Below are 202,264 nucleotides of genomic sequence, written 5' to 3'. Positions count from 1 at the left end.
GTACGAGTCCCACGTTGGGCATGGAGCCTACTTTAAAAAAAAAAAAAAATTCCTTTTCACTTTTTTCTCTTGAAAAGCTGCCCAATTCCCCACAGCTTTCCAAGCTAAAGGAGCTGATCTGAGTCCTCTGAACCTGTCCATTTCCTAGATAGAAGAGGCATCCTCTGGCTTCCATCCCTTAGCCCCTCGATGCGACCCTGTAGTGACCCCACGGTCTCCACCAAATGACTGGTTTCCTTCTATGTTCCTGTGTTCCTGCTCAAGTTGCACCAGCTATATTTTCTTATGCAAGAAGAAATTGCACTGGTCACTATTTTGATAGTGTTTTCAATTTAATACACTTCTATTTCTCCAGGGAGGGAATGCCTGGTCCAGCCATGTCCAGGCTACTGGGGGCCTCAGGATACTGATCCTCTACACCTTCCTGGCCTCCTCTGTTCCAAGGGCTAGGTCACAAGCGTAGACATGGATCTTCATTCCTCCGCCTGCTCCCATCCCGCACTTCTGTTCTTTGCTATCGCTTTTCCCTAGCCTTCCTACAGATTTCCTTCTTTGGTTTCTCCCTCTTTTCAAGGGGCCACAGAGCCCCCATCTCCCTAAAGCTGTTCTCATTATTTAGAGGGACTAGTTAGAGCTCTTGTAGCTAGTTTTAGCTGGTTGTGTCCTGAGACTTAAATGACACAGATTTCTCATTGTTTACTTCCAAAGACTGGAAATAGCTAGCTACCCATTGGATATTTTTTAACCTGGCAATTACATGTATTTCCGATTGAATTCTGTAGTTCATGCATGACACCCTTTATAAAAGGGAGTGTTAGGCTCCCTTTATCTTAAGTTGGGTTTACTCTACAATAGTGGTTGAATTTTTTTTTGTTCACTGGCTCTGGCCAACTCTAGCACACCAGGGCTTTATCACACTTGGGAGCAAGATCTTTGTTTCTCTTTGTGTTGTGTGCATGTCTCTTCCACAGTATTGCAAGTTTCCTGAGCTTGGGGACTGTTTACTTACTGGTAACCTTAGCTGCCAACAGAGTGTCCAGAATACTAGAGGTATTTAATAAATATTTGTTGAAAATTTTTTTTATTTTTTAATGTTTATTTCATTTTTGAGAGAGAGAGAGACGGAGCACAAGCGGGAGAAGGACAGAGAGAGGGAGACACAGAGTCTGAAGCAGGCTCCAGGCTCTGAGATGTCAGCACAGAGCCCGATGTGGGGCTCGAACTCACGAACCGTGAAATCAGGACCTCAGCTTAACCGACTGAGCCACCCAGGTGCCCTGAATTATTATTTTTTTTTAAAGGGGCGCCTGGGTGGCTCAATCGGTTGAGCCTCCGACTTCGGCTCAGGTCATGATCTCGAAGTCTGTGAGTTCAAGCCCCACGTCGGGCTCTGTGCTGACAGCTCAGAGCCTGGAGCTTGCCTCTGATTCTGTGTCTGCCTCTCTCTCTGCCCCTCCCCCGCTCATGCTCTGTCTCTCTCTCTCTCTGTCAAAAATAAATAAACATTAAAAAAAAAAAAAAGAATAGTGGTTGAAACTTTCCTGAAGTCTTTTTTTTAAACCTTAATTTGCTTAATGATTTGATCTTTAGATTTTAAGGTTAATCTAACCTTAACAGAAAGGCTTCTGAACTTGCCTTATGTAGTGTATTTTTTATTATGTATCTAGGAGCTTTATTTAAATCTTTTTTTTACCCTGCTGTTCTTAAACATTTTTTTTTTCTATCTGAGCGTTTCATAGGTAATTGAATTAATTAGTACAGTGCTTTAGTTCAGGATAGTAACCTGTCTTAAATGTCTTGTTCTTTTACTTGTCTTCCTGAACTTGATGAAAATCCTTCATGATAGCCCTTTATTTGACTATTGACAGTAGTTTTAATTTAACTTCCTATTTGTCTTCTGTCCTTGCAGTTTTACAATGTAATTGTCTTTTTGTTGTTTTTTTTTAAATTTTTTTAATTTTACACAAGTGGATATTTAAAGTGAGAAAAAGAGATCATAATTAAAATGCTACAAACAAAGTGCCAAAAACAATCTAACACTAATTGAAATATACATATTTTGGCTGCAGTCTTTTTGCTATTGTTTTCACGGCTGTAATCTCTTGATCATCTCTTTACAGGCCACGGTTTTTATAATATTTTGTAACTGTTGAATAGGAAGACCATTCCTTATTTCTTCCAGTATGGTTGATTAATATTTGTTATTATTGATGGTAGGGATGCATAAAACATACAACCTCACCCATGAACACATACCCTGTTTATAGTATTCCAATAGGATTGTGTCCCACCAACACATAAACTCTGTATTCCATGATTCCAATCAAAAAAAAAAAAAAATGCTGGTTTTGTAATTTCTTTATTTTTTGTTCTTGTTGTCAACCAACATATTTTAATCCTCTGGCGCATTTGAATTTTCTCTTATAGTGGTTTAGGTTTTAAAAGCTTTTTATAGGGGCGCCTGGGTGGCTCAGTCAGGTAAGCGGCCGACTTCAGCTCAGGTCATGATCTTGCGGTCCGTGAGTTCGAGCCCTGCGTCAGGCTCTGTGCTGACAGCTCAGAGCCTGGAGCCTGTTTCAGATTCTGTGTCCCCCTCTTTCTCTGACTCTCCCCCATTCATGCTCTGTCTCTCTCTGTCTCAAAAATAAATAAATGTTTTAAAAAAATAAAAATAAAAGCTTTTTATAAATGGACAGTTTAAAAAAAAAAACTGTCCTGTCAGTTTAAAAAAAAAAATCAGGCAGGGAAGCCTGGGTGGCTTGTCAGTTAGGCAGCCAACTCTTGATTTCGGCTCAGGTCATGATCCCAGGGTCGTGAGATCGAGCCCCCGCATCAGGCTCTTTGCTGAGCGTGGAGCCTGCTTAAGACTCCCTCTCCCTCTGCCCTCTCCCCCATTCGTGTTCACTCTCTCTAAAATAAGATAAAAATACACTGAAGAAAAAAAAAAAGAGGCAGAAAAGGCTCTAAGTGTTCTGTTTCTATGGACACAGTGATGAGCAGATTGACACTCTCTCCGCTCATGGTGGCCTGAGTCTGGGTGGGAAGAGGAACTCTGAGCAAGTAATTCAGGATGATCCGTGCCCAAAAAAGTGCAGGGTCCCTGAATGTCCACTGCACTTTCTCCCTGTGGGAAGGCAGGTCCAGCATTCCGTAAGTCTGACTCCTTTCCAGACCAGGTGTGATGTCAGGGACATTGCTGAAATCACTGGTTGTATTCTTTTCAGAGTTCCCCAGGAATTCCTCCAGAAGGGATTGGGCAGCACACTGTTCTGGGACCTTGAGAACAGGTCACTGTGTGACCAGGAAGAACACAAGTCTCCTTTGTGTCCAGCAGCCAGACAATGACAGTGAGCCCAACGCTCTTCAAAGAAAATAGGGCCTCCGTCTGCTTAAGGTCAAGATCAGACACAGCTTCCCCATTTCAGGTCATGACTTCATTGCCCTCTCTCAGCCCTTCTCCATACGCCAAGCCGTCAGGGAGAATGTCACTTCTAAGTATTTGGCTGGGATGCTGATTCTTCTCCACCTGCGCAATCACTGCAAACCTGAAGTCAGGCACCCTCCCAGGTTTTGTGAGCTGCACATCATAAACCTTGTGTAAAAGTCAAACATATTCCTGACAGGAGTAGAGTTCCATTTTGGCCAGGCACTGATGAGGATTGAGTCTTCTCACAATTAAAAAAAAATTTTTTTTAACGTTTGTTTTTGAGACAGAGACAGAGCATGAATGGGGGAGGGTCAGAGAGAGAGAGGGAGACACAGAATCTGAAACAGGCTCCAGGCTCTGAGCTGTCAGCACAGAGCCCGACGCGGGGCTCAAACTCACAGACTGCAAGATCATGACCTGAGCCGAAGTCGGACGCTTAACCGGCTGAGCCACCCAGGTGCCCCTAGTCTTCTCACAATTTTAGATACGTGATTATTGGAAACATTTTCCATAGACATTTTCTCTGTATATTTCAAGCCTTGTTTCTCTTCCATCACCCATCTGTTTACCTCTGGCCCAGAGCACCATAGGACTTACTCATTTATTTCGCCCTAAGACCTTCAACCTGTATTTTTGTTCCATAAGAGATCAACACAGAGAACTGGCTCTACAAGTATCCCTGGATGTTGGTGGGGGCGCCTGGGTGGCTCAGTCCGTTAAGTGTCTGGCTTTGGCTCAGGTCATGATCTCACGGTTCACAAGTTCAAGCCCTCAATCAGGGCTTCGGATCTACTCTCTCTCTCTTAAAAGCAAATAAACACTTAAAAATAAAATCCTCTAAGTCTGTCAAAGGATTATGAGACCACTCACTAATCAGTACGTGAAATAAAAAGACAAAGCTGGATGTATTGCTTCCTACATAGTTTGCTGGGGCTGCCGTAACAAGTAACAGACAGAGGAGGCTTAAACAAGATCAAGGTGTTGGCATGACGCCTCCTGGCTTGGCCTGTAGGTGGCCGTTTTCTCCCTGTGTGTTCACATGGTCTCTCTGTGCATGTGAATGTTGTAATCGCCCCTTCTTATAAGGACATGGATTAGGGCCCACCCTCCTGGCCTTCTTTTACCTTAATTACCACTTTCAAGACTCTATCTCCAAAGACAGCCACATTTTGAGAGGTCTTAACTGGGGGTTAGGATCCCAATGTATGAATTTGGGGGTAGTGGTTGTGGGGGGGAGACACGATTCAGCTCCTGACATTTTCTAAGTGAGGGGACATTTTCTACGTGAGGGAAAATTGTGTTGGTCAGGCAGAGTCTGTCCCAGCTAAGCAGTGTTGATCTTCCATAGGGTGAGGGGCACTGTGGGGTTCGGGGACTGGCAGCCTTTCAGAGAACCTGACATCATGGGAATTCGAGCTACTTCGGTGACACTCTTGGTGGTTGGCACTTAGATGCATGTTTAGCAGAGCGAGTCCATCTCCGCCAGGCTCAGCTTCGGCACAGGAGGCTGCTCCTGGATGGCTTGTACGAGCATACAGGTGAGGCAGGTTGTCGTTGACACAGCAGGCTTAAAGGCCAGCCGAAGGGCCAGTCTCCCTCAGTTTGTGGCAATGTTATTCTCCATACAAGTGGCTTTCATCTGGTCCCACTTTTGGCCTAAAGTGGCCTAATACCCCTTCCCCGGAACTTGTGGTATTTCTGGCTGATTTACAAGTTTGCACTCTGAATCCCAGTCACTGATGTTCTGCTGGATTACAGAGCAAGGGACAGACACCAGAGCCAGCTGGCTCTCTCAGATCACTAGTTCTATGGCCTTAAATGGCTTCACCAAGATTCGGCTTCTTCTTCTGTAATTGGAAATAACAACAACGGTCTCACAGTGTTGTTATAAGTATCAATCATCAACATGACTTAAAGGAAACACCTAGCACAGTATCCATGCCACATACCACTTCATGGTTCTCATCTCCCACTTATTAGACTCGCCTAGAAGCTTTAAAAATTGCTGAGAAGAGGAATCTCCATAGCCCTCTGAGGTTCTGATTTAATTAGAGTTGATTCCAGGCAGATGATGATAAAACTCCCAAGGTGGTTCTAAAGGTCAGCCAGGCTTGAGAACCATTATTAACTGCTCCAAAATGGTAACTCTTTCAATGCATTCTCTTATATCTTGATTGGCTTTCCCCCTAAACGTGATACTCTTCCCAAACTTAAGCAACTTTTCTTCTACATACTTGAGAAGGAAAAGCCCTCCCCATGCTGTATGCACACAATTTTATGACAGGATGTCTGTGGCTCTGATGTTTTAAGGGATGTGTCTTCAGACCCAAAAGTGGAATTGAGGAGACAGGGTGACTGGAAGGGAATATTTCTTTTTCCAAACTGTAAAAGGATCGCAAGTCACATAGAAGTCTGCCCATGACATTTATACAGGAAGATGCAAAGGGAGATACACATGCTGGATATTCTAATATTTAAGTTATTAAAGTGATTGTTTTTAATGTTTATTTATTTTTGAGAGAGAGAGAGAAAGAGCGTGAGCAGAGGGGAGGGGCAGAGAGAGACAGACACAGGATCTGAAGCAGGCTCCAGGCTCTGAGCTGTCAGCACAGAGCCCGACCCGGGGCGTGAACTTACGAGTTATGAGATAGACACCTGAGCTGAAGTCAGACGCTTAACTGACTGAGCCACCCAGGCACCCCTCTAACTAATAGTTCTATGTGAAATATGTCTTATCATCCTACTTTGACAAATGTTATCTTCATAACCCATAGAATTTATGTATGTATGTATGTATGTATGTTGACCTTCTTTCAACAAAATCTTAATGATGGTTTAATACTTGTGTCAGTTCTAAGGGCTGCTGTAACAAATTACCACCAGTTGGGGGGCTTGAATAACAGAGATTTATTCATGCACAGTTCTGGAGACCAAAAGTCTGAAATCAAGGGGTGGGCAGGACAAAACTCCATCTGAAGCCTCTAAGGGAGAATCCATTCTTTGCCTTTTCCTGGTCCTATTAACACCAATAAGCTAAATAATTAAAAATATGTGATGTAGGGGCGCCTGGGTGGCGCAGTCGGTTAAGCATCCGACTTCAGCCAGGTCACGATCTCGCGGACCGTGAGTTCGAGCCCCGCGTCGGGCTCTGGGCTGACGGCTCAGAGCCTGGAGCCTGTTTCCGATTCTGTGTCTCCCTCTCTCTCTGCCCCTCCCCCGTTCATGCTCTGTCTCTCTCTGTCCCAAAAATAAATTAAAAAAAAAATTTACATTTTTGATGAAAATACATTCAAACTTTATATACTTGGGATAAAATTACATCACATATTTTTTTATTTTTTTTTAATTTTTTTTTTCAACATTTATTTATTTTTGGGACAGAGAGAGACAGAGCATGAACGGGGGAGGGGCAGAGAGAGAGGGAGACACAGAATCGGAAACAGGCTCCAGGCTCTGAGCCGTCAGCCCAGAGCCCGACGCGGGGCTCGAACTCACGGACCGTGAGATCGTGACCTGGCTGAAGTCGGACGCTTAACCGACTGCGCCACCCAGGCGCCCCCAAAAATGTAAATTTTTAAGAAAATGTTAAGTTTCTATTTTTCCCCTAAAACTATTTATTAACACTAAAAGCAAAATACAAACTATAATTGGGGCGCCTGGATGGCTCGTAGGTTAAGCGTCTGACTTCGGCTCAGGTCATGAAATTGCCGTTTGTGGGTTTGGGCCCCATGTCGGGCTCTGTGCTGACAACTCAGAGCTTGGAGCCTGCTTTGGACTCTGTGTCTCCCTCTCTCTCTGCACCTTCCCTGCTCATGCTCATGCTCATGCTCTGTCTCTGTCTCTCTCAATAATAAATAAACGTTAAAAAAAAAATTTTTTTAAATGCAAAGTATAATCAATGACTCTTAAAACTTTCATGCTGGTTAAAGAAAGCTAAATTTTTAAAATATTTTAAACATTTAATCCAATCTTTTATAAAAACAAAATTTAACAGTTCTAGGGTTTGATGTCATCTAGTGGCTAATGTGAAGAATTGGTGATGTATTATATCTCATTTGAATGGTACATCTGAGTTGTTTAAAACCATGAAATGTTTTCTAGCTACTGTCCATATGCGTTGTAAAGAAAATTTTATTTCATGACTACCTCCAGAACCAAAAATAGAATGCAAAGAGTAGCAAACAAAGGAATGAGCATCACTATTGAGAAAAGACACTTAATTGTGCAAGAATCTGTTACATTCATGCCAAGAGAGAGATTGTAACAAGTTAATTGTCCTTTCTCTTACCTATGAACTTCTGCAACTCAAACCCTCCCTGTATTTTTTTTTTTAATTTTTTTTTCAACGTTTATTTATTTTTGGGACAGAGAGAGACAGAGCATGAATGGGGGAGGGGCAGAGAGAGAGGGAGACACAGAATCGGAAACAGGCTCCAGGCTCCGAGCCATCAGCCCAGAGCCTGACGCGGGGCTCGAACTCCCGGACCGCGAGATCGTGACCTGGCTGAAGTCGGGCGCTTAACCGACTGCGCCACCCAGGCGCCCCCCCTTTTTTTTTTTTTTTAATTTTTTTTTTCAACGTTTATTTATTTTTGGGACAGAGAGAGACAGAGCATGAACGGGGGAGGGGCAGAGAGAGAGGGAGACACAGAATCGGAAACAGAAACCCTCCCTGTATTTTTAATTCATCAGGACATAGATAATATGTAGAAAAGCCTTTCTCTGGAGTCTCAACAGTCTAAATCAAGAGGGCAGATGTTCAGGGTCACCTTGTGTCCTTGGATCTTAAGTGACAGGAACCCTTACTCATGTATTCTTTGAGTCAGTTTGTTTGTGATACATAGGTCCCTTTAGAGCTTCCCACCCAGGGGAGGAGGCCCCCTTATGTGATTCTAAGCATGCCTAAGAGTTCTTGAGTTGAGGGAGAGATGGCACTCTCTAAATGGTGCTGGTTGGATCAAGCCTGGATTATGTGAGACAAAGCAGCATTGTTCCTGTATCTATACTTATGTCTCCTTTGTATCCATTTTGCATCTAGTGAAGTCTTGTTGAAAGCCTTATTGTATTTTCACCTGAATGAAGACCTATCGAGGGAAGGGTCTTATTTTGCTTTGTGGGGGAAACAGCATACCCTTGAGGGGAGCGTGCTATGTTAGTGTTTAGAGTCAAATTCTAGGAGCCCAAGGACAAAGTAAAACCTAGGAGGACATCACGGGGCTGCCTGCCTTCAGTCCCTACTGACCAGGGCAGTTTCCAAAGAAGGAAACCTTATGGGATCTGGTTGCTTTTCATTAAGGAGGGTAGCTCCTTGTTCTGTCTCTTTTGACTTCTATTCCTACCAATATTCCACCCTCACCCACAAACATTCTTTCTTTCCTCTGCTTCTCCAATCTTTGCTTTTAGGGATTTTTAGCGCCTGTACTGACCTAGGCTCTAGAGCTGTTTCTAGTATGTTTGCTTGGGAAGTTATTTCACTTATTTACCTACTTGCTCTGTCCTGCAGACCAGTCACATACTTCTCACCCACCGTTGTTCCCCAGATGTGGAGAGCATGGAACTTTGGGGGTCAGACTAGGTTCAAATCTTAGTGCAATCGTGGGCAAGGTACTTAACTTCTCAGTTTCCTTATTTGAAAAATTGGCTTAATAATATTTACTTTAAAGAGTTATTGAGAGTTAAGTGACATATCCATTGAACTGTGTTTAACACCACATCTTCTTTGTCTTATAACTTCAATCCATGTTAATTTGTTTGCCACAGGACACAGACCCAGCTAACTCTCTGGAGGGTTCCTGGTAGTTGTGGGGTTTTGTTCTGAGAGACACAATGCTTGGAAAGAGCAGAGGACTAGCAGTGGGATGAGAAGAAAGAATTGTGTGTCAGGTGAACGCTTTTGAATACTAGTCTTGGGAGAGAAGATTTTATGTTTTATACAATGGACACTTTTTTAGAAAACAGTGTTATTGAGGTATAAGTGGGTATAGTTGACATAGAAAAAGGTGCACGTATTTTAACTGAACAGTTAAAGTTTTTCCATATGTATATTCCCATGAAATCATTAGCACAATCAGATAGTGAACATATCTCTTACCCGTCCCCCCAATGTCTTTGTTCCTCTTGGGAATCTGTCCCTGCTTTCCTCTTCATGTCCCCACCCCCCCCGGGAAACACTGATCTGCTTTCTGTCATAAAGTACTTTGCATTTTCTAGATTTATATAAATGGACTCGTATATTACTTTTCCTGGCTTATTTTACTCAGCATAATTACTTTGGTGTTTGTGTATATTATGTGTATCTATAGTTTATTCATTATTATAGCTGAATACTAGTCCATTATGGGAATATATCACAATTTGTTTATTCATTCATCCATGCATGGACATTTGGGTTGTAGCCAGTTTTTGGCTATTGCTAAAAATGCTGCCACACACACAATTATTAAAAATTATTATTAAACATGAGATTTGTTAATGAATATGAAAAAGGATCGAAGGATCATGAAATGCTGGTTACAATCCTGCCTCCTTTTTACTACTTAGAAAGATATGAGATAAGATTAGTTAAAACACATAATGTGTATCAAACCTGAAGCTGCTTGGAGAAAGTTCATTTACAATACAATTTAAGGTTCTAGGGTAAACATGGCGTATTCAATATATGCCACCTCTTCTTCTTCAAAACCCACTACATCTATAGTAAAGAAAAAAATTAAGACATATTCAACAGGGAAGGAGACCATGAGGCTGGGTAACCCTGTCTGGGAGCTCGTAACTGATGTAGCTGACCAGAGAAGGCACGATCCTAAAAATGCAATGGAAAAAACTAAGGCACACTTGCAGTCAGACTGAAGAATCCTCAAAAGACTCAGCAGCTGGGTGCACCAGATACCCCTGGGACTGAAGATTATGGGGTGGGAGGAGGAGGGGCTAAAATGAGGAGGATTGAGGCAAAGCTGATTCAGTCATTTGGAACCCCTGCCCACTCCTTTCCCTCCACCCCAACTGTAGTGGCCTTTACATGATCTGAGATTCAGACTGGATCCTGAATGGTGACACTCCTGGCCTTCTTGCTCTACTTGGCTCTGGAAGTCTGGCAACCAGACCGTCACTGTCTAGGTAGGAGATTTAAAGAGTCTCTGAGAGGGGTGCCTGGGTGGCTCATTCGGATAAGCCACCTGATTTTGGCTCAAGCTGTGATCTCTCCCTTGGAGGGATGGAGCCCTGCCTCCAGCTCTGTGCTGACAACATGGAGCCTGCTTGGGACTCTCTCTCTCTGCCCATCTCCTCTCTCTCTAAATAAATAAATAAACTTAAAAAAAAAAAAGAGTCTCTGAGAAATCTGGCCAGCTCAAAAAAAAAAAAAGAACTTAATAGATGGGGACATCAGGGTTCCCAGCAACCTGCCGAGACAAGGCGCTCCATGGATCCCCAAGTGGGCCTGCCCTGCCCATCAGCTCAGTATCCACTCCATATATATTTTTTTCAGTTGAGACCATATTTTTTTCTTCCACATTTTTAATCCTGGAGTCCATTTTGCCTGAAGAGAGATTAATATACTTAATTACTATGATTGTGAAGCATATCTCATTTAAGGATTTTTTAAAAGTTGATTTATTTATTTTGAGAGAGACAGAGACAGCGCGAGGGGGGGAGGGGCAGAGAGAGAGAGAGAGAGAGAGAGAGAGAGAGAGAGAGAGAGAGAGAAACAATCCCAAGCAGGCTCTACACTGTCAGTGCAGGGCCTGCCGAGGGGCTAAAACCCACAAAACCGTGAGATCTTGACCTGAGCCGAAACCCAGAGCTGGACGCTTGACCCACTAAGCCGCCCAGGCACCCCTCAAGTGCAAACAAACCAACCTTGAATTCTAGAGAAAGCACCAAGTTCACTGTGTGGGACAAGGGGGCTCTACAGGCACCCGAGGAATGGTGTAGTGGTCAGTGTTTCTACTGTCAAATGGTTTAGACAGTGCTGGATTCTGTGCTGAAAAAAACAACAACAATACGGACGGACACCCTGATTAAACATCATTTCCCGCACAAATAACTTTTAATTACTTCTCAATGAGAAGACCTTCTCGGGCTTCTGCTCCTCTCCGCTCACAGCTCAGGTCTGGCTTCCTTTGGCTTCTTGCAGCAGCCGAGCACCATTCCCCCCAGGAGCGGCTCTTTCAGAGATCTCTTGCACTTTTATTGCCGCAGGAAGGCTGCGCGGTCGGGATTGCCCTGGATCGTGCACGGCATTCCATTCTCGGAGGGCAGGTGTCAGGCCCACTCGGGTGGCGTCCCGCCCCGCTGAGGCCTGGCTCTCTGAGCCTCCGTTTCGGCCTAGGAGGGCGGCTACGAGGAAGAAAGGACAAGGAGAAATGCGAACGAGGCGCCAGCTCCGTGCTCGGCGGCAGGCCCGCAGGGGTGACAGGTTTCTGGCGTCAGTCATTCCTCCACTAACTTCCTTCCCTGCACCAGCCGCCGGGCCACATGCCCCACTCGGTCATGATTTAGTGGCAGCGTCAAAACCAGATACCTTCCTTACACTTTTTAATTTTTAAAGTTGGCTTGTAGTTGTTTGTGTATGTGTGCATACAGGTATGTAATCTCTACTCCTGACATGGGGCTTGAACTCACGACCCCTAGATCGAGTGGCCGGCTCCCCGGCCTCAGCCAGCCAGGCGCCCCGATACTTTCCCCACACTTTCATTCTTTCTAAGAATAAAGACCTAGTCTCTGCGGACGAGGTTCTTAACCCGGAGTTCGCGGACTCCACTTCAGAAGGTCTCTAACTTGCCGGACGGTACCCAAATGTTGGCACTAAGGGCCCACGTGCATTTTGCCGCCAGGACCCGCGTCAGGTAGTCAGGAGGGTTCTGATCCAAAAAGGTTTAGGAATCCAAGCGGTAGACCTTGCCTATTACCTCTTCTTCTCAGACCAAGACCGCCGTTTAGCCTCATTTTATTTAATCCCAGTCCGCAGCAGGTGGGGCAAGAGGACTCCACGCCGCGCAAATCTTCTACAGCTCGCGGCCTCCGCCCCTAAAGAGGAGACCCGCCCTCGAACCCGCCCATTGCCCGCTCGGGGCGGGGCGTCTCTACTGGGCATGCTCAGTACTAAGAACTTGGGTTGGTCTCTTAGGCGGAAGCCGGGGCGGAGTGTGTGTGTTTTTTCCCAGGGTGTCCCGCGCTGCTGTCATGGCCGCGTCCGTGTTCCTGTGTCTGCACATGGAGTTCTAAGGCTGTGGGTGTATTCACAGGAACTGTCACCACGAGATTTCAGCGTCTTTGGGCCCTCCGCCTTTCACCTTCTTTAGTTGACTCCTGTGTGACCCTCGTAGGAACCTGTTTGGGCTGCAGCGATGTCCAGGGAGATGTGGATACCGGAGTTGGCAGTTTTGAGGGGCTTCCCCACTGAGGCTGAGCGGCAGCAGTGGAAGCAGGAGGGAGTAACCGAATCAGGTGAGAAAGGCGAACCTCCCAGGAACGTAGGCCAGCGTGTGGACTGTGAGGAGAAAGAGTGGCGGCGGCTGGGTTTTCATTCTTCCGTGTTTGTTTTGTTTTTCTGCCCAAATCTAGCTGATTCCTTAAAGCTTTGGATTGTTGCATCCTTGATGTAGCGGGTGGGGTCCTTGGGCTCTGTGCTTGTCTTTACCCCAAGCTTCTCACCGCCTCGGTTCAGTGATGACACTGATGGCGATGTCAGCGTCTTTTCTAAGTCCTTAACTTTTATACAGTCATTTAATCCTTATAATAGACATGTAAGGTGGATACTACATTTAATACCACTTTGCAGCTGAAGACATTTAAAGACATTGTTTAAATAATTTATTCAAGGTCCCACCGCTGAGAAACAGAAAAGCTAAAACAAGGCAGCAAAGATATAATTCTCGTGAACAGTACACATTTACAGGAGAGGTAGGGTTAAAAGGCATATTTACTAGTGATAAATGTAGGATATAGGCGCATCTGGTTGTGGGATTAAGGCTGGATCCAGAAGAGAAGTAACAATTTAGGACAGTATATAAGCGGGGTGTGTGTGTGTACACACACCTATTGTGTACACATACAAGCAATAGGTGCTTCAGGAGAGAGGTAGTTTTTGAAGTCTGGTCATCTGGAAAATTTGGGAAGAAATCAGATTTGAGCTGAATTTTGATTAAAGAATGAGACAAGTGGAGAAGAACCCAGCAGGAAAAATCACAGGGATATTCATGGGGTATTAGGGGAAAAATGAGCGAACCAGCTGTGCCTCAGGGAGTATAGTGTGGGTAGGAGGAGCCAGGTTATGAAAGGCCTTAGACCCCTGTTTATGGAAACTTTTCTCTTGTCAGTAGGAATCTTTTTGAATTCCCAACAGAAGGGTGACAATACAGTAAAACCTTGGATTGCAAGTAACTAGTTCTGTGAGTGTTCCTCAAGATGAGCAAACATTTCTAATAAAGTTTGACTTGATAAATGAACGATGTGTCACTGAATGTCACATGATCACAACTGAGCCAATGGTTCTTGAAATTTGCTTTTGTATACAAGTGCTTGGATTACAAGCGTGTTTCCGGAATGAATTATGCTTGCAAACCAAGGTTTTACTGTACTTACTAATGAGGAATATTATTCCTGGGTCTAGCTTCTACCTTGCTGCTCGTTGTATGGATGAGCTGCTAATTGTAGAAGAGGTGATGTTTGTAGAATGATGGGAATTTGTTCAGTGCTTTGTGATTAACGTACAGTAGGCATTCTAAGGATATACATTTAAAAAATTTTGCATACTAAAATGGTAGATTTACCTAATGGTGTTATCATTTACAGTTTGAAAAAAATGGTTCTTTTGGATTATTGGACTAATTTTTTATATTGCAGAGAGTGGATCTTTCTTACAGTTGCTGCTAGAAGGGAACTTTGAGGCCATATTCTTAAATTCGTTGACTCAAAATATTTTTAACTCAACCACAATGACTGAAGAAAAGATTGACAGCTACCTTGAGAAGCAGATAGTAACATTCCTGGATTACTCAACAGATTTGGACGCAGCTGAAAGGTAGAATTTTATTTGAAATTTTCATAGAGAAACAGACAGTACATTTACTAGAAAGACATTGGTTTTAGTTGTCATTGGAAAACCTGTGCTGTCCAGTATGACAGCCCAATAGTCACATGTGCTTTTTGAGCACTTGAAATAGGGAGTGCAACTGACAGACAGAATTTTACATTTCATTTAATTGTAATTAATTTAAGTTTAAAAGAGCCTTATGTGGCTCACTGTTGTAATATTGGACATTGAGACATAAATTGTTCAGGTTTCAGAAATTTTGTTTTGTAATACTTGGATAATCTCAATAACTGTTGGTTAATATTTTACATTTTTCCTAACAAAACGGAAATGGAATTAGTTGTGGTTACACAGTGGTTCATATTTGTTTCTTTATTCTTCTATGCAGACAACAGCTGATATTCCTAATTGGTGTAAGCAGTTTGCAACTTTTTGTTCAGAGTAACTGGACGGGGCCTCTTGTTGATTTACAACCTCAGGATTTTTTGCCATCCTTTTTGTTCCAGCAGTTCAGTGAGGTATGCTTTTTGGAAATGTCATGTATAGTTATTATTGTGTTATTATTTTTTTCTTTAGGAACTAGTCTTTATAACCTGGAGTTAATGGCAGGTAGGAAAAAAAAACATGATTGTATAGCTTGTACAAAGCCTAGTAAGAATGCTTGTTCATTGGTCAGATTTTCAACTACTTTCAGAAGTTCCATTGTCAGTCATAGACTCCTCATGGAACTCTCCCAATTTATGGAGCTCTCTTAGTTGCCCTTTTTACTAAAGTCCAGGCACCTGCACCAGTCACCCAGTTGCAGATATTACCACAGTTATGTAAAGATCTTTTCTGGCAAAGCAGCAAAACTGGAAATCTGTTTAATTTTATTGCAGGTAAGTTGTGCTGCTGTGCTTAAGAATGGATCCCATGGGTGGTTTCCTTTATATTACAAATACTTCTTTAAAGTGCCTGGCACAGAAGTGCTCCACAGTGATAACAATTATTATCCATATATAAAGACAGTATTACTGATTGGCATCAGTATATTATCAGTAGAACATACAGTTCGAATTCTGCAATAGTTTTTCAGCGCATATGCATGGAGCTTGGTGAGTATGACATACTCTATAAGAGAAGTGTGGTGACAGTGACTTATCCAGCCACCTCAGAGATCTAGACATAGCTATCAATCACTAAGCCTAGAAAAAGGGCTCCTTAGCATCCGAAACTTTTGCAGCAAAAGTGACCTGTTTTCTGTTAGCAAGCTTCTCAAAATTAGAAGTAGCAAATGAAAGGGGAATGAAATTATTAGAGATAAGTGTTAATAATCTGATGGTAGAGGGGTGCCTGGCTGGCTCAGTTGGTGGAGTGTGCGACTCTTGATCTTGGGGTCATGAGTTTGAGCCCTGTGTTGGGCATAGAGCTTACTTAAAAAAATAAATAAAATATATTAAAAAAAAAATAATCTAATGGTGGTGTGGAAAGAGAAGTACCAAAGCAGCCACAATCTGAAAGCTACAGTAATTAGCACTGTACTGTCAGTGTAGTGAGTCACTATATTAGGTTGCAGTAGAGTAATTGAAATTCATAATCCTGGCCCTAAATCGTTACTGAAAGGTTAAAGGATCATCTGTATCTCATGTCTAAGAAGGGAATTTTTTTTTTTTTAAAGCAGGCTCCATGCTCGAGGTGGGGCTTGAGCTCACGACCCTGAGATCAAGAGCCAGATGCTCTACCAACTGAGTCACCCAGACGCCCTTCTAAGAAAGGAACTTAATCTGCACTTTACAAAGGTTTTCATCCAAAGTAATTAAACTAAAATCCCGAAGCTTATGTGACTTAAAGAGATCTGCTTCACTTTTCTAGAACTTTGCTATTATGCGGAACATCTCACTCCCTCTCTTACTGTGTATGAAACGGTTTCTGCCTCTTCAGTCCTTTGGCGTTAAAAACTCACCAAAGTCATAAGTGTGTTGAGCATGGCTCTGTGGGGCAAGTGGGGCTTAATTGACTTGTGTTCCATCAGTTTGAGGTATTCTAAAGATGAGAAGACAGAGGCTCCCGGTGGTGAAGGAAACTTGACAGAGGTCTTATAGCTGGGCAATTGGAAGCCACATTTTCTGGGTCCAAATCCAGTCCTGTTTCTGCTCTCTACTGGTGTAGAAGCACCTGTAAAGTCAGGTAACAATTCAAGGAAGTGAAAAGTAGGTTACATGAGAGATTTGGACTGTAAGAATATTGAAATTAACCAAATTAACCAGTATTGAAAGTGGATGTGTCAGACAGTTTAGTTGGGGGTGGAGTGTGATGAACCTGAAGGGTGATGAGGAAATGGACAGGTGGAGAAGAGGAAGAAATGCAGTCTGGGTGCAGTCATGTGAGCAGAAAGTCAGAGGGGAGAAGAGCATAGTGTTTGTGGGAACGGGCTGCTCTGAGCTTGCTGGAGTAGCAGTAAAAGGTCAGACTTCATGGGATTCAGGCCAGACTGTAGGAAACCTTGAGACTTTGATTTTAGTTTTTTTTTTTTTATTAGAACTACCTCATACATTCAAAAAAGCGTATAAAGTGTATACAGTTTAAATAATAAAAGCCCTTGGTTCCCACCACCCAGCCTGAGAAACGTTAGCAGCATTGAAGAACAGAGCTTCCTGACTGCTGTTCCCCAGATGTCGAGCCCTGTGTCATTGCAGTGTCCGTGTGGGGCCTGGGCTGGGTTGGGGGAGCCTGTGAACTGGTCTCCTCCGGTTAGCAGCATTTGCTAGTTCCTGCCAGGCGCCACTAATAATAGCATCTTCTGTGGATGCTGTGCCTTGGAAAAGGTTGGGAAATACTGCCTCAGAAGGTCCCCTGTGTGCTTCCTGATGGCAGCCCTGGCCCCCCTCTCCCATGAACCAGGCTCATAAATTTTGTGTTAATCATTCCATTGCTTTTCTTCATAGTTTTAGCACCTGTGTAACTCCAGGAAACATACTGTTTAATTTTTCCAATTTTTGAACTTATATAAATAAATGACATACACTGTACATCTTCTGTGACTTGTTAGTCTCAGTGATATATTTTTGAAATTACATCATTATTCACTTTTACTGTTGTATAGTATTCCAGTTGCATGACTAGACCAGAATTTATATGTCTGTTCTACTCTTGGCCATATGGTATGTTTCCTTTTTTTTCTCCCCAATATATTACATACAGTGCTATTAGGAACATATCTTCTGGTAATCATTTGCAAGAATTTCGAAGCACAGCATACTGAAAAAATGATAGCGTTTGTTTGATGCAGTGTGCTAAATGGAGGAGGCCCTTGGGCTTTAGTTGGGTACCCTGAGGGCTGAGGGGATGGTCTTTTAACACACTTGTATACCCATCCCAGCAGGGAGTTGGGAAGCTCCTCTGTGGTGTATATTTCTGTATGTGGAATCGCTATGCCCTAGAGTATACACATGTTCAGTTCTTCTTGGTAATGTCAGATTGTTTTTGTTTATTTCTTTGTTAGTGTCAGCTTATTTTTAGAGGAATACTCAAGGGGCCCCGAGGTAGCTCAGTCTGTTGAACGTCTGACTCTTGGTCTTGGCTCAGGTCATGATCTCATGGTTCGTGAGTTCAAGCCCCGTGTCCAGCTCTGTGCTGACAGTGTGGGACCTACTTGAGATTCTCTCTCTCTCTCTCTCTCTCTCTCTCCACCTCCTGCACTGACTGTCTCTCAAAATAAATAAGTAAACTTAAAAAAAAAGACAGACAAAAAAAAAAGACAGACAAAAGGAATACTCAATTTATACTCTTTTCCAGCAATCCAAGAATTTGGAAGGTAGGGGGAGTTGAAGTTTTTAAACACATGAGTACAGTCATTTCCCTGTGGTAATTCATGATTCTTGGCTCTTGTGAAGCACAAATATTTGTGAATATATTTTATTGTCATAGAGTATAGTGACCAAAGCTAAATTCATTTTCCTTGCCCACAGATCTCTTCCTGCCCCTCAGCAAGGTTCAGGGCTATGCTAATCATTAGCAAGGCTGCAAGGACAGGGCCAGGATCAACTACCTTATGGTGGTGTGGCCTTGTCATTTTTAACACTGTTTTCTGGTTTCTGATGCTAACCGGTCTCAGAGGAATAGCACTAAAGGTCCATGTCTGAGCAGTACGTGAGCTGTGCTGACAGCGGAGAGCTTGATGTGGGCTCGAACTCACAAACCGTGAGATCATGACCTGAGCTGAGGTCGGATACTTAACCGACTGAGTCATCTAAGTGCCCCTAAACAATCCTCTTTAAAAATGGACAATTTCCCAAAACCTCTGGAAACACATTTGGAACTCAGTTGCAATATCAGTGTTATATCTCGGGTGTAGGCAGAGGCTGATTTACTTAAGCAGAAGATAGAAAAGCATTTCATTTTTTTGATTATGCAAGGTAGCACTGGGAAGAGAAATGTATTTATTTATACATTCACTCATTTATTTGTTATTTGTCTTGTTACTACCATCTCCCGAGAGTTTTGAATTGAAGAGTAGGAGGTTTAGTAACCAACCCCTGCTTTGAGTATCAGAGGTAATGATACCCAGGTGGTATATCATGGGCTGTCTCTATCTCTTTGTATAATTTTTTATTTGTTACCCTAGTAAATTACTTGTTTGCTGCTTCTGTTTAGGGATTTCATTTGCAAGAGAATGATCTAAACGTGTGCTAGAATGGTTAGTTATGTTTCTCATTTCAAAGTGATTAGAATATGGATTATTTTTCTTTTTTTTTTTTAAATATTTATATATTCTTGAGTGTGTGTGAGAGTGGGGGAGCGCGGGAGAGGGTCAGAGAGAGGGGGAGACAGAGGGTGTGAAGTGGGGTCTGAGCCATCAGCACAGAGCCTGATGGGGGCCTCGGACTCACGAACCGTGAGATTATGACCTGAGCTGAAGTCGGATGCTTAACTGATTGAAGCACCCAGGTGCCCCACAGATTCTTTTTCTTAAAGGCATGTCATATCTTCTTGTAGTGTGCCAGTTTGGTCTGGACTTTGGGAAATAAGGGTGGTTATATCCTTATTTTGACATCTTTGTGTGACAGAGAACTCAATGAGGCTGCATATCTAGTCTCGGCATATTAGGCAGGTTCTTCTCCCAAGTTCTTAAGTGAGTATATCTGCTGGTATATTCGGCACCTCTGCATGGGGGTCTTGCAAGATGCCTTGTGCTCACGTGTCTCAGACTGAACTCATGGTGAGGGTCTCCCCCACACCTGGTCCTCTTCCAGTGTCTGTATCTTAGTAGCCATGCCACCATAAGGTAGTGGTCCTAGTCCGAAGGCCGGAAGTGATCCTGGCCCGGTGCTTGCATTCTTCCTAATGCTTAGCATAGCCCTGAACCTTGCCGAGGGGCAGGAAGCGGTCCGTGGGGAAGGCAGCATGGGGTGCTAGGAAGAACACTGATTTGGGAGTTGGAAAACAGGCTGGAATCTCTGTTCAGACACTGACGTCTGTGTGATTTTTGACTGCACTTAACATTTGTGTCTGTTTCCTTCTAAAATTGAGGTAGTTGTAGTAACTTCAAAATAGTTTCTTAATTATTGAGGTTTAAAGAAAATTCCTCTGGCCTTAGTGTAGGTAGCGGTAAGCTTTGTTTGCAGTCTGGTGGTGCTCTTTCTTTATTCCTCTATTACACTTCTTGATGATGAAGGGAGGACAGCGGGTGAACCCACAGCTTTTTCTTTCTTGCCGGTATCGAAGGCTTCAACAATGTGTTTACCCAGGCACTGGCATTATTTGGATTATTTAATTTAAAATTTTTTTTTCAATGTTTATTTATTTTTGGGACAGAGAGAGACAGAGCATGAACGGGGGAGGGGCAGAGAGAGAGGGAGACACAGAATCGGAAACAGGCTCCAGGCTCCGAGCCATCAGCCCAGAGCCTGATGCGGGCCTCGAACTCCCGGACCGTGAGATCGTGACCTGGCTGAAGTCGGACGCTTAACCGACTGCGCCACCCAGGCGCCCCGGATTATTTAATTTAATCCTTATACGTACCCTATAAGGTGTGGGTTCTATGATTTCATTTTGTAGTTAATGATGTTTCAGTTCAAAAATTTACCTATATCCACAAACTAACAAGAGGCAGAAAAAGGACACTGTCCTGTGTCTGTGACCTTGGAGCTCATGTTTCTAATGGGTAAGCATTCCTGCTGTCTGTCTTGTGGCAGTCGTCAAAACTATACAGTGCACATTTTAGAAAACGCAGGTGATTTGTCCATTGTAGAAAGTCTCTGTTTAGCTAAAGACTGGATTTTCCAAACGCATGTCTTTTTTTGCAGCCTTCTGTTCCCACTGGTCCATAGTTTTAGGCCCACTCAGCATTTGATATGTAAGATCTAACTGGCTGTTTGGCTTAGGAATTATGGAGCAGACCTGCTTTGTAATGACGTTTGCCAGCTAATGAAGCATATGTGAAATGTGTTTAATGTAAATACTTTAACATAGGGATGCTTTTTATTTTGTTGTAAGTAAATCTATAAAGTCGTGAAACCTCTTCAATACTAGCATTTTCTTGACTTCCCTGTTCCTCTGAAGTATAGGCATGTAGGTGGCCATCTGTTAGGGCAGCCTGGGTTTATAGGTCTCCAGGGACCTTTATAATGTTATGATTCTGTCCAGTGCCAATTGCTGTGTAATAGATTAATGCCTTTGTTTCAAAGTTGAATTAACTGGAAAATATGTGTTATTGTAAGATCTATAAAGATTAATATTTTGTTAAATTACATCATCTTGGCTTACTTTTTTTTTTTTTTTTTTCAGGTCAAAGGACTGGATGCGGTTGTTCTGAATCTGCTTATTCTAGACGGGGAATCAGTCTACAGCCTGACCTCAAAGCCCATACTACTCTTACTAGCACGAGTTATTCTAGTGAATGTAAGACATAAACTGACAGCCATTCAGGTAAGGGGAGAAAAGACGGTAGGTGGTTCATACCCCGGGATGACAGTGTTTTGGTGTGTTTTCTAAGTCTTCTTTAGGTATATCACTTTAAAATCTAATGAAAATAGAGATGCCTGGTTGGCTTAGTCAGTTGAACATCTAACTTTGACTCAGGTCATGATCTCACAGTTCATGAGTTTAAGCCCTGTGTCAGGCTCTGTGCTGACAGCTCAGAGCCTGGAGCCTGCTTCATTCTGTGTCTCCCTCTCTCTCTGCCTCCCTCTCCCCTGCCACTTGTGCTGTCTCTCTCAAAAAGGAATAAATAAACTTAAAAAAATGTTAAAAATTAAAATCTAATGAAAGTAAGCAAAAACTTTCTCCTTTTATGAGATTCATCTAATATAAAATGAGATTATATTGAGCCCCTTTAAAAGGATTGTATAGATGTATGTTGTGTATGTATGAGTGTATGTAAATGTTGATTCTCTGAATCTTAAAGGTTTGAAAACATCCTTCATGGTCTTTCATGAATTTCCTGTAGGGATAGTGAGCAGGAGGCAGGATTTTAGTATTCTTGCAGTCGATCTTAATTACTGTTTCCTGGCCCACGTCCTACCTTGGTTCATCATTTGGGTTGGATTTAGTAGAGCATTTGTTGAATGTCTGTTACATTGTTTCTTTAGGTCACATATAAATTAGTGAGAAGACCTGCTCTACTCACAGAAAGCTACTATGCTGTAGGAGTGACAGAGCTCCAAGAGAGATACAAGCGTGTCTTTTGAGGGTTAGTGGAGGTCACCACCTGTACAGTGTGCCTTGTAGCTCCTCAGGCTGCACTGTGCTGTGAAAGCAGCTGTGGACAGTTTGTAAACGAATGGTGTGTGTCTGTGTACCAATAAAGCTTTATTTATGGACACTGAAATTGACATTTTATATACTTTTCACATGTTGCAAAATATTCTTTTGGTTTTTGTTTTTTTCCAGTGTTTTAAAAATGTAAAAACTGTACTTAGTTCTTAGGCTGTACAAAAATAGGAGGGGGGTGGATTTGGCCTGCGGACTGTAATTTGCTGACTCCTGTTCTAATTGTGGCAACTTGAGGATGTAGACCCAGAAATGATAAATCTAAATTGTATGTGAAATCTCCCAATTTCCAAGTTTTGGCTGAAGATTTTTAAGGAAAACAGTATTTCGGTGGGGAAAATGTAGACTCGGGCTGTACTGTGTAAGGGCTTATTTTCCTAAGTATTTCATACCCAAGTCGGGTAAGAAGGCAAGTTTTTGCCTCTTTCAGTGACTGTCATGACAGCCAGAGGAATTGGAATCGCTTGTACTGGAAGGGGTTTTACTTGGATGGGCTTCAGATGTCAGAGTAGATATAAGGCCTTATCTTTGATTGTTTAGTCATGTTAGCTTGAATAAAAATTTTTTTCTAGAGTTGATCTGAGTGAAATGCTCTTTTCTAGAATGACTAGTATTTGGCTCTAAAGAAAGTGCCACTGAGGCATGGGGCTGCCAGATGACATTTTCTTTGTAGTGAGACTAGAGTAGTAAATGAGTGAGACAGTTTTAAATTTTGTTGGTGGAAAACGTTCATCAGCCAGTAGTTAAGCATCTTTTAAAAAAAGATGTATGTACTATCAAGTTAGGAGAACAAGTAAATATTTGAACGGCTGGTTGTAAATGTCATACTTTGTGGGGTTGGAGAGACAAGTTACCTGAATTTCTTGGCAGGTTCTAAACAACTTTTGATTTGGGCTTACAACCCCGTTGTCTTGTTACCCATCACCATGCAGAGATCACTCTGTGCTGAAATCTTTCCTTTCAGTGAAAACAGGAAAGTTCTTTCTTCTTTGGGTCTATAATATGTCTTTTTTTTAAATTTTTTTTATTTTTTTTTAAACGTTTATTTATTTTTGAGGCAGGGAGAGACAGCATGAACGGGGGAGGGTCAGAGAGAGAGGGAGACACAGAATCTGAAACAGGCTCCAGGCTCTGAGCTGTCAGCACAGAGCCTGACTTGGGGCTCACACTCACGGACCGCGAGATCATGACCTGAGCTGAAGTCGGATGCTTAACCGACTGAGCCACCCAGGCGCCCCTGTAATATGTCATTTTCTAAATGATGATATAAAAATGACTTCTTTGATAAATGAAGATAAAATAGTAAAGAAGTGTCCCATACTTAACCAAGTTAATTTTAACCTTTTTAAGTTAGCTTTGAATAGACGTACTCATGAAGAATATATCAAGTTGTTTATAATGATATTTTTGTGGAACTATAAAAGAAGGTGATTTTCCCCAAACCCCCTAATCTGTGAAGTATATAGACTAGTATTAGTAATATGTAAATGTTGAGTAAAAAGAGTCTTGGCTTCGAAATCAGACCAGAGTTTGTCTGGCTCAGCCGCATAACAGCTGTGTGACGTTATGCTAGTAAATTTCTCTGGAATATCAGTTTCCCTTATTTATAATTATTTTAAAAATGGGCCAAGCTGGCAAAGATTTATTGGGTGCCTTTTGAGTACACTTATGCTTCCTGCCTTTTAGGAGGTTATTGACTAGTGTGACTTCCTAATCAGAACATTCTGTCATAAGTGCTAAAATCAAGAGACAGGCTCTAGAAACTAGAGTGAGGCTTCAAATGCCTCAGATTTTTATTAATGCCTCAGATTTTCTATTAAGCAATTCTTGGCAAACAGATAAGGGCACTTTTATTTTCTAGTAGAAAAATAGGCTATGCTTTCTTTATTTTTTTCACACTCCCTCTCACCCCAGATAAAGATTTGGGGTTAAGAGTTAACTTATAGATCTAATTTTTAAAGGTTCAGCATCTGATGATGTAGGTTTTCTTAAATTTATTTTTTTATGTTTTTATTTTATTTTTGAGAGAGAGACCCAGTGAGAGCAGGGGAGGGGCAGAGAGAGATGGAGACAGAATCTGAAGCAGGCTCCAGGCTCCAGGCTGTCAGTGCAGAGCCTGATGTGGGGTTCGAACTCACAGACTGCAAGATCATGACCTGAGCCAAAGTCGGACGCCCAACTGACTGAGCCCCTGATGTCGTAGGTTTTCTTAAAAGGACAGTTTCTTTGACTCGCTCTGTCTGAATTCCCACGTCTAGAAAAGGAAGGGTGGGCTGCCAAACCTGAGTCACTTATTGCTGATGGCAGTTCAGGGATAGATAATCAAAATGTAGCCTGTCGTTAGCCTTAGTGATAGAAAAGAAGGAAAATGAGGCAACACCTCCGGGAAGTAAATGAAACATGATGTGAAACTTCTCTCTATTAGATAATTCTACCTTTCCTCACAAGGACTAAGGAAACAGCATCAGTAATTAAGAAGGATTTTGTTACAGAATCAAAATTCATTTGTGACTGCACCATTGTTGGAGCAATGTGCTGTGGAGCAGTGTAGGAGGGAACCAGGCAGTTTACCCCTTAATCAAATGAAGACATTAAGTTCAAGTTAAAAAAAAAGATGCTTTTGATAGTTAAGCATGATCTTCTATTAGATGTTGCTTTTATTTATTTTTTAAAATGTTTATTTTGAGAGAGAGAGAGAGAATGTGAGCTGGGGAGGGGCAGAGAGAGGGAGAGAGAATCCTAAGCAGACTCCATGCTTTGTCAGCACAGAACCCAAACCCATGCAGGGCTCGATCCCACAAACTGTGAGATCATGACCTGGGCCAACATCAAGAATAGGATGCTTAACCGACTGAGCCACCCAGGTGCCCCAGTAGATACTGCTTTAAAAAAAAAAAAGGAAAAATTGATTTCTTATACTTTCATGCAGGATATTCAAAATAGCATAGTTATAATATTTAATTTAGATGATTCAATGCATGGTCATACTTAATATTTTAGTGAACCTATCAAAAATATTTAATACTTCTAACTTGCAAACTCACCCATACACTCTTCACACATGTACACATGCACTCATATACGCATAGTGGAAGATCCAGAAGGTTATAAGCCTTTGTCATGGATTTTTCCAGGGGAGAAGAATGGCACTGAGTCAGCTGAAGAGAGACTTTCACTCTTCACTGCACATACTTTTGTATTGGCTTTTTGTTGTTTCTTGTTTTCTTTCTGTTTTTTTCTTTTTTAATAAGGAACAAGTTATTTTTATTTTTATTATTTTTTTAATGTTTATTTTAGAGAGGACAGCATGAGGGGGGGAGGGGCAGAGAGAGAGCGAGAGACAGAATTCCAGGCAGGCTCTGTTCTGTCAGTGCAGAGCCTGATCCGGGGTTCAAACTCACAAACCATGAGATCTTGACCTGAGCCTAAGCCAGGAGTTAGATGCCCAACCAGCTGAGCCACCCAGGCGCCCCAAGGATCAAGTTTTTTTAAAATAGTGATCAAGTGAGAACAGCATCAGACAATAGAGAAAAACCTACTGTGTTCTCAGCCACAGTCAAGACACTGTATGAAATTCAGTCTCTATCCTCAAGAATGTTTGGACCAGGTAGAATTATACTCTTGAAAAACAAGCACCTGATGCAGTGCTAACTTCTAGGAACAGTGTAGACGTTCAGAGAAGAGAGAGACTAATATGTGCCACACTTGTGGGAGAAGGCTTCATGGAAGGGTCTCACAGAGTGTGGAAGGGATTTTCTTAGTTTTGGGGAATATTTGAATCCAGGGTATTCTTTGTAGTGTAGTTTGTGCAAAATATATTGCTCTGAGGAGGACCTAGAGATGGGCAGGACGTGATTTCTTACCTTATTGGGTAGATGGTGGGCGACACTGAAAGCTAGGGATAACCTACGTGAATCAGTGGACTGTGTTTGCAAAGGAGGTAGTACAAATAATACGCTAGAAGTTCAGAGCAGAGAAAACATCACCGCCCGCCTATGCCCACCGCACTCCCTGCCTCTGGGAGGTTCTTGCTGGAGTTCTCCTGGGCGAGTTGCTGCCTGGTTTATGGTGCTGAGGGGGTGCCGTGGAGGAGAAGGGTGCTGACAGCAGCAGACGTTTTAAAGGACGAGGTCGTAAGTTCTAAACGGCATCAGGAAGCCCAGCTGATTTAAAATACAGGCTCTGAGAGAATGGAGCAGAGGGGTTCTTGCGAAAGAGGGAGAAGCTGATGTGAGTATCATCATCAAAGACAGAGCAGTGGGTGGATAAGTTTGTCGAAGAGTAAGTTTAATTTCGCAAGTGTTAAAAAAAATTCTAAACACTAATTTCAGTTAGTGGAAAAATTGTTTTCCAGAGGGGCCTTTACTGTCAGTTTACATGGTTCTTTTTTTCCCTAGAGCTTGCCATGGTGGACCTTGAGGTGTGTGAGTATTCACCAGCAGTTGCTGGAGGAGCGCTCACCGCAGCTCTTTGCTCTTGCCGGAGACTGTATCGGGGAAGGTATGTAGCAGATTTTGTTTGATGCGGGCATGAGGTTCTTGGCTGAGATACTCCTTTTCAGTTTAGTTTTTTGCAGGTGATAGTAACTTCTTGGTTGAGGTGGTTTCTTTTTCTCCCCTTTACTTCTGGATGTGGAATATCACAAATTATTAGGGTGTCAGATTATACAATTTCTTTTCACCTTTGAATTTAAAAAGAGGTCATCATTGTAATTTATATTACCTATTTAGAAAGTGATCTGTTTTATGTAGGTTGCCATGATTTTATCACAAGTGGCTTACAAGTATTTTAATATTTTGTCTGTGTTTTAATCTGAGAAGCCTCTTTGGAAACTAATGCAAACTTTCTTTGTTTAAAAAAAATTCCTTCATTAATGAGTTGGAGTAAATTGTGCCAAATGACATGCAAAATAGAAAATTATTTATCCTCTGTCCTATTGAGTACATGAAGAAAGCCTTTTTTTTTTTTCCACATTTGGTAGAAAATACATTTTCCTAAGGATGGTAATAGGTGGAGAGACATTTTTACATTTTGTATTATTTTTTATTATAATACGTAATATTCATGTACAAAAGTACCTAAAATATAAATGAAAGTAGAAACCACACACCTCTGTCAGTGCCTCCCACTGCCTTTGCTACACATACCTTGCAGGTTTCCTAGGGAAGCATTTTGAAAAGAGAAAAATCTTGGGTACCTTGATACTTGGTTTCCCTGGGCTTTTGGAATGATTCTTCTTAGCAAAAGTTGCCAAACAAATCAAAACAAAAACAGATTCTCTTGTAGTGAAGGAACACTTGAACACAGATGAACTTGGACTTGGTTACAGACTTCGGAGTTACAGAGAAGGGGTTTGACCTTAGGTGTGTCTGATTCCAAAGCCCATGGTCCTTTCACCATAACAAGAGTATGTATGGCGTGAGTACGTGCACATGTGCGTATGTGTGAACAGTACTCTCCCTTCTCCATGGTCTCCATCTCAATGGTTTCGGTTACTTTCAGTCATCTGCGGCCTGGAAGTAGATAATCCTCCTTCTGACCAATTGTCAGAAGGTTAGAAGAAGCCTAATGCTACATCACGATGCCTGCATCAGGCACCTTACTTCCTCTCATCACACCGGCATTTTATCTCACATCACCACAAAGGAGGGTGAGCACAGTACAGTAAGATATTTTGAGAGAGAGAAAAGGGTTTGGTTCTACTGTGGTTTCTCACATCCACTGGGGCCCTAGGACCTGTCCCCCTTGGATAAGGAGGGCCGTGGGGGGGAGGCGGTGGTTTTCGTCACTCTGGGTGGAGAAGCAGTGATCTGTACTTGGTGGAGTAGCACACTCATGAAGGCATAAAACGACTCTTAACATGTGTGCATATGTCATTACAAGAAGCTCCCACACCTTTCTGGAGTCTGTTTCCTTCAAGGGTACCTCTGTGTAGTAACAAGCTAGGCCAGAATACAGTGGAGAGAATGTTAGTTTGTGCAGCAGTAAATACTACTAAGCTAGGTAATTTAGTTGAAATTAATGTCTCAATTTTGTTGTTGTTATTTGAGGATAGAAATACATAAGCATATGCTAATCTTAGATAAAATGAACATCTGTACATTATTCAAAGGGAGAAAGTAAGGAAAATATTCAGTCAGTATGATAATTGATTCATTTATATTGTGTATGCCAGCTGAGACTTAGACCATTTATATTCTTTCAGGACTTTAGGTAATACAAGGCTATGAAACAAGCAAGGGCATGTTAAATCAAATTTTGTGTGTATATATATATATATATATATATATATATATATATATATTCTGCTATGGGATTTAAACCTGACATATGATAGATTAGTTGTTTTATTACATGTAAGGAGTTTACTTTTCTGTACAATGGTAATTCTTTTCTTTCTTTTTTTTTTTTTAACGTTTATTTTTGAGAGAGAGAGTGTGAGCAGGAGAGGGGCAGAGAGAGAAGGGGTCAGAGGCTCCCAAGCCAGCTCTGTGCTGACAGCAGTGGGACTGACATGGGGCTGGAATTCATGAACCATGAGATCATGACCTGAGCCAAAGTCAGATGCTCAACTGATTGAGCTACTCAGGCACCCCTATACCATGGTATTTCTTTTTTTTTTTTTTTTTTTTTAAATAACCCAATTTATTTATTTTTTTAAATTTTTTTTTTTTTTAACGTTTATTTATTTTTGAGACAGAGAGACACAGAGCATGAAGGGGGAGGGGCAGAGAGAGAAGGAGACACAGAATCGGAAGCAGGCTCCAGGCTCCGAGCCATCAGCCCAGAGCCTGACGCGGGGCTCGAACTCACAGACCGCAAGATCGTGACCTGAGCTGAAGTCGGACGCTTAACCGACTGCGCCACCCAGGCGCCCCTGTACCATGGTATTTCTTAAGTAACAGAACTGAAAAACAGACTCTCGCTTTTTCTGACCAATAGTTTTGGTTTAATGCTTTTGGATTATAAAAGATTTTTATGAGCAGATTTAGCCTACTGAACCATCTTTATTTTCACGAAGACTATAGATTCTCTAGACTGGAGCTCCTTGAGAGCTGTTTTTGTTTGTTTGTTTTGTTTGTTTTTAAGCTTCTTTCTACTTAGCATAGTGCCCGGAAAATAGTAAATAATTAGTACATATTTGTTGAATAAGAACAGTTAAGGTTTATTGAGGCCTTTCTACATGCACTTTTAGAACTCCATCTGTTCTGCATTTCAGTAGCAACTTTTATCTGACTTAACTTCTGTACAAGAATTTTTCAAAAAGTAGAATATTACAGGTGCGCCTGGGTGGCTCAGTCGGTTAAACATCTGACTCTTGAACTTAGTTCAAGCCTTGATCTCAAGGTCTTGAGTTCAAGTCCCACCTTGGGCTCCATGATGGGTGTGGAGCCTACTTAAAAAAAAAAAAAAGGAATATTACAGCAGTTAGGAGAAAAATTGATCCTACCCAGATGCCATATGGACTTTGAATCTCTCCTAATAGCATTGCCTAAGGGTGGAGTTCTCTTCAAAATGAATACAGAGTGAACCTTGGAGAAAATGAATACCTGACGCCCCATTTAGCAGACATGTTTTCCTCTGTATTCAGTAAAATGAAAACTGTGTAGACTGAGTCTCCCCCATTCATGCCATTGCATATTTTTGACATGACGTGAGGTATACTCCATAAATGAACATAGTGCAAAGGAGGAAGAGGGGGGTGAGCTTCTAATTTATGAAATTGGGTAAAGTTTTGAAAGGCAAGGATGACTTTAACATCATCGATAGTTGTGGGGAGAAAAGTTGCCTTTTCCAGAGGATAGTGAGAGCATTTGAAGTAAGATGGCATCAGGATTCAGCCCACTGTTTAATTTTGTAGAAAGGTGATTACATTACACTACTTAGGATATTATACGGTTTCCTGTGCTTCATTATACTTTTATGGAAAACTGGTTAACAAAAAGTGAACAAAAAAGATGTCACTAGGAGTTGTTTTTTCTTTTTATGGGAAATCGAATTTGATGCAGTTGTTATAGCGAAAGTCACATTTCTTCCCTTATTCCTATATTATATAAACTTGCATTTATGGCTATGTTTTTTTTATCAAAGCACAGTGACTAGTGTTCATAATTATTAATTATTAAGAAAAGAAAAAGTAACATTCCTTAAGTGCCATTTTATTTTATTATTTTTTTTTAATTTAGAGAGAGAGAAAGAGAGAGTGAGTGCACAGTGGGGAAGAGGGACAGAGGGAGAGAGAGAGAATCTTAAGCAGGCTCCATGCTAGGTGCAGAGCCTGAGGCAGGGCTTGATCCCAAGACCCTGGGGTCATGACCTGAGCTGAAATCAAGAGTTGGATGCTCAACCGACTGAGCCACCCAGGCACCCTCCACCCCCTGCCTTATGTGCCATTTTAAAAAGGAAGGACCATATGATGTGTTTTAGAGAGAATTCTATTCTATGGGGTAAAATTAAGTTTCCAAACAGAAAGGGTTAACTAAGATCTGGAAAATATGACTTGTAAGTGACTCATTCCCCAAGTGGTCTTGATTCTTTTCTGCAATATATTTCAGCATATCATTTACTTTGCCTTACAACTAAGCATTTTTTATGTTGCCATTCTAGGCTAATCAACGACATTTTTCATTTTATCTAGTCATAAATTCGTCCATTTTGGCTATGTTTAAGTAGGTCTGCACATAGTCTTCAACTGCAACATTTCATAAACAATTTTATTTAAAAAAATGTTTTGTTCTGGGATTTGACCCAAATGTTGACCAAGCAGTCAGTTACAACTGAAATATTACTCAGTGTCCAGAGAAGGATATTGTATTTGAAATGTTGCCCTTGAAGGATCATCAAAAAGTTGGCAGGATTTTTTTCAGTCTATGAAACATAAGTGAGGATTTCATGAACAACTGTGGTCGTTATATTTTTGTCCAGGAATGTGACATCAGTACAGTGTAGTGGAATAGAGCCCATCACACTGTCAGCAGAACTTTGCTGGACTGATCACATGTATGAAATGAGTAAGTTAGAGTCTTGCAAAGTATGCTCTTCAGTGTGATCTAGGCACTCTTTTTGATGTCACACCAATGAAACCCATGATTCTCTAAAAGATGGCTTAGATGCACACACAACCATTTATTGTGGGAGCGTATACCGAAAATGCATTTGATACAGTGCATGAGATGTAATATTGTAGTTTAGCTCTTCGAAATTGAGCTTATGAAGAAGTTAGTGTGTAAGAGAAAAGTTTGAAATGCTTTGTCCGGGAGTTCTGCTATAACATCTATAGGCAACTCTGTAACTCTCGGGTTAAGTTGTTTCCTCATCAAAAGAGCTGATCAAAAGATTAATCTCTTGGTGACTGATGAGTGCATTGATTTAAAAAAAAAAATTGATACTTTGCAATGAGTGTTATTAAATATACTAAACATATTATAACTATCTGTAGGAATTTCATTTTAAAATAGCCTTAAAATAATCTTATAAGAAGAGATTTTGGTTTTAGCACACATTTTAAATGTACTGGTTGACGTTTGTATCCAGAAGGTCATGAATATTCATTTCCATGGAAAACCTACAGGTTTATTAAAATAATATACATCTACTGAGTTGACATGTTCCTCTCTTTACTTAAACCTTGAGTCATCCAAAGCTTGAAACTGTGTGTTCATAATTGACTCATTGTTTTCCATGATACTGTGCATCTAGCCAGTTCTTAAATCTTACCAGTTCTTCCTTAAGGGTCCCATGTACATCCATTCCTCCCACTCTTATCCTAGGCCATGTCTGAAATCTTTAGTTTCGAAAGGCCCTTTAGAGATTATTTTGTTCAGCTAACTAACTCATTTTACAAAGACTTGTGACTCAAATTGCCCAAGAGCCAGACCTATGATGTAGAGTTTGTAACTCCAAATCCCTCCCACTCTTCTTTCCATTATATTTCTGCAACTGGTCAGTAGGGCAGAATTCTAGTATCTGATAAGGATAATGCAGTTCACATTTCTACAGTGCTAGCTCTGTACCAAGCCCTGCACTAAGTCTTTAAGTATATGAACTAGTTTATTCCTCACAACCACTCTTATGAGATAGAACTGAAGAGTTTACAGAGGATGGTAGAGTGGTGCACGTAGTGTTCTTTCCTTTTTTTTTTTTTTAATAGCTTTTTTGAAGAATAATTAACCTACAGTATTTACTCATATTTTGAAGTGTGTGATGATATTTTACACATGTATACACCTGTGAAATTACCACAATCAAGACAATTAACAGAATATGATGTTTTAAGATCTGGCTTTTAGTTTCTCCTCTGTCACTTAGACAGCTCATCTGACTTCCGAACTAAGGATTCTTTCCATGTAAACTGATCTTTGAAGCCTTTCCAGGTATAAAATAATGTGATTCTTCTTAGGCTAGCTCTCCACTCATCCTAATGCTGGAATTCATTGCAAGATTGTATGCAAAAGAGTTACTTCCTCTTCCCTTGGGAACTTTCTGAAATTACTTTGAGAGAGAATGCATTCCATTGTTAGGATCTGTAGTTGCCGCAAAGTGCTTCCTTTTATGAATTAAAAACATCTGTGATTTTGTCACTTATAACTGCTAGCCAGAGCTGTGCTAATATAGTAGCCACTAGCTATCTGTGACTATTTAAATTTAAACAAGTAAAAGGAAAGACATAAAAAATTCAGTTCTTCAGGTTCACTAGCCACATTGGCAGTGCTCAGAAGCCATGTGTAGCTAATGGCTGCCATTTTGGACAGCGCAACTAGAGAACATTTATATTGTCAGAGAATGTTTTGGACAGGACTGCTGTTGAGCAGCAGACAATGACAGGGTAGGTCTGTCCTTCTTTCTATATGACCAGCCCCCAGTTACTTAAGGCTACTGTCACTGTCATTTCACGTCTGAAGGGTTGTCCCTGACTTGCAGACTCATTCTTGGCCTTCGTTCCCTCTCCCTCTATGTTAGTACTGGATTGGTTTTTCTAAATACCATTTACATCATGTCCCTTTTTTGCATTAGGAAAGTCTTTAATTGTTCCCAGTTTTACCTTTGACTTTATATTTGCTACTCAATTTGATATTTAATACAAATTGTTTTTAGAATGCTTGCTGTGTTTCAGTCACCGTGCCAGGTGCTAGGGATATTGAAGAACTCAGTGGGGCAAGGGCAAAAATTACAAGTAGAAAAAAGGGCATAAAGGGGATAGGAAGGGATGTGGTTAATCTAAACCTGAGAGATCAGAGAAGGCTTCACAAAGAGCCTCATGCTTGAACTGACTCTCGAAGAATTAAGAATTTATTAGATGAAGCTGGAAAAGGTATATAACATGTATTAAGAGAAGTACAGAGACTTGAAACATCTCTGTGGGTTTGGGAATTTGGGTAGTTTGGAATGGCTGGAGCAGAGTGTGAGGGTGGGTTGTGTGGCAGGTGATGAGGTTGAACAGGTAGGCAGGAACTGGTCCTTAGAACATTGGATTCCATCTTGATGGTTGCTGTCAAAAGGTTTTTAAATATTTGCGTACTCCTAAGACAGTTATTGAGGGCCACCTATGATAGGGGGTACATAGAGCAGTGAACCAGACTCACGTGGGCCCCTCTTTTGTGAGCCTTATGGTCTAGAAGTGAATTGCAGCCAAATTTCTACCCATCTTTCAAGGCCTGCCCTTCTGAAAAGGTTTGTTCAACTATCCTAGTCTTAGGGATATGCCCCCTTTGGTATTTATGATCAGTACCATACAATTTCACTTCACAGTAATTGTTATGTGTCTTCTCTTCCTAGCTCTTCTTTTCCCCATATCTCGTTAGGGAAGATCAGGGCTTAAACCTTGCTATAGGATCTGGTGTAATTCGAAGCATATATAATAATTCAGTAGATGTTTATTAAAAGTCATAGGATAGAAGAGAGGGAAATTGTTGAGGAAGGGAGAGAGGCAGGAGAAGGATGGAACACTGGAGGAGCAGCAGTAGGAAATAAGCTTGCGAAGTATGGAGATAGGGAGAAAAGGATTTTTTTTAGAGGAAATGAGTTGGCGTTGGCTAGCGCTTTCCTGTTTAGACATGATGTCACAAATGTGTAAAGGCTGGCTTACGGTTATGGATTCTTAGGATAATTGTTTTCCCCCTTCTCCCAGTGCCACTTTTCTTGCTGACCTCTTCTGCATGGCAGACTTAACCTCTTTTTTTAACCTCTCAGTGAAGATACAGTAATTTGGGTCTCAGCTTTGAATGGACTCTCCTGCTGGATTGGCTACTTTGGGTGGGTCTAGGCCTCATCTTCTGTCTTTGGTGTTCCTTGCAGCCATAAAAATGGAATTCTAAGGTCCCTAAGGTTTGGTAGATAGCTTCAGGGCAGAATATGGCTTCGGTGCTTGCGTAATTCCTGAGGTTCAGTTTTCATTCAGTTTTTGTTCTTTGAGGATTCCTTACTTTCTTCTCAGCACAGTGGTATCAAACATCTTATTTATTTTAGTTTATTTATTTTTGTTTATTCTTACACACACTTTATTTACTTGATTGAAAGCCTATGGTACATACAGTGTTTAATATAGCTGACTTAGCTTTGTTCACACTGACTCCAATGTGCTATATTTGGGTTTTCTGTGCTTGAGACTTTGCTCAGTTGCTGCTGTTGCCATTGGTTTGTTTTCTTTCAGGTCAGGAGCAAGGTGGGTACTTTCATATAAAATCTTATTTTTAATTTTCTCTCTGGCAATTGTTTCCTGGGTTTTTAGCTTGTATAGTTATACCTACAATGGAACCAGCATCCTAAAGCCACTGAGATAAATCCTCCTACACCAATATCACATTATCTCCTAAATCTACTAGTTAACAAAAGATGTTCAAGGCCAGCCACAACAGATCCTAAAGAGCCATTCATATAATATTGAATCCCATGCCCAGGGAATGTTATCGGCATCTAAAATTCCTAGGATCTTAAAGGGCTTTCCCGTGGTGGGTTCACTTGGCTCTGGCCCTGTAGCCGTGAGTTCTGGTATATGACTGCGGCCCTCCCTGGCCTGCACTGTTTATTAAACATTTTAAGTCCAGACTTTAAATCTAGCTTTAAAAAAAATTTTTTTTTAATGTTTTATTTATTTTTGAGACAGAGAGAGACAGAGCATGAGCAAGGGAGGGGCAGAGAGAGAGAGAGGGAGACACAGAATCCGAAGCAGGCTCCAGTCTCTTAGCTGTCAGCATAGAACCTGACGCGGGGCTCGAACTCATGAACCGTGAGATCATGACCTGAGCTGAAGTCGGACGCTTAACCGACTGAGCCACCCAGGCGCCCCTAAATCTAGCTTTTTAAAGGTGTTTTTATTGGGAAAGTAATTGGTCATGCTGTTGGAATTTAAAGATTAAACATTCTTAAAAAAAAAAAAAAAAACACCCAAAAAACAAAAAACCATGGCTTGTCTTCCCATTTTTATTGAACAGTCTTTGACCCCTGAATATATGAGCTACAGAAGAAGTAGAAGATGAAAGCCAATTACTCTAATATCCACCTGAATACACACAGGTAGGTAGGTAGGTAGGTAGGTAGGAGGGAAGATAGATACAGACAATCAGCTTTGAGCATTTATGTGACTTAATTATGTGTTATTAGGACAGTTTAAATTTGACAGTCTTCCCTAGACTTACATGGTCTATCACAATGTCATAAGTCTACTTACATGCAGAAATGGACTTTCTTTGGTTATTGAGAGGTTTTTAAAAAGCTTGGCCAAGTTTTACATCCCTTGATACATATTGCATCCAGAACCTTAAAGGAAAATTACTTTACTGTGGACAACTAAGGAAAATTGTGTCACTTGTGAACTGTGCTAAGATGATAGAAGGTTATTGTATTTCTGAGAAAAATGGCTATACACTCAGGAATAGTGGGCAGATAGAAGGAAAAAAATTAATAAAAAGCACCAAGAGCACTGAATATAATCATTTCCTGCTTTTCTTGAGTTTGGTTTGTGTGGAAGAAATCTACTGATGGAGTTTCGTTGTGAGAAATTCATGTTTGGATGCCTGTCTGTCTTTTAAAGTAAGACATGTACATCTCTGCTTACTCTCTGAGTCCAGAGAATCTCTTTAAAAAGGACTGGCAGTATATAGAAAAACACCTCTTCAGACTCATTTTAATTTCGGTTCAGAGTAAAATAAAGGGTATCTGTTTCTTAGCTGTAAATGTTTGTCAGATAACTAGGTGATGAAGGAGGTTGGGTTGTGTAACATCACCTCTGTATTCATTCTGCCAGCTTCCCCCTCACCCCTGTTTTTTCCAATAAGTGTGGATTCACATTCTGGCTTTGCCACTTAACAACTGAGGTGACGAGTGAGAAAGCTATCTGAGTTCAGTTTTCTTTCCGTTTCTTTCTTTTTTTTATTTGAGAGAGAGAGAGAGCTTGCACGTGCACATACGCAGGGAAGGGGCAGAAGGAGAGAGAGAATGTTAAGCAGGCTCCATGCTCAGCATGGAGCCCGACAGGGGGCTTAATCCCTCGACCCTGGGATCATGACCTCAGCCAAAATCAAGTGTTGGATGCTCAACCAACTGAGCCACCTGGGTGCTCCTGAGTTTAATTTTTTAATGAATTAAGTGGGGATAGTGTCAGCCTCAAAGACATCATTGTGAGAATTATAACACAATATATACCTAGTACTAGGCTGAGATCGCATTCAGTATGTATCACTTCCCTTTCAGCTTGAATAATAGAAAACTGATTCTCCATCTTTGGACACTGGAAGTGTATTTTCTATTCATTTATTATGCATTAATTCTTTAAAATATTTTAAAAATCTTTTTTTTTAAGTTTATTAAGTAATCTCTACCCCCAAAGTGGGGCTGGAACTCACAACCCAGGCATCAAGAGTCACCTGCTCCACTAACTGAGTCAGCCAGATGCCCCTAAAATTATTTTTTTTAATTGAAGTACAATTAAGGTACAGTGTTAATATTATTTTAACATTATTTATGCATTAATTCTTGTGGAATGCTGACTAACCCACTACTGGAAGCCTTTGTGAGGGGTAGTTTGTCAGGGGTGCTGTAGAGGTATGGCTCAGGTGACCTGTGGACACCCCCTGCACTCTGGTGTGTGTCAACTAGCCTCTTTATTATATATGATTAATTTTGACAGTCATTTTGTTCCAGACACCTTGTTATCAGGTTATTATCCTCCCGTCTATTCAGCTACGGTATTGAGAGAAATAAATCCTAATCTGACTGCTAAGCCAATATTCATTCTCTATTTGGTATTCATATAGTCATTTGTATCTATGTGTGTCTTTCTCCTTTGAAGGGGGAATTTCTACATTCATTATGAGGCAGTCTGTAAGCTGAGCTCTTCATTAGATTTTCTGTGATGTTTATGTGTAGATTCATTTGGTACTTTGTATCTTAACCTTGCATTGCCATATTCTTTTATAGCATGAGTAAGACAAGCAGTCTAAAATTAGAGCAGGTTTATAAATTGCATTTCCTAGGATCCTGTGGAATAAAGGATGGATGTATGCAATGTCCTTAGCTTTGTTCTTGCAACATGTGAGTGCTGAGAGAATGCTAGCTGTGAACTATTTTTATATCCGCGTTCCTCATCTTTAAGAGCAGGGAATATGCAAATATATACTTCGCATACTGTGGACTCAACATTTTACTCATTTTACTTAATCATAGATTGTTATTTTCATCATAGTCCCCCCCCCCCCCCCAAAGTCTCACAGTCAGCTCTCAGCACACACTCCATCACCTGGTTCCTAGAACTCAGATTGTGCGGTGGTCATGTCATCATTGACCAGGGCTCACACTTACAGCGGCAGAGGCCTTCCTAAAGCTCCATCATCTCCAGCCTACATGCTGCCCCTATTCTCCCGGCCCCCGGTCCCCAGCCCCACTTCGCCAGACACATTTTCATAATCTCTTCAGGCTCCAGGCTAGTGGCATCACCAGCAATGGAGCCTGATCATATAAGGAAAATACCAGGAGCTCATGAGCGGCTAAATCGGGGACTCCGGGGCGTCCCTGCCCTAAGACACTTACTACACTCCCTCAGATGCCAACCTCCCCAATTCCCCCTGCCCCTGCTGCCAACTCATCATAGTTTTTAATGTTTCATCTCATGTCTTTCAGTGACGAAACAAGAAAATCTGTTTGTAGATGATTCCGGTCTGTATTTGGCTATTCAGTTCCATCTGGAATGTGCATATATATTTTTATATTATTATGAATATGCAAAAGCAAAGGATCAGTTCCACATTGCTAAAGACATCAGCAAATTACAAATTGATTTGACAGGTAAGACTTGTTCCTTTTTGTGGGTTATTAATTTATTTTCGTGATGAAACTATTACATTGGCAGTTTGGCTGTCTTGTTTGGTTGTATTTGATTTTTTATGTTCTGTTCTTTGCTTTATAAAAGTAGATTTTAAAGATTTTATTTTATTTCATTATTTTTCTTTTAATTTTAGAGAGAGACAGAGTGCGAGTGTGAGAGGGGCAGAGTGAAGGAGAGAGAGAAAGACAGAATCTTGAGGAGGCTGCACGTTCAGAGCAGAGTCTGATGTGGGACTTCATGACCCTGAGATCATGATCTGAGCTGAGACCAAGAGTTGGATGCTTAAACAACTGAACCACTCAGGTGCCCCAAGATTTTATTGTAAAAATTCATAGTTTTAGGGGCACTTGGGTGGCTCAGTTGGTTGAGCTTTTGACTTTGGTTCAGGTCATGATCTCACAGTTTGTGGGTTCAAGCCCCACGTCAGGCTCTGTGCTCACAACTCAGAGTGTGGAGCCTGTTTCAGATTCTGTGTCTCCCTCTCTGTCTTTCCCTCCCCTGCTTGAACTCTGTCTCTCTCTCTCTCTCTCTCTCTCTCTCTCTCTCTCAAAAATAAATAAACATTAAAAATAAAAAAGTTTCAGTTTTAGGGGTGCCTGGGTGGCTTTAGTCAGTTGATGTCTGACTTCAGCTCACATCATGATCTCATGGTCCATGAGTTCAAGCCCTGTGTGGGGCTCTGTGCTGACAGCTCAGAGCCTGGAGCCTTCTTCCTGTTCTGAGTCTCCGTCTCTGCCCCTCCCCTGCTCGCACTCTGTCTCTCTCTCAAAAAAATAAAAAAATAAATAAATAAAATAAAATAAAATAAAATAAAATAAATAAACAAACGTTAAAAAATGTTTTCAAAGTTCATAGTTTTAGAACAAATTAGGAATGAAATCTTTATTCCTGGAGATTTCCTCTATTTTCTAGTCTGGTTAGATACATGTTAGTAATGTACAGCAGCCAGGTAGTATACAAATGAACTTGTTTTTAAAAAGTAAGCTCTCTGCCTAGTGTGGGACTTGAACTCTAGACCCTAAGATTAAGAGTTGTGTGCTCTACCACTGAGCCATCCAGGTGCCCCTACAAATGAACTTTTTGACCATTTGTTTGTGAATGTGCGTTTCCTAAAGTTCATCCTAACTCCCAAGTTTGGTGTGGCCTCTTTACATCGCCCTTGTTTTGTAAATACCCACCTTCCATCCTGGTTTTCTTGTTTTCCTTAAGAACAGAAATTTTTGACTTATTTTTTTCAATACCTTAGAACACGGGTATATAGTTGGCACTCAGATGTTTGTTGAATGAACAAGTAAGTTACAGAATTTCTTCAAAAACCTCTGTGTTTCTTCTGAGTATCAAATAAGAAACATTAGTTGCTTTTTATGTCTTGCTCTATCCCTGGGTTTTCACAATATTCTTGGCATTCGGTACTGATGACATTAATGAAAGTCAGACATGGTCAGTTGAGCACATGTGTTATACCTGTTAAACTGCTCAGGGGCTGAGCAGTCCAGGCTGTGACAATGGGTGTGTGAAGGTTGAAGTGATTGAACTTATTTGTCATTCTTGGGCTTGGTCTGAGTTATCCCTAAGGCCCATTCTAGCCCCCTAAATTCTTTTTTTCTTGGGGTGCCTGGGTGGCTCAGTACGTTAAGCATCTGACTTTGGCTCAGGTCATGATCTCACGGTTCATGAGTTCAAGCCCCCTGTCGGGTTCTGTGCTGACAGCTCAGAGCCTGGAGCCTGCTTCAGTTTCTGTGTCTCCCTCTCTCTCCGCCCCTCCCCTGCTCATGCTCTGTCCCTCTCTCTCTCTCTCTCTCTCTTTCAAAAATAAACATTAAAAAAAAAATTCTAGGGGTGCGTGGGTGGCTCGATTGGTTAAGCGTCTGACTTCGGCTCAGGTCATGATCTCACGGTTCGTGGGTTCAAGCCCTACGTTGAGCTCTGTGCTGACAGCTCGGAGCCTGGAGCCTGCTTCGGATTCTGTGTCTCTCTGTCTCTGCCCCACCCCCACTTGCGCTCTGTCTCTCTTTCTCAAAAATGAATAAACGTTAAAAATTTTTTTCTATGTTTCTTATTGAGCTGGTCTTGTCAATAAAATCTTTCAAATACATTATGAGTTAAATATGACTGTGGCCTGGTCTGGGATCTTAGCCATCTTTTATTACATTGTTTGTATGGGGAAAATTATTAAATATCTAGCTTATAACTTTTGGAACGATGGCCATATGTAAGTTGGAGTCTTGTCTGTATTTGAGAATATAGTTATACATAATATAACTTGTGAGGTTAGTTTCAGAGATTATGTTTTTAAATGTTTCAGCCCTAGGGGGCTTTTCTTGGGCTATTTAAAAACTAATGGCACGGTATTCTGTATAGTCACCTATAACTGCTGGTATATTTACTAGCTAGTTCCTCATATTTTTTCCGAGTTAAGAGTGAAGAACTTAAAAAAAAACAAATGTGGTACTCACAAATATAAAATGGGAATCAGATTATTATTTTTTTCCATTTAACTGTAGCCTTTCTATAAAAAAGTGAGCTGTGTTAGGCCGTCTCAGTAGCTATTTTTGTGTAACATGTGTAAAGGGCCAGATTCATTGCAGGATAAAATCTAGACTTCTTAGACGGGTCATTACGGTCAAGGGTCTTTATAATCTGAAGCTTGCCAGAGAATGGATAATAGGACTGTTGCTTCTATTAAAGCTATTCTTGTAGCAAGGTATTTCAGATACAAAGTGGAAAAAATGTTGGTGTTAAATGAAGCCAGATAGAATCATGGAAAGATAGACTGTGGGATTTAGAACCTGGAGACCCTGGCTTTAAACTCTGGCTCTGATACTGATAATCCCTGTGATCTTAAGCAAGCGGCTGCACCTCAGAACCTCTGTTTTTTCATTTGTTATATGAAGATGCTGATAATCCTTCTACCAATGACACTTTTTTTCTTTAAATGTTTATTTATTTATTTTGAGAGCTGGAAAGAGTGGGGGAGGAGCAGAGGGAGAGGGAGAATCCCAAGCAGGTTCTGCGCTGCCAGCCCAGAGCCCGAAGTGAGGCTCTCTGTCTCATGAACTGTGAGATCATGACCTGAGCCAAAATTAAGACTCGGATGATTAACTGACTGAGCCACCCAGTTGCCCCCATGACACTTTTTTGAGGAAGGAGGTAATTTGATGCAAAAGTAGGTATGTGTAATCCAGTGGTGTAAATCTTGGGTTTGAGTTCTGGCCACATAGCTTATTGGCTTTATAATTCTATTTTAATTTTTAGTATTATTATTAATTTTTATCTCCCACCCCTGGCTTTATAATTTTATAAGTAGTTTTAAAATCATCACTGGGCCTCAGGATTTTTTAAAATGTGAAATGGAGAAAATACCTTACAAACTTTAAAGCACTCTGAAAATACTACTTTTCATGATTGTACAGTAGATCTAATTGACAAATCAGTAGATACAATTTAATATGCTTTTTTCAGGTGCTTTGGGGAAGAGAACACGGTTCCAGGAAAATTACGTGGCACAACTTATTCTAGATGTGAGAAGGAAAGAGGATGTCTTTTCACACTGTGAGTTCAGTCCCGCACCCACTCCTCAGGAACATTTAACCAGGGTGAGTAGGATCGAAAGTTAATTGAATTAACATCCAAATCTGACAGTGTCAGTAGGTGAGTTTTGTAGAAACACTGAATGGGTTGGGAAGAGGCTTCATTTTGTCCCTTTTCGAGCTGTTTCAGGGTGGCTGGGGTTTTAAAAAACAAACCTGTGGCTAGGCCTTTTTTACCCTTAAGTAGAGACAAAATGTTATTTTTTTTCTTAGACCTCAGTAATAGGAATTAGCAATGCAGTTAGTTTGTATTACCCTTCTTGAAAGAATTCGAAGGACGAACTGAGTAGAGTCTAATTTTTCTAGCTGCTACCATATTTGTTGTCTTAACTTTCACCTTCTGTGGATATTTTTTTTTTAATTTTTTTTAACATTTATTTATTTTTGAGACAGGGAGAGACAGCATGAACGGGGGAGGGTCAGAGAGAGAGGGAGACACAGAATTTGAAACAGGCTGCAGGCTCTGAGCTGTCAGCACAGAGCCCGACGCGGGGCTTGAACTCACGGGATCGCAAGATCATGACCTGAGCCGAAGTCAGATGCCCAACCGACTGAGCCACCCAGGCGCCCCTGGATATTTTTAAATATTAAGAGACATGAAATTTCTTATACTTCCTCTTTAAAATATATAAACAGATGATAAGAATACCTTTTTACCAGTGTTCTGATCCTTTGTTACTCTGTCATTATTGGGCTGGTTGCTGCCTTAGTATGTTTTTCTTGACCTGGCTAATGCATTCTCTTCTTTTTTTTTTTTTTTTGTTTAAAGATTTTATTTTTAAGTAATCTCTACACGCAACAGGGGCTCTAATCTATAACCCTGAGATCAAGAGTCGCCTGCTCTACTGACTGAGCCAGCTAGGGACCCCATGCATTCTCTTTTCTTGTAGCTTAATTTTATGGCTCTTAGCAGGATAATAAGTTGGAGAACTTAGTGGTCAATCTTGCAAAGCTAAGAAGGTACAAAATGCCTTGGGTTAAGATCCAAGAGCTTGTGACAAAGCTTGATTGGGACACAAGGAATCCCTGGGAAGTGAAGAGAGCTAAAAGCAAAAGGTGGTGGTGGTGGTGGGGTGTTATGGTGATTGACAGTGACAGCTGATGGTCTCATGCAGTCTGACCCCTAACACAAAAGGAAAATTTAAATAGTAACTACTCTTGTTTTCAGATAATAAAGAAATTTACCCCCCCTCCCCAAATAAATAAATTTATGGCTCTTGGTCACTTTACCTGTTTAGATGCCTTTCCATCTCCTTCCACAGAAATCATTAGCATTTATATTTTTTTATTGCAGAAATCCCAAGCCAACATTTTTGGTAGTCCTTTGCTTGATGTTACTGTCTTTGAAGCCCTGCTCTTCATTTTAGAGCCTACAAGCACATTTATCTTGGGTACTTTGAACACCAAAATTCTATTCTGTACTGAAAATAGTGCCAAGAGTAGGGGCTAGGGATGGGAAGGGAGAGTGGCAGCAGTCAGGAATCCTAAGGAAAACCTTTGATGACATATTGTATACCTCCTGGGCTTACTCCAAGCACTGTCTTGTTTGCATTCAAGATATCCAGGGAAGAACAGCTATTGATTCTAAGAGGAGAAGGAGGGAGGTAAGGAAAAGATGTAGAAACTCAGGGATAAGATTACACAGGGTGCTGCCTATACTTCCCCACATAGGTTGAGCCATAGTGAAGGAGGGCTTGTACTGCTGTGTTGATGCTGGTCCGGAAACACTGTGCTGTTACCTGCTTCAGTCCGTGGCCTCCTTGCATGTCTGGAGTCTCCCCTTTAAGCCTTTCTTTTTCTTTTTTTCTTTTTTTTTTTTAAACCTTTTGATGTAAACCAAATCCTTCTCTAAATCTTAGATTAACTGCCATAATCCTGATCTTTAAGCCACAGCATAGCATCAATGAAAAGAGATTTAATTCTGCAATCCATGGGTTTAATTCAGTAATCCATTGTTGTTTATTTTATTTTATTTATTTTTTTTAATGTGCAGTTCTCTTATTCAAAATTGTCTTCTGGGGGCGCATGGTTGGCTCACTTGGTTAACCGTCTGACTCTTGATTTCGGCTCAGGTCATGATCTGATGGTTTGAGAGTTCGATCCCCACATTGGGCTCTGTGCTGACAGTGATATTCTCTTTCTCTCCTTCTCTCTCTGCCCCTCCCCTGCTCTCTCTCTCCCTCTCAACATAAAAAAAAAAAAAAAAAAAAATTGTCTCTTGTGATGATAAACAGGATAAGGATATCATGACTGTTATTAGGAATGCAAAAAAATGATGCACAATTTAATATAGAATTTACTGAATCTTTAATATTTGAAGTAAAATACATTCAGATAACCATATGGTTTTCATTAATTACTACTTAAAGGAGTAAGGTACAAATTATGTGATGTATGTATTGATTACATAGGAACAGCTTTATACTTAAGGACAGAAGATAGAATTGCTTGTTTAATTACATATCCTATTTCCTTATGTGAAGGACACTATTAGATTATAAAATACACTATCTTTTTGATAACCACTCTTTGGGAAAAAAGGAACGTTATTACATCAGTTTTAGTCATTGCAAAATATATCTTGATTGGAAATGTTACAGTGTGAAAATGTGTATCTCAGAATTGAGGAAACAGTAATTTTATTGTCAGTGAGGAGCATATTTCCCTGTGGGCCTTTCTAGAGTCTTAATCTGTTATTACTGGGGAATTAAATAGATTCAAGCCATTGGCGATCACCAACAGTTAGGAGCATCCCCAATGTGCAAATTAAAGACACACTCCCTGTTCTTAGTTGTTCAATTGTGTATTCACAAAAAACAAAAATGCATACATGATTAGCATCACTAATGAGAAATATATATTAAAGGCTACGTATGGTATGTCTCACATATTGGAGATAAATTATGTGCTAATTTCTTGGTTAGGTAGAATGTTATGAGGTACAAATGGTACTGGGGCGGAACAATACTCTGAATTTGGGACTTGCAGAATGGTTAGGTAAGTATGTACGGCAGCCGACCCATTAAAACATTTTTTTTCTTTGAGAGAGAGAGAAAGAGAGAGAGAGAGAGAGAGAGAGAGAGAGAGAGACAATGAGAATGAGTGGGGGAGGAGCAGAGAGAAAGCACGAGAGAGAGAATCCCAAGCAGGCTCTGTGCTGTCAGTACAGAGCCAAATGTGGAGCTTGATCCCAACTCTCTGGGATCATGACCTGAGCCGAAATCAAGAGTTGGATGTTCAGCCGACTGAGCCACCCAGGTACCCCAACAGCCAACCCATTTTAATTTTAGAAGAGCTAAATAGGAACATAGAGAATTTTGAATGAAGATCAAAACTGATTACTTGTTTGTGTCTGACAAATAAATAATGCCGTGTGGCCAACTCTGACATATCTCAGGGCTTCTGTGGTGGAGGGGAAGGAGTCCTGGGATAGTGGAGGAGACTTGGGTCCCTGTCCCTTCCTTATTGTCTAGCCTGGGATGAGAATCTGGTACAGTTACAAAATACTTAGTTTCCTCATTTGTTTTTTCCACATCACGTTTTGTTAAAGGATCAGATTTGATTTATAAAGGTACTGTATGGGTGTGTTAAAAACATTGTGTATTAGGAGCACCTGTCTGGCTCAGTCAGTAGAGCATGATCTCGAGGTTGTGAGTTTAAGCCTCGTGTTGGGTGTGGAGATTACTTAAAAATAAAATTTTAAGAAAAAAACAGAAAACAAAACAAAACATTGTGTGTTAAGTAGATTAATATAACCCTATAGTGATGTAATAAGATGAGAATTTTGGGATACTGTAGTGCTACATAGACCAATATGGTAGCCATCAGCCACATGTGATTATTAATCACTGGAAAGTTGGTTGGTTCAAACTGAGATATGCTGAAGTATAAAAGACACATCAGATTTCATAGACTGTATGAAAAAAAGAATGTATGATGTCCAATAATTTTCTCTTGACACAAATTACAGGAATAGTATTTTTGATGTATTAGGTTAAATCATATGCTTTTTTTTTTTTTTTTACTTGTTTACTTTTTTTAAGTGTGGCTGCTAGAAAATTTAAAATTATGTATGTAGTTCTATTTTTTAAATTCTGAAAGGCCTGTCTTGAAAATGATGGCCACCAGGGTGTGCTGTGCACCCGCCAGCCCTGCCTTTGAAGGGTGCCCATTCCGGGAGGAAGAGCCACTTTTTCAACTGATTCTGAGCAGTCGCCTAAGTGTCTGTGTTCCTCCCATCAGCAGTTGTTGGTGTTGCCGTACTCTTTTCTTGAAACCCTGTAGGTAGAGACAGACCCACCGTTAGGGTGATTTTGAGGCTAGACAAGGAAAGGTGTTCCTCTGGGCTGTGTTTTGGGCAGACTTACTGCTTACTAGGGAAAAGGTTACGAGTTAAGAAGTTGACCTCTTAGCCATAGACAGTCCAGCTTTCTGGTCTGTTCAGCTCCTAGTTTTAGGTGCTTTTATTGAATTAGAAAAGAAAAACTTAAAGTGTGCCTATTTTATTTTAAATGTACATTTTGCATTTTGAAAAATAGACCCCATAGAGCCACCACCATAATAAAAATACAGTCATTTCCATTACACCAAAAAGTCGCTTATGCTTCTCTGCAGTCAGTCACTTTCCCTCCCACTGGTCTGCTTTCTGTCACAGATTAGAGCTGCTTTTCCTAGAATTTCAAATAAATGGAATCATACGGTATGACTCTTTTGTGTCTGGTTTCTTTCCCTTAGCATAATGTTTTTTTAAGTTGTAGCAATTCTCTTTTTTCCCCAGTTTTACTGAGAAATAATTGGCATGTCACTGGATAAGTTTAAGGTGTTCAGCATAATGGTTGGGTTTGCATAAATTGTGAAATGAAATGATTACCACAGTAGGTTCAGCTAACATCTATCTTCTCATATAGTTGAAAAGAAAAGAAAAAACAGAAAAAAGGGAAAAAAATTTCTTCTTAGGATCTACTGTCTTAACAGCTTTCCTGTCACACAGCATACATCACATCAGGTCATACATCACATTCTTAGTACTTACTCGTTTTGTAACTGGAGGTCTGTAGCTTTTGACTGTCTTCCTCCAATTCCCCTTCCCCCCACTCTTTGCCCCTGGTAACTACAGATCTGATCTCTTTCTCTATGAGTTTTGTTTATTTATTTATTTATTTATTTTTAGATTCTACGTTTAAGTGAGATCATACAGTATGTATCTTTCTCTTACTTAAGTTAGCATAATACCTTCAAAGTCCATCCAAATTGTCACCATTGGCAGGATTTCCTTTTTTTTTTTATGGCTGAATAATATTCCATTATGTACCATATCTTCTTCTTTTCTTTTAATGTTTATTTTTTATTTTTGAGAGAGTGGGAGAGGGGCAGAGAGAGAGGGAGACAGAGGATCTGGAGTGGGCCCTGTGCTGACTGCAGAGAGCCTGACGTGGGATTCGAACTCACAAACCATGAGATCATGACCTGAGCCAGAGTCACATGCTTAACCCACTGAGCCACCCAGGTACCCTGTACCATATCTTCTTAATGCATGGATGCAAACTTAGGTCCATCAGAGGACAATGTGATTATCCATTTACCTGTTGGTAGACAGTTGAACTGTTTCTAATTTTTGGCTCTTATGAATAAAGCTGCTTGAAACATTTGTGTGTAAGTCTTTGTGTGAACATATGTTTTTAATTCTCTTTGGTAAATACCTAGGATTGGAATGGTTGGATTGTGTGGTGTGTTCTTAACTTGATGAGAAACTGCCAAACTGTTTTTCCAAAATGGTTGTACTGTTTTATATTCCAAACATCAGTGTATGAGAGTGCCAGTTGCAAATGCTTGGTATTGTCAGTCTTCTGAATTTTGGTATTCTAGTGTATTGTGTGTGTGTGTATAGAGAGATCTCATTGTGGTTTTACTTTTTTTTGACAATTCATTTTTTAAATCAATTTTTTTGAAATAGAACTTCTATCCAAAAGTTGATCCATTTTAATTGATGAGATTAAACCCATTCAGTTTGATGGCATTTGACAAATACATATATCTAACCATTATAGTCAATGTATGTTTCATTACCCTAGAAAGTTCCATCATGCCCCTTTGCAGTTAATCCCCCACCTCAGTGGCCCTAAACAGTCATAGATCTGTTTACTGTGACTAGAGATAGGTTGCTTTTTCTTTTTTTTTTTTTAATAAAAAATTTTTAAATGTTTATTTTTGACACAGAGCATGAGCTGGGGAGGGACAGAAAGACAGGGAGACAGAATTTGAAGCAGGCTTCAGGCTCTGAGCTGTCAGCACAGAGCCTGATGCAGTGCTCGAATCCACAAACCATGAGATCATGACCTGAGCCAGAGTCGGACACTTAACCAGCTGAGCCACCCAGACACCCTGATAGTTTGGTTTTTCTAGAATTTTACATGAACTTTTTTGTATCTGGCCTCTTTTGTTGAGCATGTTTTTGAGATTTACCTATATGGCTACCTGTGGCAGTAGTTCCTTTTTATTGCTGACTAGAATTCCATTGGATGGATATAGTATAGTTTTTCTTTTATCTGTTTATTGACAGACATTTGAGTTGTTTCTGGTTTGGGCGATTACAGACCAAACCATTGGGCTTATGAACATTTATTTATATATGTCTTTGTGTGGACATGTTTTCATTTCTCATAGTAACCACTTAGAGTGGAATTGATAGCTCCTATAGTAAATATACATTTTTTTTTTATAAGAAGTTGGCAAAATATTTTCTTTGGTTGAACACCATTTTAAATTTCTACCAATAGTGTGTGAAAGTTCTCATTGCTCTAGATCCTTGTCAACATTTGTTATTGTCAGTGTTTTAAATTAGTATTTCCTCTTGACTACTGTTGTCAGGGATCTTTTTGTGTGCTTATTGGCCACCTTCATTTATGAAGTACCTGTAGAAATCTATTGTCTACTTTTATATTGGGTTGTTTATCTTCCTTTTGAGTTGTAAGAGTTCTCCATACTCTCTGCATGCAAGTCTCTTTTCAGATATTTGTTTTTTGAATATATTCTGAGTCTGTAGCTTGGCTTTTCATTTTCTTAACAATGTTTTCAAAAAAACAGAAGTTTTTAATTTGATGAAGTTCTATTTAGTAAGTTTTTTTTCTCTGATGGTTCAGGTTTTTTTTGTATGTTCTAATTAAGGACTACTTACCTAGCCCAGCACTGCAAAGCTTTTCTCCTCTGATTTCTTCTAGTTTTTTCAGTATTAGCTTCTGCATTAAGGTCTGTGATCAATTTGGGTTTAATTTTTGTGTTGGTATGGGATAAGAGTGAAGGGTCATTTCTTTCCAAATGGATATCCAGTTGCTCCGCCATGTTTTTTTGAAAAGACTTTTCCTGTGTTGAATCACCCTAGGCACCTTTGTTAAAACTCATTTGACCATATGTGGGTCTAAAATTCTGGACTCTATTTGATTCCTTTCATGTGTATGTCTATCTTCATGCCAGTACCACGCTGTCTTGGCTTTGTAGTAATTCTTGAAATCAGGTACTCTATCAAAGCCCCCTAAGTCCTCAGATTTTATTCTTTTTCAAATTGTTTTGGTTATTCTAGATCCTGTTGAGAAACAGAGTTGGGAGTGGATGTTTTAGATTAGAATTTAGAGCAGAGTATGGAAAGATCTGGTTTTAAATCCTGGTGGATCAGTAGAGGGGCTTTTGCCTACTGGACTCAATGAATGATAGCTGTTGTTTCCTATTACTGATATTGTCAGTGCATTCCTGAGGTTTAGATGGCATGTCCTCTGTTTCTACGTACTAAATTATCTCTAAATATGTGTTTCACAAGAAAAAGCCTATTGACCATATGTAGACATTGTATAATCTTTAAACAAAAAGGTAAGTTATCCCTCCTTAGTAATCAGTTGCATACAGTGTATTGAATGAATCAAATTTAATTTTTGGTCTAAATATTTTCTTTTGTATTGCACCAGAATCTTGAACTCAATGATGACACTGTTCTAAATGAGATTAAGTTAGCAGATTGTGAACAGTTTCAGATGCCTGACCTGTGTGCTGAAGAGCTTGCTGTTATCCTTGGAATCTGGTAAGTCAGTTACTTACTTGGGTACTTTGAACACTTCGCATATTGTTTCTCTTGTGTTGAGAAAGACTATTCCAGGACTCAGTTGTTCTGGATGAATAGGGAATCTTATAATGCTTATAAGGATTGAGAATAGTGGGGCAATCAGTTACCACTAAACCACCAGTGGTCTCCACTGGGCAACCAAGTAAAGGGTTAGAGATTAGGAATCTCAGGAATCTCCTTTGAATTAGTATACTTATCCTTCTCAAGTTAAATATCTTTGATTAGCTTTCGCTAGAAATAAACTTTTAATAAAGTATTTAGGAGAGTTGAGAATGACTAATTTGACCTTTGGGGATATTTACATTCTGAAGGATACAATTCTTTTTTTTTTTTTTTAATTTTTAAGTTTATTTATTTATTTTGAGGGAGAGAGTGCCCTCCATGGGAAGGGGCAGAGAGAGGGAGAGAGAGAGAATCCCAAGCAGGCTTGTAAAAAAAAAAAAAAAAAAAAAAAGTCTTTTCACTCCGTAGAACTTACCCTTTTGTGACCACCTCATAGCATTTTACTTCCTTTCCACTGACAGTAGGATTTCATTTACGCACAAGTTGAATGCCGCCCTCCATTCCTCTTGTTAGGGTGAAAGGGATCACACACACACACAGCTGTGCTTCTAAGCCCACAGCACTTGTCCTATCACATTATTTGATTCCACTGACAGAATTTATGCTTACTATGAAACATTGTCCAATTCATGATGATTCTTAGTATATAAATAATATAAATAGCAATATTTGTGAGCAGTTTCATGTGCTAGGAATTGCACCGTGTACTTCCCACATTACCCCCTCTTAATGTTCTAGTGACCCTAGAGTTTGTTACTCTTCTCCATTTTTCAGAGGGGAAAGTGGGTTTAAATGGCTGACTGACTTGCTCAGAATTACAAAGCAGCAGTGAAGGCTTGAATATCCAGGTTTTACTGACCCTAAGTTTTGAGTTCTCCTCTATGCAGTTTCTTAAAACATCATTTTGGCAAATTCATGATTGTCAACTTATCAGAAAATTAAATCAAGCAAAGTATACATATTCCCAGGCATTCTGTCAATTGAGCTTTAGGTACAATGAATTAAACTTCACAGTTGAGAGAGGACTAAAAGACAAAGAAAATGCTTGTTCTAAAATACTGTTTTTTCCCTCCAAATACAATATTGATGGAACAGCTAAAAGTGCTGAGTGGATTTCATAGGCAACTTGAATCTTCCCTGTTTGGTAGAAACTACTTGGTTATGTTTTGAATCTTGGAGCACCTGATGCGGTTTATAAATGAGTCAGGACATCTACATGAACTGAATTCCCTTGGGGGTTGTAAACAGCGATTTTGTTATACCGCCTGATCTCTATCTGATCCCCATGGTCATTACCTCTATGGAAAGGTGACTTGGACATTGCAGTGGGCTGGGTTGGTTTAGAAAGGAAACACAGAGAAGGTGAATTCTTATAGATGGTTGATTGGTGAAGCAGTGGGGCTAGGAAAAAAGAGACAAATGAAAAGCCAGACTCTTAAATACAGAGAACAAGCTGGTGCTTGCCACAGGGGAGGTGGGATGGGGAGATAGGTGAAATAGATAAAGGGGGTTAAGAGTAAACTAATCTTCTTTTAGAGGTTTTGTTTTTTTGAGAGAGAGTGCACGTGAACAGGGGAGGGGTGGAGAGGAATGGGGAGAATCCCAAGCGGGCTCCATGGCCAGCACGGAGCCCCAGTGTGGGGCTCGATCCCACAACTGTGAGATTATGACCTGAGCTGAAATCAAGAGTTGGGTGCTTACCCAGGCACCCTGAGAGTAGATTTATCTTTGTGGGCATTGAGAAATACGTAGAATTGTTGAATTGTTATATTGTATACCTGAAACTTCTATAACACTGTATATTAATTATACTTGAATTTTTAAAAAAGGTAACCACTGTCCTTAATTTTGCATTTGTCATTTTCTTAAAAAAATTTTTTTTTTTTTGGGGCGCCTGGGTGGCGCAGTCGGTTAAGCGTCCGACTTCAGCCAGGTCACGATCTCGCGGTCCGGGAGTTTGAGCCCCGCGTCGGGCTCTGGGCTGATGGCTCAGAGCCTGGAGCCTGTTTCCGATTCTGTGTCTCCCTCTCTCTCTGCCCCTCCCCTGTTCATGCTCTGTCTCTCTCTGTCCCCAAAATGAATAAACGTTGAAAAAAAAAATGTTTAAAAAAAAAATTTTTTTTTTGTAAATGTTTATGCATTTCTGACAGAGACAGAGCACGAGTGGGAGAGGGGCAGAGAGAGAGGGAGACATAGAATCTGAAGCAGGCTTTGGGTTCTGAGCTGTCAGCACAGAGCCTGATGTGGGCTCAAACTCACGAACTGTGAGATCATGACCTTAGCTGAAGTCAGACGCTTAACTGACTGAGCCACCCAGGCGCCCCTCTTGCCTTTTCAAAAAATATATTTATTCACATGTTTTTATACTTTTTTTTTAATTTTTTTAACGTTTATTTATTTTTGACAGAGAGAGACAGAGCATGAGTGGGGGAGGGGCAGAGAGCTAGAGGGAGACACAGAATCTGAAGCAGGCTCCAGGTTCTGAGCTGTCAGCACAGAGCCCGACGTGGGGCTTGAACTCACAGACCGCGAGATCATGACCTGAGCTGAAGTCAGATGCTCAACCGACTGAGCCACCCAGACGCCCCACCTGTTTTTATACTTCTAAGTCGATTGTTTCATGTTGTTGGTTTCTGAGCTTTATGAAAATGGTATCTTACTATATGTAGTCTTCTGTGATTGTTTTTTCTCTCAATATTCTGATTTTATGATTCATTCATGTTTTATATGTAACTACAATTTACTTCGCATTACAGCATCCCTTTGGGTGAATATTTCTCTGTTTATCAGTCTCCTTATGGACGTTTGGATTGTTTCAAGATTTTTTCCTATCATACACAATTTTACTACGGATATTTGTGTGTATGGTTCTGGTACACCTATTCAGAAATTTCTCTGGGCTCTATACCTAGGATGGAATTATTGAGTTAAGGATATATGAAAGTTTGCTTTACAAGATAGTGCTAAATTGTTTAACAAAATCATCCTGTCAGATTGTACTTGGATCAGCAGGATCTAAATATTCCCATTGTTCTGTCTCTTTGACAGCCTTTCTCTAATTTTTGCCTAATGGTTACAGTAATATTTTAATTTTTTTGGCCTGAGTTTGATAAATAGGAGCTGGTGCCACATTAATTCTTTTTATTTTCTTTGTGACCTGGCACAGATTAGATTGCTTTCCCCCAGTAAAATAAGTTATGTTGACATTTAGTACACCAGCCACATTTTATTTGTTAGCATTTTACTACATACTTGCTTATTACATTATTTACTGTCATACTTATCTTTGGCACACTCATATCTATATTTGTACATGACACAATATTACAATATGTGCTTTGAAATATATACACTTTACGTTGCCTTTTTAAACATTCGGTGTCATTAGTTACAACATGCATTTTAGAATTAATTTGCTTTTTTTTTTTTTTTTTTAATTTAAAGCACAAATTTCCAAAAGAATAACCCAGTGCATAAATTAACTGAAGAGGAGCTGCTGGCATTTACATCAGTGAGTAATGTCGTCCTTTCCGTTTAATTTTTTTCCTTGTATGTTTTAGGGCTTCTGATGTATTCTTGCCTCAGATTGCTCCTGTTGAAACACTGCCACTGAAGGAAGTTAAGGGGATAAAACCTCATCATTTTAGTTTCCAAACCACATCTATCTTGCTGTTGATTTAAACACAAGCATTTTCCTTTGTACTTGCTTGGATTTGAGGGCAGTGACCAAATATGTCTGGTTCATTGTTTGATCCCAGCGCCTAATAGGTGCTCAATAAATGTTAAATGAATAAATGCGGTGACAGAACAAGAGTTTGAATCCTCACCCCAAAGCTACTATAGTATGCAACTCTTTTGTCTAAAACTGAGGGTGACGCCTGCATGGATGGGATGAGCAAGAGGACATCAGACAGTGAGGAGCAGAGCCAGGAGGGTGTAGGTTATAGAGGACAAGGAGGGAGGCAGTGTCCAGGGCATGAGGTGCTGGTCAGGCTTCCACACCGTAGAGCAGTGAGAGGCCGTGGGCACTGAGAATTAGTGCATTGCTTATCTCCTGGATGGGTCCTGTGGAATATCATGTAGTCTCTCTCATTACGGGGAATTAAGGAGGGAATGGGGTATAAGAAAATAAAGCTGATAGATAAAGACCACAGTCAGAGAAGAATGTCAGTGAAAAGAAAAGATTCAGTAATAGAGATGTTTGAGGTTTTGAGATCAAAGAAGGATTTTCAAGAACAGAAAAGTCGCAGACCAAAGGGTCACTTGGTGTCTTCTTAGCTTTATGGATAAAAAGATAACGCATGTCTTTGATGAGCACAAATTACTTAAGATAATTTTTTCAAAGGCATTTTTATTATCCTAGTTAGAATCAAGTGAGAATTCTGATGTTTTTTTCTTTGTTATTTTTCAGATAAGGCAAAAATGAAGTACTTTTATCTGGTAGAAAGCTAGCTTACTTTGTATTGTCATGTACATTTTGCAAATTACTGTTTCCTGCATAAGGTCTTGGAACTGATGGGATGTACATCCTTTGAGGCCTCTGGGGGCCTGCTTTCTTTTCTCACTTAAGCATTCTGAGAAGTCTTTGGTGTTTATGATGATAGTGTATCTATGTGTAGGTAACTATGTGGAAATGTCCCTGTTTATTCACCACATATGCTATAAGGAATTTGACAAGTAAAGTGTTAAACACTTTTTTAAAAGATTTATTTAAAAATGATTCTGTGTTTCCTATTTATTTAGCTAATCTCTGTTGAATACTGAATCTATGTCAGGCATTGTGCTGGTCACTGGGGATACAGTGTCAACAAAGTCTTTCCCTCTTGGAGTTTACATCTATTTACATTCTTGTGGGGGAAATATATAATATACAAAGAGAAATGATATATTTAACAGATGTGCTCTGGAGACCTATAGAGCAGGGTAAGGGAACATGAATGGCATGGGGATGGCTGTTTCAGAAAAGGTGGTGGGGAGGATCTCAGTGGGAAGGTGATGCTGAACACAGGTCCACGTGCAGTGAGGCCCAGGGAAAGGTGTGGAGGGTCTGGAATGGTGGTCAGTTTGCATTACTGTAGGGAAGTACAGAGCTGGTGGTGACAAGTGTCTAGATGATACATGATGACTGGGACGCTTGGGTTTCTTCTGATGACTGGGGTAAACAGGATGTAACATGTGCTAGGACGTGTTCCTGCTGGCCTTTTATGGGGAGGGGATCAGTAATAATATCTTTTGGGGGACTGGTCTTAGCAGATTAAGGTATATGTGTCACCCATAGTTATCCTAAAAACCCACTAAAATACTCTATTTATATTCAAGCAGTTAATTTTTTTTTTTTCTTTCAGCGTTTCCCTTTGGTGCAGATAAATTTCTTCCTTTTTAAAAAACTTTCCCTTTTTTTTTTTTTCCTGTTTCTTTTCTGATTCTTCCCGCCCTCCTCCCCCACCCATTCTTGTTCCTCTCTACTGTGAAGTACTTCTGACATAATTAACTCTGGTAACCTCTGGGGTAGGTAACGCATCTCTCCTAACTTGCAACGAGGTCATAAATTCGAATTTTATACTTTTCCCCCAGGGGCTTCACAATACATAATGTTTTTGCTCTCTTTCCTCCTCTAACTCTTCCAAGTCAGAGCTGACCTGAGGACTGATCTCTTTGGAGGAAAGCTGTTTGATTACAGTGATGCAAAGTGCCAGGCCTGACTCTTCTAAGGAGATGAGTTTTTAAATTCCAAGTGAATCTTTATTTCTTAAGAAGTAGGGTGAGGAACTTACCTGTAAGGAGGGCTTTTAGGAGCCCCAAGGATGCTTTGTGATCTGCACCACCCCCTTCTTTTGTTTATCCCAAAGGAAGGATACAGAATATACTGGAAAAATCCAGATGAGCCCTCGTCAACTCATCCTTGTATTTATCAGTACTTCCTGACATCCCTTCCTTGTGCAAGATACTGAGGCAGATAATAGGATGAGTTGGAAGTGGCCCCTGGTTTCAATGAAGAATTTCATTGAAATTTATATCTTGTATAATGATATATCCTATATATAAACATCCTTTATCTGTATTATTCTATATTACTCCAAAAGAATATTGGAGGAAAAGGGAACACTTTGAGGTGCTACCTCACTTCTGAACTCTTGAACTTCTGTCTGTGCTTTTTTCTTTCTTTTCTTTTCTTTTTTTTTTTTTAAGTTTAATTATTTTGAGAAAGAGAGAACGGGAGAGGGACAGAGAGAGAAGGAGAGAGAGAGAATCCCAAGCAGGCTGTGCACTGTCAGCACAGAGCCCGATGTGGGGTTTGAACCCATGAACTGTGAGATCATGATGTGAACCGAAACCAGGAGTCAGGTACTTAACTGACTGAGCCACCCAGGTGCCCTTTCTTTCTCTTCTTTCCCTTCCTTCCTTCCTTCCTTCCTTCCTTCCTTCCTTCCTTCCTTCCTTCCTTCCTTCCTTCATTTCTTTTGAGAGAGAGAATGAGAGCAGGGGAAGGGCAGAGAGAGAGAGGGAGAAAGAGAATCCCAAGCAGGCTCCTCACTGTCAGGGCAGAGCCCAACTCAGGGCTCAAACCCACAAACCATGGCATCATGATCTGAGCCAAAATCACAAGTCAGATACTTAACTGACCCAGTCACCCAGGCACCCCTCTGTGCCTTTATTTAACACAGATCATATTTGGGCTTATAATTCTTCATGTATTCATGTATATTCATGTATATTTTCCCTCCCACAGGAGTATAAACTCTCCATTTCAGGGACTGGGCTTTGTTCTTCTCTGGGTCTTCTACAAGGTCCAGTGCAGTGCTTCCAAGCTTCACTTGTAATTGTTGCTCAGTAAATGGATGCAGAAGAAGAGAATGAATGAAATAGACTCGAACCCTGGACAGGATTTATTTGTGTCCATTACCTTGATGATTTTAGGTAGTGCTGCATGATGGTACTTGATGGGAAGGATAACCACTTGTTTCATCTTCTTCTGTGTGATGAGGGAAGTAGGGGATGTGCCTCGTCCTCAGCACTGAAAACTTGTTTTGAGGATCAAATTGGAGAATGTCCTGACAGTACCTTTGAGTAGGTAGAGCTGGTGCACCCACAGCTTTCGGGGATGAGCTGGATCATCTGATCACTGGTTTTAGGAGAGCATTTGTTTTCCAGGAATAAGAATTCCTAAGTGGATAAGACCTGCTTGAAATTGGCTATAGATGTGGGAGAGGAGGAGGAGGGAGGAAACAGCATACTCTTTCTTGCTGGGCATCCATTTCCCTTCTCTGGCAGCAGCGTGGTGGCCGGGAACTAGGGGTGTAAGCTATTGAGACTAAGAAGTGTCTTTTTGTTAACAGAAGGTCAAGAGTAGTTTAAGTCTTAATATTCCTACCAGTGGATTGTAAGCACTTGAAGGGATGGGGACCATAGTTACTGGAGATTTGTTAAATATTTATTGAATAGGGGCACCTGGGTGGCTCAGTAGGTTAAGCGTCCCACTTCGGCTCAGGTCATGATCTCGCAGTGTGTGAGTTCGAGCCCTGTGTTGGGTTCTGTGCTGACAGCTCAGAGCCTGGAGCCTGCTTTGGATTCTGTGTCTCCCTCTCTCTCTGACCCTCCCTCACTCACGTTCTCTCTCTCTCTCTCTCTCTCTCTCTCTCAAAAATAAACAGTAAAAAAAAAATTAAAACAACAAAAAAAGTACCTTCCCACAAGATGTAATTACAAGGGTAAAAGGGTAAAAGAGAAATCTCTTTTTTGGAGACATTTTTATTAGTGATTTCCTGTTGGTGCAGCATGTAGAAATACACGTGAGATAATGTTAGGAGAATGTTTTAATTCAGCAATGTCAGAAGCTTATCCTGAAAGAAATATTTTATTTTTTTAAGGTTGTCATAATGTGGTGCTGTTCCTGAGATATTCGATCCACACATTTCAGGAAAACTGAATGACTCATAGTGAAAATAACCCATATTGTTTTAGAGAGCCATTTATGTTGTATCGGCTTGATAATTTAAAATTAGCTGTTATCTACGTTATTTCCTTTCAGATGGGCCAAGTCAGTGACATTCAGTAATGCTTTTAATTTCCTTTCATTGTTGAAAATGGGAACAATTTAGTTAATTCATACAGGTGTTTCAGTTTTCATTGGCAAAAGTTTTGCTTAAGTGTGAATTGATACTGGCAGCCTGCCTTCTGACTGTCTGCCGAAGCCCCAAGGTCTCCGTAAATGAAAAAAAGAAAAGACTTTGGGAACTTACACATTATATTGTATATACTTTCTCTTTCTGCTATAAATTTTAAAGCTATTTAATAAATACTTATCTGTGAACATAGAACGGTTTGCAAACACTTTTACGTGATTGCCTGTTTTTCTTTTAGGGCATGTGCATTTCTCAATTTTTTAAGATAGGCAACACAACTTTCCGAGATAGCCGTGACACCCCTGACAGTTTGTGTTAGCATTACAAGATTGCACATTCTGTATTAAGCAGTTATAGCTCAGGATTTTTTTTTTTTCTGGTTTGAATACTTGTCTCTCAAAATGTTACTTGTACATTTTAATAGGCATTTATTGATAATGAATATTGTGGTGCTCTCTGGGTTATAAATGCTGTTAAAGAAGTAAGAGATAGGCCTGCTTTATTTTTTTGTATCAGTTTGTAGGTTAACTGTTATTAAACAGAGGATTCATAAATGTTTTTTGACTGGAGTTGAACTGAGTTACTTGTATATGTCCTATTTCAGGAATAGACAGAAGGACTGCTAGGATTTCAATAGGAGATTAAGGCACTTTTCCAACCACCATCTATCTACTCTGGTAACTGCTAGACTTCTTTCATCACCGTTAGCCATGGCTTAAGGTTAATACTTATTTGTGGGTTTACTTCTAGCCACATTGGAATAACTGGTACTGACCTTGAACTTTTACTGTAAGCAGCTACAAAACTGGACAAAATATATGAAGCAGCAGTGCAAAAAAGGATAAGTCATGACCAAATTGTGTTTATATCAAGAGTGCAAAATTGGTTTAATATGAAGAAATCAATGCAAGTCATCTTACTAGTAGAGTAAAAGAGAGAAGCCAAATGATTATCTTGATAGCAGAAAAGCATTTGAAAAAAATTCAACACACTTTATTTTATATTACACAATACATACTTTATATTATAAAGTGTATGTGTATATATTATATTATATTATATTATATTATATTATATTATATTATATTATAAAAGCTTTTAGTAAACTAGAAATTGAAGGGAATTTCAACCTGGTAAAGGGCATCAATGAAGAATCTCATTATTAATATTATTATTTTCTATTTTAGAGAGAGAGCATGTGAGTGGAAGAGAGGGGTGGGGGGGGGAGAGAGAGAGAGAGAGAGAGAGAGAGAGGAGAGAGAATCTCAAGGAGGCTCCATGCTCAGTGTAGAGCTTGATGCAGGGATTGATCCCACAACCCTGGGATCATGACCTGAGCCAAAATCAAGAGATGGACGCTCAATTGACTGAGCCACCCAGGTTCTGCTCTAATTAAAATCATTATTGACAAAAAACAAACTTTCCTCCTTAAGATCTCCATTGAACTGGAAATCCCAACTAGTGCAGTAAGACCTGAAGAAGATACAAAAGGTGTATGAATTGGAAAGGAAGATATAAAACTATCATTATGCATAGATGACACAATTATATTCATAGGAAACCCTAAAGAATTGACATGAAAGCTACTGGAAGTAATAGGCAAGGTCTCAGAATACAAGGTCAATAAAAAGAAAAAATCAGTGAATAAATTCTAGCAGTGAATAATTGGGAAAGACATTTTAAAACTACTTATGATAGCATAAAATATCAAAAATAAAGTGTTTTGTGATAAATTTAACTGAAATATGACTTGTATGCTAAAAATGACATAATGCTGAGAAAAAGAAGATCTAAATAAATGGAAAGATTACAATATTCATGGATTGGAAGACTCAATATGTTTGCATTGACAGGTTTCTCAAAATTGAGTTATAAATTAATAGAAATAAATTCCTAGTAGGGTTTTTCTCTTTCCAGAAATCAGCAAGTTGATTCTAAAATTTATTAGGAGGACTTCTGCTTCTGTGATGGGCAAGTAAGCTGTTTGGAACCATCCTTCAGATAAAAAAGACAAACTGGAAAAAATGCAAGAAATAAAAAAAACAGCTATCTGATGAACTTGGGAATGACTGAAGGCAGGAAGATTCTGGAGATGACTGTTTTGCTTGGAAGAAGGGAATGACATTGTGTGTTTTTCTTGTTTCTATCTTATGGCTAAATCTCAGTGTCCTAAGTGCAAGGCAGCTAAAACTCTGATAGCAATCCAGCAGTCTTTCTAAGGACAGAGATTGGGGCTACCATGGCTGCTGGACTGTGAGGGGGAACATTTCATAAAGGAGAGAGTCACGATGAAGATTCTTACATTCTTGATATAAATGTTGTCTAAGTCTGGCTTTTTGAGCTACACATGTGTAGGGAATACTCTAAGCAGCTTAGCTAAGGACAGAGGAACTCAGAGGAGATTCTGAGCAGCCACACAAGAGACTATGTCTATAGGCTTAGTCAAAAGTTATGTGCTAAACACAATACTTTTATGTGTTAAAAAAAATTTTTTTTTAACGTTTATTATTGAGAGACAGAGGGAGACAGAGCATGAGCAGGGGAGGGGCTGAGAGACAGGGAGACACAGAATCTGAAGCAGGCTCCAGGCTCTGAGCTGTCAGCACAGAGCCCGATGCGGGGCTCGAACTCACAAACCGAGAGATCATGACCTGAGCCGAAGCCGGATGCTTAACTGACTGAGCCACCTAGCCACCCCAAAAAGTTTTATGTGTTATGTGTGAAAATATAAAAAGCCAACACTTTGGAACAACACAAGAAAAATCACTCTCAACAGTGTAACATTCACAATATTTAGGATATCATCCAAAATTGTTCAGCAAATGAAGAATAAAGAGACCATAAGCAATTCATAAGAGACAAGATAGTCAATGGAGACTAACTCCAATATGACCTAGATGTTGGAATTAGCAGACAAGGATTAAAGAAAGATCCTTTCTAGCACCTGGATGTCTCAGTCAGTTGAGCATCTGACTCTTGATTTCGGTTCAGGTTGTGATCCCAGTGTCGTGGGATCGAGCCCCATGTTGGGTTCCATGTTCAGCAGGAAGCCTGCTTAGCATTCTCTCTCTCTCTCTCTCTCTCTCTCTCTCTCTCTCTCTCTCTCTCTCTCTCTCTCCTCCCCTCCCCCCACTACCCTCTCCTCAACTTCAGCACACTTCTCTCTCTCTCTCTCTCTCGAAAGAAATCAAGTGAGAAAGATCCTTTAATTACACTCAGTAACATAAAGGAAAAATGTTTGTAATAGTCACAAAGAGGAATTTGTAGAGAAAAATAGAAAGTATAAAGAACCACAGGGTAATCTTAAAATTGAATTTATGTAAGATAAAATTTATGTATTTATGGAAAATAAAAATTATGTGGATGAGATTTACAATTGAATGGAGATGATACAAGAAAGGTTTAGAGAACTTGAAGATAAATCAATAGAAGCTATCCTGTGTGAAGAACCCAGAGACAAAAAAGATAAAAATAATGAATAAGGCTTCTTGGATATGTGGGACAGTATCGGAAGGTTCAACATACATGTAATTGGAGCCAGAAGAAGAGAGAAAATAGGGCAGAAAAAATTTGAAGAAATACTGGCTAAAACTTTCCTAAATGTATGAACATCGTATATTTATGAATTCGAGAAGCACAGTGAGACCTAAGCAGGATAAAACAAAGTAAATAAAGCCTATGTATGTCATAGTCAGTCTGCTAAGATGGAACATAAAGAGAATGTCTTGATAAGAAGTAGAGAAAAATGACACAATAAGTAAGGGAAAACAAAGATTGCAAAGATCTCTAACTTCTTCTCAGGAACTATAGAGGGCAGAAGACCATGGAGCAGCATTTTTAAAGTGCTCAACCCAGAATTCTGTATTTAGTAAAAATATCTTTAAAGAATTATGGCCAAATGAAGACCTTTTTACTTTTTATTTTTTTCAATTTCTTAAATGTTTGTTTATTTTTAAGAGAGACTCAGAGCATCAGCGGGAGAAGGGCAGAGAAAGAAGGAGACACAGAATCCAAAGCAGGCTCCAGGCTCCAGGCTCCAGGCTCCGAGCTGCCAGCACAGAGCCTGAAGCGGGGCTCAAACTCATGAGCCGTGAGATCATGACCTGAGCTGAAGTCGGACACTTAACCGACTGAGCCACCCAGGTGCCCGTGAAGGACTTTTTTAGATAAAAGAAACCTAAGAATTCGTTGTCAGCAGGCCTGTACTATAAAAAAAAAAAAAAAAAAAATACTAAAGGAAATTCTTTAGGATGAAGTGAAAAAAAATTCATTCAGAAGCTTCAATGTTCAGTGAGAATTAAAGAACATCTGAAATGATAAAACACCTAGATAAATATAAAAGAGCATCATTGTCCTTACAATACCTTTAATATATATATATTTCTATTTAAAACAAATTATGGGGGCGCCTGGGTGGCACAGTCGGTTAAGCATCCGACTTCGGCCAGGTCACGATCTCGCGGTCCGTGAGTTCGAGCCCCGCGTCAGGCTCTGGGCTGATGGCTCAGAGCCTGGAGCCTGTTTCCGATTCTGTGTCTCCCTCTCTCTCTGCCCCTCCCCCGTTCATGCTCTGTCTCTCTCTGTCCCAAAAATAAATAAACGTTGAAAAAAAAATTAAAAAAAAACCAACAAATTATGAAATTCTCTGTTGGTATTTTCTGAACTATGTAGAAAGCACGCAAAGGTGGATAAACAGACCTAGATGATTATAAGTTTTCTACATTTTATGTGAAGGATTACACTATTAATTCTAAATACATTGTGGACAAGTAAAGATACTGCTATTCTAGAGCAACCACTTAAAAATGCAAAAGCATCTGGGGGGGCTTGGCTGGCCCAGTTGGTAGAGCTGGATCAAGATGCGACTCTGGATCTCAGGGTCATGAGTTTAAGCCCCATGTTGGGTGTGGAGCCTACTTAAAAATTTTTTAAAAATTATAAAAAAGTGCTAAAGCATCTAGCTACAAATCCAATGATAAGTTAAAATGGCAATCTGAAGTATTTTTGAATAACCCAAAAAGAAGCAGGAATGGCAGTACAATAGGATAACAAATACATTCAACCATATCTATAATTATATTAAATGTTAATGGATAAATACTCCAAATAAAAGTCCAAGGTTGTGAGAATGAAAAAAAAAAAAAAAGCAACAACCAACAAGATATAACTATATGGTCTTTCTAAGAATTGTATTTTAAATATAAAGGCTCAGGTTGAAAAAAATGGATAGAAAATATTATTCTATGCAAACATTAAATATAAAAAGATACAATTTAGATTTGCTAAATTAATATAAAATAAAAGGGCTTTGTTATAAAGAATACTTCCAGAGACAGAGAGAGCTATTTCATAATAAAGGGAGAATTTTCCAAGAAGACATAATAATCATAAATGTATATGTGCCTAATAAAAGCAACACAACGTCTGAAGCAAAAGTTGACAAAATTAAAGTGAGAAATAGACAATACCACAATCATACTTATTTTGACATTCCTCTCTCAGCAATTAATAGAACAGCTTGACAAAAACAGTGCATAAATACATAGTTAATTTGGACAATACTATGAACCAACTGGACCTAATTGATATTTATAGAACAGTGCACTCAGAATACCTTTTTTTTTTTTTTTTTTTTTAAGTGCACATGGTATGTTCAACAAGACCATATACTGGGCCAGTAAAAAAAATCTCAATAAAAAAATGCACATCATATGGAATATATTCTCTAAATAACAGATATCTAGAAAAACTCCCAAATATTTGGAAACCAAATAATTAAGCAACATAGTTAGTCTATGGATCAATAAAGAAACCACAAAGGAAAAATATATATAAAAGTCAGTCATTGACCTCTATTTCCTTCAATTCCTTAAAGTAAAATTGTTGTAACATTGGGGTAATGAGCAATTTTCAGCTAGGATGCTAAGTGCATGAACCATAATAGAATTGGATAGAAAGTTATATTGAACTTCATTAAAATTAAAATCTGCTCTTTGAAGGACATCATTAAGAAAATGAAAAGACAAGATTCAGACTGAGCAAATATTCACAGTACATATATCTCATAAAGTCTTGTTTTCAGAATAAAGATCTCTTCCAACTCAATAATAGGATAAAGCAATGAAAAATGGAGAAGGTTTGAACCAGATCTTCCACCAAAGATACATGAATGACCAACAAGAGTATGAATGATGCTTAATACCAGTAGTCATTGGGAAAATGCATTTTAAAACCACTTTACACCACTTTACACCACTTAAAAGACTTAATACTGTGTGGGGTAGTTGGAAGTCTTATCCATTGTAGATACAATGTAATGTAAAATGGTACAACCAGTGTGGAACACAGTTTGGCATTTTCTCATAGAGTTAATCATCAGTGCTACCTCTAGGTATTTACTTATGAGAAATGAAAATAAATGTCCCACAAAGACTTATCTACAAATGTTCATAGCTGTTTAATTCATAATAGCATAAAGCTGGAAAAACCCAAATGTCCATCAACAAGTGAGTGATAAACTAGAGTACATCCAGCTAAAGAATTGATACAGAGCAATGAAAAGAACTGGAATACTGATATGTGCAACAGTGTGAGTGAATCTGAAAAACACGATTTTGAGTTAAAAAGCCTGATTCCATTTAGTGGGAATTCTAGAGTAGATAAAACTAAATCATAATGACAGAGAATAGGTCACAGATTGATTGCCAGGGAGCTTTTTGAGCTGATGGAAATTTGTATATCTTGATTTTCATGGTTGTTGCATAGGTGTATACGTTTGTGAAAACAGCAAAGTCTATGCCAAATATTGGGTTTATTTTGTTGTGCCTGTCATATATTTCAATAAGGGAAAATGTGTAGGTGTTATTTAGAACTATAATATTTAAGATTGATGAGTTTATTAAGATAGATTTTGACTTCAGTGTAGATAGGTCGTCAATTTCAGAACTACAACACGAAATACTCAGTCTACCTGATGTGTTAAGTGGAAAGAATGTAGGAGAACAAATTCCCAAAGGGACGTTGATCAGTGTTCACATTTAGTATCAATTTTACTTTTTTTTATATATAAGGCAAAATCAGGGAATTTCCCTCAAATATTTTTGGAAACTACTGTTCAAAAGAAACTCTAGGTTGCTCTTCGGGGGCTCAGTCAGTTAAGCGTCCAACTCTTGATTTCGGCTTAGGTCATGATCTCACAGTTTGTGGGATGGAGTCACGCATTGGGCTCTGCACTGACAATGCAGAGCTTGCTTGGGATTCTCTCTCTCCCTCACTCTCTGCCCCTCCCCCCCGAACGTACTGACCTGCTTTCTCAAAAATAAATAAATAAACATTAAAAAAGAAACTCCAAATTCAGGTGGAGGAATATACTGTTTAGAGTTCCACTTGTGGTACTTTTGACCCTTAGCACCTAACACAGATCACTGATTTGTTGAGTTGAATTTTTCTTCCCTCATGATCAAGAGTCAGCAGAAACAACAAACAAACAAAACAAACAATTCATTGGGCAGGAAACTTGTGTATAAAAATAGCATAGGTAATTGGCATCTTCTAAAATACGATGAGGTATTAATACATGATTTCAAGCAACTTTTTTGTTAATGGATATAAAAATAGCTAATTAGTAGAATTTAATTCTTTAAAGTCTGTAAATGCCATTCGAGTAGAATCTATATCAGGTCTGGAGATTAAACTATTGATTGTGTGGCAATCAAAGAGTTGAAGAGTATACGGGAATTCGTTTTATGTCTTATCCTTGAAACTTCTCTGAAGAAAACAAATCTGAAAATGAAAAGTTAAAGGAAAAAACCTCTGGCACAAAACTATACAGAAAATGAGTAAGCCCATCACTGCCTCATGGCTAGTTAACCATTTCTATTTGGAGTTGAAGATAATAAGCCAGCTCTCTGGGACATGTTCAAATCACCGTTAAACTTCTTTAAACCTGCCTCTGTCTCTTACTGGGTTTCAACCTTGTAGCTTACCCCACCTTGTCTTTAGTAGTGAAGGAAATAGGGAGGCATTAAGAAGTAAACCTAAAGATATAGATTAAAAGGGGGACTCATGGGCCAGAGATCAGAGGCTCCCATGATCAGAGATCAGTGGCCGTTGTGAGGAATGGAATTATCTGACCTAATAGTGCTTTCAGAACTTTCTACTAAGCCAAGACCCTCAAACAAGTCTGAAGGAATCCTAAATTCATGGTGTGGCTTGCATGGCAGCAGAAACCAGTTTCTTTGGAGGAAAACATCAACAGTCCCAAATTAAAACTGAGCAATGAGCTCACAGTTAAAGATCAACAGAGAAGAGAAAGCAAGCCACCATGACTGAGAGTCAACAAAGACAAGAAGCAGGCTAAAGGAAAAATTGTGGTTTTCTGATTCATAATATAGACTGGCTATGCGGATGTTGAAAGAAGTAAAGCATGTACTAATCACAAAGGTAGTCGAACAACTTCTGTTCTTAGACTTTTATGATTGGAGAGGGAAAATACAACTTTTACAAGTAATTTGAAACTGAAACCCAGAATTTAAAAAATGCAACCCATGCTTATCCACATCATAGAGAGGTGATAAAACACCAGGAAGGTGTGTGTAACAGGTGTTTCAGAAGTTGCAGACTTAGAAGTATACCTAAGAAGTGCTTCCATCTCCATCAGTAGATACATGTACGGATGTTTAATAATGGTAATATTTGTCATCATGGCAGACAAACTGGCAACAAGCTAAATGTTTGCTGATAGGAGAAAGGATAAATAAATTGTGGTATTTTATTCTTCTTCTTATTTCTTATTTATTTATTTATTTATTATTTTTTTTAAGTAAGCTCTATGTGGGGCTTCAATTCACAACTCTGAGATCAAGAGTTGCATGCTCTACAGACTGAGCCAGCCAAGTGCCCCCAAATTGTAATATTTTATATGACAGTTGTGAAATATTATACAACAGGGAAGTGAAAATAAATTAACTATAGCTAAGCAACAATGTGGGTGGGTTTTATAAATGTAATGAAAAGTTGAAAAAAAGTCCCAGATTCACAAGTGTTTATATTATTATACTTTATAACTTAAACTTTAGCTACTTATAATCTTCTGTGTGTATCAAATAATAAAAACATGATATCTAAAAATTATTTTGAGCAATGGGAAGATCATTTAAATGTTACTTGATAAAATTTTTTTAATGTTTATTTTTTTGAGAGAGAGAGAGAGAGAGCATGAGCCGAGATGGGGACAGAAGATCTGAAGCAGGCTCTGCGCTGAGAGCAGAGAGCTTGGCATAGGGCTCAAACCCACAAACCATGAGATTATGACCAGAGCTGAAGTCAGACCTCAACTGACTGAGCCACCCAGGCGCCCCTGATAAACCATTTTCAAGAATAAACAGTTCTCATTTCACTGTGTACATTTTACTTATAAAGTGAATGTTACTGTCATTCATTAGGCTAGTGTGAAACAGAATCCGTGATGATGGGGAACATTAATAGAAGATGGAAGAAAAAGACTTAAGAAAGAAAAGACCCTTAGTAGGATTCACAGTCCCCAGAGAAGGAGAAATATATAGCTAAGTTGGTAATATATTTGATATTAAGGAGTCTTGTTCAAACTCATGTCTTTGTGCTTACGCGTTTGGCCATCACTGAAGCTAAAGAAAGTTCTTAGGCTTTCTGATGTGATGAATTAACATGGTGCTTAAGGATGAAAAATTCAGCTTTAAAATAGTTTGTGTGTTTTAAATAGGTCTGTTTCTCATGACAGTGTGGAAGGTGAATCTGGTAGAGCTGATGAACTGGCATCTCCAGAATGTAGAAGGTCTTTATTTTTTGAGGCAGTCACATGACCAACAGCTGATCTCACTCTGGTGTCTGCTTTCTATATGAAAATTTGCAGAGCAGTGAACAGAGCTTTGAGAGCATTGTAGTAACAGGAGGTTTGGAATCTCAGGATTTGCCAAGCATGCTCCTAGATATTATGGAAGAAATCAAGGTATAAACATAAGACTTGTCTTCCTGGATTTTTTTTTTAAATTTTTAATGTTTTATTTATTTTTGAGAGAGAGAGCGTGCGCAAGTGTGAGCAGGGTAGGAGCAGAGAGAGAGGGAGACATAGCTGAAGCAGGCTCCAGGCTGTGAGCTGTCGGCACAGAGCCTGATGCGGGGCTCAAACCCACGATGTGAGATCATGACCTGAGTTGAAGTCAGATGCTCAACTAACTGAGCCACCCAGGCGCCCCAAGGAATTTTTAATCTAGCTCAGGTCAGATAAACTTATGAAAACATAATTGACAACACCAGGCAGTTTAAACTACAAATTGATAGCACAGAAAAACAAATCCCCTAACTGCTCAAAAAAAGAAAGTATTTAGGACAGAGCAAAGAAGGCTTTGTTCACTAAGGGAAGATTTGAGTCAGGCCTTGAAAGACAGCTGGGGTCTAGATGGAGTGATAGCAAGAGCAAAGGCAAGGAGATGGGAAGGGTGAATTGTACTGGGTTCAGTTAGCTGGGTTGGAATATTTGGTTAGGGCAGTAGTGAGACCTGGGGGAAAACAGATTTGCGACAGATTTTAAATGGCCTCTGGAGTAAGGCCTGGGAATTTGGACTGTAGTTCTCCTTCTGGGGATAATTTATAGACTAAATTTAGAATTCTAAACTTACTGTCATTTGATACTGAATTTAACAATGGATGCGGTTTTGAATAGTTCATTATGGAAGGGGGAATACTTCTGCTTTTTATAGTATTTCTTTGTTCTTTGCTTTTGTAAGGTCAGCCTGACCTGGGTAGGCACCATCTGATTTGGCTTGAGTGTAGCCAGACAATTATGGACCCACAAAGAGAACGCTGAGTAGGCTTTGATTTATGTGCAGAAAAGCAGCTATCTAAAAGCTCCTTCCTTCACATTTAAAGGAGCAGACCAGCTGGCTGTCATGTAAAGGACCCCAGTGACCTCTGGAAGAAGATTATTGGAAACATGCAGTGATAAGAATGAAAAGGAAATTTGTTTTTAATAGAAACAACACTCCAGAGTTTCTTTGAGGGTGTTACAAAATTTTCTTTGCTACTTTTCTGGGAATGATGGCAGTGTTTCACGTAGTGGGATTGTCAGCTATGTAAAATGATGCCTGTATACATAGCGTATCATAATAAGATTTACTTTTTTAGCGTGATTTAGGGTGGTATTCATTGGCTTTTTCATTTCACACTGTTAGCTGAGTTTCGTTAGGTGTTGGATTATTACAGGTCCTTTTTTAGTGTGAGTCTGAGCACCAGCCCAGGTGGTGTATCTTAAAGTGATAAGCGCCTGCTGAGGCATGCAGAACAGCCTTCCTTTTGCTCTCAAAATACCTGCTTTTCAGCACTTGCTGAAGTGGATTGATTCTCTCGCTTTTATAAAACACTGTAACTGTAAGCAGAAGATATTACTAGAGTTGATTTCAACTTTCATAGTCATAGTAAATAGAGTATATATTACAAATTTATGATATAAGTATTAATAAGTCATGTTACTAATAAGTAATATTGTAAAGAGTACATGAAAATTATACACTTACAAAAGCTTACTGGATCAGTGAATCGCCTTTCATAGATTTTGGTCAATGAGAGTTGAGAAACGAGAGAACTTTTCTTAAAACAGCCATGCAAATGTTATCACTCACATTTCGGTTGTTTCTGACCCTTGCCCTGAAGTGCACAAGTAGCGAGTATTCCATTTCATATACAAATGTCTGGTTGCAAATGACACAACATTCTTCAGCAGTGTCCTGATTCTCAAAGGTCTGCTAGCAGGGGCGCCTGGGTGGCTCAGTCGGTTGAGCACCTGACTTCGGCTCAGGTCATGATCTCGCAGTTCGTGAGTTCGAGCCCCGCGTCGGGCTCTGTGCTGACAGCTCAGAGCCTGGAGCCTGCTTCAGATTCTGTGTCTCCCTCTCTCTCGGCCCCTTCCCCGCTCATGCTCTGTCTCTCTCTGTCTCTCAAAAATGAATAAACGTTAAAAAAAATTAAAAAAAAAAAAAGGTCTGCTAGTTGAACATACCAAATTTCTTAAGGTTCTTTTTTGTTTGTTTGTTTTATACTGTATTTTTAACCAGCATATGTCATACTTCCATGGGGTGATGTTTCATCAAATTACTTGAATTCGTAGACTCCAAGTAAAAATAAATGGACTTAAAAAAGACAGCGTATACAATTGTACGATTCCACTTACCTGAAGTACTTTGAATAGTCAGATTCACAGAAACAGAAAGGAGAGTGGTGGTTTCCAGGGGCAGAGAGTTGGGGATGTTTATTGGTACAGGGTTTCCGTTGCGAGATGAAAAGAGTCCTGGACATCAGCTGAACCACCATGTAAATGTACTTTACTGTACACATAAAAATGGTTAAGGTGCTAAGTTTTATGTTCTACGTATTTTACCACAATTTTAAAAAACATTAAAAAGAAGAAAAAAGATAGCACCTGCAATAATGTCATAGACAGGAAGTTTCAAGAAATAAATCTATCAGAAGATTTACGGGACCTCTGTACTAAAATCTGTAAAACATTATTAAGAGAAATCAGTGAAGGCTTAACCCAATGGGGCATCTGCTATCATGGAGCACTCAGCATTTGAAAATTTCAAGTCTTCTCGAGTGGACCTATATAATGAATGTGATCCCTAACACAATCCCTGAGTTTTGATTTTTTGTGGTTTTAGTAGTTGTTGCTGTTGTTTTTTGGTTTTGTGGAATTCATGCTGACTTTAAAATTCATGTGGAAATGTAAAGGGCTAAGACTCACTAAGGCAGACATGGAGAACTGAGCTGGTGTACTTACATTGCCAGATACCAAGCCCTGTTATAAAACTGTATTATCCAGATCATTGCTTACCATATGGCTGTCCTTGGACTGGCAGCATCGGCATCACCTGGGAGCTTGTTAGAAATGCAGTTTCTCCGACTCCATCTCAACCCCTTATTGAATCAGAATCTCTGGGGTTGAGGTCAGAGAGTCTGTGTTTTAACAATTTCTTTACGTTATTCTTACGCACTTCGAAGTTTGAGAAGCATTGAATTAAGACATTTTGACATAAGAAAATACGAAACAACCAGTAGAACAAATAGAGAGTCCAGAAACAGATCCATACAGACACGGTTCATCTGATTTATGACGAAGTTGGCATTGCAGTACAATGAAAACGAGTAGGCTTTTCAATAAATGGTATTAGATGATTTATATCCACATCTAAGAAAGCTGTCTTAACCCCTGTATCATACTGTATATACAAAAATCAATTCCAGACTGAATTTATAAAAGTGAAAAGCAAAAATGTAAAACTTTTAGAGGAAAAAAAACACAGAGGAACATCTTTGTGACCTTAGGACAAACAGTACAATGAAGCTGTAACCATAAAACAAAAACGATAAATTGGACTATGTTAATATTAAGCATTTCTCTTTATCAAAAGATACCATTAATATTTGTAAAGCCCTTAGACTGGTGCCTTGCCAGCATGTTGTATGTGTTACACGAATGTTTGTCAAGAATATAAATAATATCCTCTTCCAACAAAAAGAGTACTTGTGTTCAGGAAATATAAATAGTTAACAAATTATTAAGAAAAATTCTGACAAGCCAATAGAAAAAACAAAGGACTTCAATAGGACTTAATGAAGAAGCATTAAATGGTCATTAACATAGTTAAAAGGTGCCGAACTTTATGAGTCATCAGAGAAGTGCAAATTAAAACCATAATGAAATACTACTACATACCCACCTGAATGGCTGAAACTCAGAATAGACTGTGTTGAGTGTTGCAAGGCTGTGAAGCAACAAGAGCTAATATTTCTAGTAAGAGTGTGGAGGGGAATAACCTTTTAGAAGATTGGCAGGAACTGGGAAAGCTAAATGTCTTCATGCTCCATGACATAGCGATTCTACTCTTAAGTATATAGTCAGCAGAAATACTGGTGCGTGTTCACCTGAAGAACATGTCTCAGAGTGTGTGAACCACACATGCTGGTAGTTCATCTAGAATGAACATAGCACGCTTGTATCAGCCCCAAAGTGGAAACTGCATAGATGCCCATTAGTGATATGATGGTTAAATAAACTATTCATGTAATGGAATATTATGTGGCAATAACATGAATATTCAACAACTCTGTGATGAATCTTTCACAATAATGTGGAGCAGAAGAAACAAGATCCAAAGGAATACTCTGTGATTATATTTGTATAAAGTAGAAAAGCATGCACACTGACCTCTGGGGTTACAAGTCAGGACAGTGGTTACCCTGCCAGAGGGGCAGGAGAGTGACCAGAACAGAGCACAAGGGGGACAGTAGGAATCTGGTAATGTCTCTTGATCTGAGCGCCTGTTACATATGTCTGTTCAGTCTGTGAAAATTCACTGTGCACTTATATAAATTATATAAACAATGTTTTTTTTAAAACTTTTTTTTAAAGTTTATTTTTGAGGGGGGGGCAAAGAGAGAGACAGAGAATCCCAAGCAGGCTCCATGCGGCAAACATGGAGCCTGACATGGCTTGATCTCACAAACCATGAGATCATGACCTGAGCTGAAATCAAGAGCCAGATGCTTAACCGACTGAGACACCCAGGCACCCCTAAAAGCAGTGCTTTAATTAATGGAAAAATTGGATTATTAGCCATTTCTTCACCACATCAAACTGAAAAAGACATGGAAAGAGTCCCATAGGGCATTGACATTCATGCTCAGATGAGTTGCAATGGTCATTCTTTGAATATTCTGAAAGAAGAGTATTTTTTAAGAAAATGAATGTTAACAAAGCACCCTTTCTCAGCACATTTTAAGCAAACTAGAATCTCTTTTATAAAAACAATTTCTTTCTGGGGCGCCTAGGTGGCTCAGTTGATTGTGTCCGGCTCTTGATTTTGGTTCAGGTCATGATCTTATGATTTCATGAGTTCGAGCCCCACACAGGCTCTATACTGAGGTGTGGAGCCTGCTTGAGATTCTCCCTCTTTCTCTGCTCCTTCCCCAATCACAATCTCTCTGTCTCTCTCAAAATAAATAAACTAAAAAATAAAAAAAATAATTTCTTTCTGACTGTGAATAATTTCATTCCACTTTCTTGTGTGGATGTATTAAATGTTTGAATCTCTCTTCCATGTAATCTATGTGAAGATAAACTATGAACTTCCAAACTTATCGTTTACATTAGTGCTTTGCTTGGGAATAATCTGATTTATTTCTTTAAACCTGTCAATGCTAGAAAAGCATTAAGATGCAGGATGACCTACTCATGACTATATGAAAAAAGTGACAGTTTCTTGCAAAAAAACTCAGAAGCATCAGTCAAAGCTTATTCTCACAACACATTTTTGCCATGTATCTAGATTCTATATTTTTTTTTTACATGTATTTAATGTTTATTTTTGAGAGAGAGAGACAGAGACAGAGCGTGAGCAGGGGAGGAGCAGAGAGAGAGGGAGACAGAATCTGAAGCAGGCTCCAGGCTCTGAGCTGTGAGCACAGAGCCCAACGCGAGGCTCGAACTCACAAACTGTGAGATTATGACCTGAGCCAATGTCAGATGCTTAACCGACTGAGCCACCCAGGCACCCGTTTTTGTTTATCTTAACAAAGACAAATAAATGTAACATTTTTGGTTGTAAGGATTTCTCTAGTACAACAGAGATAGAACAGTATGCTGTTCTAACAGTAATGTATAAGCAGTTATTTTCAACTTAATGCTGTTTAAATATTTCACCAAATATCAGGATGGAGCTGCCAGATACCCTGAAGTCTACAAGGACATGGTTTAAACATAGAGGGACATAGATGGGTTTGTATTACTTGGGAAGAATTCTAATGAATTGAGTATCTGTGCAAGGGGAAGCTTGCTGCTGTGCACATCAGCTGTGTGCCAGTGCACATAGCTAGGCGGGATGAAGCATTTCAGACTTTAGGATAATAATATCTGTGCCTTTTTAAGGGCGAGTGGCTGAGCTGTGCATCGGCAGGTTGAGCACTACCAGAAAGCTTAGGGGAAATGATCACAGGTTAATTTGGGTTTTGAGTGACTTCCATTTTAAGGGAAATTTTAAAGGTGTTGGTGTGCTCCTTGCCTTCAGAAAGACGGCAGCTTGCTCTCCTGCAGGATGAATAAAATCCTACTGAAGAACCGTTGTCAGGGCTTCCAGATCAGTAAGGAAGAGGTAAAACTTTCACTGTGTGCCCGTGACATGATACTAACGAATTCAGTAAAGTCACAGACACAAAATCAATCTACAGAAATCTGGCAGTTCTGTACACCAATAATGAAGCAGCAGAAAGAGAAATTAAGAAAACAGTCCCATTTACAATTTTACCAAAAATAATAAGATACCTAGGAATAAACCTAACCAAAGAGGTGAAAGACCTGTACTCTGAAAACTGTAGAACACTGATAAAAGAAATTGAAGAGGACACAGAGAAATGGAAAGACATTCCATGCTCATAGAGTGGAAAAAAAAATATTAAAACAATTTTTTTGACATTTATTTATTATTGAGAGACAGAGGGAGACAGGGCATGAGCATGGGAGGGGCAGAGAGAGGGGGAGACACAGAATCTGAAGCAGGCTCTAGGCTCTGAGCTGTCAGCACAGAGCCCAACGTGGGGCTCGAACTCATGAACCGTGAGATCATGACCCGAGCTGTAGTTGGACGCTTAACCAACTGAGCCACTCAGTTGCCCCAGAAAAACAAATATTTTAAATGACTATACTACCCAAAGCAATCTATACATCTAATGCAATCCCTATCAAAATACCAACAGCATTTTCACAGAACCAGAACAACAATCCTAAAATGGAACCATAAAAGACCCCAGATAGCCAAAGCAATGTTGAAAAAGCAAAGCTGGAGGCATCACAATTCTGGACTACTACAAAGCTATAGTAATCAAAACAGTATCGTGCTGGTTCGAAAGTGGACAATAGATTCATGGAACAGAATAGAAAACCCAGAAATGAACCCACATCTTTAGGGTCAATTAATCTTCAGCAAAGCAAGAAAGAATATCCAAAGGGAAAAAGTCTCTTTAACAAATGGTGTTGGGAAAACTGGACAGCAACATGCAAAAGAATGAAACTGGACCACTTTCTTACACCATACACAAAAATAAACTCAAAATGGACTAACAACCTAAACATGAGACCTGAAAGCATTAAAAATCCTAGAAGAGAGCACAGGCAATAATTTCTCTGACATCAGCCGTAACAACATCTTTCTAGATATGTCTCCTTCGGCAAGAGAAATAAAAGGAAAAATAAACTATTGGAACTACAAAACAAAAAGCTTCTGTGCAGCAAAGGAAACAACAAAACAGGCAGCTTACAGAATGGAAGAAGATATTTGAAAATTACCTATCTGATAAAGTGTTACTATCCAAAATACATAAAGAACTTCTAAAACTCAGCACCCCAAAAACAGTCCAATTAAAAATGGGTGGAAGACATGAACAGACAATTCTCTAAAAGAGACATAGAGATGGCCAACAGACACATGAAGAGATGCTCAACATCATTTGTCATCAGAGAAGTGCAAATCAAAACTACAAAGAGCTATGACCTCACACCTGTCAGAATGGCTAAAATAAAAAATGCAAGAAACACCAGGTGTTGGCAAGGATGTGGAGTAAAAGGAACGCTCGTGCACTGTTGGTGGGAGTGCAAACTGGTACAGCGGCTCTGGAAAGCAGTATGGAGTTTCTTCAAAAAGTTAAAAATAGAACTACCCTACAGTCTAGCAGTTGCACTACTGGGTATTTACCCTAAGAATATGAAAACACTAAAGGGATACATAAACCCTATGTTTATAGCAGCATTATTTACAGTAGTTACACCATGGAAGCATCCCGCGTCCATCAATAGATGAACAGATAAAGAAGTGATATATATAGGTATAGATATAGATGGACATTATTCAGCCATAAAAAAGAATGAAATCTTGTCATTTGCCATGACATGGATGGAGCCAGAGAATATAATGCTAACTGAAGTAAGTCAGTCAGAGAAAGACAAATACCGTATGATTTCGCTCATATATGGAATTTAAGAAACAAATGAGCAAAGGGGAAAAAAGAGAGAGAGGCATACCAAGAAACGGTCTTAACTTTAGAGAACAAACTGATGGTTACCAGAGGGGAGGTGGGAGTGGGTGGGTGAAATAGGTGATGGGGATTAAGGAGGGCACTTGTCATGATGGGCATAGGGTGATTAAAATAAATTCCTAAAAACAAAACAAAACAAAACAAAAAAAACCACTGTTGTCCAGGCTTTTACAGTTGAGTTGTAACTGTATTTCCCTCAGAACAAGAAGCTGACTCTCCTGTTATCAGCCTTGTAGTAATTTCTCTTATTTAGAGCCAACTTTAGATACAAATATTTAGAAATTTACAGAACATTTCCGAGAAATAAGTGAAATATTAGAAGCAAAATAGAGATTGTAAGAATTAGCAATGTATAGTATTTGATATCCTCAAAAAATGTATTTTTTGGAGGAAATAGAAACAGAAGATTAAAAATAGAGTGTTTACTATAACTTAATTATACAGAGACATATTTTCATGCACTAAAATAGCCCAGCTTTTTTGTGAGACAAATTCTGAAATTTGGGAGATGTTGAATACGCATATGTTTCATCCAAATATCATTAGTGACTTTAGAAAAAGAAACAGTGAAATAGTAGTTTGAGCTTATTTTTTTTATCTTAGGTTTTCTTTTTAAGTCTTTAGCAACACTGAACTTGAATGTAAGACTCTTGTTTTTAAGGACCTTGTAAGTAATGATTTTGTAAAATATATCCTTTTTATATTGTCATAAATTTTTCTTAACCTAATATTTACTCTTTTAATAGTTTTTAAGTCTACTGCTCAATGATATTAGGGACATTTACACTGTTCTGCAGTTATCAGCACTTTCCACCTCCAGAATTTTTTTATCACCCCAAACTGAAACTCTGTCCCATTAAACACTAGCTTCTCATACTTTCCTCGCCCTAGAATGGCATTTGCCATTCTGTTTTCTGTCTCTATGTTCTAGGTACCTCACACAGTCATAAAATATTTGTCCTTTTGTGTCAGGCTTATTTCACTTAGCATAAGGTCGTCAGGGTTCACCCGTGTCGTAGTGTCTGTCAGAACCTCCTTCCATTTTACGGCTGAATAATATTTCTTTATACATAAGGAAATTTATATATAAATCTTTGTATGTATCTCCCAAATTTGTTTTATTCATTTTTCTGTCAGTGAATATGTGAGTTATTTCTCCCTTTTAGCTATTGCGAATAACACTGCCTTGAACATTGGTATGCAAATATCTATTCAAGTCCCTCTTTTCAATTCTTTTGGGCATATATCCAGAAATAAAATTTCTGGATCATGTGGAATCCTATATTTAGTGTTTTGAGGATTTTTTTTTAATGCCCAGATTTTCTTATCCATACAAAGATATAGTGAAGTGTCTGCCATGAACATGGAACAGTCATTAAAACTTCATAATCTGTTAATCTCTAATGTATTTTGGTTTTTGCTCACATAAATGATTGGTAGCTAGAATCCTAGGCTAGTAAAAAATTTTATCAGCCTATATTTAGGTACTGTATATTCAGTCACTCATTGCTTCCTATCAATGCTGAAACTGTCCTTATTTAAAACCTCTTTTATATAAGACACCCCACTGTTTATGATCTGATGAGTCACTATTTGGTATTTGTCAACATCTTCCTTTATTTTACTAATTTTTGGCATCTGAGAAGTTTAGCTGTTCTCAAGTACTTTTAAGTTGGATAGTAAAGAACTTTCATTAGCTTTTAATAACCTATTTGTGGAGTAGTGAATATAAAGTCTATAATAATTACAATCAAATTAATGTTAATTTAAAAACTTAACCATAATTCGACAAAGATGAACTTGGGAATTCATGTCATTGTTTTCCCTTCCTTATGACAGAATTTTGGAGGTGAAATAAGCTTTGATCATCTTTTAGTCCTTTTTTTCCTCCCCTCTTTATAGCTAAGATACATCTTAGGTCAAGAAGTTAATCCATTTATTTAAGGGCATTTAGAACAACCCAAGCTAGTTTAGGAAACAGCTTAATTTCTAGATATTTACAAAGTATCGTAATGAATTATTTGGCACCTTATTTGCTATAAAAGAAATGGAATTTTATTAAAACTTCATAGCTAAAAGTAACCTTAGAGACCATTAAATCAAATCCCATCATTGTATACATGAGGAAAATGAGGTCTAAAAATAGTACCTTTCCCAAGAGTTATGCAGCTAATTGTTGGAGAGTCTGGTCTAGGATCCAGTTCCTTTTTTCAGTATATTTTTCCACTTTGCCATGCCTCTTCTTTAAAAATATGTTGCATACCACAATTTAGCAATGACTTATTTTCTTTCTATTAAAACAGTTTTTTTAAATGTTTATTTTTTGAAAGAGAGAGAGAGCACGAGAGCATGCATGAGCAGGGGAGGGGCAGAGAGAGAGGGAGACACAGAATTGGAAGCAGGCTCCAGGCTCAGAGCTGTCAACACAGAGCCTGAAGTGGGGCTCGAACATACAAAACTGCGAGATCATGACCTGAGCCGAAGTCGGATGCTTAGCTGACTGAGCCACTCAGGTGCCCATGTAAGCTTTTTTTTTATTTGGCATTTGGAACATATCGTTATAAAGAAAAAAATACTTTAAAGTTCAGGTTTCTGAACTGCTTCACAAAACCTATATAAGCCACAGTATACCTGGATTATAGTGATAAAAATATTATTTCATGGTACCCAATTATTATTTACTATGTTGTGTCATTGGGGGAGAGTATTTTCCCAATTCTGTTCAGAAAAAGAAATGTAACAGGTGATTTTCATAAGCTCCAGTCACTGTTCATTTACATTTCTGTTTCAGAAGAAGCACCTTTGTACATAATGTTTTGCCTCTGTGTAAATGATGACAGAGAAAAAAATTTCCTTTTTCTTCCCCTTTATCTCTTTCTTTGAGTACTTGCAGTGTGCCAGGCTGTAGGTAAGGCACTAGTGGACGGAATAGCTGGGGCCTCTGCCCTGAAGGAGCCAACCTGGATGCAGCGGCAGAGAATCATGGGATGCAGACAGAGATATGCAGGAAGATGGTTGAGAAAGGCCTTCCCAGGAGGTGACGTTTGAGCTGACCCCCAAAGGGTGAGACAGATCCAATACGAGGCAGTGGTCATTCTCAGGTCCTAAATTGGGTGGAATTAAGGTTAATTCCTGTCCGGGATGTGGTGGAACCCTGGGTCAGCCCTGCCTGTCCATCTGCACAGACTAGCTTGAGTCCTCACCGGCCAGCCTGCTGCTTGGATGGTTAGGTGGGTGCTCTCTCCACTGGGTTCGCTTGCCATACTATTAGATCAGAAATGTCTTAAAAATAACATTTTCTTCCAAAGTCGGCAGAGCATTATAGTGTATATCCCCCATTTAATTTTCTTTTTCTTTACCTAATTACGATCGACTTACCTTGTGGGCAGCAGTGTTCTATAAAATATATTAAACACAGCCTATCTGCAGTTACCTCCTTTTAGAAAGACTTTCCCTACCAAGTCTTTATATCTCCCGGCCAAACAGATATACGATATATGCATTCTTCAGTGATACCATTATCCAGCCAGTTCCCTCTTTAAAGCTTTTCAAATGTCCGTTTGTCAGATTGCATTTTATTCTCGGTGTTTAGTGAGAATGTTTTGCTTGACCTTCGCATAAAAGTCTCAGGCAAACTCTTGTTCTCATGCCAGCACAGAAAACAGTCTGATTTTGTTTCTCTCAGGAAAATATCTCCCCTACTTTGTGTGCAAACCTTAAAGCTGGGCTTTAACTCTGACAAGCCCGTGGCCTGAGCTGATCTGTGTCCTGACACACCATTGACAAAGTGGTCAGTGCAGTTGGGAGCTGTAGGGGAGGACAGGTTTCCTTCCACCTTTTTAGGGCTGGGTCTGCAAATTAACCTGACGGATTAACGGGAGAAAAGCACACAGATTTATGTAGTATAGGTTTTTTTGTGACATGGGGGGCTTCATAAGGAAAAGAAGACCTGAAAAAGTTCAATTTGAGTATTTTATGCTCGGTCTGATGAAGAGTGGGCATCATGGAGGAGTGTGCAAGGTCGAAGAGTGAGTGTAAAGGATGCTCCTTTCTTCTGGGTGTAGGTAGGATATCTCTCACCTTGAGGGTTTTATGACCTGTTTCAGGGCAGAGGGGCAGGCGGAAGGTCGGAGTGATCTTCCTGCTTCTGCTGTTTCTCAGACTCCTTGGGCTTAAAATATTCAGTATGCCCAGGTGCCATGTTTTGGCGAAACCATGTCCCGAACCCTATCAGAGGTTAGTGTCATCAACCTGTGTTCACTCTGGATGGTGACTTTCTTTTAGGGGTGAGAGAAGGTATCACAGGAGGAGAAATCCTGGAGGGGGCCACTTCTGTGGATACTCAGAGGCTTGCTAAGCTTTACCTATTCATATTTAATCCTCACAACCCGTGAGACATGGGAGTCGCCACTGCTGTTTTAGAGAGGAGGTCAAGTAACTTCCCAAGGTCACCCATCCGGTCACCTCACATGGTGAAGCTGGGATTCTGAGCAAGCTCTGGCTGGCTTGGAGAATGTTCGTGCTATTCTCCAGAGCCCTTCCCTCAGCACTCTTCCATCCTGTCACAGGGTTACAGAGACAGTCCCTTTAGTAAGGTGAAGAGAAAAAAATGCAGTGATGCGACCCATTGTGGGTTGTAGAATCACTTTGCAGATTCACTTGATGAAGAGTTCATTCCTTTGAAAATTCTTGAGATCAAGTAATGTTACACATTTTAAGTGGTTTTTTATGTCTTTTATACTTCATCGTGTATCTCTTTATAGTGCCACATACACCTATTTATGTTGATGAAGCCATTCTTTTTGCAGATTTTAGTTACTGAAGGCTGAGATAAGGGTATAGATTAATCTGGTAAAGCATATTTCAAGGGGATAAAATAATTTGCACAGTTAGTTATAGAAGGATAAGATTACCTAATAGATGTTGCATTAGAAAGTAGATTCTGTGAGGGCAGCCACTTTGTCTGTCTTGCTTGCTAGTTTGTCTGTGGGGCCTGTGCACACGGCCTTGCACAGAGTGGGTGCTCATGTGAATCCATGAATGAACACACTTTGGTGAGACCCCATTCTGTTGATTCTCCTCCGCCCTTATTCGTGGAGCTTTTGTTCACTCCTCTTCCCACTCCCCCTTAGCAAAGCAGTTTCCCAGCCTTCCTTACTGTGTCCTCCACTCATGTTGCTCTACCACTCTTTCCTGGGTAGTGTCATCATTTCCAGGAGCTAATTGTGTCTGGAGAGCATGTTGAAAAAACAAGATAAAGATGTTGTTCTGGAGACCAAGAGGCCAGATATTAGAATCTGCTTTTGCTATTAATAAATGTGTGGCTTAGAGCAAGCGGTCGGACCCTTTGGTACTTTCTTTTCCTTTTTATTGTAAGGGTGTTGGTCTTGATTTGGAGTTGAAAATTCAAATGCCTAAAGGGGCCGGCAGTTAGCTCATGTGGTGCTCATGGAAGGTCTTCCTGCTAACTTCTAATGAGAATTTGGAGTTATAAATGAATTTGACCAAAGGTAAATAGCTGTGTATCTTAGCCTAGTGGTTCCTAAACTTGGCTACAGTTTAGAATGACCTGGGGAGTGTTTTAAAAAACACTTTTACCAGATCCTGCTCTCAGAGATCTGATTTACTTAAAATGTTGTTAAAAAACAAAACAAAACAAGGCAAAAGCTTCTCAGGTGCTTCTAACCTGCAGCTTGGTTTTGAATGATTAGTTGGATTCTTAATTAACTAGGGTGTTTTCTACACTGACTTTTGGAAACAAGCAAATGATCAAGGATATGGTCAGCTGGCAGACAAATAAGCATTTTCCCTTGTTTTGCCCATAATCTTGACTGAAAGTTACAGTTGTAAATGATCATGGGGAGACAGTATTGGATTCTAGATCAGGAGCAGAGTGAAAATTGTGTTCGTTACATCAAGTAGCGCCTAATGCATTCTCATTGTCATACATTTTGCCCATTTCACTCACCTAGAACTTTTATTTTTTCCCAGTACATCTGTTGTCATATTCAGTGGTTTCTACTCCATTCTCTGAATGCTTGGCAGTCACAGCTTTCTGGGGTTAGGACCCAGTACTTGTATATTTGAGGTTTTGTTTTAGGCCAGTCTTTGTTAAGATGTGCCCTCTAGGAAAGCATTTTAACTAAATCGGAGACTCACTACCCTAACCAAGGCCAGAAAGCATTCTCATACATTTTAGTATTATTTTCTGTAATATGTATAGAAAGAAAGATCTTTTGCCTTTAAGTGAACAACTTAATTCTTAGGCATTCTGTGTACTTAAAGTTTGATTTGCATTTGCATGTGTGAATTAGGATATTTTTTAAGTGAAAAGTTATGAGATTTCTAATGGTTTGTTTTTATGCTTGAGTTTGGGTGATTCTTAAAAATTTATTTCATATTTGAGAAAGATATTTTTAGGTGGTTTATTTTCTCACATTTTTTAAATAACTCATGAAATAAAAGACTTATTAATTCCTGTTGTGATATACTCTGCCCACTGTTTTATCTGGAAAGATTTTGATTTGTTCCTTAAGGGATTTATTCAATAGATTGGATCCACTAGGTTAAGTAATGACTGCTCAAATGAACACACTCTTCACAAAAATACTTGACAGCACATGTTTTATTATTATTTTTTACAGAGAAGATTTTCAAATCTCTAGTTGTATTCTGATATTTTTGGACGAATGAGTTTTGTACTAATCAGAGAGCGATCACTGAGCTTATCCCTTCTTTTTGTGTTGTTTTTTTTTTTCCTCTTCTGACAGTTTTTGCTTTCACAACCAAAGTTTTGGGCCATTCAGACATCAGCCTTGATCCTCCGGACGAAACTTGAGAGAGGCAGCACACGCCGAGTGGAACGGGCAATGAGGCAGACGCAGGTGAGAATTCATGTGACAATTCTTGTTATTCTCCCAACTCTCTATTGCTATTAAAAAGCACACATCTGTGTTATATATATAAGAGAATGAGATAGCTTTCATTTTGTTCATTTTGTTATTTAGGGTATAGGTTCTAGAGTTCATTTGGCTCCAAAGTCCAGCTGTGTCACTTAGTAGCTCTGTGACCACATTATTTAACCTAGGGAAAACTGTTCCTCTGCTTACAACACTTCTCCCACCGGATGTGTGGGTCTTCCACACCAGGCATTTCTCCACTTCCCTGTGGGTATCAACTGGGTGTCCTACACTTTAATTCAATTCTGACACTTCCTGGAATTAGTTCATACGCCCTAGGTTAAGGGCTCAGACCTACACCACTGTCCTCTCCTGTAGATGCCAATCTCAAGTCTGGTACTTCTGACTGACTGGCTGTAAATCGTGGGTTCTGACTCCCTCCTGGGGTCTGATAATTTGCTAGAATGGCTCACAGAACTCAGGGAAGCTTTATTTACTATTAGTTGTTTATTATAAAGGATATTATAAAGGGTACAGATGAACAGCCAGATGCAGAGGCACTTAGGGCGAGGTCTGGAAGCATCTGAGCACAGGAGCTTCTCTCCTTGTGGAATTTGGGGTGCATCACCCTCTCAGCATGTGGTAGGTGCACCAACCTGGAAACTCGCTAAATCTATTTGTTTTAGGGTTTTTATGGAGCTTCTGTTAATATAGGCATGATTGATTAAGTCATTGGCCATTGGTGAATAACTCATTCCCCAACCCTGCTCCCCTCCCCTGAGGGTGGGAGTGTGGCTCAGAGTTCCAGCCCCAAAACTGCCTGGTTGGTTCCTGTGTCAGCTAGCTCCCATCCTTCAGGAGTCACCTCGGTATCTTGGCCTGAGGAATGGTGTGAGGGGCTTAGGAATAACAACAGATGCTCTTTTAAGGAAGCATGAGAGTTATGAGAGTTCTGGAGGAAGTTATGAGAGTTTTAGAAACTCCATGCTAGGAACCAGGGATGAAGACTAAATATGTACTTCTTATTATATCACATCTCACCTCTAAACTTCATTTTCATCATCTGCAAAAGAGGGTAATAATACGACTTGCAGCAAAGGTTTATGATGAGTATTTAAAGAGGCAATATAAGAGTTAATAAGATGTGGTTCCACAGGTACAGAATGTGTAAGGAGATAAAATTCATCCTAATGCAAAAATAATCAAAACTAATCTGCATTCAGGCATCATCTCCATTTAATACTAATGTTTATTTTCATCCAGTGACTAAATAGCATCTCTTTTCATTCTAATAAACTAATAACCATGATGCAAATTGATTGCCAAGAAAAATTAAAAATGTTACAAAAGATGTAGGATTTCATGAAGCCAATGAAACTGATATTTTAAAAAATTTATTTTTGGGGGCGTTTAGGTAGCTCAGTTTTGGTTAAGCATCTGGCTTCATCTCATGTCATAATCTCCCCATTTGCGAGTTCGAGCCCCGCATCAGGCTCTCCACTGTCAGCACAGAGCCTGCCTTGAATCCTCTGTCCCCTTCTCTCTTTGCCCCTTCCTTCTTCTTTCTCTCTGTCAAAAATAAATAAACATTTAAAAAGTACAAATACTTTTTTTTTTTTTTTTTTAATAATTGTAAGAACGATATGAGGAACTCCTACATGATGAGACCCTGGTCAAATTTTTCTTTTAAATTTTATTTTATTTTTTTTTAAATTTACATCCGAATTAGTTAGCATATAGTGCAACAATGATTTCAGGAGTAGATTTCTTAATGCCCCTTACCCATTTAGCCCACCCCCCTCCCACCACCCCTCCAGTAACCCTATGTTTGTTCTCCATATTTATGAGTCTCTTCTGTTTTGTCCCCCTCCCTGTTTTCATATTATTTTTGTTTCCCTTCCCTTATGTTCATCTGTTTTGTCTCTTAAAGTTCTCATATGAGTGAAGTCATAATGCTTTTTGTCTTTCTCTGACTGACTAATTTCACTTAGCATAATAGCCTCCAGTTCCATCCACGTAGTTGCAAATGGCACGATTTCCTTCTTTTTGATTGCCGAGTCATACTCCATTGTACATATATACCACATCTTCTTTATTCATTCATCCATCAATGGACATTTGGGCTCTTTCCATACTTTAGCTATTGTCGATAGTGCTGCTATAAACATGGGGGTGCATGTGTCCCTTTGAAACAGCACACCTGTATCCCTTGGATAAATGCCTAGTAGTGCAGTTGCTGGGTCGTAGGGTAGTTCTATTTTTAGTTTTCTGAGGAACCTCCATACCGTTTTCCAGAGTGGCTGCACCAGCTTGCATTGCCACCAGCAATGCAAAAGAAATCCTCTTTCTCCGCATCCTCGCCAACATCTGTTGTTGCCTGAGTTGTTAATGTTAGCCATTCTGACAGGTGTGAGGTGGTATCTCATTGTGGTTTTGATTTGTATTTCCCTGATGATGAGTGATGTGGAGCATTTTTTCATGTGTCAGTTGGCCATCTGGATGTCTCCTTTGGAGAAGTGTCTATTCATGTCTTTTGCCCATTTCTTCACTGGATTATTTGTGTTTTGGGTGTTGAGTTTGATAAGTTCTTTATAGATTTTGGACACTAACCCTTTATCTGATATGTCACTTGCAAATATCTTCTCCCATTCTGTGGGTTGCCTTTTAGTTTTGCTGATTGTTTCCCTTGCTGTGCAGAAGCTTTTTATTTTGGTGAAGTCCCAGTAGTTCATTTTTGCTTTTGTTTCCCTTGCCTCTGGAGACATGTTGAGTAAGAAGTTGCTGCGGCCAAGATCAAAGAGGTTTTTGCCTGCCTTCTCCTTGAGGATTTTGATGGCTTCCTGTCTTACTTTGAGGTCTTTCATCCATTTTGAGTTTGTCTTTGTGTATGGTGTAAGAAAGTGGTCCAGGTTCATTCTTCTGCATGTCGCTGTCCAGTTTTCCCAGCACCATTTGCTGAAGAGACTGTCTTGATTCCATTGGATATTCTTTCCTGCTTTGTCAAAGATTAGTTGGCCATACGTTTGTGGGTCCATTTCTGGGTTCTCTATTCTGTTCCACTGATCCAAGTGTCTGCTCTTGTGCCAGTACCATACTGTCTTGATGATACGACAGCTTTGTAGTATAGCTTGAAGTCTGAGACCCTGGTCAAGTTTTATCAGTAGTCCTAACAATGTCCTTTGTAACAAAAGGATCCAAGCACAGCATTGAGCTGCCTCATCCTTTCAGTTTACTTTTTTTGGAACAGTTCTTCATTCCTTTCCTGACCTTTATGGATTTGATATTTTTGAAGGTCACCAGCGAGTTATTTTGGAGATTCTCCCCCAATTTGGGTTTCTCCAACATTTCCTTGTGATTTGATTCAGGTTACACAGTTATGACAGTAATAATATGGAAATATTCTTGTACTTCTCACTGTATCCCTCTCAGGTGCCACATGATGTGAGTTGTCACTTGTGATGCTCTTTGATCATTTGAGTAAGGTCATGTTTGTGGAATTTCTCCCCAGTGTAAAGTTACTCTTTACCTTGTAAGTAATAAGCATTTGGGGGGAGTTACTTTGAGATCATCATGTTTGTCATCCAATTTTCACCCACTTGTTTTAGCATTTGTTGATATTGCCTGAGAAAGGAAGTTATCATGATGATTGTCAAGTGGTAATTTTCTAATTCCATAATTAGTAAATAATATCTTAGTTGGTATTCCAGAATAGGCAAGAGCTTTCTCTTCTTTGTATTTATTCCTCCACTGATTTATTTATTAGAGTGTAGACTCATGGATTTCTATTTTAGTCAACCGGGTGTAATCTTATGCTGTCGTTACTTTTTATTTACTCTTTTTTATTTTGATAGAATTTCAGCTCATGTGAATAAGATAAGCTTAAGTACAGAGCATCTTATTTGTTGCTGTAGTAAAAGCAGAAGTGGATCCTCTGTGTTTAAGAATGCTAGTTGTACCCAATTATCCATTCTTCTCTTTTTTTAGTAATAGAACCTGAATTTTATCCAGACACATGACTTCCCATCCTCTTTTGCAGGTAGGAGGGACCATGTGACTCATTTCTGAATAATACAATGTGTGGGTGGAAGTGATAGGTACCACTTCTTGATCATGTTGAGAAAAGACAGGGGAATTTGTGTATTCCCCTGGCATTTTGTCCTTTCCTCTTGGTGAGCAGGTCAGAGAACTGGGGCTGGTACTTTAAATCAGAGATGCCACGTGTTGAGATTAGCAGAGCTATTTTACCAGCTCTGGATTACTAATTATTGGACTTACAAATGAGGAAGAAAACTATGTCTTGCTTAAGTAAGTATATTTTAAAAATTGCTTTTTACAGTAGTTTAGCCTGTAGTGCCTAAGCTGAGAGGACTTTATTGATGTTCCTGGAGGTAGAAAGATTATTCTGTAGGTTCTATATCTTTCTTAGCTCTGTCTACTGAGAGTCCAGGGCACTGGCACCTCAGCAGCAAATGAGCACAAGTTGTGTCCACATCTAAACACCCTTCTTCAATAACAGGGACCATTGCTCCTTGAGTAGATAGCTGATTGTAGGATTGGGGCCGCTGAGGTAGGGAAAATACAAGAATATCTTGTGTAGTGCAAGAAAGTAAGGTAGTGTTTTTTTTAAAGTTTATTTTTTTTTGAGAGAGGGAGAGACAGAAAATCCCAAGCAGATTCCACACTATCAGCGCAGAGCCTAATGTGGGGCTCAAACTCACTACCTGTAAGATCATGACCTGAGCCAAAACAGGAGTCGGACACTTAATCAACTGAGCCACCGCAGTGCCCCGAAAGTAAGGTAGTGTTAAAAAAAGAGGGTTCCGGGCACGTCAGAAGGACACAGGAGCTGGTCTGAAAGAGAACCCAATAGCCAAAGCTAGAACAGTTTGAGCAACAAAATAACAAAGTATTTGATTATAATCAAAGTGTTAAAATAAATACATGAGTCTATACTGCTATAAGTGAAGGATTGATTGAATAAATGGAAGAAAGGACAAATCTTCCTTATAGAATAATTTGAAATAATATATGTAGATACAACCCCCCCCCCCCCGCCCCGTTAGGAGGTGGAGTTTAATCTCTGTCTCTCCTAGAATGTGAGCTGGACTTAGTCACTTTCAAAACTAGAGTGGGAAACAGAACACTAATGGCTTTACAGCGGAGAAACCTGGCAACGCCCCACCTTAATCAGGTGGTCACGGTTAGCATCACCAGAGAGAAGTCTTTTGATGTCACATACACTCTGGTCATAGGATATGGTGAGAAGAGCACTTCCTCTCTGTGGGATTCTTCCTCCAAACCGGTAACGTCAGTTTAATTACAAGACAGGTTCAGGAAAATCCCAACTGAGAGGCATCCTATGAAGTACCTGGCTAGTACTCTCAAAAGTGTCGAGGTCATGGACAACATGGACTGAGAAACCATCACAGATCAGAGACATTAAGGCAATTCTGTATGGTATCCCACATTGGATATTGGAACAGAAAAAAGGACATTAATGAACATTAACGGGAAAATGGTGAAATACGAGTAAAGTCTGTAGTTGAGTGAATAATAATGGACTAATGTTAATTTCTTAGTTTTGAAAAATATATTTAGGTAATTTGTTAACATCGGGAGAAAATGGGGGAAGAGTGTACAGGAACTGTCTCTAGTATCTTTGCAGATTTTTTGTAAATCTGAAATTATTCCAAAAGAAAAAGTTTATCTTAAAAGAAAATCAGACACAATTATATTCCATTTAGAAGTTTTCTTGGTTTAAGAATGTGTATGCCTGGGGGCACCTGGCTGGCTCATTCAGTAGAGCATGCGACTCTTGATCTTGGGGTCGGGTGTAGAGATTCCTTAAAAATAAAATCTTAAAAAAAGAAAAAAAGAATGTGTATGCTTGCAAGTACCAGGTTAACACTGCCACTTGTTTGGTTTCCAGTTGTATGTCCAGCTCCTGCCCAGCATCTAAATGAGGAAGGTGGGGTCAGTGCATGTCCTACGTCCAGATGTTTGTTATTTTAGTGAGGCTTGAGTTAGATTTTTAACTGAGAACACAGGAAGGAAGAATATAGTGAGATCTAAATACTGTATAAAGTATATTCAGGTTTAAATAATCATAAGCATTACTTGCCAGAGTCTACAAGGCTGGGGTGAGGAGGAGGGCGAGATGACTTAGGGAGAATGCATTTCGTGTGTGTAGAGGACAGGGTGCTTCAGTCTGGGTCATGCTGGAGAGCAGCAGGAGATAATGTTGGAAAGGCTCATTGTTCCAGTGCTAGTGTCAAGTCTTCCAGAAGGCAAAAGAATGTGTATCTTCTCCTCTGAGTGGGAGAAACTATGGGTAACATGACAAAAGTCACAGTTTCTTTCTTTTTTTTTTAATACCATTTTATTTCTTTTTTTGTATTTTACTTTATTTTTGAGAGAGAGAGAGACAGAGCATGAGCAAGGGAGGGGCAGAGAGAGAGGGAGACACAGAATCCGAAGCAGGCTCCAGGTCTGAGCGATCAGCACAGAGCCCGACGCAGGGCTTGAATGCTCATACTTACAAGCTGTGAGATCATGACCTGTGCCAAAGTCAACGTTTGCCCAACTGAGCCACCCTGGCTCCCCAAAGGTCACAGTTTTGAACAGAGTCTTAAGAGTACTGCAGCATTTGTTGGTGAAAATAGAAGCAGAGACCTTGATTGGGGGTTACTTAAAGAGGCCTGCTTACTGGGAGAAGATTCAGTATAGGTAGAAATACAGATTAAAAATTTTTTTTCAATGTTTGTTTTTTTGAGAGAGAGAGAGAGAGACAGACAGACACACACACACACACAGAGCGTGAGGGAGAGAGGGGCAGAGAGAGAGGGAGACACAGAATCTGAAGCAGGAACCAGACTCTGAGCTGTCAGCACAGAGCCCAACTTGGGGCTTGAACTCATGAATTGGGAGATCATGACCTGAGCCAAAGTTGGCTGCTTAACTGGGTGAGCCACCCAGGTGCCCCTAGACATACAGATTTAAGAGATGATTTCCTTACTACTTGTTCTAAGATAAATCATTTAACTTGAAATTGAAATTAAAATGATAGATAGTAAAATTCATAAAACTTTTTTCATCTGTCTGCTTAAATTGAAACTCTTAAGGAAAAAAATGTTTAGAATAAGATTATTTTTCAAAGAGAGAAATTGGGAAACTAAACAATGTGAACACTTTAAAAACAGTCTTTAAGAGCTTTTAAAATGTATTTCGTTTAAAAATAGCTCACCTGTGTTAAAAATCTTTCAGTTGCCAGGAAAAACCAGATGTTTATCTGGATTAAGTGAAGTCTTTGTTCAAAAAATCCATGAAAACAAAAAACAAACAAAAAATCCATGAAAACAAAATACCATGTCCCATTCCAGAACTGCTCTGTGCCAGTATCGTTTGGCAAACCAAGTAAGAGGGTTACCAAGTTACTATAAATATCAGTGCTGCTAACTTCCTGGGTAGCAAACATTTATTGAATACTTAGTATGTACCAGGGACTGTATTGCACCCTGGGTGTACCAAGATAATTGATACCTAATCTTTCACTTTCAGGAGCTTACATTCTAAGGGCCAGATTATGTGTCTTGGAATTATTTTCCACTACCTCTTTTCAGTGCCCTCCCCTTCTCTGCAAGATACTATGCAGTTACCATGTCCTGTTACTTTTCTTCCTGCACACTGTTTGGATTTGTTAAGGGCCTCGTGTGTGCTTTGCAGCATCACATACCCTTGTAATCATTTTACTTCTTTTCATTCACTGAGTATCATCTTACTTCAGGTCCCTTTATAGTATTGTCACCAGTTGTTTTCTCCAAAACAGTGAGACAGGGATCAGGGTTCATTGCGACCTGAAGAGAATTTGGAGGAAGTGGGATTGGGCCGAGGAAGAAGTCACACTGAGGTGCAGGCCCGACACAGCCCAGGCTATTTCCCATGCCCAGCATCTCCCTCACCCCCTACCTTCCCTTCCCTGCCACTGGGTATAGGCTGCCCTGGGAAGTGAGGAGACCTCGGGCTGGGTGCTCTCCGTGGCTGTGGGGGACTCTGAGACAGCTGACAGCTGGGGGCCATGTGCAGACCCCACTCTCTGAAACCGGGCCCAATATAAAGCAAAGAAGGAAGGTGAAGATGTGGTTTCATGAGGAGCACCTTAAAGAGTTCATGCTGAATTGCCCCTATTGTACTGAATTTTATTTATTACGAGCTCATTTTACACTAAAACAGCCAAATGTTGATGTAGCTAGTGTTAAAATGATCAAATATGTATATTTTATTAAAATACATGTATAGTTTTTTTGTTCAAGGAGACTACACATAATACTTTTTTTTATTTTGGGAAACAGTTTAAATAGTTCTTTTTTTCTTGCCCAAGTTTGGCCTTCGTAATACAAATAATACTAGGTTACATTTATTTATTAATGAAGGACATATTGACTTAGAAATTATTGGCTTTGTATTCACTTCTTACATTAATTTTGGCATGTAAAATGACCAAGTCATCATTCATTCTCCCCCCTTTTTATGTTTATTTATTTATTTATTTTAATTTTTAAAAAATGTTTACTTATTTTTGAGACAGAGAGAGACAGAGCATGAACGGGGGAGGGGCAAAGAGAGAGGGAGACACAAAATCGGAAGCAGGCTCCAGGCTCTGAGCTGTCAGCACAGAGCCTGACACGGGGCTCAAACCCATGAACCGTGAGATCATGACCTGAGCCGAAGTCGTACACTTAACCGACTGAGCCACCCAGGCGCCCCAATGTTTATTTATTTTTGAGAGACAGAGCATGAGCAGGGGAGGGCCAGAGAGAGAGGGAGACCCACAATCCAAAGCAGGCTCCAGGCTCCGAGCTGTTACCACAGACCCCGACGTGGGGCTCAAACCCACAAACCGTGAGATCATGACCTGAGCCGAAGTCGGATGCTTAACCAACTGAGCCACCCAGGCGCCCCTATTCAGTTCTCTTTTGGAGCGGCAATTAAACTAAAAAAGCATAGAGGTAAATTTGTCTGTAAGTGTAGAACACATCTTTTTAATTCAGAACCTGCATTAGTCTTTGAATTGTGCACATTATGTTTTTGGATATTGATTAACAAAGGATGTGTTTGGGGAAGATAGATTAAAAAAAAATTTTTTTTTTCAACGTTTTATTTATTTTTGGGACAGAGAGAGACAGAGCATGAACGGGGGAGGGGCAGAGAGAGAGGGAGACACAGAATCGGAAACAGGCTCCAGGCTCCGAGCCATCAGCCCAGAGCCCGACGCGGGGCTCGAACCCACGGACCGCGAGATCGTGACCTGGCTGAAGTCGGACGCTTAACCGACTGCGCCACTCAGGCGCCCCATGGGGAAGATAGATTTAAAGAAGAAGCCACATCACCACGCTGTCACGCTTTGCCCTCTCCTGGCTTCATATATGTGGCATCTCTCCATCTTGCCATCCAGCTTCTGCATTCTGGAGAGTTGTATACTTCTCTGCCTAAAGAACAGGATTAGGGAATTGTTATTTCTGCCTTTACAGGGTGGTACGTCAGAGAAAATCATTTCATGTCCCAACCCAGAAAATTTGGAAACTAGCCAGATCATGTGACAAGATGAATGCAGAATTTGTCTAATTTTGTCACTTGTTGAGCTATTTACCTCATAATCTGAACTTTTGCCAATTCTCTGATTCAGAGTTTGATATTACTGTGTTTGCTGAAGTTGCTGCATCCCTGAAGAATAAGAGGAAAATGATTTTAAAAGTACTTGTATATATAAAACAATGTTAAGAAAAAATTCTGTTTTAGTTTCTCTAAAAATCTGTTTCCTTCCTCAGCTGTTATAAAATGATAAAATGATAAGCTGTTAAAGCTGGAAGAAAAATAAACCAAAGGAGCTGTTAAGGGAAAAGCCTAGTCTTGTCATGTTACAAGTTGAGGAAGTGCAGGTGGGATGAGGTCAGGTGACTCACCCCAGTCGGCCTGGCTAGTTAATGAGAGTCTCGCCTGTAACTTACACGGTGATGAACGGCTCCATTGATGTGATGGCAAATCCTGAAGATGGCAGATTTGGGAGGGATTTCTCAGACATACCAAACATAGAGACTCTTGCATCACACCAAAAGGTAAACAAACCAATGTTATAGGATCCACGGAGGAAGAAGACACTCCAAATTTTTGAGGACAATCCATTGAAAACACCCTATCTCATGAAAATTATTCTAGGCTGGAGTTCTTTTAACGATTGCATGTTTGGGGCTATGATCATGGTGGTAATCATGAAGAAAATGATATTTATGGAAACACTTTTTGGTGGTCATGATTCAGAAGCAGTGAATTAAAGTGAGATTACGTTCTCTAGTATTTACTTATACCCTGCTTTTGATTGTTTTATGTTAATTATTAAAATAATCTTGCTAATTAATTTTAATTGCTCAGTTATCTCTTAACCCTGTTAATTTAAATGGGGATGGTCTGCCCCTGTTCGTCTGAAGATGCTTGCCTAATGGGGATCTTTTCCTTCACCTTTGAATTTCTGGGAGGATGTTGCATTGAATTGGAAATCGTATAGCCGTTTTCTGTCCCTGGAGTCTGTACTGTGTTTGACTCTCTCTACTGTGGCAGTTAATTGAAATTTAACAATTTTTAAATAAGTTTTAGTTTTTCAGGATCACTTTTTCTTAATACTGTAGTTGCATCCATGCTTTGCTGGAATAAAGTTTATGTATCATGTTTCATTCTGGAGGGAGAAGGGCCCAGAATAGGACGATTGGTACTATGATGGAGGTTATTGCTCCTGTGTAGGCTAAAACACTTCTCTGTTAAAAGCTGATAGTCCCTTCTTTACGTGACTGTTTAATTTCTAGTAATCATAACAAAAGCCTTAATTGGGGAAAAACTGATTATAGTCCTATAACGTCAGGATTTATACAGTGAGCCTCATACTTGTTTTTGAATACTTTCATAAAGAAATCATTTAGATTAGTTTTTATATTGATGGAAAACCTCACCTCTGGCATTATATGTAACACCTGGACCAAGTCCATGGGTAGTAGTGGCAAAGTATGTTTTGTTTTTTTAAACTATGCCACTGTTTTTTAATTGCTTTTAATTATAGAAATAATACCTAATTATACAAAGTGTAAGCAATACAGAAACAGAAAGTAAAAAGCGTTTCCCTCCCTTGCTTGCCTTCCAATCTCAACAATTTGTAACCTAGATTACTTTTTCTTCATTAGCATAAGTATTCTTTTTTTTAATTTTATTTTTTACTTTTTAAAATTTACATCCGAATTAGTTAGCATATAGTGCAACAATGATTTCAGGAATAGATTCCTTAATGCCGTTACCCATTTAGCCCCCCACCCCCACAACCCCTCTAGCAACCCTCCGTTTGTTCTCCATGTTTATGAGTCTCTTCTGTTTTGTCCCCCTCCCTGTTTTCATATTATTTTTGTTTCCCTTCCCTTATGTTCATCTGTTTTGTCTCTTAAAGTTCTCATATGAGTGAAGTCATAATGATTTTTGTCTTTCTCTGACTAATTTCACTTAGCATAATAGCCTCCAGTTCCATCCACGTAGTTGCAAATGGCAAGATTTCCTTCTTTTTGATTGCCGAGTCATACTCCATTGTACATATATACCACATCTTCTTTATTCACCCATAGATGGACATTTGGGCTCTTTCCATACTTTAGCTATTGTCGATAGTGCTGCTATAAACATTGGAGTGCATGTGTCCCTTTGAAACAGCACACCTGTATCCCGTGGATAAATGCCTAGGAGTGTAATTGCTGGGTCGTAGGGTAGTTCTATTTTTAGTTTTCTGAGGAACTTCCATACCGTTTTCCAGAGTGGCTGCACCAGCTTGCATTGCCACCAGCAATGCAAAAGAAATCCTCTTTCTCCGCATCCTCGCCAACATCTGTTGTTGCCTGAGTTGTTAATGTTAGCCATTCTGACAGGTGTGAGGTGGTATCTCATTGTGGTTTTGATTTGTATTTCCCTGGTGATGAGTGATGTGGAGCATTTTTTCATGTGTCAGTTGGCCATCTGGATGTCTTCTTTGGAGAAGTGTCTATTCATGTCTTTTGCCCATTTCTTCACTGGATTATTTGTGTTTTGGGTGTTGAGTTTGATAAGTTCTTTATAGATTTTGGACACTAACCCTTTATCTGATATGTCATTTGCAAATATCTTCTCCCATTCTGTGGGTTGCCTTTTAGTTTTGCTGTTTGTTTCCTTCACTGTGCAGAAGCTTTTTATTTTGATGAGGTCCCAGTAGTTGATTTTTGCTCGTTTCCCTTGCCTCTGGAGACGTGTTGAGTAAGAGATTGCTGCGGCCAAGATCAAAGAGGTTTTTGCCTGCCTTCTCCTCGAGTATTTTGATGGCTTCCTGTCTTACTTTGAGGTCTTTCATCCACTTTGAGTTTGTCTTTGTGTATGGTGTAAGAAAGTGGTCCAGGTTCATTCTTCTGCATGTCGCTGTCTAGTTTTCCCAGCACCATTTGCTGAAGAGACTGTCTTGATTCCATTGGATATTCTTTCCTGCTTTGTCAAAGATTAGTTGGCCATACGTTTGTGGGTCCATTTCTGGGTTCTTTAGGGTAAGTATTCTTAAACATCAGTGGGATCATGCAGTCTTTATTATCTTATACCTTGAGGTATACCTTATACTTAAGGTATAAGGTATAACAGCCTGATCAACTTTGCATGTTGGTACCTGTGGATCTAGTTCATTCATTCCGGTAGTTGTATGTTACTCTGCTAAAGGGAGGTGCTGTAATTTACTGAACCTATCCTTTATTTTTCAAGGTGCCCTTTAATTAATATTTTGGTTTTAAAACTGCCTATTAGGAGCTTTGGTACTGCACATGGTAAAAACATTTTAATCTACTCTGAAGGATCACAAATGAAAGATACATATTTTCCTCCAATTCCTAGCCCATTTTTAGCAGTTTCTTTTTTGTTGTTGTTTATGCTAGTGGTTTCCATCATAACTTTAAATATTACACTTGTATTATACTTCTTTAAATGCTTATATTCTATTTTTAGGTTTATCAACTTTAGATGGAATCTCTTGCCTCCACATTGTGAATTATGGATGAAATCAGTACACCTCTCATCCCCTCTTCCATTTTTATGCTTTTTTTGGGCAATTATTAGGGATTATTACTCTGCATTTTACTCTGTAATTGATGTCATCTGTGTTTCATCTATATGTTGATTTTTAAAATTTTAAATCAGTTTTACATTACAATTATGATTATATATGTTAATTATACAATCAAAACCTGTGATTATACCTATGGAGAAGAAGTTGAATGCTTTGTCTCTAAACTTTTGCTATTTGACAAAGGCTGGCATGACAGCCTCTTTTTTTGCCTTTTTTTTTTTTTTTAACTTATTCTAGGTTGTAGTCAGTTGCTACTGTTTCTTTTTATTTCAGTTGGTACCTTCCTTGTTTTCCTTATTGTCTTTTTTATTACCTTTTGTGTAACTTTTCATATGAAGGAAGTGGGTGGTAAAATTTGAGTCTTTGTGAATGTATTTTTCCATCAGAATTTCTTGGTTGGGTTGGGTATAGAATTCTAGTTTCAAAATCATCTTTTTCTAGGACTTTAAATGAGGTCATTTCTTTAATATCTTCTGACATCCTAATTTGCTGATAAATATGGAAGTTTTACTTTGTTCCATTTTAAGTGATATTTTTCTTCTCATTTTGAACACCTTTAGAATTTGCTCTCCATACTTGGAATTCTGGATATGTCTCAATGTGAGCATGGGTTCTAGCATCATACTACCTGCTTTCAGATGCTAGCTCTATCACGTCATAGCTGCTTTTGCCTTACACAAGCTACCTAATCTCTCTGTGACTCAGTTTCTTCATGTATATTATGGCATAAACGTACTTATTAGGATTATATTAATTAATATTTAGATCAATGTCTCTCATGCAGGAAATACTTAACAAATGATATAACTATTATTATTTCTCTTGTTGGAGTACTTACCAGGTTCTTTAAGTGTGAACAATCACATCTCTATAGTTTGGGAGTATTTTCTTTTATTCTTTTTTTTTAATTAAAAAAAAATTTTTTTTAATGTTTATTTTTGAGAGAGAGACAGAGCATGAGTGGGGCAGGGGCAGAGAGACAGACAGGGAGACACAGAATCTGAAGCAGGCTTCAGGCTCCGAGCTGTCAGCACAGAGCCCGACGCCAGGGCTCAAACTCACAAACTGCGAGATCATGACCAGAGCCAATGTCAGATGCTTAACTGACTGAGCCACCCAGGCACCCCTCTGTTATTTCTTTAATTATACTTTTTCTCCCTTTTTTAAAAAGCTTTTTTCTCTGGTTGAGTTCTGTAGACTTATGTGAGATCTCTTGAATTTATCTTGTATGACTGTTCTCTTCATGCTTTCTATCTCTTTGTACTTTTGCTTGATGTCATGGGAGATTTCTTTTACCCTTTTTTCTGTATCACTAGTTTTGATCATTAATATATTCAGCCTATCCTTGTAACTTTTTATTTTGACAATTCCCTTTCTTTCTCTTTCTTTCTTTCTTTCTTTCTTTCTTTCTTTCTTTCTTTCTTTCTTTCTTTCTTCCAATTTACAGTTAGTTTCAGGTGTACGATATAGTGATTTGAATCACAATCTTATGCCTTTTTTTTTTGTCAGTGCTCTATTCTTAATAACCTTTATTTCATTAAAAATAATATTTAGGGGCGCCTGGGTGGCGCAGTCAGTTAAGCGTCCGACTTCAGCCAGGTCACGATCTCGCGGTCCGTGAGTTCGAGCCCCGCGTCGGGCTCTGGGCTGATGGCTCAGAGCCTGGAGCCTGTTTCCGATTCTGTGTCTCCCTCTCTCTCTGCCCCTCCCCCGTTCATGCTCTGTCTCTCTCTGTCCCAAAAATAAATAAACGTTGAAAAAAAAATTAAAAATAAAAAAAAATAATATTTGACAATTATTTTAGTTTTCGGGAATTCTATATTTTTCCAGTTTTTTTCTAATAGCCTTTTCTTGTTTCATTGATGCAGTGTCTCATTTAATTTCTTTGCACATTGTTCATTAGAATTTTCCATGAATTCTGTCTCCTCAGTAACAAATTATTTTATATGTTCATCTTGGCTGTTTTTTTCTTCTTTTCTTTTCTTTTCTTTTCTTTTCTTTTCTTTTCTTTTCTTTTCTTTTCTTTTCTTTTCTTTTCTTTTCTGTGATGTTGTTGTTTTGAGAGAGAGAGAGAGAGAGAGGGAGAGAATGCAAGCAGGGGAGACAGAGGGGAACAGAGGATCCAAAGCTGGCTCTGTGCTCACAACAGTTAGCCCGATGTGGGACTTGAACTCATGAACGGCAAGATCATGGCCAGAACTGAAGTCACCCAGGTGTCTTTTGGCCCTTTTTTTCTTGGTATTGCTTTTCCTTAAATGCCTGATAATCTCCAATGTTGATACTAGTGGTCATTGTGAACTTCCTCTGCAGTTATGTGGATCTCTTTGAGAGGCCTTTCCCTAGAATGGAAGGGCTGACTACAGACTGCACACCTGGCCAGGGTGTGTCTAACTGGCAGGCTTCTTTAGGGTTGCCAAGAATCTTCCTTCTGCACCTTCCCCTGGGGCCCTGAACTCTGGATCTGAGGTAATTATAACAGAGATGCTTCTTTTTTTCAAACAGGCCCCATATATCCTCTTGCTTTATTTCCTTATTCCTTCTGACAAGACCTGTAAGGTCTGGACAACACCCCCTAGATGGCACATGCAAACAGTGTGCTTCAGCCTAGGGGCTAGAGATGGCATCCAGGGGAGCTGGTAGCAGTGCCCAGATCCCAAGTGAAGAGCCGGTAACAAGAGATAGAGACCTTCATGAGGAGGAGCTTTTCTCAGTTATTGTCTGAAGCATCAGTCAGTGGTTGTGAGTCACAAAAGTCACAGATAGCCTAGAACAGTGGGTCACCCTCACCAGAGTGAAGGCCCAACAGTTGAGCTCTGCACAGAGCAATGAACTAAACAATTTGTAAGGTGTTGTTAGGCCACTGAGCTCAGGGAGGCCTCAGCAGATACAAAAGGCTTAGCATGCTTAGGAGAAGCACCTATTCATCAAGAACAAGTTAAAGTATTTAAAGGATGGGATAGCAGGGTCAGAAAAAAGATCCAACAGTTCCAAATATGTGTGTGTGGTTGATAATATGTAAAATTAGCTCTGCAACAAATGTGTTAACACAGAGCCTCCCTTTCTGTCCTTAGACCACAGGCAGACCTTGGGTCAAGGCATCACATCAGAACTGCCCTTTGCACGTCGTCATAAAGAACATTGGGCAGGAAGGCAGTAGTTGGGGGCAGAGACATAGCTTATGTGAATCATCTCAGCTTATAATCATTGTGTAAGTGTGTGGTTCTCTCAAAGAGATGGGGCTATGACCACAAGAAAGAAGGTAGGAGACCCAGCTGTAGTATGTAATATGTTAGTTATACTAAACTGGAGGCATGTTCTCCGGGTAGGAGCTCCCCAGGACCCCCCAGTTTCTCTGCAAGATGTCCAGCTGTAGAGGATGCCATCCTGTGGTGTCCAGTGCCGGAAACTCCCCTTGGCATTCTCACAGGGGTGAGCGGCGAGGGATAGTTAATGTCCTCCTGTGACCTCCCATTCCTCAGCCAGATAATGACTGTGAGGGAAGGTGCCCCGAGCAAACCCCGGCTTCTGACCTGTCTTAGCTTCATTCTGAGTTTTGTGAGAAGAGGATTTCTGAAATTGTTTTTTTTTTTTTTTTTTTAATGTTTATTTATTTAGAGAGAAAAAGCCAGGGAGGGGCAGAGAGAGAGGAAGACAGAAAATCCCAAGCAGGCTCCCTACTTGTCAGTACAGAGCCTGACAAGGGGCTCAAACCCACGAACTGGGAGATCATGGCCTGAATTGAAATCAAGAGTCAGACGTTTAATCAGCTGAGCCACCCAGGTGCCCCTGAAGTTGTTTTATCCCTCACATTATGAGAGAATTAAACCACCTTAGGATCTTTATCGTTTCTCACCAAGATTGTTATAATCGTCCTTAGTTTTTCTCTTCACTGGTTGGTCCTTTTGTTGAAAAATTAACTGACCATTTGTGTATGATTTCTTCCTGGGTTGTGTTTCTGTAGCTATATTTGAGCATTTACTGAATTATATTATACTTTATTGGAAACCTTTCTGTCTTTACATCTAGAACGTGAGCTTCTTGAGGGATCGAGTTCTTTATTTTTGTATTCTCAGAATAGGCATTCAGTGGATGTTTGCTTCATGTTTGAATTAGCTACTTATTAGCAGGGCTCTTTGAGAATTGGCTAAATTAAAGATTAAATTTTCATCTGGCACTTGAGTCATCCATGAGCTGTACAGACCAGTCCTTTTTCATAGCATTCCAGTCCAGATCTTCAGCCCAGTGCCAGAGCTAACAGTAACAGAACAATCACCGTGATCACAGAGGTTAGCTTAGTGTTCTCAGAGGATAGTAATTTCCAGTTTTGTTGGTTGTAATGTTTTAGCAGGTGGGAAAAGAGATAAAGAGATGTCAGTTTTTTCTTACAGGGTTTTCTAAAACATGATGACTTTCAAGTATAAATTACTACCTTTTGAGACCATTAGAAGTGATAAGGGAACTAGAGTCCATGAATTTACTCATTTAACTGGGAGTAGGTTCACTCTGTATTTCTCAACGTACCAAAAAACCAACACTTTTTCTTTATATTACAAACTGGTCATTTGTTCTGCATTAAAGAATGCTCTCTCATGTTTTAGTGTCTCAGGATATGACTGTGCTCTGATATTTTCATGTATCTTCATAAAAGCACATCCACATTCATTGTACTTGACTGGCTTGGTATTGACCTTGATGTGTGACCATTTGTGTGAGTGGGGAGTATACATACCACTGCCATTGTGGAGCCCCGGAAGAAGGGGATGGGGGATGGGCACATAGTGTAGTAATTCAAACTGAATGTGGTTATGCTGGGCTTGCCTAATTAGTGGGTATAGCTTCAAAATTTGAGAAATTACATTTGATATTTATACTTATTTTAAATATCCTCTCCTAAATACAAGGTGCTTGTAAGGACAGATTGAAGTTTAGAGCTTTTCAAGACCCTTTACACTTCTGCTTCGGTAAAATTTAAGAACAGGTTTCAATAAGGAATCTTTTCGTTGTAAGGGACAGAAACCCCATTCAAACTGGCTGTAAAGAAGGAAACGTATTGGCTGTTAGAACTGGGAAATCTTGGGGTATTCCAGTGTCAGCGATAGCTGAGATTTAGGGGCTCAACCAGATCATCAGCTCTTTCTCTTCTGTCTTTTCTCACCTGTGTTTTCCCATCTCTGCTTTTCTCTGCCTGCTTCAGTCTCAGAATGTCTGTTGTCAGAAAGGCACCAGCTTTCATTGTCCACAGACCTCCCAATCCAAGAGGAAGAGAGGTCAAGTATGATGGCCAGGGTTAAGCCCCCTAATCCCTTGTGCTTCACTCCTCTGTAGAACAGAGAGAGCAGGAAGTAGAGCCTGCCTCATACAGATGTTGAGAGATTCAACGAGTTAATTTTCGTGAAGTACTTGGAATAGTGCCAGGCATATAGTAAACCCTCAATAAATCTGGACTGTTATTATCTGCACTTTACAGGAGGGAAAGTTTAGGTACAAGAAAATAAAGCTGCCCAATCCTTCATATAACTTACTAAAAGCAGTCATTACTACCTGGAAAATCTGAAAACTTTGGGATAATTACAGTGCTTCACATTTAATATGCTGAGTCATGCCATTGAGTTTTTAAAAAATCTGTCCATTCCGACTCTGTTCTTCACCTGCATGAGTAATCATTTGCGGCATTTGAAAGTTGCTGAAAAGCATACTAGGATTTGCTCGTGTGATTGTAGCTGTGCTTTTATTTGTTGGAAGGATTATAGTTAACCGCTATTTATTTAGAATTGTGTCTAGTTACCACTCTTCACTGAACACTTAATATGCCGGGTGCTAAATAAGTCTAGCTTATCGGCATTATCTACATTTTTATTAATGAGGGACGAAGGACAGAAATTTTAAGTGACTTACCCAAGGTCTTATAGCTGGGCTAGAATTCAAACCAGGTCTGGTCTCCCTTGGATTTTGAAGTTCTTGCTTTCCAAGGGAATCCGACATGCTGTAGTGTTCTGAGGAAGCTACGAGAACTGGCTTAAAAAAAGATATCAATATAATAAGACTTGGCATCGTCTAGAGGAAAGGAATTGAATGAGCACAGGCAGGAAGAAGTGAATAGAGGCTTTTGTGAGAGAGGCTTGGGTTGCAGAACTCTGCCTCTTCAGGCCAACAGTTGAGGTGAGAGGGGAAGGAAATGGAACACTGCCACTGTCAGGATGAGGTGCTATGAGGGAAGAGGACATGCACAGGGGCGAGTGAAATTGGCTTCTGCCAAGGCCAAGTAAAGAGGCTGTCCTGAGGGACATGGCTAGGCTGAAACCAGGATATGGATTTCATAATAACAGTTTGGTACAGAATAGGCAATGATTAGTTCAGAGACAAGTGAAATAAAAGTGGGACGAGTAATAGCATAAGATGAACTTTATTTTTTAATATTCATTTATTTAATTTTTAATTTAAATCCAAGTTCACATACAGTGTAAGAATAATATCTACAATTAACTAAAAAAGGTGTTAACATTACTCTTCCCTTTTCCAGCCATATAGCTCTATGAGGCCATGTTTATTTATTTTTGAAAGATTGAGAGCACAAGTTGGGGAGGGACCCAGAGAGAGGGACACAGAGAATTCGAAGCAGACTCCACACTGACAAGCAGAGAGCCCGATGCGTGGCTCGAACTCACAAACCCTGAGATCATGATGTGAGCAGAAGTCGGACTCTTAACCGACTGAGCCACCCAGGCGCCCCTAAAATGATCTTTATTATTAGCAGTAAAAAATGTTTTTGAAAAGCCTAGAAAGTTACAGAAAAGTGAACGATAGGAAGCAGCAAAGGAACTTCCTGAAAGGATAGAAGAAAGCACACCCACTGAAGCACACTTCCAAGGCAGCCCTAAACGATAACGCTGGTTGGATTCCAGGTAGGGACACGCTGAAGTTCTGTGGACAGAGTCGGATTGTGTTGACTAAATGGACACATCAGTTTTCCCTGGGAGAAAACCCTGTGTGCATCCTAACAGCCTTGTGCAACGTTACCAAAACTTGCCTGAACACGGGAGCACTTCTGAGGTGCTTGTGAAAGTATAGCTCCTCAGCCTAGCCCTCAGAGCTTCGGGGTCAGTGTTGGGGTGGTGATTATGGGTGCTTTTGAGAAAGACTGCCTTAGGCAGAGGTAGGCTGTTAATCTTTAGTAGCTCCAGATGTTTTTCTGTCTCGTGCCTGCCCCAGGACTTAGAGAACAGAGGCTAAAAGGTCATTTAGCCAGGTCTGGAGGCCAGAGTTGTGATTTAATGGGAGACTGAGTGCCAGGAGGAACCTTAGAGGTGAGTGTTATTAAGTGTCACAGAATCTGGGGCCAATTGACATTGAGCTCTGAAGAACAGGAGCTTGGCATTGGACACCCACCAAGGAAGGTAGGGTGTATTTATTAAACTTAACTCTTTAACTTTTTTTTAGAAAAGATGATGCTAGGAGTTTAAAACTTTCACTTAGGTTTTAATAATAAATATTTGGTATTCTTTTGCAGTTTTATAATCCTTGCAGATTATAAACAAGCCAACTTGTGTTTTCATTTCCTAATTTTTATTCTTACTAAATTTTTAAATATTTATTTTGGAGAGAGAGAGAGAGAGAGAGAGAGAGAGAGAGAGAGAGAGAGAGAGCGCGCGCATGAGAGTGGGAGGGACAGAGAGAGAGGGAGACTCAGAATCTGAAGCAGGCTCCTGGCTCTGAACTGCCAGCACAGGCACCCCTCATTCCTAATTTTTCAAGACAAGAGGTTAAAAAAGAATTTCTAAGTATTTCCTTAAACACTAAGCAAGGAGAAGTTTGGGGAGAAAGTTCGAGGTGGGTGGGTGTGGGGAAGGCATTAGAGATAGTGTATCTGCTAATTCTAAGGCAGCAGTTCTCAAAGGGTGATTTGTGGAACCCTGGGGGTCCCCAGACCATTTCAGTATATCTACAGGTTAAAATCGTCTCTGTAATAATAATACTGGGGTGTTATTTGCCTTTGCACTCTGTTCGTACATTGGGTCAGAAGAGGCAGTGGGGGTGGCAGACTGCCGGCTCCTTCACCTGAATCAAGGTGGGAGGCAGCAAACCTGTGTTGGTAGTCATCCTATGCTTCACTGCCATGCATTCGGTTTCCAAAAAAAAAAAAGTTTTATTTATGAATGCCTTTGATAAAGCAATAAATATTATTTATTTATTTATTAAAGTTTGTTTATTTTGAGAGAGGGAGGGAGGGAGAGAGAGACAGACAGACAGACAGGGCATGAGAATATCCCAAACAGGCTCTGCGATCAGCACAGATCCCGACTCAGGGCTCGATCCCATGACTGTGAGATCATGACCTGAGCCAAAATCAAGAGTCAGACGCTCAACCAGCTGAGCCGCCTGAGCTCCCAATGTTATTTTATTAAGTCTTTACCCTTGATGGTGTCTTTTGGAATATTCTCTGTGATAAAATGGGGTGTACGAGGAAACACTTACGCTCCATGCTAACATACCGTGGTTGTCTCAGGAAAAAGCTGAACTAGCTGTTTTGCCCATGGAACATGATTTTTACTTGAAAGAACTACTGATACCGTTGGGGTGTTCAAACTTAATTATTTGGCAGAAATTTTCTCAAAAAAGCAATGAAGTGAGCTCATCACTTCAAGGAGAGAAATTGACAGTAATTTGTTACTAGTGATAAAATCTTGAGCTTTTAAAGATGAGAGTTTTGGGAAACTTGGATCTGTCCCTCTGAACTTGACAGTTTCCCAGTGTTTCAGGTATTGGGATCAGAGTTTTCTGAGGAGATTGTTGGTGATACTAAGGTATATATATTTTTTAATATTATGTGAAATACATCACATGTGGAAGATGTGTACATTTTCCAAGTGACTAATACAGATGGTAAAAAAATCAAGCCTCTGTAAAAGATCCATTCAAGCTTTAAGTTAGATCAGTGAGTGTTTTTGTATGTTTATTTGTTTTTTTACCAGTGTATTTTGCTGTAACAAAAGTTCATTGATAAGATTTCAAATTCCACATTGTAGGTAATGCTGAGAAGCTACTACATGTTGAATTTTGGTGTAATATCAAAGAATAATCTCTACAATTAACTGAAAAAGATGTTAATACCACCCTTCCCTTTTCCAACCACATAGCTGTATGAGGCCAAATTTTCTTCCTTAACTTCAATCAAAATATCTTATTGCAATAAATTGACTAGAGAAGCAGGTTTGAGATTTTTAGATGTCATCTATTAAGCAAGACATTAAAGAGATGTCCAAAAATGTAAGACATTGCCAATCTTTTCAAGACTTAAAGTTGTTTTTCCTAAAGACATGTTATTTATGTTAATATAATGCATCTATTATTTTATTTTTTGTTAAAAAAATTTGTAATGCTTATTTATTTTTGAGAGAGAAAGAGAGCACGAGCCGGGGTGGGACAGAGAGAAAGAGAGACAGAGGATCCAAAGCGGGTTCTGTGCTGACAGCAGAGAGTTCAGTGCGGGCCTTGAACTCACAAATCATGAGATCATGACCTGAGCCGAAGTTGGACGCTTAACCAACTGAGCCACCCAGACGCCCCTATTATTTTATTTTAAAATGGATTAATAAGTATTTAAATTTTTCTCAGTTTTAATTTTAATTTTTTTTTTATTTTTTATTAAAAAAAATTTTTTTTAACTTTTATTTATTTTTGAGACAGAGAGAGACAGAGCATGAACAGGGAAGGGGCAGAGAGAGAGGGAGACACAGAATCGGAAGCAGACTCCAGGCTCTGAGCCATCAGCCCAGAGCCCGACGCGGGGCTCGAACTCACGGACCGCGAGATCGTGACCTGAGCTGAAGTCAGACGCTTAACCGACTGAGCCACCCAGGCGCCCCTCAGTTTTAATTTTTAATATGATAACTGTTGATAGATTATAGCCCATACAAACAAAAGCTCTTTGAAGTCCCTAACAATTTATAAGAGTTTAGAGTTGTCCTGAAACCAAATAGTTTAAGACTATTGACCTAAGGTATGACTAAGGGGAGTGCTTCCTTGAGGACTACCTTTTATGTTCATCTGTTTGCTCTGGAATCATAAATAAAGGCATCCACGTTCTCCCAGTCCCCATTAGTAGGCCCAGTTTCTATCATCCCACACACTGAAGTCTTTTCTGTGTCTGGAACAAGAAGCAATAATTGAAGTTCTTGACCAGGCCACGCCCTGACTCCCATGTTATGGGATTCAGGTGGGGAAAAAAACCAATTATGGAGTTCTGAATATTTTTCCAGTGAGAAGGTGCTTTTTGTTTTCACAGCCCTGGTAATTGCCCACTTAGTTATAAGGTGAGGTTTTAATGAAGCTATCAACTTGGTCTTTGGAATCAAGCAGTCTTATTTATTTTGACTTTATGACTTTGGGCAACTCATTTTTATCTCTCTGAGTTACAATTTCCTATACATGAGGTAAAATTGGGCTAACAATAGGTTTAATGGTGTTAATACAGAGTATTTGTAATAGGTTTTAATTCTCATTCCCCTTGATCCTATTGGAAGTTCTCTTGGACTTGGGGGTTTGAGGCAGTAGTTAGCTTGACTACTCTATTTGTAAATCATAGCTGAATGACTGCAGACTCCTGTCAGAGGAAGCTATTCAGCCCAACTGTTGGATATATTTGATTAAGTACATCTTTTAATAATAAATCCAACCCTCCTTTTTACACACACATATGCACAGAGATTGTACAACAAAGCAAGGTGATTTGGCATATGATCAATCATACCTTTTAGATTATCAGCTAATTTCTACTTGGCTCTTCAGGAAGATGATAAACACTTTGATATCATGCTAGCAAGAATGAATAGCCTTCAGTGAGAGGGTAGGTCCTTAGGGACTAGCTCTGTTCTTTTGAAGATGTGTGTGCCATACTTTTAGATATGAGCACATAAATAAAGTCTAAATCATACCAGACTTTGTACAGAATTGTCCTTCTATACTAAATCATTCTCCATGTGCTAATTTTAAAATGTAGGCTTCATCTTCCCTATTTTTTTTTTTTTTTTGTGGAAGTTCTTTTTCTACTGAAAACAGAACACTGAAAAGACAAGGCACATCGTTGCTTTCTGTGGTTTTATTCTTTTATTCCCTATTACATAGAAATATCTTCTGATCTGTGGTACTAAGGTTCCTGGAAGGTTTGAGAGTGGTTTTTGCATGAGGTTAGGGAATCCATATGCCCAAGTACATTTTCTCAAAGGATGCTCAAAGTATAAATGCTTTGAGGTGGTGTTTGGGGAGAAAATGACATTTAAAGGGAGCCTTAACATTTGATAACAGTCTCATATCATAATGTGTATACATCACAAAATTATTGTTGGTGTGTCCCAGCAGTCATGCCTGGATTTTCTGTGAGTTGGCTCTTTCCCCACCTGTGGACCAAGCCCTAGACTTTTCCTCACTCTCTTCTGTCACCATCCTGGACTATGCTCTGTCTTGCTTTCATTTCTCAATGATTCAATTCTTAATGGTGGGTTTAGGATGTATATGCATGTCTTTATCTCTCTCCATTTTTGGCATTATCATCTTTCCTTAAAGACCACCTCCTCATGTCAGTTTTAACTTATAATCAAGAGCCCATGACTTTCAGGTGTGAAATTCATGAAATTTAGAAACCAGAAAGAGAAAATGGTGCAAAGGTAAGACACTGCTGTAGAGACTACTTACCTACATTTCTGGGAGTACGTGTAAGCTTGCAAAGTTCCAGTTTTGCACAGAATGCATTGTTTGTGTCCGTGTTCATGCACATAGATATACACAGTAGTGATTGAGGCCCCAATTCCATTCACTCCTGTTCTCCTAGTACTGAATGTCCTACGTTGTCTTCCAAACTATCTGGATGTTTGATTTACCACTAACAAATCTTGTGTTCAGTTGATGGTGCAAACCTCCTCAAATGGATCAAAATACTCTTTTGATAAAGCCCTGTACCCACTGAATGTTGGAAGTGCAGACATCATTTCATAGATGAGTACCATTATGGTTTAACGACTTGCTTGTTGGAGATAAACCTAGAACAGAATCCAGGTCACTTACACCTTCCAGCACTGTTTTTCCTGTAAAACACTTGAGTTTATTTGTATATTAATTTAATGTTCTTAGTTTTATGGGTGGGTAAATCTTATTTAGGAGGTCATCATGCTTAAAGTAGGCAGAAGTGTATTCTGTGCAGGAGTGAAAGTAGGTTAGAATTCTGTTTTTAATCAGTATCATACTTACGGCCTAATCAAGCTCTTTTTAAGCATGACTGTACTTCTACAGGGGCTTATTCATGGGATCCAGCTCAAATAAGTGTTGGTTTTCTGATCTGTCTCCTGTGATTTTGGAGAGTATCTGAGAATATCAGAGATGCTTAAATACTCTGAGATCATCTAAAGGTATCTGAGAGTATCTGAAATACGTAATAAATCTGATCATTAATCAGGAGGTTTTTACTGAGCATTTTGATATATTTTAGCTAGATGCAGTACCTAAGGCAAGCAACATGAGGGTTTTTTTGAAAATAAAGTGTTTTGCATGTAGTTAGAACTGTATAAAAGTAGGTGTTATGTGTTGATTTTGGCTTTTATTATTATAATAAACATTAGTTATTTTTTTCTTTCTAAAGAAAGAAAAAGAATTGATAAAAGGAAAATTTGCCCCCTTTTGATGAATTAATTCAGTGAAACTTTTATTTATGTATTGTAACCATATGTATTCAGCTAGAAGTTTTTCTTCTCTTCCTCTTACGACTAAACAGCTTTGGGCAGAAGCATGCAACCTTTTTGCTATTAAGTTTCTCTGAAGTAAGGCCAGAAAGCTTTAAAAATATTTTGACCAAGATGGTTTAAGAGTCTGGTTATGTCTCAGTTTGTTCTGATGGACTTGATTGAATAACATCTTGGATTGTCAAAGAAATGATGTAATGAGTATTTTCTCATTCTACAGGACATTCTTAGGCTAACATATGTATCTCCCTCCTAGTAAAATACAGAGAGCCCCCAATTTAAGAGTTTTCCTGCTTAGAAACTGATCTCCTTGTCTTGGGTTTGTACTCTGGGGTATGTTAGATTCTCGTTTTCTTTCTTTTGAGGAAGTTTAGACTTGAGATCTCATACTTTTTTTGAGATTTTCAATTGTAAAAATTAATTTCATAAAAATTTGAAATAATTTCAAATTACAGACAAGTTGCAAGTACAGTACAACTATTTTTTGTATCGTGAAGAATTTGAAAGTAAGCTGCCAACATGGTACTTCATCATCCTCAAATACTAAGACGTTCTCCTACATTGACCACAATATGTACATTGAAATCAGAAAATTAACATTGACCTATGGGTTACCGCCTAATCCTCATAGGATAGGCCTGTGAAAACTAGTCAACTGGCAAAACAAACAAACAAACAAACAAACAAAACCGAATTAGAGTACTGCATTATTTAGAATAGGTCATAGTTGAGAGAAGATCTAAGTATATGTCAGAAAAATATGTATACTTACAATAAATTGAATGACATATTAAGAGGCAGGTGAAGATGATTGTGGTAATGGGTCCATTATGCATGTATTTGCTTAGGAACTCCAGAGTATGGCTGCATTCACTTTGATGCTGAATATGTGAGCTCTTTCGAAACTGATCATTTGACCACTGGATGGTGCCAGCCTGTGACTTTGCAGTTGGCCCTGGTACCTTTTTGCAGAGTCAGCCATCTTGGTCTTAATGGTCTGCTTCTTGATGTAGCTTCTGGGAGTTCAGTGGTATTTCGGTACAGCAGAGGGATTCTTCAATATAATGGAGCTTGCAGCTGTCCACTATACCTTAAGGATGGTCTTGCCTGAGTGAATGTCTTGCCTTATAGATCTGTTGCTGAAGAGTAAGAAAACTCACTGTGACCAAATAGACCCACCTTTTGCTTTCACTTTATTCCTGAGAAAATAGTCCAGAATGAAGTTCTTCATATAATTTTTCTCTGATTTAAATTTTTTTTTTAATGTTTATTTATTTTTGACAGAGAGAGAGAGAGACAGAGCATGAGCAGGAGAGGGGCAGAGAGAGAGGGAGACACAGAATCCGAAGCAGGCTCCAGGCCCTGAGCTGGCAGCACAGAGCCCGACGCGGAGCTCGAACTCACAGACTGCGAGATCATGACCTGAGCCGAAGTCAGACGCCCAACCGACTGAGCCACCCAGGCGCCCCAATTTTTCTCTGATTTATATTAGCAAATGCCATTGTCAAAGTGAATCATGGTTGTGAAATAGATACACTAAAGAATGCTTTGTCTGCGGTGCTTGGGGGTCTCAGTCTGTTAAGTGTCCGACTCTTGATTTCGACCCAGGTCATGATCTCAGTTTCATGAGTTTGAGCCTTACATCCGGCTCTGTGCTGACAGTGTAGAGCCTGCTTGTGATTTTCTCTCTGCCTCCCACTCTGCCCTTCCCCTGCTCGCACTATCTCTGTCTCTCTCAAATAAATAAACTTAAAAAAAAAAACAACAACACTTTTTCATAGAAAAGGTAAAAAACCTGATGAATTAGTACTAGTTCTCTGAAAGAATCATTATAGGAAATATTAGTTTTAAACTTTTTAATGTACATGTTTAGGTAAATGTTGGTTAATTTTAAAGTTTATTATTTAAAAAAATTTTTTTTAACTTTATTTTTGAGAGAAAGAGACAGAGTGTGAGTGGGGGAGGGGCAGAGAGAGGGAGACACAGAACTGGAAGCAGGCTCCAGGCTCTGAGCTGTGAGCACAGAGCCCAACGTGGGTCTCAAACTCAACGAGCGGTGAGATCATGACCTGAGGTGAGGTCGGATGCTTAACTGACTGAGCCACCCAGACGCCCCTAGTTTTAAAGTTTTTTAAACATTTGAAGAAATTCAAGAAAAAAATTTACATATTTCATCACCTTATCAAAGTGACTCATGTTCTTTATTGTTTATATGTCCATTTGTATGACTTTTACAGTGAGAATCTCATTTGTATTAAAACATTATTACACATATAGATTCTGATTATGATACATTTTCTTAAGGCTCTTGCAGACCAGTTTGAAGATAAGACTACATCTGTATTGGAACGTCTGAAGATTTTCTATTGCTGTCAAGTACCCCCTCATTGGGCCATTCAGGTATTTTTGTTGCTATTTGTCATTGGGTATGGAAAATACTTTGCATTTGAAAGATAAATGCATTAGCAAAGAATGATTTTCAGTTTATGTTTGAGTTTGCAAATATTTCAGTGAAAAGAATAAAAGTATCTGCTGGGGATTACCGATTACTTCACATTGCTCTTTTGGTTAAAGTGATATTAAACTTAAAAAAATTTTTTTTTTAACGTTTTATTTATTTTTGAGACAGGGAGGGACAGAGCATGAACAGGGAAGGGTCAGAGAGAGGGAGACACAGAATCTGAAACAGGCTCCAGGCTCTGAGCTGTCAGCACAGAGCCCAACGCGGGGCTCGAACTCACGGACCACGAGATCATGATCTGAGCCGAAGTTGGCCACTTAACCAACTGAGCCACCCAGGCGCCCCTTAAACTTTTAAAACATTTTTAAAAGAATTTAGAACTAGATTAAATAGAATTCTTGAAATTAAGTAGTGGAAGAACCACAGAAGCTTTCATTTTCAAAGTAACTTTTTATATTTAAAAGCCTTCTTGGGGTGCCTGGGTGCTCAGTTGGTTAAGTGTCTGACTTCGGCTCAGGTCATGATCTCGTGGTTTGTGAGTTCGAGCCCTGTGTTGAACTGTCTGCCGTCAGCACAGAGCCCACTTCAGATCCTCTTTCCCCCTCTCCCTGCTCACATGCACTGTCTCTCTCAAAAATAAATAAACATTAAAAATTATAATAAAATAAAAGCCCTTTAGGACCTTTTACCAGATAATGAACCTTTTAACCAAGTTGTTTACCAAAGCAACTTAAAGCATTTGTTTCTTGCTCTATATTGTGAGATACCCTTGACTACTTTCCTTGTTCTGAGATATGAAAATACCTAGCATAGCTCCTAAAGCTCCAGATTGGGATTGAGATTCAGGACTTTGCCTCGTGGTTCTCCTGGCTATGGTGTGGTTCCCCTATTTTCTAAAATTTTTATCACTGAGGGCAACCTAGGTACCTGGTCCAGTTTCTTAATATTACAAAAACGCCCAAACTGAGGCCCCGTCCAGTTGACTATTTTCCAATGTGGATCACACAGCTGTTCAGAAAGTAGATCTCCCATTTCCCAGTTTTAGTCTGGTTTCCCTCCTTTCCTTATTGGAAACGTGTAATTAAAACCAGCTTTTACTGCATACTTAGTATGATATCAGCATGCATTTTGTTCTACATTTTGCACACATTATAATATTTTATTGGGACAATTTTGTGAAATATTCTTATTTTATAGATGAGGAAGCTATGGCACTGAGAAGTTAAGTAGAGTCAAATGGGGCCAAGGCAAAATTTCTAGATGATTTAGTAAGTATTGTCATTTTAGCTAGCTTCCTGTCCTCTCTGTCATGGATTATGCACATAGGTGGTGATTTAGAATTATAAATGCCAACCCACCATTCAATGACTCTGAATCCCCATTAGATTTTTTGGAATATGTCATTTTTTTTTTTTTTTGAGACAGGGTGTAAGTGAGCGAGGGGTAGAGAGAGCGAGAGCAAGAGCGAGAGTGAGAGAGAGAGAGAGAGAGAGAGAGAGAGGAGGAGAGAGGGGGAGAGAGGGGAAGAGAGAAGCAGGGCTCACCCAGGGCTTGTGTTTTTACCCGAAGTGGAGCTTGTGTTCACTCGAGGTGGGTTTCAAGTTCTCCTGATGTGGGTCTCGAACTCACGAACTGTGAGATCATGACCCGAGCCAAAGTCAGATACTTAATGACTGAGCCAGCAGGTGCCTGAGTATGTCATACAAGCACAGGGTAAACTAGGGAATTTATTAAACATTGGAATTCACTTTGTCTATTGAAGGCGTCTCAATATAATGGGAAAATAAAGAGCTTTGTTATATTATCCTAAAAGGAATACCTTCTTTAGCAAGAAGGTGTTAACAGCTGGAACTTTTTGGCATGTTTTTGACCCTGATCTGTGAAATTTGTTAAGTGCTTTGTACCGTATGGTTTGTGGTGGATAAATATTTCAGATTCTGAGCCATTATTATGACAAAACATGTATGTTGAGGATATAGCTTTCAATCTGTTTCCTAACAGAAGCATTAGGAAAATTAAATACTGTTCAAATAGAATTTAGATGAAATGTTTATTTTATCTGCTTAGGAAGCTGTGGATTTTAGGATCTTTACTTTATCTTTAGATAAACATCCTCTTTCATTAACAGATTAAATAATTTTTTTCTTTCTATAATTATAGGGAGTAAAGATCAAAAAATAATAGCATAGTTTATTGTAAAAAGAAACTGTCTTTATTCTGCCACTAGCTAGCCATAACAATTTAGATGCCATAACTTTCCTCATCCGTTATAATGAGAAGATTAAACTGCTTGCTGCATGAGCACAAAGATTTATTCCAGCACCCACATATTATGTTCGACTTTATAAAATGTCCAAATATATTAAATAGCCAAATTCTCCAAAATTCATGGCATAAGGAAGAATTAGAACATTCCCTTTATTTATTTTGTTAATATATTAGCTTATAAGTTTCAGGTATATTTCATTTTACTTTCTAATTTTGTCAACCCAGATTTTCCATATCCTTTGGCTTCTTAACTCTTAAATACGTATTGAATTTTGAAAGAATACTAAAGTTGTATTGAAGAAAAAAGAACACAGTTCTCACTAATATGAAACCATATAGTATTCAAGAACCTCACCTACTTTTTTTTTTTTTTTTAAGTAAGCTCTATGCCCAACGTGGGGCTTGAACTAACGACCCTGAAATCAAGAGTTGCATGCTCTACTGACTGAGCCAGCCAGGCACTTTTTAAACCTTTCTTTTAAATTTTTTTTTCAACGTTTTTATTTATTTTTGGGACAGAGAGAGACAGAGCATGAACGGGGGAGGGGCAGAGAGAGAGGGAGACACAGAATCAGAAACAGGCTCCAGGCTCTGAGCCATCAGCCCAGAGCCTGACGTGGGGCTCGAACTCACGGACCGCGAGATCGTGACCTGGCTGAAGTTGGACGCTTAACCGACTGCGCCACCCAGGCGCCCCAACTTTTTAAACCTTTCTAATATTTTTCCTGTTCTTGGAGGATGAACTATTTATAAACCACAGTATGTTTATCTTTTGATATGTTTAACCTTCACTGACCTTGCCACAACTTGCCCCCTTTTCATCTGCCAAGGGCTGGGAAATAAAGTAAGTTTTTTAGAATGTGCTTAAAATAAATCTAAGTAGACCTGAATGAAAAAGACCCAGAGATGCTTTCATGAATGAAGTACACAAATGCTAGTGCATAGATTTATGTCATTTATATTGACTGCTTAGTTTTTATTATTTGTTTGAGTTCAATTTCATTTTTTTCCAGTTTGATATATAATTGCCATAAATGTTGCATTAGTTTTAGGTATACAACAAAATGATATGTCTATATATTGTGAAATGGTCACCACACTGAGTTTAGTTAACATCCATCCCCTCACATAGTTACACATTTTTTTTCTTGTGATGAGAACTTTTTAAGAGCTCTTTTCTTAGCAGCTTTCAAACATACACTACAGTGTTGTTAACTGTAGCAGCATGCATACATTACCTCCTCAGAACTAACTTCTAACTGGAAGTTTGTATTTTTTGACCACCTGCATCCATTTCCCCCACCCTCACCCACCACTTCTGACAGCCACCAGTCTGTTCTGTTTCTGTGAAATTTTTTTTTTTTTTTTTTTTTTTTTTTTAGATTCTTCTTATAAATGAGATCATGTTGGGGCGCCTGGGTTGCTCAGTTGGTTAGGTGACCGACTTCGGCTCAGGTCACGATCTCACAGTTTGTGAGTTCGAGCCCCGCATCGGACGGGGTTGATAGCTCAGAGCCTGGAGCCTGCTTCGGATTCTGTGTCTCCCCCTCTCTGTACCCTTCCCTTGCTCATGCTCTGTGTCTCTCAATAATAAATAAACGTTAAAAAAATTAAAAAGAAAATGAGATCATGCTCTATTTATTTTTCTCTGACTTATTTTACTTAGCATAATGCCCACCAGGTCCATCCATGGTGTCACAGATGCAAGATAGCATTCTTTTTTTATGGCTGAATAATATTCCTCTGTGTGTGTGTGTGTGTGTGTGTGTGTGTGTGTGTGTGTGTGTACACATACATGTACACTGCAATTTCTTTTACCCATTCATCCCTTGATGAACACTTGGGCTGCTTCTATGTCTCAGTTATTGTAAATAATGCTATAATGAACATGGGGGTGGAGATACTCTTTCAAGTTAATATTTTCAAGTTAATATTTTCATTCTGGGCATAAATGCCCAGAAATAGAATTGCTGGATCATAGGGTAGTTCTATTTTTAATTTTTTGAGGCACCACCATACTGTTTTCCATGGTGGCTGCACCAGTTTACATTCCCACCAGTAGTACATGAGGGTTCCCTTTTCTCCACGTCCCTGCCAACATTTATCTTTTTGACACCAGCCATTCTGAACTAGAGTTTTTAAACCTTGATTTCTTGGATCTCAGCTTTACAAATCAGATTGTAACAAAATCTCTAGACAAGAAGGAAATACTGATTTTGCTTTCTAAATTATTCTGAGTTCTTGGGAAAAATTGATATATTGAGTATTTTGAAAGTTTCTGTACTGTTTTTTAATTTCTTACCCCCTTGCTACAGTAGAGGCAAGTATTAAATCATTGTAAATTTCTAAATAGTAGAGGTCAAATTGTAGAAATGGTGCGTTTATTACAGTAAGTAGACCCTTAAAATGGCAGATTGGATACACGTGCAAGTCAAATGGGAGTCTCTTTACATAAAGAAATGTTCATTATTTTAACTTGATTCTTACAGCGCCAACTTGCAAGTTTTCTCTTTGAGTTGGGATGCACAAGTTCAGCCCTTCAGATATTTGAGAAGCTAGAGATGTGGGAAGATGTTGTCATTTGTTATGAGAGAGCCGGGCAGCACGGAAAGGTATGTCAAAGGAACATGGCGTACACTCGCGAGAGCCTTCCGTTTGGGGGCTTCTTTCTTGCTTTGCTTTGTTTCTCTAAGCCCACTTTTGCTAGTACTTGAGTTACATTCTTTTTCTCACTTTTCCCCCAGAAATCTTTTTAATGTTTCCTCTCGTTTTTGTTGGGGCACATAATTTTATATGTATGCATGTGTGTGTATATGTGAAAGAGAAGAGCAGGCCAAAATTGATACGATGTGTGTTTAAGAATGAATAATGAAAGCGATAAAGACTCTGCAGTTTGGTCTGTTTCCTTTACTAACTCTCCTCCTGAGGACAATTTCAAAGTGAAATATTAGGAATTATTTAAGCATCACTGGGCTGGGCTGCCTGGTGATCAGAGTTTGTGGGGCTGAAGGAAAGTACCTGGGAGGGAGAGCAGCTGGCTTGGCCTATAGAAGATCCGAAGGGTGTGGCCTCCCGCCCTCCTTGGGGCAGAAGAATTGTTAAGTGTGTCACGCACATTTAATACCACCCTTAAATTGGCCAAAGAGGGAAAATGTTGCAATGTTCATATCTGTTATTTATTGTTTTTTCCCCTCATAAATGAACAGAATTTTTGAAAGAACAAGGAGCTCTGCGTTGGGAGTATCTGTTGAAACTGACACATTGAAGTCATATGTTAATTTTGGATTAAACTTTTAAATGACTACATTTGTATCATAAGTACAGTCCACAACAGAGTACAACCCACCCATCGGTTCATTTATTTCTACAGCCAACCTTTTGCCATCACCCTGAAAAAAAGAAGTAATGGCACAAGTACATGTGTGTCTGTTTCTTAAATACCTTCCTAAGCATGTCTTATTTTAGACTAGTAGTAAAAGTTACACTCTCTTCACTAATCACCAATGGCAGTGAAGGTAGGTCTGAGTTGTACTGGCGTAAGGAGAAACCAACCTGGAAATAAAATTTTATTGTAGAAGATTATAGAATTTTAATATTTTCATCCCAGGAAAGAACTCCATAATCATCCGTTCCAATTCCCTCCTTTTTGAAATAGAAAGGAGTCTCTAGTGATTTGCCTCAGGTCACAAAGCTGGTTATTGATTGTTAGCTTGAGAGCCCCCCTGGCTTGGTGGTTAGAAGCAGAGCCTCTAGGCCCAGGCTGTGCGAATTAAGCGCTAGTCTTGCCGCGTGCTCGCTTTGTGCTATTGGGCGAGTTACCCATGCCCGCCCCCCTCCCCATGCCTCAGTTTCCTCACCTAGTGGGACTTAATCAACCTACTCTACAGGTTTTCATGATGTAACCTACGTAAAGACATAGAATGAATGGTCCTTTCCTTACAGTGATATGTGAGTGTTGGCTGCTATTACTGCTCTGTTCTAAGACACTTTTTTTTTTTTTCTCACATTTTAACATCTCTGACTGTATCTGACACTTGATGGCATCTTCCAATTGCTGGCTGTCAAGTGGCCATCTGATCAGCTTGTCTGTGCTTGTCCAGACTTGGTCACAGCTATATTTAGTGTCATCATTTCAATGTGTCATCGTTTCAGTAGTGTTATGTACCTGTTGTCATTGCTACATAGGGTGGATTTAATCGCCATTTAGAATATCTTCGAAAAGATTTTGTTATGATTTGGCCTTGAAACAAAAAAGTTATTGAACACACAGAAAAGGACAGAAGCAAAGTAGAGAGATGTTAAGTTTGGTAGTTGTGAAGTAAACATTTGCCTTTAGAGAAATCACCACAGTTTCATTTACTTTTCTTTAAAAATAACAACTAAGTGCTTTATGGCAGCCAGGAAAGGATGACATCCCTAAGTAAATGAAACTATGTTTTGTATGGAGATATGTGAAAAAAGTTGTCATTTAAAATGTCAGGCAATGTATGGAAGGCAGGAAGAATTGCCAAATTTTTCTGAATGATTTATTTTACGAAAGTATCAGAACAATGAGAGGCTGATGTGATTCCTTCAAGGCATTATGTCATCATGTGATTGAAAGCATTTTTTTATTAGTTAAGAGTTAGTCTTATGATTGGTAGCATCCCAGATTTAATGAAATATAGTATGTTTCTTCGAGGGTTTAAATATCTATGGGCTGCCACTTAAAGCAGTGCTCAGGTGTTTAACAAAGGAGTCGATGGATGGATGAGTATCCGCCTCCCAGTCTGATGCACTTCCCATTGTGTTCTTCACTGTGGTAGTCTCTTCCGTTGGCCAGTAAAGAAATAAACAAACTAGGGGCGCCTGGGTGGCTCAGTTGGTTAAGTGTCCGACTTCAGCTCAGGCCATGATATCATAGTTCGTGGGTTCAAGCCCCGCATCAGGCTCTGTGCTGACAGCTCAGAGCCTGGAGCCTGCTTCAGATTCGGTGTCACCCTCTGTCTCTGACCCTCCCCGATCCCTCTCTGTCTCTCTCTGTCTCTCTCTCTCTCTCTCAGAAATAAACATTAAAAAAATTAAAAGAAAAAGAATGAATAAACTGTATGTAAAATTAGGGTAGTTTTTGAAATAGTGATTTTTGAGATAATTAAGTTGTTGAATCACAAGCACCCAGGTATATTTTGAAATACGAAATTTATGTAAATATTTTTTAAAAGTGTGGAAAGCGGAGACTCTCTCAGTGCAGAAGAAAAAAATAAGGAATCCATCCCTTTCAGAGAAAGGATTTGACTCTTTCCCCCAAAGTAATTGTAGTATTAATATATTTTTTAATTGGTACATGACCTTGTAAGCATTGTCTTATGTTCATGATAAATTCTCATGTTTCTGATTACTCTAGAAAATGTGTGTCTTTTTTCTAGGAATGCATGGTCATTTACTTTGTCTTAAAGTCTTTTGTGAGTTTCAGCCAAACATCCCTCAAATTTTTTATTTTAAAAGTTGATTTAGCATTTCATTTGTCACATAAAAGACTTACCTTACCTTTTATTCTTATGTTATATTTGCTGATCAGTTTAACCATAGACCCTAAAAAAGTTTTGCTTTAAGCTGGAAGCAAATGTTTTATTTCTAAAACAGCTGAGATTCTGTTAGTATTTGGTCATGTGCCAACAGTTGTCACCACGTTTGATTTAACTAGAAGTTTGTGAAATTTTAATCCTTCCATTTAGTGCTTAACGGCGTAATTTATTTTTAAAAGGCAAATTCGGAAAAGTAATTCTAATTATTGTGTTCTGGTGCTCGCACCCTATTATTGTAGGGTCTCAGACTTTCTAATTTAGATATTCCTTAACAGAAATTCTCATTATTTAATGACCATTGGCAAAATAGCTTAGATTAATTTTGCCTGACCTTGGGATCAGACCTGGTTCTCATCTGTTAGCATTTAGTTTTTTTAAACTTATCTGGCACACTTCTAGCAGTTTCCCCAAGCCTATGGACAAATTCTTATTTTGGTGTGCAGATTTGATCCCTAAATGAAAGACAAAGACTGAGTTGGTATAAACTGCCTGCAGAAGATGGGAGGGGAGTGGAATGACAAGGATTAGGACCTCTCTTTTTTTCTTGAAACAAGGCTTACCTGAGATTACATAGCCTTATTTTTTATTTAGCTGTGTTTGCAGATCATTGTAGCCATAGGCTCTTAAAAACTTTTCCTTTAAGTTATAAGTAAATGTTTTACTTCTAAAACAGCTGAGACTGTTTTAGCAGTCGGTTTGGGTTTTTTGGGGGGGATCGGAGGTAGGTTTCTAAAAAAAGGTTCTAAAATAGTTTCTTTATATGATGTAAAGTATCTCCTGCAAACTCTTTTCCCACACTGCAGCCAGAGTGATCTTCCTAAAAAACAAATCTGATCAGGTCACTCCCACTCTTCAGGCACTTCCCTTTGTCTCCAGGATTAAGTCAGAGCTCTTTAGCATGAATGGTTTACTGACCACTTCGTGATCTGACTCCTGCTTACATTGCTAACTGCTTTGTCCCCCTCTTTTATCTCTGCTTCATCCCCCTTTGTACTTGCTCATTGAGGTTGTGTTCAGAGTTCCAGCAGGACGAAACTACTTGTCATTTCTTGACTTTGCAGCATTGTTTCGCCTCAGGACCTTTGTATGTGCTATTGTCTGTCTAGAACTTGTCCTCCTTCAGCTCACTCCTACTTATATTCTTCAGGTTTCTCCTTGGTGATTACTTTCCACAGTGAGCTTTCCCTGCTACCTCCCTCTCAGATTTGGGGGTGTTTTCCTGTGTGCTTCTATGGCACCCAACATTATTCTGATTTCCCCTTTCCTGGTTTACTTCACGTACTAAACTGTAAGCTGTTTAAGAACCAGACTTGTGTCTGTAGTATTTACAGTGGTCTTCCCAACACCTAGCATGGGCCTGACACATGGTGAGTCCTCAAAAATATTTGCTAAATGAATGGCTTGTAGCAATTCATTATGAATAGTTACTGCATTGAAACAAATCTCCAAGTAGAGACTATACTCCCTTTGGGCTTTACATGTGGCAAAAGAAACCTCTCCAACTCTTGCCATGTATTCTGTCTCCAAAAACAAATTATGAGATCTCTCGCCTCCCATTTTAATCTTTTACCTTTAGGAATAGAAGCAGGTGCCTTCAAGAAATTTATTCTTGCTTAGTAGATGCTAGACACTGGGGGAGCATGCTGTTATTATGTAGCACAATATTTTGAGTGCCTCTTTCGTACTGTGTACTTCATGTAATTATTAATTTGTCACTGTCATGTACTATTTATAAAATATACAAAGTGTGAATTGTTTCTGCCACTTTACTGATTAGTCCTAGTAAGCAGTTTTTGGAATCTGAGCTTAGACCTTCCTCTTCTCTTAAGCCCTCAGTCCTTTCTCCCCCGTGCCTCTCGCTGGGGTTGTTATTAATTCCTTAAAAATTAGGTGTTCGATTTGTAAGACAAAACCTGCCATTGTGCCCACTTGAATGAGAAGAATAGGCAAAATTACTGAACGTACCCTGTTAGTTGGTAAGGCAAAATGGGTCATGAACAGCTAATTGGATAACTAAGGCTGCTTTTAATTATTCTGTCTTATCTTGGACCTGAAGGATTTATGTTGGCAAGTACCTTCAGAAAATCAAGCCAGAGCATGGTGTTGTCACACACATAAATGTAAAAAGCAATTAGTGAGCACTTGTCTCCGTGAGAGACTGAACAGGACTAGGCACCAGCACACCTAGAAGTCTAGCTGGGAGCAACCCACTGGGGAGGGATGAAGTGTTCTGCACTTTTCACCTCTCAGTTGCTCTTCAAAGGACAAGAATTTAGACTAGGCACAAACGGCCTTTCTGCTAGGATTACCCCTGGCCAGCCATATGGTGCTATCTTAGCTCTGCCCTGTCATCCTTAGTCACCGTGTCAAGGACAGTAGCACACCTTTCCAGTAGCCATTCTCCCTGCCTTTGTAGAGCCCACCTCTGGCATAGTGAAAATCAGAATCCATTTTCGCTCTCTGCTGCCGGGGAAAAGACTGGAATTAAGCTCTGCCCAAAGTTGTTGAGTTATATGCACGCACTCACACAAACACATTTTTTTTTTTTTAAGCCTGAGGCTTTTGTCAAGTGGCCAAATCTGACTATTAGTGTGACATTAAATTCTTAGCCTACATTTTTCCACCCCCTTGGAATAAACCTCTGGCCATTAGGCCTAATCCTGTCATTTCTGTAGTCTTCAAAGACACTCTTTATAGTTAGTACCACATCTGGGTCTAAAGTTCATTTTCGCCCCTTCATTCTTTGCCAGGAGAGCTTCTTAGAGTTGTTGCTCTGCTGATTCACAACTGCCTGTAATGACCAGATGTAATGTCAGATGAGGGCCAGGCCACACTTATCACACTTTATAATTATTAATGCCTTTCGCTCATTCACAAAATCAAGGCATAAATCACAGCCAGCAGGGGTAGTTTGTTTTGATAATTCCTCTGACTCAAGGATGAATGATTTTCCTCAACTGTTTTATCTTCGTTTTCAGCAGGGATTGAACTTCACTTTTACCCATATCCTTGATCAGATACCAGAAGCTCCTTTTAGGCCATTGGTTTCATTTCTCAGTATTTTTAGTCCCAACAAGAGTCATTTCCTAGGTGTGACTCCTTGGGTTATAAGGGCCTGTGAAATTCAGATTCTGCTATATGACCTCTCTGTCAACTAGAATAAACTTGTTGTTAGGTCCTAATTTAGTCATACTTAGTACTGATGTTGGCCAGAGCACATCCTATAAAGGAGTTCTTCCTTTGTTCTCAATGGGAAGAATCTTTTATGTCTTTATTTAGAATCTGAAGACACTTAGAAAACACCAGGAGCCCTTTGTGACTTTAGTGTTAGTTTTAGTTAAATTCATCCAACATTTATAGAGCACCTACAGTGTGCCAGGCAGTGGTATACCAAAGATGATTATGAGACAGAACTTCCCTCCGAAGAGCTTATAGTTTGATAGTACAGATGCACATGAGGAGAATACTTTAGCCTAAGATAGCAGGTGCTAAGATGGAAGTATGTACAAATTCCAAATTTTATTTGGCGGTTGTATTGAGAGCTAAATATTTCTCCCTGTGCCTTCCCGTAAGGCAGTAGTAGTCCACTCAGTTTGTATCTTATACAGGCTTTTTCTCTGAGATCTCTAGCATCTCCTCCTGTGACTCTACACGCTTTCATAAAAAAGTGATATTTGGTTGAAATTAGCCTTACGTGGAAAACTTTAACCTTGTAATAATCAGTAGTCTTCTCCTTTGACCTCACTTCCTCCAGTCCTGTTGGCTCAGTTACGTCAGTCACTTACTCAACAATTGACAACAGCACTTCTACTGTTGGAGAAACTATTAAGCAGTTCACCAATGAGATTATTTACAGAAAATGTTGATGTTCCTAGAAGCTGTTTCCAGTTCACTTCCTTCTTTCTAGTAGTGAAACCCCAAGCATCTTACTTTCTAATCTGGTTTTCCAAAACGAGTTGAGAAAGAGCACAAACATTAGTTTAGGGCTTACTGTGTGCCTGACAAAAAGCTAGGTACATTTCACATCTAGTTCTTGTAGGTAAGGTGCACATGAAGAACAGACTCTCAAAATATTAACCTGCTCAGGGTCCTACATTTTGTAAGTAAAACTAGCATTTGAACTGCCTTTCTGACTAAAGGTACTTGTGTTCTTGAAGATCTTCCTATACCTGGAAGTCTGTAGACTGGATTATGCAACACAGTTTTCTAGGGACATGGTAGGACTCTTATGGTTGTAAGAGAACCAACATATATTACCTTAGGCAAAAAAGGGAATTTATTGGTTCATGCGACTGAAAATTCTAGTAGACCTGGCAAAATAGCTGTATCCAGGGGCTGAGGTGATATCATCGTGGTTTTGAGGCTCTCTTGATAAGGCAGATAATATCGCCTTATCCATGACTCTAACACAAATGTTCTAATAAGGACTTAGGGGCCAAAGTCATGGGCCCTGACCTCCAGTAGGCCCCACATGAGCCATATGGAAGGGGTTCCCCTCAGAGAACAGGAGTTACTATTATCAGAAGATCAGAAAAGGGATACTGAGTAGGAAAAAGAGCAATTGATGTCCACTATAGGGTGGAAGTTTAATGCTCTAAATCTGTTGTTATGAGAAGTATTTTGTTTGGCTTACACAGTATTTTGAAAAAAAATAAACATTTTCAGGTAGTTTCTTCTAGGTATCTTGATCTCTTGGCTTCTCTTAAATGATGTGGAAACACAAGGCCAAATTCCCACATTATTGTTCTAACTGGCATTCCTTCTTTTATGGGCTCACACCCCAGCCTGCGTCATTCATTCTCAATAATTGGCAAGGATCTCTGGGCATTTGAGCCTGGGACCCTTGCTCTAAGCAGTGCAGATTACCAGTGCAGGTATCAGGAAGTGGAGCGTTAGTCCAGCCATAATTGTAGCTTCTGCTTAAGCCTCAGCCACATGTCATTTTATACTGAGATTCACTGTGTGTAATTATTTCTAAAAAAAATTGTATTAAAAATACTAATTAGTTTTTTTCAATTACAGAATAAAATAGTTTATTGCAGCAGCCTAGATAATGTATGTATGTATGTGTGAGTAGAGGGATGGTCTTTGTGGTTTGCAGGTGACAAGATTCTTGCAAGCAACCCAGCTTAATTGTAGCCAGCTGCCCATTTAAATATGCCTTTTCATGTTTGGGAATGCAGTTTTATTCTATGTAATAGATATTTAGATGACAAATTTCTTGTATTCTGTAAAAATGTACATCTATATTTTCCCGTAGGGAAGTAGCAACCCATAGCCAGAAATACCAAAGCTGTTGCATTCTGTGAAGATTCCTGGCCACCCACATTTTGATATTGCAAAAGAGATATTATAAGCCCTTGTGCTTTATTTATGTTCACTGGGCATATCTATTATAGTTCTTTATTTGACAATGAATTATATAAATCGAGTGGCTAAGTGGAGGAGGGAGGAGCCAATAGAGCATTTTTGGAAAGAGTGAGGAAGAAGACTGAGGAATGCAGGGTGACTAACTGAAGAGAGAAAATATATTGCCTACAAGCTTTGCCCTTGGGAAAGATAATGCTGTTGGCAGGATGAAGAGGTATAAAATCTCAAGGAGAAAGAACTGACTTATCTACTAGAAAAATGTGGGATAGGAATTTGAGGAAAGAAGAGGCCAATTCAGACCAAGCAAGATCACTGCTTTTGTGTTTCTTCTTCAGGAGGCTGCCCCATTCTGGCTCTGTAGACCCATGTTACAGTGAATAAAATACCCAGAATTGAAATTGTTTGGTGACAGGAGTTGCATACCACCCACTCCCTATGTTCCTCATTCTTGTAAGTGTTTATTTAGGTAGATATGAATTGGTGGAGGAAGTATTTGAAATCCCCAGTACCTTAGCATTTACAAATGTGAAGGTTTTCCTGATGGTTATTTAATCTTTCATTTGTGTATTGGTCTTCTTTGCAAGTTTGCCAACACTAGGGCTGTGTTAAATGTCTTCGGACTCTGGTGAATCTTTACAGCCTATACAATATTTGTAGAATGGTAGTTTTAGGTCATGCAGGTGTTTTAAGGGTATGGCTTGATGTTCCGAATCTTGGATCCTATTTTTTTTATAGGGTACCTGTAGAGTATAGTACTCCCTTATAATTCTTTTTATTTCTGTAAGGTTGGTAGCGATTTCTGATCTTTCATTTCTGATTTTAGTAATTTGAATGTAAAGAACCAACTTTTGGTTTGTTTCTTTTGTTTTTCTATTCTTTCTTTATTTACACTGACCTTTATTATGGCCTTCCTTCTTTGGGTTGAATTTAATTTTCTTGTTTTTTTTTTTTTCCTAGTTTCTTATGGTAGAAGATGAGATGATTGCTTTGAGTTTTTTTTTTTTTTTTTTCCCAGTACAGGCATTTACAGCTATAACTTTTCCTCTAAACACTGTTTTCATTGCATCCCATAAATCTTGGCATATTATATTGTTTTTATTTATCTCAAAGTGTTTTTAATTTCCTTATGATTTCTTTTTTGACCTATTGGTTATTAGGCACTGTGTTATTTGATTTCCATGAATTTGTGAATTCCCCAGATTTCTCTGTTACTGATTTCTAATTTCATCGCATTGTGGTTGAAGAATGTACTTTGTATGACTTCAGTCCTTTCAAATTTATTGAGACTTGTTTTACAGCCTAAGGTGTAGTATACCCTGGAGAATGTTCTGTGTGTATTCTGCTGCTATTGGGTGGAGTGTTCTTTAGATGTCTTTTAGGCTTAATTAGTTTATGGTGTTATTTTTTTATTTCTATCTTCTGTATAGTTGTCGTATCCATTACTGGAAGTTGGAAAGTGAAGTCTTCATATATTATTAATGAATTGTGTATTTCTTCCTTCAGATCTGTCCGTTTTTGCTTCATGTAACTTGGGGCTCTGTTGTTAGGTGAATATATACTTATAATTATGTCTTCTTGATGGAGTGAATATATATCATTAAATTACCCTTTCCTCATCCTATTAACAATTTTTGTCTGATACTGATAGCCACTCCAGCTCATTTTTGGTTACCGAATGTATGTATGGTGTGTCTTCTTTTCTTTCCTTTCCTTTTTATTTTCAGCCTTTTTTTCTGTCTGACTCTAAAGTGTGTCTCTTGTAGACAGCATTTCATTGAATCATTTTTTTAATACTTTCTGCCAATCCCTGGCTTTTCTTTTTAATTTTTTTTAACGTTTATTAATTTTTGAGAGAGAGAGTGCAAGTGGGGGAGGGGCAGAGAGAGAGGGAGACACAGAATCTGAAGCAGGCTCCAGGCTCTGAGCCGTCAGCACAGAGCTGGACGCGGGGCTGGAATCCACAAGCTCTGAGATCATGACCTGAGCCGAAGTCAGAGGCTTAACCAACTGAGCCATCCAGGTGCCCCTAATCCCTGCCTTTGATTGCAGTGTTTAATACTTTTAAATTTAATTACTGATAATGTAGAATATATATTGGCTATTTTGTTATTTTCTATATGTTTTATGTCTTCTGTCTTTCCCTATTTCTGTCTTCTTTTTGGCTGAATGTGCCATTTTAATTCCTTTGTCATTTTTGCTTTTTTTTTTTTTAAGTTTTTATTTTTAAGCAATCTCTACACCCAACATGGGGCTTGAACTTACAACCTCAAGGTCAAGAGTCGCATGCTGTATAGACTGAGCCAGCCAGGTACGACTACTTTTTTTTTTTTTTTTTTCTTTTTGAGTTATTTTCTTAGTCCTTGTACCAGGAACCATTTAAAATAGCATGTTTTTGGGGCGCCAGAGTGGCTCAGTCAGTTGGGCGGCCGACTTCGGTTCAGGTCATGATCTCGCGGTCCGTGAGTTCAAGCCTCGCGTTGGGCTCTGTGCTGACAGCTCAGCGCCTGGAGCCTGTTTCTGATTCTGTGTCTCCCTCTCTCTGACCCTCCCCCGTTCATGCTCTGTCTCTCTCTGTCTCAAAAATATATAAACGTTAAAAAAAAATTAAAAAAATAAAGTAGCATGTTTTTAAAGTGTCTATTAAACCTGTCATTGGGCATTCTCGGTGACAGTTTCTGTTGGTTGCTTTTTTTCCTTATGTAATGGCCATACTTTCTTGTTTCTTTGCCTATTTTTGTAATTTGTTGTTGAAAATTGGATGTTTTAAATAATATAATGTGGCAACTCTAGATATCAGGTTGTTACTGCTGTTTGTGTTCTTTTGTGTTTAGTGACATTTCTTAACTAATTCTGTAAAATCTGTATGCTTTGTCCGTGTAGCTGCTGAAGTCTCAGGTTGATTAGCTGAATGGTCAGCTAATGATTAGACAGGAAATTCCTTGAATGCCTAAATCGACAAGCCTCCCAATCTTTGCTGATGGGCTCTGTGTGTGTGTATGTGTGTGTCGGAGCATGCTTCCAACACTCAGCCAGGCAGTTAACAACCCTGCCTTAGCTTTCACTGAGTGCTTGTGCAAAGCCTCGAGTTCAGCCTCAGGTTAGAGCTTAGGGCCTTCTCGGGTCTTTCCTGAATGTGTGTACCATGTTATACATTCATGGCCTTCTGGACTCCCATGAATATGTTGGTGCCTTTCAAAGCTCTTATGTATATCTCATTCCCTTTTTCCACTTTTTTTGGTTAGCCTGTTGTTTGTCCCACTTGTTCTTTACCACTTCAGACAGCTACAGAATTACCAGTTGTCTGTAATTGTTTTTGACAAAGACTTTTCACTGGGCAAACTCAGAGTTAGGTTAAATACAGACAGCCTTGCAAGTTGTAGAAAGGGGAATAGGAACGGTGCAAGTTAAGGTCATACAAAGTGGGGCACCTGGGTAGGTCATTCAGTTAAGTGTCCAACTTTGGCTCAGATCCTGGTCTTGAGGTTCGTGAGTTCGAGTGCCACGTCGGGCTGTCAGCATGGAGTCTGCTTCAGATCATCTGTCTTCCTTTCTCTCTGCCCCTCCCCTGCTTGCACATGCACTCTCTCTCTCAAAAATAAATATATAAAAATTTTTTTTAATTAAACAAAATCACACAAAACTTCTTCTTATCAAGATATCACTACTTTTTAAAAATAAACATTCCTTGGATTATTTCAAGTTTTTGGTTAACTTCCAGAATTATGAAAAAGTTGATTCTAAAACTTTTTGTCAGTTTTCTTGTTGCCTTTATGGAGTAGGGAATTTTCAGAGGTTCTTAGACCACTATTTTTGCTGATGTACACCTGTGGAATATAGGAAGAGTACTGAACCTGAAATTAAAGTCCCATTTTTCAACTTAGTATCTTTTGGTTTTGAGCTGGCCAGTTGGCCCATGGCCATATTATTACCTACCTCTCAGACTTACTGTAGGGATTAAATGAAATAATGCATTTAACAATATATTGGAGGGGCGCCTGGGTGGCTTGGTCGGTTAAGCGTCCGACTTCGGCTCAGGTCATGATCTCACGGTCCGTGAGTTTGAGCCCCGCGTCGGGCTCTGCGCTGACAGCTCAGAGCCTGGAGCCTGTTTCCGATTCTGTGTCTCCCTCTCTCTCTGCCCCTCCCCTGTTCATGCTCTGTCTCAAAAATAAATAAATGTTAAAAAAATATATATATATTGGATAAAAACGAATTGTAAATCACTGTCAAAGGGGAGGACACATAAGGCGTTTAAAAGGCAAAACATGAAGGAAAGATTGTATCATTCAAGTTTTGTTATGGAAACAAAAGTAGCAGAGCTACTTTGAGTAGTTTTGGGAATAAGGGGTTTACGAAAGGAGTTAGATCTTACACAGATGTGGGAAGAGCCGAGAAACGAAGGTGTGGAAGAGGGAATAGAAGGACCAGGGCAAAATCATTTATCAGTCCACTTGAAGCACTGGCACGAGTGGACAAGTCAGAACTTACCAGGGAGTCTGAGAAGCTGAGTACTTCCAGCCGTGAAATGGGAGCGTGAAGGAGGAGCTTGTGGAGAGACCTGTGGAAAGCTGTTGTCTGTATGTGGCTCCCAGCCCTGGGGTCCACGGTGAAATGTCTGCTGGCCATCCTGGAGCTGCTGTTGGTTGGCAGGGCCTGCAGTCAGAGGCACAAGCTGGATGCAGAGAGCAGAGGACAAGCGGGGGTCTGCAGGACATCTCTGCATCTTGTCTGACACCGTACTTAACCATGACCACCTTCCAAGAGTAAAAGCTGTTGCTTTACTTCTGCCTTTCACATCCCCACCAAACTCCCCCTCTGACCAGCTCTAATGTGAAATTGGAAGGGAAAGGAATTTTAGGAAACACATTTTAGTTTCCAGCTGAAGCAACTTGACATCGCAGTACATATGACCCGGCAGTGGGTTAGCCCTTTGGCTTGGGGATTTACTTATTTGGAAAGTTTCAAACTACTACTAACAGGTACAGAGTATTTTATATATTATGTTATGTAAAGAAGAGTTTTTGACTTGGGGAAACTTACAATTTCTTTGAAAGAGGCTGAAATATTGAAGCATTCTTAAAACATGAGAAGAAAAGCAACTAGAAATACATATTTATTTTCCATATCTTTATTGAGATGAGTTCCTTAAAGGTAATATATCAAATGAATTTTTGTAAATTGAACATTTCCTAATAACAAGTTACAGTATCAGGAATATGATCATTTCCACTTGGTTTTTGGTTGACATCAGCACACCATTTGTCTGAGTTTTGGAGTATTATTAGCATGATGTCATCAAGGTCCTAGATTGATGAGGTCTAATGAGATGGTGAGACAGTCAAGGTCCTTGCAGACTAAATTATACCAGGAAAGTGTACTTCTCTCTGTGCTAGTGAAAGCCCACTACATCTGATGTTGTCTGGCTATTAGGTAGAGAAAAATGTATTTACTGTATCAGTACCTGCTTATCATATGTCAGGGGGTGTGATTATTTGCTCCAGGAAAGAGATCATGTCTGGAACAGTAGGTATAATTAGAGCCACCATTATATTAAGTTTGTAATAATCTGACATTTTCCAGGACCCATCTATATTCTGCTCAGTTTAAATGGGTCAAACTGCCTGCACTCACACACTTTGCAGTATCTCTCACGTGTTTGATAGTGGGACACATTTCTGTAGTTTACATAGATATGCAATGGTGCTTTGGGTTTTCTCTTAAGGGGGAGAGTAAGCTTGGGGCTTTCACATGGCATTTTATTCTGCATTAGTCCTCAGTGAAGGCTCTGCTGGTTGTTGGATATATCTAATTCAACTATGTATTCAAGAAGTAGGGAGGTAACCACTGGGTGGGTCCAGAGACTTACTAGGCCTACCGTGGGATAGACTCACTCCCATAAACCCACTAACTCATCATGGTAATATTCTGGGTCCCAGAGGATTATCATTAACTAAGAACCAATCAACCTTGAAAAGACAGGTACAGTATTTCTTTCCCTCTAGGATAGAATTACCCGGCAAATGTTAAAGGTACATCTTTGAGGGGGCACATGAGTGACTCAGTCAGTTAAGCGTCCTACCCTTGATTTTAGCTCAGGTCATGATTTCATGGTGCATGGGATCGCGCTCCGCATCAGTCTTTGCGCTGACAGCACTTTCTCCTGTTCTCTGTCTCTCCCTGAATTCGCACGCTCTTTCTCCGCCATTCCTCTCTCAAAATATATAAACTTTAAAAAAAATGTTATGTCTTTGGGGAAGACAAGGGAAGAATTATGGTACATGCTAGTTATATTATAGTGGGGTCCTTCCTCACCAGTATTGACTCCTTCATTCCTTCCTTCCTCCTTTCCTCCCTCCGTCCCTCCCTTTCTAATTTTTAAAAAATGTTTATTTTTTTGATAGTGCAAATAGGGAAGGGGCAGAGAGAGAGGGAGACAGAGGATATGAAGCAATCTCTGAGCTGACAGCAGCAGCCCAATGCGGGGCTTGAACTCACAAACCACGAGATCATGATCTGAGCCAAAGTCGGATGCTCAACCGATTGAGTTACACAGGTACCCCTCTGATTTTTTTTAAAGAGCCTCTGACTGTGAAATGACTCCAGGATAGGCATTGGGTGAGAAACAATGTTTTAGCATGGTGACCTGGGTCAGACGTCTGACCCCAAACCTAGATTTTTTTTTTTTTTAATGTTATGTAGATCAAGTTTGGACTTAGGTGTACATCTCATTTGGCCTTAAGGCTTCCTGGTGAGTCAGCAACCACCTAAGATCCATGCTAGTTGCACTATTGTAATTATTACTCTGGCTGTTCCTGTTGCAAACAACCATGCTCCTCTTACTTCTGAGGGGTTGAGTGCCATCAGTTGGTCTCTATCTATTCTAATCATCCCCTGAAATCTGGAAGCTCATTTCAACTGAAGAACCTCCCAAGTGTTCCCCCCAGCTTACAGGACATCTATAGCACTTTTAAGGGATGCTAATACTGCCATATACAATGTATTTCTCAAAGTTAAGATGTAAAGAATATCCCCTGGGCCCTCTTGGAGGACATTGGGATGGGTGAACAGGTTGCAAATAATAAATTGACAACAACTTTTTCTTCCTAAGTTGTTAGATTCTTTCCTTCACATCACACCAAGGAATTTCTGGCATCTCAACTTAGTTTTGGCCACTTTTTTTTTTTTTTTCTTCAGTTTTGGCCACATTTGAGTCCAGGTTTTAGCCAAGCAATTGAGCAAATAATTGAGAGCCATCCCCAGCTGCTTGAGTAGTTAGCCTTATGAATCAAATAGTACTGATGAGTACCTAAATTCAGCTGATTAAAATTGTGATCCGCTTTGTCTATGGTCTGTCACCCTTAGAATCTCTTTTTCCATATGGTCCAAGATTTTCCCCCTCTAGAAAGTAAATACAGTCTTGCAGTTCTCTTTGTGTATAAGTGTATTTACATGAGTGGAGGCAGTAAGGGATGGAAGGGGTCAGCGATGAGGAGAACTAGCATTCTCTTGCAAGGTACTTCCCTGAGGTACAGTCATTATACTGTCTTTTTTGTTTTTTTAATGCTTTTTTTGAGAGAGAGAGAGAGAGAGAGCATGAGCAGGGGAAGGGCAGAGAGAGAGAAAGGGAGACAAAGAATCTGAAGCAGGCTCCAAGCTGTCAACACAGAGCCCGATTTGGGGCTCGAACTCATGAACTGTGAGATCATGACCTGAGTCGCAGTCGGACGCTTAACTGATTGAGCCATCCAGGCGCCCCGGTCATTGTATTGTCTTTAAGCAAGGTAGCACTAGTCTTAACAGGTAGGGGAGGACTGCCTCTGCTGGCATAGGAAACTCAGTAGGGTTTGGAGGTTTCTATTTTCAGAATCATCCCGTATGTCCTTATTTAAATTCTTGGGTCTTGCTCCTTCATGGTCAGTGCCCTCTTCTCCTGGCCATGATGAAGTAAGTGGTACTAGAGTAACCCTCTCGTTTAAACAACCATTGCAGTTATTATTGCTAAGAACCAAACCACATCAAAACTTTAGTGTCTTAAAACAATAAGAATCATTTGTTTATCTTGCATTGTTTCTGTGGAACAACTTTAGGAAGGGCTTGACCAGGCCACTTGTGATGTGAGAAAGGTGAGGTGATATGACAGTAACTGTAAATGAACTTTGATAAATTGAAGATGTGCATGATTACCTCTAGAGCAATCACTCAAAAATAATAAAATGACAGGGCACCTGGGTGGCTCAGTCAGTTAAGCGTCCAACTTTTGATTTTGGCTCAGGTCATGATCTCAGGGTCGTGAGATTGAGCCCTGTGTTAGGCTCCATGCTGAGCATGGAACCTGCTTAAGATTCTCTCTCTCCCTCTCCCTCTCCCTCTTCCCATACCCCATGTACACACATATTTCCTCTCTCTTTATCTCTAAATAAATAAATAAATAAATAAATAAATAAATAAATAAATAAATAAATAAAATGATGTGTGGTTAAAAGGCAATAGAGGAAATAAAACAAATGACTAAAACATATTTGATTAACCCAGTGAGATGCCTTCATTTGCACATAGACCTAGTGAAACTGAGTTTGTCCTGTATTCAGAATTCACGTAGCAGCAATGTCTACATCCGAGTTTTGGCTATACTACCTTGGCAGCTACGAGGAAAAAGAAATTCTTTGAGGCAATCTTAGAAATAACTTGCTTCTCTGAACTTGAGGATTTAAAACACTGAATGTCATTTTCTTTCTTTGTGCTATTTGGTGAAATTAGAAGCCACCAACCTACCTCACAGCCTGGTATCTTCAGTGTCCTATCACTTAATTCACAGAAGCCTTTTTTTTTTTTTTTTAATTTAAATTTTAGTTATTTAACACAGAGTGCAATATTGGTTTCAGGAGTAGAATTCAGTGATATATCACATACAACACCTAGGGCTTATCACAAGTACTCTCCTTAGTACCCATTACCCAGGGCACCTGCATGGCTGGTTGGTTAAGTGTCCAACTCTTGATTTTATCTCAGGTCATGATCTCACGGTTCATGAGTTCGAGCTCCACATCAGGCTCTGAGCTGGAATTCTGTCTTTCTCTCCCTCTCTCTCTGCCCCTCCCCCCACTTCCATGCACAGTCTCTTGCATGCTCATTCCCAGAATAAATAAACTTAAAAAGATACCCATCACCCATCTAGCCTGTCTCTCACCCACCTCGCTCCATCAACTCTCCGTTTGTTCTTTATCATTAAGAGTCTCTTGAGGTTTGTTTTCCTCTCTCCTCTCTCCCTGCTTCCCATATGTTCATCTCTTTTGTTTCTTAAATTCTATATATGAATGAAATCAAATGATATTTGTCTTTCTCTGATTGACTTATTTTGCTTGACATAATACATTCTAGCTCCATCCACATCGTTGGAAATGGCAAGATTTCATTCTTTTTTTGATAGTTGAGTAATATTCCATTGTGTGTGTGTATGTGTATATATATAAATATATATGTGTGTATACACACACACACACACACACACACACACACCACATCTTCTTCATCCATTCATCAGTCGATGGACATTGGGGCTCTCTACATAGTTTGGGTATTGTTGATAATGCTGCTATAAACATCAGGGTGCATGTACCCCTTTGAATCTGTATTTTTGTATCCTTTGGGTAAATACCTAGTATTGCAATTGCTGGATCATAGGGTAGTTCTATTTTTAGTTTTTTGAGGAACCTCCATACTCTTCTACAGAGTGGCTGCACCAATTTGCATTCCCACCCACAGTGCAAGAAGGTTCCCCTTTGTCTGTGTCCTTGCCAACACCTGTTATTACTTGTGTTGTTAATTTTAGCCATTCTGACAAGTGTGGGGTGGTATCCCATTGTGGTTTTGATTTGTATTTTCCTGATTAGTGATATTGAGCATCTTTTCATGTGTCAGCCATCTGGATATCTTCTTTGGAAAAGTGTCTATTTGTGTCTTCTGCCCATTTCTTCACAGGGTTATTTGTTTTTTGGGTGTTGAGTTTGTTCTTTATTGATTTTGAATACTAACCCTATGTCATTTGCAAGTATCTTCTCCCATTCCGTTGGTTGCCTTTTAGTTTTGTTGGTTGTTTCCTTTGCTGTGCGGAAGCTTATTATCTTGATGAAGTTCCTATACACAAAACCTTACATTAGGTAGGAGCTTTATTCTAAGCTCCCACAGGTGATAATTTAAGAAATTCTTTCATCACTGGATATCATGGACCACCAGTGCCCGACCCTGTCATGACCACTGCCTCCTCATGCCTTCAGATCCAACCACATCAGATAACTAATCACAAATTTTTATTTTCTGCAGGGGCAGCCTTCTGAATTCCTGGGAGGGTTTGGGTTTCAAGTTTCAATGCCATATTGCCAGAAGAAGTGCCTTCAACTACACTATAAGATCATGTCAGCAAAAATTCCACTGTGGCTACAGTCTGTTACATGTAATTCGGTTGAATACATATATGTGTATATGTAAATATACCTGTGTTGGGTACTTATATAAACAACCTTATAAAATTATGGTTAGAACAGTAATAACTATTGTATCATTGTAGAGGTTTCACATGAATTATATTTTAAAATTTCATATGTATTTTGGCTATTTGGGATTTATAACTCTTTTTGCTTAGAAACTGTTTTATAAATTCCAGTTCCACTTTCAGACCAGGCCTAAAAAGCCTGCATAGCCCATACTGTATCAGAAATGCAGATAGGGCGCCTGGGTGGATCAGTCCGTTGAGCATCCAGCTTCGGCTCAGGTCATGATCCATGGATTGTGGGTTCGAGCCCCATGTCAGGCTCTGAGCTGTCGGCACAGAGCCTGGAGCCTGCTTCGGATTCTGTGTCTCCCTCTCTCTCTGCCCTTCCCCACTCATACTCTGTGTGTCTCTCTCTCTCAAAAATAAACATTAAAAATTAAAAAAAATAAAGAAATGCAGAGAAGCCAGCATCCAAAGACACTTTTATAAGCACAGTTGTCTTTTAGAATGTTTCCCAAAAATTAGACTAGTTAAGAATTCTAGCTGGATGCAACCTAAAGCAAATCAAATACATCCACTTTGAGATTGCCAGCTCTATCAATTAAGGAGTCTAAAGAATCAATTTAGCTTCTTGAGGATGGCTTCCCAGATATCGACACCCATTGTGGCCATCCATGGCTGTCTTGGCATCTTGGGTGACTCCACTGCTATTTATAGGAAGGTGTTTGCATGTAAGGATGGGACGTGGAAGTAGAGCCGCTGCCATGCTGTTGAAACTGATCAGAAACAAGGGGTTAGGGACACGGGCCAGGGAAGCAGAGTAGTGGTAACAAGTATAGAATTAGCTTAGCTGATGAGGTGAATCTGAATTGTGCACATAGGAGAGTATTACCCAGGCTTGTGCAGTGTTCTGAGGATGGTCTTTAATTGCTAAACCGAAGGGACTGTCTGGAAGCAGATAGGCCTCCTGTTGGCAAGTTTTATCTGTGAGATAAACAATGACTATTAAATGGTACCCCTCCTTCTTTTATAAATGTTTTGGCGATCCTGGGCTCCCTGAGCAGGCCATTTTAAAAAAGGAAAAACAAAGCAGACTAAACTAAATAACTAAACTAAACTTAAGAAACATACCCTTGCATTGCCATTGAGTAGAGGTGAACTAAAGACGCTGCTCTCACAGTCACAGTGGTGACAGCTGGAGTGGGGAGCTTCTGGGGAGTCCAGTGAGTCCTCCCAGTATCGTGGAGTAAGCTTCCCCTTGGTGCCTTTCTTTCCTGGAGGATTCCAGATGCCAGTAAAGCAGCACTCTGTTCTTACTTCCTTCCTGTTCCTCTCTTTTACCTGTACCGTATCTGTTTTCTGTTGTTTTCAGCCTTTGTCCTAGATGCATGAAATCAACAGGTCATCTCAAACTTTGAAAATAAAAATTTGGGTCCTGTGGGATTAAAGATGTTTATGTGCTAAAAAAAGAAAAAGCCATTAGTCACTGTAAGCTAATTCACTTACTTCTGTTGTCATTTCTAGGCAGAAGAAATCCTCAGGCAAGAGCTGGAGAAGAAAGAAACGCCGAGTTTGTACTGCTTGCTCGGAGATGTCCTTCGAGACCACGCTTGCTATGAGCGGGCCTGGGAACTGTCCCGCCACCGCAGCGCTCGGGCTCAGCGCTCCAAAGGCCTTCTTCATCTGCGGAACAAGGAGTTTAGAGAATGCGTGGAGTGCTTTGAGCGCTCGGTGAAGATCAATCCCATGCAGGTTAGACAGTTCGGAAAGCCCACCTGCTCTGGGCGCTTCTGTTTCTCTTTGGTTTGGTGTCTTACCAAGATGAGTGAGCACCCATCTTCTGCCCACGTGCCTGGTGAGCTGTGTTTGCAAGCCGAGAGCTGAGTCTCCCACGCTTCTGGCTTGTCATGGGAAATGCTGCTTTTCTCTTACTTTCTGCTGTGTTTCTGTTATTTACTTTTCGGTTTTATTTTGTTATTTCTTTCTTTAAACTGTCCTTAACCCAAATACAGCTAGGAAAATTAGGTTTTGTTTTCAGCAGATATGTTAGGGAGAAATAGAGGAGAGTCAGAATGCACACACTGTAGGACTGTGCAAAGAATTGTGGGAATCAGCAATGAGAGCAAAACTGATATAAATAGGGTAACATCTAGAATGGATTCTTGATCATTTAAGAAAACGTATATTTACAGACACATGAATTTTTTTTTTTAAGGTTTGAAAAAGTAATACAAAAAGTCTGGATCGTTAAAATAAGTGACAAGCAGGGCACCTGGGTGGCTCAGTTGGTTAAGCATCTGACTCTTGATTTCAGCTGAGGTCATGATCTAGTGGTTCATGAGAACGAGCCCCTCATGGGGCTCTGCACTGATAGTGAGGAGTCAGCTTGGGATTCTCTCTCCCCCTCTCTCTCTGCCCCTCCCCTGCTTATGCTGTCTCTTTCAAAATAAAGAAATATTTAAAATAAGTGACAGGATAAATCCACAGGAGAGGACTAAATTTTGAAGGGAAGAAATTGACCATCCTTTGTACTTAATGACACTCAGTTGGCAAAATGATTTTATTCTCAGAAATGGTCTTTGTTTTTTTTAAACCGTACTTTCTTTATGACTGCTTTCCTGTTTAACCAGTCAGAGGCACACATAACTGTCAACCATGGGTCCTGACAGACATGCACGCTGACTTGGTAACATTCTGGTTAAAACACTAATTTGTAATCAGCTGCTAATGGTTACTGAATACTTACTATGATCCAGATATGTTGGGCATTTTGCCAATATTTGAACCCAAGACAGACGGACCCCAGAGCCTGTGTTCTTTTTTTTTTTAATTGTGGTTAAAAAAAAAAAAAAAAAAAGCACGTAACATAAAATTTACCACCTTAACCATTTCTAAGTGTTCAGTTCAGTTGTGTGAAGTTTATTCCTGTTGTTGTGTAACCACCACCACCGTCCATCTCTACAACTTTTTTTATCCTGCAAAACTAGAAATTTGTACCCATTAAACAGTAACTCCCTATTCTCCCCTTTCTTTAGTCCCTGGCAACCATTCTGCTTTCTGTCTCTATGAATTTGACTATTGTTGGCCCCTCGTATGAGTGAGTCATACAGTATTTGTCCCTTTGTGACTAGCATATCTCACCGAACATCATGTCCACGTTGTAGCCTGTGTCAGAGTTCCGTTCCTTTTTCAGGCTGAGTGGTATTCCATTGTATGTATATGCCACACTTTGTTTATCTGTTCGTCTGCGGCTGGACACTGGGTTGCTTCTGCCTCTAGGCTATTATGAATAGGCTGCTATGAACGAGTGTGGGCAGAGATGATCATGTTTTGAACTGGGTAGATTTGGGGCATATCTCTTATATGCAAAAAATTGGAAGTACATTTTTGAGCTGATCACTTGCTTTCTTCACTCTGGGTAATGAATACAGTGAGAACCTTCCAAATCAGCTGACTGGTAAAGAAAATCCGAAGAGATTATCAGCAGAAATTAACAGGTGCATTTGGCAGAAAGGATATTTAAAGTATTGTCAGAGTTGGTTTTTATTGACAACTCACTCGAACTGAGTGGTCAACTGGGGAGGATTTTGCCCCCCAGGGGACCTTTGGCACTCGGTGAAGTGAAGGGGACTGCTACTGCCATCTAGTGGTCAGAGTCCGAGGCTGCTGCTAAACATCCCATAATGAACAGGACAGCCCCCCAAGGTAAAGAATTATTGGCCAAAATGTCTGTAGTGCCAAGGTTGACAAACCCTGCACTAACTTGATTATCACTAGATTTTTTTTTTCCTCTAAAAAAACCCAAAACTCAATATTGTGTTGTTAAATTTTTACTTTACTCTTATGGAAAATTGTGTCCTTATCCTTGTTTATGTTAGTACCCCTGCCTAAGATTTGCCTAACCTCGGCCGCTGGAAGGAGTGAGGAAAATAAACTCCCTCCCTTAGCCTCCGTAGTCTAAGTTGTATCAGTGGCATGCACCTGTTGGATGTGGGTTATTCTCTCAAGCACACAGTCTCTTCCCAACAGATTGCCATTCATGTCTTCCTCTTGCCCCACTGGCTCCTTCTCAGTCTTGGCGGCTTCCTAGGCCTTAGTCCTTGGGCCTCATCTCTGTCTACACCAGCTCCCTGGATTTCATCTGCTCCCATAGGTTTGATACCGTCTATACACCGACAACTCCCAAAAGTGGGTTTCAGGGTTTCTCCCCTGAACTTTAGACCCCTGTGTCTAACTGCTTCCTCAGTCTCTCCATTCATTACTCCAACTTAACATTTACAATATCTGAGATACTCCCCTCCTGAAGACTTTTGTCCCCAAGGTCATCCCCTTCCTAAATTACTCTGAGTGGTCTTCCTGTCTCTATCGATCCCCATCTGCCTATTCTCAAAGACCATCCAAATGGGTCCATTTTTTTTTTTTTTCTAAATCTTTATTTTTGGGAGAAAGAGAGACAGAGTATGAGTGGGGGAGGAACAGAGAGAAGGGGAGACAGTATCTGAAGCAGGCTCCAGGCTGTAGCTCTCAGCACAGAGCCCAGTGTGGGTCTTGAACCCACGAACCGTGAGTTCATGATCTGAGCCGAGGTCGGACGCTTAACGGACTGAGCCACCCAGGCACCCCCAAATGGGTCCTTTCAGATGAGTCCAATATGTCATTCCTCTGTTCCCTCCTCTAGAGGTAGCAGGCAGAATCCCTGAGAGGCTCTCTCCCAGCAGAGTGCCTCCCATTCTTCCCCCTCAACTCACTCCACCTCAACTTCCCCCTCAACTCACCTCTTTCTTCTTCCCTGAATATTCCAGGCACATTCCTGCCTCAGGGTTTTAGCACTTTGATCTCCCTCTGCCTGGATGTTCTTCCAGATATCTGCATACCTCACTTCGTTACCTCATTCAATACTTTGTTCAAATGTCACTTGTTCAGAGAAGCCTTCCACAATCATTCTGTGTAAAAGCATAGCCCACCTTCCACCCCACCTTATACTCCTTACTTTCTTCTCTGCTTTTTCTCCAGAGCATTTAGCACCTTCTAATATTTTTACAGCTTACTTTAAAAAAAAATGCTATGTCCCCTTCCCTAGAATGTAAGTCCTATGAAGGCAGAAGTTTTTGTCTTTATGGTTCGTTTATATTTTCCTGGTGCCTGTAACAGTGCCTAGCACATATTGGGATTCAGTAAATATTTGTTGAGTGTGCGAATACATAATATCTTTAACCAATTAGTCAATCAAACTATATACTAATTGTCTGCTGTGTACATAGCACTGAGTCAGAGGACAAAGCAGTAGCAGCAGCTCGCCAGATAGGCTTGTTTGTACCCCCTGCTACAGTGTAGTGAAGCTAACATAGGCAGAACCAGCCAATAGTATGAGGCATCAAAGAAATACCAAGTGCGTTATTTGTAAAGCACTGGTTACCTAGAGGTCAAAGAGATAGTAGAGATAGGATGGTAGATAGTGAAGATAGGATGTTGAATTTGGCTTTGAAGGACAGATAGTACTTGGATAGGCCAAGAGGAGGGCGGTGGAGAGGGCATTCCAGGCAGGTGAACAGTATGAGCAAAGCCCTGGAAACCGAAAGAGAAGGGGTGCGTACATGTTTGTGTTGGAGGAACAGAGGAGTTAGAGAGTAGGCTAATAGGGGGAACAGAGGAGTCAGTGAATAGGCTGGTTTTGGAGAGTAAAAGGAAATAGGGCGGTTCCATTGGGAAAGTTGGAGCGGAGCCAGCTTATGAAAGGTCTTAAATGTGAGGTTAAGCTCTTTGGCTTTTTATTTGGCAGATAGGGAGCCGCTGAAGGACCGGTTTGTGTTTGGCTTTGTTTTGAATGAAGGAATGTGGTATGCGTGGAGGTAATTTAGTCTTATTGTTTGGGAAGCGCTGTGGCCTTGGAAGATACTAGATGTAGACAGGTTTGGGAGACCAGCACATGTCTAGCCTGACAGTTATCAGTATGGCAGGGGCGATACGAAAGGGGATGGATGTGAGGGAATTTGCAAGGGAGGACTTGACAGGACTTGATGGTCTCATTATATAATTTTGAGTTAATTACTTAGCAAGACAAAGAAATGACAATTGCTCAAAGCAGCATCACAATACAAACAGATGTTATGTGAGGATATTTTGCAGTTTGTCATATGGATCCAATTCAGGCAGGCTGTGAGCCATGCCAAAATATGCAGGCATTTGATGCTAAGTTGTACAGAACTACTACAAGATACAAACTTGGACTCCACAGACATTGGAACTTGGGATCCAAGTTTGAACCGAGTCTAAGAAGGCAGAGCTCCTACATGCTGTCGTCTCCTTTAAGTCTTGGAATAGAAGGAAAATAGAATGGAATTTAATTTAAAAAATAGGGATTTAAAAAAATGTATTCTCTTCTTTCAGACATTTCCAAACAGGTTTAATAACAAAATTTAAGCAGAATGAGAGTGATATTTGGATGGCTTTTGTGCACTGTAATGACTTTCTGAAACCAAATTGGTATAAAAATAGAAGTGTTTGTTTTATATCAGGGAGTGTCTGCAAAACCAAACGCACTGTCTACGGAATATTTGTTAGAGAACCAGAAGACATGTGCACTGTTTACATTTGTGCTTCTGAGATTGCCAGCTATTGTTCCCTTCGACCTCCCCGTTTCATTTCCCCACGCAAGTTCTGAAACTAAAATTCAACCTTAGACTTGACTTTGTGGGCTGTTGGAAGGTGAAGAAGGTGGGAGAGAATAGTAACCAAACCTCCCAAACAGGATCTCACAGTCTCAGGACCCGAATTAAAATAGAAATCCTTATGTCTACTTATTATTCCCATTGTCCCTTACTCTTATGTAAAAAGTAAAAACAAGGAAATTGCTCAGATATCAAACCAGTATGTGTAGCATTGAAAAAGGAAAATGTCACTTCCTATTATTTTTTCTGCTCTCTCTCAGCACACATACTAGATTCCTTTTCTTTTGTTAGTCCCTTTCCAGGGCTCGCCCCCCCCCCCCCCATTTATTTTCCCCGAACCCTCCTCTTCATTGAACTGGTCAGCCACCTTTGTAAGGTTACGTGATATAACTGCAGGGTAAATACCCAAAGACATGTATGGCCAGAAGGGCCATGTTGGGAGGAGGTGGGCAGTCACTGTGGACTGACCACATCAGGAAAGGCTGTGCTGGAGACGGTGCAGGAGTGAATGCAGGTGTGCACCGAGGGCTGGAAGGTGAGTAAGTGTTCAGAAGGGAACTGGCGTCCCAGGTTAGAAGAGCACGAGGAAAGCCATGGATTTGAGTGTTCACTAAACATAAGTGGCCAGGTTATGCCTGTTACCCTGGTAACCCATCGTGTTTAGCGTTTGTCTCAAGGTTTTTCATTTTTTTTTTTTTTGAACGTTTATTTATTTATTTTTTTGGGACAGAGAGAGACAGAGCATGAACGGGGGAGGGGCAGAGAGAGAGGGAGACACAGAATCCGAAACAGGCTCCAGGCTCTGAGCCATCAGCCCAGAGCCCGACGCGGGGCTCGAACTCACGGACCGCGAGATCATGACCTGGCTGAAGTCGGATGCTTAACCGACTGCGCCACCCAGGCGCCCCAAGGTTTTTCATTTTTAAATGAGGTGTTATTAATTGTTGCTTAAAAAGCGGAGTGGGTTTTCATAGACATCCTCTTTGTTCTTCCCTCTTCTGCCGCAGTCTCATCTAGTATCGTACTCGATGCATGTGCAGAGGACAGAGCTCCCACTTTCCAGTGCTAAAATCTGAACAATGACCAGTAACAGCCTGTCTCTTTTTTTTCCAACCCTTTCCACACACAACTTACTAACCTGACCCTTTCAAGGACAGTACACAGGATGCTCGCTGATAAAGCCTCCTGTGCTTGCTCACAGAGTCTGGGAACAGCCACCTCCTTCAGGTCCGGGGTGCTGGTAGGAGAAATACTCGCACCAGTGTCTTTGTAAGCCCCCTTGTATGTATCAGACATTTGTGCCAAACTGCGGCCTGTGCGATGCATGACGTTGCCTGGCTACCAGTTGGCAGGATTAACGGGAAATGTGGGGAATCATAGACTAGATGTATGGGGAGCAGAGCCGAGCAGGCCTGCCATAAATAAAGCACATGGGGAATAGTCTGAATTCTCTTGCTACAGTGGTTTGATCACTTATTGTATGGCCTAAATGTACCACTATTTGTATATTACATTGCTTGGTAACTTTTATATAGTTTATAGTAAACCCTTAGGCAGCATTCATTTCCAAAACGCAAACAAATCAAAAAGTGTGTTAGAGGACCATAAGGAACTCAATTCTCGTTTGTCAAGAGAGATAATGAATGTACAGGTTGTACAACATTTACCCTCCACTTTAGGGGCTGTGGTGATATCACTAACGGGAAGACCTAAATTTGTTGAAGAAACATTAGCATTTACATCAAAAGTTAGTAGTAGTTGGTTTTCTTTTCTTTTTTTTTTAAAGTCACGTCCAAAGATGATGATTTAATATGAAGCTATAGAAGGTGCATTTTCATGGCATTTTGTGAGGCTTGACTTTTCATTTGGAGCAAATGAAAATGAGCAAAAATGGTTTATAAGATTGGTCCATCCCACATTTTCTTGTATGTGTATGAAAAGTGAGATCACAGGTGCTAATGTGCTTGCTCTCTTAGGTGAAGTAGCTCATTAGCAATTGAATTCACCGGTTTGGCATCAGTGACATCAGATGCTTCAAATAGAAAAGTCATTAATTCTGTTCTCATAATGGTTTAATTTTTTTCACCTAGTTGATTCAGAATAAAATTCTTGGCAATTCATTCTCTCAGAGGTGAAACATCTCACATTATTCTGAATGCTATTGTACATTCAATTAAAAAGTGAAACATAACAGATGAAAGTCTTACTTTTAGTGGTGGTAATATGGTTATCAATTTTGGTGGAACATGGCAACATGGTTAAAACCGTGTTCTTGCTGAACTAAGAAAACCTGTGAAGTGTAAACGTACTTGGGTTTGATTGTGATGGTAGACATAATGTGGTCCAAAGAGGCTTCTAATGGAAATAAAAACTGGCTGTTGTCATTTATAATTTTTTTTTTTTTTTTGAGAGAGAGAGAGAGAGAGCAAATGAGAGCGAGCAGGTGCGAGCTGGGAGAGGAGCAGGGGAGAGAGAGAGAATCCCAAGCAAGCTCCATGCTCAGCACAGAGCCCAATGTGGGGCTTGATCCCATGACCCTGGGCTCATGACCTGAGCTAAAATCAAGAGTTGGATGCTCAACCAACTAAGCCACCTGGGCACCCCTACAACTATTTTTATATACACCATTGGGTAATTGAATTATAAGATTCTTGTGACTTTTCTGATGTTGAATTAAATTTTGTATCGTGTGGCAGTATTTACTTTTCTTTTTCTGCCCATCGTCAGGTGGATTTTAAAAATGTTTGAATTTTTTAAGAATTATTTTATAAGTCAATTTAAGTGTCCTACAGTCACATGAACTGTTTAAGAAGAGAGTCTTTTGCATTTTGGCTGCATTCTGTTAAAAATCAATTGGAAATCTTTTATGTCTTCAATTAATGGAGTTCCAAAAAAAATCCAGCTTTTGAGTTTTTTAGCAAATTGTAATTATTGTAGGCAATATTTTCAAACAGGGAGACATTGAAATTTTCCATAAAGGGAATAGTGAGTGTTCAAATGATACACAGGATTTAATTTTGAAATGTAAAATCACACTTTTGAATATCTTCACTGTCTGCCAGGGCTGCCATAACAAAATATGACAGAATGAGTGTTTAAGTAACAAGTTTATTTTCTCACAGTCCTGGAAGCTAACAGACTGAGATCAGGGCACCTTCAGGGTTGGTTTCTCAAATTCATATTTGAGGTCTCTCTTCCCGGCTTTTAGATGGCAAGGCTCTTCCTCTGTGTGCCTGTAGTTCTCTTCTTATAAGGATACCAGTCCTGTCATATTAGGGCCCCAACCTTATGACGTCATTTAATATTAATTGTCTCCCTTTTTCTTGGCATGGGAGAGCTCGAGGGATGTGGGAAGGGTGGAGCATGGTGGGTGAGAGAGAGAGAGAATCTTTCAATGCAGGGCTTGATCTCATGACCTTGAGATCATGCCAAAATCAAGATTTGGATGCTTAATGGACTGAGCCATCCAGGCACCCCTAATCTTAATTATCTCCTTAAAAGCCCCCTCTCCAAATATAGTCACGCTTGGGGGGTTGGATTTTAACATATGAATTTTGGGGAGGTGTAATTCAATCTATAACATCCACCTAGGAGGAGTTGTTTGTTTGTAACATTTTATTATGCAAATTTCAGTTATATAAAATATGTAATAGCAGAGAGACCACTATAATGAGCCCTTTCCCATATGCCTGTCAACCAGCTTCAACAATTACTAACTTATGGCTGATCTTATTTCATCAGTATTTCCTTAACTCAACCCCATATTATTGTAAAACAAATCCACAGGCACCTGTGTGGCTGAGTTGGCTAAGTGCTGGGCTCTTGATTTTGGCTCAGGTCATGATCTCACGGTTTGTGGGATCAAGCCCCACATTGGGCTCCATGCAGATAACACAGAGCCTGCTTGGAATTCTCTCACTCCCTCTCTCTGCCCCTTTCCTGCTCATGGGCATGTGAGTACATGTGCATGCCCTCTGTCTCTCAAACTTTAGAAATAAATTTAAAAAACTAATGTATCAAGTCATTTTATTTTTTATTTATTTTTTTTATTATTATTTTTTTTAATGTTTATTTATTTTTGAGACAGAGAGAGACAGAGCATGAACGGGGGAGGGTCAGAGAGAGGGAGACACAGAATCGGAAACAGGCTCCAGGCTCTGAGCTGTCAGCACAGAGCCCGACGCGGGGCTCGAACTCACGGACCGCGAGATCATGACCTGAGCGAAGTCGGCCGCTCAACCGACTGAGCCACCCAGGCGCCCCTCATTTTTTATTTTTAAAAAACGTTTGTTTATTTATTTTGAGAGAGAAAGACTGCAAGCTGAGGAGGGGCAGAGAGAGGGGACAGAGAGAATCCCAGGCATGCTCCACTGTTATTGTAGAGCCCAATACAGAGCTCGATCCCATGAACCATGAGATCATGACTCTAACCAAAACCAAGAGTCAGACACTTAACCTACTGAGCCACCCAGGTGCCCCCAAATCATTTCACTTTTATTTTTATTCAAAAAAATTTTTTTTAATGTTTATTCACTTTTTGAGAGACAGTGTTAAGCAGGAGAGGGGCAGAGAGAAAGGGAGACAGAATCTGAAGCAGGCTCCAGGCTCTGAGCTGTCAGCACAGAGCCCAGTGCAGGGCTTGAACTCATGAACTGTGAAATCATGACCTGAGCTGAAGTTGGCCACTTAACTGCCTGAGCCACCCAGACACCCCTGTGTTAAAAATATTTGAGTACCTATCTCGGAAGAAATAACTTTAAAAAGTAACCATAATACCATTGTACTTAAAACCTCAATAATAATTTGTAGGAAACTTTTATTGATCTTCTGATTTTAAATGAATTAATTTATATTCTATACTAGAATTGAAGCCTGTAATTTATCAGTGTCTAAATTTGGTGAAACTTATGAAGAATAATAAATAGAAACAATTTATTTTATGAATTTTGTCTTATTAAAAATATTTGTTGAAGATGCCTGGGTGTCTCAGTCAGTTAAGCATCCAACTCTTGATCTCAGCTCAGGTCTTGATCTCAGGGTCTTGAGTTCAAGCCCCATATTTGACTCTGCGCTGAGCATGAAGCCTACTTAAAAATAAATTATACATACAGTATATATATTTGTTGAAGAAAGGCACTCTAAATGGAGGCAAAAAGACAATACTTAAGAAAAATATTTATAAGTTTCAATATTAACAAGACTAGTATTCAGAATATCCTCTGTTTAATAGCAGTTGCTCTGAGTTTACCAGTTATCTCAGTGCATTAAAATTTTTTTCAGGTTAAGGTGCCTAGGTGGCTCAGTTGGTTAAGCATCCAACTCTTGGTATCAGCTCAGGTCATAGTTTTGCTGTCTGAAATCAAGTCTCGGGTCGGACTCGATACTGAGCATGGAGCCTGTTTGAGATTCTCTCTTTACCTCTTTCTCTGCCCTTCCCCAACTTGTACTCGTACATGTGCGTTCTCTCTCTCAAAATAAATATTAAATTTTTTCCCCAGCTTTATTGAAGTATAATTGACGTATTACATGGTGTAAGTTGGAGGTATACTTTGTGATTGATACTTGTATTACAAAATGATTACCATAGTAGCATTGTATTAACATCTCTGTCACCTTACATAATTACGTGTGTGTGTGTGTGTGTGTGTGTGTGTGTGTGTGTGTGTGTTGATAACATTTAAAATCTACTCTCTTGGCAACTTTCAAGTATATGATACAGTCTTGTTAACTATAATCCCCATGCTGTATGTTAGAACCCCAGAACTTATTCATCTTTACAACTGGGAGTTTGACCCCTTTGACCAAAATCGTCCCATTTCTCTTACCTGCTCGGCCCCTGGCAACCACCATTCTGTTTCTAGAGTTCATCTTTTTTAGAGTCCACATAGAAGCAGGAACATGCAGTATTTGTATTTGTCTCTCTCTGTCTCTGTCTGACTTACTTCACTCAGCATAATGTCCTCAGAGTCCATCCATGTTGTCACAAAAGGCAGGATTTCCTTCTTTTTTTTTTTTTTTTAATTTTTTTTTCAACGTTTATTTATTTTTGGGACAGAGACAGAGCATGAACGGGGGAGGGGCAGAGAGAGAGGGAGACACAGAATCGGAAACAGGCTCCAGGCTCTGAGCCATCAGCCCAGAGCCTGACGCAGGGCTCGAACTCCCGGACCGCGAGATCGTGACCTGGCTGAAGTCGGACGCTTAACCGACTGCGCCACCCAGGCGCCCCTTCCTTCTTTTTTTTTTTATGGCTGAATAATATTTCTGTTTTTGTGTGTGTGTATGTGTGTGTGTACACATTTTCTTACCCATTCCTCTATCCACAGACAATTAGATTGTTCACATGTTTTGGCCTTTGTGAATAATGCTGCAGTGAATATGAGGGTGCAGATACCTCTTCAAGACAGTGATTTCATTTCCTTCAAATATATACCCCAGAGTGGAATTTGCTGGGTCATATGGGAGTTCTATTTTTAATTTTTCCTCACTACATTTAGAAAGAATATTTTCTCAACTAAAATCATTATGGCCTACTGACAAGAGTCCATCAAAAGTTTTAACAGTTTTAAATGTATTAGCAATAAATTTGACAATTAACAATAAAGAACAACACTGGAGTAGACAGGTAATTTTATGAAAAAATTGTAAGTACTAAGATCATAATGAAAAAAGAAATTAATCAGTAAAACAGCAATATGGTATTAGATTAGATATGATTAAGGAAATGATTACAGTTTATAAATGCTGATAAAATTTAAGTAATTTTAAATCTATAGTATATTACAGAAATGTTCAGATGTCATAAATGTATAGCTTGATTATGTTCCTTTTGTTATTTTAAATGTTTAGCATTTAAACATTTTTACTTTAATATATTTTTATTTTTCAGTTTTGAACAGAACAATCTTATAAGTTCCCTGATACAGTAAAACCAATTTGTTGTTCAACAATTTGTTGGCCAATAAATAAGGTCTTTTCTAATATATGTAACTTTAATTATTTTTTAATGCTCCATTTCACTTTCAAAAATGTTGCATTTTGATCAAGTATGTTACACAGTTGCCCAGCTAAGCATTATCGAGAGCCTCCCACGTACACACACGGATGTGGGAATGAATTAGGCTGTGTCAGGCTATCAGCAAAGAGCGGAGAGTTTCCGGTGGGGAATGATATGGATAGAACTAGTTTTTGAAGGGCCTTAAATGCCCTCCTTCAGGATCTTCCCACCCCGTGGATGTGGAAGTCTGATGTGGTTTTGAACAAAAGAGTGATATGACAAAAGTAGTATTGTAGGAGGTTTAAATAAGGAATGAATGTCATGGATGAATGGGCAGCAAGAGGAAAGATAGAACGGGGTGAAGCCTTATTACAAAGGAAAATCTTCTGAGACCTTGTCATTTGGACTGGCAGGATTGAGGGAGAGCTTAGAATCAGAGAGGATGCCAGTTTCCTCAATTGTCTGATTAAAAAGGAAAGTGTCCCTGTTGATAGAATGTAGAGAATTCAGGAGGAAGGGAAAAGATCTTTTACGGGAGAAGATAATGTGATTTTGGATACTGAACACGAGGACATGTTGCTATATCCAAGCAGAGGTGGCCGATCGTCCGTCGGACCTAGAGTCTGAAGCCCGGTAGTAAGACCACAGTTGAGCTTTCAGATTGGGGCTTTTTTGTGGAAGTAAGTAAAGCCATGTGAGTGAATGAGTTCTTGACAGAAAATCTTGGAAGAGAACGCTGAGCAAAATCCTAACCTTTGAGCAACAGTTGGAGGAAAGTAGAAGCAGCACCGGTGAAAAAAGATTCAAACAAAAGGTACCAGAGTATTGGTCAGAGGAGTAGGGATTCATGGAAAGGATTTGTGGAAACTAAAGGAACAAGTGTTAGTGAGTGATGTGATGTGTAGTGATGAGGTCCAGAGAAGGCCAAGAAGAGGCCACTGGATTTGGAGGTCACTAACGACCTTCAGAACCGGCTTCGGGAGGTTTAGAATGGGCAGCGCATGAGGAAATGGATGTAGCATCAGTCGACTGTTCATATTAGGACGTGTCAAAGAGGTGAGAGTCAGAATGTAGAATATTGTACAAGGGGCAGAAGAGGCAAGTAAAATGTTTCAAGATACGGAGACCTTTACATGGTTGAGGACAGTGGATAGAGGAGAGGGTGAATACAGCAGAGGGAGGAAAGATTGAATGTTACAGAGAGAGGGAAAGATAACTAGAGAAGATCACTCTAGGGAAGAGTGAACTGAAGAGAAGAGATGAAGGTGTTAGCTCTGGAAAAGGCATAATATTTCTAATGAGACTGGAAAGAAGATGAGAGCATCACTATTATAATAGCATTTTCTGTTTTCTTACGCATCTTCTATAGTCTGAACTAGAATGTAAGCGTAAACCATTTTGAGGTACTGAGGGGGATATGAAAGAATTGTGTTAAGACATGGCCTGTCACCCGCCTGTGGTTTATATGGGCTAAATGAGGAGAGGAGGCAGAAATAACTCTGTGGCCAAGGGGTAGAGTAAATAGACAGCATGCTTCGGATGCCTAGGGGTGGCATTATGAATGAGGATGTGAATGGTCAGAAGAGGCCTGGTGCAGATGCTCTGAACTAGGAGGAATGGTTGGGGTTTGGACGGGAGGCAGATGTTGAGAAAACGGGTTTCAGTAGAGAGGCTAGCAGATGCAAAAACCAACCATGTAGCCAGGAAGGGCTTCTCGGGACCTCTTGGTTTGCACTGTTTATTTTTTTATTTAATAATAATAATAGCAGGAGCTAACATCAAGTATTTACTAGGTGCCAGGTTCTAGTGTCAACGTTTTGCATGTATTTTTAATCCCCACCACATCCTTTAATCCTTGAGGTACTTACTGCTTTTACCCTCATTTCACAGATAAGGAAACACAGGGTTAAGCGATTTGCACCAGTTCCCACAGCCTGTAATGGGTGGAGTGGGGATTTGAACCTGGGCTTTCTGGTTCCAGAGCGCTTACTCTCAACCTCTTCCCTCTTGCCTCTAGAGGATGTCGTCTTAAGGTTAGGAAGTAATGGTGGATTTGGTTGAGGTCGAGTTAGAAGCTGTGGGAAAGCTTTGAATGCAGAACTGTCAAGTTTGAATTTCATTCTTCCTTTAACGAAGACCCACTGGGGTTTTCATCAGGAACGAAGAGAAGTTGTAAGTTGCACGTTCCGTAATGTTCCGGCAGATGACAGCGCGTATGTCTGCGAAGACCAGGGAGTTTGAGAGGAACGAGGGAGGCCCTTCCCGGCCCATTCTGTACGTAAGACCACACTTCCAGGGCACAAGACTGATAGAATTGTGAGTTATCTCGGGAGCTTGTGTTCTCCCTTGATGTGTAGCGGTTAATTTTCGATTTCATTGTGGTTTTTGAAAGAAGAAAGCGTTTTTATTTGAAACGGAGTTCTCGAGTTTCTGTTGTGAACTGGTATTCACCGTGGTGGAAAGACGCGAGGAATTGGAGCTTACATTCCGATGGAGAAGACAGAATGAACATATGTGAATAATATGGAGAGAAAAAAGAGATTCTTTCCTTTTTGTTCTTCCTTTCTCATATTGGTAAGCAATGAAAAATGAAACTCTTAAAGTCTAACTTGCATAACTGCCAAGAAACACGAGCCCCTTAGTAACATCTGGGCCATAGCTGTGGCTGAAGGGCGGCGGGGAGGGCGGAAGCTTTGCTGCTGTAAACCCGGCTCCAAACCCTGGCGACCCCAGGAACACAAGGAAGGTAAATCCCCTCATCTTTCTGAGCCTCTGTTTCCACATTTGTGAGGTGGAGATACAATCCCCGTCTCAGTGTGCTGCTGGGGAAATCAGAGCCAACGTATGTCAAGTGTCTAGCGTGTTTCCCGTAGCGCATTCTCAGTCATAGATGTCACATTTCTCTCCTGCCTGTTGCAGTGCGGTAGTAATGGTGGAAGGAAGTCATCACTGCCCCATTATCTGTAGCCTAAATTAGGGGGCTACATCTAACATGGGAGTCTCACGTGCAGATAATACCTGAACACCTGTATTTCCTCACATTCTACGTTCTCTGGAAAGAGTGGGCAAATGTAAGAGCCAGTCATAACCAAATTGGGGAAAGGAATAAGAGGGGCACGTTAAACAATTAATAGCCTGTCTAGTTAAAGAAAAAAGTATGTATAAATTTTAGTTCATCCTGTAGTTTAATTTTTTTTTTAAGTTTAGTTTTTTTTTTTTTTTCAACGTTTATTTATTTTTGGGACAGAGAGAGACAGAGCATGAATGGGGGAGGGGCAGAGAGAGAGGGAGACACAGAATCGGAAACAGGCTCCAGGCTCTGAGCCATCAGCCCAGAGCCTGACGCGGGGCTCAAACTCACGGACCACGAGATCGTGACCTGGCTGAAGTCGGGACGCTTAACCGACTGCGCCACCCAGGCGCCCCTTAAGTGTGTAGTTTTGAGAGAGAGACAGAGTGTGAGTAGGGGAGGGGCAGAGAGAGAGGGAGACACAGAATCTGAAGCAGGCCCTGGGCTCTGAGCTGTCAGAGCTGTCAGTGGGGGGCTCTATCCCAGGAACCCTGAGATCATGACCTGAGTCAAAGTTGGATGCTTATCTGACTGAGCACCTAGGCACCCTGATCCTGTAGTTTAAGCAAGACACTGAAATAGAGGAAATTTTTCCTTTAGAGAGAGAAAGAAGCTGGCAGCCTGGGACTTGTGTTTCCTTAGGGAGGATATGAGAAATTTGGTTATGAGATTTGGTGGCGCACATTTTTAAAGAATATGAGCACCAAGCATTACTTTAGAAAAAAGCTGCTACCAAAGAACATTGGTATCGCTCTTGGATTTGTCTTGGGTCATTTCCTGTTTAAGGAAACCACATTCAACAACTTATCTGAATTTGGGGGTCATGGGAATGAGTCAGGGACGTGGAAAGGAGGGATAGAGAGCATGGCTTGGCTTTAGGATTCGTTATAACATGTTGAACGTTTTACATGACATAAAAAAAAATTCAAACAGTCAATCCTGTAAGGAAATTTAGCAAAAATGTGAAGCTGCTGATTATTCCTTCTGCAGAAGCTTTGAGGAGGAAGTAGATTTGAGCAGTAGACTCTTCATTTAAGAAAGAAAATTGTGATACATGAGCAAATGGTACCTAGCGTGGATGTACTTTAAGACTACTGTAAAAATTAACTTAAAAATTTTTTTTAACGTCTATTCATTTTTGAAAGAGAGAGACAATGTGAGTGGGAGAGGGACAGAGAGAGAGAAGGAGACAGAATTTGAAGCAGGCGTCAGGCTCCGAGTTGTCAGCACAGAGCCTGACACGGGGCTCAAACCCACGAACTATGAGATCATGCCCTGAGCTGGAGTCGAACACTTAACTGACTGAGCCACCCAGGTGCCCCAAATTAACTTTTTTATTGTAAAAATAATCCACACCCTTTGCCTAGTGGTGCTTAGTCTTTATTAGCCCTCGGAGTAGCAAACTGTTTACTTCCTTTTTTTTTTTTTTTAACTTTAATTTCTATTTTAATTTTTGAGGCTAATGTATTGCGGTCTCTGTGTTCACCACACCTATTGCACACCAGGAACCAGGAGCCATTGTGTGCATTGTGTGGCTCTAGGCAGATTACTTCCTCTCTAGGCCTTGTTTTCCCCTCTGCCTCTTTTGAATTGATTTCTAAGGCTTCTAAATGAATTGATTCCCTCCTGACTCTTCAAACCTGCGGATTCTACGGTTTGTGTCGCCAGGGTACTTACTTTGCCACTAGATGGCACTAAGGTGCCTTTGAAGCCTGTCACCTCTGGGTTTTCAGAATCTTGGGTGTTTGCTTCCTCAGATCCCCATTTAACATTTGGGTGACGGAGACCCAGAGGTTAAGTTACTCAGAGCCTCTTGAATCCCAGTCATCCGTCTTCCCCTCTGTTCCACTGTTTCTTTAAGGGGCTTTGTGAGGGAAACTCAGAGACCACGTTCTCAACCAGTCTTGTTCTTTCTTAATTATTTTTAAAATAATTTTAAACCATTCTTTAAGTGCATGTATCATCATATTCAAAATAAATAATTGGCCTGCGTTAGTGTTTCTGTATTGGCTCCCTCAGAGAAAAAAGCTAGACTGTCCACTTCTAAAGATCTTTGCCCTTCCTATGAGTAGCCGGCCTCACAGTTTGCGCTGGAATAAACACGACAGAAATCTCAACCGGAGCCTCTCTACCCGATGGTTGTTTCTCCATTCTTGCCCAGTCCCTCTGACAAGAGGTTTGCCTTTCAGCCCTCCCCTCCAACTAAACATGGTCATCCATTCTTGTGCCTCACCTCTGTCCACTTGCCTAATTGGGAGAGCTTTTGCGGGGGTGGATATGCTCCAGTTCTTAAACATTTGATCTCCTGGGTTTTCCCAGCCCATGTTAACCGTTCTTTTTTTCCTGTCTTGCGTTATTGGTGACGAGGATGGGATTGCCATCAATCATGGCTGTGTGTGGACAGATGGTACAGTGGGAGACAGGGTGGCCACGTGGAGAAGACGTGGGCTCTGCAGTCCCGCTGACTGGGTCAGATCTCTGCTCTGTCAGGGACTGACTCTGTGGCCCATCGTCATCTCTCTAATGAGGAGGAAGTAGTAGGGTAATATTTACTACCTGGAGAGGGTCCCGTGAAGAAGAACTGAGGTAATGTATGGAAAGCTCCTGGTGTCAGTGCTTGGCACACATAGTAGCTGCTCACTAAGTGCTAATTATTCTGATTGCCATTGTATAGAGAGGAACAAGAGAGGCTATATATAGCATGTGAAAGGTAGGAGCCCAAGCAAGGGTCTCGGTCAGAGGACCTAGATTTTTTTTTTTTTTTTTTTTAAGATCTCTACATCCAACGTGGGGCTTGAACTCACAGCCCTGATATCAAGAGTCGCATGCTCCACTGACTGAGCCAGCTACATATCCCCCTTTTTACTTTTTAAGTGTAGCTTCTAGAAAAAGTGGTGAGGCTAACATCATATCCCCACCTGATTGTACTGGACTGAAAGGTAGAGAGGTCTTTTGTACTCAAGCATATACAATTTTAATTTGGGGAATCATCTACTAAGGTTTTTTGGAGGCTTTTGATTTTTTTCTCTTACGATGTTCTTTTTTCTTTTAAATATGTTTTTTTTTTTAATGTTTATTTATTTTGAGAGAGAGAGAGTGTGTGTGTCTGAGCAGGGGAGGGACAGAGAGAAGGAGAGAGAGAATCCCAAGAAGGCTCCATGCTCAGCGCAGAGCCCATGGTGGGGCTTGATTTCATGAACCATGAGATCATGTCCTGAGCCACAGTCAAGAGTCGGATGCTTAACCTAGGTGTCCCATGATGTTCTGTTCTTAAGAGCCTGACTGGCATCTTGATGCACTATTGGCATTAATCGTTTAAGTAATCGTTAAAAATGAAAAAAGTAAAAGAGGCACCAAATATTCTCCTTCGTCCTCCAAATCCTGAGGACCTCAATGGAGAAACATCTGGGGGCGCCTGGGTGGCGCAGTCGGTTAAGCGTCCGACTTCAGCCAGGTCACGATCTCGCGGTCCGTGAGTTCGAGCCCCGCGTCAGGCTCTGGGCTGATGGCTCAGAGCCTGGAGCCTGTTTCCGATTCTGTGTCTCCCTCTCTCTCTGCCCCTCCCCCGTTCATGCTCTGTCTCTCTCTGTCCCAAAAAATAAATAAATAAACGTTGAAAAAAAAATTTAAAAAGAGAAACATCTGAATGTATTATTTATGGTTTAGTGTGTCAGCTACAAGCAATTAGAAGATCCTTGAGTTTGTTTTTTAAAAAGCCATTTCATGATTTCAAAGAATAGGGTGTGTGCAAAAACCATCTCCCATGTAATTATATCTTATCAACAGATGGAAATCTACTAGCAGTTAATGGTCCTAGAATTTTCCTTCACATGCAAATTATTAAAACAACACAAATGACCAAGAGTAAAAAAAAAAAAAAAGAGAGAGAACCATAATACTATATATTAAATGAAGTCATCAGCCTGATTTTCATTAAATTTATTTTGGTTTTAAGACACTAGTTACAAAACATTGACTTCTTTCAAAACCTTAAAGGTAAATAATAATCTCATTACCAGCTTGTTTTAGAGCTATGAGTAATTGCTAATTTTAGATTTGTAACCTTTGTCTTGCCAGGTGGATTGAAAAATAAAGTTCTTTATTTACATCTTGAATTTACACTTGCTTTTTTTTTTTTTTTAATAATGACTCTTGTGAAATAATTTTGTGGGAAGTTTATTTGCAGAAAGCAAGCACGGCACATGGGTTTTGAGAACTTTGAGGGTAATTTTCATTGTTCTTCCTTTAGTCCCAGAATGAGGTATCCCTTCTTCCAAGTAAACTTGTAACCACAATTCATTGGATATAAGATACCATCAGTTGTAAGAGGCACATTTATTTTAAGTGCCACCTTGTATAGAAAATAAAATGCCTCCAATAAACTCTGACAAAGCTGTTGGATCTATTTCAGAACTGTTAAATGGTGAAAAACAGGTGTACCTTATACCTGATGAAATATAAGACAGATTTTGTAACTTACACATTGGTTAGAAGTTAGAGAGCTTGTTTTATATATTGTTTGTAAGTTAGCATCAGACTTTAGGCGAGCTCAGAATGTATTATATTTAGTGAGTATGGTTTGGTCTCCAGATTCTGTAAATAACTGATGAAAGGAAAGTGTAATGAGGTCTCTTTTCAAGTGCTGTTAGCCCCTTGATTCAGTAAAGTGAACTAACTTTGCTTCAACCTGGTATCTCTACCTTCTCCCCCCTCCCACCAAACACACACCCACCCTCTTTTCAGTCCTTACCTATTCCTCTAACAAAATCTGTTCTCCATAAAGGCTCCTGATAGCAGTTATTTATAGCCTCTTGTGAATTCAAGGCAAAGTGTTAAATTGCCCAAGGATGTTTGCTTTTTAAGCCTTATCTCTAATTATCGGCTAAAAATCTTTATCTGCTTAAAAACCGTTCAGGCCCTGACTAGCCATATGGAACAAGTTTTGTGAAAATGGCTGCGGGGAGGAGGGATGTGGGGGCACCTCCTGCGCTGTCTCTGTGGAAGGCTACGGGCAGATAACAGAGCACCTGATTTCCTTTCCCACCCTGAAGGGTGCCACCAGACCTGTCTGCCTGCTCCCTGCCTTTGTCCTGGGAGTCCGTGAACCGAATAGCCTACATTCTGCTGCTGCCCTTACCGACCGTATCCAGAAGAAAAGCAAACTTGCCTTGAAACAGCTGCATTTCTGACCAATTTCATTGAAATTTTTATCAGTTTTATCTTCCTTTTGATAGAGGCTATTGAATTTTAAGGAAGCCCTGTGATACGAAGAATTCTTTTGTAATTTCAATAGCTACTTCCTAATTCACCTTTTTTTAATTTTATTTTATTTATTTTTTTTCTTTTGAAATCTCTGTGCTCATACATCTTACTGACTTAAGTCAGGCTTCCCATTTTGAATGACTATTTGGTAATCCAGATTCTCAGCCTGCTTTTTCTACATTATTTTCAGGCATGCCCAAGCAGATACATGGTAGAGCAGTTACTTCTGTTTAAACTGCAGAATTGTTTGTGGTCTAACTTGAAGATGAAAGCAAGAGTTTTTGGGGTTTTTTTTTCCCCCCTCTCAAGTTTGTTATACATTTATCAGTTGTGAATTTTCTGATATTTTGTATACTTAAAAAAAATTTTTTTTATGTTTCTATTTTATTTTTGAGAGAGAGAATGCTAGCGGAGGAGGAGCAGAGAGAGAAGGACACACAGAATCTGAAGCAGGCTCCAGGCTCTGAGCTATCAGCGCAGAGCCTGATGCAGGGCTCTAACTCAACGGGCTATGAGCCCCAACTTATGACCTGAGCCAAAGTCGGACGCTTAACCAACTGAACCACCCAGGGGCCCCAATACTTTGTAAACTTTTGACATAGTTGATACTCACTAAAAATGTTAGATTGATCCCAGATTGGTACTATCAGGGTTTATAGACAGAGCTCTTGATTGCATTTATGGCGTTTGGTTAACACAAAGAATGGTGTTTCTCAGCAAAAGACATGCAGTGATATTGCACATGCTTTTGGTGTTGTGTTAGCTTTGAAAACTCTATGAAGAAATTCACCTCTGTTACTAAATTTCATACATTGAAACTAATGTAAAATGTCAGGTAAATATCCTATAGATGTCTGTATGTGGTTGCATGACTTTGGCTTTTTTGTCTTTGCAGCTCGGGGTGTGGTTTTCTCTTGGCTGTGCCTGTTTGGCCTTGGAAGACTATGCAGGTTCGGCGAAGGCATTTCAGCGCTGTGTGACTCTAGAACCCGATGTGAGTTTGTTGGGTCTCCTCCTCTTCTCACAGCTCTGGGATATTCTCTGAGTTACTTGAATTGTACTATAGCTCAGTAATTTCCTGTGGGTACACAGTTTCAGTTATACAGAATGAATAGATTCTAGAGATCTGCTGTTCAACATTGTGCCTGTGGTTAACAGTACTGTGTTGTGTACTTACAATTTTGGAGAGAGGGTAGATCTCATGTTAAGGGTTCTTATCACAATAAAAAAAAAGATAAAAGATGGAAAAAAACTCAAATTTTCTATTATTTTATGTTAAAATAAAAAGAAAACCAATTGGAAGAAAATATACCTTTGACAGAAAGTCACACATTAAGGTAAATTATTTATAAATCTGGAAATAAGTTTTTTCTTATAATAACTAACTTATTCATGGAAAATAAGTTTGATACAACAGTTTTTTAGTTAAAATTATACTTAAGTACATAGCAAAACGTCGCATCTATTCTATCATTCAGTAACATGTGCTGCCTATGTTCATTGCATTATTAGAAAGTTCTTTTAGTTTACAGTCCTTTAATAGTTAATAGTTTCACTGAGTTGATAAATAATTCACATGTCATGTAGTTCCTCCATTCAAAGGTAAAATTCAGTGATTTCTTGGTATATTCAGCATTTTGTGACTGTCACCACGATCACTTTTAGAACATTCTTATTATCATAAAAAGAACCCCCCTGTACTCATTAGTAGTCATTCCTCATTTCTTCCAAACACCTTCCACTCATTACCCTCCACGCCATGCCCCAGGCAATCACTAATGTGGCTTTGCCTGTTCCGGACACTTCCTATACATGGAATCCTATGGTATGTGGTCTCTTGTGGCCTCTTTCACTTTGATCATTGTTTTCCCAGTTCACCCACGTTGTTGCACACATCAGTACTTCTTTCCGTTTTACTGCCAACTAATAGTCCGTTATATGGGCGTATCATGTTACTTACTCTTCCATTGTTGGACATTTGAATTGTTTACATTTTTTGGCTATTTTAATAGTCATTTACAGTTTTGTGAAAATAAATAGATTTATAGATTCATTTTGTGTAAATAAATAGATTTTTGTGTAAATAAATAGAATCACAGATATATGATTCTATTTCTCTTAGGTAATGTGCCTACTAGTAGAGTTACTGGGTATGTTAGCTTTGTGTTCAAACTTTTGAGAAACTGTCAGACTGTTTTCTAAATCACCATTTTACATCCCCACCAGCAATGTATGGGGGTTCCCGTTTCTCCACACTTTGGTAGCTCTTGTTATTATCTGTCTTGTTGATTCTAGTCATCCTTGGAGGTGGGATCTTGTTGTGGCTTCATTTTCCATTTCCCTGATGGCTAGTGATGTTGAGCATCTTTCCATATGCTTATTGGCCATTTGTGTCCATTCATCTTTGGAAAAATATTTGTTTGTTGACATCCTTTGCCCAGTTTTAAATTGGGTTAGTTGTCTTTTTATTGTTGAGTTGTAGGTGTTCTTTATACATCCTAGATACAAGACCCATATCAGATATATGATTTGCAAATATTTTCTCCCATTCTGTACCTGTTTTTCACTTTCTCGATGGTGTCTTTTGAGATACAACAGTTTTTAGTTTAGATGAGCCCCAACTTATCTGTTTTTTTCTCTTATTGCTCATGTGTTTGGGGTCATATGTAAGAATCCATTGCCAGATTTAAGGTCATGAAGATTTACCCCTATCTTTTCTTCTAAGAGTTTTATTCTTTTAGCTCTGACATTTATGTCCAATCTGCTGTTAAATCTGTTTATTAAACTCATCACACCTTATGTGGTTGGTGGATGTTGACTAAACTTATTACAGTGATAATTTTATAGTATATAAATGTATCAAATCATCATATTACACACCTAAAAATGAGACAGTGTTATATAGCACTTATTTCTCAATTTAAGAAGGCTATGCATCATTTCAGATAATGTGTTTTCTTTAGTCCTTTTTACAGTTTTCATGTTTCTGAGACTCCCAAGTTGTTCCCTTACTGTGTTCATGTCTTCTTCAAATCTTCGTATTAAGAACAACTATTTTGAAGTCTTTGGTTATTCCTACATCTCTTTCATTTCTGTTTCTACTAATTTTTCCTTCAGCTGTGGATGAATTTTCTTGCTCGTTCGCACGTCTGTCAAGAGTTTTAATTGTATCCTACACACCATGGATGCTGTGTTGTTGAGTTCCTGGGTTTTGTTGTTTTCCCTCAAGGAAGGTAGAACTTTATTTTGGCATTTGTCTAATTTACTTGTGGATCATCTTTATTTTAAGCTTTGTTAGGGTGGGTGTTGCATTGTCCTTATTCTGGGGTTGTAATCACGCTTCTCTGAGGTGTAAGCTTTTGGTGGCTGACCTTAATCCCATGTGTGATCCATAACAGTTCTCCACTCTGGTTGGTTGGAACTTGAACAGCTCCTAGCATTGTGTGGCCTCCAGAATGTCTGTTCAGCTCACAGCTCTCTGGCAATTGTTCTCTGCTTGGCCTCAAGAAGTTTTGCCCTGAACATGTATATCTTAACATTCAGCCAAGGACCCACAGATATACTTATTGAGATTTCTGAAGCTTATTCTCTGCACGGATCTCATTTCCCTGTTTTTTTTGTTTGTTTGTTTGTTTGTTTTTTGTTTTTTTGCCCTGCAAATTCTAGCCGACATTTGAGCCCTGAACTCTAATCTTTTTTTTTCTTGAGTGAGAGAGAGTGAACGTACATGTGTGCATGATCAGGGAAGCAGAGAGAGAGAGAGACAGAGAGAAAGAGAGAGAGAGAGAGACTCAAGCAGGTTCCTTGCTTAGTGTGGAGCCCAACATGGGGCTCCATCTCACAACCTTGAGATCATGACCTGAGCTGAAATCAAGATGCTTAACCAGCTGAGTTGGTTGCTTAACCAACTGAACCACCCAGGAGGCTTTGATCTCTTTTTCTTAATCTCAGTAAGACTTGCTTCGTTTGATTTTTTCCTCCCTGTGCTGCAGTCCTGAAAGTGCCTCTAGATGGAGGTGTAGGTTGATTGTTGAGACATCTCAGTTTACCTTCTCTTAAGGGTCACAGTTCCTTGCTGCTTGTTGTCCAACTTCTCAGAAACAGTTGTTTCCTAAATTTTGTCCAGTTTGTAGCTTTTTATGGTAACAAGGCTAGTCTGGTACTAACTGTGCTATGTCTGCAAGCAGAGGTCCATTGCCACTTGATTTTTAAATCATACATTTGGAACCTGAAAACTATACGCTGTATATTTTGTAAAAAGCTCAACAAAGAGGAACAAGCATAATTCATATCGTTCTTGTTAGAATCAACATTCGTGCGATGGCTTTAATTTATTTTTGTCATTGCACAGAGGAATCGGGAAAGAAATATGTTTGATTGATGAAATATGTAGGAATAACACTGGAGAACACATACTCCTTTATTCTCCTATCTGATGAAGGATGATGGTAAAATAGCAAAGCCTTTCAATATACGAAAAGCAGGGGCGCCTGGGTGGCTCAGTCAGTTGAGCATCCAACTTTGGCTTAGTCATGATCTCATGGTTCATGAGTTCAAGCCCCACATCGGGGCTGTAAGCTACCAGCACGGAGCCCACTTCGGATCCTCTATCCCCCCCTCTGTCTCTACCTCCCCCACTCATGCTCTCTCTCTAAAAAATCAGTAAATATTTTAAAAGGTATGAAAAACAATATTCTGCATAGCCTTGGATTTGTAATAAATCTAAATATTATGTAAATTATGTTGCAAATTGTCCAGTTATTTTGGAAATCTAAATTTGTAAATAAAATCTTAGCTAAGTTCCAAATTAGTGCTGTAAGAGTTGTGTGGATTTGCTGACCGTTTTTGTTTGAAATTATACAAGTGAAGTTTAATTCATTGAATTTTCTCCTACAACTTGAACATTCCTTATTGACAAGTCTGATTGTAAAGAGCACCTCTTGGACTCGGAAAATATGTTCTACTTTGGGTGGTAGCAGTTATTTTGCCGAAATGAGAGTGGTGTATAACTGGATTCCCAATCGTTTCAGAATGCTGAAGCTTGGAACAATTTGTCAACTTCCTATATCCGATTGAAACAAAAGTAAGTACATGAGACAAATATGAAGAACTCAGTTTCCAAAATGAGTGAGTTTAAAAAAATTTTTTTTAACAAATGAGATTTTCTTCCACTGAACACTGAACGTTGTGCCTTCCTTCTTTTCCTCTTGCCCATCCATGTCTTTGAATTAGAATGACTTAATATAGCCATTTGAATTCTAAACATAGCTTATTTCGTGAAAACACTTACCATGTAATAAAAAAAGAAGTATTGTTTGGAATCTTTATTTGATACTGAAGTTTTACATCCTAAATTTCATCGTATGATAAAAGTAAGCATGCCTTTAGTTGGTCAACTTCATTGATAGATTCGTATCAATTGCTTGATGTGTACTAGATATTACTGAGAAATATAAGTATGAACCAATGTCTTCAGGAATTATAGATTGAAAAAATAAAATATCACTGTATTATTTTAAAAATTGATTAGCATTAGAACTAGTATGTGGTAGAGGCACCTGGGTGGCTTAGTTGGTTAAGCGTCTGACTTCTGCTCAGGTCATGATCTCGCATTTGTGAGTTTGAGCCCTGCGTCGGGCTGACAGCTCAGAGCCTGGAGCCTGCTTTGGAATCTGTGTCTCCCTCTTTCTCTGCTCCTCCCCCTTCCTTGCTCACGCTCTTTGTCTCTCTCAAAAATAAATAAACATTAAAAAATTTTTTAAAGAAGTAGTATATTGTAAATATCAAATGGGAAATACAAAAAGAGCTATAATAGGGGCACCTGGGTGGCTCAGTTCGTTAAATGTCTGACTTCGGCTCAGATCACGATCTTGTGGTTTGTGAGTTCAAGCCCCACGTCAGGCTCTGTGCTGTCAGCTTGAAGCCTGGAGCCTGCTTCAGATTCTGTGTCTCCCTCTCTCTTTGCCCCTCCCCCACTCATGCTCGCTCTCTCTCTCTCTCTCTCTCTCTCTCAGTAATAAATAAACATTAAAAAAAATTTAAAAAAACAAAGAGCTATAATAATAGTGACATTCGTGGAACACTCATTCTTTTTTAAGTTTATTTTTATTTATTTTGGTAGAGATATAGAGAGAAAGTGGGGGAGTGGCAGAGAGAGAGGGAGACAGAATACCAAGCAGGCTGCACCGATGTGGGGCTCAAACTCATGAACTGTGAGATCCTGATCTGAGCTGAAGTCTAGAATCCATCTCTTAGCTGACAGCCCCCCAAGTGCCCCTAAAACACTCATTCTATGCCAGGCACTCTCTGGAGGTCTCAGAAGAGAAAAGGATTATGGTCCTGGTTCAGGAACACTTCTGAGAGAATGTTGGACTCAAGCTAAAATTTGAAGAATGGGTAGATGGACAGAGGAAAGCCTCTCAGGCAAGAGAAATGTGATCATATGCAGAACAAGTAAACTATACCAACTATAGATTATAGTGAAGTCTCTAGGGAGAGGGAAGGTTGGAGTCAAATGGCAGTGTGTTCTGATGATTTGACTAACAAGTTGAGACTATCCTGTTGGCAGTAGGAAGCCAGAGATTTCGGGGGTGGGCGGTGGGGGGGGGGGAGCGAAGTTCATGAAGAAAGAAGCTTTTGGGGAAGATTTATCTGGTGGCAGTGTGAGACAGACTAGAGAGGAAACTGGGGGCTGGGAACCCAGTCAGGAGACAGCTGTTGTAACAGTCCAGGCAGGAGATAACTAGCCTGGAAAAAGAAGGGGCCGATGCCAGTTTATAAAGGGGACAACCAAATGGCCTTATTGACTGGCCACAGAAAGCCAAGGAAAGGGAAGAGACAGGGTTGCTGTTGTCAGAGTTTACTAGTAAGTGAAGGAAAGGATGGATCTATTTCCATTTTCATTTGGCCTTGTTTTCAAGCTTAATTTTTCTTTGTGGATTCACAAGACACTTCTGAAGATATCATTAAATCCACATTACATAGAGATCATGAAATGCTTCTGCTGCCCTTGGATGACAAACTACATAAATAAAGTACTGTTTTTTCTACCGCTGTCTTCGGAAAATAATACCATGTTCTTGATTGCAACTGATTGTGTTAAAATTCCCTGGGGACCCTTTTGGTTTAAAGCAAGGGCAGGGGAAATCCCTGTCATAGTTGTAGAGTGATCTCAGTAGTTTTTTCTGGTAACCCTGATAATTTTGTATGTAGTGAGGCTCTTGTATGTACCTTCTCTTCAGCCCACTAGCCCTGAGCATTCCTCTTTTTCTCGTAGGGGTTCCTCACATTGTTTGACTTCTTTTGGACACTTTCTTGTCTTCCTGCACCTCCGTAAATAGGTTTTTGTGTAAAAGTGGGGTTGTAAGGTCAGAGGTGAATCACTGCTGTATTGTTGCCTTTTTGCTCTTTCCTTTCTTTGCTGCTGTTCCAGATGTAGCTCATTTTTGACTCATGAGATTGTTACTTCAGGGGTAAATTATGACCGCTCCTCTCAAAAGAATTCTATCCATGCCTAAAAGGAACCCTTCAAACCATGTCATCTGCCCCTTTCCTCTCTTGGGGTTCTTCACTAATGTGCTCTTTTTGTTGTTTCGTCTGGTTCCCTAGACGTCATGTCCTTTGGGAAAATCTTCCATCTTTCTGTATAACTTGAAAAACAAATTTTTTTATGTTTATTCATTTTTTTTTCTTTGAGAGAGAGCGTGAGTGGGGGAGGGGGAGAGGGAGGGAGGGAGAGAGAGGGAGAGAGAAAGACATAGAATCCAAAGCAGGATCCAGGCTATGAGCTACCAGCACAGAGCCCGACGTGGGGCTTGAACTCACAGACCATGAGATCATGACCTGAGCTGAAGTCGGACGCTTAACTGACTGAGCCACCCAGGCGCCCCTGTATAACTTTTACAGTGCAATGTCACAACCACTCTGGGCTTAATAAGTGAATCCTGAACTGAAGATCTTTGTGAAGAGGCCATACTTACTAGAAAAGAATTCATAGCAAAAACGTTGAGACCTGGAAATTGAGGTTAGAGGACCAGAAGACATGCAGGAGAAGGAATAATCCTTCCTGCCTAGGTTGCTACCTGTTGAGTTCTTTTCCGGCAAGATGACCTCACCCAGCCCCACACGGATGGGAGAACCCCAGGCGTGGTCCGCCACTGTTGAAGGCAGTTGCTGCCACATGGGAGGTGGGCTCTGGGAGTAGAAGAGAGAAAGGAAAAAAGACACATACACACATACACACATCCTCCCCAAACAGTTTAAGGCTGAATTTGAAGAAGTGTTACAGCAAGGGTACCTTCATTTTTAACTGTGAAGGTTAGTGGTCCAAGAGATAAGCCAGTCAGTCTGTTCCATAACACCTCTAGGTAAGTTGTTATGACATGGCCATACTTCTTTTCAAATGGTTCAGGGAGTGATTCTCAGGGCAGTGGCCTGGGATGACCAGAAGAACCTCCATTATCCCTTCCAGAATTTGCCTTGAAGTCATCAAGGAGGAGATGCCTTGTTGAAACACTGTGGGGCTCAGCAAGGAAAGGGAGGTGGACCTTGTAGTCTTAAATGAACAAACTCAAAATGGCTTTGGAAAAGGAGATTGGTAGCATACATTTGAAGGAGGTTACTGTAACTGTCCAGTAAAACATTTATGATCCATAAAGGAACCAGAGTCTTATCCAGCCAGGAGAATAAAGCCTAAGAATCTTTTTGTTGGATGAGATGTTTAACATTTCAAATAGGTGAAATGAAGTTCTGTTGATTTCCTTGTCAGTATCAAGTTTTTAATAGTCTTTTTCTCTTTTCTGAAGTGGCTTATATAAGACAAGGATTACTTTATGGTTTGCTATACCGTTTCTGTAAAACTGCCTAGCCTTTTTTTTTTTAACTTTAATTGATTTATTTGGCTATTTCTTTAGCTCATCTTTATTTGTTCATAGCATTCTCTTTATGATTTTTTTTCAAAAAATTATTAATCTTATTTGTGCCATTTTCTTTTATTCTAAATGGAATTTAGTTAGACATTTGTCTGTTTTACCTTATTTTTTTCAAAGAGCCAGCTTTTGGTTTTGTTAATCATTTCTACTTTTGTTTTTTTTTGTTTTTGTTTTTTGTTTTTTTTAAAGATTTTAAGTAATCTCTACACCCAATGTGGGGCTCAAACTCACAACATCGAAATCGAGACTCACATGCTCCACCAACTGAGCCAGCCAGGTGCCCTCTGGTTTTTCTTTATATTTACTTTCTTATTATTTTCTTCTTTCTTAAGTTTATTTGGTATTTTCTACCATATTAAGTTGAGTGTTTTCACTAATTATGTCATTTTTTTGTAATAAATGCATTTAAGATCATAAATTTCCTGCTACATACTGCTTCAGCTATATCCTGCAGATGGTGATAAATAGTAATTTTCATTAAGTTCAAAGTATTTTGTACTTTCTTGATGAATTTAAAAAAAATTATTATTATTTTTTTTTTAATTTTTTTTTTTCAACGTTTATTTATTTTTGGGACAGAGAGAGACAGAGCATGAACGGGGGAGGGGCAGAGAGAGAGGGAGACACAGAATCGGAAGCAGGCTCCAGGCTCCGAGCCATCAGCCCAGAGCCCGACGCGGGGCTCGAACTCCCGGACCACGAGATCGTGACCTGGCTGAAGTCGGACGCTTAACCGACTGTGCCACCCAGGCGCCCCCAAAAAAATTATTTTTGAGAGAGAGAGAGGCAGAGAGAGAGACAGCACGTGTGAGGGAGGGGCAGAGAGAGAGAGGGAGACCTAGAATCCAAAGCAGGCTCCAGGCTCTAGGCTCCGAGTTGTCAGCACAAAGCCACATGCAGGACTTGAACTCACAAACTGTGAGATCATGACCTGAGCCAAAGTCGGATGCTTAACTGACTGAGCCACCCAGGAGCTCCTTGATGATTTATTTTTGACAGAAGTGACCCCAATGGTGGGGCAAACTCACAAACCTCGAGATCATGACTTGACCCAAAGTCAGACACTTAACCGACTGAGGCATCCAGGCACTCGTAAATATTTTGTACTTTCTGATACGAATTTCTTTTCCCCCTTGCTGTGGTTTCCTTTTTTATTAGACATGCATCGTTAAGTTTCCAGGCATATATTTTTTAAGCTATTTAGTATTGATTTCTTATTTAATTTCAGAAAATATAGTCTGTATACTTTCAGTTTCGCTTTTTTTACACAAACAACTAGTAATTTTTGTTCTCAATAATAGTTAAATGTAATGACATATTTCATCACTTTCTTTTCTCACCATTGATCATTTATTGTATCCCTTTCTTTCTGGCTGAATTCCCTTTTATTTTTGTAAGAGAAGGTCCTTTAGTGGTTCTTATAAGATAGGGGCAGAAGGTGTAAACTTTCTTAGTCTTTGTACATCTGAAAGTGTTCGATTTTGCACTTATTTTTGAGTGGTAAGTTTAGCTGGTTGTAAAATTTGGGGCATGACAATTATTTTCATGCAGTGCTTTATTCTGTTGTCTTCTACATCTTTTGTTGCTAATGAAATATCTGCTATTCTCTCATTGTCATGCTTTTTTAGGTTTTAGGATTATCTTTTTAAATTTTTACTTAATTTTTTAGTTTATTTATTTTTTTATTTTAGAGAGAGAGAGAGCATGCAAGCAGGGGAGAGGGACAGAGGGAGAGAGAGAGAATCTTAAGGAGGCTCCACGCTCAGTGTGGAGCCTGATGTGAGGGTCCATCTCATGACCCTGGGATCATGACCCGAGCTGAAATCAAGAGTCCAATGCTCAATTGACTGAACTACCCAGGCGCCCCTGGAGTTATCTTTATGTTTTGAAATTTTGTACAGTATACCTAGGTGTTGGTTTATCTTTATTTATAATGTTCGGTACAAAAGTATACTTATGATCATAGAATTTAGGTCTTTGTTCAGTTCTGGAAAATTCTCAACTATTATCTTTTCGAATATTGTGTCCTGACATTTTCTGCATCTATCTGTTTACTCTGCCATGTCTATCAAATGTATATTTGAACCTTACATCTCATTCTTTCTTCTCTTTATTACTCTTTTATTTAAAAAAAAATTTTTTTTTTCAACGTTTATTTATTTTTGGGACAGAGAGAGACAGAGCATGAATGGGGGAGGGGCAGAGAGAGAGGGAGACACAGAATCGGAAACAGTCTCCAGGCTCTGAGCCATCAGCCCAGAGCCCGACGCAGGGCTCGAACTCACGGACCGCGAGATCATGACCTGGCTGAAGTCGGATGCTTAACCGACTGCGCCACCCAGGCGCCCCACTCTTTTATTTTTTAATCTGAATTCCATGTAGATTTCTCACTGTTGTCTTCCAGTTAGTTCATCAGTTCTCTCTTTGTGTACATTCTAGTTTTTTGTCAGCTATTGAGGGTTTTTTAAATTTGTTTTAATGTCTCTTTCAATTCCAAAATTTCCAGTTGCTTTTTATTTACATCTCCCTTTCCTTGTTGCGTTTCTACCTGTTTTGTTTTGCAATTTCTTGCTCCTTTTAAATTAAAGAAAATTTGTAGGCCAATTTGAGGTGGTTTGAGGTTGTTTGGGTCTCAAATTCTGTCTACTAACATGAATGACTAAGGACTGACAGAAAGTCCACATTAACATTTTATACATTAAGTTACATAGTTTATTTAGGTATGATTATTCATTATTATTCTCTTTAAAATCTGGTCTTTAATAGAGTAAAAGCTTTTAGGACTTTACAAGAAGCCCTCAAGTGCAACTATGAACATTGGCAAATCTGGGAAAACTACATTCTCACTAGCACTGATGTTGGGGAATTTTCAGAAGCCATTAAAGCTTATCACCGGCTCTTGGACTTACGAGACAAATACAAAGATGTTCAGGTAAGACATTCATATTTTGACTTTTCAACTTGTGATTGATGTTAATGCTTGATTATATGATTGTGATATTGACTAAATATGTATTTGGTTTTGGTTCTGGTTTCTGGCACAGAGCTCCAAAAACCTTTGGAATTTCCTAAGTGATGACAGCCATAAAGGTGTCTTTTGTTGAGTTAATGAGGTGACTTTTGGAAAGCACCTTAAGGATGGGGTTGGTTGCCAGGGAGTCAGTCATGTGATTAGAGGGTTGGGACTTTTAGTCCCATAACCTCCATTCCCCCTTTCTCCATGACCTCCTAGGAGGGAAGAGGGTTTGGAGATTGAACTCAATCACCAATGGCCAGTGATTTAATCAATTTGTCTTTGTGATTAAGTTCCTGTAAAAACCCAGAAGTATATGGTTTGAAGAGCTTCTGGCTTGGTGAACACATGGAGGTGCAGGGAGAATGGTACACCCTGAGAGAGCATGGAAGCACCATGCCTTTTCCCACATATTTTGCCCTACACACCTCTTCCATCTGGCTGTTTCTGAGTTACATCTTTTCAAAATAAACCAGTAATCTAGTAAGTAAAATGTTTCTTGGAGTTCTTTGAACTGCTCTAACAAACTAACCCAACCCAAGGAGGGCATTGTTGAAACCACTTACAAAGCACAGGTGATGACCGAGACTTGGAACTGGCATTGGAGGTGGGGAGCAGGAGGGGTCGGCGCTTGTATAGGACTCAGACCTCAATCTGTGGGATCTGCTGTTCTCTCCAGGTAGATCGTGTCAGAATTGAGTTTGTAGTGTGGGGAACTCCCCGGCCTACACGCATGTGTGCACATGTGCGTGCATGTGCGCACGTACGCACACACGTCAGGATTGGTGACCAGAATCATCTGAATGATATAAACTGTTTCCTTGGCTATACATAGGAAAATTGTGTTGAACACATGTAACGTATAAAACGAGTGTTTTTTCTCTAGCTGAATATTCTTCATTACGTATTCTGGCATTCCAGTGTCAAATATGTTTGTTCAGTCACAGACTGAATGTTACCGTGACTCAGTTAAGGAAATCTGTTATGTGGTTTATGTATATACAGTGGGCTTGCAGAAATGAAATAGAATGATGTTTGTGTGATTTACTGCTTTGGTTATCTCAGTGTAATAGCTGGAGCAAGTCCCATTCTCATTTGTTCCCTCATTGGACAAGCATTTACTGCCCACTTGCAGATGTTTTGAACAATATAGAAATGAAGCCTAACATTTTCTTTGCAGTGTTTAGTGATATTGTCCTCTTGGTGAGATGCAGTCAGAATGGTTGACTCTAACACTGTACAAAAAACACTAGATTCTTTCAGAAAATATGGGAAACTTGAAGCCACTGGGTTTGTCACCCAGCAGGATGACATATACAAGATCTTGTGGTTTAATTGTAGGTCAAGACTGTATAAAGACAGGGCTGTGCAGGAGCCTGTGGGTTACAAAGTCAGGGGGCTTGAAAATACAACACTTTGCATGAATTGGTACATGCTATTTAAAATGTTGAAGCTGGAATTATGAAAAAACCAGAAGTAACTTCTAATGTGTGATAATACCTCTCTATTTTTATGACCTATTATCTGTACTCCAGCTGTTCTGAAATTTACCTTATACGGGCCCTGTCTTATAGCCCCAGCCCTTGATGTATGCATGGTCTCGCAAGCTCAGCCAAGTGCCTTTAAGGCTCAGGTTCTAGGCCGTTCACTTGAAAGGTCTTTTGGCTTTGAGTAGAAACATATCTACTTCCAGGATGTATGTCAACCCCTTTGAAATAGTTTTCTTCTTCTTACACTTTTTTTTTGTCCTTGCTAAATATTGTACACTGACCTTCCATTATAGAAAGAAGGGACTTGAATTTTATGGATCAACTGAAATGTGAATGGAGGCATGGCAGAATGTTCCATCCTGGAGAGGAATGGAGCCCTAGCAAATCTGTTTGCATGGTTTCCTGGCAGCCTAATATGTGTCCTGTTGACAGAGCTGACATTCTCTGTTGAGGCACCTCCTTTTCTTCTACACTTAGCCTGTTGATAAAGGGCACCGATGAGGCTGTGAACAGATCTCGATATGTCACCAAACCACTGGGATGGGACAGAGATTCCAAAGTACTTATCTCTGGTTTACTTCAACTGTAATTTTTTCAAGGATCTTTCTTCACTAGAAAGCATTCTGTAAGCTGTTCCTAAAATCTCAGGGAGAAGGTAAATAATTTACATTGGTATTTCATTCCAATTTATACTTGAAATAAATTGTGTGTTTTTTCTTTCACATTTAAAAAATGTGCATCAAAAAAAAATAAATAATAAAAAATGTGCATCAAACATTCAAATCCAACACTCCTCATTTAGACACCACCGCTGGCTCAATTCCAGCATTCTTTAGAATTACAAACTGTCAGAGCAGGAAGGGCCTGTAGAGCAGTCCCGTGGGCTCGGCGGGATAAACCACCATGGGTTGGAAAGGAGCGTGAAGCCCCGCTCCTGCCTGCACCAGAAGGGTTGCTTCTCCGGTTGTCAACCTGCTCTCCTGTCCTGCTGCTGTTGCTGCTGAGATGTCACGTCTCCCTGAATTGTCTTAGAATTGGCTCCTTGGCCAGTCCGATGCCATTAATCTTCCATCACGTGCCTCCAACTTCTAACTGATCTGCTTTTCTTTTGGATGCAAGTGGGATTTCCCTTCCAAATCCATATTTTACTCATGGCAATCCTTCATATCTGCTAAGGATTGTAGTAATTGACTTACCAGACTGGCTTTTTGGATTTTCCCGAGAAAATCCTGATCACTCTTCTATGCTCGGCACCCTTGGAGTTGGTTTTATGTAAGGAGCCCAACTGGCTAGGTCTAGGCCGGTCTCCTTCTGTGAGAGATGGACCTGGGTGGGTTATGGTACCTAAGCATCAAAGTGAGGGGTACTTGTCTCTTTTATCTCTCACTTATTTTCCTGTGCTTCCCAAGGCACATAAAGCAGGTCAAAGTGGGACATGGTAGAGGAATAATAACTAACCTTTATTGGTGGCTTATTGTCAGACACCCTTCGAAGCACTTGACATGGATTAACTCAGTTCTCAGCACAGCCTTATGGGGTAGTTTTGTGTGTTGGACTCTGCAACATACGTATGTGTCTTCCCCCTTGTTTTAAGGGAACTAATGATAATCAAGCAAAATAACTGTTCAAAAATTGTTCTCGAAAGCTGTTACTTCCACCTCATAAAGAGTTATCGAGTCACCAGGATATTGCTGATTTTCGTTGACTTAGGTGTATCAGTATGCCAGATTGTCCAGCTCTCCCGTCCCTGGCAGGCCTGTATTCCGAAAGAAAGGCAAGACAAAAATGAAACAGTTGCTTTACTGAAGATAACGGTGTAGAGTAAAGTAGGTTCAGCCTTGATCATTCCAGTCTCCTGCAATTAAATTAGCCGGAAACGTGCTGGAGAATCTTACTTACGTTTTTCTTCTGTCCCTACGGTTCCTCTACGACTCCTAGCCTAGGAGTGTCCTTCTCTCTTCTCTCTTGGGAGGGAAAAAATTCTTGCACATGTCTAGAGTAATACTGCTGTATTTGAGTATGGGTAACAGTGTGGGGAGAGAGGTGACATTTAGAATAATATACTGGTATTCACAGTAGCAAATACCAAGGAGTAAACTGGCAAAAATAATCTGAGTTTAGTTAGTCGATTCTGAAGATAAAACTTTCAGTTGTTGATTTGGCTTGTTGTATACTGAACCCAGTTCACTGGAATTGTAAGAACACACGCTCATAAATCTTTCAGGAACCTCCTGTAAGAAAGAATAAAGAGACTCACATAATAGTTTTTTATTCTGGGGAATTCTGGGCAATTCTCAGTCAATACCATTCATTTTGAAGTAAAAATGTATTCTTAAGTTTTTACTGAAGAATTAAAGAAGAAACAAAGCTTAATGTATAACAAAGGATTACTTTTCCCCCCTTCGATTTAACTAGCCTCAATTCTGAATGCGTAGAGATACATTTTGAGCATTTTTCAGAAAAGGAAAAAAAAAGTCTTAAAAAAAAAAAAACCTGAAACTTTTCCTGACACAAATTGAGATGCTTTAAAAAAATTTTTTTTTTAATTTTTATTTATTTTGGAGAGACAGATCAAGATAGAGTGTGAGCAGGGGAGGGGCAGAGAGAGAGGGAAACACAGAATCTGCAGCAGGTTCCAGGCTCTGAGCTGTCAGCACAGAGCCTGACGCAGGGCTTGAACTCACGAACCATGAGATCATGACCTGAGCCAAAGTCAGCCACTTAACTGATGGAGCCACCCGGGCACCCGTGAGATGCTTTGATTGAACTTTTATCTTAGATTTTTCAAACATATTTTGGTGATCGTGCAGCTTTTCACTCCTTCCAGCAAATCTAATTATTAGGAATTTGTACCCATGGAAAAATCATGTTCTGATTTTCATTTAAAATATTCTAATCCTGAATTTAAGTGAAAATCTTTTGGCTTTCTGGAGAAAATTATTAGCATTTAGTTTAAATTTATGGCCAGCTAAACAACAAGGCAAGGATATGGAGAAAAAGGACCCCTTGTGCACTGTTGGTGGGAATGCAAATTGGTGCAGCCACTGTGGAAAACAGTATGGAGGTTCTTCAAAAAAGTTTAAAAAAAGAGGGGCGCCTGGGTGGCTCAGTCGGTTAAGCGTCTGACTTCAGCTCAGGGCACGATTTCACGGTTCGTGGGTTTGAGCCCCGCGCTGGGCTGTGTGCTGACAGCTCAGAGCTTGGAGCCTGCGTCAGATTCTGTGTCTCCCCCTTTCTTTGACCCTCCCCTGCTCGCACTCTGTCTCTCTCTCTCAAAAATAAATAAACATTAAAAAAAAAAGTTTAAAAAAGAACTAGCCTACGATCCAGTTATCACACTACCAGGTATTTACCCTAAGAATACGAAAATGCTGATTTGAATGGATACATGCAGCAATGTTTATTGCAACGTTATTTACAACAGCTAAATTATGGAAGCAACCCAAGTGTCCATCAATAGATGAATGGGTAAAGAAGATGTGGTGTATATATATAGAATGGAGTACTACTCAGCCATAAAAAGAATGAAATCTTGCCATTTGCAGCAACATGGATGGAGCTAGAATGTATTATGCTAAGTGAAACAAGCCAGTCACAGAAAGACAAATACCGTATGATTTCACTCCTTGTTCACAAAACAACTGAACAAAGGGAAAAAAGAGAGACAAATAAAAAAACACTCTTACCTATAGAGAACGAACCAATGGTTAGGAGAGGTGAGGTGGGTGGGAGGATGGGTGAAATAGAGGAAGGGGATTAAGAGCACACTTATCCGTGATGAGCACTGTAACATATGAGGCTGTTGAATCATTGTATTGTACACCTGAAACTGTGTAACACTGTATGTTAATCACACTGGAATTAAAGTAAGTTTTAAATCATTTGAGGCCAGCTGATATTTTATCTCTTTTCCTCTAGTTCTTCCTTTGTTCCTCAAATTCAGAATATGAAACACAACTCCTAATGTACAGTAGTATTTCATCTGTATATGAATATTTCAATGAGTTTGAAATTAGTTTCTATAAAAATTCAGTGTTTTTAGAAACAATTAATGGCAGCTTTGGGCTTCCTGAGACTTCCCTCCTGTAGCCCCACTGCCACACACAGGAGCACCAAGAACCGTGCATATTGTGAGAAATATTGCTCGTAAACAAAGCGCTTTGAGTTTTTATTCTTATTTTTTTTAATGTTTATTTAATTTAGAGAGAGAGAGAGCATGTGCTTGTGCATACTTGAGCGGGGGAGGGGCAGAGAGATTGAGGGAGAGAGAGACTCCCAAGCAGGCTCTACTCTCTCAGCGCAAAGTCTGATGCAGGGTTCGATTCCCGTGACCATGAGATCATGACGTGAGCCGAAATCAAGAGTCAGACGCTTAACAAACTGAGCCACCCAGCCACCCCTAAAGAAAGCACTTTGAATAACATTTTTGAAGATGTCAGATCTTAAGGCTGTTAGCTTAATTTTTACATTTGGATTTGGAGACATATTCTTGAGAACGTAACATCTAGATATAAGGAGCAACTTGCTCAGGTCAGATTATCATCTGTAGCACTTTATAATGGAGAAATAGCCACAGTGAGATAATGTGTCAGGACCTGTTAATAGCTTTCCTTAGAATTGCCTTGGAGTGCTGCTGGCAATGTTCATTGTCTGGCAGGTGTGGGTAGAATCACTCTGTAGTGATGTAATCATCATGGAAGGAAAGTTTTGATGGCTAGTGATGGGCTCAGTCATATATAGCTTCATAGAATATTTCTGACTGTCATCATGCTTTATTATAACCAGTCAGCGTGGACCAAGACAATTGATAGATTGTCTGGAATATTTTTATCTTGGCAAAAAAAATTTTACTTATTTTGACTCTGCAAGTTTGGTAACAGGTGTCTTTCAAAAAAACTCTGATATTCTTATGTTTGACACTACTTGACCTTATTCTATTTTAGTTTGCTTTAAAACTTTTTTAATTTATTTTTTTCTATTTCTTTGTAAATGTGACTTGTCATTTAAATTGTTTCTGTTGCATATGTGTGTTCATGTGTAAATTTATACTCCTTTTAATACAGACACAGGGTAAGTTAGCTGCAAATTATTCTGTATTTTTCAGTGTTTGTAATAAATGAAGGAGTTGTTTCTGTATCTCTTCTCCTTTTTCTCTCTGTGCCCTAATTTTGACTAATGCATAAACTAGTAAAACTTAAGAATGCGTTTCTATCAGAGTACATATTTATATTCATGTATTTTGAATATATATTTTTAGTTACCATAAAGCAAAATTTCATATTCCTGCATAGTCTCTGTTCAGTTTTCCAGGTATTTATTATTGTAAATAATGCCATCAGTACCCTTGTAGATAAAGCCTTGTGTATAGCCATACTTCTTTCCTCAGGGTAAATTCTAATGTTGATTTATTAGTTTTTTCTTTTTTCTTTCTTCTCCTCCTCTTTCTCCTTCTCTTCCTCCTCCTCCTTTTTTGATGACTGGGCCAATCATTTGGGAAAAGAATTTAAGTATTGCAGTATTACACCCCACTTGCTATTTATAAATGGAAGAGGAAGGGATTAACATATATTAAGTGCTTGCTATGTTTCTGGCACTTAACATGGGTTATCTGTTATAGGGCACTCAATATTTGAGGTGGATACTAAATATTTCCCATTTTACAGTGGATGAATATGAAACACAGGGAAGTTACATAAGTTGACCAGTCATGTAGCTAGTAGGATCCAAAGACAGGAATCACATTTAGGTATGCCTGTTTTTCTCCTTTGTGTCATATCTTGAAGTCTATGGGATGTCTTATGTTAAAAAACACATTTCCACATTATATTAGTGAGTATATGAACTATACAGAACAAAGTTTTTTTAAATTGGGGTATAATTTACATATATTAAAATTTACAGATCTTGGGTGTTAGTTGATGCATTTGGATCATTTATATGTTCTTACATAACCACCACCCAAAACAGGTGTGGAACATTTTCGTCACCACAGATGTCCTTTTATGTCCCTTTCTAGTCAATTGTACCACCACCCTTTCCCCCCAAGCCAGGCAACTGCTTTCTGATTTCTGCAGGATGGTTCAATTTTGCTTTTTCTTAAATGTCAGATACAGAGAATCATGTACTATGTGTTCTTGTATACTGATGTTCTTTGTGTGGATTTCCGTGTGGTGTTTTCTTTGGGAAGGGGGGAGGTGATGTTGATGTGCAGTGGGGCAGCTGGCCAGCCAAACAAATCCTGCAGCGAGTGGTGCCTAGGTATTACCTGAGAGAAAAGAGGGGAGGGAATGGATATATTTTGTACAAATTATATCTGTAAAGCAGGTTTTATCTCCCCTTGCTTGCTGAGGTATCTGAGACTCTGTAAGGTAAGCTAATAAGGCTGGTGTTTCATAACTAACAAGTGGTAGGAAAGCCAAGACTTGAAGCTTAAAGTCTGGCCTATTTAACCTCAAGCTTGTGCATGCCTTTTCCACACTCTTAAGACCTTTTTTTTTTTTTTTTTTTCCTGAAGAAGGGGGGAAAAAACACACCACCAAATATTAAACTGCCTACCTCACTGTGATAACTGAAGCTTGGGGAAGCCAAGGGTCAGGGTTATCAGGCCAGGAAGCAGAGCAAGTTCTTTAAAGAGCTCCCAAGTGGAGCAGGGAGGTAGCCAAGCTGGGAGGTGGAAAATGGCTTCATTCCTGGCCTGGAGCCCTCCTGGACTGAAGGCAATCCCATTCCTTCCTGCTTTGAAGACCTCCAGCACTCAAAAGCCCAACACCTTGTACTCTCAGCCAAGGTTTTGGTGAGACCTGGCCAAGGACTCCAAGGCTAGTGTTGGAGAAAGGGATAGTTAGGCTTTTCTCTGTGGGGATTCTTCAGCATGTACATTGGAATCGCTGTTCTTCCATGTGAGGAAACGGGAACTTTCTTCAGGGACTGGAGATGGCTCCCCAATTCATTCTCTGCTTGCTGCATCCCCTAGGCATGTTCCGGGATGGAGGTGAGAAAGAGGCCTAGGAGAGAGAATGAGATGAAAGTTCCATATCACCTAAATGGATGAGAGATGTGGGCGAGGGCTTAAGAGGTCATTGCGGGGCATCTGTGGTGTGGCATTGGTTTAGGTAGGATGTGAGGAGCTACAGGGCTGTTTATATTGATGAAAATGAAATCCCTCTAAGCATCCAGGCTTAAACAATATACATAGATTATTTTATGATACACCACATGAATTCCAAATGGACTAACTGTACGCACAGTATTTTTTCATCTCATAAGAAAATCAGGAATAGAAGTGGATACTTCCCAAATTTTCTGAACTTTAAAGCAATAAAAGAAAACTTGAATTTTTATGACTACATTTTAAAAGTATGTGACAGAATATTTGTAACAAATAGGAAAGATAAAAAGCTAATAATACCCTTATTATATGAAGAGTTAACATCTGCCACAGGAATGAAATGTGACAGAACAGAGAATTCAGAAACAGACTCAAGTAAGTATGAGAATTTAGTCCATGATAAAGATGACATTTTTAAAATCTGTGGGATATGGGGCGCCTGGGTGGCTCAGTCGGTTGAGCGTCCGACTTCGGCTCAGGTCATGATCTCACACTCCATGAGTTCGAGCCCCGCGTCAGGCTCTGTGCTGACAGCTCGGAGCCTGGAGCCTGCTTCAGATTCTGTGTCTCCCTCTCTTTCTATGCCTCTCCCCTGCTCATGCTCTGTCTCTCTCTGTCTCAAAAATAAATAAAAACATTAAAAAATTAAAAAAAAAAAAAATAAAAAAAAAAAAAATAAAATCTGTGGGATAAAAATAGAATTTTCAATATGTATTGGAACGGTTGGCCAAGTGTTTGGGACCCAAACCAAAGCTCTGCTTCACTGCTGAAACCAAAATAAATTCAAATGGATAAAATATTTAGATTGAAATGCCTCGAGAAACAGGATTACGTTGTAGATGAGAGCATAGATTCTGGCGTTAGACCGTCTGGGCCTGCAGCCTGCTTCCGCCAATCACTGGCCGTGTGACCTTGGGGGAGTTAATCACTTTCTGTTCCACTGTCATGAGAGGGGGATTGTTGTGAGGATTGAGTAAGTTAATATACGTAAAGGGTTTGGGACGGTGCTTGGCGCACGCAGGTGTTATTAAGTGTAGCTGCCGTCATCATCAGCATCATCATCAAAAAAGTCAAAACCATAAAGGCACTAAAAGAAGGTATGGTAAATATTTTATCGGCATAGGGTTGGAGACACTATTTTTGATCATGACACAAACACCATTCTCCAGTGAGGAAAAGTTCGAGAGATTTGGTACTTGAAGCTTCTACACCTGGGGAAAGAACGCCATCTGAGTGGGGTGCTAGAGGTCACTGTCCCTAGAAGGGGCGGCCATTTGTGTAGTGCCTCCTGAACTGAAACTGGAAGATGACTAGTAGAAACTGGGTGGGTGTGCTGGGGAGACGCTGTCTCAATGATCTTAGAGTCATCTGGGTCTTTCTACTTAAGACTGCTGGATTTGTAGCCTGTGGCCACTGTAACAAACCACCTCAAACTTGGCGTCTTCAAACAAGAGAAATGTATCCTCGCCATTCAGTTCTGGAGGCTAGAAGTGTGAGATCAGGATGTTGGCGAGGCCGTGCTCCATGTGAGGCCGTGGGGGACAGTCCTTCTGTGCTTCCTCTGGCTGCTGGGGGCTCCTGGCGCCTCCTGGGATTGTGGTGGCATCGCTCCCGTCTCTCCGTCTTCACTTACCTCTGCACCACCTTTTCTGTGTGTCCTCTCCTCTTCTTAAAAGAACTCTGGTCATTGGATTTAGGGCACACCTACTCTGGTATAACCTCTTCTTCTTTTTTTTTTTTTTAAACCCGAACCCTGATAAAACCTCATCATAACTGATTATGTCTGCAAAGACCCTGTTTCCAAATCAGGTCCCATTGTGAAGTTCTGTTTAGACATGAATTCAGGGAGGACGCAAATTTACCACAGCTGACCTGCCCCGACTGTTAACATTCCTTTTCAGAGAGAAAGCAGTGCCTTTGAATTTGGGAAAGATAGGGGGGTGCACCCAACACACACCTCGTTGGTTAGCCGTACTGATAGCAGAAGTGCCGTGCACAGACACACAGCAAGGAAAGGCCAGAGAGCCCACACTGATCATATGAAGGCCTTGCCTTTAGCAAACAGTGCCAGCTGTCCGAACATCTGGAAGTGACAAAAGAGATAGTAAGGATAGGGAGGGAACTCCCTATAGGAAACTAATAAAGCTTTTCAAATAGCTCTTAGTCATATGCAATATTGACAGAAAAGACTGGAATCCCATGCCACGGTGGACAAAAATAGGATTTCTCTTATTTTTAAGTTGTCCAAGTCTAGTATAGTTAATACACAGTGTTATGTTAGTTTCAGGTGTACAATATAGTGACTCAGCACTTCCCTACATCACCCAGTGCTCATCATATCAAGTGCCCTCCTTGAACCCCATTGCCTATTTCACGCATCCCCCCACCCATGTCCCCTGTGGTAACTGCCAGTTCTCTCCAGTTAAGAGTCTTGGTTTCTCTCTCTCTCTCTCTCTCTCTCTCTCTCTCTCTCTCTCTCTCTCTCTCACACACACACACACACACACACACACACACACACACACACTAGGATTTCTAAGAAGGATCCATTGTTAAGCTTCAGGAGATCGTGATATGACCTGCAGCACTGTGAAAAAGACATGTGTGTGGGCATGCGCATATTTTGGAAAGAGGCTTCCAAAGTCTCATTAGATCCACATGGGTATCCAGAATCCCAAGAAAGTAAACACAGACTAAAAGTATCTAGTGAAGAGGTAGACTGTTAGGATTCGTTTTCAGATAAAAAGTCTTGTTGGCCCTGTCTTCTCATCACCTCTGTAAGTTGTGTTACATTACAAATGGGAAAATACTACTGAATGCATGTATCTGTTGCTCTAATTTTTGCACGTTCACAATGTCGGCCAACACATTCACATTCCAAGCACACTCACTTTCTCCCCACTCCCCACACAGTTTCTCTTTGGCTCCTTAGCTAGGGAGAAGCATCTTCCCACATGGCCCCACTTCCCTGCTGCCAGCCTCTTTGGAGTCCATGCAGGTTAGGCTTTATCTCCCCCAGGCTACTGAGCCCTGTTGTTGTCAGGTCCGTGCGTCCTAACACTACCTGGGGACACTTGTCAGGCCTCAGGTTCTTCAGCCTGTCAGCAGTGTTTACTGCCACAGATCCCACTCCCTCCTCGAAACGCATCCTTTGCTTGGTTTCCAGAATTTTACAATTCTTACCTTACTAGCTGTGGCTTCTCCATCTCATCTCCACACTTCCCTTCTCTGTGACAGCCGCTCCAGGCCCATTCCTCACCCTGTTCTCTTCCCCACTTATGCTACTACCCCTGGCGTCTCACCATCACCTTGGTTTTCCTTCTTCCCTTTCTAAGGCGATATATATAATGAAAACAAGGTAAAAAGTTTTCTCCCACATGACCCTTTAATTCTTTCTCACGGAAGCTCTTCGTTTTATTTCGTTATGGTTGCACTTTTCAGATGTCTTCATTTTTTTCCTGTTGGCTCATACTCCCCTGGTGATGCCGGCTTTGCACGGGTAATGTGTGCTGGTGGGAGGGGTTCACGCAAGCCCAGGACCTAAGGGGTGCCCTTTCTTGTGAGTCTGGGTCCTAGGAGGAGTCTCACCCCTTGGGTACACCTCACCACTGCCCCCTCCCACCACCACCAGGTAGCCTGGCTCCTCGGGAAACCTCCCTTTTCTCTGCCAGGTGCTGCTTTCTCCGCGTGCCCGTGTTCCTGAGTAGCCCTCTAACTTCAGAAAGTGTGGGGCCAGCCAGGCCGCTGGGGCCTGTTGCTTTCCACTTCCCACTGGCCGGGCCCTCTGCCCTGCTGTACCCACAGGTCTCTGGCTTGCCCTGGGCTGGCTTGGAGAGCACTCACCTGTGAATGTTGGTGCCTGGCACTCTTCTGCCCTTGGCTGCCCTTCTCCCCCATACCGGGACCAGCCAGTTGCTGTCTCCCATGGTTTCTCACGTATTTGCTATTTCCACCTCAGATTCATCAGCTTTCTCCTTTCTCAAGCGATGTATGGACTTGGGGTTCAGAAAGAGGAGCTAGCCATGGGTTAGCTTGTGAGCTATATAATTTCCAAAATGATCAACAGTAAAGCTGTTTTCATATTGGAAAAAAATGAGTTCAGCACAAATTAAGAAAATGTTTAAATATCTTTCAAAGGAACTATGTTTTGGGAATGCAAGCTGGTGCAGCCGCTCTGGAAAACAGTATGGAGGTTCCTCAAAAAACTAAAAATAGAACTACCCTACGACCCAGCAATTGCACTACTAGGCATTTATCCACAGGATACAAGTGTGCTGTTTCGAAGGGACACATGCACCCCCATGTTTATAGCAGCACTATCAACAATAGCCAAAGTATTGGGGCGCCTGGGTGGCTCAGTCGGTTAAGCCTCCGACTTCAGCTCAGGTCACGATCTCACAGTCTGTGAGTTCGAGCCCCGCGTCGGGCTCTGGGCTGATGGCTCAGAGCCTGGAACCTGCTTCCGATTCTGTGTCTCCCTCTCTCTCTCTCTGCCCCTCCCCCGTTCATGCTCTGTCTCTGTCTGTCTCAAAAATAAACGTTAAAAAAAAAATTAAAAAAAAAAAAAACAATAGCCAAAGTATGGAAAAAGCCCAAATGTCCATCGATGGATGAATGGATACAGAAGACGTGGTATATAAATACACACACACACACACACACACACACACACACACACACACACACAATGGAGTATTACTGGGCAATCAAAAAGAAGGAAATCTTGCCATTTGCAACTACGTGGATGGAACTGGAGGGTATTATGCTAAGTGAAATTAGTCAGAGAAAGACAAAAATCCTATGACTTCACTCATAGGAGGACTTTAAGAGACAAAACAGATGAACATAAGGGAAGGGAAACAAAAATAATATAAAAACAGGGAGGGGGACAAAACAGAAGAGACTCATAATTATGGAGAACAGACGGAGGGTTACTGGAGGGGTTGTGGGAGGTGGGATGGGCTAAATGGGTAAGGGACACTAAGGAATCTACTTCTGAAATCATTGTTGCACTCTATGCTAACTCATTTGGATGTAAATTTAAAAAAAAAAAAGGAACTATGTTTACGTAGCAAACATTTGGAAAGAGATTTAAGTTCACTAATAATAAAAGAAATAGCATTCATTGTAATAGCTGCATATACCTTTAGCAGAACAAAATATCAGAGATTTAAAAAGTAATTAACACAGCCAGTGCTGGTAATGCACAGTGAAGTGATGCATTTTCATGTACTACCGATAGGCATCTAATTTGATTTAGCCCTTTTAGAAAGTATCACACCTCCAGATTCTTAAAATGTTTATTCCCTTGATTCCATAATTCTGTTCCTGGAATTCTTTTTTTGTTTTCTTTTTTAAAGATTTTTTTTTATTTTTTTCAGTAATCTCTGCCCCCAATGTTGGGCTCAAACTCCCAACCCCAAGATCCAGAATCACAGGCTCCACTGACTGAGCCAGCCAGGCACCCCTGTTCCTGGAATTCTAACCTAAGGAAAGTTTTAGTGTTGAAAAAAACTTTGGGCACAAAAGATAGGCATTGAAGTGTTACTTACAGTAATAAAAACAACACTGGCAGTCATGGAAGCAGTGTATTTATCTGACTACAGGGAAAATTGTTAAATAGACTACAGTCTGTCAACCCAATGGAATATTTTGAATCTGTTAAAATAATCTATTTTAGGGGCGCCTGGGTGGCTCAGTCGGTTAAGCAGCCGACTTCGGCTCAGGTCACGATCTCACAGTCCGTGAGTTCGAGCCCCGCGTCGGGCTCTGCTGACCGCTCAGAGCCTGGAGCCTGTTTCAGATTCTGTGTCTCCCTCTCTCTCTGACCCTCCCCCGTTCATGCTCTGTCTCTGTCTCAAAAATAAATAAACGTTAAAAAAAAAAATAAAAAATCTATTTTAAAGATTATATGAAAACAAAAAAATACTATGACATAATGTTAAGCGAAACAGGTAAGAGAAGACAGTTTACATAGTATTAAAAAATTTACACATAGCAAAAAAATTAGAAGAAACTCACTGCAATGTTAGTAATACTTGTATTTGGGAATTTTATTTTCCCTTTTTATTTTTTATTGGCTCTGATGTCTTGAGAAAAAAAAACAATAAAAAATAAAATTACAAAAACCTGTTTGGTTTTGGTTGATTCAAGATTTGACAAAGAAGGGGTGCCTAGGTGACTCAGTCAGTTAAGTGTCCAACTTCGGCTCAGGTCACGATCTCATGGTTCGTGGGTTCAAGCCCCACATCGGGCTCTATGCTGACAGCTCAGAGCCTGGAGCCTGCTTCGAGTTCTGTGTCTCCCTCTCTCTGCTCCTCCCTCACTCATGCGCGCGCTCTCTCTCTCTCTCAATAAATAAATAAATAAATAAATAAATAAATAAATAAATAGATAGATAGATAGATTTGGGGGAAATGATAATGAAATGATCAAAGTTACTAGTATACATATTTCATAAAAAATAAATTTTTCTGGTGTAAAACTATTTCTTATTAGAAAGGAGGAAATAACAGAGGAGTAAGGAGCTGTGCTTTGTAAATTAACACAGCCAATGCTTGACAGCAGGATCCAGGACTTGGACTACGGGTTCACATCCAACGCCGCCTTCCCCAGCTGTGTGACCTTGGACAAGTTACTTGACTTCTCTGTGCTCCAGTTTCTTCATCTGCAGAGTGCAAATAACAAGGGGACCTTTGTAGAGGCTCTGGTTCTCACACATGCTCATATTCTTTCTCTGTCCCTCTCACATCTATATATGTAACTGTTATCTACCATTGTCATAGTCTTCTCCATCAGAGCTCAGGAGTCAACTGTCACTGGTGTTCAGGACCCCTCTCTGCACCTCACTTGCTAGGGGACGCAGAGAAAGTACATTTTGCCTCTCTTGCCTAAGTGTATTTGTAAAGTGGGGATAGTAAAGTGCCTGTGTCCTAGGATTGATGTGAGACCCCAGTGAGATCAGGTTGGTCACATGCTTACCACGTAGTGATGCTCATAGCGGAGGCACTGGGGAGGTACTGAGAGCCGATGCCACGTCATAGATTACGTTTTTCTTTAGGTCTGTTTAAAAAAATTTTTTTTTTCAACGTTTATTTATTTTTGGGACAGAGAGAGACAGAGCATGAACGGGGGAGGGGCAGAGAAAGAGGGAGACACAGAATCGGAAACAGGCTCCAGGCTCTGAGCTGTCAGCACAGAGCCCGACGCGGGGCTCGAACTCACGGACCGTGAGATCGTGACCTGGCTGAAGTCGGACGCTTAACCGACTGTGCCACCCAGGCGCCCCTCTTTAGGTCTGTTTTGAAGCATAAGGAAAGTCAGGGGCACCTGGTGAGTGAGTTAACTGTGAGGGTTTTGCTGTCCACTTCTGATGTAGTTAGGAAGTTGAGGATCATTGATAATCCTAATCGTTTATAGGTTTATATTGCTTTACGGTTTCGAAACTGTTTACATGTGTGTTGACTCCTTGATACAACGATTCTGTGATGTAGTAGGTAGAAGGCCCGACCTCATTACCACTGTTCACCAGTGTTGTAGCTGTACCCCCTTACTTTCGGCAGACTTTAGCAACTGATTCTGTATGCTTCCTCTTTACTCTAGATCTAGCCGGTCTTGACTACTTGGTGTTTTAGGTAGATGGTACTTCTAGTACTTTGGACATAAAGTTTTTTGTCCTTTTGTTTTCTCCATATGAGCACCCCATTCAAGTGGCCGTATCTTGGATTCTGTTTCCCCAAGAATTGTTCCATCTCTAAATTCTTCAACTTCAATATTCTATTCTTCAGCCGCTTATTACGTACTTAGTAATTCATTGTTTTAACCAGTTACTACTAATTTATTCCTAATAGTTACATTTTTATTTAGGTTACATTTACTTGTTTAACTTTTTTTTTTTTCATTTTTGATTATGCAAAAGATTGTAATGCTGGTAAACATCATAGACTACCCAAGAGGAAATTGTATTGTTTGGTGTTCATTTAGTCAGAGAAGTTCTATTGTAGTAACCTTTGCTGCTTTTTTTTCTTTTTTAAGCTTATTTATTTGAGAGAGAATGAGAGAGAAGAGAGAGCGAGCATGTGTGTGTGAGCAGGAGAGGGGCAGAGAGAGAGGGAGAGAGAGAATCCCAAGCAGGCTCCATGCTGTCAGCACAGAGCCTCATGTGGGACTCAAACCCATGAACTGTGAGATCATAACCTGAGCTGAAATCAAGAGTCAGACACTTAACCAACTGAGCCACCCAGGCGCCCCCTCCTCCTTTGCTTCTTTTTAATTTTTTTTTCAACGTTTATTTATTTTTGGGACAGAGAGAGACAGAGCATGAACGGGGGAGGGGCAGAGAGAGTGGGAGACACAGAATCGGAAACAGGCTCCAGGCTCTGAGCCCTCAGCCCAGAGCCCGACGTGGGGCTCGAACTCACGGACCGCGAGATCGTGACCTGGCTGAAGTCAGACGCTTAACTGACTGCGCCACCCAGGCGCCACTCCTTTGCTTCTTTTAAGTTACAAATATTTACTTCTTTCCTTTCCTTTCTTCTTTTTTACACATATTTACTTTCTAAAGAAGAATTTAAATATGTGTTAAAAGTTACTGTTTTTGTAGTCAGTCTGTATAACTAGAATGCAGTTTTTCTCACTAATTAGTTTGAGGAAAATGGTGCTATTAGACAGTAAATTATAAAATTAATGTTTTTTTAAAAATAATTCTGTTATCACTCTGAGACTACTTTTTAAGATTATAAATTAACTCCATTTGTTAATGGAGTTTAATAACTCTTCTTTCCCTTTAGTGCATGGGACTTTCTTAATTACAGGAAATAACTTCTTATTTAATGTTTTATTAGAGTATACATATAGAAAACTATACAGATCATAAGTAAACATAGGAATTTTCATGAAGGGAACACACTTGTGTCCCCAGCCCCTGGAGCATGAGTCAGATCATTGCCAGCTCTCCCAAAGCTGTCCCAGCCCCCTTTCAGTCACTAACCACCCCCTCCCCTGTGCCAAGGACATAAATTGAAAGTAAAATCTAATAAATGAATATTCATGTTGCCGTCATTTTTTGTTTCATCTTTTCCAATCTTTGAATGTGTTTATACTTGCCTTTTCTGTTTTTAAATTAAAATTTTATTTTATTAAGATAACACAAACATGTACACAAGTTAAATAGTAGTAAAAGGCTTAAAACAAAATGTAGCAATTTCCTGCTCTACCCCTTTCTAGTCCTCAAGATCCTACTCCCTAAAGGAATGTATAGCATTTAGTATATACTGTATTTCTTTTCCCATTTGCACATTTCCAGATTTCATAATATAAGTATATGCTGCTGCTTTTTTTTAACCAAATTTAGATATTATCTGTTGATTTCCTATTATAGTAAGCAAGGTCTTAACTCCCTTGTATCAGCATCTCTACTACTTCTTTTATCTTCTTAATATATTTACATTAAATTTTTTGGTTAAATGAATATTCTCTATTAACATTCTATGCTTTACATACAAAATTTAAAATATTACAAGGTACTATGATTGGTGGTTTGTTTTATTGCTTTTTGTTTTTTATGATATTAATAATTGTCTTGGTTTTCACATTGTTCTCTCTCTTTCTACGTCTCTTGTCTGAAATCATAATGTCTCCTGCCTTTCTTCTTCTGACTTTTGGTCTGGATACAGTCATAAACGCTTGTTATTGCTAAGCCTAGTGGAGTCTTCCAGCCCTAAACTTTTGTAGATGTGCTCTCCTTCTTACTTCCTCCTTCCTTGGTTTCCATAACATCACTTTCTCCTGTTTTTCTGAACACTCCTTTTTAGTCTCACTCATGCATAGACCTCTATTCATCTTCCCTTAAGTGTGCGTTCCTTAAGATTCTATCTGGGGGTTCCTGGGTGGCTCAATCGGTTGAGCATCTGACTCTTGACTTTGGTTCAGGTCATGCTCTCATGGTTCCTGGGTTCAAGCCCCACACTGGGTTCTGTGCTGACAGCATGGAGTCTGCTTGGGATGCTCTCTCTCTCTCTGTCTCTGCCCCTCCCCTGCTCATGTACGCTCTGTCTCTCAAAATAAACAAATAAATAAACTTAAAAAAAAAAAAGATTCTATCTGTAATATGATTCTTACCCGGAAGAATCTCTTTAGGTAATATCTGCCATGGCCATGAGTGACTTCTGTTATCTGTTTCTTCTTACAGAACTTTCTTCTACATATATCTGGCCATTGAACATACAGATAGACTATGAAGACATTTGTCTTGCTTGCACACCTGTTCAGGGTCCCACTCTCTTCTTGTGACATCTGCATATGAATTATGTGGAGGCTTTGGTATCTGTCTATAGTTCTTCACCCTACCCTGCTCCTATTCACACAGACACACCACTTCCTTACCCTTTACTGTTCCCTTCACACACACACACACACACACACACATACACACACACACACACTCTCAATCTCTCTCTTTCTCTCTCTTTCTTGCTCTCCCTTTTCTGACCTTTCTCCTCTCAAACATGTACACTGCCACTCTCCATTTTTATTGGCGAGAAGGCTAAAAATTGTCTCCTGCCCATTGTCTCTTCATGTAGGTAAAGTGAAGAGATGGGATGTTGGGCCAATTGTCAGATCCTAGAGAAAACAGAGTATTTTACTAATTTAGTATGCTTCATTTATACTTGATAGTAACTATTTTAATAGATCATCCATTTTAAAGCGTGTTAATCCTTGAAATGTTTAAAAATGATCACTTGATAGTGCATATTCATATAGTCTCTTCTGCCTTGTTACTTTCAGATTTAAAGTCATGAATGGGATTGTAATATGAATTTTATTACTTTCAGAATTAAAACTACACATTTGGGATTGTAGTGTGAATTTGCAGGTGGAGATCTTGTCCAAACAAGAAAGAAAAAACGCAATTAAATGTTCTCCTGTCCACTCTTTTGCTATATGCGATTCGGACCATGAGTCTGAGCTTACAGTCCTAAAAGCTACAGGTGTCCATCAGATCATTCAGAGAGAGCACTCAGATTGAGAAGACAGAGGCATCGAGCCTATGAAAGAAGAGCCCCCAAAGGAGCCCTAAAAGGGAGCACAGAGAGCTTGTCAGTATGTGATTCTAGAGAGTGGTTCAGGACTTTTATTTGTAAAAAGTGTAAAGGTGATATTCCACCAGGTCTCAAGGTTTTTCACCATCATTGTCATTGATGATGCTGATGGTAGCCCTTTGTTTTTTGTTATTATTTCGTTGTTCTTGGCTTACCCGTTTGTTCTGCGCATTTTTTAAGGTCCTTAAAATTCTGGTCAGGGCAGTGCTTGATGGGATGACTGATCGAAGTGGAGATGTTGCAACTGACCTCAAAGGAAAGCTGCGGGAGTTACTTGGCAGAGTGACTTCAAGAGTGACAAATGATGGAGAAATCTGGAGGCTGTATGCCCAACTGTATGGAAATGGGCAGAGTGAAAAGCCTGATGAAAATGAAAAGGTCAGTCCTCTTCCAGTCCTCCGGGGTGCTTGCCTTTTGCTTGAATTACGTGTGGGGCATCTGCTTTGATGGTTGGAAGCAGAGATAAATAGCTTGAAGGGGAAGATGGATATGCTCAGGTCTTCTGTCTTGATTCAGAATCTTTAACATAAGCACTTGGAATTGCGGGCAGGTTAAGACTCGTAAGCATTCATCTTTTCTCTTTTCATGGGTTTTTCTCACACGGTTGTTCTCTGCTTCCTGCAAAAGGCTCTGTCTGACCTGCTCCCGTGCTGGAGCTGCCTCAAGTAGCTGTCCACAGTATATACCCTGCAGCCCTTGCTCCAGGCCCCTTGCTGAAGACTCGGGTAGATGGGGCTCAAGGACAGAAGAGCATTCAGATCTGAGATGGGGACCATGGAAGGGAAAAAGAAAAAGGAACCAGATAAGAATATCAGAGGCGAGCTTTAAGTCTAAACATAAAATGCTTTACAAAGGTCGCCCGGCCCCTTTCTCGAAAGTGCGTTAGAACACCAGTTACACTCAAGTAATGCCTTTGGCTTAAGGGAGCCCCCAGGGTTTCCAAGGTTGAAATAATTGTTTTCTGTTCTTTTCAAAACATCCACAACAAATCAAATGTACTCCTTGCGTGAGTTTGGAATTTGCTGCAGTACAGCTCATCTGTGGGATGGTTAGCCGTCTCTCCTCCCTCCGTCCACCCAGCTGGCTTCTGCCATTGCCTGTCTGCCCAGAGAACACATACTTACATGCACGCATGCACACACTCCTACCTGCCATCCTTCCATTTCTTCTTGAATTATGAGGCCTTGCATATGTGGAATCAAGGGTAGTCTGAAGTCTCTCATCTGTGACTTCTCCCTCAAGATTCTGCAGGGATGGAGCTGTGAAAGTGTCTTAAACTTCTGTGAGTACACACACCTTTGAGTAATCCCATAGTTGTGCCTGGGTTCATGCCTCGTTTTCCAAACGGGGCTCGTAAGCTGATGGCTACCGATGCTGAGGAAAGGTGTGCAAGCTTCTTCTAGATTTCCAAACCTGGCATTTCTGTTTTTCTCTTTGGAGGGAAATGTCTCTATCAGATACATCCCTTTGATTGCTTTTAATTGCTTATTGCTGTCGGGTGTGCATCTGTACCCCTTCTTTGATGAGAGTAGTAAAGCCTGTGCTGCGTGACACAAACGCTCGTTTTTCAAGTTGGAATTAGTTCCATATGACTTCCAGGAAGCCGCGTTTGAAATGTGAATTACACTTGTTATTCTGAACGTTGTTCTTTCTCTGTCCTCAGGCGTTCCAGTATCTCTCCAAGGCATACAAGTGCGACACACAGTCCAGTTGTTGGGAGAAAGATATGACATCATTTAAGGAAGTGGTTCAGAACGCCTTAGGCCTCGCACATGGTATTTGATGTAATGTTCGGATATCCCTGCCATGCTTTAATGTATTTTTACTGAAAAAGTATTTGTCAGAAGTGAAGTTCCATTACACATCATTTCAGATTATTTCATCGTATTGAAATTGTTGTATTTGATTCAGCAGATCTTTATAAGACCAACTACCGTGTAGTAAGTACTTTGGAGTAATCTGAACAAATATAGGATAGAGCGGTCTGCGGGATAGAGGCTTGAATGCCCTCTGAGTGACAGGTGTTAGGAGCTTTCAGTACGTGAAGTATCTTCACAACTGTAGCCAACCTTCACGGCACATAGAGTCTACTTGTGTTTATCATATAGCGGTAGGGAAATCTGTTAACATTTGCTGACTCCTATTCCTTTATAAATGGAAATATTTATTATCAGAAATACGTAGATTCCTGGAGTACATAGCAACGTACAAAAAGCTATGGCTTATACAAAAGAAACAAAAAATATCCTGTCCCTGCCTTTGGGAGATTTAGTGGGTGATATTTGAAGGGAGGGATAACCTTACGTATAAAGTTGTATGCCTGTTGGGCAAATATATTCCAGATAAAGGTTCCTTTTAATTATTTGCATAAAGAGAAATATACCGGATAAGTTAATAATACATTTCTATATTTATATTTGAACATGGGTGTGTGAGGCCCTGGAAAGGGAGTTCAAATAAAATAATGAAGCTACAGTGCTAAGAACTGGATCACAGGGACTATGATCCTATCCTAAAGTCTTCCTCCAACTTCTCCTGCAACTATTAATTACAGTAACTGGGGAGCCAACACGGGACCATAAAAAGGGTAGACCCTTGAAACCAGGGAGACCTAAACTCCAGGACCAGCTCCACCAGAAAATTGTTAGGTGACGTTGGGTAAATGACTTCTCTCTGAGCCTTAGTTCCCTCATCAGTACAATGGGGGTAATACCTACCTCTGATTGTTAGGAAGTAAATGAAAACATATTCAAAAACTTAACAGTATCCTACACATGGTTTAAATGTTAATCCCTTACGTTCTCACCTCAGCCCTGTTCCTCTGGGGTAGAGGATCTGAGCTATATGATAAGGCATGCAGAACTAAAAAGAGAAAAATGAAGAACAAAAATAGCATTTAATATGTCTCTAAAGAAGTCACAGAACATTCAAACAGCTTAGAAATGGGCTTAGTAGATAATAATTCTACTTCTGGTCTTTGATATCCTTGACAAAAGGGATATAAATATCCAGTTTTCTGGGCTGCCTACCGCTTGGCAGATCCAGTAGACGTGCTGATCTCTGTCTAGCTGAAGTTCAGAGTAGATAAGGTGGAGGTCATTGCTGGGAGACCCATGGAATGTGGCTACAGTTCATGTGGCTTGTGTTGGCCATGGTGGGTGGGCTTAGATGGAGTTCAGTTCTTGTGCCTTTGACCTCTGTGGATATAGTACCAGGTTTGGGAACCCCCATAGCCACGTGTATTATGTACATAATTATAGCAAGGTGCAATCTCCTTGGAAGAATTTATCTTATCTACTTCAAATTGCCAACCCTAAACATTTCTGTGAACAGCTAGCTTTGTAACAGTTAAAGCCAAGGTATTTTCTGTAATCACTAAGTGTTGCTATTGAACCTGTCAAGTATAAATGCACAGGTTAAAGAAATAAGTGCTGCAGTAAAAAATCTTCATTTACTTCTTAAAGTTGGTTTGAAACTATTTTGGACACTGTTTTTTCATCAAGGCAATACTGGGAGAAAAACAAGTGTTTATTCTTTTAAGTTCCCTTTGACTTTAATGATTTAGGTGTTGGTGCTCCGACAACATTTTAAGCATATTTTAGTGGATGCTCGGGTTTAGTTTCTGGTGATATTTTAGATTGATAAAGATAAATGTTTGCCTTTTCTTGTTGCTTTTTTTTTTTAATTAAAAAAATATTTTTTAATGTTTATTTTATTTTGTAAGAGAGAGAGAGACAGAATGCGAGCAGGAGAGGTACAGAGAGAGAGGGAGACACAGAATCCGAAGCAGGCTCCAGGCTCTGAGCTGTCAGCACAGAGCCCAACATGGGGCTCGAACTCACAGACTGGGAGATCATGACCTGAGCCGAAGTCGGACGCTTAACCGACTGAGCCACCCAGGCGCCCCTCTTGTTGCTTTTGTATACCAATGCTTAGCTGAGGAATGAACTGGATTTCTATTCTATTCTGTTGCCCACCTTGCTCAGTTCTGAAAAGGCAATGTAACATTAAAAAAAAAATCTCCTCACAATTACTCCTTTGAGTTGCTGTTTGTAAGAGTAGCTATGTACTTCAAAAGGCCGGAGAAGACATTGCAGTGTCTACATAGGGTTTGAGACCTTTGAATAACAACGTTGTCATTTTGTGCCCCTTTGTATTGTTTGGGGGCTATTCATTTATAGCGTCCGCTCTTCTGTTTTCTGGGAAAGGGTGCGCAAAAGCTGGTTCTTTCTTTGCCATCCAGGAACTTTTAAAATAATAGTTATGGGGGCGCCTGGGTGGCTCAGTTGGTTAAGTGACCGACTTTGGCTTAGGTCATGATCTTGCAGTTTGTGAGTTCAAGCCCCGCGTCGGGCTCTGTGCTGACAGCTCAGAGCCTGGAGCCTGTTTCGGATTCTGTGTCTCCCCCTGTCTCTACCCCTTTCCTGCTCATGCTCTGTGTCTCTCTGTCTCTCAATAATAAATAAACGTTTAAAAAAATAAAATAAAATAAAATAAAATAAAATAAAATAAAATAAAATAAAATAAAATAATAGTTATGCATTTTAACTACAGTCTACCTGGAGGAAGCACTGCTGTCTTGGATTTGCTGATAATTTGAAGCAGCAGTTTATTTCTCTCTTTTTCTGGAGCTCTATCTTTATCTCTAGTGCCTTTTGGAAGTGGGATTGAGGAAGGGGTCTAATAGTGTTTGTCTTTTTGATCTACTTTTGTGTTTTTGTTGTTGTTTATTTGTTTTGTTTTTCAGAACTAAAATAAGGATTTAAAAAAGAATCACAGGGGCGCCTGGGTGGCTCGGTCGGTTAAGTGTCTGACTCTTGATGTCTGCTCAAGTCATGATCTCACAGTTGTGAGATCAAGCCCTGCACTGGGGCTCTGCTCTGGGTGTGGAGCCTTCTGAAGATTCTCTCTCTCTCTCTCTCTCCTTCTACCTTTCCCCCCTCGAGCTATCTCTCTCTCTCTCTCTCTCTCTCCCTCTCCCTCTCAACAACAACAACAATAACAAAAAGAATCACAGCTATTTCTGCTCCGTTCCTAGGTATTTAACAGCCCACATACCTCAGCTATGATAGTCAAATTTTCTTCTACTGAGGGACACAGACATAATCTTCACTATCTATCTTCAGGTTAACTGTGCCCTTTGAAGATGAGGTGAACATTGTTGATTACCATGCATTCTTTCAACCCTTAGCTGAGAAATGTCAAAGTCTAAGTATTATTTTGAAATGAGAATGTCATACTTGGTTCTCACCAACCATGGAAGATATTAATTAATGATAAAACAGTTTTTGCCAGGCACAGGCAGTCTCCACCAAACGATCAGAGTTCGCATTCAAGAAAGACGTCTATTTCCATTCCTGGTCTAAGATCTAGGATACTAAGTAGACTTGCACTGTTGTACTGGTTAGCGTAGTTTTAAAACTGGATCTGGTTATGCGTCTGCTTATAGCAAGCATAATTTAGAAGAACAAACACAAGAACAAACCAGTGGAGAGATATCAGGTGCTGTATTTTTACAGAGCTCTTTACTGGTTCTTATAAAGCATGAATAGCCAGGCCTTCTGCTAGTGAGGGTTATGCTTTCTTGGTAATTTCACATTTTAGGAAGAAATGGGCTCCCTGGCTCACTAGAGGCAGAGTGGGGGCACATAGGCAACTCTGTTCTCTCCCTGCCCTTGCTGATGTCAAGTGCAACCAGAGATCCCCATTGCCGTCACCTCCCTGAATGCAAGCATATAGGTTGTGGAAATCACTCCTTCCAGAATGGTGATGGAAACCCTGAGTATGAAAAGGAGGTTAGGATTGAGCTGTCAGCACCTGTCACGTCGCTTCACTAGGCCAGTGTCATTGGCTACTGTGAGTCCCTTTTAAGGACTTGGTGCCCCGGGAAGCTACACTAAGATCTGCCACATCTGGTTTTGCCCTCTGTGGACACCTTGTGTTCAGTTAGATTTTGTCTCTTTTTGCCTGGTTTCATTAGTGTATGTCTGTATATGTTGTGTGTGTGTGTGTGTGTGTGTATCTGTGTTTAGGGTCTCTTCCTGATGATTTGTAACGTACCAAAAATCACCTATTTTCCTCAAAATTCTCCTTTTAGCAGTAAGTGCTAAGAAAGATAATGAGAATTGTGCACATAATTATTGTCCTTTTACCAAAATAAAGACTCTCCATGTAGAAATATTTGTAGAGTCTGTACTATAAAATCCTAATTAAGCAATTGTTTTTTTTTACTTGTAAATTATCATGACCGGTATTTAATGCATGTTTTCTCTGATGTGTGTTTTTCAGTGGCTATGAAACACAGTCAACACAAATCCAGCCCCCAAGAGGCGGTACAGGTGCTCTCCTCAGTTCGACTCAATTTACAGGGCTTGGTATCTAAAGCAAAGGTAAGAGTGAAATGTCAATTCGTTTGAAGTGTCACAGGAAGAAGGTGTTAGTATGACCTGACCGCTCTGAAGTCGTCTTTTACACTGGGAGTAATTTTAGGCCCTCGTGACATTTCAGATATCAGCCCCCAGGTGGTCCGTTGTCCTGGTGGCAGCATCATCAGCTTAATGGCTCAACTACCCTTCCTGGGTAACTCAGGAGTCTTTGAAATTAATATTTATAATCCAGCTCTACTGCATTCTTCAAGTTAAAGTAAACCAATGCTCTTTTTTTTTTTTTTTAATTTTTAAACATATTATTTATTTTTGAGAGGCAGAGAGAGCGTGAGCAGGGGAGGGGCAGAGACAGAGGGAGACACAGAATCCAAAGCAGGCTCCAGGCTCTGAGCTGTCAGCACAGAGCCTGATGCGGGTCTTGAACTCATGGAGTGCGAGATCGTGACCTGAGCCAAAGTCAGACAGACGCTTACCTGACTGAGCCACCCAGGTGCCCCAAAGCCATGCTCTTTCACTTACCGTCGCTTTCCCCAAAGTGTGGCACATACGTTACTGATAGCACTTGGCTAAAGGTTTTTTTGTTTTTGTCTTTTTAAAAAATATTTATTTATTTTTGAGAGAGAGGAAGGGGAGGGACAGAGAGAGAAGGAGACAGAGGATCCACAGCAGGCGCTGGATCAAAGCAGAGCCCGATGTGGGGCTTGGACTCATGAACTGTGAGATTATGGCCTGAGCTGAAGTCAGCTGCTCAACCAACTGAGACACCCAGGCACCCTAATTTTTTTTTTTAATTAAAAAGAAATTTTTTTTAATGTTTATTTATTTTTGAGAGAGAGAGAAAGAGCATGAGTGCCTAAACTTTTGATTTTAGTGTATATTTATTTCAGTGCATGCTAGAAAAAGTATAACTAGCACATCAAACCTACATTTTCATGAATATTATTGCTTATTTTTCTTAAAAAAAATTTTTTTTTTTACATTTATTTATTTTTGAGAAACAGTGAGACAAAGCGTGAACGGGGGAGGGGCAGAGAGAGTAGGAGACACAGAATCTGAAGCAGGCTCCAGGCTCTGAGCAAGCGGTCAGCACAGAGCCTGATGCGGGGCTCGAACCCACGAACTATGAGATCATGACCTGAGCTGAAGTCGGACACTCAACCAACTGAGCCACCCAGGCGCCCCTGCTTATTTTTCATTTACAGTAGTGTAATGTTTCCTTTAAAAAAAGACTTAAAAAAAAAAAGACTTTTATTTAAATTTAAAAAGTTCGGGGCACCTGGGTGGCCCAGTCAGTTAAGCATTCGACTTTGACTCAGGTCATGATTTCAGTTAGTGGGTTCGATCCCTGCATCAGGCTCTGTGCTGACAGTTCAGAGCCTGGAGCCTGATTCTGTATCTCCCTCTCCTTCTGCTCCTTTCCCATTCATGCTCTCTCTCTTTCTCTCTCAAAAATAAATAAACATTAAAAAAATTATTTGTTTAATTAAAAAAATTTAACTTTAAAAAGTTGAGTTAGAGACAAATATTAAGGAGGTAGTATATGGATTTCACAAACATTGTTAACTTAGGTGGGTGACTCAGGTTTGACAACTAAAACATATAAAATCTACAAACGCCACCTTATAAATGAGCACTTGGATGGAGACACCGAAGAGTCCCCGAGACAACTGTTTGAAGCCTGGACTCTGAGTCTCTACCTGTGGCAGGTCAGGCATGGGGCGGAGCCTGGGAAATCTGCATAGCCAGGTGTGGATTATACTTTTGGAAGCAAAATTTAAAGGCATATAACTTGTAACACAATTCAGTGCTTTCTCTTCTCATTTTTTTTTTAATGTTTATTCTTGAGAGAGAGAGACAGAGCGTGAGTGAGGGCGAGACAGAGAGAGAGGGAGACACACAATCCGAAGCAGGCTCCAGGCTCTGAGCTGTCCGCACAGAGCCCGACGGGGCGCTCGAACTCGTGAAACACGAGCTCATGACCTGAGTCAAAGTCAGACCCTTAACTGACTGAGCCACCCAGGCACCCCTCTCTTCTCATTTTTACTCGTCTTCACTTTTTAATCGTGGTTTGCAAACGAATCCTAACGCTTCTGAGAGTGAGTCTGTGTGTGGCAAGTGAAAGTCACTTCTGGACACGTGTAAAACCCTTCCCAGAGTTTGCATGCCTTTTTATCAATTGTTTGATCTTTTCAGATGAGGACATCGTTTTCGCCTGTTTAGATTAGTAACTTGCTTTACTATCCTTTTAGTCTGCAAGCTGGAACCAAGTTCCTATAATCTACCAGGAGGAACCGTACTCCCACCCGTCTTGGTGGCATAAATTCAGTTTTGTGTCTTTCAGAAAGCAGCATGAGCTCTCAAAAAAAGTCAGGGTAGCAAGCTTTCCTGTGACTTTTCTTCTCAGATCAGGAGTGTGGTTTCCTAGTTGGGTTAGATCACTTACCTACCCGTGATTATTTCCTCAGGATACACTCTACTAGTTCCCTTCTCTCTGTGCAAAGCTTTTTCTTATGAGTTATTAATTGCATATAAATCTATACTTACATACTTAAATAGTCTTGTCTGTGCAGAGACTGCCTATCCTCCTGTATTGTGGAAGATGCCCAAACATTGAAGATAAGGCCTCAGATGGGGCATCTGGGTGGCTCGGTTTGTTAAGAGTCTGACTTCAGCTCAGGTCATGATCTCGCAGACCCTGAGTTCGAGCCCCACATCGGACTGTCTGCTGTCAGCACAGAGCCCACTTTGGATTCTTGTCCCGCTGTCTCTCTGCCCCTCTCCTGCTCACATCCTCTCTTGCTCCCTCAAAATAAATAAAACATTAAAAAAGAAAAGAAAAGAAGGACTCAGAGCATCATCTATGTTTAGATTCTGTTCTCATTAGATCCTAAGGGGTTATCCAAAAATGGGAAAAAATGGCCTCCCAACGCCTCCTTTGAAGCACATTTTTTTGCTATAAAATTTGGGAGTCTGGTTTTATAGTAGATCAGATGCCCTTCCTATTTTTTTTTTTTTTTAACAAATTGGTTTGCAAAGCTGAATTGCAGTCCCAAAAACGCTTTTTGAGAGCACCTTAAATAGTGAAAATGGAATAGGATAGCTCAGTTAAATAGCTTGCAGTAAGCTTGGTTCGTACCAGTCTCTGATCTTTTCTTGCCAGGCCAGGGACTTCATAGAAATAAAATCTCCGAGAACCTAGAGACTTGTCCCGTCTGTGCTCCCCCAGGATGGAGCAACTCTCCACCCCTCAGCACATTGTCACTGTGCAGATTTGCTCCAGAGGGCATGGAGCTGTTGGGGGAAATGCTGGACAGCCCGGACACAGAACAGATTTTATCATTTCCATGCTTAGGGATCCTCAGCAAATAATTCATTCTTTCTAAGCCTCGATTTCTATCTGCTTCCTCCTGAGTTCATAGGGGAGTGATGCAGATTCATGATGATTTGCAAGCACTGTAATTCTTAGTAAAAATCAAATGTGCTGTGTGAGTCCAGGTTATTTTCCTAAAAGGTGTTTTCTCTATCAATCACATTGCAACGTTCTTATGTCAGTCTGTTATGAAATGCTGTACACAATGTGACTACACGGTAATGTGACAAATCTTTACTAAACATTTATGATGTCCTGCATTCGAGTGAATGCTCTCAGCTCCAAAAATCACTGTGTGAAACTCTAAGCTTGTCCCAGTGATGATACTATCCCTCAAAACATCTTTGGGACTCCCTCTTTAGAATTCTGTCAGAACATTTGTCATGTGATATATGGTAGTGATAGTAAATAGTCCCACAGTAACGGTAAATTTACTTTTTGTAAACAGGTCAGCTAGTCAAGTCTGATGAAGAAGGTAGATAGTGTGCTGGAGCATCTGGGTGGCTCATTTGGTTAAACGTCTGACTCATGGGTTCGTAGGTTCAAGCCCCATGTCTGTCTCTGCACTGGCAGTGCAGAGTCTGTTTGGGATTCTCTCTCTCTCTCTCTCTCTCTCTTTCTGCCCTTCTCCCTGCTCTCTCTCTCTCTCAAAATAATAATAATAAAAAAAGATAGTATGCTGAGTAAATTACATTTCTGATCAACACACACACACACACACACACACACACACACACACATACACACACACACAGTGGTCATAAAATCCCAAAGCTAATTTTTTTAGGTGCCTGTCTTGCCTCAGCAGGCAGTTCCTAACAGAGGCTTTCCAAAATGTCTCAGCCACGATGGCATCAACCTATGTTGCAATATACCTCCCAAGGCAATTCCTTTTATAGGAGGAGAGAGCACATTTATTTTTATTTTAATATGCTGGGATTCTTTGCTTTTACCAAATCTTGATAATCTTTGTGACCCCTGAGTCCTATGCCATAATTAACATTTAAATAACATAAAGGCAGGGGGGTGCCTGGGTGGCTCAGTTGGTTAAGTGTCTGACTTCGGCTGAGGTCATGTTCTCATAGTTCGTGGGTTTGAGCCCTGCCTCAGGCTCTTTGCTGACAGCTCAGTCTGGAGCCTGCTTCGGATTCTGTCACCCTCTCTCTCTGCTCACGCTCTGTTTCTCTCTCTCTCTCTCTCTCTCTCTCTCTCTCTCTCTCTCTCTCTGTCAAAATAAATAAACATTAAAAAAATAACGTAAAGGGTATGATTTGTATGAAGTTGAATATAAAATGTGTTTGTTTTGTTTGTATACACAATGAATAGATTTGTTTTGTTGAATGAAAAATCCAGAAACCATCCTGTGACATCAAAATGAATAACCGATATTCAGGGCAGCCGTTCTAAAGAGCACAGCTCATTCGAATTTACAGGTTCAGGCACGTTTTTGATGCCTGGCTCAGTTTTGCAGCTTGTGCGTTTCCAGGATGGTGAACAGAACAAACCCTACCATTGCTGCCGTCATGTGGTATTATTATATACAGGGAATTTGACTTCTCTGCTCTGTACCTATCTTAGTTTAAAGAGATTTGTCATTGTTTTGATAGTTCTCCTTTGTTCTTTATATTGCAGCAACTTTTCACAGATGCAGCGAGTGGAGAGATTTCCAGGGAGCTCGCTGATGAAATGGTAGCTATGGACGCCCTAGTAATTGAGCTACAAGGCCTTAGCAACGAGTTTCGAAATCAGTATTGACCATCCTGGGAACACTTTCTGGAAAAGGAGCTCTCACCTTCTGAGTTTCTCTCATACCTATGTATCTGAAACACAAGATACTGATTTTTTAAAATAAATTTCTCTTTTATGGCTAACATTTTTGTTTTGTGATTTTTCCAAATGTTTGAGCTTTCTGAAGTACGTTAAAAGTTCCCTGTTTCTTTAGGCTTCGTTACAGTTGAATTCAGCATCTTTATCATTCTTGAGGTGTTTCTGCACAAAGAGCGAACAAATTGTAGTTTTCTTTTTAGCATAGGGTTTATTCTCTCTCAGCCTAAAATGATACAGGTCATCGTTTGGAAAAACTTAGTCTATACCAGGAAGAAAATATCACACACTACAAATTTGTAGAATCGTTAGATCGGCTGCTTTATTATTCAGAAGTGGTAAAAGGGTAGATTGAGTGACAGAAACCTTTTTCCTTCTTGAGACTTCGTATTTGTGTCTGAAAAATACAGACTTGGCTAAATTAGAAATGTGGGTATGGTTTAGCTTCGAAATCAAGAAAATGCAAGAAAAAAAATGACATAACCCAAATTTTGATTCAACCATTAGCCACTAGTAACCAGGCAGACCCTTCTCCTTTTATATCCTGCGAGCCCTCGAGATGGTTGTTCAATAAGGTTATTATGAGTGAAGACAGCCATAAATGATGCCATGTTACAGAGATGCCAAAATAAAATGCTTTCTTAGCAATGTCTGTGGAAACAAATATTGAAGGCATTAGCTGAGTTTAATAATCTTACTACAAAAGTCGTAGTAAGGAATTCTCAGTCCTGGCGTGGGTTGCTGAATTTTGGGTCCCGTGCATCAGTCATCTGACCCTTGCTTTTATCTATGTTCTTATTTATAAAATGTGAATAATTACCACCCCTTCCTTCTTTGTTTCAGCTGTCGCAGGAAATTTAAAAATGCATACTCTGCAAATATAGGAATTCTGAACATTTTTTTTTAATGTTTATTTATTTTTGAGAGGGAGAGAGAGCACAAGCAGGGCAGCAGAGAAAGAGGGAGACACAGAATCCGAAGCAGGCTCCAGGCTCTGAGCTGTCAGCACAGAGCCCGACGCGGGGCCCGAACCCATGAACCGTGAGATCGTGACCTGAGTTGAAGTCAGACGCTTAACCAAATGAGCCACCCAGGCGCCCCAGGAATTCTGAACATTTAAAAAAAGTATTTTAAAACTTTCATCAATGAATTTTAGTTACAAATGGTTTCCTATGCTTCGTTTCCTTAACCACCTGCTTGTCTTTTCTAGTACACTAGTCTAAAAAAAAAGTCGGTGTCTTCCTCAAAGCAGTTTCCCCTACAGGAGACACAGTAACTGTGAGAAAGCCCAATAAAGTGAGCTAGTAGCCTGAGTTAACATTAAATGTCCATTCAAATCTGTTATGGAAGCTGTTGAGGAGTAGGTAGGTAAATGGAGGGAGGGAGGTTTTAAGATGAACTCTATCAATACCCAGCTGTGATCCCCACTAGAAAATGGATAGACATATACTGGGAGGGGCAAAGATTTCAGGAATCAAGTGGAAGGCTGAAGAAGAGTTTCCAAGTATTAGAAGTTTTTAATTCTCAGTTTGATTTTCTTCAGGTTCAGCTCAAGGTAGAAAGACGTTGGTGAGTGT

General features: G+C 40.0%; 1 protein-coding gene and 2 non-coding genes across 3 annotated transcripts; 1 reads left to right on the top strand and 2 right to left on the bottom strand.

The window, feature by feature from the left end:
* Nucleotides 1-12,570: 12,570 nt before the first annotated feature.
* On the top strand, nucleotides 12,571-200,734 carry TTC27 (tetratricopeptide repeat domain 27). The gene is made up of 20 exons (XM_045054699.1): nucleotides 12,571-12,874; nucleotides 14,273-14,450; nucleotides 14,851-14,980; nucleotides 21,228-21,368; nucleotides 26,609-26,711; nucleotides 38,325-38,489; nucleotides 41,992-42,125; nucleotides 50,075-50,187; nucleotides 53,737-53,803; nucleotides 83,300-83,413; nucleotides 111,623-111,718; nucleotides 116,537-116,659; nucleotides 136,995-137,222; nucleotides 158,363-158,461; nucleotides 162,498-162,550; nucleotides 169,164-169,329; nucleotides 189,288-189,485; nucleotides 190,771-190,882; nucleotides 195,396-195,496; nucleotides 200,496-200,734. The coding sequence occupies exons 1-20, from the start codon at nucleotides 12,775-12,777 to the stop codon at nucleotides 200,616-200,618; spliced, it is 2,544 nt and encodes an 847-aa protein (XP_044910634.1). The 5' UTR covers nucleotides 12,571-12,774; the 3' UTR covers nucleotides 200,619-200,734.
* Nucleotides 37,908-37,992, bottom strand: LOC111559960. The gene has a single exon (XR_002741420.1).
* Nucleotides 38,072-38,211, bottom strand: LOC111559975. The gene has a single exon (XR_002741435.2).
* Nucleotides 200,735-202,264: the final 1,530 nt, after the last annotated feature.

This window comes from Felis catus, chromosome A3 (assembly GCF_018350175.1).
Source record: "Felis catus isolate Fca126 chromosome A3, F.catus_Fca126_mat1.0, whole genome shotgun sequence".
NCBI classification, from domain to species: domain Eukaryota; kingdom Metazoa; phylum Chordata; class Mammalia; order Carnivora; family Felidae; genus Felis; species Felis catus.
This window is presented reverse-complemented; position numbering and strand designations above follow the sequence as displayed.

Bases quoted from the DNA above. Each gene is read 5' to 3' on its own strand.
- TTC27 (XM_045054699.1), top strand. From the start codon at position 12,775: ATGTCCAGGGAGATGTGGATACCGGAGTTGGCAGTTTTGAGGGGCTTC. The intron at 53,804-83,299 runs GTGAGTAATGTC...CTCTTCTGACAG, and splicing joins AGCTGCTGGCATTTACATCA to TTTTTGCTTTCACAACCAAA. The intron at 162,551-169,163 runs GTAAGTACATGA...GGTCTTTAATAG, and splicing joins TATATCCGATTGAAACAAAA to AGTAAAAGCTTTTAGGACTT.